This window comes from Haliotis rufescens, unplaced genomic scaffold (assembly GCF_023055435.1).
Source record: "Haliotis rufescens isolate VD_foot unplaced genomic scaffold, xgHalRufe1.0.p SCAF_2, whole genome shotgun sequence".
Lineage (NCBI taxonomy): Eukaryota > Metazoa > Mollusca > Gastropoda > Lepetellida > Haliotidae > Haliotis > Haliotis rufescens.
In genome coordinates this window covers 40,006,537-40,294,894 of record NW_025963890.1, presented here as the reverse complement: position 1 = coordinate 40,294,894, position 288,358 = coordinate 40,006,537, and the positions used below count along the sequence as shown (strand labels likewise).

The 288,358-nt window shown below is 41.1% G+C and overlaps 10 protein-coding genes and 1 long non-coding RNA gene across 27 annotated transcripts in view; 2 read left to right on the top strand and 9 right to left on the bottom strand.

Annotated features, from left to right (window-relative positions):
* Positions 1–4,406, top strand: part of LOC124114501 (low-density lipoprotein receptor-like) — a 10,095-nt gene extending 5,689 nt beyond the window's left edge. For all 3 annotated transcript variants that reach the window (XM_046475105.1, XM_046475104.1, XM_046475106.1), the window contains exon 6: positions 3,906–4,406. In XM_046475105.1, the coding sequence (XP_046331061.1) occupies positions 3,906–3,979 (74 nt within the window). In that variant the 3' untranslated portion in view covers positions 3,980–4,406. The remainder of the gene's footprint in view (positions 1–3,905) is intronic.
* Positions 4,407–12,070: 7,664 nt separating this feature from the next.
* Positions 12,071–33,973, top strand: LOC124114476. 7 transcript variants are annotated; one of them, XM_046475053.2, is made up of 3 exons: positions 12,071–12,242; positions 31,017–31,749; positions 32,581–33,973. In XM_046475053.2, exons 2-3 carry the CDS (start codon positions 31,017–31,019, stop codon positions 33,123–33,125), a joined length of 1,278 nt encoding a protein of 425 aa, XP_046331009.1. In that variant the 5' UTR covers positions 12,071–12,242; the 3' UTR covers positions 33,126–33,973. The 7 variants fall into 7 exon arrangements, with proteins under 7 accessions (XP_046331009.1, XP_046331007.1, XP_046331011.1 ...); XM_046475051.2 differs by having other exon boundaries at positions 12,229–12,357; XM_046475055.2 differs by lacking the exon at positions 12,071–12,242 and adding an exon at positions 14,904–15,018.
* A 2,936-nt stretch (positions 33,974–36,909) lies between these two features.
* On the bottom strand, positions 36,910–55,055 carry LOC124114475 (tyrosine-protein kinase SRK3-like). Its single transcript, XM_046475050.2, has 14 exons — positions 54,542–55,055; positions 52,807–52,903; positions 51,845–51,949; positions 51,205–51,296; positions 50,159–50,314; positions 49,011–49,077; positions 48,286–48,309; positions 47,054–47,145; positions 46,113–46,271; positions 45,513–45,659; positions 44,251–44,510; positions 43,039–43,192; positions 42,321–42,452; positions 36,910–41,555 (listed from the first exon to the last, which is right to left on the bottom strand). Exons 1-14 carry the CDS (start codon positions 54,570–54,572, stop codon positions 41,341–41,343), a joined length of 1,731 nt encoding a protein of 576 aa, XP_046331006.2. The 5' UTR covers positions 54,573–55,055; the 3' UTR covers positions 36,910–41,340.
* An 8,185-nt stretch (positions 55,056–63,240) lies between these two features.
* Positions 63,241–71,818, bottom strand: LOC124114474 (tyrosine-protein kinase STK-like). Its single transcript, XM_048399954.1, has 5 exons — positions 71,763–71,818; positions 71,125–71,381; positions 68,764–68,911; positions 67,726–67,860; positions 63,241–63,735 (listed from the first exon to the last, which is right to left on the bottom strand). The coding sequence occupies exons 2-5, from the start codon at positions 71,341–71,343 to the stop codon at positions 63,560–63,562; spliced, it is 678 nt and encodes a 225-aa protein (XP_048255911.1). The 5' UTR covers positions 71,344–71,381; positions 71,763–71,818; the 3' UTR covers positions 63,241–63,559.
* LOC125382069 lies at positions 64,621–65,955 on the bottom strand. Its single transcript, XR_007222258.1, has 3 exons — positions 65,838–65,955; positions 65,253–65,505; positions 64,621–64,907 (listed from the first exon to the last, which is right to left on the bottom strand). It is a non-coding gene; the product is annotated as an uncharacterized LOC125382069 (long non-coding RNA).
* LOC125371645 (tyrosine-protein kinase HCK-like) lies at positions 71,766–78,680 on the bottom strand. Its single transcript, XM_048399953.1, has 7 exons — positions 78,459–78,680; positions 77,787–77,883; positions 76,909–77,013; positions 75,710–75,804; positions 74,438–74,590; positions 71,953–72,139; positions 71,766–71,842 (listed from the first exon to the last, which is right to left on the bottom strand). The coding sequence occupies exons 1-6, from the start codon at positions 78,562–78,564 to the stop codon at positions 71,979–71,981; spliced, it is 717 nt and encodes a 238-aa protein (XP_048255910.1). The 5' UTR covers positions 78,565–78,680; the 3' UTR covers positions 71,766–71,842; positions 71,953–71,978.
* Positions 78,681–86,172: 7,492 nt separating this feature from the next.
* LOC124114473 (tyrosine-protein kinase STK-like) lies at positions 86,173–129,956 on the bottom strand. 5 transcript variants are annotated; one of them, XM_046475047.2, is made up of 13 exons: positions 129,820–129,956; positions 120,910–121,376; positions 103,408–103,849; positions 102,616–103,302; positions 97,454–97,550; positions 96,767–96,871; positions 93,842–93,933; positions 93,098–93,256; positions 91,508–91,654; positions 90,844–91,103; positions 90,430–90,580; positions 89,253–89,384; positions 86,173–87,916 (listed from the first exon to the last, which is right to left on the bottom strand). In XM_046475047.2, the coding sequence occupies exons 3-13, from the start codon at positions 103,817–103,819 to the stop codon at positions 87,702–87,704; spliced, it is 2,457 nt and encodes an 818-aa protein (XP_046331003.2). In that variant the 5' UTR covers positions 103,820–103,849; positions 120,910–121,376; positions 129,820–129,956; the 3' UTR covers positions 86,173–87,701. The 5 variants fall into 5 exon arrangements, with proteins under 5 accessions (XP_046331003.2, XP_046330998.2, XP_046331001.2 ...); XM_046475042.2 differs by having other exon boundaries at positions 102,616–103,849; positions 129,820–129,955; XM_046475045.2 differs by having other exon boundaries at positions 102,616–103,849; positions 120,915–121,376; positions 129,820–129,955.
* Positions 129,957–134,062: 4,106 nt separating this feature from the next.
* LOC124114472 (proto-oncogene tyrosine-protein kinase Src-like) lies at positions 134,063–152,042 on the bottom strand. Its single transcript, XM_046475041.2, has 11 exons — positions 151,777–152,042; positions 150,960–151,075; positions 149,379–149,472; positions 148,038–148,142; positions 147,463–147,554; positions 145,767–145,922; positions 144,062–144,208; positions 141,059–141,318; positions 135,379–135,535; positions 134,800–134,931; positions 134,063–134,453 (listed from the first exon to the last, which is right to left on the bottom strand). The coding sequence occupies exons 2-11, from the start codon at positions 151,039–151,041 to the stop codon at positions 134,236–134,238; spliced, it is 1,443 nt and encodes a 480-aa protein (XP_046330997.2). The 5' UTR covers positions 151,042–151,075; positions 151,777–152,042; the 3' UTR covers positions 134,063–134,235.
* Positions 152,043–158,839: 6,797 nt separating this feature from the next.
* LOC124114471 (proto-oncogene tyrosine-protein kinase Src-like) lies at positions 158,840–171,351 on the bottom strand. Of its 4 annotated transcripts, none has more exons than XM_048399949.1 (11): positions 171,247–171,351; positions 169,882–170,089; positions 168,830–168,923; positions 167,600–167,704; positions 165,642–165,733; positions 163,536–163,685; positions 162,525–162,671; positions 161,589–161,848; positions 160,681–160,834; positions 160,218–160,349; positions 158,840–159,245 (listed from the first exon to the last, which is right to left on the bottom strand). In XM_048399949.1, exons 2-11 carry the CDS (start codon positions 170,063–170,065, stop codon positions 159,025–159,027), a joined length of 1,539 nt encoding a protein of 512 aa, XP_048255906.1. In that variant the 5' UTR covers positions 170,066–170,089; positions 171,247–171,351; the 3' UTR covers positions 158,840–159,024. The 4 variants fall into 4 exon arrangements, with proteins under 4 accessions (XP_048255906.1, XP_048255907.1, XP_048255909.1 ...); XM_048399950.1 differs by having other exon boundaries at positions 171,250–171,333; XM_048399952.1 differs by lacking the exons at positions 167,600–167,704; positions 168,830–168,923; positions 169,882–170,089; positions 171,247–171,351 and adding an exon at positions 166,893–167,010.
* A 4,573-nt stretch (positions 171,352–175,924) lies between these two features.
* On the bottom strand, positions 175,925–211,550 carry LOC124114469 (tyrosine-protein kinase SRK2-like). Of its 2 annotated transcripts, none has more exons than XM_046475038.2 (11): positions 211,411–211,550; positions 194,306–194,496; positions 193,757–193,853; positions 190,718–190,825; positions 189,885–189,976; positions 188,105–188,248; positions 187,345–187,491; positions 185,436–185,695; positions 180,946–181,102; positions 179,608–179,739; positions 175,925–178,905 (listed from the first exon to the last, which is right to left on the bottom strand). In XM_046475038.2, exons 2-11 carry the CDS (start codon positions 194,469–194,471, stop codon positions 178,688–178,690), a joined length of 1,521 nt encoding a protein of 506 aa, XP_046330994.2. In that variant the 5' UTR covers positions 194,472–194,496; positions 211,411–211,550; the 3' UTR covers positions 175,925–178,687. The 2 variants fall into 2 exon arrangements, with proteins under 2 accessions (XP_046330994.2, XP_046330995.2); XM_046475039.2 differs by lacking the exon at positions 211,411–211,550 and adding an exon at positions 202,190–202,386.
* Positions 211,551–219,546: 7,996 nt separating this feature from the next.
* Positions 219,547–278,752, bottom strand: LOC124114468 (tyrosine-protein kinase SRK2-like). The gene is made up of 11 exons (XM_046475037.2): positions 278,640–278,752; positions 239,500–239,684; positions 239,038–239,134; positions 238,203–238,307; positions 237,143–237,234; positions 232,642–232,797; positions 231,936–232,082; positions 229,304–229,563; positions 226,751–226,907; positions 224,739–224,870; positions 219,547–222,279 (listed from the first exon to the last, which is right to left on the bottom strand). The coding sequence occupies exons 2-11, from the start codon at positions 239,657–239,659 to the stop codon at positions 222,062–222,064; spliced, it is 1,524 nt and encodes a 507-aa protein (XP_046330993.2). The 5' UTR covers positions 239,660–239,684; positions 278,640–278,752; the 3' UTR covers positions 219,547–222,061.
* Positions 278,753–288,358: the final 9,606 nt, after the last annotated feature.

Here is a 288,358-nt window from a genome sequence, read left to right as displayed (position 1 = left end):
ATAATGTCAACATGATCACCTAGTATTATAAAGTCTTGACAGACAGACTTACATCAGTAAATTTGATATTGTGTGCCTTGTTGAGACATTTGTTGTAAATATTCCAGGAAAACATTGGCTACATGGATATGATACTTTTTACTGTCCTGCAGTTAAGTTATCCAACTATGGACGTTTATCAGGTGGTATTTGTCTGTGTGTACGTCAATCACTGAGTAGTTTCTGTAATGTTATACAAGCAGATAGAGACAACATAATTGGTCTCTCGTTATCTAAAGATTTATTTAGAATTGACAAAAATGTGAATTTGTTATGTACCTATATCCCTCCAATGGGGTCTCCTTATTATAATCATGTAAACACCAATAGTAACATTGTAAAAGTAGAAGAATTCTTAATAGATAATGATGAAATGTTTTCAAATTCATACAATTTAATCTGTGGAGATATGAACGCGAGAACAGGTGAGAGAAATAACCCTGATATTAGCAATAATGATGATAGCTTCAATCATATCGCCCCTTTCCCTGAGGAGGAGGATGACCCTGTTGAGGATCGTACTTCACAGGATACAGTTGTAAATAGATTTGGTCAAATTTTGTTGGATTTATGCTATGTTTTTAAACTTTACATCGTAAATGGACGTGTATATGGTGATACTAATGGGGAATGTACTTATTGTAGCCAACATGGATCTAGTGTGAACGATTATTTTATAAGTTCACCAGATTTTTTTCAGTTTATCAATATGTTCACTGTCGGTGATCGATCTGATTCTGATCACTTTCCATTAGAATTGATGTGTAGATTTCCAAATATGGGTAAGAGGTGCAACAATGATTCATGTATGGATCCACAAGCATCAGAGAAAATTGTATGGAATGATCATTACTCCAGTTTGTTTCTTGATAACCTGAGATATAATTTTACTGAAAACAAAGAAATGGTCCTTAAAGAAATGGATAATGCTATTGAAAACGCAATTAGCCACTTTGTCGACATTGTATTAGACTCTGCTAGCTGCATGAAAAAGACAATACGACATAATCCACAATTTGCCAATCACAAACCACTAAGTCTAGAATGTAGACAAGCGAAACGAGAAACCCGTAGGGCACTTAGGAGATTTAGAACACAAAGAACAGTCGCTAACAGAATTGTGTACTGTAGACAAAGAAATCATTATAAATTTTGTTGCAGGAAATTTAAATCCATTTCACGTAAGAAATCAGTTGAAAGATTGCATAGAAGCATAAATAGTCAATCTAGCTTTTGGAAACAGATAAGATCATTACAAAACAAACCCAGACAGAAGAATCATATAACGAAAGCAGAATGGCTGTGCCATTTTAGAGAGGTTTTTGCAAATGACAATGTTTTTTCTCCTCACTTAGATGATGAAAATGAACTCAGTTCTAATCAGTTTACAGATATTGATGCATTCATACTAAATTCTACGATAACTGAACATGAAATTACATCATCAATAAATAAGTTAAAAAAAGGAAAATCCGCCGGGTCCGATCAAGTGCTGATAGAAATGCTTAAATGTTCCCAATTAGATATTATGCTATTTCTTCATAAATGTTTCAACAAACTCTTTGATAATCAAATATTTCCAAACAGTTGGTCTTGTTCAGAAATAGTCCCTCTACATAAAAAAGGCGATCCGAGAAACCCTGACAACTACAGGGGGATCTCATTAATGAGTGTTCTGGGGAAAAATTTTACCTCTGTTTTGAATAACAGGCTTACTAACTGGGCGAATATGAGAGATAAGATACCGGAAGTTCAAGCTGGTTTTAGAAAAAATTATTCAACCATAGATCATATTTTTACATTATATGCTGCAATTCAAAATTGTCTAACACGTCGTAAACACAAGGTTTACGTTGCTTTTATTGATTTTAAAAAGGCATTTGATACAGTTGATCGTTATAAATTATGGTGTTGTTTAAGAAGAGCTGGACTACAAGGGAAGAGTTTAATATACTACAATCAATGTATTCAAATATCAAGTCATGTGTACGTAGTGATTATGGTGTTACTGATTTTATCGATTGCCCATCTGGTTTACGTCAGGGATGTATACTGAGTCCTCTGTTATTTTCGTTTTTCATAAGCGAATTATATTATGAAATCTCAAGTAACGGCAAGCATGGTATACAGATGTATCCTGACATCCTTGAACTTCTTATGCTCCTTTTTGCCGATGATGTTATTTTACTATCTGACACTGTTATTGGTCTACAGAATCAGTTGAATGTATTAGATAAATATACTAAGGAATGGAGTTTATCTGTAAATTTAGATAAGAGAGAAATTATAGTATTCAGAAAAGGGGGTTCTTTAAATTTTAGGGAAAGATGGTACTTAAATGGACAACAAATTAATGTAGTTAATGGTTATAAGTATCTCGGCATAATGTTTAATTCAACACTAAATATGAACAAATGTGTATCTGACTTATCACTGCGAGGGAAACGAGCTTTACTTAATATAATGTCTGTTTCACATAAACTTGGAGTTATTACTCCAAAAGTATTTTTCAAATTATTTGATACTCAAATACAGCCAATTTTATTGTATGGATCTGAAGTGTGGGGTTACCGAAGATATGAATGTTTAGAAAGAATTCACCTACTGGCATGTAAAAAGTTTCTTCGCGTTGGAATAGCAACACCAAATTATATGATATATGGAGAATGTGGAAGATACCCACTTTACATTAATTCACAAATAAAGTGTTTAAAATATTGGTTTATCATCCGTATGCCAGAACATCGGCTTCCGAAAAAAGCTTATAACATGCTCTTTCATTTAGATAGTATCGGTAAGGTTACATGGGTATCGCATATTAGGACACTATTATTCTCACATGGATATGGGTATATATGGCTTAACCAATCTGTTGGTGATCAACATTTATTTCTAAATGATTTTCGTAAAATAGGAATAAATATGTTCTATCAAGGGTGGCAAAGCAACTTGGAAAATAGTTCACGTTATGATTTGTACAGAACATTTAAGACTCTATTAGAGCCAGAAAAATATCTATCAGTTTTAACAAATAGTCACCTAAGAAATGGATATATTAAATACAGACTTGGCTTGTCAAAACTTATGATTAACTATGGACGGAATATATCACTTGAAAGAATACAAAGAATTTGTCCATTCTGTAACTCTGCAATAGAAGACGAAATACGTTTTACCTTTGAATGTCCTTATTATGCAGAATTACGTACTAAATATATACCAGAATGTTTCTTATCTAAGACGAGTAGAATAGCTTTTGTTTCTATTTTGTCATCGAATGATGCCGATGTAATGTTTAAACTGTCTTTATTTGTAAAACATGGGATGGAACTACGAAATAACATGTTGAGTGGAAATTCATAATTTTAATTACCTCACCCTAGAAAGCCCTCATGATTATCACCGATTGTTAAATGAATGTTATATTTATATAATTTTTGTTGTATCTCCCAATCTGTAAATTCTCACCCACTGTATTTATCTGAACTTGTATATGGGCCGATGGCCTTTGATACAATAAACATCTTTGACTTGACTTGACTTGACAGACTCGTCGTTGTTGGCCAATTAGTCAAATATTCAAACGATTCATTATGTTTCTTGCGACTCAAAGATATTTCTCAGGTGGTTTGATCGAGGCTCATGAGATCAATCACTGGATTGTATGGCCCAGACTCTATAATTTACAGACCGCCGTCATATAGCTGACAGATTGTTGAGTGTGGATGTTAAGCAAATAAACAAAACAAAAAACACTCATCTAAAACGTTATTAGGTAAGGGGGTGTGATAACAAAAATGCCAGCATATAAGTATAACAATAATTACAAGACAACGGTAATAATTGTGTTTTCCTTCTCTTTACAGCTGCTGTGTACAGTTTGAAGAAAATTCTTCAAGGTTTCAAAACACTTTTTAATAATGTCTCTTTGTCAAACTGAATGTGATGGCAAGGGAATATTGGCCACCCTACATTGTCAAGACCTCTAATCAAAGCAGTAGATTACCAAGTACCAAGCAGGCTTCGATACCATCTTCACTGGCTCCCCATCCCGTAGAACCATCCTCCAAACCAATGGCCGCATAGAAATCGTTTGTCGTAAGAAGCGGCGAACAACAATTTTTTTATAAACAGAGATCAAGAATAGAATACCTCGTCTGCCTATGAAGATCTATTTAAGCATTTGACTATTTCAATTAGGATCCTACCAGCTTGTCACAACTGTATAATCCCTTTAATACGCATCCTTCCTTTATATCTGGCTTCACATCCCGTGTGCTTCGTTACATGTGTGCTATTTGTTATTTTTACTGTACATTTGGCTTCATCCAATAGATACGCCTGTCTATAAACTATGATGATGAAGATTTGCCCCTTTTTTTGGTTAAAAATGAAATTTAAATCAAACTTCACTCTTTGTGTTTTACCTATAATCAGTGACATGTAGAAAAGAGAATACTGCACAGGGAGAAGAGAACACAAAGCTAAGCACCGCAGTAGAATGGCAGACTGTATGCCACTATTTTTATACCAGTAGTTCTACTGTCACTGGGCGGGGTAGTCTAGTGGTTAAAGCGTTCGCTCGTCACGCCGAAGACCCGGGTTATATTCCCGACATGGGTACAATGTGTGAAGCCCATTTCTGGTGTCCCCAGCCGTGATATTGCTGCAATATTGCTAAAAGCGGCGTAAAACCATCCTCACTCACTCACTGTCACTGGGCGCCTTTTATAGACGTTAGAGGGCGCCTATTACACTGGTAATAAACACACTACTTTGACTCCCTGATTTTGTGTTAAAACTGGTAGAAAGGGCCAGCAATAAGATAATAGAGTTAGATGATCTACGCTATGTCTTACTAAATATGTGTTTAAAGCGTGAAGATTTCACTCACCCACAGGGTCCGTAAAGGCCCCTTTACACAGGGCTGCGACCTTTGTGTCACGTTTGAGCGATCAAAAACTGGCCAGGACGCTCAGTGGTCGCCTAAACCCAGAAAATCATGTTTCTATGCACACGCTGGACCTTCATTGACAGAGACAAAGAAGACATCATTTTTCATCAAGACCATGTGCAGCAACACGTGATGCTCAACTTGAATTCTGTGCCGCTCCTCCAAGGCTAAGGAGAACACTCAAGACTTCTTTAGAAACGCACCCAAGACTGCTGCCCTGATACGACGTGGAAAAATAAAACGACAAACAGATCCGACACCCAAAACAGATATGTAATTAATACTCTTGCAGATCATCTCAAAGAAGTATTTTGGGTAAATATGAACCACATTCCAATGATGAGTTCATAGTGGACATTGACAAAGAATTTGAGAAAATACATCAAACAATCCAAGCAGAATGTAACAAAGCTGAACTTTATCAACTTCACAAGACAAGAGATTATTCGATTGTGCCACTCTCTTAAAAACAATAAATCAACAGGTGAATACAAAATTACCCATGAACACTTCGTGTATGGGGGAAAATATTTATCAAGATGTCTTTCTATACTTTTCACTCGCATGTTAGAATCAATATATATCCAAAGAGTTTGGATGAATTGGGTTAGTGTGCCCATATTTAAAGGCGGAGATAAATGTAAAATGTCTCCAAACTCATAGAGACGTGACACTTCATACAGTTATATTCAAACTGTTTGAAATTATGCTCTCAAAATGGCAGATCACAGATTCTGACACCTTGCCATGAAACCAGCAGTACGGCTTCCATAAAGGAGTGTCATCAATCCACACATCCTTACTGGTACCATAACTCAGAGCGTTCTGATGCAGTTCATGTAGCCTTTCTTTTCAGCTCGAAGGCTTTCGACACATATCTAGCTACCAGTCTTGTCTTCTCTTTAAACTCTACTATATGGGAGTGACACATCCTCTTCAGACAATAATTGACCATATTAACACGAATATGAGTTGTGTTCTAGCAAACAACGAGACACCATACTGGTGTCAGCTTCACAGAAGTGTTAGACAAGGGAGCATGTTATCTGCAAAACTATACCTACTGCATATAGATGAATTCTGGCGAAACTTACAACAAAGAACAAAGGATCTGTTGTTCTGGACATCAGCATTACAGCTCCCACCCAAGCTGACGACACCACTTCACACTCCAGTTCCATCACATCTTCAAAAAATGGTGTCCATTTGTGAAACGTAAAGAGGGAAATGGAGATTTACATTTTTTTCCTTCAAAGAGCCGTCGATTAACTTTTGGCCTAGCAAGTGCTGCTAGCATCAATATAAAACAGAATGGTCAAGCAATTCCTACTACTAGAGAAACTAGACATGTTGGAATGTTACTTGACACGCCTGACATTCGACGCCTGCACAATGATGATGTCGACTACGATGTCGCTGTTACGAACAGGGGTCCACGAAAGAAGACTGAACCCTCTGGTGAGTTACAACATCATAAAGGGTGTCTGTGTCCCACGAGCAGAGAAATGGATGTGAATTGTGAGCTGTAATAAAATTGCACTAGGCCTCCTTTGTACGACAGGGACTGACTTTTGCGACGCCGTAATTGGATGGACACCTTTGGCATAAGAGATAAGAGAAAACTTCTGTTTCTCGGGAACCTATGCAAGTCCCTCCGAGAACAATCCTCAGAACTGAGCTCTCCCTTTCGAATTACAATTGCTCTACCACTTCACTCGCTTATGTTCCTGACAGTATGCGTATTATATCCAAATATAATCTTGAACAATTCCTGAACACCTTTAGCCCCCATTGGACATTCCCCAGCTGTCATACCTGGACGAAAGATGTGAAAGATGTCATAAGGGCGAATAAACTTGAAGCCTGGAGAAGACACATAAACTCTGATCCAGATCTAAAACACTTTGTACAAATTCATCCGGTTATCGCCCCCCACAAATCAAGGGAAATCGCCAAAAGAAATCCAGACCTGAAACAAGCTGCAACCTTCGTGATCCAGATGGGTGCAGCCCGGAGACCTGGGAAAGTCTAGGATGCGTGAGACATGTCAAACTTTGTGCTTCAGGACCTGCTCGTTCATGTTGTGTGTATCTGTCCACAGGCAGAGCAACTCGGTGGGGTAGCACAGTGGACACTTGTCCAGTGGAAGTCAGTGTGGCTCTCCATAACAAGCAGGATATAGACATAATTTGCTGTCTGCTATCATGTAGGTCCCAGCAAATCCAGAAAATGTTGGTATCTCGCAAAAGCTGCAGTAAAAGGTCTCTTCCAAATGAAGAATTATATTGACCGTGTGAAGAAATATTATATTCTCAGACATTAAAGCAGACTTAATATAATAATGCATATTTTTGTAAACGTGTTAGTACTTTGTGAAAATGTTTGTTTATTCCTATGGAGGAATAAAGAATATGTATTCTCACCGCCAAAAGAAACGCTAATACCCTATATGTTGGCTAATATATGAAGACTTACTCGTATTCATTAGATATTAGATTGGTTCGATGAACAAACGAACATACTGGTATGTTGTGTGAACCAATGCTCATGAACGCATCACATCTGACGTCACAGATCCATGACTCGAGAGGCACCACTCGTCTCGTGCAGGATTAGCGTTGTTAGTTTGCAAATCACTTGCAGCATTCCGTGATAAGAATAAGAATAAAGACCTCCACTCTGTGGTAACACCTGACTGATTTTTAGTTTTGTCATTAATTGGTAAACATGAACACAGTGTTTTTATTAAATTAAGATGTAATGTTTTACCTTTACGACAGAACGAGGGTTGATGGCAATCTATTGAATCATGTTTACGTATGTTTCCTGTTTGCAATATGTCTGTTGAAGATGAATAGCACTCCATATTGATCTGTAAACATTATACTGAACTGCGTAAAGTGTATTTGCCAGAATTGTATTGGAAATTTACAACTATATATAAATTCAAAAGTTTATTGTGTACACCTCTGTATGAGTTATTAAAATGTCTGCAATATTATGTATATTATGCATACAAAAAAAGAAAGAAATGAAGTCGTAAAATCCATGTAATGCGCTTCACATTGTATTATTGGCATTGCATTTCTTGTATATGGGCCAAAGGCCTACACACAAATAAATTAATTTTGACTTTGACTTTGACACGATATGCACCATTTATCTCGTGCAGGATTAGCGTGTAAAGTTTGCAAATCACGTGCAACATTTCGTGATAAGAATAAAATTAAGACACTCCACTCTGTAGTAACACTTGACTGCTTTTTAGTTTTGTCATTAATTGGTACACATGGGAAACATCTCGTCTTAACGTACATACTTCTCTATATGTGTCTTTGGCTCGCGATCCCTTTGACGGTATATATGTCACGCTTCATGCACACTTGGAATATTAACCCTATATGTGGCTTTATGACAGATGATACCGGCTTAGTTAGTTTTTGGTTTGGTTTGGTTTGTTGTTTAACGCCGCACTCAGCAATATTCCAGCTATATGACGGCGGTCTGTAAATAATCGAGTCTGGACCAGACAATCCAGTGATTAACATCATGAACATCGATCCACGCAATTGGGATCGATGAAATGCATCAACCAAGTCAGCGCGAGCCTGACCACCCGATCCCTTTAGTCGCCTTTTACGACAAGCGTAGTCGCCTATTACGGCAATCATGGATTGCCGACGACTTATATATTCTACCTCAGTACTTATAATGACTAAACACATATGCACATTTAGAATATTAATTGCAGTCACTTAAAATGTAATTTGATTATGTATGAAGCCCCGTGCAGAATTATAATATCTTTAAAAGAGTAAATCACCATCTCAAATTTGGAATAAGACACACAATATGTTATGGAGTAATGTATAATACCCATATCACCTACAATTATATCATTTTTAATTGGTATGAGTCGTTATGCATTAAATTACAGGCAAAATGATAAAACGTTGTAAGATGATTAATTCATTCTTAGTTATTCTATAGTCCGTTAGAAATATTGCCTTAAAACACAAACAATAACATGAGAACTTTTCCTTTACTTCATGACAATATATGAAGTTAAAGTGACGAGTTAGTATGGCAAATAAACAACTTTCATGTCATTAAAGACAACTTGTCCCTTTTGGATTTTTATCTATGTTGCATTTCATCGGTACGATATTGCAACAAACGGACTATAACTCTAACCACAGAGCGTTGTCATCATCACATAATAAGTTGGGCGTGACGTAACAAGTAGTCCACATGAAGCATTTTGTTCTGAGCTGTCTCTTTAACCGGTACCCGGGACGCCATCAGAACAGAACAGAACAGAGTTTATTCTCAAAAACACACAATGGTTGTATAGAGAACATTCATTACGAAGTATAATACAGTTGTACAACGAATGTAGCACAATACAAGCAATTTGGAGTTAAATTATAATATGCATTATATATACATACATTATACAATATATACATACATATTTGCATACAATATGTACATCATATTTGCATACATACCTGCGTAAATAATTATATATTAAGGTACTATCTTGATATGTAGTGGCATGCGGCAGTGCGAGTCCATTCTTTATATATTTACATAACTTTGTAAGAAGAGGTTTGAAATCACAATTCATTAAGTAGTTGTATTTATGCACAGTCGGATACTTACAAAAGTAGTCTGGTAATAGGGTTGTTCTAAGGTTGAGTAATTCATTACAGCTTAATAAAAAATGAAATTCGTCGCCAACAGCGGCATTACATAGAGTACAATATCTGTTTATACGTGGTATTCCGTGCCATCTTCCTATTCTATCGGCAACTTGTGATTTGTTGTTCTAAAACGCGTTAGCCAAATGCGTAGATTTTGTGGGAGAATTAAAAGATATGGTTCTAAAGTGGGTTCGCTTTTGAATAGTTTATAATTATCTGCCTTAGAGGAATTTTGAATATAAGCTACCCAAGATTGTTTATACTGATCTGTTAATACTATTTTCACTTGTTGTTTGACCCACTGGGCATCTGGTACAGCTTGTGGTATCCACAAGTAATGCAGTCCAGTTTCTTGCAGGATTTGTTTTATCATATTCAATAGAGGAAATTGTACCTTTTCAGAGGTAGATGACAGGGATAACATTATTGAGTACATGATTTGTGGTAGCGTCTTTTTGGAAAGTAGGATCTTACACCATAACGAAATTATTCTTACTTTGATGTTAATTATTATAGGGTATCTGCCGAGCTAACCATATACCATGTAATCAGCGGTTGACTGCTTAATATTTAATATATATTTACAGTATTTCAGATGAACCTTCTCCAATATATTAAGCTTTTCAAACCCCCAGATTTCGCATCCATATAATAGTATAGGGAGAATTAATTGATCAAACAATTTCGGTTGACAGTCTAATGGGACATCTAGTTGCCTTATAAATTTGAAAACAGAGAACATTGCCCTACTGGCCTGATCACTTAGTGACTTAAGTGCTTTTAAAAATCTCCCATTCCCTGAAAATAGAATCCCTCGGTAGACATATTCTTTCACTATTTCTATCTCTGATCCTTGTAATGTAAATTTAAAGTGTTTCCTGACATATCCCTTTGAAAATATTATTATGTTTGTTTTATTTAGGTTAACGTTGAGTTTCCATGTGTTACAATAATCTCCAAATACGTCCAGGGCAGAACTGTATCGTCCGCATACAAAAGTGAAAATTTTTTCAAGGAAACACCAATCTCGTTTTCTGCATAGTCATTTACAAAATCCAGGCCCTTTATATTATTTTCAAACAAATATGATTCTAGATCATTTATGTATAGTGCAAATAAGAAAGGTGACAAGTTTTCTCCTTGACGGACGCCTATGTAACATTGAAAAAATGGGGTAATATCATTATTATACTTAACGCATGACTTGATATTTTGGTACATGTTATATATCAATCTGAAACACCTTCCAGTAACATTACTTTCAATCATTTTAAACCAAAGTCCATTTCTCCAAACAGTATCGAAGGCTTTACTGAAATCAATACATGCACAAAATATCCTTTTGCCGGATGCTTGGTAGATATCAGTTAGCGATTTTAGTACATATAGATATGATCTAATGTGCAGTGGTTCTTTCTGAAGCCTGCTTGCGATTCACCAATTAAACCAATGGTGTCTGAAAAAGCTTGTAGCCTATTGTTTATTACAGAGGTGAATAGCTTACCCAAGCAGCTTACTAGTGAGATGCCCTTGTAATTCTCAGGCTCGCTCGGGTTCCCTTTGTTTTTATAGATTGGCTTGTTACAGCCGAGAAGCCAAGAATCTTGGATAACTCCATGATCAAATATAACATTAAAGAGTCTAACATAAACTGGCATTAAAATGTGAATTGTACTTTTAATATATTCATTTATAATTCCATCAAGTCCGCAGGCTCTATTTGATTTAAGATTATTGACAGCTGACAGTATTTCATGTTCAGTTATAGCATCATCTAGTGAATCATTATCATGCATATCGCAAAGGTTAAAATCATTACAATCATCAGTCGGATGATCATTCATACTTTTAAAGTGTTCGAACAATTTGTCAATATTAATATCGTTTTCACTCGATTTAGGATTAAATGATTTCAAAATTTTCCAGAACGTTTTGGGGTCTTTGTTATTTGTATCTTACAGTTTTGTTTGTATGCTTGTTGTGATTTTCTAAGTAATTTACTGTATGATTTAGCGGCTTTCAGAAAATGCTGTTTGTTGAATTCAGTCTTGTTTATGCCATAAAGTTTTTTACGTTTATGGTATTGCTTACGAGCAGTTCTACAATTACTATCGAACCAAGGTTTGGATACTATATTTCGCTGTTTTCTGCTTGGATCAGATGCAAAGCCGAACGTATTGCCCGCTGATAATATGATTTCATCACGTAATAACTGTGTCACATGTTTAATACCTTCTTTCAGGTTGGCATGTGTTATCTCGTTGTCTCGTGCTATCACACTTTGAATTTTGCACACGTCGCTATCCGGTAAACAAGGAGACGATAACAACACATTCAAGCAAACACTGATGACAATCCGACCTATCGCGACATACCAAAGCGCGGATCTTCAGACGCCATTAGACTGGATAACCCGTCACCCGCTGATACCCGGTAGATACAAGGATTATTGATCTTCTTTCTTGATATCAAAGTGAAACGAATCTCCGTGTGGTATCAGATCAGGGCCAGTTCAAGGAAAACAAAGGAACTATCAGTCTAAGGTAAATACCCAGACAGTGTGTGTAGATGGCAATGGCTGTGCGTCAAACACATGGCTCTGGGACGGCAACAGGGACTGTGTTGGTGGCAACGACGAGGGCCCACAATGCAGTAACCGTACGTACACTACGTTTACGATCCCTGAAGATCCGGGACAGAAAAGGTCTCCAGCAACCCATGCTTGCCGTAAACGTTGACTATGCTTGTCGTAACAGGCGACTAACGGGATCGGGTGGTCAGGCTCGCTTGGTTGATGCATGTCATCGTATCCCAGTTACGTAGATCGATGGTCATAATGTCAATAACTGGATTGTCAGGCCCAGACTCGATTATTTACAGTGCACACAAGTTGGTTGATTGGTTGGTTGGTTGTTTTGTGTCGCACTCAGCGATATTCCAGCTATATGACGGCGGTCTGTAAATCATCGAGTCTGGACCAGACAATCCAGTGATTGATATCATGGGCATCGATCCACGCAATTGGGATCGATGGCATCGATCAAACCAAGTCAGCGAGCCTGACCACCCGATCCCGTTAGTCGCCTCTTAGGACAAGCATAGTCGCCTTTTACGGCAAGCAGGGGTTGCTGAAGACCTGTTCTACCTCGTCTCAGGGGAGGAGGGAGGTCGACTGCATTGGCTTTGGTACATACATATATACCTAGTGTTATGGGTTGCTGAAGACCTATTTTACCTCGGATGTTCATGGGTCACTGCACACAAGTATATTGTTTCCAAGCTACATCGTTGATGTGCATTAAATATATATGAAATATTCATCATTGTGTTTCCAAGAGACACAAACAGATCTTGCCCCAGAGGTTGTGAAGGCAAAATATTATGTCTGATCACAAGGGGGAGAAAAAAATAATATTATCTTCATCACCCAGAGAGACAACTGCCAAAACATTATGTATCTGATTAAGATTTGGGGACGTGAACAAGCAAATATCATTGTTTGTGTATTCGGTTCATGTCAGTGGTATCATAAATGCATCTACATGTATGTATTTCACTGTTTAAATGGCGTAGGCGTACTGTCACTATATGACATACTATGTCAAGGCGATACTTCTGATGGTAGAAGGGGCGGTCGGGTAGCCTAGTGGTTAAAGCGTTCGCTCGTCACGCCGAAGACCTGGGTTCGATTCCCGACATGGGTACAATGTGTGAAGCCCATTTCTGGTGACCCCCGCCGTGATATTGCTGCAATATTGCTAAAAGCGGCGTAAAACCATACTCACTCACTCACTCTGATGGTAGAAGGATGTGTTTACAAAACTGATTTTGAAAAGATTTACATATAACGGCAGTTAACTGCAATTGCTATTAGCCCATCGCCTTGTTTATATATAACCTACACGTGTAGTTCCAGCTCGACTGTTTGCAGTTGATTGACATTATTATAATCGATCAGTTTGCATTCGTATTTTATTCTCAGCTCCATATACAAACGAAGCTGCTGATGAGGTGCTAGAAAGTTAACAGTCACATCATCATCTCATCCTACCGGGTACCCATTCAGTGCTGGGTGATCATAGGCATATTTCAAACAAAGTCACTTGTCAAAGAAGACACCACATGCTACACCATATTCAGAATTAGCATATCGTTTTTAGTTTCCCCCAAATTATCAAAAGCGCCGCCGTGTCACTGGAAAGTCTGTTCTATCTATTGATTGTCTGGGGGCACGGGTGGCCCAGTCGTCTAAGGCGCCGCGATTCGCTGTGCAGAGTTGCGTCCATTGGGCACGCCAGAAACCTATGATTGTGGGTTCGAATCCCGGTTCGCCCCGATTATGTTTCCAGGTTTGTCAGCACCAGCCCGTGCTCGGGGGTTTCACCCAAGTGCTAAACGTCTGAGACCTGCATCACTTCGGGCTTTCCTCCCACATTTATCTGACACGCCGTGATATGACTGGAATACTGTTAAAAGCGGCGTTAAACCCAACTCACTCACTCACTCACTTACTTGATTGTCTGGTCGGGGTTTGATTGTTTACAGGCCTTCGTCGCATGGCAGGTGTACTGTTGTGTGGCGTCAGGCAACAAGATAACACATATGTTTTATTGCCAATTGAGCGAGTAGTGGGTGCTACTGGAAGGGGGGGGGGGGACGACTGGCATGCTTACACCTGTGTCATTTATTTTCAGGGATCAATTCATATTATTTTTACCGATGCTTATCATCTAGCGTTGACGTTGTACATTTACATGCGTATAAGTGTTGGGCAGGGTCGAAGCCCTAGAAACTCAAGTTCAATAAACCAACTTCTCTCACAGATCGACCATGCTCGCCTACAGGGCCCGAGGCGAGTTCAACTAACTGTATTCCAAACATGAATGTGCATTTATTAACGTCCAACATAACAATAATTTTATAAAATAGGAAAACATTATAATTTTTATTATTTAATCTGACAGATTTGCCTGTAATAACATTCATAGTGATCTGCATCTCCGTGTCTAAATACGTTCATTGTTCACAATGTAGTAATCCATTTCTTTCATCAGGGCGGACTACAATCTCATTAAAATCAGATCTTAGCTCTCGCTACCGCTAAACAAAGATCTGAGGACACCCAAGATTATTGCACTTATATAACGACGCATGCACGTATGTGTGTGGCTGCTTTTACTAGTCCGCCCTAATTTCGATTTTATAGTTCCAGCCCACTGAGATACCATACCGCAGTTTAGATACCCCACTCAGACACAGTATACTGACTCCGGGTCGACCAGTGCTTGTTAAGCCCCTTAAAGACAAGCGCCAGACAGGGTAAGCAGTAATTTATATCTTTAACTGCCAGTATGCGGTCTCTTTCAATTCAGCGGTGGTGGAATGTCTTCGTGGAAACATGCAAAGTTAAAGACCGATCGGAATAATAGGAAATGCCACACACACACCCCTCCCCTCACACCTCTACACAACATACCCTTCGCCACCATACACACCTACTTTACACGACTCTAACACACCTTATCCTACTCTACCATACGCATTCTACCCTACAAACCTACCTTACCTTTCTCTACACACCCTACCCTACTCTACAACACACAACCTACCCTACTCTACAATACACACCCTAACATACACATCTACCTTACCCTACTCTACCCTACTCTACCATACACAACACTCTCTCTCTCTCGCTCTCTCTTGCTCTCTCTCTCGCTCTCTCTCTCTCTCTCTCTCTCGCTCTCGCTCTCCCCCTCTCTCTCTCTCTCTCTCTCTCTCTCTCTCTCTCTCTCTCTCTCTCTCTCTAATCCCCTACCCCCACCCCAAGTGTATTCTGGTGATTTCACTGGATTGCCAGATCGAGACTCGATTATGTTCAGACAGCCGTCATATAGCTGGAATATTGCTGAGTGCTAGGTTAAACAACAAATAAACAAAATGATGATAATGCCAACTAGATAAGATAAAAGAACACGCTGGGTGCCGAGTTAAAAAGTCACATTAAAGAAATTTCCAAATATGTACAATGTTTTCTTCCGTATGATATCACTACCGGTGACCTACTTTTTCAAAATGGGGTGTTCACTGACGTTCAAGTACGCGTCATTTTAAGAGGATAGTTTTCTGTGATTGATGGATCGTACATAAATGTGTCATGTAAGTAATCGGAAACAATCAGAAATCTGCCTACTTTTATTTGTTTTATGTTTTCTAGTGCGTGATGTAATTTGAATTTTATTCGACTTCGAAGTGAGGGTTGAAGAAGAGGGACATATATGACAACTTATCAATGTAATTCGTGTTTTTTTGTGTTGACTATTGAGTAATTATTGTTTAACTCTACATTGGCAATTGGTAATTGGTAGTCGTAAATGTTGCTAAAGATAACATGCATCAAGCAAAAGTCAGTGTGTCTGACTACCCAATCTTGTTAGCCTCATCTTATGACAACCATGGCATGTTGAAGACTAATTCTAACCCGGATCTTCACAGGCTCTAGGCTTTCAATGTGTTTGAATTTTCTCATGCAAAATCTAAATGTCAGAAGGTTTGCCTTAGCCTTTAATGTGACAATGTGAAGCTCACTGCTTTTAGTCTTGAAAAGAATATATCCTCTAATGGTGCAAAATGTTTTTCTCTTGTGTAAAGCTTCAAAAAGGGACATATGCAGACATGGAGGGATTTCAAATATTAAAGCTATTACCTCACTAAAAAAACCCCAAAAAAAACAAACCCTTATCAATGACTTACAATCAGGAAAGTGGTCCGTCACAATCTGACTTCAGGTCATCACCATGGAGTAGTCTGGAGTTTGATCTCACACAACACACTCAGGCGCAGTGGTGGCTCAACATAACACCACTGCCACAGGCTAATTTGCATATCACGTGACCGGTCTTTTCTCTTGTTTGTAAACAAACGCGCTTTTTCAGAAATCAGTATAGAACGGACTAATGCAAGTATTTGGGGGCTTTACATATTGTTTTGCATAATTATATAGATATGCTACTACAACTGCGACAGTGAGTTGCTTTACAATATATACTCTTCAAAAAAAGAAACTTGACATAGATGTAAAACCACATTTTGCCAAATATCTTAAATAATTAAATTAAATGAGAACCAAATAAGTCAAACAGAAACATGATGTGTCTATAAGTCGCGTAAACACATGCAAAGCACATAAACGTAGCGTTTGGGGATCAATTTTACAGCTTCATCCAAACGCAACCGCCTGTAAAAAACGTGCAGCACATGATCCTGCATTTAGGCATGCAGGCCCCCCTGCTGTATGGGTATAAAAATCCATTTCAACGGCTGTTCATACAGTCCTTATAACGGCAGTAGAGGCGGTGACAGAATGCTAAGACTGAATGCAGCTCAACGGAACAACGCCATTCGGAGATTACAAGCTGGAGCAACTCAGCAAGAAGTGGCCAGGCACTTTGGCGTATTCAGACAGACAATCTCCGCACTGTGGACCCGATACAACAACACCAACAGAGTTGACGACAGACCAAGGTCAGGAAGACCAAGGGTAACAACCCAAGCACAAGATCGATACATCCGGCTGCGACACCTCCGAGACCGCACTACCACAGCCACGTCTACAACCACACAGATCCTGGGGCACGCAGAATATCAGATCAAACGGTACGCAACAGACTGAGGGAGGCTGGACTTTTTGTACGAAGACCTGTTCGACGTCATGTATTGACCCCACGTCATCTGGCGGACCGTCTGCTTTGGTGCCAGCAGAGGGTTAGATGGGCACGTGGAAAGTGGAGAAATGTACCGTTTACTGACGAGTCCCGTTTCCTCCTCATACGTGCTGATGGGCGCGCACGTGTCTACAGACGTCGGGGTGAACGTTACGCCCCCAACTGTGTGCAGCAGGTTGTCCCATTTGGCGGCAGGAGTGTCATGGTATGGGCCTGAATTCATCACGGTGGTAGGACGCCTCTCGTGCATGTGGCAGGTGCATTGACAGGTGTGCGTTACAGAGACTTGATCCTACAGCCTTACGTTCTTCCTCACGTCAACGTTCATGGCGGACAGTTCCAGCAGGACAACGCTCGACCGCATATTGCACGTGTTTGTCAGGACTTCTTACAGCACAACCACATCCAGACATTACCTTGGCCAGCCCGATCACCAGATTTGTGCATCTGTGGGACGAGTTGGATCGACGCGTTCGCAGAAGGAATCCACTGCCCCAAACACTTCCGGCGCTTCTTGATGCACTTCAGCATGAATGGCAGCACATCCAACAGCTTGTTATTGACAACTTGAATGCATCTATGGGTCGTCGGTGTCAAGCGGTGATTGATGCACGTGGTGGGCACAACCGATACTGACATTTTCTGTACCCCTGTGACATTAACTGTATCGGGTACGGGTGTCTGTCTAGGTGACACGATTAATGTTTTGAACATTGCGTACATTGATCTTCAAACAGTGTTTCAATTATGGTTTCTGTGTCCTATTTTGAAACAATCGCATTATATTACATTTTGAAAGTCAGTGTCAAGTTTCTTTTTTTGAAGAGTATATATTTATACATCAAAGTGACCGTATCACTAGCTTTCCGTTGGGCTTCGAAGACAGCACGTGGAGCCGTACAACCAATGTAAACAACGGATAAGTACGCAAAAACAAGTAGATTTTCACGTATCAGGATACTTTCTTAATGAACCGTAACCATTCTTTGACATTTGTTTATGAAAATGTGTAGACTTGTCAAACATGAAACGGATGAAAATCATATCCAATATCTTGAATGGACTGTGAAAGATGTGACGAATCGTCACATGGCGCTGGCCTGTGGCAGAGGTACTATGCTGGCTGGCTGCCGGCCGCATGGAACTCTGGGTAGGTGAGTGCTCACACATATGTTTGATACCAGGTGTGTAAGAAACACCATTCCTTGTTTTAGCCCCTCGTAAAGTCTGTGTCCGAGTTCCCACATTTGTTATGAAATCTGCTTTATGGCCCGACATCACAGTCACTGGCTCATGTTTACTATTTGTTCGTTTGTTTGTTTATTTGTTTGTTGTTTAACGCCGCACTCAGCAATATTCCAGCTATATGACGGCGGTCTCTAAATAATCGAGTCGGGACCAGACAATCCAGTGGTTAACATCATGAGCATCTATCCACGCAATTGGGATCGATGACATGCAACAACCAAGTCAGCGAGCCTGACCCCCTGATCCCGTTAGTTGCCTCTTACGACAAGCATTGTCGCCTCTTACGGCAAGCATGGGTTGCTGAAGACCTATTCCACGCCGGATGTTCACGGGTCTCGTGTTTCCTGCATTGATGGCTTGTTGCTCTCTCGAGATGGCTTGTAGAACTCCATGCTTGACAACTTTGCCGTTGTTGCCACAGTGATGTGTTTCTATGTCACACCGCGGGTGATTATCTTTGTTCAGTCATGACCCATAAAGGACTGATATGATGAAAAGTTCATGTCTCCATTCAAGCCACCAAGCGTATTCAGGTCATTTCGTGTCTACAACCATTGTACCTGGTCTCACGAATATGGCTGTCCAAATAATAGAATTAGGGCTGGGACCACTTCACTATAGGGGTTGCCTCGTTCACTGTAAGTGGGAGAGACTAGTGACACAAAAAAATGCCCGACAAACGGGGTGCAATATTTACAACCGCGCCGACACAGGATACTCGTGAAGAATCAAGTCAAACTTTCGAATCCACTTATATCCCATGCCATCGACGCGTCTGTAAAGGATGCGGCGTTTCAACGCTTGCCATTTACCTGTCAGTGTAATGTTGGTTTGGTCACATCCCTCAATAACACAACGTGATGTACCCTGTGAAGTTCAGTGAGTTGTTATCAGAACATCACGACACCGTGGACTAAAGGTAATCTGCATTGTGGTATGTTAAATGTGCAAGTTTATGCATATATCGTGTAAGTTCTATTATGCTGGAAGTGACGTATATTTTTTTACTGATGTTCCGTGGACGGTGTTGGTGTTGCTCAGATGGATGACATTTATTGAATTACTGCGGTGAAAAATACTGAAGCAGCTGCAAAGATTCGATACTTAAAGGTAGACAGTGAGTACTCTATCCAGACGCTGCTTAATCACAGAGCGAGGATTGCATTAATGTTGTCATTTTAACCGTCATGGATTGTTCGCTGGATGTTAGACCTAACTAGCATTTTTAACACTAGTGTCGTGTACAGAATGGTAACTCCTTTGTGACGTATTCATGACATATGTCTCAGGACCGCCTCCGTGGTCTAGTGGTAGAGCGTCCGCCCGGAGAGCGGAAGGTCCGGGGTTCGATCCCCGGCCCCGTAATACCAAAAGACGTTAAGAGATGGTACTTCTTGTTACCCTGTCTGGCGCTCGGCATTAAGGGGCTAAAACAAGGACTGGTCGGCTCGGAGTCAGTATACTGTGTCTGAGTGGGGTATTCATGTTAAACTGCAGCATGGTATCTCAGTGAGCTAGCACTATAAATCGGCATCAGTCCGGACTAGTACAAACAGCCACACAAACACACACACACGTACATGTACGTCGCTATATAAGTGCAATAATCTTGGACGCGATGTTAAACCCCATTTCACCTCAGTTGATACTTAATGAATGGTTTATTAAAAACCATAGATCGATATTTTACTCACGATTTCATTTGAATCGTTTATTTGGATTTTTGACGATTTCAAGCTTTTTATCTACAATGTATATGTCCCTTACAATCCTATAACAGTCAGTGTATTAGGTTTACCATGCATCATATATGTAAGAGCGTGCCTCGCGATATTTTGTTATTGATTAAAGGCATACATTAATAGTTGCACCCCGACTTAACTATGTTTATTATGTGAATGTGTAAATGGATTTAACGACACTTAAACCAGGGCCCACTGGCACAAAGCCATGTTAACGCTAAGATCATCCTAAGCCTATGTTAAAGTATGGGAGTTACGATCATCTGAGCGCTAAGATCGCTTTGTGCAAGTGGACCCAGTGATTCAGTGATATTAATGCCAGTCAGTTGATTGTGGGACCTTTTGAAGATATGGGTTAGAATTGGTCTTCAGCTCCGGAGACGACTAACGGGATCGGGTGGTCACGACAGGCTGGATGACTTGGTTGATGCCTGTCCCTATATCCCAATTGCGCAAATCGATGATGCGCATGATGTCGATCACTGGATTGTCTGGTCCAGACTCGATTATTTACATACTGCCATCATATAGCTGGAATATTGTTGTGTGCAGCGTTAAAACAAAAAACAAACAAAGGTTTATGTGGAAGGAAATCAGGTATTTTTACCACGTCGGAGAAACCAACGACTATATATATGGCGTGCATAGAAAAATCAAGGTTCATAATCATTGAGAATAAAGAATTCAAACCAACTTCGGTGGATCTTGTATCGCCGATAGCGCATTTCGTAACTGAATGATTGGGCCACTATAGTGTCTCCTGTTGGTAGAAAATAAAGGCACTTAAAATACGTGGCATTAATGTCTGGTTTGAATCACTATATACATGTCATTTGAACACTCACTGGTACACAAATTGATGTTGCTTTAAATACTTGGTAAATATCAAATGGCGTGCTTGTTTAAACATTACTTTGCTGTAATAGAATTACATAAAGCGAGACCCGTGAAGATCCGGGGTAGAATAGGTCTTCAGCAACCCATGCTTGCCGTAAAAGGCGACTAGACTTGTCGTAAGAGGCGACTAACGGGATCGGGTGGCCAGGCTCGCTGACTTGGTTGATGCATGTCATCGATCCCAATTGCCTGGATCGACGCTCGTGATATCAATCTCTGGATTGTCTGGTCCAGACTCGATTATTTACAGACCGCCGTCATACAGCTGGAATATTGCCGAGCGCGGCGTGAACAACAAACCAACCAACCAACCAATTGACGCATTGGCTATCGACAAATCTCTCGCACAAGTCAGCTCGAATGCTGGCGTGATCAGCTGTGCTAGTGCGATATGGTAAGGCTTATTTACAACTAATATATCTATAATAAAAGACCATTCATGGACTACGTTAGACTACCTGGTGAGCCTCCGTATATAGACTTAGTAGCACGGCACATATCAACTTACACATTCATATCATATCATCGCTACATCGTTAGGCTAGCGACAACGCCAGGAGAAACCCAATTTCCCTTGAAATCGTCCTGATTAACAAATGTCCGGGTTAATAAATTACCCCTTTTTTTGTAGCTAAACGTTCCCAATAGTAACGGATCGGAATAAGGGAATTATATGCTTTCATTATAATCATCATTGCAGTATTGACATCTATATATGTAGAGGAGTATATATTAAACAAATCAACACAGCCTGACAACATACATTCAAGGAGAAAACAACTATACTTGGAAATCATAAAATATGCATATACTGCAGTTGGTTTGAATGATTTCGTTCATCAATTCCTAACTCATCGCCTTTGTGGGAGTATATATTCAGCCGACCTCGGGATGCATTTGAATTCGGTCAACAATGACGGTAATATTGCTCGGTAACGAAAGACCATGACAATACCCTAGCTGGGAAAATCTATACCACGTCACATGCCGTTCAGTTGATGGTGGCGGCGGGCAGACGACTGGCGCAGTCTGTAACAAATAAGGTAGGCTTGTGTTAAGGAATGTTGTTAGAGACGGGACATGTTTTGTGTGTAGCATTAAACACGCTTCCGAGGTTTTGGTTGAAAATATTAACACGAGGGAGAGGGGCGAGAATGTTGTCCTAGGGTCGCGGTTCTACATATATGTATATACCAAGTGGCAGGTTAGAGCGGCTCACTACCATTCAAGGCTTACAGCATGAGCGACGACGAAAGGATCTTTATCACCCAGTCAGTTTTCAAGAATATTGATTGCGATGACAACCAAATCCGATTAGGAGTGTTTTATCCAACTTATGACCTTGTAAATACAAGTTATACAAGAAAACAAATAAGAAAACTTCAGGATACCTTTTAGTGAAACAATGAGTGTGTCGCGGTAGAACTCTTGACCCCAGCAATGATAACTCACCGGATGCCTATTGTTTAATTCCTATTCTTTGAATGACATGGTTATATACTTGTTATAAGTGCTGCTCAATAAACAGTGTTTTGTGTTTATATTCTAATTGGTATTTCCGCTATCCAAAGTGTGCAGTGAGGCGGTCTCATTCTTGATGGTAATTTTGGACACAAATGCGAAGTTTCATTAAACGAACAAAGACCACTCGCATTTTTCGCATTTAATTTACGCTCGCGTTAATTTCAAGATTAACAGTACTGATGTGTGTATTGTGAGGTTCAACACGTGTATTAAGAATACCATTTCTCGGAAGATATAACACCAAGTTACACACTGATTTTACTACTGTTTTCGAGGAGAAAATCTTAAAATGGATTAAACTGCGAAAGTTTAATGTTTTAGTGTGTTAATACATGTTCATTGATCTTATCTGGGGGCACGGGTGGCCCAGTCGTCTAAGGCGCCGCGATTTGCCGGGCAGAGTTGCGTCCCTTGGGCACGCCAGAAACATATGATTGTGGGTTTGATTCCCAATTCGCCCCGATTATGTTTCTAGGTTTGCAAGAACAATACCCATGCTCGTGGGTTTCACCGAAGTGGTAAACGTCTGAGACCTGCATCTCTTCGGACATTCCTCCCAAATTTAAACTGACATGCCGCAATGTAACTGGAATATCACTCACTCACTTCATTTTCATCATCGCCTTGATAACAGATATGATAGACTAACATATAGTCTCTGAAATGAACATATCGTACAGAAAAAACAGTTGCTCAGTTATCTTAATAAAAATATAATAAAAAGGGAGCAGTGATTCTCTTCATTTTCTGATACTGCAGTAATCTAGACTTGCCAAACATTATAGACTTGCATGGGCTGTAGTTGATATATTTGTATCAGGGTCTGTAAGACAGACTACAGATATGACTGAAACGTTTTTGTGGACGGTACCACTAGGTATACATGCATGTACCAAAGCCAATGCAATCGACCTCCCACCTCCCCTGAGACGGGGTAGACTAGGTCTTCAGCAACCCATGCTTGCCGTAAAAGGCGTCTATGCCCGTCGTACGAGGTGACTAAAGGGATCGGGTGGTCAGGCTAACTGACTTGGTTGATGCATGTCATCGATCCCTATAGCGCGGATCGATATATATGATGTCAATATCCGGATTGTCTGGTCCAGACTCGATTATTTACAAACAGCCGTCACATAGCTGGAATATTGCTGAGCGCGGCGTTAAACAAAAAACAAACAAAGCCAATGCATTCGACCTCCCTCCTCCCCTGGGAAATTCACTCAAGCATCTTCATCCGTGAATTTGCGGCAACTCATAGGTGAGGTGTAATGGGGTTTAACGTCGCGTCCTAGGTTATTGCACTTATATAGCGACGTGTCTGTCTGTCTGCTTCTACCAGTCCGGACTAATGCCGATTATTGTTGTTGCATTGAGTGTTTAAGAGGTCGCCTTCTGCCTTTGGGACTCCTGTGTGTGAGTAGGGTACACATATCTATTGTGAGTTTGGTATTCACAAACTTTCTGTTTTTGTATTGATATGATTTCTTTTTTCTTATATTGATATAATTTCATTTTTATCCTTGGCTGCTCTGTTTATATACGTTCGAGTAGCTGTCCATCACTCAGAAATAGAGTTAGTTTGGCCTTCGCTATTGCATCTCTTGGCTTTAGGAGATCTATGACAGATAGCGGATCTAACCGCAATTCTTGTTTTAACCTAGCCCGGGCTGGGGCATGGTCTTGACATTCTAGTAACACGTGAGCAATGGTTTCAGCCTGATTGCAAGATGAACAAACATTGTCATTGTGCTTTTTGTGACCGAGTCTGAGGTGTGAGATGGCAATTTCAATTTTCCTTTCATTTGAGTATGAGTTTGGCTTTTGTTGGACCTTGGGTTTAATTTTGTATAGCCTTCTGCCGATCTTACTTGCGTCCCATTGGGCTTGCCATCTTTCTGCTATGGAGGCTTTGATTTCGCTTTTTATCTCTAGTTTACTAAAGGGAATAGGCTGTATATCCGCTTTGTCTAGAGCTAGCTTCGCCAGTTTGGTCCGATAGTTTTGTATATCCAAACCGAGGGGTAGCGTCTTCTCTGACTTATAAACCATCAAAAGGGTTTAATTTAAACAAAAAATCAAATTTACATTTGGCGCGTTATAACGAGACAATTGTAAAGCCTGTTCGTGTATACGACTGTAGGCGAAGGCAGTCGCTGCAAGAGAATATACCACGTGGCAGGTTAGAGCGGGTCTCTACCATTTAAGGCCTTCAGCATGATCGACGACGAAAGGATTTTTATCCCCCAGTCAACGGACGTGCATGCTCGCACTCGCGCGTGTGTTTGTGTGTGTGTGCTTCAACCAGTCCGGACTAATGCCGATTTTATAGTGCTAGCACACTGAGATACCATGCCGCAGTTTTAACATGAATACCCCATTCCTTGTTTAAAAAACCTTAATGCCGAGCGCTTGGCAGGGACAGAACTAGTACCATCATTTGATATGACGCGGCCGGGGATTGAACCCCGGACCTTCCGGTCTCCGGGCTGACGCTCTACCACTACACCACAGAGGCAGTCCATTTTACGTCGGAACAAAATCCACGACCTTATCATTAAATAAGAATCTTTTTAATCACCTTTTATGTTGATATGAGGACAGTTTCTATATGAAAGTAAAGGGATGATTATTCATACGAGTAACTTCCTTTAGATAACTTAGGGAATGGGGTTTAACGCCGCTTTGAACAGTATTCAAGTTATATCGCGGCGTGTCAGCTTAATGTGGGAGGAAAGCCCGAAGTGATGCAGGTTTCAGACGTTTACCACTTCGGTGAAACCCACGAGCACGGGTATGGTGTTGACAAACCTAGAAACATAATTGGGGCGAACCGGGATTCGAACCCACAATCATATGTTTCTGGCGTGCCCAAGGGACGCAATTCTGCACAGCGAATCGCGGCGCCTTAGACGACTGGGCCACCCGTGCCCCCAGATAAGATCAATGAACATGTATTAACACTGCTTCCTTGTTCTTTATTCCTTCTGCTTGAGTGTATTTTATTAAATCTGCATCACCGTCTGCAGTATTTACTGCATTAACGGTATTTCCACGCTCGTTGGCGCTGTCGAGATTGCTGTATAACTCAAAGCTTCACAGGTTTATCTCATCCATTATTCATGAAGTCACGGTCGGTTTATGTCTTTGCGGAAAATGGGACCTGGGATAGACATTGAGGAAGTTTAATGCCGAATACAACAGATCAAGAAAAGTTGAAATCTCAACGCCTGGTACACAAACATCCCTAGCCTATTTTACTCTGTGTGGTTTTATCCACAGAACGTTAAAGGGCAAGTTCACACGGAAATGAACCTATTTTTCTTGTACTTTTTCCACATTAAAAGTGTTAACCTAGAAGTGTCATAGACAAAAATATAAAAATATCACAATTAATCAACATAATTTTCGCATTAAAGCTATTTATATTTTTCACATTTACCAAGTGTTCTATTTCCATAACAAAAACACCATGGCTTATGCCCCTTGCAATATGACGTCATTGGTGCCAATTGATAAACATTATGACGTCATCATGCTTTGTTAGAGCCGCTTCACGTGGTGTAGGTACAGGTGTGTAATTCTTGCGTCTCAGATGCCAGCTAGCATAGTGTTATGCTGAGTCACCACTGCGCCGGAGTGTGTCGTAGGCCATGTTGTTTTACCGCAAACTGGTACTTGATATCTTTTGCGTTGAGAATAGACAGGGACCCAGTTGAATTGGCACCAATTACGTCATAATCTAAGGGGGATAACTCAGGCCTGTTTAGCTCGCAAAACGAAGGCCTGATAACGGCATATCATTTTCACTATTGTGAGCTTCCTACTTTCACTGTGAAAAAATGAGTGTATATTTTCAAACACAGATACTAACTAATTCTAAAATTGCGTTTTGTTTAGAAAACGAAAGAAAGTAACTTTTGCGTGTACACTTCCCCTTTAAAGCAATCTATGAAAATCTATACCACGTCACATGCCATTCAGTTGATGGTGGCGGCGTGAAGACAGACTGTTACAAATAAGGTAGGCTTGTGTTTAGGATTGTTGTTAAACATGTTTTAAGTGTAGGAGTAAACATGCCTCCGAGGTTTTGCTTGAAATGTAAACACGAAGGAGGGGGCTTTCCCGACTCCCAAGTGTTTACATCTTCAGCCCAAACCGAGGGGTAGTGTCTTCCCTGACTTGTAAACCTTTAAAAGAGTTTAATTTCAACAAAAAATCCAATTTACATTTAGCGCGTTATAACGAGACAATTGTAAAGCATGTTCGTGTATACGACTGTTGGCGAAGGCAGTCGTGAATGAGAATATACCACGTGTCAGGTTAGAGCGGGCCACGACCATTGAAGGCCCACGGCATGAGCGACGACGAAAGGATCTTTATCCTGTTTGCAAAACTGGCCTCAGACCATAATTCATTTCCTTCTTTGCTATGTACAGTGATATGACAGCCCACCATGATTATTATCAGTCGTAGGCTGTTTTCCTGTTGCATGCTGACCAACCTGCCACTTGTCACTTGTCACGCAAGTCCCGAGTCGAAACACACAGAGGGGCCTTCAACTTGGGGTCAAGACAGAATTCCTTAACCAAAAATGGGCAACAGACTACAATGTCTAATCTTCATTTAAGCTGTCACAAGTCAAAAAAATGTCACAGACTGAACAGTCCATTTAAACAGGGCACTATATTCTCCTATTTTCCTTCAGGTTCATGGTAAAAATAGGCGGGGGGGGGGGGGGGGGGGGGGGGGGGGGGGACTGTGGTCTCAGGCCAACACCCTCGCTTGACCTCGGAAAGACATTGAGGAAGTTTAATGCTGAATACAACAGAACAAGGAAAGGTAAATTCTCTACGCCTAGTACACAAACGTCCCTATTTTACTCTGTGCGGTTTTATCAACAGACCATTCAAGCCATCAGTATGCAAAGAATGCCCACATCATGGCTGACAGCGGAATGTTTGAAAGCGTTGCAAACCTTTCTTTGGTATTAATGGGAGATTTCTTATACATACACAAAACATTGGAATCAGAGGCATAGGAAAGTGGAGGAGATTTACCATGTGCTACCATGGATTAAGCAGTGCACAGCAAAGGAACACGAACGAAATGCTTCAAGAAGATATTTCACTTCGGGTTCGGGAAATGTGGCTTGAGCATGTTAACTGAGGAGATTTACCATGTGCTACCATGGATTAAGCAGTGCACAGCAAAGGAACACGAACGAAATGCTTCAAGAAGATATTTCACTTCGGGTTCGGGAAATGTGGCTTGAGCATGTTAACTGAGGAGATTTACCATGTGCTACCATGGATTTAGCAGTGAACAGCAAAGGAACACGAACGAAATGCTTCAAGAAGATATTTCACTTCGGGTTCGGGAAATGTGGCTTGAGCATGTTAACTGAGGAGATTTACCATGTGCTACCATGGATTTAGCAGTGAACAGCAAAGGAACACGAACGAAATGCTTCAAGAAGATATTTCACTTCGGGTTCGGGAAATGTGGCTTGAGCAGAACGTCATGTCATACTGCACGTTCGACAGTCCTCACCCTTATCACATTTAGGCGGCATTCAGAACTTTCCTGCAGGTGCCAGAACCATTCGCTATAATCACACTGTCTGTGTACACCGAAAATGCCACTTCTCATCCTCGATTATCCATTGTATTATTTATTTATTATATATATTACGGTACATACCATTGACCATTCGCTTCTACAGCTTTTTTGTGTGAGGTCACTATTTTCATCCATCACCATCATCAGTTACTTCCCGTAAAATATATACACATACATGTGTACAGTAAACTACGGTTACAACGAACTCAAGAGGACCACTAAGTTTAGTTCGTTATAACCGTAGTTTATCAGCATATATATAAAAAATGTACGGCAAATCACCGGGATCAAAACAGATTTCGTATTTATAATTTGATTGAAAGCCAATTTTCCCTTTGAGCCATTCGAATGGAACATATGACAGAATGGGAATAGAATAGATAATACACTACACGACATAATAGAGGATGGACATGCATTAGGCCATTGTTGCATGACGTTACGCATCGTCTAGTGAGTTAGTCAGTTGTTGGCGACACTTCCCTATTAGTAGTCAGGGTCACATTTACCCCTGTTGTATTCTTTTCTGAATAATAGTTTTGGGGTCCAAATGTACCACCAAATCCCTATCTCAAAGATGAACCATAATCCTTAATACTATCAAGGAAGGGCTTTCTTTATATTCACAGAATGTATTGAGGATAAGTGGAATTCAAAACCACGTCAAGGATTTGCTTGAATGTTTGCAGAGAACCAAAACAACCAAGTTCAATTCTGTCAACACATTTCATTTTTCAATTGTGTACACCGCTATTCCATTCAGCAAACTTGAAGGAAAACTTCATTCCAAGATCCGGGGGACATTTTTTACTAAACGTTTTGACCATGGATTCATATTTATCTTCAATGGTTCGGGGCAAATTGCTAAAAATGAAAACAAATACTGTATTCGACGTAATAAGCTCCCCGCTGTAATATGCGCCCATTGCGATATTTGCTAATATATTGGCTAGTGAACAATCCCAATTAGCACCCCTTCCGATTGATCAATGTACACTTATTTATTCGTGTATAATACGCACTCGTGTGTTTTATGCACCCTTAATTATGGGCAATTAAGTTTTGGAAAATATATCTGTCGTGTATAATACGCAGACTTTTCTTTTGTATCATTTCAGGCTGTCAGCATAAACCACGAAATTTACGATCTTTCAACTCTGTTTTCTTTCTCACCAAAATTATATTTTAATAAGAGCCCCCTATTTCTAATTTTGAGAGCGCCCTGAGCGCTTATTGCGTCGAATACGGTACCATCTGATGTTTCCCGAGGAAGTGAGGAAATCCAACATTTTACACTTTTTACATTTTTGACTTCCTCGTTGATAACATTCATGTAAACTTTGGGAGTGAGATAGTTGTAGCAAGAAGTAGCCATTTCCAATCATGGCACCAGTTGGCTCCCCTTCTTGCTGATCCGCTCTTCATGCATATGAATCAGAATTTCTGTTCGGATTGACAAAGTCAAAACAAGGTAATTTTGCCATGACGTTACACTTTTAGCTTCATGTATATCGATGATCTGATATCGTGCAGCAACAATCAAATAGCCTATTCTCTTCCACCGATGTACCGACCTTGGCTAGTAGTAAAGCACCCAGTGAGACCGCCCCTTCCGTTTCACATTCACTATGCATAAAGATTCAGGGTGACAACACACTCTCCACAAGACTATGTGACGGGAGGGATGACTTCACTACGAATATTTCAAAGAACTTAAGTCCTCAGTAAAGCTTTAAAAACGTTGTTTTTTTAGACATGTCGAGGACAAATATGGCGTACCAGAGACAAAAAAGTCAGGCAATTCCCTATTTTGACTTGTATCGTATGTCCCCATGTTTTTCAGGGAAACAATTGACTTGCCTTTGACAAAGGTGGGGCAGGATACGCTCACCTTTTCACGAACACGGGATATCATTACTGTTTGATAGTTATTCATAAACACTTGATCATGATATAGTCGGATCGTACAATCGATTATCCTTCTGTTAGAGATTTCTTATAAATATGAAAAGGGTTTTGTCGTTTTTATCAGCATTCGTTGTTATTTGTTTTTATAATGTTGCTTCAGAACTATCCAAGTGTAAAAGACAAATTCTATCCTTTTAGAGGGCATTCAACATGGCTTCTGCAAACGAATTTCCCCTGATACGTTGCCTCATATTGGAAATCACCGTACAGAACGGACATGAAGCCTACTTCTCCCGAGTTGATAACACCATATATAAAAATACTTACCCGTTTTCATAAAATCCTCAAAGACGAAATGAAGAAAGCATATATAGTTTTTGTTTGTTTATTTGTTGTTTAACGCCTACATGTATATACCAGTACATGAACTTATTACGGCGGTCTGTCAATAATACAGTCTGGACCAGACAATCCAGTAATTGACATCACGAGCATCTATCTATGCAATTGGGATACGATGACAAAATCAGTCAATGCTCCTACGACAAGCATGGGGTGCTAATGACGCGAGGCGGTTTTGTTTGGGAAATAACTAAACATACATGTTATGATTATATGATGTTTAGTTAACGTACATAAATTGCCTATTTTGTAGATGACACGCAAGAAAAAGATCGTGAAACCAAATGCTCATTCAGCGGAGAACGGACTGACGCCATTCAAAGATCAGACACGACATGTAGTAAAAAATAAGAGCATACACCGTGTGTTCAAAACATTACTTCTCCTCTGCATTATCTTCATCTGCCTACTTGGTACAAGCATGTTCCCCCTAACAGTAAAATATTACTTGCCATCTCCACTCACCGGAAGTTGCCCGAGTGTCATGTCGGAGATGACAAAGGGGGCATGGATTACCCGCCCTTTGGCTCAAAACGAGTCTAAACAAATCCACGACTTTCTAATCGTAGCTCGATCTCACTATGGGGTCTCCGCTAGCATGGAACGACCGGACAAGCGATGTGGGGATGTTGGGTTTGACGGACTTAAAAGTCACCCTGCGCTCAAGTTTCGAGCATTGTGTGATCCGCTCGGAAAGATCCCATGCTGTTACAACAATCAGTGTGTTGCTCGAAGTGAAGAAGATTGCTCCTGTCCAACATGTTTTGATATGAGGCAGCAGATTCATACTGAATATGCAACATGGAAGCCTCGAGACGACCGGTGTCCGGTCAAAACCCTCGCAGCCTCGTCATCCTGCGAACTCCTGTCTGGATCTGAGTTATATTTCATGGGTGACTCCTATTTGCGACAGATGTATACAATGATTGTGATGCATTTGACAAACAACTATGAGGACTCGACTATCCGACCGAATGAATCATCACGTAAGTACACGTATACCTTTAATAGTGTGTGTCTGAATTTGCATATTATCTAGTAAATAGCCTACTTTCAGATTACTAGAAAAGTCACGAGACCCGTGAAGATTCCGTGGTAGAATAGGTCTTCAGCAACCCATGCTTGCCGTAAAAGGCGAGTACGCTTGCCGTAAAAGGCGACTAACGGGATCGGGTGGTCAGGCTCGCTGACTTGGTTGATACATGTCATCGATCCCAATTGCGTGGATCGATGCTCATGCTGTCAATCACTGGATTGTGTGGTCCAGACTCGATTATTTACAGACCGCCGTCATATAGCTGGAATATTGCTGAGTGCGGCGTTAAACAACAAACAAACAAAAAACAAAAAAAACTCACGAAGATATTGACATAAAATCTTTTCAGCACGTACATACATTTATTCATACATTCATTCATACATACACGCACGCGCGCATTCACGCATGCACGCACGCACATACATACCCGTGAAGATCCGGGTTATAACAAGTCTTCAGCAACCCATTCTTGCCGTAAAAGGCGACTATGCTTGTCGTAAGAGGCGACTAACGGGATCGGGTAGTTCGGCTCGCTGACTTGCTTGATGCATGTCTTCGTATCCCAATTGCGTGGCTCGATGCTCATGATATCAATCACTGATTTGTCTGTCCAGACTCGATTATTTACAGACCGCCGTCATATAGCTGGAATATGGCGGAATGCGGCGTAAAACAACACACAAACAGAACAAACATAAATACATGCTCTCTTTTGTAGCCCACCTTGATCTACCTATAGCTCTGTTTGAACTGACCATAATTCACTTGACCATTTCAGGAAAACGGAAGATGTACAAAGGGCTGTTCCAGTTTCTTAACTACGGCCTGACGACGAACAAACGAGTGTGTGAAGGTCGCACTCTCTTAAAACACATAGAAGTGAATTTACCAAGTCACGCAGGGACTGTATTGCCTTTAATTAACAGCCTGCGTTCTAGGAACAGGTCTATCATTTTATTAGGTCAAGGTATTCATGGTGGGTATAATAAAGAAGACGCATGGGAACATCTTCTGAAACCAATTGCAAAGATCTATAATCAAACCAAGCAGGAATGGCCGAAGTTTGTGTGGGTGAGTCCACATGCTCATGGGTTACTGAAGATTCCAAGAACCTATGACCAAAGTGACGAGAAACTGCGGCTGTATAACGAATACATCAATAATAGACTGAGAGAGTTAAATGTTGAAGTGTTTGACACATTTCCTTTTACGAACGGTGTGATGGCGTATGACGGCGCGCACTATGGAATCGGGGTGAACATGCTGAAGATACAGATTGTGTATAACTATATTGAAGAACTTCTCAAGAAGGGAGCGTGGTAAATGGTGGCGCGCACTATGGAATCGGAGTGAACATGCTGGAGATACAGATTGTGTATAACTCTACAGAGGAACTTCACATGACAGAAGGAGGGGGTATGACTTGCATATCTAGGGCGAGCTTAAAGGTAGGGGTGATGGAGGGGGTATGACTGGCATATCTAGGGCGAGCTTAAAGGTAGGGGTGGTGGAGGTGGTATGACTGGCATATCTTGGGTTATCTTAAAGGATTAGCTGTTTTATGGACATGACGTCAGAGTTGGTACGGTTAGGCTAGTAATCAGCTGTTATTAGAGGTGGAATGCTTGCAGTAATTCCCATTCATTGTGACGATGTGGTATAGCCGACCACAGCTGCAACAAAGAATATTTTGGTGCTGGTCATTTACGTCAAGCTTCCAAGATGGGCTTGGCAGGTAATCATGGATGATGAGTGATCCTCACATGAAAGATATACACACTCTTCGGGTTCGATTCCCGATATGGGTACAATGTGTGAAGCCCATTTCTGGTGCCCGCCGCCGTGATATTGCTGGAATAGTGCTATAAGCGGCGTAAAACCATACTCACTTACTCACTCACTCACTCACTCTTGTCCCATGATGTAAACAGTCTAACAAGCTACTGGAAAATTCTTCACGGTGCCCTCGACAGTCTAGCGGCACCAGAACATTACAGAATATTCTGCATGAGTCCACGGTATACCAGAAGTTTACATATCACACTACCATCTAAATATAATAACTTCCTGACGACTGCTTACATTAAATAGTACTGACGACAAATACAATGCAATGAGCGTCTACCGAATCTTAACAGAAACGGGGGCACGGGTAGCCCAGTCGTCTAAGGCGCCGCGATTCGCTGTTCAGATTTGGGTCCCTTGGGCACGCCTATGAAACCTATGATTGTGGGTTCGAATCCCGGTTCGCCCAGATCATGTTTCTAGGTTTGTCAGCACCATACCAGTGCTCGTGGGTTTCACCGAAGTGGTAAACGTCTGAGACCAGCATCACTTCGGGCTTTCCTCCCACATTAAGCTGACACGCCGCGATATAACTGGAATACTGATAAAAGCGGCGTTAAACTCAACTCACTCACTCACTCACTTAACAAAAACAATGTAACACTGTTACAATCATTGTTGAACATTGTGTATTTTAATATATTTTTATTTATATATATATTTGCTAATTGTTAATTAATGTTAATATATTGATCCTGTTATTGTTGACAAAGATATCCTGTTCTTTCTTCAGTTGATGGATTTCAAACTGTGACACTATGTCCGGTTAATCGAAACCCCAAGGTCCGCCACAGGGGGATAACAGGCACATCGAGGGGTGAGCTTAAAGGTAGGGGTGGGTGAAGGGGTATGACTGGCACAACTAAGGGTGAGTTCAAAGAAAGGGGTGCAGGGTTTGCTCATCCCTCTCTTTCAGACAGCAAACGTAAGACGTTCTGTCAGATACTTGCCATATCCAGCGTCTCACCGAGGCCGTGGGGTGGTGGGATTCCCACGGTCAGAATCAGGACCCATATCTCAATCATTTCGCAAATGACTTCATATCTTCATATCCAAACGTTGAGGACGGGTGCTGATTTCTTTTACAAAAGATTTCATTATCTGTGTCAAAGCTGTGATAGAAGTATCCTTTATTGAGTTGAATGGAAATTGTAATATTTATCAGTTTAATCAGACTGTCATTCACTGTCTTTTTCATTGACCTTATCACTGACTTTCTCAATAGAACCAAACTGAATGTATTTTAAATTTTATGTATTCTTGAAATAATGTACAACGATGAACTACTTTATGTAACTATAGATGTGTGCCTGACCGTGCGGTACTTTCGATGACGATAACTGGCTCAGTTTGTCAATGGGAAAATACGTCTTTAGTTTTGATACTCTCTCTCTCTCTCTCTCTCTCTCTCTCTCTCTCTCTCTCTCTCTCTCTCTCTCTCTCTCTTCGCAATATGACAGATCTATTGATATATTATATTGGTTAACAAAGTTCACTTTAAAAGAAACCGATTAATTTTTTTAGCGCATTAGCCCATAGCTCAGTTAAACATTTCAGTCAGTAGTACTGTCAACTTTTATTTTGGGAATGTTTCAGAACAAATATAATTATCACGAAATAATTGTCGATAACCTTTTATCAGTCTAATTGGTTTACGGTCTAAAACTTTTTTTTCAAAGGTCAAAACTATCGAATATAGTAATATAAATTTATTGTTATTATATATAGCGTATACTGGTAGACTTATCACTGGTTGAACTATAGTCCTATACCAGTAGGGATATATGGAACAGCAGATGATAAGCGCTGAGTCAGTGAGTGAGTTGGGTTTAACGCCGCTTTTAACAGTATTCCAGTTATATCGCGGCGTGTAGAATAATGTGGGAGGAAATCCCGAAGTGATGCAGGTCTCAGACGTTTACCACTTCAGTGAAACCCACGAGCACGGGTGTGGTGGTCAGGGTGTGGTGCTGACAAACCTAGAAACATAATCGGGGCGAACCGGGACTCGAACCCACAATCATAGGTTTCTGGCGCGCCCAAGGGACGCAACTCTGCCCAGCGAATCGCGGCGCCTTAGACGACTGGGCCACCCGTGCCTCGGATGAACGCTGAACGGATGAGGGGTTACGATCAGCGCCGTATATACACGATCCTGTCAGCACATTACTCTCTAGACGTGACGGTTAAATAAATAATTTCAAGAAAAAAAAAATCCATAAAAAATAAATAAGAAGTAGTCCTCTGTTCCTCAATGCTATTCTGGAAGGAACAAAACGTATGTTTCCAGGAAATCAGCTCCAAACGTGTCACCCACCCACACCCAACCTAACTCCAGCGTCGCACTGGTAAAGTTCCGCACGTGAATCAGGATCCTATTGTTGTGTGTTCGAATCTAACATTTGCCCATATCGGTTTCTAATGGGTTTGACCAAGGTGGGAGACGTCTAAGACCAACATCACATTGGCTATATATGCACGTGATAGGTGAGGTTCAAACAACCAATATAAACACGGGATAGAAAGAGCCCCACATAACCAATATATGCCCGTGATAGAAAGATCTTCGCATTACAAATATATGCACGTGATAGGTGAGCCCACTTGACCAATAAAAAGAGATCCAAATAACCAATACGTGCACGTGATAGAAAGAGATCCACATAACCAATACATGCACGTGATAGAAAGAGCCCCACATAACCAATATATGCCCGTGATAGAAAGATCTTCGCATTACAAATATATGCACGTGATAGGTGAGCCCACTTGACCAATAAAAAGAGATCCAAATAACCAATACGTGCACGTGATAGAAAGAGATCCACATAACCAATACATGCACGTGATAGAAAGAGATCCACATAACCAATATATGCACGTGATAGAAAGAGATCCACAAGACCAATACATGCACGTTGTGTTGTTTGCTTGTGTGTTGGTTAACATTCAGCAATATTCTAGCTTTATGACGGCGATCTATAAATAATCGAAAATGGACCAGACATTCCAGTGATTGATATCACGAGCATCGATATACGCATTTGGGATACGATGACATGGTTTGGTTTAAACATATTTTATCCCTTTCAATCTGAATAAAATATATTTGAACCAAACCATCGACAGAGTCAGCGATCCTGACCACCCGATACCGTTAGACGCTTCTTACGACAAGCATGGGTTGCTGAAGACCAATTCTAGCCCGAATCTTCACGGGCAGACAAGTACATGATAGGCTAGGTTGCATTAAAGAAATACCAACATGTAATATTTGATTAGGTGCTTTAATGTTTAAATGTGTTTCATGAAAGCAATACAGCAACAGTTCGTCGATCTCACATACGTGCACACAATCGTATAAACAGAAAACTATTACCCTGCTGTCTACGTGATATCATACACCCGGTCAGCTTGTAGAAATACACAGCTTAATGGCATTTCTTATGAACCCTTTGCCTACAACAGGCGCACCTGTATAGACTGTGATGATGTCTATTTATGCAAATATCGTATAAATATATTTGCCGAAATGTAAGTTATATAACATTTAAATACAGGGGTCATCTGATGAAAATAAAACATTTCCATTGTAAGATCATCGATGACCAAAGTTACTCAAAACAAACATTGTCCTGCAACAAGCGTCATGACATCGTCAGTCACTCGACACACCTGTCATATTCTGCAAAAGTGTTGACGGTACCACAATTACCCAACACTCTTTCCCTCATACAATAGTGATGACAATATCAATAACACAACACACACTGTCCCTCATACAGTAGTGATGATAATATCAATTACTCAACACACACTTACCCTCATACAATACTGATGATAATATCGATAACTCAACACACTTTCCCTCATACAGTCGTGATGATAATGTCAATAACACAACACACACTTACCCTCATACAGTCCTGATGATAATATCAATAACTCAACACACACTTTCCCTCATACAGTAGTGATGATGATATCAATAACTCAACACACACTTTCCCTCATACAGTCGTGAAGATAATATCAATAACTCAACACACACTTTCCCTCATACAGTCGTGATGATAATGTCAATAACACAACACACACTGTCCCTCATACAGTCGTGATGATAATATCAATAACTCAAGACACACTTTCCCTCATACAGTAGTGATGATAATATCAATAACTCAACACACTTTCCCTTATACAGTCGTGATGATAATGTCAATAACACAACACACACTTGCCCTCATACAGTCGTGATGATAATATCAATAACTCAACACACACTTTCTCTCATACAGTAGTGATGATAATGTCAATAACTCAACACACACTTTCCCTCATACAGTCGTGATGATAATGTCAATAACTCAACACACACTTACCCTTATACAGTACTGATGATAATATCAATAACACAACACACACTTTCCCTCATACAGTCGTGATGATAATATCAATAACACAACACACACTTACCCTCATACAGTCGTAATGATAATATCAATAACTCAACACACACTTACCCTCATACAGTCGTGATGATAATATCAATAACTCAACACACACTTTCCCTCATACAGTAATGATGATAATATCAATAACTCAACACACACTTTCCCTCATACAGTCGTGATGATAATATCAATAACTCAACACACACTTTCTCTCATACAGTAGTGATGATAATATCAATAACTCAACACACACTTTCTCTCATACAGTAGTGATGATAATCTCAATAACTCAACACACACTGTCCCTCATACAGTACTGATGATAATGTCAATAACACAACACACACTGTCCCTCATACAGTCGTGATGATAATATCAATAACTCAACACACACTTTCTCTCATGCAGTAGTGATGATAATATCAATAACTCAACACACACTTTCTCTCATACAGTAGTGATGATAATCTCAATAACTCAACACACACTGTCCCTCATACAGTACTGATGATAATGTCAATAACACAACACACACTGTCCCTCATACAGTAGTGATGATAATATCAATAACTCAACACACACTTTCCCTCATACAGTCGTGATGATAATGTCAATAACTCAACACACACTTTCTCTCATACAGTAGTGATGATAATATCAATAACTCAACACACACTTTCTCTCATACAGTAGTGATGATAATCTCAATAACTCAACACACACTGTCCCTCATACAGTACTGATGATAATGTCAATAACACAACACACACTGTCCCTCATACAGTCGTGATGATAATATCAATAACTCAACACACACTTTCTCTCATGCAGTAGTGATGATAATATCAATAACTCAACACACACTTTCTCTCATACAGTAGTGATGATAATCTCAATAACTCAACACACACTGTCCCTCATACAGTACTGATGATAATGTCAATAACACAACACACACTGTCCCTCATACAGTCGTGATGATAATATCAATAACTCAACACACACTTTCCCTCATACAGTCGTGATGATAATGTCAATAAATCAACACACACTTCCCCTCATACAGTCGTGATGATAATATCAATAACTCAACACACACTTTTCTCATACAGTAGTGCTGATAATATCAATAACTCAACACACACTTTCTCTCATACAGTAATGATGATAATGTCAATAACTCAACACACACTTTCCCTCATACAGTAGTGATGATAATATCAATAACACAACACACACTTTCCCTCATACAGTCGTGATGATAATGTCAATAACTCAACACACACTTACCCTCATACAGTAGTGATGATAATATCAATAACTCAACACACACTTTCTCTCATACAGTAGTGATGATAATGTCAATAACTCAACACACACTTTCCCTCATACAATAGTGATGATAATATCAATAACACAACACACAGTTACCCTCATACAGTAGTGATGATAATGTCAATAACACAACACACCCTAACCCTCATACAGTCGTGATGATAATGTCAATAACTCAACACACACTTTCCCTCATACAGTAGTGATGATAATGTCGATAACTCAACACACACTTTCCCTCATACAGTCGTGATGATAATGTCAATAACTCAACACACACTTTCCCTCATACAGTCGTGATGATAATGTCAGTAACTCAACACACACTTTCCCTCATGCAGTCGTGATGATAATGTCAATAACTCAACACACACTTTCCCTCATACAGTCGTGATGATAATATCAATAACACAACACACTTTCCCTCATACAGTCGTGATGATAATGTCAATAACACAACACACACTTACCCTCAAACAGTACTGATGATAATATCAATAACTCAACACACACTTTCCCTCATACAGGCGTGATGATAATATCAATAACACAACACACACTTTCCCTCATACAGTCGTGATGATAATATCAAAAACACAACACACACTTTCCCTCATACAGTCGTGATGATAATGTCAATAACTCAACACACACTTACCCTCATACAGTAGTGATGATAATATCAATAACTCAACACACACTTTCTCTCATACAGTAGTGATGATAATGTCAATAACTCAACACACACTTTCCCTCATACAATAGTGATGATAATATCAATAACACAACACACAGTTACCCTCATACAGTAGTGATGATAATGTCAATAACACAACACACCCTAACCCTCATACAGTCGTGATGATAATGTCAATAACTCAACACACACTTTCCCTCATACAGTAGTGATGATAATGTCGATAACTCAACACACACTTTCCCTCATACAGTCGTGATGATAATGTCAATAACACAACACACAGTTACCCTCATACAGTAGTGATGATAATGTCAATAACACAACACACCCTAACCCTCATACAGTCGTGATGATAATGTCAATAACTCAACACACACTTTCCCTCATACAGTAGTGATGATAATGTCGATAACTCAACACACACTTTCCCTCATACAGTCGTGATGATAATGTCAATAACTCAACACACACTTTCCCTCATACAGTCGTGATGATAATGTCAGTAACTCAACACACACTTTCCCTCATGCAGTCGTGATGATAATGTCAATAACTCAACACACACTTTCCCTCATACAGTCGTGATGATAATATCAATAACACAACACACTTTCCCTCATACAGTCGTGATGATAATGTCAATAACACAACACACACTTACCCTCAAACAGTACTGATGATAATATCAATAACTCAACACACACTTTCCCTCATACAGGCGTGATGATAATATCAATAACACAACACACACTTTCCCTCATACAGTCGTGATGATAATATCAAAAACACAACACACACTTTCTCTCATACAGTAGTGATGACAATGTCAATAACTTAACACACACTTTCCCCTTCTGCAAAAGTGTTGACACTACCACAATAACATACGTTTCCACGATAGAGTGATGATCACTGTGTCAGTAACACAACAGAAATGTCCCCTGTTGATGACGACGTTCCACACAAGCAATTTGCTACATCAAAGACCGCAATATCAGTTTTACACTTGGTTACATACACACCTTCAATGTCATGTCAATGAAATTTAGCAACTCAATCGATTTCAGTAACTCCGTTGTCCCGCGCTGCCACTGCCCAGTGTCTTCTTGGAGACAATGTAATCCAAATAGCATGTTACACCTTCAAACAGCTCCATCACAGCTCCATCTTTGAAGTGATTACCTTTTCTATATAATTCAGTACGTCATATATCATCATACTGCGTTTCTGTCTGAACTTGGAAGTCCTCAAATAAGCTGTGTAGATGGGAAAAGGAGGGCCTGCTTGCAGGGTCGTTCTTCCAGCATTGTTGCATGATATCATAGAGAGGGTCTATCTGTTCGGGAAGCCAGTGTGCCTGTGGTTTGGGTAAGCGATACCCTTGAACTGTTTGTTCCACGACTTCTCGTGGCCTCATACCTGTAGCAGAGAACCAAGTCAGTGACAACTTCTTACAAGTACATGTACGTCCTTACACTTGGGGTTGGTAGGTGTATGAACATAGCATGTACATTCAAATATAACAGTGAAATTAAAAATAGGCTGTCGTGACTAATATACCTCAGTCCCGTTATGAGGAGACATCTATTAAGGGCCCGGTCTAGTTGCAGGGTTTGAAGTTAGAGCCTTGCCTCTGAGTTTTGGCCCTTTACAGCTAATGATGTCGGGCCATTTCAATTACTTTGAGCGCTAAAACGTTCACTGAACTAATATAAGCTAACCATTCTCGTCACTTCAGAAAGAAATGAGGATCAGGCCTTTGAAAAGATTCGGCCTTTAATATGGTCTAAAAGTACACAGGAGAAAATATGGTTTGGGCACTTAATAAATGGAAATGCGGTACCGGTGATAAGACTTGTATATCTTAGAGACTATAATGGATAGATCCGGCTTTGTCTGGCTTGTAAAGTTTACACTTCTAGCCGATACGCACTAGTATGGTCCACAACTGCAAGGAACTGCAAGGATAATGCATTCGACTCCCGGATTCGTCAAGGTAATTATACATGGTCTCTCAGTAACTTTCCTTTACACACTCGCCTGCATTAGTGAGCACTAAGGGTAAGGGTTAAATCGTAAGCCAATTAGTAACTCACTGACTGACTCAATCACGCAGTCACTCAGTCACTCACTCTCCGAACCACTGACTCTATCAGTCTTACCGTAACGCCAGAATGACATTACCTGCATAAGGATCCTTGCCTGATGTTGCAATCTCGAACATCAACACACCAAAGGACCACACGTCAGACTTGATACTGAATTTTCTGTATTCCAGTCCCTCAGGGGCCGTCCACTTGATAGGTACACGGCTACCTACATGACCACAAATATAAAATCTGTTTAGGATCAGTGGAAAATACATGGTGAATTATTGTTTGAACTGAAATTTCTGCGTTTCTAATTCTTGATCTATTGTAGCACATTACACTCTTTGACCGCCTCCGTGGTCTTGTGGTAGAGCGTCCGCCCGGAGAGCGGAAGGTCCGGAGTTCGATCCTCGGCCGGGTCATACAAAAAGACGTTAAAAGATGGTACTTGTTGTTACCCTGTCTGGCGCTCGGCATTGAGGGGCTAAAACAAGGACTGGTCGGCTCGGAGTCAGTATACAGTGTCTGAGTGGGGTATTCATGTTAAACTGCGGCATGGTATCTCAATGGGCTAGCACTATAAATCGGCATCAGTCCGGACTAGTACAAGCAGCCACACACACACACATACACGTGCATGCACGTCGCTATATAAGTGCAATAATCTTGGACGCGACGTTAAACCCCATTTCACCTCACCATCACACCCTTTAAGGGCACCAGTGCACAGCGACATTTATCTGCTGGGAATATGTTTCATGTCATCTATCAACATCTGAAACATGAAACATAAAATGTTGCCAATGCGTTACCTTTTGAAAGATAATCGGCGCCATCATCAACGATCCTGGCCAGTCCGAAGTCTGCGACCTTGACATCATAATGTTCCCCCACCAGTATATTGGCAGCACGAAGGTCTCGGTGGATGAAGTTGTGGGATTCAAGGAACGCCATTCCCTCAGCAATCTGCATGACAAACGACTGATTGTTTATTCAACCGTATTGAAAACAACATCCAAAGTCGTGTTTGCATGTCCGTTTCATCACAGTATATTTGCAATTGTGACAACTTTCCATCAGTAACTATTCGGTACAGAGGTCGCACTTACGTAAAACAAACATCATTTTCAAACACAATAGTGAAGTATTAATGTGCCCATTTCCGTAAGAAATTCAAGTACCACTTTTGCATCAAATGGCATAGGGTTTACTCTTCTATTTGCAGCTCACCTGTCTGCATTATGCCCATTTCCGTAAGAAATTCAAGTACAACTTTTGCATCAAATGGCATAGGATTTACTCTTCTATTTGCAGCTCACCTGTCTGCATTATGCCCATTTCCGTAAGAAATTCAAGTACCACTTTTGCATCAAATGGCATAGGGTTTACTCTTCTATTTGCAGCTCACCTGTCTGCATTATGCCCATTTCCGTAAGAAATTCAAGTACAACTTTTGATCAAATGGTATAGGGTTTACTCTTCTATTTGCAGCTCACCTGTCTTCATTATGCCCATTTCCGTAAGAAATTCAAGTACAACTTTTGATCAAATGGTATAGGGTTTACTCTTCTATTTGCAGCTCACCTGTCTGCATTATGCCCATTTCCGTAAGAAATTCAAGTACCACTTTTGATCAAATGGTATAGGGTTTACTCTTCTATTTGCAGCTCACCTATCTGCATTATGCCCATTTCCGTAAGAAATTCAAGTACCACTTTTAATCAAATGGTATAGGGTTTACTCTTCTATTTGCAGCTCACCTGTCTGCATTATGCCCATTTCCGTAAGAAATTCAAGTACCACTTTTGATCAAATGTTATAGGGTTTACTCTTCTATTTGCAGCTCACCTGTCTGCATTATGCCCATTTCCGTAAGAAATTCAAGTACAACTTTTGATCAAATGGTATAGGGTTTACTCTTCTATTTGCAGCTCACCTGTCTGCATTATGCCCATTTCCGTAAGAAATTCAAGTACCACTTTTGATCAAATGGTATAGGGTTTACTCTTCTATTTGCAGCTCACCTGTCTGCACATGTTTATCATCATAGAATGCTCCAGCTTAGGACGGTCCGTTTTCCGGAGGAAGTCCAGTAGGGATCCATTGGTCATGTACTCAGTGATGAGCAGAACAGGTTCAGCGTCTGTACACACCGCCAGGAGTTGGACCAGGCGGACGTGACGTAATTGGTTCATTATTCTCGCCTCGCTGATGAAATCTTCCACAGTCATCCTGCCTGGCTTCAACTTCTTAACGGCAATGTCACGCTTTCCGTTCAGCTTTCCTGGAATAACATACATCATGTCAATCACCGTAACCTTTAACAGCTACAATATGATCACCATATCGACATTGGTCTTCGAAGTGTGACAATCATAATTGCAGTTTTTATCACTCTGATCTTCCGATGTGTCAATGTTTGATCGGTTTATCACGATTAGTTATCACTGTCATGATATCCGCATCGTCATATTTTGACATTATCGCATCGTCATCATTTTTATAATGTTCGTCATCGATACCATTATACGCCCGGGGCGTTCGGGTAGCCTAGTGGTTAAAGCGTTCGCTCGTCACGCCGAAGACCCGGGTTCGATTCCCGACATGGGGACAATGTGTGAAGCCCATTTCTGATTTCCCCCGCCGTGATATTGCTTGGATATTGCTAAAAGCGGCGTGAAACCATACTCACTCACTCACTCACTCACTCACTCACTCACTCACTCACTCACTTATTATACGTCCACCCTATCATGATCATCGTTTTCGCATTGTCCTCGTCATTATTCATACTGGCGTTTTGGTTGTTTGTTCGTTGTTGAACGCCACACAATATTCTAGTTGGCCTTAATTTTTTTACACTGGACCACACAATCCAGTGGTGGATATTATGAGCACCGATCAACGCTGTCGGGGTACGATGACCCGAAATATACCAAGTCACCTAGTCTGACCAACCGATCCATTAAATCGCCTCTTACGACCAGCACATTTACGACATTTAGTGACATAAATATGAATATTCATAATCGTTATCACTGAAAGAATTTCAATGAAGGCATCCCTTTTTCTGCTGGTGGCCCACTTCGTGGTATTGCTTGAATATTGCTTTAACACTACTCACTCATTAAAACAGGGTCAAACTTGTTGGACATAAGGAAGTATATACTTGAAAAATGGATTTGACCAAAAAAATAAACGTTTATACGATGTGTCATCAGTTCCTTTCTGATACGGAGAAATATCAACAACAACCCTTTACTATCGTCATTATCTGTGCACATACCTTTCCAGACTTCGCCAAAGTAGCCGGAGCCAAGCTTGACTGTCATGCCAATGTGACCTCTGTTAACCTCCATGCTACGAAGGTGTAGGACTGGTGCCATCCTGGGACATGGCTCCGTCAGGCGACACTCCAAACCGTCCTCCCTCGCTGGCAAGGAATAAGTACATGTTGATGTAGAACTCACACCAGACATATAGAAATTATAACGTAAAACAGCGAGCATACAGTTAACACCAATATTGGAAATTGTTTAAGCTCATAAATGAAACTAAATATTTTAACTAAATATGTAAAACAATCAATCACCATTTCAATTCAAAAATTAATAGAGTGAGTGAGTGAGTTGGGTTTAACAAACCTAGAAACATATTCGGGGCGAACCGGGATTCGAACCCACAATCATAGGTTTCTGGCGTGCCCAAGGGACGCAACTCTGCACAGCGAATCGCGGCGCCTTAGACGATTGCGCCACCCGTGCCCCCCGTGCCCCCATAAAAATGATATGTTTACCAATGTATCAATGTATGTATTAGCATTTATGTGGGATTTTGTATTGCCTGCTCTTAAATATAGTAAGCGTAAGCATGCATATGCATCTACCTCGGTGATGCGCTACAAGTGCGTTGATGCTGGAAAACATCCTCCGGACTCCAATGTACACCTGTCCGTTCTCCGCTGTCTGTATTTTGTAGTGTCTAACGAAAGGGGATTCGGCATTTCCGTGTTGCAGCCTCACAGACAAGGCATATGAGTTTGACCCTGGAACAATATATTAAGCAGGTTAATTGCAATAACAGAAATACTATAATTTCCATGTTAGATTAATTATATAATGACCAATTTGTTAAACAATAAGTTCAAGATGCAAGAAAAGAATTGTCCGACGCAACAATAAATCACCATCAGTAGGTATTTGATGCACCGTAGGTTCAAATCTACAACATGTCTATGGAAAATATGGGCTTAATCGCAGCTGATTTTTACAAGCAACTGTTCCTTGACTGAAGAATGATATTGGAGAGGAACCTCATGTCATAAAATGTCACTAACAACTTAAAAGCATATAACTAAAACATAATCAGATGATCATTTTTGATTAAAGTTGCACTCGTCTTCAGTCTAGTAATCGATTGTCTTCGTTGTAGTTTTAAAGTTTTAGAGGTGATTAAAATTTAAAGGTATTTCGTAGGACGACCTTATATATGGTCTGTTGAATACCAAGTAACACTGACCAATATGGTACCCATCCTCAAAATTACTATCGATTTTTTATATCTATCGACTGATATATAGAGACTCTCATCCAAATGTCTTTTGATATTGAATAAATCAACTCGAGTCGATAAAAAACTTACACTCCGAAACTTGTACGTTTATCGACGAGTGTTGATATATTTGATATCAAGAGATACGAGGGTCAGATTCTATTTATCATCCACAATCATTTCTCCAAGTTTTGTTCAGTTCGTAAACAGTCATACCTTTCACAATTCCTCGGCTGTAATATATTGGAAATCCTTGGTTCCATGGGTGTGACTAACCTGTTGTTGGTCTGATGAGAAAGTAACCAAGTTCCGCTTCTCTTTTCAACAACAGTGCTTCTGCATCATGGCGTCCAATGTCAAACCACCAACTGAAGGAAAACCGACACTGTTTAACACTGTGATTGTACTCCCCTTCTTGCGGATCTGTTTCTTTATGCATAAACATCGGAATTTCTGTTCGGATTAGCAAAGTCTAAACACGGTCATTTGGCCCAGAAGTTTAACTAAGCTTCAGGTATATCGATGATCTGATATCGTTTAATAACAATCAAATAGCAAATACCATTCCATTGATTTATCCACCTGAACTAGAAATAAAGTAGGCCTCATCTGTTTCATATTTAGGTCTATGCATAAAGATTCAGAGTGGCAAAACACTCTCCACAAGACTGTATGACAAGAGGGACAACTTCCCCTTCATGTCGAGCAATATTCGGGGCGGTCGGGTAGCCTAGTGGTTAAGGCGTTCGCTCGTCACGCTGAGGACCCGGGTTCGATTCCCGACATGGGTACAATGTGTGAAGCCCATTTCTGGTGTCCCCCGCCGTGATATTGCTGGAATATTGCTAAAAGCGGCGTAAAACCAAACTCACTCACTCACTCGAGCAATATTCCAGCAGCTCCAGCCTTTGGTGTTTATAATTCACAAGTTTTGAGATACAATCGAGCATGCTCTTTCTACCAAGATTTAAAAGCGTCATACGACTCTTGCTCTGAAGTTGTTTGATCAAGGTTACAACATTCAAGGCCTCAGTAAAGCTTTCAAAAGTTCTTATGGCAGACATGTGGAGGACATTTCCAAATTTGGCGCATCAGTGACAAAAATTATGACCGATGCAGTTCCCTATTTTGACTTGTACCATATGTTACTGTGTTTTTTTAGGTGAACATTTGCCTTGCCTTTGCATGTGTTTGTGACGGGTGCCACCGGTGGGGCAGGATACGCTCACCTTTTCGCGAACATCTAGTATCATCACTATTTGATAGCGATTCATCAACACATGCTCATGACATAGTCGGTGTCGTACAATCGACTCAATACCTTATAGCTTGGCTGAGTCTAAAGGTACTGAAATATGAATCAACCCAATGATTATAATGAGATGAAATTTGGATATGTATGACAAACTCGTATAAGGAACTAATGTTCTACCATGCGAAGACTATTCTCACAATGTTGTAACTATGTATAAATCAATTAAGAATTATTAAAAAAATCAATACTTTACCTTTCGCCTTTAACGGATCGACCCCTGTGGGGAAAACAGTTCATGATATAAGTGTTTTATAAACTAAGATGACTTTATGCGAAGATATAAGTATTCGTAATTTGTCGCTTCGTGTTACACAAACACAGCATGACAGTCGCTGAGGCCAGACTCTGCTGTGGGTTACTTTGTTATGTAAATAATTCATGTGTGTGTCGAAACAAATAATTGAAAGTCGTTTCGTGGCATTTGATTACGTATTCACAAACAAAAAGAATAGGCGGCACCCACTAGCCAACTCATGTTTTCTGATTGGTCAGTAACAAAGTGGGTGGGGCCTGTGTTGCATTATTACCATGAACTAGGTCACTTTTTTTCGTATTATTGTCCACAAGGTTTTTTGTGTCATTGATTAAAGAATCAGTCTGTGAAGTTGTTTTTGACGTATTTGTTCATAAGATAGAACTTCCAACGTAACATGAATTTGACATTTCTGTGGTTTTTATTTTCAAACATTACAAAACGTACTAAAGACAGCATTTCATTACAAAATAGCAATACTGATTTGATATTTTTTCCCAAATATTAGAAAGTTCAGGCCGGTTGGTCCGTAAACCAACTAAACTTAGGCCAAATACGTTGATGTGAAATTGAAATTACACCTGCTTATTGGTTTGTAAACGAACATTGTTCCACAAACGAACAGACCCCTAGTCGTTGTCGTATTAATGTTAACGTTTTCTTACCCCTGTTGGAGTTGTACTGTCCTCGGACACGGCTTAGTTAGACGACACACCAAACCGTCATCATTGTCTGTGAACACAATCAGATAAGTAATTACAACATACCAATATCATAACATGGAGGGACAATTTGTAAAGTCTGAGACAAACGTTTATGTCTCAATAACACGTGACAAATGTATGTGTCTGTAAAGTCTGTACCAAACGTATATGTCTCAATAACACGTGACAAATGCGTGTGTCTGTAAAGTCTGTACCAAACGTATATGTCTCAATAACACGTGACAAATGCCAAGGTTCACAACTTGTATCCTTGTGTACAACACGTGCCAAACGTATGTCAGCACACCAAGTGACAACTTGCATGTTCGTACAACACGTGCTCAACGTATGTGTCACCACACCAAGTGACACATTTTTATCTTTATACAACACGTGCCAAACGTGTCTGTCAGCACACCAAGTGACAACTCGCATGTTCGTACAACACGTACTCAACGTATGTGTCAGCACACCAAGTGACAAACTTGTATCTTTTTACAACGCGTGCCAAACGAGTGTGTGCCAAACGTGTGCCAAACGTGTGTCAGCACACCAAGTGACAAACTTGTATCTTTTTACAACGCGTGCCAAACGTGTCTGTCTCCACACCAAGTGACAAACTTGTATCTTTGTACAAGCCGTGCCAAACGTGTGTGTCACCACACCAAGTGACAACTTGCATGTTCGTAGAACACGTGCTCAACGTATGTGTCACCACACCAAGTGACAAACTTGTATCATTGTACAACACGTACCAAAATTGTGTGTCAGCACACCAACTGACAAACTTGTAAATATATTTCAAATGAAGTAAAATATAATCCCATACTCTACAATACTATCAAGTGAAGTGTTCGTATAATTCCTTCCATCCGCCATATTCTTAACGCAGCATACACACATGAATATTTATTCAATCGCTAAATTCATCTGTCTTACTACAAGCCGTACGTTACAGTTAATTACAGAGTGTTGTTTTTCAGACATAGAAAACGATAGTTACCAAAACACCACTAAATAATGAGAAGTAACTTAAGATTAACGAGTGACCTATCGAAACAAATAGAAATTGAAAAGAATGAGAATGTATGGCCTTGTGATGGTATTACCTTGATAATATGCGATAAGTACGTTGACTGTAAGAAACATCTTTCTCAGCCCGATGTAAACCTGCCCCTCCTCTGACTTGCGCAGCTTGTAGTGTTTGACACAGGGCATCCCATCCCCTTCGTGCCACCTCACACTTAATGTGTAGGAACTTGTTTCTAAAACATGAAATATTTGACGGGTTTACACAAAAACACAAAAACACTTCTTCTTTTTTTTTCTTTTTTTAAAACACTTCTATGTGTATCTTGCTATAATATGCAATACGACTGGTATACGGTGAACAAAAAGGTAACGATATATAGTGATGGAAACGAGAGGGACCACATTTGCATATAGCAAGTTTCTGATGAAACAATATATGTAATCAAGAATTAATACATAGGCTTAATGTGGGCCCACTAGCCCACTGTCATAGTGATCACAACAGAAGGGTTCATATGTATCAATCGCGAAGGTTCATTGGGTTAGCGTACTGGTAACTATAGTGGACAATGTTGGGGAACGGATGGCTCAGTAGTCTCACCTGTACAGAACCGAGGGCCGTTCGAATCCCAGATTCACAAGTCCCAGACCCGTAATCTGACTTAACCAATGAAGTAAATAATAATTAGCAAATAAGTGACAAACGTCTTCGACGTGAAGTTCTGCCTACGATCCAAGTAATGCCGGTTAATGGACAACATGCTAACGAGTGAGTATGGTTTTACGCCACTTTTAGCAATGTTCCAGCAATATCACGCCTGGGGACACCAGAAATGGGCTTCACACATCGTACCCATGTCGGGAATCGAACCCGGGTCTTCGGCGTAACGAGCGAACACTTTAACCACTAAGCTACCCGATCGCCCCAACATGCTTACGGGGCTCGGATATAAAGTACTATGAAACACTTTTTAATATTCGAAACGGAGTCTACATTCAATCAGTTTCTAGAAAGTATTACCAACGTATTGTTCGATCCTTTATCTTGTGAAAAAAGAAAGGAGCAATACAATTGTAAATCTACGTAAATTATTAACCCTTCATGCGTCACGAGTGCTCCTACCTGAGGTTGGCCTGACGAGAAACGTCCCATCAGTCAAGCCCTCCTTCATCAGTTTCTTCTCTCCTCCCTCCCGTGTGCAGGCAAACCACCATCTGCAACACAACGCTGCATTCAAGGATGTGTACTCCGCCTTACACAATGTGGGGAAACCCTGTTAACTCGAACTGCCTTATATCGATATTGTATAACTCGTCTAAACTAGGTAACGTCCAGTTTGTCTCGAACGACGTTTGACTCCATACATGTATATGTTTGATGATCGAGTAAACAGCACTTCGAGTGTAGAAAAACACACGGATACATTAGATGTCCTTTTTTTAATCTATGTATATCAAATTTACCAGGACATCCATACATTATATAGCTGAACACGTTGGATAATGCAATCTGATTTTTGAGTATTGTCCTACTTAAAAGAAAATATATTAACATCTATCTATCTATCTATCTATCTATCTATCTATATATGAGCTGTAGTTATTTAAACGTCAACTGGTGCGAAGCTAAAATAAAATAACTGTCCTTTTAAATTAAGACAGACAGACAGACAGACAGAAGGTACAAAGCTAAAATTAAAAAAAATGTCTATTTGAATTAAGGATCCAACGTAAATATGTTAAAATATTGTTTAAAAACTTACACCTGAGATTCTGGAGAGTTGTTTTCAAGTTTAACATAGTTGATTGGGATGTACCCGGTTTCACCACTGTTGAGGTTCACACACACCACCCAGTCAGATGCCACTCTGTGTGTGCACGGAAGAAAGATGGGATTATAATCACCCTACACTTGTCTCGTCTTGATTGATTTTCTGGTTTGTTTACAGGCCGTCGTCACATGACAGGAGAATTGCGTGGTGTGTCATGAGGCAACATACAAACATATATTATATTATGCAAATTGTGAGAGTGGCGGTTGGAACCGGTAGGCTTACCCTTTTCGCGAACCCTGATTTTCAGTGATCCAGTCATATAATTTAACCTTTATTTAGCCTTGAATCTGTATCGGCGGATAATCGAGACTGGTTATTCGCCAACGTTGTCGTTTTGTATTTATATGGTTTATAGGCGGTTACACATGAACAAAATATGCAATTTTAATTAAGCACTACGATGAGCGTGATGGTTTATTGCAAAACGTGGACAAACGAATATAACGGGGTGGTACATGTACTTGTAAGAGTGTCATGCCTACAGTTTCAATATTGTATTGAAAACGTTTATGTCGTGTTATTTGCTGGTTTTATGACGGCAATAGTATACAGAACACAACTTCTTAAGTCACGCTTACTTTGTTACCATCCTTGTGACTCATTTGAGACTTAAAGAGACCTGTGAAGATCCGGGTTAGAATAGGTCTTCGCCGTAAAAGACGACAATGCTTGTCGTAAGAGGCGACTCACGGGATCGGGTGGTCAGGCTCGCTGACTTGGTTGATGCATGTCATCGTATCCTAATTGCGTGGATCGATGCCCATGATGTCAATCATGGGTTTTCTGGTCCAGACTCGATTATTTCCAGACCGCCGTCATAAAGCTGGAATATTGCTGAGAGCGGTGTTAAACAACAAACAATATGTTACGACACTTAAATATGAACTTACTCGGCGTCTACTCTTCTGAGTCGGTGCCCTTTCTTGAATGACAAGTCATCATCGTAACTCCCATCAAAGTCATACATTGCCAGGTAGATAACTGGTGCTAGAATCATTAACACAAAGATGAACAAGCGAAAGATTTGTTTGAGTGAGTGAGTGAGGGAGTTGGGTTTAACGCCGCTTTTAACAGTAGTTCAGTTATATCACGGCGTGTCAGCTTAATGTGGGAGGAAAGCCCGAAGTGACGCAGGTCTCAGACGTTTACCACTTCAGTGAAACCCATGAGCACGGGTATGGTGCTGACAAACCTAGAAACATAATCGGGGCGAACCGAAATCATAGGTTTCTGGCTTGCCCAAGGGACGCAACTCTGCACAGCGAATCGCGGCGCCTTGGACGACTTGGCCCCCCGTGCCCATCTTTGTTTGATAAATACAGCAGCATGCCATGGGTTGTAGAAAGGTACATGAACTGACATGTTTCAGCCATGGTGTTGAGTCCCATTGTACCATTTTTATTTGTCATTCGCCATCTACACATTATAGAACACTATATCACGTAACATTCAATACATTAATTTGATTTATCAAACATAGAGCATCTACATGTAAATTGCTTAATAAAATCCGTGAAAAGATTGAGGGGATTTCCCTAGGTCTCCACTGGGCTATGCATAACAGGCCCTTGTTGGAGCATGTCATGTGACTATGGAGCATGTCATGTGACTATGAATCAGACTCAAGGTCGTCACGATGTGATCTACGTATTTATATAAGCCTATATATATATATGTATCAACAGTAGTATTCATAATTGATCAATCGGAGAAAACACACCGCAGACAACAACACCTTACCCACTACTTACATACAAAAACCAGGTGTGAATAACATAACTCTTGCTCTGCCTAAATCCAATCACAGGTGTATATAACAAGGAATTTACAAAATATGACTGAAGACTGACTATTATGCCAGGCAACTAGAAACATGTATTTTTGTTTGTTTGTTTGTTTGTTTGTTGATTAACGCCGCACTCGGCAGTATTCCAACTATATGACGGCGGTCTGTAAATAATCGAGTCTGGACCAGTCAATCCAGTGATTGACATCATGAGCATCGATCCACGCAATTGGGATCAGAAACATGTATTGATACATTTACACTGTGTACTGTATTATCGTCATATTCAATGTGACGGGTTACGGACGTGTTATCTTTTCACCTCACACAATGGCAATCACCTGGGTTTATAATAATAATGTCTTTATATTCACACATCTATGGATTTCAATTGTATTCGGGGGGCACGGGGGGCCCAGTCGTCCAAGGCGCCGCGATTCGCTGTGCAGAGTTGCGTCCCTGGGCACGCCAGAAACCTATGATTGTGGGTTCAAATCCCGATTCGCCCCGATTATGTTTCCAGGTTTGTCAGCACCATACCCTTGCTCGTGGGTTTCACCGAAGTGGTAAACGTCTGAGACCTTCATCACTTCGGGCTTTTCTCCCACATTAAGCTGACACGCCGTGATATAACTGGAATACTGTTAAAAGCGGCGTTAAACCCAACTCACTCACTCACTCAATTGTATTCACGTCGTATTCACCGCATTAGAATGCGATGTAACTGAACTTAAGCAATAATCAACTATCTTCTCACCTAAATTAGTTTGAACAGTTCGTTCATTGCAATTAATGTTAACCGCTACGATAGTTGTATTTCTGAAAATGTATATTCTTACCACTTGCTTTTTGTGCCTTGGAACCTTCCATCGTCAGAGTTTACTTGGTCAAATATGGTTCAATACCGCGGTCACTGATGATACAACACTTGACACGGACAAATAACCGATTAAGCTCCCGTTTGTCCAGTGACGCCAGTTCTTATTCTTACGCTATGTGATGCCCGTTGAAGTGTGTCGGGACGCCAGAACTCCTCTACATCGTAGACATCAACTTCGTCGCTGTGTCGTCGTCCTTACCAGCACACCGAGTTTAAACAGGATCTCACACCCCTCACTGTGCCCCAGTGGTTCCGAGGTCAAATGTTTATGGCTTTGTCCCACTTTATATGACGGGAATGTCTTGCTCAATGCTTTGCAGTAATGAGGAATGAACCAGCGGAGTGCATGACTAGTACTGTACAGGTTGAACTATTGGAATACATACATTTTCAAAAGCCATTGTGTAACTCGCCTGCAGTCCAATTGACGCATATGACAGCTTGGCGTAACTGATTTTTTGTTGAAGGCTGTGACGGAACAATAAACATGTTTGGCTCGGGGAGTCGCTAGGGTTTTCCAGCGCAAGGATATAAATAGAGGAGTAACTTGGTCTAATATTAGGTCCTTGTGGGGGTATATATTCACGTGACGTATAAATGGCGAAGATTCACATCCACGTCCTTCACGGTGTGATCTACGTTTTCATTATGTTTGTTTGTTTGTTGTTTAACGCCGCACTAAGCAATATTCCAGCTATATGACGGTGGTCTGTAAATAATCGAGTCTGGACCAGATATTTCATGATTGACATCATCAGCATCGATCCACGCAATTGGGATACGATGACATGCATCAATCAAGTCACCAAGCCTGACCTCCCGATCCCGTTAGTCGCCTCTTACGGTAAGCGTGGGTTGCTGAAGACCTATTCTCACCCGGATCTTCACGGGTAGAACTTTGATATCTAATAACTTTGAACAAATCGTTATGATGGCTACCTCCTGTGAAAAACCCTGGAGGAAAATATGTTTGAACCTGATGCTCATTGTCCGTATGTACTCATGAACGGTAAAGGAATTGAGATGAATTGCCATCGCCCAAACAACGAAGACGTGGCGAGGATACGTCCACTGCGTAATGGAACAATTATTAGAAACTTGGTTGGCTGGTTGGTTGGTTTGTTGTTTAACGCTGCACTCAGCAATATTACAGCTAAATAACGGCGGTCTGTAAATAATCGAGTCTGGACCATACAATCCAGTGATTAATATCATGAGCATCGATCCACGCAATTGGGATCGATGACATGTATCAACCAAGTCAGCGAGCCTGACCACCCGATCCCGTTAGTCGCCTTTTACGACAAGCATAGTCACCTTTTACGGCAAGCATGGGTTGCTGAAAAACTATTCTAACCCGGAATCTTCACTGTTCATTTCGGATGTAGAATCAACGAGACGAACCCCAAAGGGCGAGTTGATTGTACTTTAGAAATCAACAGATTCGTCTCATTCCTCTGACTTCAACGGGACGATGAGGTATAGTCTATCGGTATAAAAGCGTACTCATGGCACACCAAAGACCCATGTTCGATTCCCAACATGGAACAATGTGTGAAACCCATGTCTTGTGTTCGCCGCCGTGATATTGCTGGAATGTTGCTAAAAGCGGCGTAAAACAATACACACAAACTTAAACCATGACTTAAACCATGTTATGGTTCATGTTTATATTTCTTTGTAATTTTGCTAAATGACCTGTGATTGCATCAATTTTACTTGTTTAAATGGCACGTTCATGGACAGTGAATTTCTGGCTCAGTATATATCAACTACAAGAACAATAGCGTGACGATGTCATAAAAGGTTTAATGGATGAAATATTCTGACGTCATCATTATACTGTGTGTCCAGGTGTATAATGGTTACGTGGGAAGGATTCAGGAGGAAATAGACCACTGAGGCTCTGGGCGTGTACTCAGAGTACCTCGTCTGTGGAAACTCTACACACGTTCAACAAATGTGGAAATATGTTTATCTAGGTTAACATATTCGATATGCATTAACTTGTACATGGCTCTAGATCACGATAGACGCGCATAAAAGAATTTAACAAATAGATAATGAATCCGTGTCTAGGATCCAGCACCACGGAGTTCATACAGAGGATCAGGGCCTCGCATTTACCGTATTTCCTCTATTAGACGCCCGGGCTTCTATTTATTTCGGACAAGCCTTTGACCCGGCGTCAATTAGAGGCCCGGCGTCTATTGGAGGCCCGGCGTCTATTAGAGGCCCGGCGTCTATTAATACTCCCATTTCACTATGACCACGAATGTCCCGAATCGTCACGAAATGGAATTTTTCTGTGTTCGTAGGTATCGCGTCTATTAGAGGCCCGGGTTCTATTTTTTGCACTGAACAATTGACCCGGCTTCTATTAGAGGCCGGCGTCTATTAGAGTCCCGGCGTCTATTAGATCCCGGCGTCAAATAGAGGAAATATGGTACTCGTGCATGCACAATTGACACATTGTACTTTACCGTGTATTTCTGCCGCCGGGGATTCAGGCCTCCCAGTGGATGAGAATTAAAAAAATAGAAATGTGTATGCTATGTGTCTATTTTGCCAAATAAATATCGACGAGCAGAAATATACGGAACCCTTTTAGGGCCATTTGTTTTAGTTTTTTTCTTTAAGATACTAAGTTGAAATTTCAGGATGTTCTGTTGAAATTTCAAGAACATTATCTTGATATTTCAACTTAATTTGTATCTTGAAATTTCAACTTAGTATCTTGAAATTTCAACACAGCATCTTCAATTTTCAACTTAGTATCTTGAAATTTCAAGAAAAAAATTACCCTAAAAGGCTTCCGTAGGTACATTAGTAACACAGCTGGACTGTTTTCTGAACATATTGTCGACTCGAAAACAGCAGGGGAAGTGTTAGGATGAACCAGTAGTGTAGGTTAAAGTTTACACGCTGTTTTAGAGTAAATTATGCGATGTTTCAGGTGAACCATTCAGCGCAGTTAAAGGATAATCTATATGCAGTTTTAGGTCAAAATGGATGTTAAGTTCCAGGAGGAAAAGTATGCGTATTTTTTTAGGTTAAACTGTGAATAGTTTCAGTTAATGCTGTACATGCAGTTTCGGGTCAAACTGCAGGGCAGTTTCGGGTCAAACTGTAGGGCAGTGTCGGGTCTAACTGTATGGCAGTTTCGGGTATAACTGTAGGGCAGTGTCGGGTCTAACTGTATGGCAGTTTCGGGTCTAACTGTAAGGCAGTGTCGGGTCTAACTGTATGGCAGTTTCGGGTCTAACTGTAGGGCAGTGTCGGGTCTAACTGTATGGCAGTTTCGGGTCAAACTGTATTGCAGTTTCGGGTCAAACTGTAGGGCAGTGTCGGGTCAAACTGTAGGGCAGTGTCGGGTCTAACTGTAGGGCAGTGTCGGGTCTAACTGTATGGCAGTTTCGGGTCTAACTGTATGGCAGTTTCGGCTCAAACTGTATGGCAGTTTCGGGTCTAACTGTAGGGCAGTGTCGGGTCTAACTGTATGGCAGTTTCGGGTCAAACTGTATTGCAGTTTCGGGTCAAACTGTAGGGCAGTGTCGGGTCAAACTGTAGGGCAGTGTCGGGTCTAACTGTATGGCAGTGTCGGGTCTAACTGTATGGCAGTTTCGGGTCTAACTGTATGGCAGTTTCGGCTCAAACTGTATGGCAGTTTCGGGTCTAACTGTATGGCAGTTTCGGGTATAACTGTAGGGCAGTGTCGGGTCTAACTGTATGGCAGTTTCGGGTCTAACTGTAAGGCAGTGTCGGGTCTAACTGTATGGCAGTTTCGGGTCTAACTGTAGGGCAGTGTCGGGTCTAACTGTATGGCAGTTTCGGGTCAAACTGTATTGCAGTTTCGGGTCAAACTGTAGGGCAGTGTCGGGTCAAACTGTAGGGCAGTGTCGGGTCTAACTGTAGGGCAGTGTCGGGTCTAACTGTATGGCAGTTTCGGGTCTAACTGTATGGCAGTTTCGGCTCAAACTGTATGGCAGTTTCGGGTCTAACTGTAGGGCAGTGTCGGGTCTAACTGTATGGCAGTTTCGGGTCAAACTGTATTGCAGTTTCGGGTCAAACTGTAGGGCAGTGTCGGGTCAAACTGTAGGGCAGTGTCGGGTCTAACTGTATGGCAGTGTCGGGTCTAACTGTATGGCAGTTTCGGGTCTAACTGTATGGCAGTTTCGGCTCAAACTGTATGGCAGTTTCGGGTCTAACTGTATGGCAGTTTCGGGTCTAACTGTATGGCAGCTTCGGGTCAAAAGTAGTGAAAAATTAATTTCGGGTCAAACTGCATACGCTATCCTAGTATACGCTCCATGTTAAACTGAATGCACAACTTAAAGTGAAATGGCAGCTTCAGATCGAAATGTTTGCGAAGTTTCTGGTCAACAGCGATAGCGGTTTCAGTGTGAATTGCATGCACAGTCTCAGTCAAATCTTTAGTGCAGTTTCGGGTCTAACTGTATGGCAGTTTCGGGTCTAACTGTATGGCAGTTTCAGATCAAACTGTATGCGCACATGGAAAGGGTTTGTCGTTTTTATTATCATATGTCATCACAATGATTATGAATTATCAATGTCTGTATAATCACGTGCCGATCCTGAATTAAGCGGAATATATACGTAACCTTGATCGCTGTTATTAATAATACCAACAGAAATAGATTCCACCTTTATCCCAACTAACTCTAAGGAAGCAAATCTGCAGTTTTCCTGGTAAGTAGCGGACCCTTGCTTTCTACCCGTATTATCAATGATCTTCCCATCACATTTTATCTTTAATAAATCATCAGAAAGTATTTTCCCGATGTGTTTACGTAAACGGCAATAGCTGCATATAATTTTGCACTATATTATTAATGGGACGGTTCACTTGGGCTATAATTCTTATATTTCTAAAGTGACAGTGAATAGCAACATAACTTAAATTTCGATTATTTTAAAAATAACAGTATATGATGAAGACATTATTTCTCTCTGGTGTTTTGAAATTATATGATGTAGAGTATTTACAAAAAGAAAACAATCGGATAATAATCTCTATTTTTAAAAACCTTGATTCACTATCTTTGACAGATATATTGATACTTACACATTGCATCTGAAGGCCAAGGGAGACGCTTGGAAGCTGTCAGTTTGGGCAAGAGTTTCTTCAAACAACGAAAAAATAACAGCCATGATATTCCACCAAACCATTTACGTAAGCTGTAACATGTTGTGAGTGAGTTTGGTGTTACGCCGCTTTTAGCACTATTCCAGCAATTTCACGGGGGGACGGCTTCACATATTGTACCCATGTAGGGAATCGAACCCGGGTCTTCGGCATGACGAGCAAACGCTTTAACCACTAGTCTACCCCATCGCCCCTCCAGTGTGAATATGCCATTGTGTATTATATTAAATACAAGGCAACTTGGGAGGGGGGACCTGACCCGGAAGTCAACATACAACAAACTGGGTATGCTTCACGGCATTTACTTACCTCAACCTGCGTCAGTATGGTATGGTATTAGATAAGTGTATTACAATACTCTCACAAAACCGACAGGCCCATAGTGTTCCTTTATGCAGCTTTCAGTTCATACATTTCTTTCACTTTTTCCTTGGCTTTATACACAGCGTCTCTCGCCCTGAATATTAACACGCAGTTAACCTAGCCACGCATAGTGGGACGTTACAGGGGATTTTTAAAACTGTTTACCTTTAAAAAATACGCAGTTATCCTTGCCACGCATAGTGGGACGTTACAGAGGATTTTTAAAACTGTTAACCTTAAAAAATACGCAGTTACCCTGACCAAGCATAGCGGGACGTAACAGGGGATTTTTAAAATTGTTTACCCTTAAAAAATACGCAGTTACCCTGGCCACGCATAGTGGGACGTTACAGAGGATTTTTAAAACTGTTTACCTTAAAAAATACGCAGTTACCCTGACCACGCATAATGGGACGTAACAGGGGATTTTTAAAACTGTTTACCTTTTATAAATAGTAACTCTGCATATATACTGTCAACACTTTTGACAGGATTCCAACGGTATTTCCCTTACAGCGTGTCCTTCAGGGCAATGCTGTCTGTATGACTGACCATACAGTAGACAGAAGTCGAGAGTGGTTTAGTAATTCCAGATCCTTTGTTTGTGATATTATACATGTATATGCTAACTCTGACCTTGACTCCAGCAACCGTGAATATTGTTAGATGAAGGAGTATAACCATATACTCCGAAACGTTGTAAAGAAGTTGACAGAAGTCCGCCCGGGGAGCGGAAGGTCCGGGGTTTGATCCCCGGCCGCGTCATACCAAAAGACGTTAAAAGATGGTACTTGTTGTTACCCTGTCTGGCGCTCGGCATTGAGGGGCTAAAACAAGGACTGGTCGGCTCGGAGTCAGTATACTGTGTCTGAGTGGGGTATTCATGTTAAACTGCGGCATGGTATCTCAGTGAGCTAGCACTATAATTCGGCATCAGTCCGGACTAGTACAAGCAGCCACACAAACACACACACGTACATGCACGTCGCTATATAAGTGCGATAATCTTGGACGCGACGTTAAACCCCATTTCACCTCACCTCACCTCTTCCTTATGTGCATCAATTCTAAATGTCTTTCAAAGATCTATAATTAAATAGTTTTTATATCAAGGAACTGACATAATGGTTAGTTCACAATCTTTATGGTTGACCCTCTGAGACATGTCGGGTGGTGATCCTTGACCTCCTGAACGATGCTTTTTCTGTGACAAAACAGTTTTAATTTTTCATAAATATGTTACGCCTTTCGCTTCAAAGGGATATTTCCTTTCGAAAGTTTTATTAATGAGATGAGCATGCGTAAATCCATTCACGAGTAAATTCCATCTGTTGATGAAGACAGTGCACCACGGAGTAAATTCCATGATGCACGAAGCGCTTCATAGTAGATTTGTTCCGGTGATACACCATCTTCATCAGCTGATGAAGGTCAACAAATACGAGTTCAATGCTTATATTGACAGTTACTGAAATGACACTACTAGAATAACTTCAATAAAAATAACCAGTGTTTAATCGTATTTCTTCAGAAGGAAAAGGAACAATATACATAATGTGGACGATTATGTTGTGTATGACGTCATATGTCCCTTACATTCGTTCGTGAGTGATCTCCCTTATAATGACAAGTAAGCAAAATTGCCACTGCGGCAAAATCTATCCAATCAAGCTGAAATAGATGTAACGTCCTGTAAAGTTTGAGTTAGACAGAAAGCCAGATGTCCTTGATGCTGAAAAACGATGCAAGTAAACTTATCTGTAATAACTACGAATAGAAGCTTCGTTTGGGTGCCCCGACATACACATTATCTGATCTCAACTAGAAGAAGCTTTTGAACAGAGGTTTGTATGTATATCGTTGACAACAACATGAATACGATCATCAACCATTAACGATGTGACACTAGTGTTCCTAAAACGTTTTGACGGTTATGAAATTGCCTGCTTCACACACCGGTTGAATTACACCGGTTCCCCTTTCTCTTTTTTGTTTTGTTTGTTTGTTTGTTGTTTAACACCACACTCGGCAATATTCCACCTATGTGACGGTGGTTCGATATAATCGAGTCTGGACCATACAATCCAGTGATTGACATCATGAGCATCGATCCACGCAATTGGGATACGATGACATGCATCAAACTAAGTCAGCGAGTCTGACCACACAATCCCGTTAGTCGCCTCTTACGACAGTCATAGTCGCTTCTAACGGCAAGCATGGGTTGCTGAAGACCTATTCTACCCCGAATCTTCACGGGTTGGATCTTCTATCAGCCATTGCTTCTGTTTTGGAGATCTCTAAAGGTATTTCTGTGTTTCATGTGTTGAGGAAGCATTTTTCCTCATCGTTTTTGTCTTTTTTAACTCTAATGACGACCTTGTAACAAAATAAATGATAATCGCAATTTACCAAACAGCTTGGCACAGTTTGATAGGAGAAATACACATTGAAATACACAGCTATTTTCTCTAAGGTTTTCCATATTTTTAAGTTACCCCCATGTGCTGTTTGAATGGATTATATGCTTAAGCGATCCATCTCAAGTCTTATTTGACATTCTAAATAATGATATCAGTTCGCTATGCAGAGTCCCGTGGGCACGCCAGAAACATATGATCGTGGGTTAGATTCCTGGTTCAGCCCGATTTTGTTTCTAGGTTTGTCGTGGGTTTCACCAAAGTGGTAAACGTCTGAGATATGAATCATTTCGGGCTTTCCTCCCACATTAAACTTACGCGGCGTGATATAACTGGAATACTGTTCAAAACGGCGCTAAACCCAACTCACTCACTCACTCGTCCGCCCTAGGAAGGAAGGGACAATGTATGTATATTGAAAATTTGATATGATATACTCCTACACTCAGAAGCAGTCAAGCAGTTATGCAGAAGCAATTATGTTACACTTACATTGTTATACTTCTATTAAGTTGGTTGGTTGGTTTGTTGTTTAACGCCGCACTCAGCAATATTCCAGCTATAGGACGGCGGTCTGTAAATAATCGAGTCTGGACCAGACAACCCAGTGATTAATATCATGAACATAGAGCCACGCAATTGGGATTGATGACATGCATCAACGAAGTCAGCGAGCCTGACCACCTGATCCCGTTAGTCGCCTTTTACGACAAGCATAGTCGCCTTTTACGGCAAGCATGGGTTGCTGACGACCTATTCTAACCAGGAATCTTCACGGGTCATTAAGAAACTCGCTGACTTGGTTGATGCAAGTCATCGTAGATCGATGATAACTGGACTGTCAGAACCAGACTCGATTTTTTACAGGCCGACGTCATATAGCTGGGATAATTCTGGGTGCAGGGTTAAACGAACAAACACATAAAATATTCTGTTGATATTTTACCGCCAAGAAAATCAAGGATGTGACTTCAGTTTCTTCATCCCTTTCAATTGGACAAAAACAAACTAAATCTTTCTTTACAAGTCAACCAGTTGCTCTTGTACATGGACGAAATGAAGGCCTGTCCGACGGATCGTGTTTCCAGCATTGTTGTATGATGTCATAGTAGCGGTCGAGCTGTTCAGGAGGCCAGTGGGTTGCGGGTTTAGGAAGGCGATACCCCTCTTCAATCTCACGAAATACCTTGTGTAGATTCACAACTGAAGAAGAAGATAATAGTAACTATTTACCACTTCGGCCCAAGATCATGGGTATGATGCTGACAAATCAAAGATTATAAACGGTGCGAATTTGGGATTCGAACCCATGATCGCAGGATCCTGGCTGTCTAAGGGACATGATTCTAAACAGTGAATTGTAGTGAATTAGACGACTGGGTCACCCGTCCAGCCACATGACTATCAACAAGTTATGACTGAGTTAGAACTATGATTTAATAGGACTTTGAAAGTCATTAAGAAGAGTTCGCTCGTCACGCCGAAGACCCGGGTTCGATTCCCGACATGGGTACAATGTGTGAAGCCCATTTCTGGTGTCCCCCGCCGTGATATTGCTGGAATATTGCTAAAAACGGCGTAAAACCATACTCACTAACTATTATGAGGAACACAATGTTTCGGAGTATACGCTTACTCCTTCATCAGGTGAATGAATGCCTAGCTGCCCTTTGCTATGTCCATTCTTTCACCTATCAGTGCTAATTACCCCCGGCCTCCCGTTTGCATCACCCATTACTTATCTATGATAACTGAAGTACTAGCCTCCATACCATCAGCACTTATTACTGTAAAGTGTTGACTTCCATTGTCTATTTAGGAGATAAATATTTCGTTTTGTAAGATTTGCGTGATGTTATGCTGAATGGATGTACGGAAAATTCATTTGAACACGACGCCGTAAGGCAAAGTGTTCAAATGAAAAATTTCCGTACATCCATTTAGCATAACATCACGCAAATCTTACAAAACGAAATATTTATCGACATTGTAACATGAACGTTAATTAAAATCGATATTTAGGAGGAACTCATTTACTGAGCGCATGACACAACAAGACTGTCGTTAGTAATACGTCTCCTCGTGCTCACCTTCGAAAAAGATGCATGATATGGGGTGCCGCGAAACCGATCAATGGTTTCGAGGTACTCCAATAATGAGGATCCATTTTACGAAAGGGGTGGTCACATGTTCAAGCCCATTTCTCAGAAAATAAACAAACAACAGGAAATATCACAAATTCAATTCTTTATCACAGTTCCCCATCTTACTTGTAATTTGTAGTTATGCGTATCTATGAAATACAAATAATCAAAATTAGAAAAGATGTACATACTGTTTGGCCCCTGTACAAGATAGTGTCAACTCGCCTGAAACTGAGGTGGTGACAAGAGACGTCAAACATGTGCGAAATTTCAGACATGCAGCTTAGCTGGGATTGAAAAAGTTGTTTACTGTTACAGTGGAATAACATATGTGAGAGTGACCGTGGAAATTAGCAGAATAATTAACCTGGAAATTATTCACGGGAGCAGTGGACAGTGGCAGGATATTTGTATCTTTGACAGGTACCAAATTACGTTCGTTAGCGAGCTGCTGCTGTCCCTGAAAAATGTTCGAATAATGTCGTTTTGGAGACGAGCTCGAGTCAATGGAATACGACCTCAACGATTCATCGGTTTTGTGGCCGTTAATTCTGCAATTCTCGCGATTTTCAATACCTGCGTTTGACAGCAAAGTGACGGCAGTTTGCAGTGTGAAATTCCCGGTCTTGGATAATGTTTATGCTGCGCTCAAATGGCGGTCCCCTGATGTGCCTGTGTATGGCAGCACGCAACCCAACAAAACTCGATTTTGAGTAAAGGTCTCTCTCAGCATTTCTGACTTCGGCATAAAAGAACCTCAGTCTCTCATTCAGTTGAAAAGCAGGAAGCTCTTCGAACGTGCGTTCAAAACCTCGGAAACCAAGCCATTCTGGAAGTGAAAAGATTGCCTTGTTCAGGGTACAAATGTGACGGTAAGTGGGAGTAATTCGTTATTATTACGGTGTCGTGTTTAAATGAAATTTCCGTATATCCATTTAGTATAACATATCTCAAATCTTACAAAACGAAATATTTAATTTATGTTAAGATTTTGGTCAATCTCGTTATATTATTGCCAATTTTTGCGATGACACATTGGTCACGCTTTACATTGCTATTATGGCAATGGTGTAAGGGAGGTAACTCTCGCTGATGTTGATCGAATCTGCGTAGGAAATTTTGGTATGTGTTTATGTATTCTTTTATGTTTCAATGGCTTACGTCGAAATATTTTTACTCCCAGTAGATTTGGAGAGGTTCCCATCCACGATGTCCTGTACTGCTTTTTCATCAAGGGACGCGAAGCGGTGACTGGACGCTTGAATTTTGGGCTCTACGGAAACGCTGGCTGTATTTCCTAGTTCAGGGGCCATCTCAGAACGGTTTCCAGCTTCAACAGCTGTTGTGGGTTATAATAAGAACAAAATTAGGTGTGTGTATGAAAGTCATAACTATTATAGAGTTGCAATAAATGTTTTTTACTCTGTTAAAAAATGATTTTGTTTTGTTTTTCCTTTGGCCAAGCCCAAGAAAATTACATTAATTATGATTATGATTTTGTAATTAATGGAAAAAGGTAAATTTCATTTACCTTCAAATTCTTGAATTATCTCAGAAAATGTCACGTCGCCCCATTCACTCAATATTTCATCGAAATCTCCGATGTGGAAGTCGGGGTAAATTTCCATCTGTTCCTCCATGTTGATGATTTCAAAAATAGTTCCATTAATTAATGTATACATACACGGTGATGAGACCCCAAAAATTCAGCGATGTTATGCTCATTCGACAACACTTTTTAACCAATCATATCAGGGAACATACCTACTTTTATGTTACAATGCTAATCACATATCAGAGCGAATCATCTATTGGCTTCCCTTATTAGTTTCTACCCTTTGTTATTTTCCACCTTTTGTCATCTTATCAATTTTGTTGTCCTTACATGTACATGTATACGCTCTCTGCCTCATGGCATTCATTCACCTGTTGAAGGTGTAAGCATATACTCCGAAACGTTGTGTTCCTCACAATAAAGAAGTTGACATCCATAAATTCTCTTCTTTATATGATTTAATACTTCACAATACATGGCAAAAGGCATGCATATAGAGAAATATTCCAGCAGCTCTTGCTTTTGGTGTTTACATTTCTAACTTTTGAAGAACAATCGAGCATGCTCTTTCTACGAAGATTTCAAAGAGCGTCATGCAACTCTTGCTCAAAGGTTCTGTGATCTGTGTTTGAACATTCAAGGCTTCAGAAAAGATTTCCAAAAGTGTGGAGGACATTTCCATATTTGACACAGTGACAAAAGTGACTCGACTCGTGCTTTTTCAGATGAACAATTGACTTGCCTTTGTATGTGTTTGTGATGGGTGCCACCTGTAGGAGCAGGATACGCCCACCTTTTCACGAACACCTGTTATCATCACTACTAGGTAGTGAACACATGCTCATGATATGGTCGGAATCATACTATTGACTCTTTTCAGCAGATGTTTTAACGGTTTTTGTCGCTTTTAATTCTATGCATGCTGCGCATTTGATAGTTTGATGGGATGTTGTTATATGTGATAACCAGAGACTTGAAATGGCCATCTAGTCATTGCATCTGCATCGTGTCAATTATCAATCATCAATCACTGGATTGTCTGGTCAAGACTCGATTATTTACAGACCGCCGTCATATAGCTGGAATATTTCATAGTACGGGGTTAAACAACAAACAAACAAAACAATCATCAATATAATACCCATTTCATGGACAGTCAAAGTAAACTGTTCACGTCACTGTGAGTATTGCATTGCATTCAGCGTCTAAAGATAACAGGGGCGGTCGGGTAGCCTTGTGGTTAAAGCGTTCGCTCGTCACGCCGAAGACCCGGGTTCGATTCCCGACATGGGTACAATGTGTGAAGCCCATTTTTCGTGTCCCCCGGAATATTATTAAAAGCGGCGTAAAACCATACTCACTCACTCACTCTAAAGATAACAACAGGTCTATCATAAAGTTGTTTTTGTGTTTTCTGAGAACACGAGTATTATGTTACAACGCATAATAGATCGTCTTCCCGAAAACGCAAAGCTGCTTCTATCCATGACTTACTTGGACTGTAAGGTATGATCCCTGAAGAGGCAATCTCGTACATAAGGACACCAAATGACCACACGTCGGACTTGATACCTCGCTTATTGTATAATGCAGCCTCGGGTGCCATCCATTTGGTTGGATACCGATTTTCTACATAATATTCATATCAAAGACATTCAAATTATTCATATTAATTTGCATGATCATTTATAAAAAATACTAAATTCTAATCTCAAAAACCAAGAGATAACCATCGACTGAAGACCTTTTAATGAGCGTTTTGTGATCTTCAAGTAATTTTGTTACTTATTTGTATTGACTATAATGGCTGTCATGCTTCATGTTTGGAGGCGGTCGGTAGCCTTGAGGTAAAAGCGTTTGCTTGTCACGCCGAAGACCTGGGTTCGATTCCCGACATGGGTACGTTGTCTGACGCCCATTTCTAGTGTCCCCCGCCGTGATATTGCTGGAATATTACTAGGAGCGGCGTAAAACCATACTCACTCACTCAATACCAGTGAGTTATTTCTAACCTCAACAAGTAACAAAATCATATTGATTGAAACCCATGATATATAGAGAATCTCACCCTCGTGTCTTTTGATATCAAATATATCAACACTCATTGATAAAAGTGGCAAAAATCCTCGGCAAGCCTCGGAATTTTTCCACTTTTATCAACTCGTGTTGATATATTTGATATCAAAAGACACTCGGGTGAGATTCTCTATTTATCATCCAACATCATTCTTCCAACTTTTTCAATATGTAGACAGTAATTAGCAGTGACTTCAGTGTAAAAAGTACTGCTAACAGCTTCAGTAGCAGAGCCATTAGTGATGTCATTTGATTGTGACGTCATGGTAACCAGTGACGTCACAATGGTCTTCAAAGCATTGTGATGTAATTTCATTGAAGTGATATCTACAGTGTAGATATCGCTTGATCTAATCCAAGCGATATCTCCTGTGGGGGCCACTTTTGGATGATAAAAGCGGCTTTACTATGATAACGTTAGGTTTGTGCCTTTATGGATGTTCATGCCAGCAATACCTCCATCCACACACTCCTGTGTGTCCTCCTTTCCTTGCCATGCATATGCGATCTTTACAGTGTGGTGTTCTCCAATTAAGATGTTGGCTGACCGCAGGTCGCCATGGATGTAGGATTTGGATTCCAGGAACGCCATTCCTTCTGCAATCTATATACAATAGAAACAACCTTACTATTGGGTACAGACAAGGTTCGGAGATACCTCTGTTACTGTTTCGCTAAGACGTCGAGTGGGTGAATAAGTTTAGTGTCAGATTAATATGGGATGACGGTTCGAAGTGATGCAGGTTTAAGACGCAGGTGTAAGACGTTTACCCCTTTGCTGAAACCTAAGATGATGGTATGGTGTTGACATATCAAGGATTATAATCAGGGTGAGGTGAGGTTTAACGTCGCGTCCAAGATTATTGCACTTATATAGCGACGTGCATGTACGTGTGTGTGTGTGTGTGTGGCTGCTTGTACTAGTCCGGACTGATGCCGATTTATAGTGCTAGCTCACTGAGATGCCATGCCGCAGTTTAACATGAATATCCCACTCAGACACAGTATACTGACTCCGGGCCGACCAGTCCTTGTTTTAGCCCCGTAATTCCGAGCGCCAGACAGGGTCACAACAAGTACCATCTTTTAACGTCTTTTGGTATGACGCGGCCGGTGATCAAACCCCGGACCTTCCGCTCTCCGGGCGGAAGCTCTACCACTAGACCACGGAGGCGGTCCTAATACTCAGGGTGAATGTGGGACTGGAACGCACTGTTATAGGATCCTGGCACGTCTAAGGGTCGCGACTCTTACCCTGCTGCCAAAGGATTTACATCATTCAAATGCAGGAGTCTCGGGCACGTGTTGGAAGACGACCTCACATCGCCCTGATTTCAATGAAGCGATTTCCCGTTTTCCGTTTCCATGAGACCGGCTGACTTGGTTGATGCATGTCATCGTATCCCAATTTCGGGGATCGATGCTCATGATATCATATCATGATATCACTGGATTGCCTGGTCCAAACTCGATCATTTACAGACCGCCGTCACATAGGTGGAATATTGCCGAGTGTGGTGTTAAACAACAAACAAACAAACAAAACAAAAAAGAGAAAGGGGAACCGTGTAATTCAACCGGTGTGTGAAGCAGGCAATTTCATAACCGTCAAAGCATAAATCATAAATGCATGTCATCAATCCCGATTGCCAGGATCGATGCTCATGATGTCAATCACTGGATTGTCTGATCAAGACTCGATTATTTACAGACCACCGTCATAAAGCTAGAATATTGCTGAGTACGGCGTTAAACAACAAACAGACAAAATATATGTAATGTACTAACGGGATCGGGTGGTCAGGCTCGTTGACTTGGATCATGCATGTCATCGATCCCGATTGACAGGATCGATGCTCATGATGTCAATCACCGGATTGTCTGATCAAGACTCGATTATTTACAGACCACCGTCATATAGCTGGAATATTGCTGAGTGCGGCGTTAAACAACAAACAGACAAAATATATGTAATGTACTAACGGGATCGGGTGGTCAGGCTTGCTGACTTGGATCATGCATGGCATCGATCCCGATTGCCAGGATCGATGCTCATGATGTCAATCACTGGATTGTCTGATCCAGACTCGATAATTTACAGACCGCCGTCATATAGCTGGAATATTGCTGAGTACGGCGTTAAACAACAAACAGACAAAATATATGTAATGTACTAACGGGATCGGGTGGTCAGGCTCGTTGACTTGGATCATGCATGTCATCGATCCCGATTGCCAGGATCGATGCTCATGATGTCAATCACTGGATTGTCTGATCCAGACTCGATAATTTACAGACCACCGTCATATAGCTGGAATATTGCTGAGTGCGGCGTTAAAGAACAAACAAACAAAACTTCCTGGAGTAATCAAGAGGTTGGCAATGCCATCGGCATATGGGTACCCCTGACGGTAAAACAGGACTGAAGAGGAACAACATATTTCTAATGCATAACTTTTGAATGAAACTATCGTGTGATCAACTGTCATCATTTTGAAACAAACTTGCACATGTGCTACCACTCTTATTACTCTTATTTTAGGGGCGGTCGGGTAGCCTGGTGGTTAAAGCGTTCGCTCGTCACGCCGAGGACCCGGGTTCGATTCCCGACATGGGTACAATGTGTGAAGCCCATTTCTGGTGTCCCCCGCCGTGATATTGCTGGAATATTGCTAAAAACGGCGTAAAACCATACTTACTCACTCACTATTAATATTTTAAAGATTTTGCTCACGAGTCGCCATCAAATCCCCCAGGAAACAATATCCTTTTACAATAGAAAACTTTTATGAAAGCCTTTGAAAAAGATCACCTCACCTGCCCACACATGTTTTTCGCCATGTTAAACTCCAGGTTAGGACGGTCCTTTGCCCTGAGGAAGTCGTGCAGAGATCCGTTAGACATGTACTCCATGATGAGAAGCATTGGTTCAAAGTCTACACACACAGCCAGGAGCTGCACCAAGCGGACGTGACGGAGTGCTTTCATTGTCGATACCATATTATACTCATTTTCAATATTGTCCCTTCGTGTCATCTTTTTCGCCGCAATGTCTAGTTTTCCATACAGCGTTCCTGTAGATTCATGTTAATTCAATTAACATTGTTACAGTGCTTGTGTGAGGGGGCACGGTTTGCCCAGTCGTGTAAGGCGCCGCGATTCGCTGTGCAGAGTTGCGTCCCCTGGACACGCCAGAAACCTATGATTGTGGGTTCGAATCCCGGTTCATGTTTCTAGGTTTGTCAGCACCATACCCGTGTTCGTGGGTTTCACCGAAGTGGTAAACGTCTGAGACCTGCATCACTTCGGGCTTTTCCTCCCACATTAAGCTGACACGCCGTTATATAACTGGAATAATGTTAAAGCGTCGTTAAACCCAACTCACTCACTCACTCACTCACTCACTCACTCACTCACTCACTCACTCACTCACAGTGCATATGTTTATACCTAACCAGCATTGTTGGAAGACACCCATATCGTCCTTATCGCGACGGGAGTTAACACCAGAATTAATTCCTTTACTTGATCATATCTACAATAAAGTCAGTCCATCATTGATAGTTAGCATTTCGGTTATTGTAGTATTTATCATCAGACATGTTTAAGTACACGTTAAGAAGCTGACGTCATCAATTACCCCACCTCGCCACACGTCCTCTGCCAGTGTTTCACTCAGACTGATGCTCTCTCTGGATCTTCATAGTACTGTTGTGTGAGACGATCTCTACTTCCGTCGGAGACATTCGGTTTCCCTCGGAAGTGTTCGGGCAGCCGAGGCCGAGGTGCACGTGGCCGAGCGCTGCCGGAAAAGGGATCGTCTGCAACGAAGCTTCGAGAAAGGTAAAATCCCTAGTTCTGAGCTAACAGTCGCGGACCGCATTTTAGAATAACACTACGCAGATCGTGCCGGACGATCACACTATTAATTGGCGAAACCATCAGGGCAGTTAATCACCATATTGTTCGCGAAAGTAAAATCACTACAGTACGAAGGTGTATAATGGGCGGCCACCTTCGACACGGGACGGTCAAACGACACTTCAAGCAATCTTGATGCTCTGTAAACAACGCAGGAAGATAGCTAATTACTAATCACGTTCACGAGTAAGTAGTCCTCAAAACAAAATATTAGCAAGTCATCTATTAAAGCCCTGACAACACAGATTAGTACTGGAAAAAGTTAATCCACTTTCGAGGTGCTCTCTCTTTTAATATATTTATACATCCAGTTTGATGGCGATGGAATCATTCATTTTAAGGGGGCACGGTTGGCCCAGTCGTCTAAGGCGCCGTGATTCGCTGTGCAGAGTTGCGTCCCTTGGGCACGCCAGAAAACTATGATTGTGGGTTCGAATCCCGGTTCGCCCCGATTATGTTTCTAGGTTTGTCAGCACCATACCCGTGCTCGTGGGTTTCACTGAAGTGGTAAACGTCTGAGACCTGCATCACTTCGGGCTTTCCCCCCACATTAAGCTGACACGCCGCGATATAACTGGAATACTGTTAAAAGCGGCGTTAAACTCACTCACTCACTCATTTTAATATATGCTGCAAAAGTCTCTTGTATTTTGTAACATGCATGACAACATACATCAGAGTTGGAATACATTACACCCTATTAGGAGACTATCTGTGGCAAACTCGTAACAATAAGATCAACATCAGCATGATGGTACAGTCTTACCTACACAACACAGTCGTCTTTAAGTGTTTGTCTATATTATGTACCGTATTCGACGTAATAAGCACCCCTCTCTAATAAGCGCCCACGGCGACATTTGCTAATATATTGGCTAGTGAACAAGCCCAATTAGCACCCCTTCCGATTGATCAATGTACACAAGATTTATTTATTCGCGTATAATACGCACTCGTGTGTTATATGCACCCTTAATAATGGGCAATTAAATTCTGGAAAAATATATCTGTCGTACATAAACACTTCAGGCTGTCAGCATAAACCACGAAATGTATCTTTCAACTCTGTTATTTTCACCAAAATAATATTCTAATAAGAGCCACCTATTTCTAATTTCGAGAGCGCCCTGGGCGCTTACTACGTCGAATACGGTATATGTACATTTGTTGCCAATGTATTCTTTCGGAACAGAGCAGCCCTAGTTTTACTTAAATCTCTGTTTCTCTCGTATGAGAAAATGTCAGGATATCGTATCTCGTTTCATGAATTATTGTCAGGATATCGTATCTCGTTTCATGAATTATCAGGATATCGTATCTCGTGTCAGGAATTATCAGAATATCGTATCTCGTTTCAGGAATTGTCAGGGTATCGTATCTCCTTTCATGAATTATCAGAATATCGTATCTCGTTTCATTGATTGTCAGGGTATCGTATCTCGTTTCAGGTATTGTCAGGGTATCGTATCTCCTTTCATGAATTATCAGAATATCGTATCTCGTTTCATTGATTGTCAGGGTATCGTATCTCGTTTCAGGTATTGTCAGGGTATCGTATCTCCTTTCATGAATTATCAGGATATCGTATCTCGTTTCATGAATTGTCAGGGTATCGTATCTCGTTTCAGGAATAGTCAGGGTATCGTATCTCCTTTCAGGAATTATCAGAATATCGTATCTCGTTTCAGGAATTGTCAGGGTATCGTATCTCGTTTCAGGAATTATCAGGATATCGTATCTCGTTTCAGGAATTATCAGAATATCGTATCTCGTTTCAGGAATTGTCAGAATATTGTATCTCGTTTCAGGAATTATCAGAATATCGTATCTCGTTTCAGGAATTGTCAGGGTATCTTATCTCGTTCTATGAATTGTCAGGATATCGTATCTCGTTTAAGGACTTGTCAGGATATCGTATCTCGTTTACGGACTTGTCAGGATATCGTATCTCGTTTCAGGAATTGTCAGGATATCGTATCACGTATCAGGAACTGTCATGATCGTTGTCGTGAAATCATAATTATGTTTATTGTCTAAACTAAAATGACATACTGTAAGCAATGAAACCAGCAGGCTAAATCAAGTAAAAACTGAAATTGTTTAGTGAAAATGAAAATTATTAGTTCCGAACGTCCGACGGGACGCAGTGTTCATGAAGCGTTCTCGACTTCTAAGCGCTATTCAACAAGATATTTCTACTTTGACGTACCTCTATAATGTGCCACCAGAGAGATGAGGTCAGGGAAGATCTTCCTCGGTGATATACATCTCTCCCCACCATCTGTTAGCCGTATCTTGTAATGAAATACACACTGTGTTTCCCCAGCATCTTGCAGATATTTGATGGACAATACGCTGTTTTCTGAAAACCAGGATGCCGTGACCTGTACATTTAATGTAATCGTGTATAGGTATCGTCATGCTTTCGCCTTACAACCACTTTTCGTGGATAGTGATTCACAAACACAAGCTATAGTCGGAATCGTACAGTCAACTCTGCTTTTGGCAGAGATTTCTTATGAATGTGGAAAAGGTTTTGTCGCCTATAACTTTTTGATAACTTTGTGAGGCAGGGTACATGTGTTAAAACATGGTCAACTATGTTGGCACTACTGTTCAAAAGACACTCCCTTCACTCGCGACCAGGTCGCGATCAATTCGCGGAAAAAGATATTCGGACAAGTAAAACCATTGCCCATGGCAAGTCCAACGATCGCGTCAGGGTGTGAACATTACGCGTCCTAATCGCTGGATCATTTATTTTGGACACAAGTGTACAAAAAACAGTTAAACTTGTGCTATTAACTTTAAAATATCATGAATTAGATTGATAAATCGTTCATTCCGTCAGAAGTATCAACATACTGTTAGCCGAAAACCGGAACAACATATTGCGAAGCACATTTGAACACATGCAGGTCACAACTGCAGCTTGCCAGTGTAGCGACCATAAAATTTCCGAGTCCCGTGATGGGATTCGAACCACGGACCTTCTGAGCAGAGGTCGGGCGCCTTATCCACATGACTAAAGAGTTTAAGCCCGTCAGCAAGCTGACATCTGTTGGATGACTCCACGCCCTGCTACACCAGGATTGCGTAAAAGCCCATGCCATTCCAGCTCCTTCCACCAGCTTAATTATCATACTGTTGGATATTGTCACATTGGATATTCATTTGTTATTAATAACAACATCTGACATATATGCTCTGTACACATCCAGCTCACATTATTTTCATTTTTTTGTTGTGGCTGTTTTGACTATGTGTTTGCGGCCATTTTGAATTATCTGTTTTGAGTTTTGAGGTCGTTGTGACATGAGGCCGTTTTGAATCTCTTGAATTAGGGCACTTTGACCTCTTGTGGTTTAATCTGATCTGAGAATGTCGTCATCAACAATTTTCATACTTGATGAATTATACGCTGGAGAGAGACTCCCGGACCCTGAAAACATACATTAGAACGTTTTTAGCAGATACTCACGACATAGCGACCCCCTGACCAGGAAACTTCCAATGGCCACCTCGTATCTCATCAGTAATGCCTCTGCCTGGCTCCTGCTACAGTCAAACCACCAGCTGGAACATATTGTAACGCTGGCATTTGAAACAGCGTCAGAACGTTCACGACCTACCATAAGACTTCGTGTTGTCAGGGGCGGTGGGGTAGCATATAGGTTAAAGCGTTCGCTCGTCACGTTGAAGGCCCGGATTCGATTCCCCACATAAGTACAATGTGTGAACCCCATTTCTGGTGTCCCCCGCCGTGATATAGCTGGGATATTGCTAAAAGCGGCGTAAAAACATACTCCTTCACTCACTCACTCGTTTTATCAAAAAGGCAGCTTCAAAGGGGAGCAGGTCCTTGACGTTAACCAGTTTCTTGAACCCCCATCTTCCCGAGGCAAGGGAGTTAACTGACTTTAAAAGTCCAGTTTCCACCCTTGCCGGACAAGGCTGGAATTCCTGGGCTCGATCGTAGTGCCACCAGTGGCTATTACGAGTTATGTCCCTTCTATGCCTCTCCTATGGACCAATTAGATTCCACCTCTCGTATCACTTGCATTTGTTTCAAACAAAACGGTGGCGCCCAGTCAAGGCGATCTGATCGATAATCAAGATCTATATTGTGATAAAACGAGTCTTACATCGCGAAGTGCATCAAATCACGTGAGCACCTTGATTAAAAACAGGAAAAGATTAAGAAAATATCTCTTGACAACGAGCTAGCGGTGCACATGCTTTGCAAATCCTGCAGTCGACCGAAATCTGCATGACACTTTACGAACCGGATTTCGATTTCGGTGCGCGATTTTGATTGGACTATGCATAGACTCGTTAGTCCAGCCAAAATGTAACTCCATAATACCAGCCTAGTTCGGCAAGGGTGGAAACTGGACTTTTATAGTCAGTTAACTCACTTGCCTCGGGAAGATGTGAACCCCTCGCACATGGGAATAGTGCTGTGGGAATTGATGTTCAAGGCACATGGAACCATCACCACAGTCAGTGGATCTGTGTGTATTTTTATTGTAGTCTCAACTCCCTTCTGAGACCAAACAACCAAACTTATATAGTGTTAAGTGGCGAAAGGAAAATTCAGATTTTTTAAAATTCTGATGTCCTGACCACTAGTCCCATTCCCAGTCTGATTATAACAATAACTGGTTGGTGGCTACTTACTCAGGACCATTGGGAGATGTGTCAGCAAGTTGGACATACTCGATAGGAACGAATCCTTTATTTCCATTTCTCATGTTGATGCAAACCACCCACGCGGATGTGTCACTGAGAACAAATAATAGAATCCTGGTCTTGGTTCTTGGTGAAATAGGTCAACACCATGTGTGTTGTCATTCCATAATGTTACATACAATCCTATTATGCCAATAATCATACCAGCGGGAACAAAATAAATGTACATTTGTATCTTTTCATTATACTGGAATTTCAAAGACGCACATAACTTACTCACATTGTTTTGCCTATTTATGGAGCTACAACGAAATACAATGACGTCATCAAACTTTAAAACGTCAACGCAAGAGAATGACTAGCCTCGTTTATCCGACAAAACGGATTCCACTGGGCGTAAAAGGCAAAATAGCGATGTAAATAATATGAATGGATGACTGAACAATTTGTTTGTTTGTTGTTTTACGCCGCACTCAGCAATATTCAAGCTATATGACAGCGGTCTGTAAATAATCGAGTCTGAACCAGACAATCCAACGATTGACATCATGAGCATTCATCCAAGCAATTTGGGATAGGATGACATGCATCTGACCACACGATCCCGTTAGTCGCCTCTTACGACAAGCATAGTCGCCTTTTACGGCAAGAATGGGTTGAAGACCTATTCTACCCGGATATTTACGGGTCTGATGACGGAAAGTCAGGGAGTGAAGTCATCTGCTGCCATGACAACAGATCCGCCTGGTGGTGCCATCAGTGGCTTCCATTACAACTTTTGCAAAACCTACGAATCATTGTCATGGCGTATCTGGTATTCGAACCACGGACACTTGAGGTTACACTGTGTGGTAATGTATACTGACCCAGGGTTCTCTTTCTTGAGAAGATCTCCTTGACTGAATGAGAGGTCGTCTTCTTCAATCGCTTTAAAGTCGTACATCGCCCGGAGGATTACATGCTCTACGATAAACGAATGAAATTTCAAATTGGTTCCATCTATTCAAAACATCATTTAGATTACATGTACTTCTCAAAGCGAAATGGAAAACTGAAACTCATCTTTGATCTCAGTGCCATTGATACATACATTCAGGACGGTTGTCCATTCCTTCACATATTACTCTTGGACTTTAACGATGGAACGGTACAATCACTACAGCCAACAGTATTATAACGGTGGCCTTGACCTTGACGTTTTGACGGTGTTACCTACAAGGACAATAGTCTCACTCGCACTGTCACAACGCATTATTGGGTTAACACACCCCGTCACCAAATAGTGAGTGAGTGAGTATGGTTTTACGCCGCTTTTAGCAATATTCCAGCAATATCACGGCGGGGGACACCAGAAATGGGCTTCACACATTGTACCCATGTCGGGAATCGAACCCGGGTCATCGGCGTGACGAGCGAACGCTTTAACCACTAGGCTACCCGACCGCCCCTTGTCACTAAATAACGCTGTATTCAATAAGTGGTCTCGGTGTCCAACAATATTTTATGAATGAGATATTGTCAAATGAAATCATACTTACTTATTTCTCTATGTTTAGGAAGGGGCGTGAAAGGAGTTAGTTCGGGTTGAGATGTTGACTCTCCCCAACAACACAAAAGTTGAGAAAAACAGCCCCGAGATTCCATTAATCTCCAGTGTGTGCTGTCAATGCTCCAAGTTGTCAAGTGTACAGTGCATCTATCACCAATGGACGGGTAGACCCGGAAGTCAACACACACGACAAAGTGGGAACGCTTCAGTGAACTGACTGACCTCGATCTACGTCAGTGTATCAATGCCCTCGTTTATTTCAATACATTGCGACATGTTTAACAGACACACCCATGCTTTGCACGATTCTGACGGAATGATATTTAATGTCCTTAAAAAAGCGCCAAAGCTATTTCCATAATTATAACAAAAACCCGTTGTGCGATTCCGGCATTAGCTTGTGTTTATGAATCACTATCAACTGATTGTGATACAAGATATTCGATATATAACATCCCGGTTAGAAATAGATCTTCAGCAACCGATGCTTGCTGTAAGAGACGACTAACGGGATCGGGTGGTCAGGCTCGCTGACTTGGTTGATGCATGCCATCGATCCCAATTGCGTGGATCGATAGTCATGATATTAATCACTAGATTGTCTGGTCCAGACTCGATTATTTACAGACCGCCGTCATATAGCTGGAATATTGCTGAGTGCGGCGTTAGACAACAAACAAAGAAGATGTCCCCGGAAAACATATCTTCAACCAAGGCTTTTTTTTATAATACACGACTATATGAAGACAAATATGTTTGTTTTAAGTATGATGTTATCGTATTTGCTCTCATCCAGTCCCTTGTTCACAATACCCATGGAAACAATATGAACTTATTCTGGATTTCATAGTGGGATGTTGTAGGGGAATTTCTAAAACATTTGCGAGTTATAAATAGCAATCGAACTTCGCATATACTTAAAGTGTTTGGCTGGTTTCCAGCGGTGTAGAGTTGTTCCCCTTACAACGTGCCCTTAGTGAAACGTTGACAGAGGCAGGCCACTGTGTGTGGGGTCATAAGAGATTCCACTGTTTTCGAAATAACACTCAGACTTCAGTTATAGTTTACACGACGCACACATTCACTAACACGCACGCACGCACATATTACATACGCACACACAAACACATAAAAGTTGGAACCAAAATTACTGGCCTATAAAAGGATTAGCTTACTCCAAGTATTTTTAATTGTTATCTGTAATCTGCCTCAGGGTCGAATTTCATAAACTTTGTGTATTACATATCACACTTCTAAACATATACCAGCTCTCATGGGGACCAGCTACTTAATTAAGTGTGTGACCCGTGAAGATCCGGGGTTGAATAGATCTTCAGCAACCCATGCTTGCCGTAAAAAGCTACTATGCTTGTCCTAAGAGGCAACTAAGGGGATCGGGTGGTCAGGCTCGCTGACTTGGTTGAAGCATGTCATCGTATCCCAATTGCGTTCATTGATGCTCATGATGTCAATCACTTGATTTCTGGTGCAGACTCGATTATTTACAGACCGCGTTAATCGATTTACAATACAAAAAACATTAAGTGTGTCTGAAGAAGCAATTAATGGATGCGTCTCTGTGATTTAGTGGATAGGGCATCATCCTAACCAATAACCAATATCACAGGCAGATCTAGAGTCAGGGTCCAGGGGTCCCGGAACCCCCCTTCTAAAAACCAAATGTAGTGTGTTGACACAATGCCCCCACCCCCTCGAGGATTTTGATACTTTGGACCCCTTCCTTTTAAAACTGCTGGAACCGCTCTTAAATATGGATGGATGCTCATAACATCAGACTTGATCAACAGGCCGCCTCATACAGTTGAAATATTGAATGTAATCAAAACAGCAACCATGCACCTACCAGCATATAGGGCGGCAGGCCAGTAGCTCGTGGTTAAAGTGTATGCAAGCTAGTTCCATAGCCAGCTCAGTGTAAGAAAGCTGCATCACTTCTTCCAGCAAAGGTTTCCATTAGCCTAGTACTTAATGAGAATTAATAGCTCAGAGAGTAAAGTAGAAAGTAGATAGAAGCATAACATTTCACTATCACATACAAAACATTGCTTTTTATTTCAAATGGCATAAACATGGGTATGGCACCAAGGGGCCTTTGTACCAAATTGCACAAAAGCACATTGTAAAAATCTAAAATGATAAAAATGTTCTCCAAAAAATGCTCAAAATGTTCAGGCATTGAGACAATGGTTATATACACTGATACAAAATAAACACACACATGACAAGAACGGGTTAGTCTTAAGTCAGTACACATCCATATGGAGTCCAGTCAAAAGAAACATAAAATGAAGATTCTGGTACATATGGCAATGTTTACATATGTAAAATCTATACTACTCAATCTCATTAAAATCAGATCTTAGTTCGCGCTATCGCTAAACAAAGATCTGAGGACATCCCATTACGGGTCACGTCAGAACGACCTTTCACCCGCCCAATCAAAGCGTGGCTTACCAGATCATGAAAGTGACAGTCGGAATGTGTTTTCTAATCATACAACCTCGAAAACGTCAACACGGGGTATTCCGAACGACAGTTACGGCCCATACGACTGATTCCGTCAAAATTATGGTCTATCTCTCCCTTCCGTAGGATAAACATTTAAACGGTGGAGGCGTTGCACAATACGTGGGAAGCACTGCCATACAATCTCAGCCATATATTAGACATTTCGGAATGTTCGTTTGTTCAGTTTTCAAAATTGTAATCGAGAACTGTGTCAACTTATTTTTCAAGCGTTGTCTGAAATGGAAGTCGCCAGGTTGAAACGAGTGCCGTAAAGCTCAAGAAAGCTGCTTTCTAATTGGCTGATGTCGACTTTATGTTAGTCATTTCAGTGGTCGGTCAAAGTTCGCGAAAGCTCGTTCTGACGTGACCCGTAAGGGGATGTCCTCAGATCTTTGTTTAGCGGCAGCGAGATCCTAGATCTGATTTTAATGAGATCGTATACTACTCAAAAGAAGTTAAGGACACCCATTTCTTTCATATTACCATATCTAATCTGTCATGCCATGCTATAGTGATATGAAATGATCAGATGGTCCTTAACTTCTTTTGAGTAGTATTATCAATGTTATAGTATCCATGGTATCTACTCCAATATGAAGATGATATCCACACTTCTCAAACATCAGATAACCTACATTACCTAACAGTTGTCATGTCTGAAATAACAGACTGTTTCAACAAAGACATATATTTACTTCATAAAATATTTCATAAATAAACATGCAAATGTTTAAATTATAGCACATATATACATATTTTACAATAGAAACAAAATGTTCAATGTTATGTTATTTTGTATTTTTTGGATGTAAACTCGGAAGGAAAATAAACTATATCTCTCAGTTGATTTTATCATGGTTGATTTTCAATTGAAAATATCTTAAGTTAGCAATATTATATCCAAAAAAGGAAAAGTACTGGCCTTTAGTCAGCACCCTAAAAATATCTCTACATGATTTTATTTTTTAAATATAATTTGATTTAAAACTTTTAAAAATCAAAAAAAAATCACATAACATGCAACTGCTGATGGCTATCAAAGACATCTTATCTTTGAAAATCAGTATTTTATTTTCGGCACAAATTTACAAATTTCGAACATGATAGGGGTCACTTGGTTGCAAAACATTTATTTCAACCCCTAGTCTTCATTGAGCCAATTTATTTTAACTCAAAGTTATCCCACCACATATTACTTTTTAGATCAAGTGATGGTTAAATAGACAAAATCAAGTTTAACAACAGTTCTTTCAATTTTCAATAACACAAAAAACATCTCTATATAGTTTTTTCCCCCTCAGTTTAACTTAAAAGACAATGATCATACTGTCTAAAATGTTACAATTGACAGTAGTGACATCTTTAAAACATGCTATTTACCGGTACATAAAATTACATTTTCTGTCAAATGGCTTAAAATTATAGTGTTCAGAAGCAAGTTTGGTCAATACAGTTTACAACAAAAACATTACTCAGAAAAGATTTAAGTTAATCATGAAATATATATGACAGAACTTTTTCCAATATTGCCTGAAGAGTGAATATAAAGAACAGACGACATATCAAAGACACTCCGCAAAGGGCGATCCTCAGCGGGGCCTGCTCTTTGCGGAGTGTCTTTGATATGTCGCCCTTACTAATAACTTGGAATGTGGACTGATGACTTGAAAATGGTATGGTGAGGTGAAATGGGGTTTTAACGTCGCATTCAAGAATAATGCTAGGTGAATGTATCTGGGTCTGGCTGCTTGCGCTTGTCCAGCCCTTGTTATAGTGCTAGCCCAATGAGATGCCATGCCAGTTCAACATGAATACCCCACCCAGACACAGTATACTGACTCCGAGCCGACCAGCCCTTGTTGTAGTGCTAGCCCAATGAGATGCCATGCCAGTTCAACATAAATACCCCACTCAGACTCAGTATACTGACTCAGAGCCGACCAGTCCTTGTTTCATCTGCTTAATGCCGAGTGCCAGGCAGGGTAACAACAAGTAACATCCTATAACGTCTTTTGGTATGACACAGCCAGGGATTTCTTCAACTATCCTGGGAAACACTCTATCCACTACACTTCAGAGGTGGGTCCAAACTGTCAAGGAATGTAGGAGAACAATACCTAGACCACTCACTAAATTTGATTAATATTCCTTAACGCAATCCTTAAGCCGAAGTGCAAAAAACTGTATAACATTGCTGTTGGTTTTTAAGTCTAGTAACACATAGTTTGGGATTTTTGGGATTCAAATGTCTTCAGCCAGAGGGAACCTTACAAAAGTGTTACACAGAAGGTTGATGTTCATATGACCACAGACTCACAGAGTGAGTGAGTGAGTGAGTGAGTGAGTGAGTGAGTGAGTGAGTGAGTGAGTGAGTGAGTGAGTGAGTGAGTGAGTGAGTGAGTGAGTGAGTGAGTGAGTGAGGTTTAATCCCGTTTTGAACAGTATTCCAGTTGTATCACAACGTGTCAGCTTACTGTGGAAGGAAAGCCCAAAGTGATGCATGTCTTAGACGTTTACCACTTTTTTGAAACCCACGAGCATGGTATGGTGCTGACAACCCTAGAAACGAAACTGGGTCAAACCAGGATTCAAACCCGCAGTCATATGCACAGCGACTTTTAGCGACTTATACAACTGGGCCACCTGTGTCCCCCTGTGTCATGTCATGCAGTACATTACGTCATGTCTCAGTACAAATCAACAGAAGTATTCATAAGCAGGAATGATACTATTTTCTGTTGTTATGTACTAGAGGTCTCAAAACAATGTTATTCTAGCTGACTCACTAGTCTACACCTGATACAAGTTAAGCAGATATGTATTAGTTGGTCTTTAGTCACGACCCTTCATGATGGAATATGTCTGTAAATACGGCAAGTGACAGGTTTTGTTATCATACCTCCATGTCAGAATGGCGAGATCTGATATCGATACCAATTGATTGGTCCACGTGATCTTGATAAAAAACTATGTAACCCGCCTTGGAGGGAAATAAATTTCTCTGCGGAATAAATCCCTAAAACCCCGCCACGAGCAAATCAGGCTGCACGTGGATTTCTGTGTGGCAGAATAAATCCCTTTTAAACCGCTTCAAAGCAAAAATCCACACGCTTTTTCCAAGTGAAGTGACATACCGCAAGCTAACCTCAGCTCAATCGAACAGTTGTTTTTCTGTCAATTTTAAATTTGTTTGAATTCTTTTTCAATGTCACATTAAAACATGTCGGTAAGGTAAATTCGTTGGTGAATTATCTCTCGGGGTACATGGTTTTTTTTGTATCCCTCGTTGGGTCTTGTACCACTTGTCACCAGCTCGTGGTATAAAACCTGAAGTGGGACGCATAAAACCCCATGTACCCCGAGTGATCCTGCTACAATAATGTGCAGTATCGCGCATCCTACCACGACATGACTGTTGAGATGCAGAGTGTATTGAAACACTGTGTATGGTCACAGCAACCCGTGATTGTTGCCTGGTGTGGTTGCTACGTTCCATCACGCAGTCACACATTCCTGAAAGACTCTAGGGACTCGTGAGCCGTACATTGCAAATATATACAACAAACTTAGGTGTATAAATATTGTAACCATTAAACACTGTCATATATACATATATACATGTAATCATGAAACCCCACATACATACCTGTATGTGTGGTTTTTTTTTGTGTGTACGTGTGTGTGTGATCATAAAACACTCATACGTACATACGAATATGTGTATGTGTATGTGTGTGTGATCATAAAACACTTATAAATACATATGAATATGTGTGTGTGTGTGTGTGTGTGTGTTTGTGTCTGTGCATTTAACCACAAAACACATACCAATATATATATGTGTGTGTGTGTTTATAATCATAAAACAATGTCATTAATAACATGAAATACCAATGTGTCTGTGTGTGTGTGAATCATACACTCATACATACCAAAATGATTGTGTCTGTCTGCATTTAATCATACATACATACTCACACACACACACACACACACACACACACACACACACACACACACACACACACACACACCTACCTATGTGTGTGTTTGCATTTAATCATACTCATACACACATACATAGCAGTGTGTGTGTGTGTGTGAGAGAGAGAGAGAGAGAGAGAGAGAGAGAGAGAGAGAGAGAGAGAGAGATATCATAAAACACTGTCATTTATAAATGAGCTTGTGTGTGTGTGTACCATAACAATAATATGATGTACTCTATATACATTCTTATTGAAACCATTGTGCTACATATACAACATCACCACAGAACACTGTAATACAAACACATATACATTATCATCTTTAACAATGCTGAGACTGGTAATGGTCCAGTCTCACAAGATACCAGAGGTTATTGAGCAACACAGAAATACTCTGAGACATCAGAACTGAGCTCATGTAGGCATTGTTGGCACTCATGGTATATTCTGATAAAGACTGCGCCATGGTCATTGAACAAAGTAATCTCAGTTATATGATTGTCATATGTTAAAGTATAGGAGAAGCCACACTACTCGTATACCTAAGATAGCACTAAGATCATGTTAGGAAACAGCGCCTGGGTCATTAATGTGCTGTGAACAGAATATAACATATGTTTTGGAGCTTTGCCTGAAAACATATTGTGTATTCAAAAAATCTAACCCTACCATTTTTCGTCAGATCAATGAAGATCTATATCTCTATTGGTCTCTGTTGTCTATCAGATCATAGAATATATATAGCTATTGGTCTCTGTTGTCTATCAGATCATAGAATATATATAGCTATTGGTCTCTGTTGTCTATCAGATCATAGAATATATATAGCTATTGGTCTCTGTTGTCTATCAGATCATAAAATAATTATTTCTATTGGTCGCTGTTGACTATCGGATCATAGAATTGTTATCTCTATTGGTCTCTGTTGTTTATCGGATCAAGGATTAATTGTCCCTATTTTTTCCATTATCTATTGGATCATAAAATAATTATCGCTATTATTCTCCAGTGGCTATTGGATCATAGATTAATTATTTCTATTGGTCTCTGCTGTCTATTGGATCATAGATTAATTATCTCTATTATTCTCCACTGTCTATCAGATCATAAAATAATTATCTCTACTGGTCAACATTGTCTGACAGATCACAGAATACATGTATATATGTGTCAATTGTCTCTTCATTATCTGCCAAATCAGAGCTTTTTTTGTTGATGTTCTGATTGTTGTCCAACTGCTGAGTAAATACATATATATATATGTACAATCAATGTAATAATGTTCACACATGTTACAATATTCACGAGTGAGTTTCCTTCTTCCTTGTCTTTATTGAGCAGTCCACAAGAGTCAGGGGTATGACTCGTCAAGGTCAATCGGTACACAATGACACAACACATCCACACTGCCATTCAGCAGCCACATGAAGAATATTTCAGTCACCGAGATGTCTTCTGAGAAGTGAGACGTAAGAGTTTATACATAATACGTGTCGTTGTGGTTGATAAGGACATGATGAATGTGTAATATTATGATGATATCCAGTGACTCACTGACTATTGACTGATTATACACTGAATGAGATTGATGCAGTTGGCCTACATTATGGATATCACAAGCTTATGTGATATCACAAAGTCACTATTGATATCCTTATAATTATGGGGATAGCTTCACACATTGATATCACAATTTGATACCATGGTCATTGTGGGTATCATTATCATGGGTATCACACTGTTGATATTATTAGTCAAAACAGATATCCAAGGTCACATGGATATTATTGGAGTGGACGTCAGCCATAACACACCACTTTGGGATCTGTGAATCTCAAATTATTAGCAATCAATTTGATGATGGAAATCTCAACCAACCTGAGTCAGTGTCCGAGTTACTACACAGGTAAATTACTGACGACACCATGAGATACAACACTGGATGGTCACCATAGAGGCAAGAAACTGTGGAGGTAGTACCAAGAAGAACCAAGAAGTCACAATATATATTTCCAAATTTGATCACTTGAAGAAAATCACTGTTGATATTCCATATGAAGATCAGAAGTAGCTTGCTGAAAAGTAAGTTATTTTCAAAAGTGTTTGGAGATCCTTTCCATTTGTCGAGTGCGCCATCTCCATCTCCATCTCCATCACCGTCTCCATCACCATCTCCAATCGCCGTCTCCATCTCTGTCTCCATCACCGTCCCCATCACAGTCTCCATCACCGCCTCCATCGCCGTCCCTATCACCGTCTCCATCATCGTTTCCATCAACGCCTCCATCACCGTCTCCATCTCAATCTCCATCACACCATTCAAGATTCTGCATCATGGTGACTCAGTCAAGCAGGTGTTTAACTGCTGGTCCTATGGTCCAAGGCCAACAGAAATACCAGTCACATCTTATTTCATGTCCTGAGTGCCATTGTACAAAGCAATCTTAGCGCAAATGTGATCGTAACTCCCATACCTTAACATAGACTTATGACAGTCACAGCGCTAAGGTTGTTTTCAACAACGGCACCCTGTTGAGTTACCGGATGTAGTCAATACTTCCAAACATGTGTCTCACATAGTTTACTGAAACTATACTCTGATCTTGCATTCCTTAGATTGTAAGGAGGGCCAGATCTCTTCAAGATCCTGATCAGTCCTGTCACATATTTATCTCACCGCATCTTTTCTAACCCTGCAGCTGTGTCCACCCGAATCCTCACACATCTCCATAGTCTCTCTCCATCTGGACCTTGAAGTCTTCAAACAATGTGTGTATATGGAAGAAGGAGGGTCTTGTCACTGGGTCGTACTTCCAACACTGTTGCATGATCAAATAGTACGGGTCGATCTGCTCAGGAAGCCAGTGTTCCTGTGGCTTCGGAAGGCGGTATCCTCTCTGAATCTCATCCACAGCTTCTGACGGTCTCATACCTGATCAACAGAGTTATTGGAGTGTAGGTCACAGCTGAGTATAGATCAATACAGTTCCTGCATATCTCTACAGGTGGGTTAGTGAATCAGTGAGTCGTAAAATCATCAGTAAATTGATTTTGAAGATGCAAAGGTAGATTTGAACTTGGTTGGTTTCTATGGTGTTTGTATTTACAATTTAAAAAAATGATTTTTCTTCAAAATCAACATTTTTGTGATAGTTTTTTGATAAAATTGTGTGGCTTTTTAAAATGGAAATCTTAATAGGTCACCCAAGCCTTTGTCACTGCATATTAAGTAATTTATTTTCCTTTGACCCCCCTCTTACTACCAAAAAAATAAAAAAACACGGATATTTCTTTTTCATGAGATATACTTGATTCATCATAGAAGAAAATTATAAAGAACTTGAAACTTCCATAAAGATTAAAATGTTACTACTTCTTGAGAACTTTTTTTTTAAATTATTATAAAGATTCTTCTGACCAAAGCCAATATCTTTATTCATGAAATAAAGTTAAAAGTGTTTAAGTTCATTTTTATTGCCCAAAAGCTCCATCATTGATGAATATAATCAATCTTTTAATTCTTCATAAAGTTATCTGAACAGCTTGCCATGTCCGTGTTAATCCTGTCTCAATGAGTTTTAAGCTTGCCATGTCTTTATTCAGCCTGTCTCAATGAGTTTTAAGCTTGCCATGTCTTTATTCAGCCGGTCTCAATGAGTTTTAAGCTTGCCATGTCTTTATTCAGCTGGTCTCAATGTGTTTTAAGCTTGCCATGTCTTTATTCAGCCTGTCTCAATGTGTTTTAAGCTTGCCATGTCTTTATTCAGCCGGTCTCAATGAGTTTTAAGCTTGCCATGTCTTTATTCAGCTGGTCTCAATGTGTTTTAAGCTTGCCATGTCTTTATTAAGCCGGTCTCAATAACACACAAGTGCGTATTATACACAAATAAATAAGTCTTGTGTATATTGATCAATCGGAAGGGGTGCTAATTGGGATTGTTCACTAGCCAATATATTAGCAAATATCACCGTGGGTGCTTATTAGAGCGGGGCGCTTATTACGTCGAATACAGAATTTAATTTATTACACCTTTCTTAGTTAAGGGTCAGTGGCTCTGTAAACAAATATGGTCTAAACATATGACCTAATTAGTTGCTTTTATAGCCAGTATGCAAACCTCTGTCACTTTACTGACTATACTATATCTATACACCACACAATAATATAAGCAGGTATTTCTGTTGAACTTTACATTGACTTGATTCATCCTAAAAATGAAATATTCAGGACTTCCCTTGTAAGTGACCCAACACAGTGAATTCCCTACCTGCATACGGTTCCTTTCCTGATGTTGCAATCTCATACATGAGGATACCAAAGGACCACACGTCCGACTTGATGCTGAACTTGCTGTACAACACTCCCTCAGGGGCAGTCCACTTGATCGGGAACCGCGTACCTACATGCAGAAATACAACATACAGACTCATACAAATAGCACATACAGATTCATACAAATCTAGGAAAGGTCATGTCCTGGCCAGCAAATCAAGACAGTAAAATCAGAGAAGTTGGGGACAGGGGCTCAGTTGCACAGGGGCACAGGGGCTCAAAGGCACAGGGGCACAGGGGCATTGGCACAGGGGCACAAAGGCACAGGAGCACAGGGGCTCAAAGGCACAGGGGCACAAAGGCACAGGAGCACAGGGGCATGGGCACAGGGGCACAAAGGTACAGGAGCACAGGGGCTCAGAAGCACAGGGGCATGGGCACAGGGGCTCAGGGGCACTAAGGCACAGGAGCACAGGGGCTCAGAAGCACAGGGGCATGGGCACAGGGGCACAGGGGCTCAAAGGCACAGGGGCAGGGGCACAGGAGCACAGGGGCATGGGCACAGGGGCACAGGGGCACAAAGGCACAGGAGCACAGGGGCTCAGAAGCACAGGGGCATGGGCACAGGGGCATGGCGACAGGGGCTCAGAAGCACAGGGGCATGGGCACAGGGGCACAAAGGCACAGGAGCACAGGGGCATGGGCACAGGGGCACAAAGGTACAGGAGCACAGGGGCTCAGAAGCACAGGGGCATGAGCACAGGGGCTCAGGGGCACTAAGGCACAGGAGCACAGGGGCTCAGAAGCACAGGGGCATGGGCACAGGGGCACAGGGGCATGGGCACAGGAGCATGGGCACAGGAGCACAGGGGCTCAGAAGCACAGGGGCATGAGCACAGGGGCTCAGGGGCACTAAGGCACAGGAGCTCAGAGGCTCAGGGGCATGGGCACAGGAGCACAAGGGCATGGGCACAGGGGCACAAAGGCACAGGAGCACAGGGGCTCAGGGCTTCAGGGGCATGGGCACAGGCGTTGTGTGGAAGCTAAGTTCCACTGAAAAATAGCGGTTAGCAAGGAGGGGCACCTTAATTGCCAACCTTCCAACCGTGTCAGTTGCAACTAATCATGGTTGAAGACAAATGTGTTACACATTGAAAGGACTGAACACCTACCTCCAGCTACATACTGTCCATCATCAACAACCCTGGCCAGTCCGAAGTCAGCGACCTTCACATCGTAATGTTCCCCGACCAGGATGTTGCCAGCACGGAGGTCACGATGGATGAAGTTGCGAGATTCAAGATACGCCATTCCTTCTGCTATCTGTGTGCGGGAAGTCGACATAGTTAAATAGCAAACGAAAAAGACCCTGACATATGTTCTAGGTCGACATACCAAGAGAAAGGATGTAATATCGTTAAAAAATCGAAACGTTGTCAGGATTTAAATAAAAATATTTTCAATAAAAAAATGTTATTATTATTTTTACTTTTTTCAGTCGTTTCATCTGTATCAACAAGAAAATAAGTTTTCAGATTTGTATATTAAATGTTAATGAAATTGTCATGACAACAACAGTTACCTACCTGCCGAGTCATATTAAGCATCATGGTATGTTCGAGCTTCGTACGCCTGTCTCGCCGAAGGAAGTCCAGTAGGGATCCATTGGCCATGTACTCCGTGATGAGCAGCACAGGTTCACAGTTCGTACACACAGCCAGAAGCTGCACCAGGCGGACGTGACGTAACTTGTTCATTGTCCTCGCCTCACGGATGAATTCTTTCACAGTCATTCTCCCAGGTTTCAGCATCTTAATGGCAATATCAAGTTTCCCTCGGAGCTTTCCTGAAATAATAACAATCAACATTAATCACCATCATCATCACCATCATCATCAATCATCAAGCACCATCATCATAATCAATCATCATCATCATCACTCATCATCATCAATCATCATCATCATCATCAATCACCATCATTATCATCATCATCAATAATCTTCATCATCATCCTGACCGTCACCATCAACACTATGAGCATCTCACATTGCAGAGTATCAATAAAATACAATCAACCAAGTCACTGAGCACAACCAACTGGGAAATCTCTGAGTGAGGCCTGCAAAAATACGGTCTTCCCACCTAAGCTGACATGCTGGAATACTGAGCAAACCAGCATTTGACCCTACTCACTCACTCACTCACTCACTCCCTTTACGACAGTAAAGAGCCTCATGACAGTAATACCTTTCCACACTTCCCCGAAGTATCCTGCCCCCAGCTTCTCTGTCTTGCGGATGTTCTCCCGGCTCACCTCCATACTGCGGAGATGGGTGACGGGGGCCGTGCGGGGACAGGGCTCACTGAGTCGACACACCAGGCCGTCTTCCTTCTCTGCCAACACAGAGGTACAAGCCCATGTCACACTCCAATTGCCATGCATTGCATATTTCATTCAGCCCAGGTTTAGGCTCTGGTTCAATGAGTGTTTGTCATTTTCTAGTACAATTCTACTGATATATTGTCCAACCAATACACATAATACAACAGTGCCGCTCAAGTTGCACATATTTACACAGACACCAGAGATTTTGGGACAGTGAAGATTTCCGATTGCATGAATTGTTCTTTTAATACACAGATGAGTTATGCCTGGGATGTATGTGGCTGAACTGTAAGAGAGACTAGGTACTTCTATAATGGGACAAAGAGAAACAGTTGCTAGAAACAATAGGGGCCATCTTCAAGTCTCTCATTGTTCTCATGGGTAGATCTTGTCTAAAGAATCCATGTGATAATATCAGTAGGAGCCTAGATATAAAGTAATGTGGAACAAAAAGTAACGATGTAAGCTGCCAAAATCTACCCCCCTTCAGATTATACCCTGGGGTAGATTCTGGAAGGACCCAGAAACTATCCACGTATACTTTGAAAGGGGGGTATACTTTCAGACTTTACACCGGTATTCAGAAGGTTTGACTTCACATTCTGTTATTTTTTTAGTTTAATGACTCAGGCAAGTTCTCAAGTCTGTTGTACAACATAATTGTGGTATCAGGGATTTTTTAACAAGTCAGTGTTTGTGATAGGAGTCTATGTTCATTCCCTTTCTGAAAAAAACCCAATCATGTTGGCATGTTTTGTCGTATTGACCATTGAGTAAGTTTAGAATCCATGATGGCTGCCAAGATGGCCACAAGATTATGTTTATGTCAATCTCATTCAAATCAGATTTAAATTCTCGTTGCCGCTAAACAAAGATCTGAGGACATCCCATTACAGGTCACGTCAGAACAACCTTGAGCGAATTTTGACTGACCAATGGAAGGACTGACAAGAAGTCGACTTTAGCCAATCAGAAGGCAGATTTCTCATGCTTTACGGCACTAATTTCAAATTGGTGACTTAGCTTCGAAACATATTTTGACAAATTCTCGATTAAAAATTTGAAACCTGAACAAAAGAACATTCTGGAATGGCTAATAGATGGTCTAGATTGTATGGATTTAGTCGTTAAACCCGTAACTATCGTTTGGAATAACCCGTGTTAAAGTTTTCAAGATTGCATGATTAGAAATCACATTCCGACTGTCACTTTCATGATCTGGTGAGCGACGCTCTGATTGGTCGGATGAAAGGTCGTTCTGACGCGACCCGTAATGGCATGTCCTCAGATAATTGTTTAGCGGTAGCGAGAACTAAGATCTGATTTTAATGAGATTGATGTTTATGTTTTCTGTACTGTAACTCAGCTCACAGCTCCAACTCCTAAAAAGCTTCTGTTCCACTTGAACATTCTTAGCATCAAAGATCAAAGACGAAGTAGATGACACTCACTCTGATAATGTTCCACAAGCGAGATGACATCAGGGAACAGTTTCCTAACTCCAATGTACACTTGTCCATCAGCGGACTTGCGTATCTTGTAATGGCGGATGGATGGTGTTCTACCATCTGGTTCCAGACACCTCACAGACAGTGCATAGGAATTTTTGTCTGAAAATATATGATACTTATGTTCAAATGAAATTGCTGTTAAAAGACATCATGGTACTATGAATTCATCAACATCCATCCTTGCTGTGTGGTAGAAAAATCATCAACGAGATGTCAAGCATGAATTCACTAACTCACTCAATCATATGAACGACATGGTAGCCAAGTGGTTGTGGAGCCTTCACTCACCACCTTGAAGGCTGAGACAGGTTCAATTCTCCACGTGGGCTGATGCATGAAGCCAATTTCTGATGTGCCCCGCCATGATTGATCATAGGCAACCGATCAAGGGATACAGATCTGCATAGCTAATTGCAGCTTCTTAGAAGACTGGGCCATGACTGCAGCAATATTCCTATAATGTGTGACCAATTCCAGGGTGGTGGGGTAGCCTAGTGGGTAAAGTGTTAGCTCATCACGCCGAAGACCAAGTTCGATTCCCAACATGGGTGCAATGTGTGAAGCCAATTTTCTGATTTCCCCTGCTGTGATATTGCTGGAATAACGTTAAGAGCAGTATAATCACACTCACTCACCCACTCAACCACTACCCTTTGGGTTGGGAAGGTAGTATATTTGTCTCACCTGCGGAAGCCCTGATGAGAAAGCTGCCTGTCATCACACCCTCCCTCTTCAGCCACGCCTCCCCGTCATGCCGACTACAGTCGAACCACCAGCTGAAAAACATCATCAATACTTGAAACATGGCAGACAGGACAGCATCTAGGTGGGTACAGTCACACTATGATGAACAGTGAAGCCTCATTAGTAAGGACTCCCTGCATTCAGAATTATCTTGCTGGAAACATATATACAGCCTACACAAAGGAACATCACCCCTTGATTTGATAATCCAGACATTTGTGAATCTGGACATTTTGCACAGCGAACACAACATCCTGATTAACAAGGTCCATCTCCACTAAGATTTGGATTAGGCAGGGTAAGCACTACAACAAGGGGGCTGGATACACAACACAAAACAAGGACACTTGACATTGGGAGCCATATTCCAATATTAAAGAAGACCTGTAATGTATTCATAATGATTTCAAACTTAAACATCGAAACTTAACATTAACCATTTCGAGTTATGTCCCTTCTACCTTCTATGTCCCTCCTAATGACCAATCAGATTCCATCTCTTATATCACTTGCATTTGCTTCAAACAAAATGGCGTCACACAGTCGAGATGATCTGATCGATAATCAAAATCTATATCGTGATAAAACGGGTATTACTTCATGAAGTGCATCAAATCACGTGGGCACCTTGATTAAAAACATGAAAAGTTTGGAAAATATCTGTTGATGCCGAGTTGGCAGTACACATGCTTTGCAAATCCTGCAATCCACTGAAATCTGCAAGACAGTTTACGAACTGGATGTCAATTTCGTTACTTAATATTGATAGGATTGCATAGACTCCTTAGTCCAGCCAAAATATAACTCCATAATACCAGCCTAATTGGGCAAGGTGTGGAAACTGGACTTTTACAGTCAGTTAACTCCCTTGACTCAGGAAGATGACCCTGGTTAACCCTAGCAGAGATTTATGGATGTCATCTATGTAATGACTCCACACCTGATACATTTGCAAGGAGTTTGTTAAAAGCAATAAGGTGACAAACAGTCAGACGGAAAATAAAAATATATCTAAGCCGACAATTAACGGTGGGGATAAACGTATCAATAAACGTATTTGTTTGCAGAGAATACACACAAAGGGCCTGGCTGCATATAGGGCTAAAAACGTTCATCAGAATAGATCACAATATGGAGAGATCTACACTTATACCACTATAGGGTACGTTATGTCCACTGTTTTGGCAGGTTGTTATTTTTCATAACGACCTGCTCATGCAACACATCAAGGTCGGACAATTTGATTCGTAAGAACGGGAAGCAAGCCTCAGCTCGCGGTTTTGCATCATCGTGCAAGGGCAGCGTCTTCATGGTCCACGTGGCCCACTCAGCGCCTCAAGCATCTGAAGTCCACAACGACCTTGAAGAGGGCGCGAATCTATACACAATACACAGGATGCACTGCAAAGACTACCAAAAACCCTGATTGAATAACTTCATTGGAGCAGCTTACTATTCTTAGTTGCTGATACAGCACTTTGGGGAATGGCTGATGACATTAAATAGTGTCATTAGTCATTTATGAGTGCAAATTCAAATTTGATAAACCACTTTTGAATAACTGCATGTGATATGAAAAAATACCAATTCAGAAGTCGTGATCTAACAGTCTGAAACAGGAAACATTTCCTTAAAGGGTATCACATTGTGTGGTCTGAATACATTAATGTTGTATGCATGTCACTGTCAGTCTAACTGTTAGATTCACAATATCCTGCCTTCCTTCATGCAGCAGGAAGAACACCTCGCAGCTGGGGGTACAAATCATGTGTTTTACTAGATGGTATATCACATTGTAGTAGAGAGTACTTCTGTATATATTGATCGTGTTTTATTAATTAGCTGTTTTACTTTAATATGTTGTCAATAATGTTATGTTGTATATTTCTGTTGATCAGGTATACAAAAGGAGACATAGAGAATCTCACCAGAGTGTCTCTTGATATCAAATATATCAACACGAGTTGATAAAAGTGGGAAAACTCCGAGGCAGAGCCATAAGTGATGTCATTTGATTGTGACGTCATGGTAACCAGTGACGTCACAATGGTCTGCAAAGCATTGTGATGCAATTTTATTGCAGCGATATCTACAGTGTAGATATCGCTTGATCTCATCCAAGCGATATCTCCTGTGGGAGCCAGTTTTGGATGATGCAATAACTTAATTACCAGACACAAATTGCTAAATGAAAATTTTTCACCCCTATTTTTCGAAATCAAGCTGCATCCACGCTTGGTATGCATCTACAGTGGGCAAATGATGAGTGTCCAAACTCTTGGAAGCTTGAGGAACTTAATATTATGCCATGACATCAGCACGTGTTTGCAAGAAGGCTGTTTGAATATAATGACTAAAAGTTTTTTGCACAAATTTAATGTCTCATATAATATTGATTTAAGCATTATGGTGAAAATTAAGGATTGAAACCGTTAATCATTGATCCCTTAATTTAACCATTCAATCAATTGACTAGGCTACAACAACCATCACTTCCACTATTACCAAGAGGTTTAATATATTTTGGCATTTTGGCCTGTTAGAATGGAGACTCCAATTTCAAATTAACATCCTCAAGTATGGATTTGATTAAATTCAATAGAAATTTAAGTTTGTTAAACCTCTACATTGAAAACAGGTTATGTTTATCTTGAAGTAAAAAAATAGTAGTCTGTGCCAAAGCCATTTGAGACCATTAGACCGACTTGGCTAAAAGCATCATTTTCAGGAGAATGTATATCAATTTATATAGTGCCAAATTCCAGCTTGGGTCTGCTCAAAGGCACTAGACCAAACAGAATTTTACTAGACTGGGGCATCGGACTGTTGGCTAAATTCGCTGACTGCAGTGGTGGATGCACTTACTCCTGAGCCTGTGGGGAGTTATCATCCACCTTCACATAGTTGACAGGGATGTAGCCTCTCTTCCCATTGGTCAAGCTGCTGCATATCACCCAATCAGCTGTGTCGCTGTAAACAGAAATTATGCACATGTATTTCTCAAATTATGTCAAAATTTATTATAGTTCTCAGTGAATGTCAGTACATATGACCTTCATTTATACTACTATGTCCACACACTTCAAATCACAGTGATAGTGGTCAACTCAATCTCATCAAAATCAGATCTTAGTTCTAGCTATCGCTAAACAAAGATCTGAGGACATCCCATTACGGGTCACGTCAGAACGACCTTTCGCAAACTTTAACCGATCACTGAAACGACTAAGAAAAGAATGATGTGGAATGATAATTAAAATCTCACCCGAGTGTCTTTTGATATCAAATATATCAACACTCGTTGATAAAAGTGGCAAAAATCCTTGGCAAGCGTCGGAATTTTTCCACTTTTATCAACTCATGTTGATATATTTGATATCAAAAGACACTCGGGTGAGATTCTCTATATTATGCTACGACATCAGCACATGTATACAAGAGGGCTGTTTGAATATAATGACTACAGTGTTTCTGCACAAATTTAATGTCTCATTATTTGACTACAAACTACACTGACTGTGTTAAAGGAATGGAATGTTTGTTTGTACCAACCTGGCGTTAACCTTCCGGAGTCGGTCCCCTTTCACAAAGGACAAGTCATCATCGTTAATTGCCTCGAAGTCGTACATTGCCAGGAAGATAACAGGCTCTGTAATGAACAAATATGGCATACATGTCAGCTCATGGTGACCACAGGCTCATTCAAATCAGATCAGAGGCCACCTCCATAGAAACCTGAGCTAACTTTCCCCACCCAATCTTATGTGAAGGATACATGGGGTCTTGAGGTTCCGATGTCAGCTTTCTGAAAGGATTTGGCTTCATGTTTTTATCACCCTGTTTTGGAAATTGTGATTTGTACAAAAGGAAACCCCCATAGAAAACAATTAATCCTTCGGTGGTACTCTCCTTTGAGTGTAGGCACCATGGCGCTCAGTTTGCTTGCTAAAAAGATTGATAATTGGAATTATTGTTGATGTGAAGAAATATTAACGCTATCGATATGAAAATTGGGTTATCAATATCTTACATTAACTATTGTGATGAAATAAAGTTTTAATTTACCGAATCAGACTTGTTATTGTCCAGTCAAAAATTTAAAGCAACTGATTTTGTTATATCTTAAATGTCCACAAAGTAATTCATGCATAAATGTGTCACCACTCACGAGTGATGTGAAATACGTTGTTTTGTCTCTTAGCTTTTAGCATATTTGCTCAAAGTTACTTCTCCGATATTTATTGATACTTGATCGATATTTAGTTATGATTATCAATCTCTCAGACCTATATCGATAGCCAGCCCTATCACTCAGAAACAACAAAATGATTATTCTGCCTTCTTTATCCTCATTTGGAACAATTCAGTTCATGTTCAAGATACAGACATCAGATATGGTGATCTGAATGCTTCGCTCACTCATATCCAGCTGCTTGGCTGTTAAGACAGTTCACCTGATGCAACCACCTCACCTATACAGGTCTCCTCCATCGTTCTGCAGAGAGGTGTCGTATTGGAGTAAGAGATCTGATTTTATTGACATTGGATAACATAACATAAACACTGAATCCGTAAAATCAGGTCCGTAGACGCTCAATACACCTCCCCATCCCTCCTCATCTGTCTGCTCTTCAGAAACACCAAATGTAATATGTTTGTAAGGCAATGAGCTACGGTACTAGCAAACACCTCAAATAATAAAACAATACTAACAAGAGTTTGCCACTAACGTGGCTATATCCCCCGCCCCTGTTGCAGAATTTATGACATAATTAAATCTAAACAAACCCTAACCTTTTTTAATCGAGGTGGAACTTGTCATGGAAATTGTAAACAAAAGAAGAGTTTGGAACCTAAGTCCATCTTGTTGCCATGGAAACGTAAAAAATAAAAATTTCTAAAATTTCTAAATAGCAAAAGGCACCACTTCAGCATGTACCTGACAGACCTGCAAAGTTTGATGAAAAAATATTGAACGGTTTCTGAGTTATGCTTTGGAAACAAAATGTGATTGACGGACGGACGGACGGAGGGACAGACGGAGCCCATTTCTATATCTCCCGCCAACTTGGTTGGGCGGGGGATAATAAAGGAATACAAAAAAACATTTATCAGTGATGCAAATGCTACTGCAGAATAGGTAAAATATAGTAGAACATGCACAGCAAACATTTGCACTAAATGGCACAGTATCAAAGGGGTATTTTATATATAAAAGATACTTCAACGTGCTTGTGAATAAAATCAGGTCAAGAGTTGGTAAGGAACACCAGTAAACCAGCATCCAGTGTTCTCAGCCTGTCACCTGCAGCTGGGCAGTGCAAGTCATTTATTAGCATTCCCACCAAATTGTGGAATTTCCATGACTCGTATGTATGTGTATGACAGTTTAACCATGGTTGTCAAATTATAAATCATGTATATTTAACAATTCATCTAACACTTCTAACAATGTGTACTGACAGGAGTACACTGTGTGAAGGGCGTACTGTCATGGAGGCTGCAAAGGAGACATCAAAATTCAGTAAATCCAGCTAAACCCAGTATCGGAAGTTCAAAGATCATAGCAGGGTCAAACTTCAAAATATGCAAAAACATGTATTACCGTATTCGACATAATAAGCCCCCAGGGAGTGCTCAAAATTAGAAATAGGGGGCTCTTATTGGAATATTATTTTGGTGAAAAAAACAAAACAGTCCAGTGATTGACATCATGAGCATCAATCCACGTAATTGGGATACGATGATATGCATCAACCAAGTCAGCATTTCTATAAAAGTGGTATTAAAAGCTTGAAGGACAAATGGAATAAGTGTATTGAGGTGAATCGAGATTATATTGAAAAAATAAAAGTGCAAAAATATTCTGCGACTTGGTCTTATATTGAAGTTGCAAAACTTATTGAACGCCCCTCGTACCAAATTGTGAGTGGTATTGGCGTAACAAACCACATGGCCATGGTATGTTGTAGTATAAGGTTGATTACATTGATTCTGATTAAAGTCGCTGTGAGATTACTATAGTTTGTCTTCAGCAACCCATGCTTGCTGTAAAAAGCGACTTTGCTTGTCGTAAAAGGTGACTAACGGGATCGGGTGGTCAGGCTCACTGACTTGGTTGATGCATGTCATCGTATCCCAATTGTGTGGATCAATGCTCATGATGTCAATCACTGGATTGTTTGGTCCAGACTTGATTACTTACAGACCGCTGTCATATAGCTGGGATATTGCTGAGTGCGGCATTAAACAACAAACAAACAAACAAACAAAACAAACTATGGTTTGAAAGTAGCTCCTCAACACATTCAATAAACAAATATTTGAATGGTGTTTATGGAATCTCAGGATGGCCTGTTGTTCTGGTTTCATTTTGGCTTTCATTTTATGTATTTAGCACAGGTTCTTGAGAAATGTCTTTCTAGCACTTTACCCGAGGATGTTGGACCCAAACAAGACACACTGAGGCAGACATTAAAGTCACGTAGCCGAGACAATAAAAATTAGAACTTGCACATACTTCTATTAAGCTTATTTGAATGATATTTTCTCTGTATGTCAGAATTTCTTCGGACTTTTTGGCATAACACAAATGGTGAGAAATCATCATCACACGTAACTGTTCTAAGCAAATTACGTGTAGAAAACCGCCCATGAACTGCTTTCATCACAGTTTGTTGTGCACTTTTAATTTCAGTTTGGTTAACAGAAAATATGTGTGCAGTTAACATGTGATTTTTTCTCAGAATGAGGTTATTCTTTACTCAATGAAAAGCGTATAGCTTGCCAACCTGTGTTATTGAACGGCTTGAAGGGTCGTGTGCCCCATCCCTAAACCTAATTCGGCTTGCCGTAATGACACGCGTTCAAAGAAAATATTTCTCAATGTTTCTTGTTGCAAAGGTATAAAAGATTTGGTTCCATGTGTATATAAGTTCTGGCGGAATTTTTACTACCAACATTTAATTGTTCCTTTGGAGGTGCATATTGGGTCAAGCTTTGGTTCCAATCACACAGATTGTTCTGGTCATACAGGAACTTTCACACACATATGTTCTACCTTGTGAAACTGTCAGGTGTCTTAAGGAGGGATCTGGTGATGGACCTATTCTTATCCACAATCCTCACGGTACGCCCAACATAGGTTGCTGGAGACCTATTCTAATACGGAATCCCCACGGTACGTCCAACATAGGTTGCTGGGGACCTATTCTAAACTAGAATCCCCTATGCTACGTCCAACATAGGTTGCTGGGGACCTATTCTAATACGGAATCCCCACGGTACGTCCAACATAGGTTGCTGGTGACCTAATCTAATACAGAATCCCCACGATACAACCAACATAGGTTGCTGGAGACCTATTCTAATACGGAATCCCCACGGTACGTCCAACATAGGTTGCTGGGGACCTATTCTAATACGGAATCCCCACGGTACGTCCAACATAGGTTGCTGGTGACCTATTCTAATACAGAATCCCCACGGTACAACCAACATAGGTTGCTGGGGACCTATTCTAATACGGAATCCCCACGGTACGTCCAACATAGGTTGCTGGGGACCTATTCTAATACAGAATCCCCACGGTACAACCAACATAGGTTGCTGGGGACCTATTCTAATACGGAATCCCCACGGTACGTCCAACATAGGTTGCTGGGGACCTATTCTAATACGGAATCCCCACGGTACGTCCAACATAGGTTGCTGGGGACCTATTCTAATACGGAATCCCCACGGTACAACCAACATAGGTTGCTGGGGACCTATTCTAATACGGAATCCCCACGGTACGTCCAACATAGGTTGCTGGGGACCTATTCTAATACGGAATCCCCACGGTACGTCCAACATAGGTTGCTGGGGACCTATTCTAATACGGAATCCTCACGGTACGTCCAACATAGGTTGCTGGGGACCTATTCTAATACGGAATCCTCACGGTACGTCCAACATAGGTTGCTGGGGACCTATTCTAATACGGAATCCTCACGGTACGTCCAACATAGGTTGCTGGGGACCTATTCTAATATGGAATCCCCACGGTTCATCAAACACAGGTTGCTAAGGACCTATTCTAATACGGAATCCCCATGATACAACCAACATTGGACCTTATCTAAGGCTTAAAAAAGTAAAAGAATTGGTTCTCAGGCAATGGTTTTTTTTAAATATAGAGCGGGCGGGTGGTATTTTTTGGGGGGGGGGTTGTCCAAACTAGTATGTAACCAATAAACAGTTGTTTAATCAAAAAACAATTGTGTACAATCGACCTGGGAAAGGGCCTCCCTACATCAATGTATTCCTTGATAGTACAATACTGGAATACAGTATTAGACCACCATTGGACTTGAAGTATTTGAGGATACGTGCGGCAAACTTTATGATGATGCAGGCTGTGCCTGAGAACCAAGACTATTTTTTTTTTAGCCCAAACTAGAATCCCCTATGCTACGACCAACATCGGTTGCTGGTGACCTATTCTAAACTAGAATCCCCTATGCTACAACCAGCATAGGTTCTTGGGGACCTATTCTAAACTAGAATCCCCTATGCTACGACCAACATAGGTTGCTGGGGACCTATTCTTTCCCAGAATCCCCACGTTACAACCAGACTTGGGACCTGTTCTAACCTGGAATCCCCATTGGTGAAAAAGACCTGTGGTTAAGATTTAGTTCGTATCTAATCCTAATCAGCTGTATACTCACTGGTTTCATTTGGAAGAGTTGGGTTGTCCAGTTCAGGCATTATCAACTGCAGATCTTCAAAGGACTTTGTCAGTTTCAGCTGCTGTCCTGGAAGACGTTTAGTAGCACGCCGAGCAAGTTTCGGAGATGAGAAATTTCTGGACATACTACTAGCACCACTATGTCCACTTACATTGATCCGAGTAATTTTGGGTGAAGATTTTGGAGAATGTAGCTTTGGAGGTAGTTTAGGCGATTCTCTGTTTTTTAACTGTGGTAATGATTTTAACAGAGGATTATGCCCAAACTCATCTTGTGATAGTCTCCTATCAAAACCAGGTATACTTATGGGAGAAGTCTCATTCATGCCCTTGTTATAGGAATCGATAGCTTGTGGAGACAACTGCGGTGGATCTAAAGTGTGATCCACAGACCTGGAACGTCTTGCTATCAAATGATTTGCATGTGGATTATCATGTTCTGTGAGTGGAGTTTGGAATTTCGGAGAAGCTTTTGAGGGCGATGATGTTGCCACAACACCTTGAGATGATGCACCAGAGCTACTCTGGGACACATATCCTGAACTCATTTGGGAAGAGGCCTCCACACTGTCTGTCATCTTACGACCAGACAACTGTTCTACTGTCCGAGGGAAATACTCTGTTGTCTTAGAACTTGGGTCTGTTACTCCAGGAAACTGTTCTTGTCCTCTAGGAAACTGTTCTGGTCCTCTTGGAAACTGTTCTGGTCCTCTAGGAAACTGTTCTGATCCTCTAGGAAGCTGTTCTAGTCCTCTTGGAAACTGTTCTGGTCCTCTAGGAAACTGTTCTGATCCTCTAGGAGGCTGTTCTGGTCCTCTTGGAAACTGTCCTGGTCCTCTAGGAAACTGTTCTGGTCCTCTTGGAAACTGTTCTGGTCCTCTAGGAAACTGTTCTGGTCCTCTAGGAAACTGTTCTGGTCCTCTAGGAATTTGTTCTGGTCCTCTAGGAAACTGTTCTGATAGCCGCCGGGCCTGATTTGCTCTGGGAAACTGTTCCATTCTTCCAGGGAATTGTTCTGGTCCTCTAGGAAACTGTTCCTCTCCTCTGGTTTCATACTGCTTTAGAACCTCTTGATCACGTTTCCCCACAGGTCTGATAAAGTGACCTCTTCGTGAGCTAGATGACACCGTGCTGGCAGTGTCATCATCTATAGTATACTCTTGCTTGCCGGACTTGTTGCCCATGGTGGCGGTATTACTCTATGTCCCCACAATCTGAAACATGCCAAAAGTAAAGCACTGTAATACTGATACATGCCTTTCTGATATGATACTATACAGGCCTAAAAGTTGCCACTGCCACCTAAATTTCAATGTGTCTACTGTCTAAAATTCAGAGGTAGCCAAATGACAAATATTGAAAAATATCTTGTGGCTACTAAAATCTATTGCTACACTTATGTAGACACAAAAATATACATGTCTGCTACTAATTGTACTCCCAAATAATTCCTCCTATAGTCAACAATGAACTGAAATACATAAATATTAATGTAATTAGTATTTTATTTTAGTTGATAGTTTATTGGATAAGTGAGGATATACCTAGATAATCTAATAACATAAACTGCATCATTGTTGAGTCACAAATAACAAAAGTAAAGTACAGTTTCCACTAATATACAATTCCAAGACTAGTGCTATGACATGTACACATAATAGTTATTTGATAAAAGATCATTTCAAATGCTTTGGCTACCTACACTATTGGCTTGACCTTTTAATTTTATCACTGGCTACCTGGAAAAAAATACTTGTAGCCATATGGCTACTTGGTAAAAATTAAAACTTTGAGGCCTGTTATATTAAAGCACAAAGCACTGTAATACATTAATACATTGATACATGACCTCCCGATGTGATACATTAATACATTGATACATTGATACATGACCTCCCGATGTGATACATTAATACATTGATACATTGATACATGACCTCCCGATGTGATACATTAATACATTGATACATTGATACATGACCTCCCGATGTGATACATTAATACATTGATACATTGATACACGACCTACCCATGTGATACGACATAAAACACTGTAACACGTTTGTACGTCTATGTACTCAGTGCAGTCTGAACATTGAACCCTGATCTCATTTGTTAAACAAAAGAACAGCAAACACTCTTACCAATCCCCCGAAACATATATACCATAACTGGTACTGTTATCACAAAAACACTGTTGCTAGGTGACCCGATCCATCATGACAATACCAGTTAGACTTGTTGACACCTGACTTTTTCTGTGGAAATAATTGACAACTTATAGCCATCCCAGTTTAAACTATTAACCACCAGAGTTATTTATACAATACTGCAAGATTCTCAGAACTGGCTCTATTTCTGGAGAACAGTAATGACTTCACTCGCTGATATGAATAATATGAACTGAAACCTGTACGGATATTTCTTCAAATAATAAAATTTATGGAGATTTTACATTCTATCAAAAGAAACATTTCTGATTTCGATATTAAACCAATGACATGTAACGTACAAAATAAGTGTTTAAATAATAAAGTTCCAGTTTCCTGTGGCATCACAAACACAGGGAAACAATTATGGGATGTTTTGCTTCTATTTACATTTCTGGTTTTGCAAAATCTTTTAATAGCGATGGGAACAACATCTTTCTCTCATGTTTATTACACAATTCCTGTTTTTTTCCAAAATCAAACCGACAATGTTAGGGTTTTATTTTTTTACTAATAAGCAAACAGAAAACTTGTGAATGACGTAATGTTAACAAATAAGCATAATTAACCAATAACAATATATTACAGTTGATTTCCTTAAAGTTGTATGTTTCATATTTCACAATTTAATAAAGATAATCCACCATTTGTAAAATGGACTACACACGAAAAAACAAATGAGACAGGAATACAAATTTAATAGATTTTGAAAATAAAAAACATATGCCACAAATTATGTTTCCCCTTCAACCATTCCTATTCCACAGCTGTAGAAATCCACAACCCCCACCAACCATCTCCACTCTACAGCTGTAGAAATCCACAACCCCCACTAACCATCTCCACTCTACAGCTGTAGAAATCCACAACCCCCACTAACCATCTCCACTCTACAGCTGTAGAAATCCACAACCCCCACTAACCATCTCCACTCTACAGCTGTAGAAATCCACAACCCCCACTAACCATCTCCACCCAACAGCTGTATAAATCCACAACCCACACCAACCATCTCCACTCTACAGCTGTAGAAATCCACAACCTCCACTAACCATCTCCACTCTACAGCTGTAGAAATCCACAACCCCCACTAACCATCTCCACTCTACAGCTGTAGAAATCCACAACCCCCACTAACCATCTCCACTCTACAGCTGTAGAAATCCACAACCCCCACTAACCATCTCCACCCAACAGCTGTATAAATCCACAACCCACACCAACCATCTCCACTCTACAGCTGTATAAATCCACAACCCACACCAACCATCTCCACTCTACAGCTGTATAAATCCACAACCCCCACTAACCATCTCCACTCTACAGCTGTATAAATCCACAACCCCCACCAACCATCTCCACCCAACAGCTTTTTAAATCCACCACCCACATCAACCATCCCTAACCTACAGCTGTATAAAACCACCACCCACATCAACTACTCCCACTCTACAGCTGTATAAAACCACAACCCCTATCAACCGACCCCACCCAACAGCTGTATAAATCCACCACCCCTATCAACTATCCTCACCCAACAGCTGCGTCCTGTGCACATCCACTGCCATCACCCATCTCCACCAACACTTGGACAGTCTTGTACCAGTAGGACCAGCCATGCACTCTATCATATGGTTCCCACTTCCTGGTCACAAGGGGCACAAGCAAACATCACTCTATGTCAGTCACCTAGTCTACATACTCTCATTATCACATGTCCAAAAACTGGAAATATTATGTCAAGTTTGGGTAAGATATTTCTATATTTATTGTTTTAAAGATTTTTGGTGAAAATTTCATTTTTTAGTTATTTATTTTTTCATAAAATGTTCATATGTTACTTGCATGTTGCTCAAATTTAGTTGGGTCAAGTATGCATTTGCTGAAAGTGACAGACAGATTTTAGGCTAAAATTAATACCGGGATAATAGTCAGGCAACTGACCTGCATCATCATAAAGTCTGCCACACATTTTGTTTTTATTTCCATTTTCAAAAAAATATAAAAATCCTAATACTTAAACACAATGCACCCAAAAAACTGAAAATGGAATCAAAAATAAAACGTGCAATGAACTTTATGATGATGTGGCAGTGCCTGAGAACCAACACTATTAATTTTTTTTAGCCTTACAGATTTATTTTTTCAACTTTACATTTTGTAGGGTCGGAAGATTTAGCAGTTAACAAATCGAAATAGAAATTTCTGTATTTAACATCAGACATCACAGTTCAATCATATGGAGAGTGTCCTACATACAAACTATAGGGATATTTAGCCTTCAGCTGGTAGTGTACATAACCAGTTCATGATATTAACTTAAGAGTCCCAGAGTAACATGTCAGCTGAATGTGTCCATGAACACACAATCACTGAAAGCCTACATACTTTCCCTGTAGCACTCACTTACCCTTAAGTCGTCTTGCAAACAAACTATACCCTTGACCTATTCCTGCTGCTTGAACAGAGTGTGGTTCCACCCTCCATTGTCACTCAGATTGCTCTACTTGCTGGCTACGGCTCAGTGATCACACATGTCAACCACAGCTTAACTATGAATACCGTTTATGTCCGCGTATAAGCCGAATTTTGAGGACCAGAAAAAAGATTCTGTAGAAAGGGGTTGGCTTATCCACGGGATACACTTTGGGATTCAGGTAACTGGTAGTGTAGATCACGTACTTTGAGTACCCCTCTGACAAGTGTAAATTGGCAGGGCTCCCTGTTGTCAGAGTTTCATTTTTGTGGAAGCCTTGGTGGCTGAGTGGGTTAGATCGCTGACTTTGTGTGCTGGCGATTAAGTGCCTCACACTGGCAGTGTGGGTTCGAATACAGGATGGAACTCAACCCAAATAGTACGAGAATTTGTACTTTACTAAGAAATTGTTACCCCAAATATAACATTTGTTACAGTTTATAGAGGCGTGAAACTCTCTTGCTTCGTGAATCCCGGACGGGACTCAACCCAAAAAAGTACGAGAATCTGTACCTTTCTAAGAAAGCGTTATCCCAAATATAACATTTATAACATAGCTTAACTTTCTGTCACAGACTTTGGCCAGTCAGTCTATCACATGTTTACCTGCTTGGTAATTAAATCTCTCTATGTCAGAGCACAGGCAAATACTTTCGAGCAATGGGTAGTCACTATTTGGTCAGGGGGAGTACATCTATATGCTGATAAAGTACTGTAAAGTATACATTTTGACACTTTACAAAGTATGTAGTCTGGACTACCAGTTGTCGAACTTTCATCTTGTGGAAGCCTTGGTGGCTGAGTGGGTTAGATCGCTAACTTTGCATGCTGGTGTTTAGGTGCCTCACTCTGGCAGTGTGGGTTCGAATCCAGGACGGGATTCAACCCCCAAAAATACAAGAATGTGTACTATACTAAGAAAGTGTTATCCCAAATATAACATTTGTTACAGTTTATAGAGGCGTGAAACTCTCATGCTTCGTAGAACTTGTACATTTCAGCATACCAGGCCTTAAACAACAAACACGTGACTGCAAGACTGCATTTAATATGAAATCACGCAGTCTCGATTGTGAATGATGAGTCTTCAGGGAGCCTACAGAAGTTGCAGGATTTCTGCTTAATATACTGCAGAGTGCAGACTTAAAAAATCAGGCCAGATCAAATTACTTTACAGATCCATTTGTCATTTTTACCTGTCACTTATAAGCCAAAGTACAGTAATAACAATGCACTAATAAGTTCAATTTTAAATTTTAGAAATAGATTCTTTTTGCCCCTGGAAGGTAAAAATCTGTCAAAAATCATTCAAAAGGTGAGCCTTATTTTGACATTCAGATGGAGTTAGAATACATCAACAGGGCAGGTTCCACAAAGTGATCCAAGCACAACTACCTGGTATTGTAATCCTGTATGAAAGAATGGGAGTTACCTCATCTTAGTGCTAAGATCACTTTGGATCAGTCCCATGGGCCAGGACACGATTTGTTTCAGTGGCCTTGGATCTACCTGTATAGCACCTGTACGTGGTAGAAGCCGTCCAGCCATCAGTTTTAGATAGTGTAGGCCGGTGTTGTCCAAACAAAGACATATCTACACTGTCTGGAGACATGCAGGCTTTGTTCACTGCTAGTTGCACAGCGGGTTACCGACCACGATCTGTCTCTCAAAATACATCGGATATCATGGTGACTCATGTTTTGGGGTAATTGGTTTCTTCTGACAATTGCAGGATGCACACTTTTTAATTACATGAAAGGAAATTGAGAGACATTTTATGAAAAATTGAAAAACCTTTGTGTGATGAATCTATTTCAGTTTTAGAAAAAAGAACATTTTATTTCTTTCACAATGAGTTAATCCATTGTGAGGATGTAGTGAATTACAATGTACATTATATGGACCCTTGAAAACAGAGGATAAGGACATATTGCCAGCAGTCCAAGCTTGTCATGAAGAGGGTCTGTGGTCTAGTGGATAGAGCATCTGCTTGGAAAGTGGAAAGTGTTTTGATTCCCGGCCGCGTCAGACTAAAAGACGTTAAAAGATGGTACTTGTTGTTACCTGCCTGGCACTTGGCATTTAAGGGATAAAACAAGGACTGGTTGTTTCCGAGTCAGTACTAAATGCACAGTTGCTATTTAAGCCCAGTGATCATGAATTAACATTAAACCCCATTTCATCTCACACAACTCACCTCACCTCACCTCCGCACCTCAACTCACACACCTCACCTCACACACCTCAACTCACACACCTCACCTCACACCACCTCACCTCACACACCTCAACTCAAACACCTCACCTCACACACCTCACCTCACACACCTCACCTCACACACCTCACCTCACACACCTCAACTCACACCACCTCACCTCACACACCTCAACTCACACACCTCAACTCACACACCTCACCTCACACCACCTCACCTCACACCACCTCATCTCACACACCACAACTCACACACCTCACCTCACACCACCTCACCTCACACACCTCACCTCACACCACCTCACCTCACACACCTCAACTCACACACCTCACCTCACACCACCTCACCTCACACACATCATCTCACACCACCTCACCTCACACACCTGGCACCACCTAAACTAACACACCTCACCTCACACAAGTCACTTCACCTCACACCACCTCACCTCACCTCCGCACCTCAACTCACACACCTCAACTCACACCACCTCACACAAGTCACCTCACCTCACCTCACACACATCACCTCACCTCACACACCTCACCTCACACCACCTCACACAAGTCACCTCACCTCACCTCACATCACATCACACCACCTCACCTCACCTCACACCACCTCACCTCACACACATCACCTCACACAACTCACCTCACACAAGTCACCTCACCTCACACTACCTCACCTCACACACCACCTCACCTCACACAAGTCACCTCACACCACCTCACCTCACCTCACCTCACACCACCTCACCTCACCTCACACCACCTCACCTCACCTCACACCACCCAACCTCACATCAACTCACATCACCTCACTTCCCCTCACCTCACACCACTTCACCTCACACACCTCACCTCACCTCACCTCACTTCACACACCTCACCACACCACACCACCTCACCTCACATCACTTCACCACCTCACCTCATCTCACCTCACACCACACCACCTCACACCACCTCACACCACACCACCTCACCTCACACCACACCACCTCACACCACACCACACCACACCACACCACCTCACACCACACCACACCACCTCACACCACACCACACCACCTCACACCACACCACCTCACACCACACCACCTCACACCCCACCACCTCACACCACACCACATCACCTCACACCACATCACCTCACACCACACCACACCACACCACCTCACACCACACCACCTCACACCCCACCACCTCACACCACACCACATCACCTCACACCACATCACCTCACACCACATCACCTCACTTCACACACCTCACCACACCACACCACAACACCTCACATCACTTCACCACCTCACCTCACACCACACCACCTCACACCACATCACCTCACCTCATCTCACCTCACTTCACTTCACCACCTCACCTCACCTCACCTCACCTCACACACCTCACACCACACCTCACCTCATAAAAGAGGACTTAAATAAATAAGGATGTCATGTATACAATGTGTGACCTGTATCTTCCTACAATGACAGTTTGGATAGGTGCTCATGCCTTCAACCCTCAGTCAGCCCGTCCCCGACTCACTCAATCATTTAATTACATACAGCTCAAGTATTACAGACCGTGACTACACACAAGTTCTTCACATATAAGTCACACTGTTTGCAATCCATTTGGGCTTGGAAACAGCAGCCAACTGTAGTGATGGAGACTGAATGTGTCAACTCCGTAACAAACACACGAAAATTAAATAAGGGTACCGTCAAACTTCGGGATGACAGAAACAAAGGTGGGTGGTTGGGCTTCTCCCCATGAGACACAGCAGTAAATTTAACACATGTAAACAGAGCCACGGTTTTAACCTTTGTAATGAGATTTCATAGACAAAAAGGGTTAGATTCAAAACAATGGAAAGGTCGCTGTGACATCCGAACTGACTGGAGCTTTGAATGTGAAGACGCCCAATCTCTTTCAATTCATTACCTAGAAACTCACGATGACGCAACCATTTTTCAATGAATGCTTGTGTTGAGATGTGTTTTTGTAGCGTTATTTATTGAAGCTATTGTACATCACTGTATGATGCTCCACATTCAACGCAATACACCCTACTCATTGGTAACAGAATATCATTACAATATTAACAATATCATCCCAGTCAGAGTATTGTTGTCATTTTCCACTGGGTTACCTGTGACTAGGCCATAGGAAACTACTGTAAATCTTGATATTAATGCGAGCGTGAATTAAATGCAAAAAATGCGAGTGGTCTTTGCTCGCATGATTAAACATCGCATTTATATCAACAATAAGACATTTTGGATAGCAGAAATACCAACTTAGACATACGCTGAAAACAAACAACTATGTATTCCACATCACTGTTTACTGAGCAGCACTTGTTACAAGTATATAAACAATGTCATTCAAACACTAATTACATCCTGTGAATTGTTACTGCTGGGGTCAAGCATTCTACTCACTCATGTCATCACTGATCACACCTGCAAGTCCAGACAGACGTCACCCAACACGGTGTCTTTGCTCTTTGCGACTGCATCAAAGGCGGACACGAGCCAGCGCGCATGTATTTTTTTAGCTGAAGTACTCTACTCAGCGCTAATGAGTGATGCTATTTGGTGTGTGATTGGATTAATGTAAGGATGGATTAAGGTAAGGATTCTCCTGTAAACCTGACAGCGGACATTTTGTTTAGATATAAATCCACTGATGCTTGAGAGGAGGGGGTGTCGCATTCATATTGAGTCGCATTTTTTGCTAGGGGCCAGCGGTCGCATTCTTTTGGAGATGCATTAATTTCAAGTTTTACAGTATATTTTCTGTACTGACCAAGTATTTTTTCTACACTCATCATAACCCACTCTCAACCTCACCTCTCACAACCTCACCTCTCTCAAAACTACCTCTTTGTTTGTTTTAAACATACTTGATTATAAAAAGGACGAAGGGATTGGGCACAAGTGCTACACTTATTGCCACCTTTTCCCTATACACAGTTAAACATAATATTACGTAATGGAAATGAACAATTTCCACAATGTGAATCTTCAATTGTAAATTGTTCATTTCCAATTGAAGATTCACAATGTGGAAATCACAATATATACTCACTGCCAAAAGGAACATGAACCATAGAAACATATAGAACATACATTAAGAGTGAGTGAGTGAGTGAGTTCGGTTTTACCCTGCTTTTAGCAATATTTCAGCAATATCACGGCGGGGTACACCAGAGATGGGCTTCACACATTGTACCCATGTTGGGAATCGAACCCGTGTCTTTGGCGTGACGAGCTAACGCTTTAACCACTAGGCTATCCGACCGCCCCACATACATTAAGAAGAGGTGTTTCCAGTGTGTACCAATTACTGACAAAACTAACAATCAGTCAAGTGTTACCACAGAGTGTCTTAATTGTTATCACGATATGCTGCACGTGATTTCCAAATTTTACATGCTAATCATGTAGGAGGCAAATGGTGCATCTCCAGTCATAGATCTGTGACGTCACATGTGATGCGTTCATGAGCGTCGGTGCATCAAACCAATCTAATGTCTCTTGAATATGAGTAATTCTTCATATGTATGGTATTTGCGTTTCTCTCCCAACCTCACCTTTCTTAACCCCACCTCTCTCAACCCCACCTCTCTCAACCCCAGCCCTCTCAGAACCCATCACCTCTCTCAACCCCAGCCCTCTCAGAACCCATCACCTCTCTCAACCCCTCTCAGAACCCATCACCTCTCTCAACCCCACCTCTCTCAACCCCACTCAGAACCCATCACCTCTCTCAACCCCAGCCTTCTCAAACCCACCTCTCCAAATCCCACCTCTCTCAACCACACCTATCACAACCCCACCTCTCTCAACCACACCTATCACAATCCCACCTCTCTCAACCCAACCTCTCAGAACCATTCACCTCTCTAAACCCCACCTCACTCAACCACACCTCTCACAACCCCATCCCTAAGAACCCATCATCTCTCTCAACCCCTCTCAGAGCCTATCACCTCTCTCAACCCCACCTCACTCAACCACACCCCCTACAGCCCCACCCCAAAGAACCCATCATCTCTCTCAACCCTAGCACTCTCAACCCCACCTCTCTCCACCATACCTCTCTCAACCTCACCTATCACTACCCCACCCTCTCAACCCCAACACTCTCAACCCCACCTCTCTCAACCCCAGCCCTCTCAACCCCAACCCTACCTCTCTCAACCCAAGCCCTCTCAACCCCACCTCTCTCAACCCCAGCCCTCTCAACCCCAACCCTACCTCTCTCAACCCAAGCCCTCTCAACCCCAACCCTACCTCTCTCAACCCAAGCCCTCTCAACCCAACCTCTCAGAACCATTCACCTCTCTCAACCCCACCTCACTCAACCACACCTCTCACAACCCCATCCCTAAGAACCCATCATCTCTCTCAACCCCTCTCAGAGCCTATCACCTCTCTCAACCCCACCTCTCTCAACCACACCCCTTACAGCCCCACCCCAAAGAACCCATCATCTCTCTCAACCCCAACCATCTCAACCCTTCCTCTCTCAACCACACCCTCTCAACACCACCTCTTTCAACCACACCCTCTCAACCCCAACACTCTCAACCCCACCTCTCTCAACCCCAGCCCTCTCAACCCCAACCCTACCTCTCTCAACCCAAGCCCTCTCAACCCCAACCCTACCTCTCTCAACCAAAGCCCTCTCAACCCCACCTCTCTCAACCCCAGCCCCCTCAATCCCCCCTCTCAGATCCTCCTATGTCCATAGCAACATCTTCCTGATTCCCTTCACTGACCCTTATCAAATTGCAAATCCCAACTACCGGGGTATTTCATATAGGATTAATGACTGGTGCTGGAGGGAGACCTGACTGTGTTGGTAGTATCTTTATTTTGCAAAAGGATACTGCATTTAGTGAGATAAGGAAATAGAAACAGTACAAACTGGAAACTGAAACCAAAGTTCATTCATATCGAATGACAGTGAGAGCATCATGCAGCAAGTCAGCATACTCTACACTGTTTTACATGTATGGAGGAAATCTGTTTAACATGTATGGAGCAACACTGTTTTACATGTATGGAGGAACTGTGTTTTACATACATGGAGGAACATTGTTTTACATGTATGGAGGAACACTGTTTTACTTGTATGGAGTAACTGTGTTTTACATGCATGGAGGAACATTGTTTTACATGTATTGAGGAACACTGTTTTACTTGTATGGAGGAACACTGTTGTACATGTATGGAGGAACATTGTTTTACATGTATGGAGGAACACTGTTTTACATGTATGGAGGAACACTGTTTTACATGTATGGAGGAACTGTTTTACATGTATGGAGGAACATTGTTTTACATGCATGGAGGAACACTGTTTTACATGCATGGAGGAACTGTGTTTTACATGTATGGAGGAACATTATTTTACATGCATGGAGGAACACTGTTTTACATGTATGGAACACTGTTTTACATGTATGGATGAACTGTGTTTTACATGCATGGAGGAACATTGTTTTACATGTATGGAGGAACACTGTTTTACATGTATGGAGGAACATTGTTTAACATGCATGGAGGAACACTGTTTTACATGTATGGAGGAACTGTGATTTACATGTATGGAGGAACACTGTTTTACATGCATGGAGGAACACTGTTTAACATGCATGGAGGAACATTGTTTTACATGTATTGAGGAACACTGTTTTACATGTATGGAGGAACACTGTTTTACATGCATGGAGGAACACTGTTTAACATGCATGGAGGAACATTGTTTTACATGTATTGAGGAACACTGTTTTACTTGTATGGAGGAACACTGTTTTACATGTATGGAGGAACACTGTTTAACATGCATGGAGGAACATTGTTTTACACGTATGGTGGAACACTGTTTTACATGTATGGAGGAACACTGTTTTACATGTATGGAGGAACACTGTTTTACATGTATAGAAACTGTGTTTTACATGTATGGGGAACATTGTTTTACATGTATGGAGAAACACTGTTTTACATGCATGTAGGAACACTGTTTTACATGTATGGAGGAACTCTGTTTTACATGTATGGAGGAACTCATTTTTAAAAGTATATCCTGTTTTTGCTAAAATGTCCTGTGTTTAAATATAGACCTTATTACTTGGTTTAATAAACATTTAATGATTGATTGATAAGTGAACCTTAATATGAATTAAAATAATCATGTATTCAGTGCATTCATTCTCAGTATACTTCATTTAAATCACAAGGAGTAAAGAAGCTGGAATATTGCTGAGTGCAGCGTCAAACAACAAACACATATACACATATGCACATGTTGCTTTGTTCCACAGAACAAACACAAACTTTTTTTTTATTTTCATCATGTTACACTCAATTTTATTATTCCTACAAATTCATTTAAAAGAACTGGTGCGATTATAAAATAATCAATTGCATTTTATTTAATCGATTACTTGGTTGAAACTGAAACCATTCACCCATGAATGAAATTCATTATTAAGAACAGCACCAATGGTCAACGTGCTGTAGTCGCTTTGTATGTCTGTTTATTGGTTCTATTACAACCTTATTTCTATCCTCAGTATCATCAGCTTTAGCAAAAACTGCCTCCATGGTCTAGAGGTAGAGCATCCGCCCGGAGAACGAAAAGTCCCATGTTTGATGCCCGGCCGCGTCATACCAAAAGATTTTAAAAGATGGCACTTGTTGTTATCCTGTCTGGCGCTCGGCAATAAGGGGCTAAAACAAGGACTGGTTGGCTCGGAGTCAGTATACTGTGTCTGAGTGGGGTATTCATGTTAACCTGCGGCATGGTATCCAAGTGGGCTAGCACTATAAAACCGGCATTAGTCCGGACTAGTACAAGCAGCCACATAAACACACACACGTACATGCACGTCGCTATATAAATGCAATAATCTTGAACATGCCGTTAAACCCCACCTCGCCTCACCTTTAGCAAAAACCTATATGTTGGCAATGATGTGAGCTCATAAAACATTAATCCATCAATAACACAGACTCAATCAATATTGATATAAAGGAATCGATCAATATGTTCTCTTTAACATACCAAGTTGATCATTAGGGAGGTTGTGGATACCAGGACAGGATAACACCAGATTGCTCAAATAGTTGCACCTCGTCACGAATGGTAGATCATGTGAATGTTTAGCTCCAGTTGGTGTGTAAACACAATCTACTAGAATATTCATGTGGCAAGAATCCCATTTCAGGGATAGTTACTCTCAGAAAAACAGAACTTTTTTCTTTTGGCTGTTTTCAGGATTAAGACATGGCTACTGCTGTACCAAGATGACATACCGTATTCGACATAATATGCGCCCAGGACGCTCTCAAAATTAGAAATAGGGGGCTCTTATTAGAATATTATTTTGGTGGAGTTAAAGGATAAATTTCGTGGTTTATGCTGACAGCCTGAAATGTTATATACGACAGATATATTTTTCCAGAATTTAATTGCCCATAATTTAGGGTGCACAAAACACTAGAATGTGTATTATACGCGAATACATAAGTCTTGTGTACATTGATCAATCAGAAGGGGTGCTAATTGGGATTGTTCACTAGCCAATATATTAGCAAATATCGCCGTGGGCACTTGTTACTTATTAGAGCGGGGCACTTATTACGTCGAATACGGTACTTCTACAGAAAACCTGAACGTGTCACCTCAAACACATTGACAATGAGTTCATGTAATTACTGACATATACTCTTTAAACAATAAACCTGCACGTGTCACCTCAAACACATTGACAATGAGTTCATGTAATTACTGACATATACTCTTTAAACAATAGACCTGAACATGTCACCTCAAACACATTGACAATGAGAACATGTAATTACTGACATATACTCTTTAAACAATAAACCTGCACGTGTCACCTCAAACACATTGACAATGAGAACATGTTATTACTGACATATACTCTTTAAACAATAGACCTGAACGTGTCACCTCAAATACATTGACAATGATTTCATGTAATTACTGACATATACTCTTTAAACAATAAACCTGCACGTGTCACCTCAAACACATTGACAATGAGGACATGTAATTACTGACATATACTCTTTAAACAATAAACCTGAACGTGTCACCTCAAGCACATTGACAATGAGAACATGTAATTACTGACATATACTCTTTAAACAATAAACCTGCACGTGTCATCTCAAACACATTGACAATGAGAACATGTTATTACTGACATATACTCTTTAAACAATAGACCTGAACATGTCACCTCAAACACATTGACAATGAGTTCATGTAATTACTGACATATACTCTTTAAACAATAAACCTGAACGTGTCACCTCAAACACATTGACAATGAGAACATGTAATTACTGACATATACTCTTTAAACAATAGACCTGCACGTGTCACCTCAAACACATTGACAATGAGTTCATGTAATTACTGACATATACTCTTTAAACAATAAACCTGAACGTGTCACCTCAAATACATTTACAATGAGGACATGTAATTACTGACATATACTCTTTAAACAATAAACCTGAACGTGTCATCTCAAACACATTGACAATGAGGACATGTAATTAATGACATGCACTCTTTAAACAATAAACCTGCACGTGTCACCTCAAACACATTGACAATGAGGACATGTAATTACTGACATATACTCTTTAAACAATAAACCTGAACATGTCACCTCAAACACATTTACAATGAGGACATGTAATTACTGACATGCACTCTTTAAACAATAAACCTGAACATGTCACCTCAAACACATTTACAATGAGGACATGTAATTACTGACATGCACTCTTTAAAAATAATAAATCTGAACATGGATATTTATCACTAACAGGGATAAGGCTTTTAATTGACATCAGCTTTCTCAAGCTTCAGTTTAAATATTGCCTTTGGTACATTATATTACCGATTAAACAGTCCTGATACACACTACCTGTACATGATACCTACATATGATACACAATACCTGTACGTGATAGCTATATATGTTACACAATACTTGGCAGATCCAAGATTTTGATAAAGAGGGGATGCACACCAGTGGCAGATCCGGGATTTTGATAAAAAGGGGATGCACACCAGTGGCCGATCCGGGATTTTGATAAAAAGGGGATGCACACCAATGGCAGATCCAGGATTTTGATAAAAAGGGGATGCACACCAGTGGCAGATCTGGGATTTTGATAAAAAGGGGATGCACACCAGTGGCAGATCCAGGATTTTGATAAAAAGGGGATGCACACCAGTGGCAGATCCAGGATTTTGATAAAAAAGGGATCCACACCAGTGGCAGATCCAGGATTTTGATAAAAAGGGGATGCACACCAGTGGGAGATCCGGAATTTTGATAAAAAGGGGATGCACACCAGTGGCAGATCCGGGATTTTGATAAAAAGGGGATGCACACCAGTGGCCGAGCCAGGATATTGATAAAAAGGGGATGCACACCAGTGGCAGATCCAAGATTTTGATAAAGGGGGATGCACACCAGTGGCTGATCCAGGATTTTGATAAAAAGGGGATGCACACCAGTGGCAGATCCGGGATTTTGATAAAGGGGGATGAATACAAGTGGCAGATCCAAGATTTTGATAAAAAGGGGATGCACACCAGTGGCAGATCCGGGATTTTGATAAAAGGGGATGAATACCTGACAGAGCCTTGATTTTGATTATGCCGAGCACCAGGCTGGGTAACAACAAGTACCATTTTTTAACGTCTTTTGGTATAACACAGCCGGGGATCGAGCCCCAGACGTTCTGCTCTCTGGGCGGACGATCTACCACTAGACCAGGGGGGCAGTCCATCAGTGAGTGAGGGTATAGAATTGTGAGAGTAGAACAAGTTTTTCTCTTTCACAAAGTGTGATTGAAGGTCAACAAAACATGTAGCAGAAACAAATGACTGAGATCCTGCTCCGTGAACGTGATGTGCCGTAAGTACCTGGGAATCATGACATAACCAACACTGTACACAACATAGTATTGGATAGGGCTAGGATGAGTCCGAATGAACTACCCGGTTACCCACCCACCTATTACCCAACCCTACCTGGGTACCCGCTGCAGGTCTCAAGAGTTGGATACAAAATGTCTGATTGAGAATAGTTTGACCATAGCCCTGCCAAAATGTGTTTAGATACACATATAAAACGATCTGGTCATGCATACACCGATGTTGACTTAAGTTTTATCTTTATTCAAACATATAAAGGAATGGGTGCATAGTCAGGAAGAAATGCGAACATTAGTGACTTGTAGTGTAACCATAGAATTCTTGATCATTTTAGTCATTAAACATATCACATGGCTAACCAAGGGTCTGGGTAGTCCTGTTGGTACTGGTCCTACTCAGGACCCACCCGACCGATGTACCCGAGTTACCCGTCCCAGCCCTAGTATTGGACTCTGTCACAGGAATTTATATGATATTGTTAATAGCTGGAAATTACAATGAACTTCATATTTTCATTTTACACAAACATCTTACTTTTGTTCAAACATAATATTATCTGTTCGATGTTTCAAATCAATACTAGTGAACTGACAGAAATTAACCATATACTTATACCGTCATCCACTTACTGACTGAGCCAATTAGTTGATTAGTTACATCTTGAATCACAATGCAGTAGACAGCTGAACTCCACATACATCGCACAATTGTCACAATATGTTTTGGTATATACCCCACTCATTATTGATCTCATCCTGTGCTCAGCATCAATAAAATGCTGCCTCCCACCGATTCTAAGATGAATCCCAAAGGCAGTAGATAGCTGAACTCCCCATACATCACACAATTGTCACAAGACATTTTAGTATATACCCGGCCACATCAGAATATTGATCTCACCCTGTGCTCAGCATCAATGAAACCCTTCCTCACACTGAATATATTCTAAGATGAATCCCAAGGCAGTAGGCAGTTGAACTCCCCACACACAACACATCTGTCACACAACGTTTTAGTATATACCCGGGCTCATCAGGTTATTGATCTCACCCCGTTCTCAGTATCAATGAAATACTCACACCATGGACCCTAAATATCGTATTAAGTGTCCATGCTCACACTGAATATATTCTAAGATGAATCCCAAGGCAGTAGGCAGTTGAACTCCCCACACACAACACATCTGTCACACAACGTTTTAGTATATACCCGGCCTCATCAGGTTATTGATCTCACCCCATTCTCAGTATCAATGAAATACTCACACCATGGACCCTAAATATCGTATTAAGTGTCCATGCTCACACTGAATATATTCTAAAACGAATCCCAAAGGCTGAAGATAGTTTAACTCACCTTACATAAGATGGTCAGTTAGTCCAGCAAGCAGTTATCCCTTCCTGTGATGATGAACATGTCTCTTTGTGTGATCATCAACTTGCTGGAAAGAAGCTGCATTACTTAATGCATGGCAACTTACACGTATACTTCACACTCAGCTAACACACTCCGCCACTGTAAGGAGTTCCCGCTAGTCACCATGTCTGTTGCATACCTGCAATGCTTCATTGGGTCGACAAAGATTGCTACAATAGAGCAATGTGGATTCAAGCATGGCTTTCAAGCAGCTGATAGATGACACAGAGCACAACTCCTACAGATGCATTCTTTAGTTGAAAGGGATTCCCCGATATGTATTTGCTGCCTGCTACCTGCTTGGCAAGTACAGTTGCACCCTGGTAGGTAGGCTGTGAGTATTTGTCAGGGAGCAGGCCTCCTGGCTTGGGGAGAGTGTTGTGACGAAACAGTTCCCGTGGACAGGTCTGTCAATAGAGTTGTTTTTGGAATTACTCAAATCGGAAATGCAGTTTTCTGACTAATGTATGTCCTGGTAATTTGACACATTTTTTTCATATCATCTATTATGGTAATTGTTACATATATTATCGGTATGAGTAATAATTATTAGAAAATATTTGAGTTTGTAAGAGGTGAGTGAGTGAGTGAGAAATAGGGAGGAATGATACCTACCAAGGGTGAGTGAGTGAGTGAGTGAGTGAGTGAGTGAGTGAGTGAGCGATTGGGGATGGAAAAGAAAGGGACGATGCCTACCAAGAGTGAGTGAGTGAGCGAGTGAGTGAGTGAGTGAGTGAGTGAGTGAGTGAGTGAGTGAGTGAGTGAGTGAGTGGGGATGGAGAAGATAGGGACAATGCCTACCAAGAGTGAGTGAGTGAGTGAGTGGGGATGGAGAAGATAGAGACGATGCCTACCAAGAGTGAGTGAGTGAGTGAGTGGGGATGGAGAAGATAGGGACGATGACTACCAAGAGTGAGTGAGTGAGTGAGCGAGTGGGGATGGAGAAGATAGGGACGATGCCTACCAAGAGTGAGTGAGTGAGTGAGTGGGGATGGAGAAGATAGGGACGATGCCTACCAAGAGTGAGTGAGTGAGTGAGTGGGGATGGAGAAGATAGGGACGATGCCTACCAAGAGTGAGTGAGTGAGTGAGTGAGTGGGGATGGAGAAGATAGGGACGATGCCTACCAAGAGTAAGTGAGTGAGTGAGTGAGTGAGTGGGGATGGAGAAGATAGGGACGATGCCTACCAAGAGTGAGTGAGTGAGTGAGTGGGGATGGAGAAGATAGGGACGATGCCTACCAAGAGTGAGTGAGTGAGTGAGTGAGTGGGGATGGAGAAGATAGGGACGATGCCTACCAAGAGTGAGTGAGTGAGTGAGTGGGGATGGAGAAGATAGGGACGATGCCTACCAAGAGTGAGTGAGTGAGTGAGCGAGTGGGGATGGAGAAGATAGGGACGATGCCTACCGTGAGTGAGTGAGTGAGTGAGTGAGTGAGTGAGTGGGGATGGAAAAGAAAGGGACGATGCCTACCAAGAGTGAGTGAGTGAGTGAGTGAGCGAGTGAGTGGGGATGGAGAAGATAGGGATGATGCCTACCAAGAGTGAGTGAGTGAGTGAGTGGGGTTTGAGAAGAAAGGGACGACGCCTACCAAGCATACAAACCAACAAATATATAATAGTTACATAGCTATAAAGTAACAAACCTATATATATATTATCAATCCAAACTAATTTTATAAAGGGAGAGGGACCCTAAGAGGAAAAAAATCCAGCATTTTCAGGAAGAAGTTATTGTTTTTAAAAAAATATAAGTCTGAACCCTTCCCTATCCTCAAATCCCCACCCCTATAATATGAAATGGTCAGCCCTGACAACATCTCTTTGAAGCTGATCTGAGGTCACCAATATCTTCTTGACACAACTTTCAGAGGATAGTCATAGTGTCAGTTTAACACCCTCCTCGTCCTGATCCACAGACCGCCTTAGCTTGCCTTCACAAGTAGAGTGTGACATGTTGTGTGGAGACGTTACACTGACGAGGCTGAGTGACCAGGTATACATCTCTATGTTCAGTCAAGGAGCACCCATGACTCACAGGATAATCTTCCAGTCACGTTATGACCCAAAACTTTGACAGGCTGGGTATCATACTGCTTAATGTTATAATAAACTAAACTTAGAAATTTATACATTGTTCAGTTATGTCAGATAATCTTCTGTTTTATGCAAATAAGATATGTTTCACTAAACACTGACTTCAGTGTACTGTGACTTCAGTGTATTGTGACTTCAGTGTATTGTGACTTCAGTGTATTGTGACTTCAGTGTACTGTGACTTCAGTGTATTGTGACTTCAGTGTATTGTGACTTCAGTGTACTGTGACTTCAGTGTATTGTGACTTCAGTTTACTGTGACTTCAGTGTACTGTGACTTCAGTGTATTGTGACTTCAGTGTACCGTGACTTCAGTGTATTGTGACTTCAGTGTATTGTGACTTCAGTGTACTGTGACTTCAGTGTATTGTGACTTCAGTGTATTGTGACTTCAGTGTACTGTGACTTCAGTGTATTGTGACTTCAGTGTATTGTGACTTCAGTGTATTGTGACTTCAGTGTACTGTGACTTCAGTGTATTGTGACTTCAGTGTATTGTGACTTCAGTGTACTTTGACTTCAGTGTATTGTGACTTCAGTGTAATGTGACTTCAGTGTATTGTGACTTCAGTGTACTGTAACTTCAGTGTATTGTGACTTCAGTGTATTGTGACTTAAGTGTATTGTGACTTCAGTGTATTATGACTTCAGTCTACTGTGACTTCAGTGTACTGTGACTTCAGTCTACTGTGACTTCAGTGTACTGTGACTTCAGTGTATTATGACTTCAGTGTACTGTGACTTCAGTGTATTATGACTTCAGTCTACTGTGACTTCAGTGTACTGTGACTTCAGTGTATTGTGACTTCAGTGTATTGTGACTTCAGTGTACTGTGACTTCAGTGTATTGTGACTTCAGTGTATTGTGACTTCAGTGTACTGTGACTTCAGTGTACTGTGACTTCAGTGTACTGTGACTTCAGTGTATTGTGACTTCAGTGTACTGTGACTTCAGTGTATTGTGACTTCAGTGTATTGTGACTTCAGTGTACTGTGACTTCAGTGTATTGTGACTTCAGTGTATTGTGACTTCAGTGTATTGTGACTTCAGTGTACTGTGACTTCAGTGTACTGTGACTTCAGTGTATTGTGACTTCAGTGTATTGTGACTTCAGTGTATTGTGACTTCAGTGTACTGTGACTTCAGTGTACTGTGACTTCAGTGTATTGTGACGTCAGTGTATTGTGACTTCAGTGTATTGTGACTTCAGTGTATTGTGACTTCAGTGTACTGTGACTTCAGTGTACTGTGACTTCAGTGTACTGTGACTTCAGTGTATTGTGACTTCAGTGTATTGTGACTTCAGTGTACTGTGACTTCAGTGTATTGTGACTTCAGTGTATTGTGACTTCAGTGTACTGTGACTTCAGTGTATTGTGACTTCAGTGTATTGTGACTTCAGTGTACTGTGACTTCAGTGTATTGTGACTTCAGTGTATTGTGACTTCAGTGTACTGTGACTTCAGTGTATTGTGACTTCAGTGTATTGTGACTTCAGTGTATTGTGACTTCAGTGTACTGTGACTTCAGTGTACTGTGACTTCAGTGTATTGTGACTTCAGTGTACTGTGACTTCAGTGTATTGTGACTTCAGTGTATTGTGACTTCAGTGTATTGTGACTTCAGTGTATTGTGACTTCAGTGTATTGTGACTTCAGTTTACTGTGACTTCAGTGTATTGTGACTTCAGTGTATTGTGACTTCAGTGTACTGTGACTTCAGTGTATTGTGACTTCAGTGTATTGTGACTTCAGTGTATTGTGACTTCAGTGTACTGTGACTTCAGTGTATTGTGACTTCAGTGTATTGTGACTTAAGTGTATTGTGACTTCAGTGTACTGTGACTTCAGTGTACTGTGACTTCAGTGTATTGTGACTTCAGTGTACTGTGACTTCAGTGTATTGTGACTTCAGTGTATTGTGACTTCCTCCCACATTGAGCTGACACGCCCTAATATAACTGGAATACTGTTAAAAGCAGCGTTAAACCCAACTCACTCACTCACTGTGGCCTGTCTGTTTGACCCTCATGACCTCTGGCCCATTTGAAACCTCTCAGTGCGTGTGAGGTTCTCCATTCAATTTAGCACCATCAAATCAACAGAAACAGAGAAGTACATTGAACACACAGTTCATCTCCTCATTTATAGTCTTCTGAATCATCCTAACCTCCTTTAAATACATTCAGGAAGGGTATTTATGATAACAGGATTTAATGAAGATAGGAATATATACTCAACCCCAAAAGAAACGCAAAAGAAACATGCTATAAGAATGAAGGTTACCAACAGAAACATATCAAACTTGGCAGTGTTATAGGAAAATATTTAATTCACGTACGACTGAATGTCATGAACTTCTTGTTGGATTCAAGGTCACCTTGACGTTTAAAGTCTTTTTGAATCACATTCAGTAACAGGTATGACAGCTGATTGGTCTGTTGTGAATCCCATACGTCATTCCAGCAGATGTTGCACGTAGGAATCAACGTAGGGAAGTAAATTTTACATAAAATGAGGTAGTGGGGCAAGTAAAATATAAAATAGTCCTAAGACCAATCACACTCCTATTATTCAGAAATGTATCTATATAGACTTCCTACTACTGCTTGCGACCGACTTTCAACACTGACAGTACACGAGGACAGCCACTACAGAAATCTGAACAGGAAGCACGAGCAGAAACTAGTGATGACATATCACTGACCTGTACTGACGGGACTGACAACTATGATTAAACCATTTATAATATCTGTCCCATCTGTCACGAAGTGTCCGGCATGTTGGTCATGAGTTATATCAGGGCTATGGATTAATACAGGAAACTGATACACTTCAGTTCAAATTTCTTGAATATAACTTTTCAAAGGATTGAAGAAGAAGCTGAAAAACATTTTAACACAAATCTGTCGTGTATGCAGTGGGTGGGTGAGTGAGTGAGTGAGTGAGTGAGTGAGTGAGTGAGTGAGAGAAGCAAGAGACAATGGCTACTGTGAGTGAGTGAGTGAGTGAGTGAGTGAGAGAAGCAAGGGACAATGGCTACCAAGAGTGAGTGAGTGAGTGATCGGGTGAGTGAGTGAGTGAGTGAGTGAGAAGCAAGGGACAATGGCTACCAAGAGTGAGTGAGTGAGTGAGTGAGTGACGCCTTTTGCCACCATGACCAAAGCAGTAAAGCAGTGCGAACTGAACTGTGTGCTATATTTGATCGCATTGTTTTTAAGTTTTAGGATTTTCATATTTGTTGAAACTGAAACATGCGGCTGAGACTTTATGAGGATGCGGGCGGTGCTTAAGGACCAAGACTATTATATTTTTAGCCTATGATTCATTTGATGAAGCCAAGCCCAAAGGACATTGTCAAATTACACATAACACTGGGAATATTGATGTTGTATGGTAAATAATATGTTTTGAATTCAAAGATTGATGTTGTGTAGAAAGCTTTCTTAGTACGGTAAGTGTCACAAATTTGAAAATTTCGAGGTGCACCAGGTGCATATAGAGATTAATAATAGGTTGCATTTTTCAATATGCAGTTGCACTGTTGCATGTTTTATATGGTTAAATCATTCCCTGAGACTGACATTTGATGTCAAGCAATGTGCCATGGACCCTTGTCATGTATTAAATATTTGTAAGGCATGCAAGGTTCCCCTCTGGCTTGTTTGTTTGTTTGTTTGTTTGTTTGTTTGTTTGTTGAACCCCGGAGTCAGCAATATTCCAGCTATATGACGGCGATCTGTAAATAATCGAGTCTGGACCAGACAATCCAGTGATTGACATCATGAGCATCGATCCACGCATTTGGGATCGATGACATGAATCAACCAAGTCAGCGAGCCTGACCACCCGACCCCATTATAGTCGCCTCTTACGACAAGCATAGTCGCCTCTCACGGCAAGCATGTATTGCTGAAGACCAATTCTACCCCGGATCTTCACGGGTCCCTACAATCAAATATACCTGAACATATCCCTCTCTCCTCACTCCCTCACTCACTCAACACCATACTCTGGGTGACACATTGTGATAGTATTACATCAGTCAGAAAAATCCACCCTAAATAATTCTCTCCAAAAGGCCTTGAATCATGTAAAAAGATTTTTTTTATTTACCTGCTCAACTCAGAACAAAAAGTGAAAATATATTTTAATACATGTAATATTTTGATTTATTAGATAACTTCTTCATGGCATTGAAAAATCTTTTTTTATTTGTACCTCAAAACTTTACAGAGCTACAGATAAGCAGCATATTTGTGTAAAATAACCCCCAAAAATATTCAAAACCCAATTACTTTCAATTAACTTGCGTACAAAAATGCATGCATTAAATGAAATACTCAAATGTATAAAAACAGCAATGAAACTTTTCAGCATGCATAGAAAGCAGCTGTTTTCCGAAACACAATTACAAGCTAATTTACTTTCCAAGTAAAGCCTATATATTCAAAACAGTTATTTACATCTAAAACATTATTTCATTTTTCAAAATCTTAAAATGTTCACTACTTTTGGGGAAAAATCCAATATAGTGGTTACCCAATGGAAAATGTAATACCCCAATTAAAAAAGAAACCCTAGAGTAAAAACTCAATTGCTCAAAAATGTATCTGAAGCTCTGACTTAAGTCATCAGACTGATGTAGGAATGTATGTAGGAAACAGTGTGCCACATCTAACAATCCTAACCAAGCAGCTCACCAGTATGAAAGAACGAAGCATGCTTGCAAACTCACATGTTCCTCTATGGACATTGTACAAATGTGTGTCGGGTCACTTCAAATATTGACATGACCTCAATTGTATGTATGTACTTTGTACTAAACCTGTCTCTCCACCCAAACTGGGATATATTAATAGCAAAAAGGCAGTTAGACAGGATTACATCCATCTTCTCTTATACAAGGCTTGTAAAGACCTTTTGTTCAAAATAAATTGCCACCAAAGCTTGCTACGTCAGTTTTAAGAAAAGAAGTCACATTATGCACACAATTTAGCAAGAATCTGAACAGAACTTTGGCTTTTGAAGTGCAAGTAGATTAGTATATTACACAATATAATACATGTTTATATGTAAATACATGTTTTTACAAATGTTGCATAAGACATGGATTTGGCAGTGAAAGAGAATTTGCTAAATGGGTCAGCAGTTGGAAAAGTTTTCTTGACCCTTTGGGATAAGCAGTAAGGTGAGGTGAAGTGAAGTGGGGTTTAACGTTGCGTCCAAGATTATTCAGCTTAAATAGCGATGTGCATGTACGTGTGTGTGTGTACTAGTCCAGACTAATGCTGATTTTATAGTGCTTGCCCACTGAAATACCCATGCTGTACATGAATACCCCACTCAGACACAGTATACTGACTCCGAGCTGACGAGTCCTTGTTTTAGCCCCTTAATGCCGAGCGCAAGACAGGGAAACAACAAATACCATCTTTTAACGTCTTTTGGTATGGGCGCCCTGGGATTGAACCCTGGACCTTCTGCTCTCAGGGGCGGACGCTCTACCACTAGACCACAGAGGCGGTCAGTTACAGATAGGAGTGCATGGCAACTTCTCGACATGGTAGCACTCTGAGCAGACTTTTGTGTTTTCTGTAACTTTCCTGTGAAGGTGCTTCCGCTCTCCGGGGAGACGCTCTACCACTAGACCACGGAGGCAGTCCATAAACACTGAGGCTGACCAGGTGGAGTTAACCCTAGGCTTACATTAAAAAAATAAAAACTATTGACCCATGTATCCTACTTCAGCCTCTTAGGATACATGGGTTAATAATCATTTTATTACTTGCCCCTTAAGGATGCACAAAACCAAATGTTTTCCCAAATTTTATAGTAACATTGCATACCGTATTCGACATAATAAGCGCCCCGCTCTAATAAGCGCCCACAACGATATTTGCTGATATATTGGCTAGTGAACAAGCCCAATTTGCATCCCTTCCGATTGATCAATGTACAAAGGACTTATTTATTCGCGTATAATACGCACTCATGTGTTATATACACCCTTAATTATAGGCAATTAAATTCTGGAAAAATATATATGTCGCATATAAACACTTCAGGCTGTCAACATAAACCACAAAATTTATCTTTCATCTATGGTTTTTTTTCACCAAAATAATATTCTAATAAGAGCCCCCTATTTCTAATTTTGAGAGCACCCGGGGCGCTTATTACGTCGAATATGGTATTTGTTTTAAAAAAGTAGGCATTCAACAGCCATTGCATGTATATGCATGCATATAGTCTGGCCTTAAAGCTGCAATAAAAACACAAATTTGGGCTAGCTGAACCAGTTCCTTTTCCGAGTACAGGAAGCTAAACACACCACCTAGTTCTGCACCAAATGTCAGTTGCTTGAAAATATCTGTGGTCACATTCAGCAAAAGTCACCATTTTGGAAAATACATAACTAAATATGGCAAAAATATGGCCGGTTTAATTACTGGAAAGATCTACATTAAAAAAAAACAACATAAAAAATCTTACACAAAACCATTTTATCACAGCAGCCAGATTTCTGAGTCTCCTCTATGAAAACTGCTGTCCAAACGACTGATTCTGATTTATTGTAGACGAACCTTAACAAATCTAACCAAGGGGAGATAACCCTGTGCTTACATTAAACCAGAAACAAATCTGACCAAGGGGAGTTAAACCTGTGCTTACATTGACACGGCTCATCAGGGGAGTTAACCCAAAGCTTACAAAGCAGAGCGCGAAGTCATGCAATAGTTAGCGTGCTTACCTTGTCAGGTTATCCTGGACACATGGGGACAACTCGTCCGAAGGTGCGTGGTTCAAATGCCATCATGGGATTCGAAAATGTCATGGCCGCTAAACTTACATTAACACAACTGACCAAGGGGAGTTGACCTATGTTTGTGTGTGTGTGTGTGTGTGTGTGTCTGTGTGTGTGTCTGTGTGTGTGTTTGGTGTGTGCGTGCGTGTATGTGTGTGCGTGGGGGGAAGATCTACCTGTCGTACAGCTGCCTAAATGCACAAGACCATGACCTTACATGACCTTTGTGATGCAGCTAAGGGGAGATAACCGCGTTCTTCCATTCAAATGATCTTCCGCCCCAAATCCTACCTCCTTCATACTAAACAGTTGACCAAGGGGAGAGGGATATCCTTACTCTCATTTCCACGTACACTTCATCCTGTCAAGGGAGATAACCCCGCTTACATTAAAAGAGAATAACTGGACCAAACTGGACCAAAGATGTGTATAAAAAAAATATCACAAACCAAAACTATAGACATTTATATTGCACAACAACAATTTTACAATCCAAGTAAGTTCGCCTGCGTATACACTTTAACATTAATCAGTTTGTCATGTCATAAAAATATTTGTCAACAGGCTATGACTACGAGACTGGGGTCGGTCGGGCAGTCTAGTGGTTAAAGCGTTCGCTCGCCACACCAAAGACCCGGGTTCGATTCCCGACATGGGAATGTGTGAAGCCCATTTCTGGTGTCTCCCGCCGTGATATTGCTGGAATATTGCTAAAAGCGGCGTTAAACCATACCCGCTCACTACGAGACTGATGCTCTCCCGTAAGACAACAATACTGAAGACACTTCACACATACCTGCCAATTGAAAGCGCAAGATTGAAGAAGTCGTGGTTCTTGCTCTTCTATAAGCCATTAGTCATCGCTGAATAATTCCATGCACAGTGTGTGACAGACTGTAGAAGTTACGTCACTAGCAAATCCTAAACAGCAACACACTCTTTTTTTCCCGTTCTTGCGCTAACAACCCGCAGATAGAATTTCTGATTAAGTGTTCCTTCGTCTGGGGACATACTTAACGATAGACTAAATAAAACGCTTTCACCTTTACTATATCTTTTCTTCTTCTTCAGTAAACAATATCCTACTAGATCGCTTTGATGTTTGGGGAACAAAAGACCGTTGTGTGTCAAGTTTCCCCCAAGCCATTCTGTCACCTGACAGCCAGTTCAGGGTTGTTGTGTAGCCTTGAGATTGATAGTTTAAATGCCGTACTTGCAAACGAATGTTATTCACAGCCATTTCTGGTTCATCGGACTATTGTCGTGGAGTCTCTACACCAACAGCAGGACCCCATTGTAGTCATAGTTAATTCTCTTCAGTATCGTCAAACAATATGTGGGGCGGTCGGGTAGCCTAGTGGTTAAAGCGTTCGCTCGTCATGCCGAAGACCCGGGTTCGATTCCCAACATGGGTACAATGTGTGAAGCCCATTTCTGGTGTCCCCCGCCGTGATATTGTTGGAATAGTGCTAAAAGCGGCGAAAAACCATACTCACTCACTCAAACAATATGTTACGTTGTTGTGGAACTTGGTTGGAGGCCTTCAAGTGGAAGGGCATCGGACACGTATCACGGAGTAACTAGTGGCCAAGCAAAGGTTTGTGCCAGCTGGATCCGAAGTTCGTCCCGACTGAGGGCTATTGTGTGTCAGATACATACCCATAAATGTCTAAGACCTGCCTCACAATATTGTATACATTTGGCGTCATTTCCACCTCACTCGTCACTACATACCTGAGTATTTATGACTTTTGGGGTAAATGTATTTTTCATGTTTTTTTAAGTTATTAAATTCAGTTGTTCATGAAAAGTCTAAAGGCAAAGTACTCCCTAACTCGTTCACTTGATTGGCCGTCGTCAATACTTCAGTAAACAATTGTTAAGCCTTTGAAGTCATGACGATATCGGCGGTTTCTAAAAATCTTTGTCGGTGTGTCAGTGGGGTATAGCAAGCGGCCTCATACCATCACTGTGAGATGTGATGATGCACAGAAAACTTCATGTACCAATTAGTCAGTACTGCAAGGATGAGTTAGTACTGGATCGGTCAGTAAGTACTAATCCTGTATTCACATTCAAGAGCCGGATATTGTCAGTAAGATAGACCCGTGAAGATCCGGGTTAGAATAGGTCTTCAGCAACCCTAAACAGGTGACTATGCTTGTCGTACGAGGCGCCTAAGGGTGGTCAGGCTCGCTGATTTGGTTGATGCATGTCATCGTATCCCAATTACATGGATCGATGCTCATGATGCCAATCACTGGATTGTCTGGTCCAGACTCGATTACAGACCGCCGTCATATAGCTGGAATTTTGCTGAGTGCGGCGTTAAACAAGAAGCAAACAAACAAACAATAAGGTATGCTGATAGACTGGCAAAATGGGGTTCTGGAACATAAACAGGAATTATAGAATGTTTAATATATGATTGGTTTATTACTCCGTCGGCATTTGGTTTTTATTTTCTGTACTTGACTGATGACAAAGCTAGTGTTGACTGTGGTAGGTATTGTCAGGGTGTTAATGAGTGAGTGAGTTGGGTTTAACGCCGCTTTTCGCAGTATTCCAGTTATATCGCGGCGTGTCAGCTTAATGTGGGAGGAAAGCCCGAAGTGATGCAGGTCTCAGACGTTTACCACTTCGGTGAAACCCACGAGGGGTATGGTGCTGACAAACCTAGAAACATAATCGGGGCGAACCGGGATTCGAACCCACAATCATAGGTTTCTGGCGTGCCCCAGGGACGCAACTCTGCACAGCGAATTGCGGCGCCTTAGACGACTGGGCCACCCGTGCCCCCGGGTGTTAATGAGATTCACTCAACTACTGTCGTCTTTGCCTCTGGTAAAAAATATTGAACAAAAACGTTTTGGATCATGAATAGTTTTGGGGCATACATTTATGAATTTGTGTGCTCAGTCCTCACTACAAAAACATATCCCAAAATATATTCATCACACTTACGTAAAATAATGCCCGTTGAGATAAAGTATGACGTAAGGGGAACGAATTTCAGTGTTATATAGTAAGACCCCAAAAAGACACCTGGGATGATAGTCATGTATTTCTTGTGAACATAACACAACACAACACAAGGTAACGATGTAAGTGGACATTTATTCACAAAATAACTGCAACTTTTTATATACATTTACATGCAATACAGTAAAATGTTGACTTTATCTCGTAATATACAACAGTCCTCGAGCAAATCATGCTGGTCGTTAAAGGCGATTATGCTTTGTCGCAAGAGGCGACTAACGGGATCGGGTGGTGAGGTTCGCTGACTTGGTTGATACATGTCATCGATCCCAATTGCGTGGATCTATGCTCATGATGTTAATCACTGGATTGTCTGGTCCAGACTCGATTATGTTACAGACCGTCGTCATATAGCTGGAATATGGCTGAGTGCGGCGTTAAACAACAAACAAACAAACAAACAAACAAACATTAAAAGCGGAGGAAAATCCAACTCATTTATCCATTGTTTTCCTAATGTTCGGGATCGGGTGGTGAGGTTCCCTGACTTGGTTGATGCAGGTCATCGTATCCAAGTTGCGATTATTTATAATTATTTACAGCCCGCCTTCATAGAGCTGGAATATTGCTGAGTGCGGCGTTAAACTCACAAACAAACAAGCAGCAGTCCTCGCGTTTGGGGTCCTTCAAACAAAGGCAAATGACTCCAAACACATCAGTTCGCCTTCAATGATCTCATCTATAGATTTGGCCTGAGGTTGTAATTACTGACTTAGCTGTAATCAAGACATTAATTTTCTCTGTTTAGTTAAGATAATCATTAACTTCCAGACCGATATGCGTCCTTAAACTTGGGTTAGCAGACAAATTGGTTCAATCGAAGAAATAAGGTATTCGGCTTAAAAGCTGTCTCCAGAAAATTAGGCCTTGAGCGAAGGAATAACTATCGGTGCCAACATTATGCATTACATGATAGATAGACAATATTAGACATACACACAGCACCAACAAATACACATCGAGGGGAATGTATGTTTTCAATCTACAGATAGACCTGTGAAGATCCGGGGTACAATAGGTCTTCAGCAACCAACGATTGCCGTAAAAGGCCACTAGGCTTGTTGTAAGAGACGAATAGCGGGTTCGGATGGTCAGGCTCGCTGACTTGGTTGATGCATGTCATCGTATCCCAATTACGTGGATCGATGCTCATGGTGTAAATCACTGGATTGTCTGGTCCAGACTCGATTATTTACAGACCGCCGTCATATAGCTGGAATGTTGCTGAGTGCGGCGTAAAACAACAAACAAACAAACAAACAATCTACAGATAAAACTGAAGCTCCAATAAAATCTGTATGTTCGTTCTTGTATTCAACTTCAAAATTCATCCGTGCTTTTATAGCCAGACTCCGTCGACACGAAATAGTCTGAGAATAAACTGTGTAGGTACGCAAAGGTTGGCCGACTTTCTGGTTGCCTCTTCCAGCAATGCATCATGACGTCATAGTAGGAATCTGGGAAACTCATCGCTCCGGAGGGTTTGGGCATCCGATAACCCGCTCCAATTTGTCGTATAACTTCAGGATTTGACATACCTACAAGCATATAATATACAATATACATGTTAATCACATAGAAAGAGTTGGGTAGATCGGCCAAGACTGGACTAAGGTACACGTGGCTTTCCTTAAAAAATGACGACTTCGTTGCATCACTAGGGGGCGGTCGGGTAGCCTAGTGGTTAAAGCGTTCGCTCGTCACGCCGAAAACCCGGGTTCGATTCCCGACATGGGTACAATGTGTGATGCCAATTTCTGGTGTCACCCGCCGCGATATTGCATGAGTATTGCTAAAAGCGGCGTTAAACCATACTCACTCACTATTGTGTGGAGTAAAATACATTTAGTCAAAGTCAAATATAGGACGCCTGATAAAACTAACCTGGGTACGGGACACGCCCGAAAGTGACGAGTTCATACAGGAGGACTCCAAATGACCACACGTCCGACTTGACAGAGAATTTCCTGTAATTAGCTGCTTCTGGTGCAGTCCACTTAATGGGAAATCTTGATCCTAGAGCAAAATAAATTGTTAAATAGCTGCACGCGGTATTTGTAAAAGCATCGGTCTTAACGTTTCTGCTTTGAATGATTTCTGTGTTTCAGGGCTTTCGGGGAATTAAAACATGATGTATGTATGCATCCATTAAATGTTACTGTTTGTTTGTATGTTATTTTACGCCGCACTCAGCAATATTTCAGCTAAATGACGGCCGTCTGGACCAGGCAATCCAGTGATTGATATCATTAGCATCGCTCAAAGCAATTGGGATGCGATAACATGCATCAACCAAATAAGCGAGCCTGACCACCCGATCCCGTTAGTCGCCTCTTACGACAAGCATTGGTTGCTGAAGACCTATTCTAACCCGGATCTTCACGGGTCAGTTCTAACATGTGCCAAGATGCTCATGTACCTAACAGTACATGCCCCTTGGTTTCTGCCAATGGATCACCTTACTTGCATCAGCCGTATAGTCCACTCCATCTTCAAGAATTCTTGCCAGACCGAAGTCCGCTACCTTGACGTTATGCTGATCTCCGACCAGAATGTTTGCTGTCCTTAAATCTCGGTGAACAAAGTTTTTGCTTTCCAAATACTCCATGCCCTCCGCAATCTGTGGGAATGTAGACGGTGAGGGCGTTATAAGGTAATGTACTCGACCTCCGCAATCTGTGGGAATGTAGACGGTGAGGGCGTTATAAGGTAATGTACTCGACCTCCGCAATCTGTGGGAATGTAGACGGTGTGGGCGTTATAACGTAATGTACTCGACCTCCGCAATCTGTGGGAATGTAGACGGTGAGGGCGTTTAAGGTAATGTACACGACCTCCGCAATCTGTGGGAATGTAGACGGTGTGGGCGTTTAAGGTAATCTACTCGACCTCCGCAATCTGTGGGAATGTAGACGGTGTGGGCGTTTAAGGTAATGTACTCGACCTCCGCAATCTGTGGGAATGTAGACGGTGTGGGCGTTTAAGGTAATGTACTCGACCTCCGCAATCTGTGGGAATGTAGACGGTGTGGGCGTTTAAGGTAATCTACTCGACCTCCGCAATCTGTGGGAATGTGGACGGTGTGGGCGTTTAAGGTAATCTACTCGACCTCCGCAATCTGTGGGAATGTGGACGGTGTGGGCGTTTAAGGTAATGTACTCGACCTCCGCAATCTGTGGGAATGTAGACGGTGTGGGCGTTTAAGGTAATCTACTCGACCTCCGCAATCTGTGGGAATGTAGACGGTGTGGGCGTTTAAGGTAATCTACTCGACCTCCGCAATCTGTGGGAATGTGGACGGTGTGGGCGTTTAAGGTAATCTACTCGACCTCCGCAATCTGTGGGAATGTAGACGGTGTGGGCGTTTAAGGTAATCTACTCGACCTCCGCAATCTGTGGGAATGTAGGCGGTGTGGGCGTTATAAGGTAATCTACTCGACCTCCGCAATCTGTGGGAATGTAGACGGTGTGGGCGTTTAAGGTAATGTACTCGACCTCCGCAATCTGTGGGAATGTAGACGGTGTGGGCGTTATAAGGTAATCTACTCGACCTCCGCAATCTGTGGGAATGCAGACGGTGTGGGCGTTATAAGGTAATCTACTCGACCTCCGCAATATGTGGGAATGTAGGCGGTGTGGGCGTTATAAGGTAATCTACTCGACCTCCGCAATCTGTGGGAATGTAGACGGTGTGGGCGTTATAAGGTAATCTACTCGACCTCCGCAATATGTGGGAATGTAGGCGGTGTGGGCGTTATAAGGTAATCTACTCGACCTCCGCAATCTGTGGGAATGTTGACGGTGTGGGCGTTATAAGGTAATCTACTCGACCTCCGCAATCTTTGGGAATGTAGACGGCGTGGGCGTTTAAGGTAATCTACTCGACCTCCGCAATCTGTGGGAATGCAGACGGTGTGGGCGTTATAAGGTAATCTACTCGACCTCTGCAATCAGTGGGAATGTAGACGGTGTGGGCGTTATAAGGTAATCTACTCGACCTCCGCAATCTGTGGGAATGCAGACGGTGTGGGCGTTATAAGGTAATCTACTCGACCTCCGCAATCTGTGGGGATGTAGATGGTGTGGGCGTTATAAGGTAATCTACTCGACCTCCGCTATCTTTGGGAATGTAGACGGCGTGGGCGTTATAAGGTAATCTACTCGACCTCTGCAATCTGTGGGGATGTAGACAGTGTGGGCGTTATAAGGTAATCTACTCGACCTCCGCAATCTGTGGGAATGTAGACGGTGTGGGCGTTATAAGGTAATCTACTCGACCTCCGCAATCTGTGGGAATGCAGACGGTGTGGGCGTTATAAGGAAATGTACTCGACCTCCGCAATCTGTGGGAATGTAGACGGTGTGGGCGTTATAAGGTAATCTACTCGACCTCCGCAATCTGTGGGAATGTAGACGGTGTGGGCGTTTAAGGTAATCTACTCGACCTCCGCAATCTGTGGGAATGTAGACGGCGTGGGCGTTATAAGGTAATCTACTCGACCTCCGCAATCTGTGGGAATGTAGACGATGTGGGCGTTATAAGGTAATCTACTCGACCTCCGCAATCTGTGGGAATGTAGACGGCGTGGGCGTTATAAGGTAATCTACTCGACCTCCGCAATCTGTGGGAATGTAGACGATGTGGGCGTTATAAGGTAATGTACTCGACTCTATTGTTGTATTTACTCATATAACTTAAATATAATATAATAATATTCTTCTTAGTATTCTCCTGTATGAAACAAACTTTACTTTAAAATCATACTCTTTATTTACCGTGGGACAAAATCAAGTATTCCTTGTTTTTGTTCAATGATGAACGCAATTGTTGTTTCTAAATATTGTATTCATAAGACTGTTACATAGACTGTAAATATAAGAAATGTGTTAAAATAAAATGAAATTTTAACATGAATAATAAACGTATTTTTATATTAAGATACATAGTGAATAGAGATATACATAATCTTAACTTACGGATCGGTTGGACCAACCATAGCCTTAACTGACTATCATCTTAATCTTCACTTAATCTTGCTGGGGGCAACGGGACCTGCAAACTTAAGTAAACCTGGAAAGGGAACATTTAAAGCGAGCTCTGTGTGTAAGCTCGGTTCCGAGCCTCTAATTCAATTCCAATTGAACTCCTTAAATGACGAACAAGTGATACAAAAAAAAAACAACTATTAAGTTGTTGCGACATGGGCAGGACTTGAAGAAACCTGAAGACAAATGCATCAGTCAACTGACTTAATGACTCCAAAATGCATTTGATCAAATCATGATGAAAGCAAATCTTTCCATTCTTAAGTCAATCTTTGTTAGACAGGTCTCCAGAACTCCGTGATACGAGGGCTGGCTGAAAAGTTCTAAGCCTAACTGTGAAAGACCCATACCAAGTCGATGGTTTTCATTTATTTTTCCACATAGTACCCTTCCAGGTTTACACACATTTGCCAGCGATGCTGTAAGGCCTGCCCGGATGCCGGTCAAGAAGAAATTTTCTTCAGCCATCCTAAAAAGTCATTCACAGCGGAAATGACGTCATCATTACTAGGAAAACGGCGACCGGCTAGTTCCTTTTTCATTTTGGGAAACCGGTGGAAGTCTGACGGGGCCAAATCGGGTGAATAAGGGGGATGGTCAATGAGTTCGAAGCCACAATCATGGATCGCTGACATGGCAAGCACCGATTTGGGAACAGGAGCATTGTCTTGGTGGAACAGGACTCCTTTAGTGAGCATTCCCTGTAGCTTTTATAGCTTCACGCAACTGTCTCAGAAGGTCAGTCAGTATAATTTCTTCCATTGATAGTCTGGCCATTTTCAAGATAGCCAATCAGCAGAATACCCTTGGAATCCCAAAAGACTGAAGCCATCACCTTTCCAGCAGAAGGAACCGACTTGGCTTTTTGGGGGGCTCGTGATTCCGGATGCTTTCATTGTTTAGACTGAATTTTGGTTTCTGGTTGAAAGTGATGAATCCAAGTCTCATCCATGGTTACAAACCTGGCCAAAATATCATCGGGATCTGCTTCAAAACGGCATAAATTGTCACGGGACGTCAGGAATCTGACACGTTTCTGATCCGCTGTCAAGAGCTTTGGCACCCATCTTGCAGAAACTTTTGTCATTCCCAACTTGTTGGTGATAATGTGCTCAACCCTCTCATGAGAGATGCCCACAACACTGGCAATATGTCGAGTGGTCAATCGTCGATCAGCCATCACCGTGTCATGCACCCAGGTAATGTTTTCCGGAATGGTTGCTGTTGAAGGCCTTCCTGGACGCGGGTCGTCGTCAAGGCTCTCTCTGTCACGCTTGAATTCCGCAGCCCACTTCTTTACAGTGGAAAAGGAAGGGGCATCATCCCCTAAAGTGGAGACCATGTCAGCATGTATCTGTGTTGGAGTTAGCCCTTTCAGTTGCAGGTACTTGATGACTACCCTATAGCCAGTTTTGTCCATTTCTGGTGATTTCAATGGGCAGGTTCACAAGATGTTCTGGTACAAAGACAATAATAAGACTACAGTTGCAGTTCTTATGTCTATGATTCATTAAATGATTGTACCTGTTGGTGGCAAAAGTTTGTTTCAATCCGATTGAGATATCCCACTTAGGCTTAGAACTTTTCAGCCAGCCCTCATACCAGGAGTGTTGCCTGGTCACACTTTCAGTAATAGTCCACATTGGTTCCACATGCGACAAGTATTTAGCAAAGTGTACTCCATAGTCCACACATGGGGCCATGTATTACAGTCGTTGTATTAAGTACTGGTGTCGACTACTTAGATTACATGAAACAAGATATCCGTATGCCTGTTACCATATGTTAAAAGCATTTGATGAAAATGGTCAAACTAACTGGGTTTTTTATATAAGACAATTATTGTTTCAAACTGGTCTTCATGTGTGTGGTTGTCTCAGGATTGCGGCGATATGAAATGCTTCGTGGTTATATTCAAACAACGATGTTAAGATATAGAATTCCAAAACTGGCATTAGAAAATCACAAATTCTTCTTTCCTTGATGTTTATTCATCTAAATAAATCACCACTCGAACCAGAAAAATATCTATCTACTTTAGCATGTGGAAGAGATCTTCTTAGAGCTTTATGTAAATTCCGTTGTTTAAGCCATAATCTAAATGTACAGAAAACTCATTTTAATACAACCACAGAGCCATCGTTTAGTTTATGTATGAAATGTAACCGCTATGAAATAGAAATTGAATACCATTTTCTGTTAATTTGTCCTTTTTATAAAAGTAGTAGAGACAATTTAATTCCAAAATGTTACCATGTGCAACCATCTGTCCCAAAATTTATCAATTTTCTATCTACCAGAAATGATTGTGTTATTAAAAACCTGTCCATATATTTAAAAAGACATTTACCTATGTAAATACATATGTCAAAAAAGATGAACGTGTGTTGTAAGAAACTTTGTGCGAGTGCATAGTATATATTATTCCTGTAAATGAACTCTGGGCCATGTGGCCTTCATTCATGAATAAACTTCTTCTACATGGGGTCACACGAGGATGCTATATGACTCCGAGGTTTTACATTTTCAACCAAAACTGAAGAAACTATCGGGATACCATACGGTGAACCAATATAGTAGTCGCGGTATATAATTAATTCGATGATGGCCGAAAGAAAGACCACGTGGAGCATGCAGCCAACTGAAGTCATGACATATAAGATTGAACACCCTTTCATCTCCTGTCCCGGTGGCGCAGTGAGAAAACAGTGAGTTACAATACTGAACATGATATGTGAGGTTCGATTCAAGTCATTTCGTGTGAAGGAAATTGTGACCCTTAACAAGTCAAAAAGCGACATTAGACGCATATTAAAATGCTGTTAAAATAAGTCAACTGTAACAACAAGGTCCTTCAATTCAAATGTAGAAATTTTCAAGCAGGTCTTACAATTCAAATGCAAAACATCTCAGCAGGTTTCGCTTGAAATTGGTACCTATCTAAAGATTACTATGAGTCAGCGAGGTACCTCCAACACTACAGGCAAAAGTGGCAGTAGGTTTGTAGAAACACGCAGACACAAGTTTTCACACGGAGATAATTGAGATAATGATCACATCAACATCTGAAAAATTAGCCCAACAACAGCCGACTCACCTGACTTGCCATATTGATTAAATCGGGGAATTTAATGCTGCTTCCCTTATCCTTCCTGATGTAGTCCAGCAGGGAGCCGTTAACCATCAGCTCCGTGATGATGAGGATGGGCTCCTCACTGCTGCACACGGCCCTCAGCTGAACCAGCTTCTTGTGACGCAGCTGGTGCATGATCTTAGCCTCCTCCAGGAACGCCTCCGGGGACATCGTGCCCGGCTTCAGCGACTTCACGGCAACGTCTAGAATATTCCACAGTTTGCCTGAAATTGGTAAAATCCTGTTAAGCAGTCATAATTTCACTCAGATTATGCCAACTTATTTGCAATTTGGGTCGTAGAGTGAGTGAGTGAGTTTCTTTACGCCGCTTTTAGCAAAATTCCAGCAATATCACGGCGGGGGGCACCAGAAATGGGCTTCACACATTGTACCCATGTCGGGAATCGAACCCGGGTCTTCGGCGTGACGAGCTAACGCTTTAACCACTAGGCTACCCGACCGCCCAAATGGGTCGTAGAAGTGTGCTATTAACACTGTTATGTCGCACAAAGTTAAATCATTGCCCATCAACTTCACAGTACCCATTCACTCCAAGAGAGAGCCTATTCCAAACTGGGACAGTGAACATTTCTACTGAACCGAATTCTTCAAACTCTCGCCATGTCGTACTTTATCACCTGCACATGATTCTAATATAGTGCTCAGCAAAAAGTGTAAAAGAAGTATATATGTGTTAATGTTTATTTTCTTCGCATGCTTTCAAAAAGAGTTTTTTAGTTGTTTATGTATTTTTCAATCTTATATTGACATTCACAACAATCATTTCTGCACATTCTGCGTCATGTATCAACTGAAGATCGTATAATATAAGAGTGAGTGAGTTGGGTTCGAGTCGCTATGAACCGTTTTTCAGTTACATCATAGGGAGTGAGTTGGGTTTAGCGCCGCTTTTAACAGTATTCCAGTTATATCATGGCGTGTCAGCTTAATGTGGCAGGAAAGCCCGAAGTTACATCATAGCTTAACGTGGGAGGAAATGACGAAGGTGTTTTAACGGACAATGTCCTGACAAACCCAGAGAAAAGATATCTTCCCGAGGCAAGGGAGGTAACTAACTATAAAAGTCTAGTTGCCATTGACCAATCAGATTCCATCTCATATCACTTACATTTACTTCATACAAGTCAGGACGATCTGATCGGTAATCAAGATCTATATTGTGACAAAACGGGTCTTACATCACGAAGTGCACCAAATCTCGTGAGCACCTTGATTAAAAACTTGAAAATATTTGGAAAATATCTTTTGACGCCGAGTTGGCGGTACACATGCTTTGCAAATCCTGCATCGACCGTAATATGGATGGCAGTATACAAACCGGATGTCGATTTCGTTACGCGATTTTGTTTGGACTATGCATAGACTCGTTAGTCCAGCCAAAATATACCTCCATAATGCAAGCCCAGTTTGCGAAGGGTAGAAACTGGACTTTTACAGTCAGTTAACTCCCTTGCCTCGAGAAGATTGGCCAAAGGCGAGGCTGAGGTTCCAAACAAGAAGGTGTGCGCGCGTGTGTGATGTATCAGTTTTGTTTGCCGTGTGAAGTAATATTCCAGCTAAACGACATCGGACCTCAAATAATGGAGTCTGGACTAGACAATCCAGTGATTTATTTTATGAGAAACGATCCATGCCCTCGGGGCACGGTGACACACAACCAACCAAGTCACCGAGCCTGACCACCGGTCAAGGGAAAATACAGGGAAAATGAAGCTGCACGGTGATCTATCAGAGAGCATCTTTGAAGGGAAAATAGTTTATACCCGTGAAGATTCCGGGGTAGAATAGGTCTTCAGCAACCCATGCCTGCCGTAAAAAGCGACTATGCTTGTCGTAAAAGGCGACTAACGGGATCGGGTGGTCAGGCTCGCTGACTTGGTTGATGCATGTCATCGATCCCGATGACATTAATCCCTGGATTGTCGGTTCCAGACTCGATTATTTACAGACCGCCGTCATATAGCTGTAATATTGCTGAATGCGGCGTTAAACAACAAACAAAACAAAACAAAACCAAAAACATCCAACAGGGGTTTTGAATTTTGACCAGTTTTCACCACCTACCCCGAGCCTGACAAATATTTTCATTTACATTACAAATTAATTAATGTTAAAATATACGTGGGTTAATGTACTTGGATTATAAGATTGTTGTTGTACGTAATGTCAAACCCGAAGTCCCAACGGGGCCCCAAACAAAGTACAGTAAACTACGTTTATAACGAACACGCATGTTACGAACTGTTGTTGTTTTTGTCCCGGGCATTTGCCGTGCATATGTTGTATATGTGCTTATAAGAACAACGGTTATAACGGACTAAAATTAGTGGTCCCTTTGGGCTCGTTACAACCGTAGTTTAAGGGAGCCATCTCTCTAGATTGAACTGATGAGTGCGGTATATGCATTTAATAAGAATCAATAAGTATCAATCTACCGTGAAAGTATTATTGAGTAGATATGGAACACTGGTTCACCAATTAACTTCCTTGGCCATAAAAAGAACAAATGAATATATACGTAAAGCCATCACATACACACTCCTTATTGAGTTTATTACATTAACACTCCCTTCTTATATCGCTTTGCATTACGACTCCTGTTTTACAATATACTATATGACTGACAACTGTCTGGTCCGTTGGTTGGTTTGTTGTTTAACGCCGCTCTCAGCAATATTCCAATATGACGGCGGTCTGTAAATAATCGAGTCTGGGCCAGACAATCCAGTGAATGACATCATGAGCATCGATCCCAATTGCGTGACTACCCTATCCCGTTAGTCGCATTTTACGACAAGCATAGTCGCCGTTTGCGGCAAGCATGGGTTGCTGAAGCCCTATTCTACCCCGGGTCTTCACGGGTCGTCTGGTCTGAATCCCGAAATTACAGTGCCGTGACGCATCGGCATGAACATAAACATTATTAATGTGCGATTTATTTCTTACCTTTCCACACCTCACCGAAACATCCTTGCCCAAGCTTTTGTTGTGTCTGTACTGCGCTCCGATCCACCTGTAGTTCCCGGAAGTGAACTGGTGGTGGAAGCTTCGGACACGCCCCTGCCAGCTTCCTGCTTATCCCATCTGGATGTTCTGGCGAATATACAGTAAACAAGACTCATAGGACTGATTGCATGCAGAGTTGCGTCCCTTGGGCACGCCAGAAACCTTTGACAGTAGAGCCGTATCATATGCTACGGGGCACGGGTGGCCCAGTCGTCTAAGGCGCCGCAATTCGCTGTGCAGAGTTGCGTCCCCTTGGCACGCCAGGAACCTATGACAGGTACAACCGTATCACGTGCTACGGGGGCACGGGTGGCCCAGTCGTCATTCGCTGTGCAGAGTTGCGTCCCTTGGGTACGCCAGAAACCTATGATTGTGGGTTCAAATCCCGGATCGCCCTCATTATGTTTCTAGGTTTGTCAGCACCATACCCGTGCTCGTGGGTTTCACAGAAGTAAACGTCTGAGACCTGCACCACTTCGGGCTTTCCTCCCACATTAAGCTGATACGCCGTGATATAACTTGAATAATGTCAAAAGCGGCGTTAAACCCAACACACTAACTCACTTACATAGGAGTGATTGTCAATATATAATATCGACGCGAGAGGAAAACCAATCTCGATTGTCTGCCCAGATTCCCTTAGGCGTAAAAGGCAAAATAGTGATGACACCAGGTGTTCGCGAAAAGGGTATCTCCTGTTGTACCGTTGGAATATAAAAATGTCTGTTTGTTGCCTAACGCCACAGCAGTGCTCCTGCCATACAACGGCGCCCTGTAAACAATCGAGTCTGGATCAGACAATCCAGTGATTGTGGACCAGACCGTACAGTGGTAATCCAGTGACTCAACACCCCATCATGAGCTAAGCATTAATTTTTATGACGTGTTACAATACTTATTGATTTTTTCAACAAAAGTAGGAAAGAAATAACATCAAGTTACAAGTTACAAAAAAAGTTCAGAACACAGGCGCACGAATTATTTCTCTTAAAACCAAATCAGACAATATCTTTCCTGTTTTAAAATCCTTACATTGGCTTCCGGTTAAACAGCGGTTTGACTTCAAACTCCTCAGCATAACCTTCAAGTGCCTTCACAATGAAGCTCCCGGATATCTCATAACTCGTCACAAGATACATCCCTGCAAGATCAGGCCCGTGACGATCCGGGGTAGAAAAGGTCTTCAGCATCCCATGCTTGCCGTAAAAGGCAACTAACAGGATCGGGTGGTCAGGCTAGCTGACTTGGTTGATGCATGTCATCGTATCCCATTTGCAAATATTGATGCTCATGATGTCAATCACTGGATTGTCTGGTCCAGACTCGACTATTTACAGACCATCGTTATATAGCTGGAATATTGCTGAGTGCGGCGTTAAACAACAAACCAACAAACATCTCGACGATCTCGGCTACAGCGACAAATCATAGAACGACCTCGGCTACAGTGACACATAACAGTATGGAATGTAATGTAAATAATATTCAATATTTATATATTTCTTTAGGACTTAGAAAAGTATATCTTTTATATGTTACTTATAACGATGCGCCTGGCAAGTTGCACCGGGACTGTTTCATTAAACCTAATATTAAACTGGATATGACAAAATGGACTTGACCAGGAAGACAGCGGATTACATACGTTTATGGTGGTTTACAAGATCTATCATGCTTGAGAATGGTGTCTTCGGGTTGAGAAAGAATCCTCCACTGTCTAATTTCTTGATTCGGTAATGCTTGACACATGGCTTCTTGTGTTGGTCTGCGTCTCGTATAGACAACACGTGGGTCGATTTGTCTGGAACATTAGGAAAACAAGGGGTGAATGAGTTGGATTTTCCTCCGCTTTTAATGTTTGTTTGTTTGTTGTTTAACGCCGCACTCAGCCATATTCCAGCTATATGACGACGGTCTGTAAAATAATCGAGTCTGGACCAGACAATCCAGTGTTTAACATCATGAGCATAGATCCACGCAATTGGGATCGATTACATGTATCAAACAAGTCAGCGAGCCTGACCACCCGATCCCGTTTGTCGCCTCTATCGACAAGCATAGTCGCCTTTTACGGCAAGTATGGGCTGCTGAAGACCTATTCTACCCCGGAATCTTGACGGGTCCCTCCGCTTTTAAACAGTATCTCAGTTATATCACGGTGTTTTTTAGAGGAAGGTCCAAAGTGATGGAGGATCTAGATGTTTAGAAGCATCACTTTGGTTAAACCCATGAACACGAGATTGCTGCTGAAAACCCAGTTCTGGTCAAATCTGATCATCAAATTCTGGGACCTGTGGAGATCAGGGGTAGAATATGTCTTCAGCAACCCATTCTTGCCGTAAAAGGCGACTATGCTTGTCGTAAGAGGATACTAACGGGATCGGGTGGTCAGGCTCGCTGACTTGGTTGATGCATGTCATCGTATCCCAATTACGTTGATCGATGCTCCATGATGTCAATCACTGGATTGTCTGGTCCAGACACGATTATTTACAGACCGCCGTCATATAGCTGGAATATTGCTGAGTGCAGCGTTAAACAACAAACAAACAAAAAAACATTAGATTCTGGCCCGACTAAGGGTGTATTCTCTTCACGGCGAATTCCGATGCCTCAGACTCCGGGGTAGGTATGAACGACGTAACCTATTCCCCAGTGGTAAGATCGATTTGATTCACACAGCATTGAAGTACGTACGAGTTTCATAGCACATATTTTGTAAAAGACATGTTCGATTTCTTTTTTGTAAGTTATTTACTGAGAGAGAGGACAGGGTCAAGTGTATGTCCATCTGCTTAACCCCTTAACATAGGCCTAATTTATGCATGTTTTGGAAAATATATCATTTTTAATATTAAAGAGGAAGAGAATAGCAATTAAAACAATACAAATTAAAAACTCCGACCAGTTGCATTATATATATACATGTAGTGTTCAGAAGGTGTTCGCGCCTCTAAAGATAATATCAATACTGGTTGTATAATCTATGTTCTTTAAATTTGACAACATGGGAAGTAATCGATTTAATCGATCATGCTTTTCGGTGCAATTCTAATACATTCAACATGGGCAAAGTGCACGTTTTGCTGTTTAAGGGTGCTGTGGTATAATGTAGTGGTGAAAGCGTCCGATCGTCACGCCCAAGTCCCGGTTTGGATTCCATGCATAATATTGGTACAATGTCTGAAGTCCATTTCTGGGGTCATCGACTTAATGTCGTTGCAATATTGCTTAACGTGGCGTAAAACCTCCCTCGCTCCTCCACTCACTCACTCACTTACTCACTCACACACCCACCCACCCACCCAGTCACTCACTCACTCACTGACCCAATCACTCACCTGTGGACTCTCGGATAAGGAATGTTCCGGGTTTGTTGCCAGCATGAAGAAGCATGTCATTCGAATCGTTACGATTAAAATCAAACCACCAACTGAAAAATCAAATATTGAATCTTTTATCAAAATTAGCCCTGAACAGTTCATAAGATATCGGCTATGTTAGATGTTTGAGCTCCATCATTCCATGGCGATGTCTCACCACAACTGTCAGCACCAATCCATGATACATTGGCCTCTATGCGCGTACTATACGTAATTACTCGTACAAACAAATATACGAACGTACGAACACATACGCCCCGTGAAGATCCGGGATAGAATTGGTCTTCAGCAACCCATGCTTGCCGTAAAAGGCGACTGTGCTTGACGACTAACGAGATCGGGTGGTCAGGCTCGCTGACTTGGTTGATTCATGTCATCGTATCCCAATTGTGTGGATCGATGTTCATGGTGTCAATCACTGGATTGTCTGGTCCAGCCTCGATTATTTACAGACCGCCGTCATGTAGCTGGAATATTGCTGAGTGCGGCGTTAAACAACAAACCAACCAACCAATCCTTCCGTGCGGACTTACTCTTGTGCTTGCGGCGAATCATCGTCCTTGCACACATAGTTCAAGGGGATGTACCCCTTCTTTCCCGTGACGATGTTGGTGGCCATCCACCAGTCGCTGTCCTGACTGAAACAACAATGTATGAAAATGCAAGTGCCACACAGATGTTATTACACGAGGAGGTGATGCTGAATTTGCTGAATTTACGACAGTGTTACAGAAGGTCTGTATCATACGAGGGTGAAATTCTTAAATTCATATAAGTAGAAATCACGAATGTAGCCACGTCATAATCCATCACAAATATGATCTACACTGAAGAAGCAGCATTGTCTGCAGTAGTACTAGAATTGGCAACCAATACGTTGTCGTAAAAGGTTGGTTGGTTGGTTGTTTAACGCCGCACTCAGCAATATTCCAGCTATATGATGGCGGTCTGTAAATAATCGAGTTTGGACAATCCAGTGATCGATATCGTGAGCAATTGAGATACAATGACATGCATCAACCAAGTCAGCGAGTCTGACCACCCGATCCCGTTAGTCGCCTTTTACGACAAGCATAGTCGCCTTTTACGGCATGCATGGGTTGCTGAAGACCTATTCTACTCCGGATCTTCACGGGTCATATGGATGATAAAGATAGTTACGAAATGGTCAAATATTCATATTCATATACTGAGTATTGTCCACCACGTCGGTGCAATATGTCCGTTACATACAAGTATGCTCTTTGGAATTCACCATTCCATTTGGAAATCATCAGATGCTGAGCAACACCTGTAGACACCTGAGCACCACCTGTAGACACCTGTGTAAACCATATACAGGTACCTGTACATTCCGAAATAGGACGCTAGTGTAAGTGTTTCACACGTGAGACACGCATTGTTATGAGACAAAATAAGCTCGACTGGGATTAACAATTTCATTTGATATCATAAAGTCGTTGCACTCATATCACCGCGTCCATGGTCTAGTGGTAGAGCGTCCGCCCGGAGAGCGGAAGGTCCGGGGTTCGATCCCCGACCGCGTCATACCAAAAGACGTTAAAAGATGGTACTTGTTGTCACATTGCCTGACGCTCGCCATTAAGGGGCTAAAACAAGGACTGGTCGGCTCGGTATACTGTGTCTGAGTGGGATATTGATGTTAAACTGCGGCATGGTATCTTAGTGGGCTAGCACTATAAATCGGCATCAGTCAGGACTAGTACAGCGGCCACACAAACGCACACACACGTGCATGGACGTCGCTATATAAGTGCAATGATCTTGGACGCGACGTTAAACCCCATTTCACCTCACCCAACCCGTTGTACTCATATACAATCAGATGTTCTAACTTAACACTGTATTTTGACCTTGTTTCATCCACCCGAAAGCGGTCTCCCAGTTTGAAGGGCAAATCGTCTTCATGTGTTCCTTTATAGTCGTACATAGCCCGATATATGGTCTCTGGAAACAGTAAGAAAAGTAAAATAGTAAAAGAAATTATTTTGAGTTTGTAATTGAAAAATGAGTAAGTGAGTATGTTTTTACGCCGCTTTTAGCAATATTCAAGCAATATCACGGTGGTGGACACCAGGCTTCACACATCGTACCCATGTCGGGAATCGAACCCGGTTTTCGGCGTGACGAGCGAACGCTTTGACCACTAGGCTACCCGACCGCCCCATTTGAAAATTGAGAGAACTTGTTTATCTATTGTAAAAAGTAATGTGTGTCTGGTCATTTTGTGTAAAAATAAATGGGTTCAATGAAAAATGGGATTAAAAATGAATTTGCAACTAAAATACTCCTACCTTGTTTGAAAATTAAATTTGTGCCGAAATAAGCCAAATTTCTTGATTTTCAAAGATAAGCTGTCTGAGTTACCAATCAGCAGATGTGTATTCTGCGAAATTGTTTGCAGTTTTTAAAAGTTTTCAATCAAATGATTTGTTTTAAAATAAAACCATGTAAGAGTATTCTTTGCCTGACGACTAAGCACCATTACAGTTCATTATTTTATATTATATCGCTAACTTTTAATTATTAATTGAAAATCAAACATATGATAACAACCACTGATAGGTCCCGGTTCGCCCCGATTATGTTTCTAGGTTTGTCAGCACCATACCCGTGCTCGTGGGTTTCGCCGAAGTGGTAAACGTCTGAGACCTGCATCACTTCGGGCTTTCCTCCCACATTAAGCTGACACGCCGCGATATGACTGGAATACTGTTAAAAGCGGCGTTAAACCCAACTCACTCCCTCACTCCACAGATAGGTGTTGTTTCTATTGCTCCTCGGTCTATATGAAACAACATGGTCTTTCTTTGATTACAATCTCAACACACACACACACACACACACACACACACACACACGCATTAATCTGACACGGCGTAATACAACTGGAATATTGATAAACCCAACTCACTCATTTAATCACACACGCTACACATCTATCATTGAACATGTGGAGATATATGCATGTCGCGCCCATATTTCGAGCTTGGACTGGAAATGAGTGAGTGTTGTTTTACACCGCAGTCACCACATACAAAGGCAGACTGTAAATAAACAAAGCGCGGTCAGGAAAACCAGTGGTTGACAGCACGAGCAACAATCCGAGCCGTCGGGGCACAATGACAATAATCAGTAGATACACTCAGCGGAACACGATCCTGCGCATGCGCCCCTTTCAACAAACCGATCATAGCTCTACGACCTTTTAAGTCTATGTTAAAGTATGGGAGTTACGATCATCTTTGAGCTACGCTCGCTTTGTGAAACGGGTTCCAGCTGATTCTTGTCGGCTCATACTAAAATAATAGGATACCTTTGATCTATTCTATCCAGGAATCATCATGGAGACTCTTGTCTTAATAGTTCTAAGTCTTAATAGTTAAACACGTTTTAGTAAAATTAAGAAACTGAGACATTTTAAAACTACTCACTCTCTTGTTTCGGATAAACAGTGATATCATCCATACTGATATTGTTGTGTTTTCCATCTTTTCGGCACTGACAGTTCCCCATAGTGCCTAAAGATCTGGTTCACAAAATGCAAAACCTGGAGAAAAAATTATGTGTTTAATATCACTGACAGACACGATAAACACTAACGCAACAAAATATTAACAAATCATGGGCACTATTATGTGATTAGAAAGGGCGGGTACCATCCAACCATGACCAACGCAAAAAAATGGCACAAAGTAAAATAAAATCGATCAATGAATTGGAGCACTTTGCTCAGATTTTTTTCTCCAATATGGCAAATAGCATTGTATCTATGTGAGCCAACGTTTATTGTGTATCATTGCCTGCATCTATACATGTTTGTTTGTTTGTTTGATGTTTAACGCCGTAGCAATTTTCCAGCCATATGACGGCGGTCTGTAAATAATCGAGTCTGGACCAGACAATCCAGTGATTGACATCATGAGCATCGATCCACGAAATTGGGATCGCTGACATGTATCAACCAAGTCAGCGAGGCTGACCACCCGATCCCGTTCGTCGCCTCTTACGACAAGCATAGGCGCCTTTTACGGCAAGTATGGGTTGCTGAAGACCTAATCTACCCCGCGTTTTCACGGGTCGGGAGGGGGGTAGGGGGGCGTATTGTAGCCACCCTCCTCTCGAGTTCACATAACCTATTTAAAGCTTCCAAATACGCGAGAGGCTAACCCTGTGTTGAAATTATCCGAAAAAAGTTGTCACCCGAGTCGATGTCATATAAACAAGCTATCTACCTACTCCATTACTCACCCAAATATGTCCGTGTTGGGAGACCAGTTTCGTTTCATTGAAAGCTTTTGTCCATGGAGGATGTGTGCGTCATCTATTGCAACGTGCCTACCTATTACCTGACAGGTAACTGCGGCTAAAACACAAGTGGGAACTCCATAGAAAACAACGTCCACGTCACTGACTTCATGCAAGTTGGGCGTCAGTAGGTCTTTATTAAGTGAAGTTCGACAGACGCAGTTTGTTGTATGGCGCGAGTGACTGAATAGTCCGGGCGGTAAGAAGGACGTAGTGTGGTCTTTGTAATAGCTATCGCCAAATGGCGCTTGTATAGAATGGAGAATGTCTTGCATGCTCAGTTCTGGTTATGCCTTAAGTTGTATCTATTGAAAGAGGAAAACATTATTATGTTAATATACGGGTGCGGCACTTCGGTGCATATACCCTCTGCATAATGGTAACTATTGTTCTCTGCAAAAGTCACTTTAGCCCTGAAAAAAATACCCCACAGATACTTTTTTATCGAACACGTCTACGTTCTACGCAACTCCACTGTAAATAACGATATCAGTTAAAGCTTATTCATGTTTGTTTGTTTTGTTCGTTTGTTGTTTAACGCCGCACTATGACGACGGTCTGTAAAATAATCGAGTCTGGACCAGATTATCCAGTGATTGACATCATGAGCATCGATCCACGCAATTGGGATCGATGACATGCATCAACCAAGTCAGTGAGCCGGACCACCCGATCCCGTTAGTCGCCTTTTACGACAAGCATAGTTTCCTTTTACGGTAAGTATGGTTGCTGAAGACCTATTCTACCCCGGATTTTCACGCTTATTAATGTAAAAAAAATATGACGATGTGTGGCTCGTGTGTTGTTGTTTCCTCGAACCCCGGGATTGGCAAACTCTACAACTATACTGACGGGAAAAAGAAACTATACCAAAGTATTTCTTATTAAAAAAATATCACATCAGCACTGAACTTGAGTTTTCATTGTCAAACAAAATCGCATGAACGCAGCTTCATCATTACTGAGCTTAAAAAATCCTGCTTCTTCCCGAATATGGACTTGATCGAACTTTTTTCATTCAAAATAGGATGCACGTGCATCACGACAAAATGGCTCGGATCAGTATAAAATCCGCCAATCTGTATGTTTTACACCACAACCGTACCGACCACAACAGCTGACATGCCGAGACTGACCGCACAAGAGCGAGAGAGAGCAACTGGGATGTTGCAGTTGGGAGCACGCCATGCCCATGTTGCTCGCATCTTCAACTGCACAAGAACAACGATAACGAGGCTGCAGACACGACTCACACAAACAGGTCGTACAGATGACAGGCCAAGAAGTGGAAGACCCAGGGTCACAACCGCCAATGAAGATCGGTACCTCCGCATCTTACATCTACGCAATCGTTTCGTCACTGTGACGTCATCGGCAGCCACAGCCTTACATCATGTGGTCAGCAGAAGGACAGTTGCCAGGCATCTTCGACAACACGGAATTCGGGCCTACCGGCCCTTCCGCGGGATGACCTTGAGCCGTCGTGACGGACGTAACCGCCTCCATTGGGCAAGAATGGTACAGCGGTGGCAAAACAGGAACTGGCAACGAATTCTATTCTCTGATGAGAGCAGGTTTCAGTTGTATCGAGCTGATGGCCGTGTGCGTGTGTATCGTCGGAGAGGAGAGAGAACAGCCCAATGTTGTGTTCAGGACACCGTGCCATTCGGTGGTGGAAGCGTCATGGTCTGGGGTGGGATTTGCAGGGACCGTACAACAGACCTGGTTGTCTTTGACCGTAATTTAAATGCTCAAGTCTACATCGACCATGTATTGCGTCCTGTGGTGCTTCCCTTCCTCCAGAGGAATCCTAGAGTAAGCTTCCAACAGGACAACGCTCGCCCCCACACCGCCAGGATCACCAGAGACTTCCTAACTGCAAATAATGTAAACCTTTTGCAATGGCCAGTAAGATCGCCTGACTTAACACCCATTGAGCACTTGTGGGACTATCTGGACAGACAAATAAGGGAAAGAAATCCCCCTCCGTCAAGTCGTCAAACGTTGATTCAGGCACTGTTGGAAGAATGGCGAGCCATCCCCAATGACGTCATCAGGGATCTTGTAAACTCCGTGCGGCGACGTGTCCAAGCCTGTATTCAGAGCAATGGAGGCCATACAAGATACTGACAGTAATGTATTTGTGCAAAAAATTCGTTTTCTGTTTTCGTTCAGATGATTTGTTTATTTTGCAAATTGACATTTACCCCCTGTGTCATTCCTTACCTGATATTGAAGTTCCTGTTAGTGCCACCTTTGTGGAATTTGAATCAGAAGATTGTCAGATAAATTTCCTTTCCAACTCACAACACTATATTTTTGTGATATATTTGATAATGTTGTTAACACCAAATCAATGTTGGTATAGCTTCTTTTGCCCGTCAGTTTATGACTATGACCACGAGTGCCACGGCTGATCTACATCTATTCGTCCTAATGAGGTTGCACTGTACATCTTGCAACTGTTACAACTGATCTACATGAGTCCACATTAATAAGGTTGCATTATATATCTTACTACTGTCTGATTTGATCTACGTCTGTTCGCACTAATTAGGTTACACTATATGTCATACAGCTTCCACAATTGAGCTGTATCTGTCCGAACTAACGAGGTTGTCTTCAAATGTTGCCACTAATCTACGTACTCGCCTGTGCCGCAATAACGAGGTTGTCTTCCAACTGTTACAACTGACCTATGTACGCATCTGTCCGCACTAATGAGGTTGTCTTCCAACTGTTACAACTGACCTACGTACGCATCTTTCTGCACTAATGGGGTTGTCTTCAAATGTTGCCATTAATCTACGTACTCGCCTGTGCCGCAATAACGAGGTTGTCTTCCAACTGTTACAATTGACCTACGTACGCGTCTGTCCGCAATAATGAGGTTGTCTTCAAATGTTGCCACTAATCTACGTACGCATCTGTCCGCACTAATGAGGTTGTCTTCCAACTGTTACAACTGACCTACGTACGCATCTGTCCGCACTAATGAGGTTGTCTTCCAACTGTTACAACTGAACTACGTACGCTATTGTCCGCACTAATGAGGTTGTCTTCCAACTGTTGCCACTAACCTACGTACGCGTCTGTCCGCACTAATGAGGTTGTCTTCCAACTGTAACAACTGACCTACGTAAGCGTCTGTCCGCACTAATGAGGTTGTCTTCCAACCGTTACAACTGACCTACGTACGCGTTTGTCCGCACTAATGAGGTTGTCTTCAAATTGTTACAACTGATCTACGTTTGTCCGCATTAACGAGGTTATCTTCAAATGTTACGACTGATCTACGTACGCGTTTGTCCGAATTAACGAGGTTATCTTCAAATGTTACAACTAATCTACGTACGCGTCTGTCCGCACCAACGAGGTTGTTCTTCAAATGTTACTACTGACCTACGTACGCGTTTGATCTACACCAATCCGTGAGATTACAATATTTTTACACGTGAAGATCCGGGTTAGAATTGATCAACAACCCACGCTCGTCGTAAGATACGATTAACAGGATCAGGTGGTCAGGCTCGCTGACTTGATTGATGCATGTCATTATATCCAAATTGCGTAGATGGATGCTTATGATGTCAATCACTGGATTGTCTGGTCCAGACTCGATTATTTACAGACCACCGTCATTTAGCTGGAATATTTCTGAGTGCGGTGTTAAACAACAAACAAACAAAACATGTTAAGAGTGCGTGTGAGAGGTATCACCACCAAACAACACCACAGCAGTATTTGTGAGTGAGGCGTGAAACAAACAAACAAACAACACAATTTTGATTTATTTCTCTCCCGACCTCAATGACCCTTGATGAAAACCAATTCAGTATATTGCAAACATCATTTAATAACAATAAACAAAACAATAACAACAAATGTTTTGTAAGCGCTTATCTAGAGAAAATTCAAAGAAAATTGTATGAATGATCAATGGGTGATATATGACCCGTGAAGATCCGGGGTAGAAGAGGTCTTCAGCAACCCATGCTTGCCGTTAAAGGCGCCTATGGTTGTCGTAAGAGGCGACAAACGGGATCGGGTGGTCAGGCTCGCTAACTTGGTTGAAGAATGTCATCGATCCATTTTCGTGGATCGATGCTCATGATGTCGATCACTGGATTGTCTGGTCCAGACTCGATTATTTAAAGACCGCCGTCATATAGCTGGAATATTGCTGAGTGCGGCGTAAAACAACAAACCAACCAGCCAATGGGCGATATTGTTGACATTAGTACAACGGGAAAGTGTACGGTAAGATATATATCACGGGTGGCGTATATAACTACATACAATAATTCATACTTGTACTTGGTACAATTCGATGTCTATAATTACATACAATAATTCATACTTGTACTTGGTACAATTCGATGTTAAACTACATACAATAATTCATACTTGTACTTGGTACAATTCGATGTTTAACTACATACAATAATTCATACGCGTACTTGGTACAATTTGATGTATAACTACAAACAAACATTCATACTTGTACTTGGTACAATTCGATGTTAAATCTAACTCAAAGCAAAGAGTCCAGATTGTGCACTAAAACAGGTAATGAAATAGTTGACAGACTAAACCATGGACCACTGTCTTCGATACATCGAGGGTTAATTACGTGGTACGCAGTGGATCGGATATTCCTACGAATTGATTTGTCAGTGCGACACTAAAGGATAATAAGCATGACATCCCATTGAGTTCTAAAATGTTGAAACCCTCACAGACCCTCCAAATTAATAAGAATCTACATCGACACGTCGCTAAAAACAATAGGCCGAAGTTGTTATCAATACAGGTTCTACTACACCAAATCAGCCTTCAGTGCAGATCGAGAGATATCTGCAGGCTGTGAATGGAGGATATTCTGTACGATTTTTATGTCTTTCAAATGTACATCCATCCAGTTATTAAAACTGACCATGTTTTTCTATATTTAGTACTGTCTTTTTCAACATGATGACTTATGCTGAATATGGCCACAGCTATTTTCAAGTAGGTGACATTTGGTGCGAAACTGGGGGTGGTGTGTTTAGCTTCCTGTACTCGGAAAAGGAGCTGGCTAAGCTAGTCATTTTTTTATTTTTTTTATTACTGCTCTAAGGCCAAACTGTGCACACACGTACAGGTAATAGCTGTTGAATGCTTAGTTATTTTAAAAAAAAATATAACGTTACTATAGAAGTCTATGGGAAAACATTTGGTTGTGTGTAACCTAAATTTGTTCGAAAGTATGACATTTTTTATGGATAGCCACTTCTGTTATTCTTTATACTACGTTTCAGAGCCACTTCTTGCATCTTCACCTGAAAGCTTGGTAAATGCATTCACCTGATGAAGGAGCAAGAGTGAGTGAGTGATTTGGGTTTAACGCCGCTTTTAATAGCATTACAGTTATATCGCGGCGTGTCAGCTTAATGTGGGAGGAAAGCCCAAAGTTATGCAGGTCTCAGACATTTACCACTTCGGTGAAACCCACGAGCACGGGTATGGTGCTGATAAACCTAGAAACATAATCGGGGCAAACCGGGATCGAAGGAGCAAGAAGTAGCTCTGAAACGTCGTACAAAGAATAAAAGAAGTTGCAATCCATAAAAAGTGTCATTTATTCATGTTCTCCCAACTTCTAAATGCCTATCACGTTTTCTAATTTACCTCATAGATGGGTATGAATCACTGCTATGAATCGCACCAGAATATATCCAACCACGTTTCCCAGTGTCTCACTCAACAATCCCACCATTGTTATGGTGTTCAAATCTTCCATCATCCCAACTCGTTTAGGCAATTTCTCAGCACCAGACTCTGAAGCTGATTGGCCCAGAAGACCTGGAATACACAGCAACCTTTTCCGGTTGTTGCGTCTATACCCACATTGCATCAATGCTACGGTGGCCCATAAGGTTGATGTTTAACTTACTTTTATCTTAACCTTTTGCAAATTAACACAATCTGCCATACAAATATGTGATAAATCATGTATAAAAACATCCGAAAACATAGAAAATGTACTTTTAAGTAGCTTTTGAGTCGTTGAAATGTGAAGTGAAAATGTCAAAAACCAAAACGAAAAGGTCAAAAAATGAAATGAAAATGTCAAAAACACAAAACGAAAATGTCAAAAACTAAAATGAATACACAGAAAACTATTTCCACCGCGGTGATAATATTACCACCGCGGTGATAATATTACCACCGCGGTGATAATATTTACACCGAGGTGAAAACTATTTCCACCGCGGTGATAATATTTACACCGCGGTGGAAATAGTTTTCTGTATTTTCATTTTAGTTTTTGACATTTTCGTTTTGTGTTTTTGACATTTTCGTTTTAGTTTTTGACATTTTCGTTTCGTTTTTCAGCGATTCAATATCTTCTTTACATATGATTTATCACATATTTGTAAGACAAATCGTGTTAATTTGCAAAAGGTTACGATAACAGTAAGTGAAATATCAAAATATTGAAAAACAGACTCCGTGTCCCTTATGGGCCACCGTACAATGTATGTAGCACCTCTGGTGATTTCTTTGAGGAACAAAGGTTAATCCTGGAATTCACATCATTAATTTTCACCCCGAGGGATACACATCTGAATGCAGCGTTCGAATGTCCATCTCTGCATCCTATCCACCAAGCTCCTCACAGCGATATCCCGTTCGCGGAGCTCTCAATTACCATCGCTGCCACCAGTCAAAACTCCCCACAGTGATAGATGACCAAAACCATGCTTGGAGTTGAACTCGCAGCCGATTGACAGTTGTTTGCAAACAAGTGACGACTGTCGTGACGCCGAATACACTTACCCCTGCTAAATTACTTTCATTGTTTGTCAATTTGAATTTCTATTTCATTAAAACTATCATGTATTTGATAATGTAAGAATGTAAGGGAGAAGTTGGTTGACTGTCCATTAGTCTGCAATCTCGAACCAATCTGATTATACAAACAACAAAGTAAATTCATCTGGAAAACATGGTCAGTTGTAAACCTTTTCAAAATGAATTTTCAAAATGGCATTCCCAAACACATAAACAAAATTAGTGAACGTTACTACATTTGGGGTTAGAGGGTAAATTTCAAGATTCTTGTAATGGCCGCGCCCACACTGATGTTACCGAGAGTGTAACGAAGGTGCCACGCGCTGGCATGGAGCTTGAGACTTCAGTTGATGATCACATAGCATCTGTAGCACTGTATGCCGACTCTGTTGAGACGAGGTAATCAGCAAATAGCTCGTGGAGGAATGCGAACGTTGGACGATCGTCAGGGTACTTGTTCCAGCACTTGAGCATGACGTCATAAAAGGAATCTGGGTAGACGATTGGGCCAGTCGGCCTGGGCATCCGGTAGTTACCATTGTCAATCATATCTAGCACTTCGGTTCCTCGCCAACCTGGGAAATATATATATATATGACGTTATTGTGAACTGTATAGCAATAAGGATACGCGTCAATATAATCAATTTAATTTAGGTAAAATTCTGATGATTTCAGTATATAAACTAAAGTGAGTGAGTGAGTGCGTTGGGTTTAACGCCGCTTTTAACAGTATTAGTTATATCGCGGCGTGTCAGCTTAATGTGGGAGGAAAGCCCGAAGTGATGCAGGTCTCGGACGTTTACCACTTCGGGGGGACCCACGAGCATGGGTATGGTGCTGACAAACCTAGAAACATAATCGGGAATCGGAAATTCGAACCACAGGAGTCCGTATCTAAAAATAGACGCCCTCATGCATATTCATGACCATCTCCACACGCGAGCCCGAAGGGCGAGCTCGCGTGTGGAGATGGTCATGAATATGCATGAGGGCGTCTATTTTTAGATACGGACTCCTGTGTTCGAACCCACAATCATAGGGTTAACTAACGTGTTTTCAGGGTAAGTTAAATCTTCAGTGGGGCATCCTATTATACTGCATACTACGTCTTCGACTTGAATGAGTGACGTCGGTTTAAACGTCGCGTTCAAGCGAGCGTGTATGCGTGTGTGCGTACGTACGTGTGTGTGTCTGTCTGTTTGTACTATTTTAATGCCTTATAGTGCTAGCCCACTGAGATACCATGCCGCAGTTTCACATGGATACCCTACGCAGACACAGTATACAGACTCCGAGCCGACCAGTCCTTGTTTTAGCCCCTTAATGCCGAGCGCCAGACAGGGTAAGAACAAGTACCATCTTTTGACGTGTTTTGGTATAGGAAGGAGGGTCCGAAATCACACATATTTTTAGAAGTTTAATGTTTAGTGGAATCTAGGAGTACAGGGGCCACAAGGCACAGCTGTGCCTCGACGACTTGACACCCCGTGCCACCCCACCCCGTGCCACCCCACCCCACCCCTTTATGAAAAAGGGGATACTGACCTGGGTATGGTACCTTTCCAAACGTGATCATTTCGTACAGGACGACACCAAACGACCACACATCCGACTTGACTGAGAACATCCTCAAATTGACAGCCTCAGGAGCCGTCCACTTGACAGGGAACTTTGTATCTAAACGTGGGAAATAACATTAGTTTTATCTTTCAGTAGTGAACGTATGCAAGGTTTGGTAGTTTCAACCATAGCAAACCTAGTTAACTCCGCCAAGACTAATTAATTAAACCTATGATCAATGGTGGTTTTCATGAAATTTATTTATTTATTTATTTTTTTTTTCATTTATTTATTTATTTATTTATTTATTTATTTATTTATTTATTTATTTATTTATTTATTTATTTATTTATTTATTTATTTATTTATTTATTTATTTATTTATTTATTTATTTATTTATTTATTTATTTATTTATTTATTTATTTATTTATTTAATGTATACGTACATTCTGTGGCCTTGTAGACTTCATCATCTAGAATTCTTGACAGGCCGAAGTCGGCTACCTTGACGTCATAGAATTCTCCTACGAGTACGTTTGCCGCTCTCAGATCTCGATGGATGAAATTCTGACTCTCTAAATACGCCATACCTTCAGCAATCTGTATAGATATGGAAAACATACCGCGTGTTAAACAGTTTTGAATTTTGTTCTTTAATTTATAGATACTATCATAACAGAAATTATATCTACACCAGCTTCATGTCGCACTGTTAATCCAATTTCGGTGTGTAGATCTGACCGTAACCCTTGACTCGCACTGACAAAACAAGGCCCCGTTCAACAAAGCTATCTTAGCTACTGTAAGGCAATGGCACACAAATGGTGACCACAATCGTAGAACTAGGATCGTTTTAATGAACGAGGTCAAGGTCAGCATGGTAAATTATATAAATATACGTCAGACTTTCTCCGCACCTGAGGGGGGCACGGGTGGCCCAGTCGTCTAAGGCGCCGCGATTCGGTGTGGGGATTCGAACCCGTTTCTTTGGTGTGACGAGCGAATGCTTGAACCACTAGTCTACTCCATCGCCCCGTATATGACAGTTACAACCGTGTCATTTGCAACGGGGGCACGGGTGGCCAAGTCGTCTAAGGCGCCGCAATTCGCTGTGCAGAGTTGCGTTCCTTGGGCACGCCAGAAACCTATGATTGTGGGTTCGAATTCCGGTTCGCCCCGAGTATGTTTCTAGGTTTGTCAGCACAATACCCGTGCTCGTGGGCTTCACCGAAGTGGTAAACGTCTGAAACCTGCATCACTTCGGGCTTTCCTCCCACGTAATCTGACATGCCGTGATATAACTGGAATATTGTTAAAAGCGGCGTTAAACCCAACTCACTCACTCACTACGCACCTGAGATGCCATGCTTATGATGTTGAGGAATCGAATCTTCTGCCCTTGATCCTTCCTGATGTAGTCCAGCAGGGAGCCGTTAACCATCAGCTCCGTGATGATGAGGATGGGCTCCTCACTGCTGCACACGGCCCTCAGCTGAACCAGCCTCTTGTGACGCAGCTGGTGCATGATCATAGCCTCCTCCAGGAACGCCTCCGGGGACATCGTGCCCGGCTTCAGCGACTTCACGGCAACGTCGATCCCGTTATGTAATTTTCCTGAACACAGCAGACAGATAATTGCAATGATTACTGTACATTTTGTTAAGTATTCATCATCACCAAACGATTAAAGGGAGACTCCCGGCCTCCAGAGTACCACAACCTTGACCTTTACTCACTCGTTAGAGCGATTCATGAATGTATGTCCAAACTACGGCTTTTTTGAGTACCCTGAAGCATGGATTATTTTATTAATTCAACCACTTCGGAAATGGTCATGTAAACCAACAAGGTATTAAAGCACCTATGCAGAATAACAATAGAAGATACAAGTACATCAGTAACGTGTAAGACCCGTGAATATCCGGGGTAGAATAGGTATTCAGCAACCCATGCTTGCCGTAAAAGGCGACTATGCTTGTCATAAGAGGCGACTAACGGGATCGGGCGGTCAGGCTCGCTGACTTGCAATTGGTTGATGCTTGTCATCGGTCCCAATTGCGTGGATCGACGCTTATGATGTCAATCACTGGATTGTGTGGTCCAAACTCGTTTATTTTTAGACTGCCGTCATTTAGCTGGAATATTGCTGAGGGTGGGTTAATTAACAAACAAAGGACAAAGAAAGAATTAATATTGCATAGGATGTGTTCAAGAAAGCAAAGCAGGAAGATAGTGCGACTTCGTTCTGATGATTCTAATCATTGAAAGATTATGCAGGAAATCCACCCACCTTTCCACACCTCTCCGAAGAATCCCGAACCAAGCAGTACAGACGTCGTGAGGGCATCTCGCGCTACTTCCAAATCCAGGAAGGCGACGTCGGGTGCGGACTTGGGACACGCCTTCTTCAGCACCAGACACACACCGTCTGCTTGCTCTGGGGAGTAGGGATGAACATTACAAAGTATCCAAATGGTAAACAGTTGGTTGGTTTGTTTGTTGTTTAACGCCGCAAATGGTAAACAGATGATAACGAGTGAGTGAGTGGGTAGGTTTTACGCCGCTTTTAGCAATATTCCAGCAATATCACTGCGAGGGACACCAGAAATGGGCTTCACACATTGCACCCATGTCGGGAATCGAACCCGGGTCTTCGGTGTGAGGAGCGAACGCTTTAACCACTAGGCTACCCGACCGCCCGATGATAATGAGACCATATAGAAGTTCACGTGTGCCCTTAATGTAAAGCTTATGTGTTAGTCGTTATTAAATACCGGCATCTTCATATTCATATTGAAGCATGTATGACATTTAAGTGAGTGAGTGAGTGAGTATGGTTTTACGCCGCTTTTAGCAATATTCCAGCAATATCACGGCGGGGGACACCAGAAATGGGCTTCACACATTGTACCCATGTCGGGAATCGAACCCGGGTCTTCGGCGTGACGAGCGAACGCTTTAACCACTAGGCTACCCGACCGCCCTATGACATTTAAGAATGAATATATAAATTGACAATGCAAGAGAATTAACAGACTAGGTATTCTGCCGAAACAGATTCCACTTGTCGTAAAGGGCAAATAGCTGTGGAAATTATATGAACGGACCACAGGAAATCAGTGATGACAGCAGGTGTTCGCGAAAATGGTAGGCGTGTCCTGCCCTACCGGTAGTACCGCCATGCTTACAATTTGTATAAAAAAGAACGTCTTGCCTGACGTCAGCCTGTAAACAAACCAGACAATCAAGTGATCGATGAACCAGAAAATTACCACGTTTCAGGACAAGGGATTGGACTTACTCTTGTGATGGTTGATGAGATCTACCATGTTAGGAAATGTTCTCTTTGTGTTTATGTAGCAGCCGCCATTGTCTAGTTTTCGGATGCGGTAGTGTTTGACACTTGGCTCCTTGCCTTGGTCTCTCACAGATAGCACAAAGGACGTTTTGTCTGAAACAAAGATGAATGTCGATAATTAGTGGCTACTCTTGGAGCATGATGAGAGATTGCGGAGAAAAGTGACTGAGTTTCTCTACATCGACAACATTCGCATCACAAAGTGAGAAGGCGACTTTGCTTGTCTATAGAGGCGACTAACGGGATCGGATGGTCAGGCTCGCTGACGTGATTGATGCACGTCATTGTATCCCAATTGCGTGGATCGATGCTCATGATGTAAATAACAAACCAAACCGAACCAAAACCACAAAGGGAGAGCTACTACTACCTGTGTGATATTATTGTTCAATATTACTCTATTTACATGTGGGTGTCACGTGCTAAATGTGAGGAATACATGTCTCAAAGTGACGGCGAACCCTTGAACCTGATGCCACTCGAGTAACAGATAATATGTTCATACATTATCTGATGCCCCGCGAGTAACAGATAATGTGTTCATACATTATCTGATGCCCCGCGAGTAACAGATAATATGTTCATACATTATCTGATGCCCCGCGAGTAACAGATAATATGTTCATACATTATCTGATGCCCCGCGAGTAACACATAATATGTTCATACTTAACCTTATGACTCACGAGTAAGAGATAATATGTTCAGACTCTACTCGATGCTTCACGAGTAACAGATAATGTATTCATACTTAACCTGATGCTTCACGAGTAACAGATAATATGTTCATACTTAACCTGATGCTTCACGAGTAACAGATAATATGTTCAGGCTCTACTCGATGCCCCGCGAGTAACAGATAATGTGTTCATACTTAACCTTATGACTCACGAATAACTGATAATATGTTCATACTTTGCCCGATGCTTTACGAGTAACAGATAATGTATTTGTACTTAACCTGATGCTTCACGAGTAACATATATGTTCAGACGCTACTCGATGCCCCGCGAGTAACAGATAATGTATTTGTACTTAACCTGATGCTTCAAGGGTAATAGATAATATGTTCATACTTTGCCCGATGCTTCACAGGTAACAGATAATATGTTCATTCTTTACCTGATGCTTCACGAGTAACAGATATGTGTTCATACTTTACCTGATGCTTCACGGGTAACAGATAATATGTTCATACTTCGCCCGATGCTTCATGAGTAACAGATAATGTGTTCATACTTTACCTGATGCTTCACGAGTAACATATATGTTCAGACGCTACTCGATGCCCCGCGAGTAACAGATAATGTATTTGTACTTAACCTGATGCTTCACGAGTAACATATATGTTCAGACGCTACTCGATGCCCCGCGAGTAACAGATAATGTATTTGTACTTAACCTGATGCTTCAAGGGTAATAGATAATATGTTCATACTTTGCCCGATGCTTCACAGGTAACAGATAATATGTTCATTCTTTACCTGATGCTTCACGAGTAACAGATATGTGTTCATACTTTACCTGATGCTTCACGGGTAACAGATAATATGTTCATACTTCGCCCGATGCTTCATGAGTAACAGATAATGTGTTCATACTTTACCTGATGCTTCACGAGTAACATATATGTTCAGACGCTACTCGATGCCCCGCGAGTAACAGATAATGTATTTGTACTTAACCTGATGCTTCACGAGTAACATATATGTTCAGACGCTACTCGATGCCCCACGATTAACAGATAATGTATTTGTACTTAACCTGATGGTTCACGGGTAATAGATAATATGTTTTATACTTTGCCCGATGCTTCACAGGTAACAGATAATATGTTCATTCTTTACCTGATGCTTCACGAGTAACAGATAATGTGTTCATACTTTACCAGATGCTTCACAGGTAACAGATAATATGTTCATACTTCGCCCGATGCTTCATGAGTAACAGATAATGTGTTCATACTTTACCTGATGCTTCACGAGTAACATATATGTTCAGACGCTACTCGATGCCCCGCGAGTATCAGATAATGTATTTGTACTTTACCTGATGCTTCACGGACCAGGAACGTGCCGGGTTCGATGCCAGGAGAAAACAGCAAGTTATTGGAATCGTTTCGATCAAAATCAAACCACCATCTGCAAACAAGAACCAGAACATGAGCACGTTGGGAATGTCTTAATGTCTTAATGTCTTCACAAACAGACATCAATGATTGGGCGGACATTTGATAAGACCATATGAGGGCGACATCGCTTGGTGTTCCTGACATCTTTCTAGGGACATATGCCCCATCATTAGACATTTGAATATTCTGTCGACTCATAAAGAAGTTCCAAAGGTTAAACAAATTCAAGTTTAAATCTAAACGTCATTTTCATATGTTTGTATCCGTTTATATCAAATATGTGTTATTGCTGCAGATATGTATACTAATCTCTTGTTTTAATGATATGACCATGGACTAGACAGGGATCCGACATCCCGCTGAATGCTTCTTGTCTATTGATGATACAACCATGGGCAAGACAAGGATCCGACATCCAGCTGAATGCTTCTTGTCTATTGATGATACAACCATGGGCAAGACAAGGATCCGTCTTGTCTATTGATGATACAACCATGGGCAAGACAAGGATCCGTCTTGTCTATTGATGATACAACCATGGACAAGACAAGGATCCTTCTTGTCTATTGATGGTACAACCATGGACAAGACAAGGATCCTTCTTGTCTATTGATGATACAACCATGGACAAGACAAGGATCCTTCTTGTCTATTGATGATACAACCATGGACAAAACAAAGTTCCGGCATCCAGATGAATCCCTCTTGTCTACTGATGATACGAGTGAGTTTGGTTTAACGCCGCTTTGAACTGTTTAGAGTATTCCAGTTATATCACGGCGTGTCAGCTCAATGTGGGAGGAAAACCCGAAGTGATGCAGGTCTTAGACGTCTACCACTTCGTTGAAACCCACGAGCACGGGTATGGTGCTGACAAACCTACAAACATAATCGGGGTGAACTGGGACTCGAGCCCACAATCATAGGCTTCTTGCGTGTCCAATGGACAGCGAATTTGACGACTGGGCCACCGGTGCCCCCACTGATTATACGGCCATTGACAACCTGTATGTTTCGCGTCAACTACTTCCCTGTCCTAGGCCCCACGTTGATACCACATATACTTACTCCTTTGTCTCCCTGGACTGATCATCCTTGCACACATAGTTACTGGGAATGTAGCCCGTCTTCCCTGTCCTAGGCCCCACGTTGATACCACATATACTTACTCCTTTGTCTCCCTGGACTGATCATCCTTGCACACATAGTTGCTGGGAATGTAGCCCGTCTTCCCTGTCCTAGGCCCCACGTTGATACCACATATACTTACTCCTTTGTCTCCCTGGACTGATCATCCTTGCACACATAGTTGCTGGGAATGTAGCCCGTCTTCCCTGTCCTAGGCCCCACGTTGATACCACATATACTTACTCCTTTGTCTCCCTGGACTGATCATCCTTGCACACATAGTTGCTGGGAATGTAGCCCGTCTTCCCTGTCCTAGGCCCCACGTTGATACCACATATACTTACTCCTTTGTCTCCCTGGACTGATCATCCTTGCACACATAGTTGCTGGGAATGTAGCCCGTCTTCCCTGTCCTAGGCCCCACGTTGATACCACATATACTTACTCCTTTGTCTCCCTGGACTGATCATCCTTGCACACATAGTTGCTGGGAATGTAGCCCGTCTTCCCTGTCCTAGGCCCCACGTTGATACCACATATACTTACTCCTTTGTCTCCCTGGACTGATCATCCTTGCACACATAGTTGCTGGGAATGTAGCCCGTCTTCCCTGTCCTAGGCCCCACGTTGATACCACATATACTTACTCCTTTGTCTCCCTGGACTGATCATCCTTGCACACATAGTTGCTGGGAATGTAGCCCGTCTTCCCTGTCCTAGGCCCCACGTTGATACCACATATACTTACTCCTTTGTCTCCCTGGACTGATCATCCTTGCACACATAGTTGCTGGGAATGTAGCCCGTCTTCCCTGTCTCTATGTTAGTTGCCAGCCACCAGTCGTCGTGCTGGCTGAAATTCGTAAACACAAAATGGGGAATATGAAATGCACTTTAGCATAGGTTACAGACAGTTGTGTAGAATATAGTACTATCATATATCTAACCAATAGGTGATCGCTGTGTATGGTGTCTGGTGCAAATATTTTTGATAAATATGGATGCGTGGTCTTGGCAATGCATTCTAGAAGCGTGGGGGCTTTTTATTATATGGTTAGACATTGATCGGAAGGCATATATATTAAATCAGAAATAAATGACAGACACTACGTCGATTGTTGTTACGTGGCTTATTGCTTGAATCACGAGGGAAAACACCTACAGTTTCCAGAGCACAAGATGCTATTTTTAGCGAACACTCACTGTGTGTTAATGTGGGTTTTTTGTTATTGTTTTGTTTGTTGTTTAACGCTGCACTCACCAATATTCCAGCTGTATGACGGCGGTCTATAAATAATCGAGTCTGAACCAGACAGTCCGGTGATTGACATCATCCGCAACGATCAGCTACGCTACAAACTGGGATACGATGTTTGTTTTTTTGTTTGTTTCTTGTCTAACGCCGCACTAAGAAATATTCCAGCTATATAACGGCGGTCTGTAAATAATCGAGTCTGGACCAGACAATCCAGTGATTGGCATCGATCCACGCAGTAAGGATACACTGACATGCATCAACCAAGCAAGCGAGTCTGACCACCCGATCCCGTTAGTCGCCTCTTACCACAAGCATAGTCGCCTTTTACGGCAAACATGGGTTGCTGAAGACCTATTCTACCCCGGATGTTCACGGGTCTGCAAAGTGAGTGAGTGAGTGAGTTTGGTTTTACGCCGCTTTTAGCAATATTCCAGCAATATCACGGCGGGGGACACCAGAAATGGGCTTCACATATTGTACCCATGTCGGGAATCGAAGCCGGGTTTTCGGCGTGACGAGCGAACGCTTTAACCACTAGGCTACCCGACCGCCCCGGGTCTGCAAAGAAGTAACATAGTATAGTTCTCACAAACAGCTGCGAAGACATATGACATACGTTATATGACATGTCACAATATGCACGAATAATCGCGTTTATTCTTATTGTTTGAGGTAACAAAACATTCGCTATGACAAGGATGACAAGAAGCAGTCCCAAACCTCGATTCATCAACGTGAAAAAAATCTCCTTTCTTGAAGGACAAATCGTCTTCGTTTGTGCCAACAAAACTAAACTGCGCCAAATATTGGAACCCTGCAAACAAAACAAACATATAATTCATTGTGCCTAGTAAATCTTGACATATATTGAAAATATTTCAAATTGTCTAAGTTAATTTTAAAGTGGTTTGACGCTAGCCCTAGCAATATGTTTATTCATCATTTAAAATATAGCAGGAACTTTCCTTATTACATGTATATTCACGATATGAAGAACATAAGATCAATCAATGTTGATGTTATTCTTATTTATCCAATGTGTACTACTCAAAAGAAGTTAGGGAACAGCCGATTCTTTCATATTACGGGACCGCCTCCGTGGTCTAGTGGTAGAGCGTCCGCCCGGAGAGCGGAAGGTCCGGGTTCGATCCCCGACGGCGTCATACCAAAAGACGTTAAAAGATGATACTTGTTGTTACCCTGTCTGGTGCTCGGCATAAAGGGGCTAAAACAAGGACTGGTCGGCTCGTAGTCAGTACACTGTGTCTGAGTGGGGTATTCATGTTAAACTGCGGCATGGTATCTCAGTGAGCTAGCACTATAAATCGGCATCAGTCAAGATTAGTACAAGCAGCCATTTAAACCCCATTTTACCTCACCTCATACTACGATAGCATGGCAGATTAATTATAGTAGTTGGAGTGAGTGAGTGAGTTGGGTTTAACGCCGCTTTTAACAGTATTCCAGTTATATCACTGCGTGTCAGCTTAATGTGGGAGGAAAGCCCGAAGTGATCATGCAGGTCTCAGACGTTTACCCACGAGCACGGATATGGTGCTGACAAACCTAGAAACATAATCGGGGCGAACCGGGATTTGAACCCACAACCATAGGTTTCTGGCGTGCCCAAGGGACGTAACTCTGCACAGCGAATCGCGGCGCCTTAGACGACTTGGCCAACCGTGCCCCCCTATAGTAGTTGGAAGACTCGAGTGTTCCTTGCCTTCTTTTGAGTAGTATAATAAATTATAAATATATGTCAAGCTGCTTACTCTGTGGCAGGCCTGGAAGGGGTCGATCAGAGGTAAACCTTGTTTGTTTGGCGCCGACATCCACAGTGCCATCAGGTGCATCCTTAGTACCAGGATTCGGGTCCTCAGTGCCACCAGCCGCAGTCTTCTCGGTACCTGGGGGGTTCATTCCACGGTTGGTTTTCTTTGATGATTTATTTCCCATTGCTTTTTCGGGTACCGGTTGTTCCTGTAACGAGTTATTATGTTTTACCCAGACAAGCCACGATGCTGCTTCATAAATAACTTATTTAATTTGAAATATGCTTTTCGGGACAGCGTATGTCTTGTGATTCATGTGTGATATTACATATATGTGAGTCATGCGTGATATTACATATATGTGAGTCATGCGTGATATTACATATATGTGAGTCATTTGTGATATTACATATATGTGAGTCATTTGTGATATTACATATATATGAGTCATGTGTGATATTACATATATGAGTCATGAATGATATTACATATATGTGAGTCATTTGTGATATTACATATATATGAGTCCTGTGTGATATTACATATATGTGAGTCATTTGTGATATTACATATATATGAGTCATGTGTGATATTACATATATGTGAGTCATGAGTGATATTACATATATGTGAGTCATTTGTGATATTACAGATATGTGAGTCATTTATGATATTACATATATGTGAGTCATTTGTTATATTACATATATATGAGTCATTTGTGATATTACATATATGTGAGTTATTTGTGATATTACATATATGTGAGTCATTTGTGATATCACATATATGTGAGTCATGTGTGATATTACATATATGTGAGTCGTTTGTGATATTACATATGTGTTTTTTTTCGAAATTAGTATTCAATGAAACTCTCCCACATACACAACAAACAGACACAGGCGTTTATCACAAAAAGTAAAGCGAGACGAGATCCTATAATTGTACGAACTTGATTGTGTTAAGCCTTACACGGAACTCTTTTAAAAACATCTAAAGACTTGTTTTTTTCTGTTAACATCATACTACGCGGATTCATACAGTTTGCACATCGGTTTTTCGATTCATACCTCAATGAACCGAAAAAAATACAGTCAATCCTTAAATAAATACCTTTCAACAAAGGACAGTAAAACGGTAAATCTCACAGTTTAGGATAAAGCCAACTTCAGATATCAGGTTGTTAGCATTTCAAATTATTATTTCTATGCATCTCTTAAGGCTTATTTGTTCGAATACTAATTCTCTTCTTAGAAAACGCTACTTAGGTTCCAAGGTTCTAAAATCTCATGTCATGTGGTTGCAACGTACTTCTTATATAATACGATTATTAATTATCAGACACCATCATTAAATACTTACTGGTCGTATCGTATATCTGTATAGCTGTATCTCAGCGCGGCCTAAAACCCAAGGACGGGATTGTATAGTAAGCTTCAAGTGTGTGTGTGTGTTTGTGTGTTGGAGGGTGACAGGGCAAGGTGACGTGACGCATATAGGAAAACCAGGTACTATATATAGCCCACACATTATTCTTTGTTACTGCAGTCACGTCACAGCTGTCAGTCAACGTTCGGTGAATATAAAACTCATTTGAAAAGACCTGTAGGTCAACGCTGACTCCAGGGGCACATCCGGGTGGGGATGTAGGAGATATTACGCCGTTGGACACGGGTTTTACAATGGGCATGCAGTGTGTTTTGTATTGCAATTCAACTATCAAATTGAGAGTAACTGACAAAGATTTTATAGTCTTCTCTGTAAGGAGTGTGGCATACAAACGTATGTTGAAATACACCGTTTAGGTAGCTACTCGGGATAAACACACATTCATATATATTATATGCATATAAAAATGAATTCAAAACTATTAATATATGTATTTTGCATGATGTTGTTATTGGGTTTATGTTTGTGTTTTTTCTTATTTTATTGCTGTGACAGAACTACGAATGACGATTTAATTTGATACACATTTAGGTTGAAGTTGACGGTGAACGCATGTTTATGTTTGTTTGTTTTGTTTGTGTTGTTTCACTCAGCAATATTCCAGCTATATGACAGAGGTCTGTCAATAATCGAGTCAGGACTAGACAGTCCAGTGATTGACATCATGAACATCGAAAGCAATTGGGATACGATGACATGCATTTACCAAGTCAGCGAGCCAGACTACCCAATCCCGTTAGTCGCCTTTTACGGCAAGTATAGTCGCCTTTTTCGGCAAGTATTGTCGCCTTTTACGACAGGCATAGTCGCCTTTTACGGCAAGTATAGCCGCCTTTTACGACAAGCATGGTCGCCTTTTACGGCAAGTATAGTCGCCTTTTACAGTAAGTATAGTCGCCTTTTACGGCAAGTATAGTCGCCTTTTACAGCAAGTATAGTCGCCTTTTACGACAAACATGGGTTACTGATGCCCATAGGCCAAATAGGGCTCGACATTTTATAAAAGCTATAAATTAATTGATTGAAGTTAAAATGAGTTGGGACCGCCTCCGTGGTCTAGTGGTAGAGCGTCCGCCCGGAGAGCGGAAGGTCCGGGGTTCGATCCCCGGCCGCGTCATACCAAAAGACGTTAAAAGCACTATAAATCGGCATCAGTCCGGACTAGTACAAGCAGCCACACAAACATACACGGGCATGCACGTCGCTATATAAGTGCAATAATCTTGGACGCGACGTTAAACCCAATTTCACCTCACCTCAACTCACCTCAAATGAGTTGTATTATGTGACATGATACTTGTGGACGCGCCTTTATCTTGTAGCAAAACACAAAACTTAAGTTATGAGCAAATGAAGATATTCTTGTCCATGGGTAAGATATCTTTATAACGCTAAAATTAGTTGAATTAAGATAAAATGAGTTGAATTATGTTTCACTTGTAGATACACCGTTATTCATTTCCAAAACAAAACAAAATGGCTTTGAGCAAATGAAGATGTTCTCGCCCATGTCTCAAACAACCATTGAGCAAGAGTCATATAACGCTCTTTGAAAGCTTCGTAGAAAGAGCATACTCGATTTTACTTCAGAAGTTGTAAAATGTACACCACAGGCTAGAGCTGGTGGCTACCATGAAACCTCACATGTATAAAGCGATGCTGACACGCCCTATCTATGTAAAGAATAACTTTTACCTTTGATCAAGTGTTAACAACAATGAGCACATATTTAGAAGATAAATACTATGTGTGTGTCTATTTCCGGGATTTTATCGAGTATTTGCATCTTGGAAATTCATCTCGAGACCAGAAAGCGTTATTTAGAAAAAAACATGCGCTCTTTAACACCTCGTACTTTCTCGGTTGTGATGCGTCAACATCGAACGTTCTGTTGCTGCTATGGTGATTGTGATTTTGGTAATTAACGTACACCGGTAATGAGACGCAAATACCATCGCGATAATTCAGCTACATCCTTGAATTCCTCATACATTTTAGAATCAAATGCCAAATGGTCTTTGTCACCAATACAAATTGTCTAGATGTAATGAAGCAAAATAAATGAGGTGTGAAAACGGACACTGAAAAAACTGCACTTGTTGGAAATGTAAACAAAGCTATTCGTCTATTCGTTGAGTACATTGGCTCGAGATCTGCATTTTCAGAATATACACGGGAAGAGAATCGTAGGAAGAATTAGGGAATTAAACATATATACATTGCAATAATTTGATATTTTCAACAGAACTTGTCGAAGTTCCCGTCCTGTGTGACGCCATGACTGACGCAAAATCACGCACAACGACAACTGTAATTATCAGAATTTATGACTATTTTCGTTGGTTTCAATGAAAAATACAACAACAAAAAACAGTACACAGATTGTCAGAATGTTTCTGATTACTTACATGTCACTTTTATGTATATACGAACCCTGAATCAACGAAAGTCCCCTCGTAAAATCCCGCGCACTTGACAGTCAACACGCCATTTTGTAAAACTCGGTCACCGGTAGTGATGTCAAACTTCAACATATTTGTTGTACATATTTGGTAATTTCTCTGAGGTGAAGGTCCTTGAACATGAAAGTACACACGATCATTGTTAACTGCTTTTTACTGTTTCATGATGTAGATCTTGCATATCTTTTGTACATTTTTTTCACACAATTAATTTCACTTTTGATATTAATTTTAATTAAAAATTTAAAATCCCAATAATTCCCATGAATAGAGAAAATCAAAAAATTTGTTATGAATGTTAATTTTGTATTTCAATTAGCGTCCATTGTTAATTAGTAAGCAAAAAATGCTGAGTAATTATGTATTCCTACACAGTGGTTCGGTCGCTTGCTTCAGGGAATGCAAATCATATTTTCACCCTTTGACATTTGGTCATGTGACCCAAATTAGCCAATCACAACACAGAACACACTTTCTATAGGTTTACAATATGAATTAAATGATGGTTTCCTACCAGAAATCAGAGACTGTCTGAACGTATTTGGAGTACTTAATGCCAAAAGTGTTTTATTTCAAAAGCAATGCATAAGAAAGTGAAATTAAACCAAAATGTTATTTAGCACAACCAACTAGGCGTATCCGATCCCGACTTGATCCGTCAGAAAATGAATCGTGTCCATCGACATCTTCATCCCAAGACTCCCACTGTACTCAACCATCAAGTGATGAGAAAATTATTCAGGCAAGAGATTTCATCTATACCAACGACAAACTTACCACACAAATGATCAACAACAAAGTTTCATTTTCATACATTTATTTACAAAGCTTGAATAACAAATATATTTTCATCAATATTTTAAAACATGACGTCAATATATTATTTCTTCAACATATTTACAGACTAAATTCAGGCTAGATGCATCGAAGCTTATTGGCCTAAAACGTTTAAACCTGAACAAAAACGTCGAACTTGAACGTGACATAAACAAAGTATCAGTCGCTAGATCACCCTCAATATATCAATGCATGTGGTTTTGAGAGCATGGAATAAAGGTATTGTCTGTCATATTGAAATGATAATTTTTTCTAAATCTGAAAGCTTCAGCTAGATAGTTTGATGATTATCTCCGAAAACAAATGGTGGATTATTTACTCTTGGCTTTGTCTACCACATAGCATTGATAACAGTATGAATACTCAGTCTGGTTCCACTGTTTTTGTTCCAACTGATGGTTGGATTCGGGTGCATAACCTGACTGTTAGAAAGTTGAATGGAAGCCGAATTATGGAGAGACTTTAAAGGAAACCATCGATCAATAAACAAAGGCTGGAAGACCTAAAGTAACACGTGGCCAAAAACGTCACAATGGAATTCCGTTTCTGCACACGACTCCAGTTTTATAAGTACCATCATGTTTAGAAAAACCCAGTGACGAAGAAACTATTTCGATAATGGCAGCCTCGTACTGCATGGGATAACGCGACAAAACCCTTTCCATACCCTGTAGAAATTTCGTTGATTGTACGATTCCGAATATATCATGAGCATGTGTTTATGAACTACTATCAAATAGTTATAATAACAGGTGTTCGCGAAAAACTGAGCGTATCCTGCCCCACCGGTGGCACACGTCACAAATACATGCAAAGGCAAGTCAATTGTTCGCCTGAAAAAAACACGGACACCTACAGAATCGGACATCATTTTTGTCACTGATGCGTCAGATTTGAATATAAAACTGATGGTTGTTCTGATAATATATGCTTAAATTCACGCAATGTGTTTGTTTAATTATAGATTCTTGTAATTGTATATTACTAATTCAACCTTATTATATTATGTTTTAGGGAATTATCATCCAAAACCATATTGTGGTGGGATCTCCATTCATAAGAAAGCTCTGCTAAAAGCCGAGTCGGGTGTATGTTTCCTACTATTCCATAATCTAATTGAAAGGAACTATTTGACTCCTGTAACCCTACAAATCATTAACGTCCTTCTACCAAGCTGACTTACTGTGAATTAACTATACAATTAACCTTTTAGGAATACGTTAGGAGGCGTAGCTTTTTTGGTAGATTTCAACGACTGAGGCATCCAAGACATATATACCCGATTTGTTTTCATTTGACTACAGTTACTATGTCATGGCCATGACAGACTAACTATAGCCATGTGAAAAAACCGGGTGTTCTTTAACTGCTTTTGAGTAGTATATTTTCGATTCCGAACCTAAAAAATAGTAGTTCATATTGCAAACTACGTTCAGCACCATTGAGGTACGATGGTAGGTAATCAACCAACTCACCACGCCTGACCAACCGACTCACATTAGTCGACTCTTGGGCAAGGAAAAGATTCCCAGGATCCATTCTAATCCGGGCCCCTGTTCATGGGGTAAAAAGAGTTGTCGACACATAATGACGTCAACAGTTAATCTGCACTTATTTACCACACACATGATCAACAACAAAGTTTCATTTTCATACATTTATTTACAAAGCTTGAATAACAAATATATTTTCATCAATATTTTAAAACATAATGTCAATATATTATTTCTTCAACATATTTACAGACTAAATTCAGGCTAGATGCATCGAAGCTTATTGGCCTAAAACGTTTAAACCTGAACAAAAACGTCGAACTTGAACGTGACATAAACAAAGTATCGGTCGCTAGATGTATCAATGCAAGTGGTTTTGAGAGCATGGAATAAAGGTATTGTCTGTCATATTGAAATGATTTTATTTTTTTTAAATCTGAAAGCTTCAGCTAGATAGTTTGATGATTATCTCCGACAACTAATAGTGGATTATTTACTCTTGGCTTTGTCTACCACATAGCATTGATAACAGTATGAATACTCAGTCTGGTTCCACTGTTTTTGTTCCAACTGATGGTCGGATTCGGGTGCATAATCGGACTGTTAGAAAGTTGAATGGAAGCCGAAATATGGAGAGACTTTAAAGGAACCCATCAATCAATAAACAAAGGCTGGAAGACCTAAAGTAACACGTGACCAAAAACGTCACAATTGAATTCCGTTTCTGCACACGACTCCAGTTTTATAAGTACCATCATGTTTAGAAAAACCCAGTGACGAAGAACCTATTTCGATAATGGCAGCCTCGTTCTGGGATAACGCGACAAAACCCTTTCCATACCCAGTAGAAATCTCGTCGATTGTACGATTCCGAATATATCATGAGCATGTGTTTATGAACTACTATCAAATAGTAATGATAACAGGTGTTCGCGAAAAACTTAGCGTATCCTGCCCCACCGGTGGCACACGTCACAAATACATGCAAAGGCAAGTCAATTGTTCGCCTGAAAAAACAAGGACACATACAGCATCGGACATCATTTTTGTCACTGATGCGGAATACATTAGGAGGCGTGGTTTTTTTGGTAGATTTCAACGACTGAGGCATCCAAGACATATATACCCGATTTGTTTTCATTTGACTACAGTTACCATGTCATGGCCATGACAGACTAACTATAGCCATGTGAAAAAAACCGGGTGTTCTTTAACTGCTTTTGAGTAGTATATTTTCGATTCCGAACCTAAAAAATAGTAGTTCATATGCAAACTACGTTCAGCACCATTGAGATACGATGGTAGGTAATCAACCAACTCACCACGCCTGACCAACCGACTCACATTAGTCGACTCTTGGGCAAGGAAAAGATTCCCAGGATCCAATCTAATCCGGGCCCCTATTCATAGGGTAAGAAGAGTTGTCGACACATAATGTCGTCAATAGTTAATCTGCACTACCGCAGGGGAGGTAACTACAGACGGAACGACTTATCTCCCTTCTTTCACTGATCATATTTTGTAACCCGAACAGCAACGGTGTCCACACATAGTTCCTACAACATGACTTTGTTGATTATTCGGTTTTGTGCAAGGGTAACAACCTCTAATGAACCCATTTCCAATACGGATCCTTCCAAACGCTAGCCTCGAAGACGCCATCTTCCCGAGGCAAGGGAGTTTTGCGACTATAAAAGTCCAGTTTCCACCCTTGACGAACTTGGCAGGAAATATGAAATTATATTTTGGTTGCACTAACGAGTCTATGCATAGTCCAATCAAAATCGACACCCGCTTCGTAATCTCTCGTGCAGAGTTACGTCGATTGCAGGTTTAGCAACTTGGTGTCGAAAGATACTTTCCTAATCTTTTCATAATCAAGGCGCTCAAGTAATCTGATGTTCTTCGTAAGGTAAGGCCAGTTTAGTAACAATATAGATCTTGATTATCGATCAAATCGTCCTTACTGGGGGCCACCATCCTGTTTGAAGCAAATGCAGGCAATATTATAGCTGGAATCAGATTGGTCAATAGGAAGGACATAAAAGGGACATATTTCGAAATAGACACTGGTGGAAATTGGACTTCAGTCAGTTAACTCCCTTGCCTCGGGAAGATGAGATGACGTACGGGACAGATGAGTGGAGTGGGTAGTTTCCCTTCGGATTGCTTGTCCGACATGATTTGACAAGATAGAACTGTTTCTCTTAACCAGTGTTACACCGTTACAGCTATTATTCTGACCTTTATCGTATGGTATTATTACAATATGTCTGATATATAAGAATGATTTGATAAATTACCCAAGTGATACAAACATAAAAAAACACCTAAATACAGACGGTGTAATACTTTAAAACAAACTAACACAAAATAATCTAACAATGGATGTGCTTTTGCTGCTTGTCATGGCTGATTTCAAAGCATGTTGTCTCCCTGAACCTTCTGATTGGTTAATAACATATGCGCGCACCAATCAAATCTCTCCATAGCCATATTGCATATGGATTATCGTTCCTTCTGGCATAGTCTATTGTTTTTTGTAGGGGTGACAGGGCGTCATCACATGGCTGCTGTCTCGTTGTAGCTGTTTTCAGTTGACACGATGAAGTCGTCAAACACATCATGCAGATACGCGAACGTTGGACGATCCTCGGGTTTCCTGTTCCAGCACGTGAGCATGACGTCATAGTACGAATCATCGTAGCTGATTGGCCCCGAGGGTTTGGGCATCCGGTAGCCTTTATCAACCTTGTGAAGGACCTCCGAACCGCCCATACCTACGGAATGTGAATGTATCAAATCATCGAAGGCAAATCATTTCAGGCTGTAGCCTATGATACGGTTGTAACTGTCATATACGGGGCGATGGGATAGTTAAGGGAACACTCACCAGAGTAGGTAACACCCACCAGGGTAGGGAACACTCATCAGAGTAGGGAACACTCACCAGGGTAGGGAACACTCATCAGAGTAGGGACCTCTCACCAGGGCAGGGAACACTCACCAGGGTAGAGACCTCTCACCAGGGTAGGGAACATTCACCAGAGTAGGGACCTCTCACCTGAGTAGGGACCAATCACTGGGGTAGGGAACACTCACCAGGGTAGGGAACACTCACCAGGGCAGGGAACACTCACCAGGGTAGGGAACACTCACCAGGGTAGGGAACACTCACCAGGGTAGGGACCACTCATCAGGGTAGGGAACACTCACCAGGGCAGGGAACACTCATCAGGGTAGGCAACGCTCACCGGGGTAGACAACACTCACCAGGGTAGGGAACACTCACCGGGGTAGGGAACACGCACCAGGGTAGGGAACACTCACCAGGGTAGGGAACACTCACCAGGGCAGGGAACACTCATCAGGGTAGGGAACACTCACCAGGGCAGGGAACACTCATCAGGGTAGGGAACACTCACCAGGGTAGGCAACACTCACCAGGGTAGGCAACACTCACCAGGGTAGGCAACACTCACCAGGGTAGGGAACTCTCCCGAAGGTGACCAGCTCGTACAGGAGGACACCAAATGACCACACGTCCGACTTGACAGAGAACTTTCTGTCCAGAGCAGCTTCTGGTGCTGTCCACTTGATGGGGAATTTTGTATCTGGAAAGTACATTATATATCACATTCCAAATGAAAACATAACATAAACTGACAACCTCTATTTGGCCTAGTCTATTGTTTTTGTAGGGGTGACAAGGCGTCATCAAATGGCTGCTATCCCGTTGTACATATTTTCAGTTGACACCATGCAGTCGTCAAAAACATCACGTAGATACGAGAACGTTGGACGATAGTCGGGTTCTCTGTGCGAGCACGTAAGCATAGTACGACTGATTGTAGTTGATTGGCCCCGACGGTTCGCAATTGTTTTACATTTTTTGTTCTCCTCTTGATAAACAAGTCTCATCATGTGTCATGTCGTCTTAAGGGAGAAACGATGGGTGACGAAGGGCAGCCGCATAATGTGGATGGATGGACAGATCCTTATAACTTTATGTACACTGTTTCAGTCAGTCGTTGAGGAATAAGTGGCATGTCTCAAAAACAAATAAAGTTCATAATGGAAATTTCTCACATTAAACAGTGTCATTTAGGGGATCAAGCCATATTTCACGTTCCGGAGAGGTTATTTGTGTATGTTTGTTGTGTAACGCCGCAATATTCGAGCTATAGGACAGCAGTCTCCAAATAATCAAGTCTGAACAAGACAATCCAGTGATTGGCATCATGAGCATCGATCCACGTAATTGGGATACGATGACATGCATCAACCAATTTGCATGAATAATCACGTTTGTTCTTATTGTTTGAGGATCTTCATGGGTCTGTCGGCGAGGTAAAGTGTTTTGAGGATGACTTCAATTTTCTAATAGTCAACTTTCCCTTCATATTAGGGGCGGTCGGGTAGCCTAGTGGTTAAAGCGTTCGCTCGTCACGCCGAAGACCCGAGTTCGATTCCCGACATGGGTACAATTGTTGAAGCCCATTTCTGGTGTCCCCCGCCGTGATATTGCTGGAATATTGCTAAAAGCGGCGTAAAACCAAACTCACTCACTCACCCCTTCATATTAAGCAATATTCCTGCAGCTGCAGTCTACATTTCACATTTGAGGTACAATGGAGTTTTATGGTAGGCATGTGAAGGTCTTTTCCTGTGACAAATATGATGTTCGATTCAATTCCCTATTCTGACTTGTATCCGTGGTTTTTTTTCGGGTGAATAATTGAATTTGCAACTGCCTTGTTTGAATGGTCTGTAATGAAATAATTCCATCAGTGCAAGTGGTATTTACGTTGTTTACTTACTCTCTGTGGCCTCATAAATATCCTCATCTTGGAGAATTCTCGCCAGACCGAAGTCAGCAACCTTGACCTCATTGTTCTCCCCAACGAGGATGTTAGCAGCACGGAGATCTCTGTGGACAAAGTTCTCCTTCTCCAAGAAAGCCATTCCGTCTGCAATCTGGCCACATAAAATGAAAAGCCCGTCAGAAGAAAAACAGAGAATGCTTGTCTCAGTATCTCCTAATCCACCATAAGGAAGAACTGATGTAAACTTTGCCTCAAGTGAGACCATGAAAATTTGAAGATACAGTAAACTACGGTTATAACGAACTCAAAGGGACCACTAATTCGTTATAACCGTACATGTAGTTCGTTATAAGCATATATACAGCATATGTACAACAAATGGCCGGGACTAAAAATAAGTTCGTTATATCGGTCAGTTCGTTATAAGCGTGTTCGTTATAGTTCACTGTAGTGAAGTATGAACTTTTAGATAAGTGAACATGGTGAACATCGGTACACAAGACAATTCCACAAAGTTCGCAAAAGTTTCGAGAAGAATGTCGTCATAGAAGAGAACTATTTCATGAAAATGTGACTGTGACATTCTAGCAGATTGTTCTAAAAGTAATAATACAAAGACTTTCTGGTCCCATGTCGGGCACTTTAGTCGCCAGTCAACTGTGATGGTGCCTTCAATCGATCCTTCAGATTAGATTGTCTGTGTTACGACTGTATTGGTGAGGTGAAATGGGGTTTAACGTCGCGTCCAAGATTATTGCACTTATATAGCGACGTGCATGCACGTGTATGTGTGTGTGTGGCTGCTTGTACTAGTCCGGACTGATGCCGATTTATAGTGCTAGCTCACTGAGATACCATGCCGCAGTTTAACATGAATACCCCACTCAGACACAGTATACCGACTCCGAGCCGACCAGTCCTCGTTTTAGCCCCTTAATGCCGAGCGCCAGACAGGGTAACAACGAGTACAATCTTTTAACGTCTTTTTGTATGACGCGGCCCGGGATCGAACCCTGGACCTTCCGCTCTCCGGGCGGACGCTCTACCACAAGACCACGGAGGCGGTCTACGACTGTATTGAATATTCAGGACACAATTGAGAATGACTTTCTTAGCTTTGGGAGTTAGGAGTTTAATTGCTGCTCACGAACCACTAGTGGTGATGTCTGTTATAATGATGACTTTAATAACGTTTTAAACAGGGACATAAGTTTGATAGAGGCTGAATCCTCGTTCAGTGAACTTAAATTTAAGAAAAGTCCTGGTGTTGGTGGCGCACTGCTAGAGATGTTGAGATATAATTGGTATGTCCTTTCCTCCTATCTATGTAAATTATTTAATTATATTTTGAAATACATGTAAGGTAGTTTTCCCGGGCAATGGCCCAGAAGTCTTTGAAAGGCATTTAGAAGTGATACACATAAGGAAGTGATCCATGATTTCACCTGATGAAGGAGTAAGTGTATACTCCGTAACGCTGTGTTCCTCATAATAAAGAAGTTGCCATCCATAAACTCCCCTCCTTAATGGTCCAGAAGTATACTATTTCCATTACAATATTAACCTTCATGGTGTAAACAATTATAGTGGAATATCCCCCATGGTGTGGTAAAGTACTTACTTGTATTTTAAATAATCGTTTGAATCATTTTGTTGAGTGGTTTGATATGTACCCTGAATGTCAGGGAGGTTTTCGACAAAGATATTCAACCATTGTTGACATTTTTACATTGCGAAGTATTATGTCTAAATCTAAAGGTCGTTATATTTTATAGTTGTTGATTTCCATAAAGCCATTTGAGATCTTCTTTGATATGTCATGTTATCAAGTAATATCCATGGTTATATGTTATATCTTGAGGAAAATGTATTGATAAACCAAAGCAAGTGTTAAATTATCAAGATCTACTATTTCAGAACCCGACTCTCTCAGGGGGGTACGTCAAGGATGCATTTTAAGTCCGTTTCTCTTTTCATTATTTGTTCATCAGTTGCACAGTCACATCGAGCAATGTGGCGACAAAGGTGTATTTATTGGTCTAGAGTTTATGGAAATATATTTGTTATTATATGCAGACGATCTTTGTTTGAATGCTTATTCTGTCATCAGTTTGCAGAGAAAGATTAACACTCTTGCTCAATTTTGACAAAAAGGGGTTTAACTATCAATTTAATAAAACGGAAGCGTTGGTGTTCGGAAAGGGTGGTACGTTAAGGAAACATGAATCTTGGTATTTTGGAGATAGAAGGTTAAACATTTCAACATAATATAATTATTTGCAGTTCAATTTCTCGTTTAAAAGGCCAATAAGGCACTGTCTTCACTTGACTTCTGAATATATCTCCTTTAGTTCTATTTAGAATGTTTGATGTTCACATAGAGCCTATTGCTCTGTATGCATCTAAATGCTTCAGAAATGGGCAGTTGTGGAACAGTTTTATGTGATGTTTTGCAAGAATGTAATGGGTATAAGTAATAAATGTACAAATGTAAAATATTGGTTTAACCTCCTGGAACTGTAGGAGGATAGATACCAAAAACAATGCTATTTTATGTTGTGTCATTAAGATCAAGTTGGGGGGGGGGGTGGTGACTTGGGTTTATTATGTTAAAAATATTCTGTTCAGTTTTGGAATTGGATTTGTCTGGGAATCCCAGGGAGTTGGTAAATAAAGCAGCTCAACGAATTGTACTGATGGATAAATGATTGTTAAGTGCCGTCTATCTTCCCTGACGTCCAAAGCTGTTCTTCCCTCGATATGTATCACAATATTAGCATTGCTTTTGTATTGAACCTTATCTGTTAAATATGTAATCTAAAGAGTCACGGCGCAGATTCACCGCATTACGACTTGGTGATTTACCTTTACATGAAAATACTGGAATACGGGAAGAGGTTCCCAGACAATGTCGGATTTGTGTAATATGTAGTGAAAACATTGTTAAAAATGAATTTCATTTTCTATATGAATGTCAGGCATATCATGACTTATTCTATACAACTTTACTGTGTACATTGATAAAAAATACATTATTGAAACTTGCATCGTAATAATTTATCAACGCAAACGAACTCTTCTAGCTATTTTAGAGATGCATAAGCATCATACCTATGACAACACATTTCTAGCATGTTTGATCACTCCATGTTATAATAAATGTTTATTTTACTTTGTACGTGGGCCCTAGGCTTTATACGAAATAAATTGATTGATGGCATTAAAGCCTGGCATCTCGTTGATAAAAATATAAAAAGTAAACAACATATCGTTGTCTCAATGAGGTAATAAATTATATCAAGTAAAGAAGTATTATCTTGTGGACCCTGCATCATTTTGACAGACAAAAGTCAAGGATTTATAGGGTTACTTATTCTTTGGCCATATTAGTATGGGATTCTGCAAAAATTTCAAAACCTTTTGAACCCTTCTCTTGCAAGCTTAATTGAACCGTTTCAGATTCACAGCAGTAGACAAGAGATGTTTCATGTTACAAAGTGTCGTAGATTTGTACTGTGAAGGAGAGTTACAACAGACAAGTTTGGTAGATGTGTTTGACCATTCGATAGAATGGATCAGTTGGAGTACTAGTGGCGTGATATAATTCATATCAAGCAAATATTCGGCTGAGAATTGATCGAACCAGCTGGTGATATATTTATTAATAGCAAAATCTTAATTTCTGGAGGAAATATAAATATTGGAAACAACGGACATTAAAAGTATGCTTGGTTGTGTAACTGAATTGAAACACTTTGTAAACACATAATCAGCTTTAACTCGAAATATGTAAATATGTGTTTTCTACTGAAGTCCATTACCAAACACATCAAATGAGATTCGAACCCGTACGTTATTGTTATGTTTGATTATCACAATCATAAATTACCAGAACAACTTAAATGATATCTGTGGCCTTATTGCCAAATATTATCAAAATTCGAATATTCAAAGTGTTTCCGCATATACGAATCATCAGGTTAGTTAGCTTGGCTTTCTAATATGATGCCAGTTTTATTACTATAAGAATCCACGTTGATGGTACCCTTGGTTACCTGACATGATGCCAGCCCAATATCAATACAATCGACACGTCCAAGGTACGCGTGGTTATCCAACATGATGCCAGGTGGTTACGGGGTAGAATAGGTCTTCAGCAACCCATGCTTGCCGAAAAAGGCGACTATGCTTGTCGTTAGAGGCGACTAACGGGATTGGGTGGTCAGACTCACTGATTTGGTTGATGCATGTCATCGATCCCAATTGCGTGGATCGATACTCATGACATTAATGACTGTATTGTATGGTCCAAACTCAATTATTTACAGACCGCCGTCATATAACTCGAATATTGCCGAGTGCGGCGTTAAACAACAAACCAAACCAAACCAAACCAAACCAAACCAAAAGCCAGGCCCACAATAGGAATCAGCAGACATTATAAGCAGCACACTGGTTGCCTCATACGATGCCCTCCTACCCACCTGGGAGGCCATGTCGATGACGGTGGGGAAACGGACCAGCCTGCCCTCGTCCTTCCTGATGTAGTCCAGCAGGGCGCCATTGGCCATCAGCTCCGTCATGATGAGGATGGGTTCCTCCTCGGTGCAGACAGCTATCAGCTGGACCAGCTTGGTGTGGCGCAGCTTGTGCATGATCTTCGCCTCGGCCATGAAGGCTTCCGGGGACATGGTGCCAGGTTTGAGGGTCTTCACGGCAACGTCGATCACATTCCGCAGTACCCCTAGAATAAGTCGGGTACATGAACATTCATTTTCAATTGACTAATGTAGTTGGTAAAGCGCTAGTTCCAGGTGCTAACCCGGTGCGATTTCCCACAAAGGTACAAAGTGTAAAACACATTGTTGGTGACTCTCGCAGAGATATTGGTAAAATCCAACTCAATCATTACTGTATGTTCGGAAGTAATTGCAGGGGCGCATGTTTCATGCGCTTGACAAGTCAGAAATACACATCACGGATGTAAACTTCCTGTGGGCAGATATGTATTCTGAGTTTATACTTGACACAAAGGCATTTTTTCAATACCATCTGTTTTGTACCTTTCAGTGAATCAAAGACGTCGTATATTATTTTAATTGAGAATGTATACATGCAGGGAAATCGAAAAAAACAGTGTTTTGTTAATGCCTGTCTATGTCGGCTAATAATAAAGTTGGAATCGTACAATGGACTCTGATTTTAGCAGTGTTTATTTATGATTATGGAACCGTTTTGTCGCTTTTGTTTACTGCCAAATATATTGACCCCTAGCCAGTCAGTTTAAGTGAGTGAGTGAGCTGGGTTTAACGCCGCTTTCAAAAGTATTCCAGTTATATCACGGCGTGTCAGTTTTATGTGGGAGGAAAGCCCGAAGTGAAGCAGGTCTTAGATGTTTACCATTTCGGTGAAACCCACGAGCACGAGTATGGTGCTGACAAACCTAGAAACATAATCGGGGCGAACCAGGATTCGAACCCACAATCATAGGTTTCTGGCGTGCCCAAGGGACGCAACTCTGCACAGCGAATCGCGGCGCCTTAGACGACTGGACCACCCGTGCCCCCTAGTAAGTTTTAGCATCTGTTGGGGACGGTGGGGGGGGGGGGGGGGGGGGGGGGGGGGGGGGGTAGCCTAGGGTAGACTGAAACAAGTCACTAAGCTGGACAACCAATCCATTTTATCCGACTTTTACGACACGTATATGTTACTGGGGACCAATTCTATCCTACAATACCCACGGCGAAGCTATCGTTAACATAAGCAAGACAAATATACAGTTCACTAAGAGACTACTATTTACATTTCAGGTCTGTTCGTCAAATATACTTGAAATCCTGCAAAAGGATCTCTTCTACGAAAAAACGTGTTGTTTGTTTGTTGTCGTTTAACGCCGCACTCAGCAATATGGAGCTATATGACGGCGGTCGGTTAATAATCGAGTCTGGACCAGACAATCCAGTGATTGACATCATGAGCATCGATCCACGCAACTAGGATACGATGACATGCATCATCCGAGTCAGTGAGCCTGACCACCCGATCCCGTTAGTCGCGTCTTACGACAAACATAGTCGCCTTTTACAGAGAGCATGAGTTGCTGAAGATCTATTCTGTCCCGGATCTTCGAGTGTAATGTATTGTAATAATACTGATAACAATAAATATTTCAAAAATAAAATTCATAATAAGGAAAAAATCTTTGCCAAACCAAAGAATATAAACCGAGTATATTTCAAGATAAATCTCATTGAACAGATATGGAATTGAACGTTCGGGCATAAACACTGATAGATTTTTAATATGTTATTCACAAAATGGTCGAATTTAAGCTTCCACGGGGGTTTGAAATGTTGACCAAGATAGGATTGTCATCCACAGATTTGTACCTACCCTTCCATACTTCGCCAAAACACCCAGCGCCAAGTTTGGCAGCCATCTTGACCGCATTTCGGGCCACTTCTAGGTCCCGGAAGTGTACAATCGGTCGGGTCCTAGGACACGCTTTTGTTAGCACTGCGCACAGCCCATCTGCATTCTCTGGCAATAATGCATTGACACATTCCAAAAATATGTTCTCTCAAAATGAAAAACAAGGCCAGAAAACCCTTTTTTCTCATAACGAACATGTCCGTCTGGAGACATAGGAATAAAAACGTTTTTTTTTCTAAATGAATATTGAAATCTGGAAATGAAATCACCAGTTCAATGAATAACCAACACTTCCATAAGCTGGAGTGAGTGAGTGAGTGAGTTGGGTTTAACTCCGCTTTCAACAGTGTTATAGTTATATCGCGGCGTGTCAGCTTAATGTGGGAGGAAAGCCCGAAGTGATGCGATCTCAGCCGTTTACCATTTCGGTGAAACCTACGAGCACGGGTATGGTGCTGACAAACCTAGAAACATAATCGGGGCGAATCGGGATTCGAACTCACAATCATAGGATTCTGGCGTGCCCAAGAGACGCAACTCTGCACGGCGAATTGCGGCGCCTTAGACGATTGGGCCACCCCTGCCCCCTCCATAGGCTGGAGCTCAATCCAGTAACATCAGATCGTTTACTCCAATAATTGTGTCAACACAGACCTGACACTGCCAAACCAATGCCAATCTTTGAATCATTCAGATATGACAAAACCATAGTTTTACTTACTTTTATAGTGGTCTATAAGTTCAATTACATCAGGAAATGTTCTCTTTGTGTTGATGTAAACGCCTCCGTTATCCAACTTCCGCATACGGTAGTGTTTGACGCTCGGGACGTTGTCTCGCACCGACAACACATGGGAGGACTTGTCTGCAACAAACAGAAGACTGGGTATGTAAGAGCAGGATCGTGTATGGAACCGTATTAGTGCCACATTCTAAAAATAAATGTCTTCTACGTAGATGAAAGTTTTTAGAATATGGCACTAATACACTTCCGTACTGATGGTAACCGTGGGATTCCCAGCTTAAAACAGATCCCCGGTATCATGATTGTCGTAAGTGGCGAATACATGAATCGAATAATATGTAAGAGCAGGAAACATATCTCCATAGTAACGCTGCACCATGTATGGAAGCGTATTAGGGCCACATTCTAAAAATAAATATCTTCTACGTAGATGATAGTTTTTAGAATATGGCACTTATACACTTCTATACTGATGGTAACCGTGGGGGTCACCGCTTAAAACAGAACCACGGTATCATGATTGTCGTAAGTGGCGACTACATGAATCGAATGGTCAGCTGCGGTGACTTGTTTCTGATTGTGTGCCATTATACCAAAACGGAGTGCTCGTAATATCAATCACTGGTTTTTTAAGTCCAGGCTCGATTTTTTGCTAGCCGCCGTCATGTATGTTTCTGAGTGCAGCCTTAGGCAAGCAACACACTGTGAAGACAAGAGTTATACACTGTTGGGGGGGGGGGGGGGGAGAAGGTGACGAAGTGAGTTCCAATTCGCCGATTAAAATAGGGTACGGCCTATTTTGGGAATCAAACATAAGGAGAGATTAATCAATCCTTTAACCACTGAGGTCCCTGACATCTTCATCATCCTTATTTGATATTCCACCTTGGTGAGTGAGTGAGTGAGTGAGTATGGTTTTACGCCCAATTTAGCAATATTCCAGCAATATCACGTCGGGGGCTTCACACATTGTACCCATGTCCAATCGAACCCGGCGTGACGAGCGAACGCTTTAACCGAAAACAGCAGAATCACCATTCTAGTGACCTTGACAGAGACTTTGACCTTCATTATTAGTTGCAAGTATTTCAAGAACATCAAAAAGGTTATCTAGCACATAAAGCAAACATGATAACCCCGGACAGAGTTCTATGGAACAACTAAAAATGTTACTCAATGAATGTAGGTCACCGTGACCTTCCACTGTATCATCACATTGTCATCACTTGTTTTAAAAAACTATTATGCTAATACAAAATATACATGCATAAGACTTTTAAAAAAGCATCATAGCGAAACAACATTGATCTTGAAACTTACTTGATCTTACAGGTACGAAATACCATTGACCTACAGTAAATATTTCTCAAGTTCGGAGGTCAACACTCCTTTCAGGCTATGGCCTTCATGATGACTTTGACACTTGACATTTCAATATGTCAAAACACATTCACAGTGCTCTTGAGGGGATACACATAATATCCCGTGCTTCAAAATGAAAGTACGGCACCGGTCAAATTCAGGCAAACCCTTAAAACGTTCCTTCCCCATTTACATTGGTATGCTTAATTACGCAATACTTTCACTGTCCAAACCAAGGACAGACCTTTCACTGCTTTGTAAGGACATAGGATTTTAGAAGGTGAATTAACAAGCTGAAATGTATCAGTAAGGCAGGATCCCTTATTTTTCAATGCTGGTGCGTCATGCCAAGTTCAAGATAACGCGTTGGGGAGGGACAAGTGACTCTCCTCACCTGTAGACTCTCTGACCAGGAAAGTGCCAAGTTTGTTGCCAGGAAGCAGCAGCATCTTGTCGGCCTCTTTACGGTCACAATTATACCACCAGCTGTGGAAACAGAGAGCGCCCTATATGTGAACATATGGTCACAACCCATGTAATACATACCATTTGAATATCTGTTTACCAATACGTTCTTGCATGTTCCCAAACGTTAGATGAATGTAACAGCCTCTATACAAAAGTCACATTTAACCCAGTACCATAACCCAGCAAGCATTATTAATATAAAAGGACAAAACATTTCCATTTTCATAAGAAATCTGTGCTGAAAAGAGATCCACTGTACGATTCCGACAGTGTCATCAGCATGTGTTTATGAATCAAATCGTGATGATGCCAGGCGTATGAAAGACAATCCCGAAGTTCTACATCTTCCGGAAGCAAGCGAGTTAACTGACTATAAAAGTCCAATATCCAACCTTGCCGAACTAGGCTGGTATTATGGAGTTACAATTTGGCTGGATTAACGAGTCTGTGCATTGTCCAATCAAAATCACGTGAAATCGATGAAACAACGAAAGGGCGTAATTCTAGGATATATATCACAGCAATAAGGGGTGTGTCATGAACAAGTGACAGTTCTATATTTACAAATAAATAAATTATATATTAATTTGGACGTTATATAGGAACTGGTCATTTATTGTAGGGAGGGGGTCATGTTATGTGTATGGGGAGCGGGCATAAAAACATGTCACCACAAAAAGGGCTGTATAATGAGATATGGACCCCCTCGCCACCTAGAATAAATAACCAGTCCCTAAATGAATGATGGGTACAACTTACTCTTGTGCTTGTGGGGACTCGTCGTCCTTACACACGTAGTTTCTGGGGATGTACCCCTTCCGTCGGGTCAGTGCGTTGGTTGCTACCCACCAGTCACTGTTCTCTTGGCTGAAGTACAGAGATCACCACACAGTTAACTACACGTATCTATGTACATATCCAATCTCTACTTCAACAGACCGCCTCCGTGGTCTAGTGGTAGAGCGTCCGCCCGGAGAGCGGAAGGTACGGGGTTCGATCCCCGGGCGCGTCATACAAAAAGACTTTAAAAGATGGTACTTGTTGTTACCCTGTCTGGCGCTCGGCATTAAGGGGCTATACCAGGCTATACCTGAGTGGGGTATTCATGTTAAACTGCGGCATGGTATCTCAGTGGGCTAGCACTATAAATCGGCATCAATCCGGACTAGTACAAGCAGCCCCCCCCCCCCCCCCCCACACACACACACACACACGTGCATGCACGTCGCTATATAAGTGCAATAATCTTGGACGCGACGTTAAACCCAATTTCACCTCACCTCAACTACTTCAACATATTTTTTTATATGTGGTCTTCGACAAACATTACTTGTCGAAAGAAGCGACTAACGGGATCAGGTGTCAAGCTCGCTGACTCAACATACCATCGTATCCAGTTCCTTAGACTGATGCTCATGCTGTCAATCACTGGATTGACCATTTTTAACAGATCGCCGTAATATAGCTGGAATATTGCTAAGGGCGTCGTTTAAAAACAAATAAATAACCACTTTAAGTGCACGCATCGGGTTGAGTGAGTTGGTAACGAGTGAGTGAGTGATTTGGGGTTTAGGCGCTTTTAACTTTATATCAGTTATTTCATGATATTTATGCCTGTCTTAGACGATCACCACTTTGGTGAAATTCGCGATCAAGGGAATTGTGCTGACAAACCAAGAACAATTATCAGGGAACAGCAGGGTCGAACACAACATCAGCGGATCGTGGAGCTGGCTAAGGGGAGTAAATTACCGTGCTTCACATCACTAGCCAACCATTGGTACAGATTTGGTGGAGATCTTGATGTGGTTTAACATGTATTCTGTAGTCAGATGTATCTCATATTTACATCAATGGAACACAGTGGTACAGATTTGGTTGAGATCTTGATGTGGTTTTACATGTATTCTGTAGTCAGCTGTATCTCACGTTTATATCACCAGCACACAGTGATACAGATTTGGTGGAGATCTTGATGTGGTTCCACATGTACTGTGTTGTCAACTGTATCTCATATTAACATCAATGGTACACAGTGATACAGATCTGGTGGAGATCTTGATGTGGTTCTACATGTATTCTGTAGTCAGCTGTATCTCATATTTACATCAATGGTACACAGTGATACAGATCTGGTGGAGATCTTGATGTGGTTTCACATGTACTGTGTTGTCAGCTGTATCTCATGCTGAAATGTTCAACTGAACCTAAACATCATTCACATTTCCTTTAAACATTCTTGGGAATCAGGAAAAAGTCCAATCATGTTTGTCTGGAATAATTGTCCCTTGTTTATGTATGATATCTGGCAATAAACCAGGAACCCCTGAACAGACATATTGAAGAATGACCTTTAATACTTCAGCATTTGGTAAGTCATCATGACACAATGCCTTCCTTCGTCAACTTCAAGACGGCCCCCTTTCTAAATCAGCATGACAACATACCTTCCCTCGTCAACTTCAAGACGGCCCCCCTTTCTTAATCATCATGACATCATACCTTCCCTCGTCTACTTCAAGACGGTATCCCTTTCTAAATCTTCATGACAACATACCTTCCCTCGTCAACCTCAAGACGGCCCCCTTTCTAAATCACCCTGACAACATACCCTCCCTCGTCAACTTCAAGACGGCCCCCTTTCTAAATCAGCATGACAACATACCTTCACTCGTCAACTTCAAGACGGCCCCCTTTCTAAATCATCATGACAACATACCTTCCCTCGTCAACTTCAAGACGGCCCCCTTTCTAAATCATCATGACAACATACCCTCCCTCGTCAACTTCAAGACGGCCCCCTTTCTAAATCAGCATGACAACATACCTTCCCTCGTCAACTTCAAGACGGCCCCCTTTCTAAATCACCATGGCAACATACCTTCCCTCGTCAACTTCAAGACGGACCCCTTTCTAAATCACTATGACAACATACCCTCCCTCGTCAACTTCAAGACGGCCCCCTTTCTAAATCACCATGACAACATACCTTCCCTCGTCAACTTCAAGACGGCCCCCTTTCTAAATCACCATGACAACATACCTTCCCTCGTCAACTTCAAGATGGTCCCCTTTCTAAATCAGCATGACAACATACCTTCCCTCGTCAACTTCAAGACGGCCCCCTTTCTAAGTCAGCATGACAACATAACCTCCCTCGTCAACTTCAAGACGGCCCCCTTTCTCAATCATCATGACAACATACCCTCCCTCGTCAACTCCAAGACGATCCCCTTTCTAAATCATCATGACAACATACCTTCCCTCGTCAACTTCAAGACGGCCCCCTTTCTAAATCACTATGACAACATACCCTCCCTCGTAAACTTCAAGACGGCCCCCTTTCTAAATCAGCATGACAACATACCCTCCCTCGTCTACTTCAAGACGGCCCCCTTTCTAGATCAGCATGACAACATACCTTCCCTCGTCAACTTCAAGACGGCCCCCTTTCTAAATCACCATGACAACATACCTTCCCTCGTCAACTTCAAGACGATCCCCTTTCTAAATCAGCATGACAACATACCCTCCCTCGTCTACTTCAAGACGGCCCCCTTTCTAAATCATCATGACAACATACCTTCCCTCGTCTACTTCAAGACGGCCCCCTTTCTAAATCACCATGACAACATACCCTCCCTCGTCAACTTCAAGAAGGCCCCTTTCTAAATCATCATGACAACATACCCTCCCTCGTCAACTTCAAGACGATCCCCTTTCTAAATCAGCATGACAACATACCTTCCCTCGTCAACTTCAAGACGATCCCCTTTCTAAATCATCATGACAACATACCTTCCCTCGTCAACTTCAAGACGATCCCCCTTTTTGAAGGATAGGTCATCATCATTTACAGCCTCAAAATCATACATGGCCAGGAACTTGATGACCTCTGCAAAACATATGGGATGCACCAAAGTTAAATTTAAAGTCAACACTTTTAAAAGCATTGAACCATTTTTATTTTTTTTGGAGAAACATACATTGCATAAAAAGATAAAATTCCACTTTTCTGAAAGGTTGGAGCTGCTGGAAAATTCCTCGACAAAATGGGAAATAATCCTTCTTGTCACACAGTCTTGTGGATATGTTTTGGACACCCTGAATCGTTATGCATAGATCTAAATATGAAATAGATGAGGCGGTTTCACTGATCGCTTGTATTACTAGTCCATGTGGATAAACACGCTCCTATTCTAATAATATTCTAATGCTATTCAAAAATATTTTCAAAGCTGACATTTTTTACAAATACTAAGCAGGTTCAGCATGTGTAATAATTTTACGAAAAGAGTCAATGGTTTCCATGAAGAAAACACCACTGAATGTATATATACGTCTTACGTTGAACTGGCGGCAGCGGTGGCAGGCTCCGCTTCTTGGTGGACAGACTGGCATCGTTGTAACTTGTAGAGGGCTGTGTGGTCGGGTCAAACGTACCGGCATTCAGCTGGCTGATGGAGGGAGGGAGCTTGGGGATATCCTCATTCCTCGATACACATTTACCCATCTCGGTGAAGGGAGGCTAGCGGCACCTGAAGCAGTCGAATGTCAGCATTGTTCTCTGATGGACAAAACGAGACACGTAGCACTACGTACCTGGGTCCCGATCCACAGAGCACTACGATATTCGTAAGCCGATGTTAAAACACATCTGTGACGTCATTCTATTGTTTGAACGCTCCATTATTTTTCAGGAATGGAAGTTGTTTGTCAACTATAAATTATCTTAAACCAGTATTTGAATTTATTTGGAATTTCACTTGGAAATGACGGAACTATTTTTACATTTATTGACAAGTGAATAATTTCATTTTTTTCCGAAAATAAGTGTCGCCAGTGGGGTTCGAACCCGGATCGTTTGATGTTAGATCGTCTAATTGTCAAACTCAGCTACGGCGGCACATGAATGTATGGTGTGAAATTAACTATTGAATATTTTCATAACTTTGCATAATGTTTAAAACCTCAAAATAATATGTATATAATTTGTGTTAGAGCAGGTTACCTACAACACTGTTCATATTTACAGCAATTAGATAAACCTTTCACGAGAAAAAACAAATCAGATAATATATACTGAACCGCAAAAGAAACGTCACCCCAAGAAACATTGCACGAAAAGTTGTCATTTAAATATCTGGGTAATTTTTGTGAAAGTTTCTCAAATTTAACATTACCTTTTCCGGAAAAATGAAATTTGATGAGAAAAAAACAAAGCAGATGACAATAAAACGCATCACGGCAACGGCCATGGTAACCCGATGCACGTGAGTTCCGTGCAAATTGAAATGCACATGCGTTCTCCCCTTTCTTGCCCTATAAAAATCCACCCAGATCGGATAACATTCATTCGTTATTGAATTGCTACCACATGCCAAAATTGACAAGAAATCAGCGACACCAAGCCCTTGAACGATTGCAAGCTGAACAAACCGCCCGGCAAGTAGCCAATGCATTTCAAATCGACGTAAGGACCATATACAGGCTCCAGCAACGGTAGTAGAACACAAACACTACTGATGACCGACCACGTAGTGGAAGACCAAGGGTCACCACCTGACGTCAAGATCGTCAGATAGTGCAACAGTATCTTCAAGATCGCTTTGTTTCTGCTGCGGAAACTGCTCGACAGACCATGGGGACACACCAGCGACACATTAGTGCGGACACCGTGCGTCGACAATTGACGAGCAGACACCTCCATTGTCACAGGCCACACCGAGGACCCATTCTGACACCACATAATCGCCGGGATCGTCTTCAGTAGGCAACACAGCACCAGCATTGGCGCCACCTGCAGCGGAGAAGAGTCCTCTTCTCAGACGAGAGCCGTTACTATATCTCAACAGCAGATGGCAGAGAGAGAGTCTGACGCCGCCGCGGGGAACGTTATGCGGATGCTTGTGTTGTTGAGAGAGACTCATGGGGTGGTCCGAGCATCATGGTGTGGTGTGGAATTGAGCTTGCCCTGTGGTCTTCCAGAACATCGGTCTAGGGAGAGGCAATGGTGTCACAGCAGCTCGGTACATTGATCAAGTCTTGAGACTACACGCCATACCTCATTTGGCACGTCGCCGCAACCACGATTTTCAGCATGATTTCGCCTTGTCCACACTGCCAGAGAAACAAGAGACTTCCTCCAGCAGAAAAGCATCAGAACCATGCAGTGGCCTGTCCTCAGTCCTGAATTTAAATCCCATTGAGCACCTGTGGGACGAGATTCAAAGACGGCTGAATAACGTCCGACCAAGGTCGACAACTGCAGCTGAACTGCGTCAGGCGTTCCTCAGAGTGTGGGCTCAAGCGCCAGTGGCCTTCATCAACCGCCTCATCCATTCAGTTGCAGTCATCAAGGCACATGGCGGACACAGGAGATACTAATATGGGATGCCATTTTCTCAGAGACTGGTGTTGTGTTTCACGTTAAAGAACATTTGACACTTTAATTTCAACCTTGATGATCGGTTTTGCCAAGTTTCATCTTTTTAATATGTCTCAAAGTATGTTTACAGTGTTTGGACAAATAAGGTTTCTCATATCTATCCATGGTGACGTTTCTTTTGCGGTTCAGTATATATATATATCCTTGTTCGGGGCTCTATATTTCCTATTATTCCCGTCAGCATGTATTAACAATGTGCAGGCAATTGATAAATACTAGTTTAGGACCCAACGAAATTATGAAGAGCCGTGTACCATGCATTGAAAAATCGCGACGGAGCTTGGCGCACGCGCAACAGCGGCAGAGAAGCTGGAATGGAGAGTTACTCGGACATTCCCCTCTACATTAGCTATATAGTAACCCGGGGGGGGGGGGGGGGGGGGGGGGGCACGGGTGGCCCAGTCATCTAATGTGCCGCGATTTGCTGTGCAGAGTTGCGTCGCCAGAAACCTATGATTGTGGGTTCGAATCCCGGTTCGCCCGGATTATGGTTCTAGGTTTGGTTCGCCCGGATTATGGTTCTAGGTTTGTCAGCACCATACCCGTGCTCGTGGGTTTCACCGAAGTGGTAAACGTCTCAGACCTGCATCACTTCAGGCTTTCCTCCCACATTGAGCTGACACGCCGTGACATAACTGGAATACTGTTCAAAGCGGCTTTAAACCCAACGCACTCACTATATAGTTACGATAGGTCGAACGTTACGAAAACTTTGTGGATCGGTACCCTGGACGTTCTTAAAGCGGCGCCGGCAAAAAATGAAAGCGACAAAAAATATATAATCATATTAATAAATCTATGTTATACCATTTCGACCATTATAAGCATATGTGTATGAATCATTATCAGTTATTTTGATTTCTCTGTTTGTTGCTATGTTTCTAGGTTTGTCAGCACGTGCTCGTGGGTTTCACCGAAGTGGTAAACGTCTCAGACCTGCATCACTTCGGGCTTTCCTCCCACATTAAGCTGATACGCCGCGATATAACTGGAATACTGTTAAAAGCGGCGTTAAACCAAACTCACTCACTCACCCTCAGTTTGTTGCCTAACGCCGCACTCAATCCAGTGATTGACATCATGAGCATCGATCCACGCAATTGGGATACGATGACATGCATTAACCAAGTCAGCGAGCCTGACCACCGGATCCTATTTACGACAAGCATGGGTTGTTGAAGACCATTTCTAACCCGGAATTAATCAGTGATGATACGAGGTGCTTCCGAAAAGTTGGGCAAAACCTGCCCCACCTGTGGCACATTTCACAAACACATGAAAAGGCAAGTCAAATGTTCACCTGGAGAAAACACGGGAAAATACGGTACAAGTAAAAAATATGGAAGTGATCGGACATCATTCTGGTCAAAGTTTAACAACATGTCCTCCACATGTATAGTACCATAAAAGGCTTGGAAAGAAATCCTTGTATGTTGCAACGCTGATCAAGCACCTTTTGAACAAGAGTCGTATTACGCTGATAAATTCTTCAAAGAAAGAGCATGTATCACATGCAGTATACAGTATTTCAAGAGATATATACAGTATACCACATGCGGTAATATACAATGTACCGCGGGCAGTGTGCGCTGGGCAGTAGCGCACATTTCCTCCCCCTCTCCCTCAAGCAAACCCCTCGTGGGGGAGTGACCAGGTCACAGGTCAGGCGTGCACTGGACAGCTGTTTCACTGGGGGCTAGTGAGGGATGCGGGAGGCCGGCCATACATACTCTTGAAATTGTGGGACTGCAACTTCATGCTGTTGGCTTATAAGGCCAAGAGTAAGATCACCAAGACGACCACTGCACGTGAGGCATGTGGGTTGTGGACGAGATACTACATAGCATAGCTGTATTACCTTATAAAGAATAGTAATGAAAGTTAGAAAGAGATATATCCATCAAGACCTGCGCGAGCTGGCAATTGAGATCTGGGAGCTGAACACGAAACAGCTAGTGAAGCTCCCATGCACAATAAAACGTTGTGGACCCGCAGACGGAGTTGTGTTGTATATTGAAGAAGTATCCCCTAGAACAACATACATTTTCTACGGCGGATACATGCTTGATTTTCCCTTGAAAGTTGTGAAATGTTGACATCAAAGGCTGGAGCTACTGGACATAAAGGGAAACTTGACTGTTCGAAAGCCACCCCTCGTAGCATGCAGTACCCTCTTGTCACTCTGGTCCTTATGCATAGCTTCAAATATCAGTGAGTGACTATGGTTTTACGCCGCTTTTAGCAATTTTCCAGCAATATCACGGCGGGGGACACCAGAAATGGGCTTCACACATTGTACCCATGTCGGGAATCGAACCCGGGTCTTCGGCGTGACGAGCGAACGCTTTAACCACTAGGCTACCCGACCGCCCCGCTTCAAATATCAAAAAGATAAGGTAGTTTGGCTGGTCTCTTTCAGTTCTGGATCAGGTTGCTAAATCAGTGGAAGGGATTTGGCTATTTGACATTATTGAATGATATGTGATCATCCATATACCTGAAGCTTTAGTTAAACATCTTGGCAAAATTCTATTTTTTTTAATGTTTTGATTGTGATAATCCGAGCAGAAAATCCTATTGATGTGCATAAAGAAACATATCAGCAAGGGGGGAGGGGGATCGGGTGGGGGTGAAGAGGGGGGCGGGGGGAGGGATTACAATTTGTGACCGAGGGGGTGCCTACTTGACTTGATGTTCTATTTCTAAATTTCATAAAGATGTTATTTATAATGAAGTCCAGCATTTCACCAATTGTCTTCAACCTTTAAAGATGAAGGTACGCCATATGGTCATCGCGTTTAGTGGCTGATGTAGCATGGGTCAGGAATGATGTATTTTCTTTAGTTTGTCGTGTGGAATGGTGGTGAAAAAACTTGAAAAGATTGACTATAATTCTTAATACAATCAAGGAAAGTTTCCTTTATATTCAAATAACGTATTTGAGAATCAAAGGTGGAATTAATATCATATGGAGTCAGGTGGGGCAGGATACGCTGAGTGTTTCGCTAACACCTAGTACCATGACTATTTGATAGTGATTCATAAACAGTTGCTTATGACATAGTCGGACTCTGTTTTGGAGCGAAGATTTCTGATGATTGAAAACAATCTCTCCTGTGTACTTGTGCCCTTTGCCTTCAACATGCCAATTCATATTCATGGTAAGAAGGCAATATTGCTTCCTTTTGAAACATTTAAGAACCATAAAAGAACTGCTTAAACGAGATATGTTATTGTTTTTGTATTAAATTGAAATGCAGAGAATTCTCAAACATTAGGTTAGCACTCGGAAATTTGTGTGTAAATTTTGAGAACATTTTGAGCAAGGAAAACAGGCTTTGCAGTGCAAGAAAACAATGTAACTTCTGTGATCTCTTATTATTACAAATACAACAAACAGCTGTTATCAACCACAAAATGTTAATGCTATGTAAAGTCATAACACTGAAGTAAACAATTCTTAATGTCTTTGCATAATGAAAAATAAAAGAAAATAGATTTTACAATATAATTTGATAACAGAGAAATATGTATGACACAAAACCATTCAAAACACAAAAGTTGTCTAGGAATTGTAAATTCTGTTTTTCATGCTTATTTCTGAAATTTGGAGCAAATTGGAAAAAAATGGCGGCCATATTGAAAATGGCGGCCAAAATGACATTTAGCTGGACATGTGGGATGTCCATCATGTGATTTCATGTAGTTTGGACATCAGGCTATCTGAAAAACACAATGGAAATTTGTCCCTCCATTTGGTAGCCAAACATAAAAATCAGGGGTCTGGCTCATGGACTTTTAAGAGTGTGTTCACATAAGCCAATAAATGTCCATGCAATTGCGGCGCCGAAGATAATTTAGCAGTCCTTGCCCCTGCATAAAAAGGATCAAAGTTTAACATCTCAAATTGAAATAGATGGCCTTACTTGCCCAAGTAAACATGCAGCCATTATAAAGCTATGTTCATAATCATACCACATACAATATCTAACATCTCAAGTTGAAATAGATGGCCTTACTTGCCCAAGTAAACATGGAGCCATTATATAGCTATGTTCATAATCATACCACATACAATATCTAACATCTCAAGTTGGAATAGATGGCCTTACTTGCCCAAGTAAACATGCAGCGATTATACAGCTATGTTCATAATCATACCACATACAATATCTAAAATCTCAAGTTGGAATAGATGGCCTTACTTGCCCAAGTAAACATGCAGCGATTATATAGCTATGTTCATAATCATACCACATACAATATCTAAAATCTCAAGTTGGAGTGATGGCCTTACTTGCCCAGGTAAACATGCAGCCATTATATAGCTATGTTCATAATCATACCACATACAATATCTAAAATCTCAAGTTGGAATAGATGGCCTTACTTGCCCAGGTAAACATGCAACCATTATATAGCTATGTTCATAATCATACCACAGACTAGCGATTATATAGCTATGTTCATTTTCAAACTACATGCACAATTTAACATCTCAAGTTGGAATAGAGGCCTTACTAGCTCAAGTCTACATGCAGTGATTATATTGCCATGTTCATGATTAAACTACATACAAAATGCAATTTATAAATGAGTTGAACACTTACAAAACAAACCACATTTCTAATTGAGAAACAGCCAAGCAGGATGGCGTTTTAATGCATATTTTGGTCAAAACAAAAGACAAGGTTTTCCTTTCAAACTGATACATATCTACAACAGGGAATGAAAATATACCAGACGTGTCGAGAACGGAAGTACAAATATTTAAAGTATAAAATAGTAAACTTTAAAAATATGTGGGGGTCCACATTCAACGCGATAAAACGACAGAACACCTTAATTTTTTTAATGAAATTTTCAGATATATGTTGCTGAAAGATCACAGTATGATGATTACGGTCATCAATAATTCATATATTTTCAGAAATTACTATTAACTACATCAAAGTGATCGCAAAGTTAGGACACAGTTGCAACGAATCTGGTTAGCGACAATACGCACGTTTTACTGATGAAACCTGTTCCTGTTCCACAAAGCAATGGCAAGTGTTCTGTATGTTCTAAAGTTCTTAGCATGAAATTACCAAACTATGGATGCTTTACAGTGCTAGATACTCTGGTGTGGAATTCTACTAAATCATGATAGAAAATGGCTCAAGTCTTCAGATATTATGCGTAAGTAACATTGCTGCGAGAAACGTGAGTTTAGATGTGGTTAAGATCGCCTTAGGCCTTGGCGAACATCTATCTCAAATAATGAACATTAAGAGATTGTGAATTTATAATTTACACCTTCCTATGCAATACGCAGGGCCTGAATTCGCAGGGTCTGAATACGCAGGGCTGAATACGCAGGGTCTGAATACGCAGGGCCTGAATATGCAGGGTCTGAATACGCATGGCCTGAATACGCAGGGGTTGAATACGCAGGGTCTTAATAAGCAGGGCCTGAATATGCAGGGGCTGAATACGCAGGGGCTGAATACGCAGGGGCTGAATTCGCAGGGCCTGAATACCCACGGTCTGAATACGCACGGTCTGAATACGCAGGGCCTGAATGCGCAGAGAAACCAAGGTTGGTGAGCAATTTAGTATAACTGATATCCATTTCCTGGTTACGAGTATTTACACATCAGGAATAAGATTATCTCAGCACAGAAACAAGACACTGTTCGGCTCAGAAGGCGCCTATAATGATAATACACGCGGATTATGATCACTACAGTGTCATGTCGAGCTGCTGTGTACGAACACAAGTGTCTGATCGAAAGACATACCTGTAGTCTCAATCAGCATGTGTGATCCGTCCCGAGCCAAGCTGCGTATATCCAACTATTCATGTCAGAGGAAAAAATGGACACCTTGTGCATTTAAAACAGGAGCAATATACATCCGCGTTGTCAATATCACTGTCATTGAGTTGCTAGCTCGGTAACATGTGACTTAACGTGTTGACAATATCACTGTCATTGAGTTGCTAGCTCGGTAACATGTGACTTAACGTGTTGACTATATCTTTGTCATTGAGTTGCTAGCTCGGTCACATGTGACATAACGTTTTGACTATATCTTTGTTATTGAGTTGCTAGCTCGGTCACATGTGACATAACGTTTTGACTATATCACTGTCATTGAGTTGCTAGCTCGGTCACATGTGACTTAACGTGTTGACTATATCACTGTCATTGAGTTGCTAGCTCGGTCACATGTGACTTAACGTGTTGACAATATCACTGTTATTTTCTTGCTAGCTCGGTCACGTGCCAAAAACGTGCTGACAAAATCACTGTTATTGAGTTGCTAGCTCGGTCACATATGATATAATGTGTCGACTATATCACAGTCATTGAGTTGCTAGCTCGGTCACATGTGAAACAACGTGTTGACTATATCATTGTTATTGAGTTGCTACCTTGGTCACATGTGACATAACTTGTTGACTATATCACTGTTATTGAGTTGATAGCTCGGTCACATATTTCATCATGTGTTGACTATATCACTGTTATTGAGATGATAGCTCGGTCACATGTGACATAATGTGTTGACTATATCATTGTTATTTTGTTGCTACCTCGGTCACATGTGACATAACTTGTTGACTATATTACTGTTATTGAGTTGCTAGCTCGGTCACGTCTGACATAACGTGCTGACAAAATCACTGTTATTGAGTTGCAAGCTTGGTCACATATTTCATAACGTGTTGACTATATCATTGTTATTGAGTTGCTAGCTCTGTCACATGTGACATAATGTGTTGACTATATCACTGTCATTGAGTTGCTAGCTGGGTCACATGTGACATAATGTGTTGACTATATCAATTTTAATTGAGTTGCTAGCTCGGTCACATGTGTCATAACGTGTTGACTATATCAATTTTAATTGAGTTGCTAGCTCGGTCACATGTGTCATAACGTGTTGACTATATCAATTTTAATTGAGTTGCTAGCTCGGTCACATGTGACATAATGTGTTGACTATATCAATTTTAATTGAGTTGCTAGCTCGGTCACATGTGTCATAACGTGTTGACTATATCAATTTTAATTGAGTTGCTAGCTCGGTCACATGTGACATAATGTGTTGACTATATCAATTTTAATTGAGTTGCTAGCTCGGTCACATGTGTCATAACGTGTTGACTATATCAATTTTAATTGAGTTGCTAGCTCGGTCACATGTGTCATAACGTGTTGACTATATCAATTTTAATTGAGTTGCTAGCTCGGTCACATGTGACATAATGTGTTGACTATATCACTGTCATTGAGTTGCTAGCTCGGTCACATATTTCATCATGTGTTGACTATATCACTGTCATTGAGTTGCTAGCTCGGTCACATGTGACATAACATGTTGACTATATCAATTTTAATTGAGTTGCTAGCTCGGTCACATGTGACATAATGTGTTGACTATATCACTGTCATTGAGTTACTAGCTCGGTCACATGTGTCATAACGTGTTGACTATATCAATTTTAATTGAGTTGCTAGCTCGGTCACATGTGACATAATGTGTTGACTATATCAATTTTAATTGAGTTGCTAGCTCGGTCACATGTGTCATAACGTGTTGACTATATCAATTTTAATTGAGTTGCTAGCTCGGTCACATGTGACATAATGTGTTGACTATATCAATTTTAATTGAGTTGCTAGCTCGGTCACATGTGTCATAACGTGTTGACTATATCAATTTTAATTGAGTTGCTAGCTCGGTCACATGTGACATAATGTGTTGACTATATCAATTTTAATTGAGTTGCTAGCTCGGTCACATATGTCATAACGTGTTGACTATATCAATTTTAATTGAGTTGCTAGCTCGGTCACATGTGTCATAACGTGTTGACTATATCAATTTTAATTGAGTTGCTAGCTCGGTCACATGTGACATAATGTGTTGACTATATCACTGTCATTGAGTTGCTAGCTCGGTCACATATTTCATCATGTGTTGACTATATCAATTTTAATTGAGTTGCTAGCTCGGTCACATGTGACATAACGTGTTGACTATATCAATTTTAATTGAGTTGCTAGCTCGGTCACATGTGACATAATGTGTTGACTATATCACTGTCATTGAGTTACTAGCTCGGTCACATGTGTCATAACGTGTTGACTATATCTTTGTCATTGAGTTGCTAGCTCGGTCACATGTGACATAATGTGTTGACTATATCTTTGTCATTGAGTTGCTAGCTCGGTCACATGTGACTTAACGTGTTGACTGTATCACTGTCATTGAGTTGCTAGCTCGGTCACATGTGTCATAACGTGTTGACTATATCTTTGTCATTGAGTTGCTAGCTCGGTCACATGTGACATAACGTGTTGACTATATCTTTGTCATTGAGTTGCTAGTGCGGTCACGTGTGACATAGGATCACTGTTACTTTGTTGCCAGCTCGATCACATGTGACATAATGTGTTGACTATGTCGCTATTGTATTACTTACGAATGTCAGGATCACCACACAGAAGGCGTAGGTGTGACTCTCTTCATGAAGCCAGTTTTTATTGTCGGACGCTGTGTCGTTTCCGTCATTTTCTGAGTACGGCGTAAACCCTTGATGATAAAATCGTACACAAAGTATATCTACTTCCTTGTCTTAATGGCATTGATCCTGTGTGGCACATGCAGACTAAACACGTGATGGCCAACATATCTAATTGTATATGCGTCAAAGCGGCAAACTGCCACACTGCCTGCACACACGCTGACTCGGAGTCCAGGAAACTAGTGAATCTCATGAATAATCCACGGTGACGTTATCTGCATGAAAGGCCTTGGCTGGGAATACTAACATTGACGGTAGTACAGTAACACTGACATAGTTGACAACTGTTGCCTGTTTCTATGCACTGTAGAGTTGTGCTCTGACATAGCCGTGGGTTGTGTTACATGTGCTGTTTTACAGGAACGTAGATCAGGGAAGTCAATTTCCTGACGAATCGTTTGTTTGTTTGTTTGTTTTTTGTTTTTTTGTTGTTGTTTTTTTTGTTGTTGTTTTTTTGTTGTTTAACGGCACACTCAGCAATATTCCAGCTATATGACGGCGGTCTGTAAATAATCGAGTCTGGACCAGGCAATCCAGTGATTGACATCATGAGTATCGATCCACGCAATTGGGATGGATGACATGCATCAACCAAGTCAGCGAGCCTGACCACCCGATCCTGACAGAAACAGGCAACAGTTGTCAACTTTGTCAGATAGAGAACAATCGCTAAAATAACTATAACGGATATTATTTTTCAGGCTAAAAGCTAGGGTTTGATATAACAGAGTCGTATGGTTTTACGGCGCCTTTAGCAATATTCCTGCAATATCACGGCGGGGGACACCAGAAATGGACTTCACACATTGTACCCTTGTCGGGAATCGAACCAGGGTCTTCGGCGTGACGAGGGAAAGCTTTAACCACTAGGCCACCCCACCGCCCCCTTAATTCAAAAGGATATAAAGTAGCAACATATTACTGGTTATGCCTTTGCACAAGAAGAAAGACACAACGACCATTCTTTAAGGCAGAAGTTTAGATATGCTAATATCTCTAAAAAGGAGCAGTCAGAACAATGTCGAGAAACAGTCGTTACTAGATAGAGAAGAGAAACAGAGTCATTACATAGGGTAAAGAAACATTACCATATAGGATTGAGAAACAGAATCATTACTATATAGGGTAGAGTAACAGAATCATTACTATATAGGGTAGATATAGGGTAGAGAAAAAGAGTCATTACTATATAGGGTAGATATAGGATAGAGAAACAGAATCTTTACTATATAGGGTAGAGTAACAGAATCATTACTATATAGGGTAGATATAGGGTAGAGAAAAAGAGTCATTACTATATAGGGTAGATATAGGATAGAGAAACAGAATCTTTACTATATAGGGTAGAGTAACAGAATCTTTACTATATAGGGTAGAGTAACAGAATCATTACTATATAGGGTAGATATAGGGTAGAGAAAAAGAGTCATTACTATATAGGGTAGATATAGGATAGAGAAACAGAATCTTTACTATATAGGGTAGAGTAACAGAATCTTTACTATATAGGGTAGAGTAACAGAATCATTACTATATAGGGTAGATATAGGGTAGAGAAAAAGAGTCATTACTATATAGGGTAGATATAGGATAGAGAAACAGAATCTTTACTATATAGGGTAGAGTAACAGAATCATTACTATATAGGGTAGATATAGGGTAGAGAAAAAGAGTCATTACTATATAGGGTAGATATAGGATAGAGAAAGAGAATCTTTACTATATAGGGTAGAGTAACAGAATCTTTACTATATAGGGTAGAGTAACAGAATCATTACTATATAGGGTAGATATAGGGTAGAGAAAAAGAGTCATTACTATATAGGGTAGATATAGGATAGAGAAACAGAATCTTTACTATATAGGGTAGAGTAACAGAATCATTACTATATAGGGTAGATATAGGGTAGAGAAAAAGAGTCATTACTATATAGGGTAGATATAGGATAGAGAAAGAGAATCTTTACTATATAGGGTAGAGTAACAGAATCTTTACTATATAGGGTAGAGTAACAGAATCATTACTATATAGGGTAGATATAGGGTAGAGAAAAAGAGTCATTACTATATAGGGTAGATATAGGATAGAGAAACAGAATCTTTACTATATAGGGTAGAGTAACAGAATCATTACTATATAGGGTAGATATAGGGTAGAGAAAAAGAGTCATTACTATATAGGGTAGATATAGGATAGAGAAACAGAATCTTTACTATATAGGGTAGAGTAACAGAATCTTTACTATATAGGGTAGAGTAACAGAATCATTACTATATAGGGTAGATATAGGGTAGAGAAAAAGAGTCATTACTATATAGGGTAGATATAGGATAGAGAAACAGAATCTTTACTATATAGGGTAGAGTAACAGAATCATTACTATATAGGGTAGATATAGGGTAGAGAAAAAGAGTCATTACTATATAGGGTAGATATAGGATAGAGAAACAGAATCTTTACTATATAGGGTAGAGTAACAGAATCTTTACTATATAGGGTAGAGTAACAGAATCATTACTATATAGGGTAGATATAGGGTAGAGAAAAAGAGTCATTACTATATAGGGTAGATATAGGATAGAGAAACAGAATCTTTACTATATAGGGTAGAGTAACAGAATCTTTACTATATAGGGTAGAGTAACAGAATCATTACTATATAGGGTAGATATAGGGTAGAGAAAAAGAGTCATTACTATATAGGGTAGATATAGGATAGAGAAAGAGAATCTTTACTATATAGGGTAGAGTAACAGAATCTTTACTATATAGGGTAGAGTAACAGAATCATTACTATATAGGGTAGATATAGGGTAGAGAAAAAGAGTCATTACTATATAGGGTAGATATAGGATAGAGAAACAGAATCTTTACTATATAGGGTAGAGTAACAGAATCATTACTATATAGGGTAGATATAGGGTAGAGAAAAAGAGTCATTACTATATAGGGTAGATATAGGATAGAGAAAGAGAATCTTTACTATATAGGGTAGAGTAACAGAATCTTTACTATATAGGGTAGAGTAACAGAATCATTACTATATAGGGTAGATATAGGGTAGAGAAAAAGAGTCATTACTATATAGGGTAGATATAGGATAGAGAAACAGAATCTTTACTATATAGGGTAGAGTAACAGAATCATTACTATATAGGGTAGATATAGGGTAGAGAAAAAGAGTCATTACTATATAGGGTAGATATAGGATAGAGAAAGAGAATCTTTACTATATAGGGTAGAGTAACAGAATCTTTACTATATAGGGTAGAGTAACAGAATCATTACTATATAGGGTAGATATAGGGTAGAGAAAAAGAGTCATTACTATATAGGGTAGATATAGGATAGAGAAACAGAATCTTTACTATATAGGGTAGAGTAACAGAATCTTTACTATATAGGGTAGATATAGGGTAGAGAAAAAGAGTCATTACTATATAGGGTAGATATAGGATAGAGAAAGAGAATCTTTACTATATAGGGTAGAGTAACAGAATCTTTACTATATAGGGTAGAGTAACAGAATCATTACTATATAGGGTAGATATAGGGTAGAGAAAAAGAGTCATTACTATATAGGGTAGATATAGGATAGAGAAACAGAATCTTTACTATATAGGGTAGAGTAACAGAATCATTACTATATAGGGTAGATATAGGGTAGAGAAAAAGAGTCATTACTATATAGGGTAGATATAGGATAGAGAAAGAGAATCTTTACTATATAGGGTAGAGAAACAGAATCATTACTATATAGGGTAGAGAGTGAGTGAGTGAGTTGGGTTTAACGCCGCTTTTAACAGTATTCCAGTTATATCATGGCGTGTCAGCTTAATGTGGGAGGAAAGCCCGAAGTGATGCAGATCTCAGACGTTTACCACTTCGGTGAAACCCATGAGCACGGGTATGGTGCTGACAAACCTAGAAACATAATCGGGGCGAACCGGGATTCGAGCCCACAATCATAGGTTTCTGGCGTGGCCAAGGGGCGCAACACTGCACAGCGAATAGCGGCGCCTTAGACGACTGGGCCACATGTGCCCCCTATAGGGTAGAGAAACAGAGTCTTTAGTAAATAGAGTAGAAAAACAGAGTCATTAGCATATAGGATAGATTAACATAATCATTACTATATAGGGTAGAGAAACAGTCGTCATTACTATAAAGGGTTGAGAAACAGAGTTATTACATAGGGTAGAGAAACAGAATCATTAATACATAGAGTAGAGAAACAGAATCATTACTACATAGGGTAGAGAAACAGAATCATTACTACATAGGGTAGAGAAACAGAGTCATTACTACATAGGGTCGAGAAACAGAATCATTACTATATAGGGTAGAGAAACAGAATCATTACTACATAGGGTAGAGAAACAGAATCATTACTACATAGGGTTGAGAAACAGAGTTATTACATAGGGTAGAGAAACAGAATCATTACTACATAGGGTAGAGAAACAGAGTCATTACTACATAGGGTAGAGAAACAAAATCATTACTACATAGGGTAGAGAAACAGAGTCATTACTACATAGGGTAGAGAAACAGAGTCATTACTACATAGGGTAGAGAAACAGAATCATTACTATATAGGGTAGAGAAACAGTCATTACTACATAGGGTAGAGAAACAGAGTCATTACTACATAGGGTAGAGAAACAGAATCATTACTATATAGGGTAGAGAAACAGTCATTACTACATAGGGTAGAGAAACAGAATCATTACTATATAGGGTAGAGAAACAGTCATTACTATATAGGGTAGAGAAACAGAATCATTACTATATAGGGTAGAGAAACAGAATCATTACTACATAGGGTAGAGAAACAGAATCATTACTATATAGGGTAGAGAAACAGTCATTACTACATAGGGTAGAGAAACAGAATCATTACTATATAGGGTAGAGAAACAGAGTCATTACTATATAGGGTAGAGAAACAGAATCATTACTACATAGAGTAGAGAAACAGAGTCATTACTACATAGAGTAGAGAAACAGAATCATTAGTAAATAGAGTAGAGAAACAGTCATTACTACATAGAGTAGAGAAACAGAATCATTAGTAAATAGAGTAGAGAAACAGTCATTACTTCATAGAGTAGAGAAACAGAATCATTAGTAAATAGAGTAGAGAAACAGTCATTACTACATAAAGTAGAGAAACAGAGTCATTACTATATAGGGTAGAGAAACAGAATCATTAGTAAATAGAGTAGAGAAACAGTCATTACTATATAGGGTAGAGAAACAGTCATTACTACATAAAGTAGAGAAACAGAGTCATTACTACATAGGGTAGAGAAACAGAATCATTACTACATAGGGTAGAGAAACAGAATCATTACTATATAGGGTAGAGAAACAGTCATTACTACATAGGGTAGAGAAACAGAATCATTACTATATAGGGTAGAGAAACAGAATCATTACTACATAAAGTAGAGAAACAGAGTCATTAGTATATAGGATAGAGTAACAGAATCATTACTATATATGGTAGATATAGGCTAGAGAAATAGAGTCATTACTGTTTTGGGAAGAGAAACTGTATAAAGATATTATTCATAAAAATAAATAATGGAAACATACAATAAAAAAACCATAATACATAGAAAGTTTCTGTACATATTACATTTATAAAAACAAACGTATTTGAACAAATTGTTGTTATACCACGTGATATTATCCATACAAAAATAATTTTTAGATGCATTCCTGCGTATTGTTGTAGCGTTCTATATTTACACCTTTATATTTTGTGGCAAGTAGATCGTTATACTGGACGACCTTTATCGCCAATTCCTACTACTGATAACGCCTAATCTCCTAATCCTTTCATTACACAATATCCAATATCAAACATGGCTACAGTAAACTGTGGTTTTTCTCCGAATGGCAAAGTGAAGGGACCCCTCAACACACTTTTTGTTTGTTTGTTTGTTTGTTTGTTTGTTGTTTAACGCCGCACTCAGCAATATTCCAGATATATGACGGCGGTCTGTAAATAATCGAGTCTGGACCAGACAATCCAGTGATCGACATCATGAGCATCGATCCACGCAATTGGGATCGATGACATGCATCAACCAAGTCAGCGAGCCTGACCACCCGATCCCGTTAGTCGCCTCTTACGACAAGCACAGTTGCCTTTTCCGGCAAGCATGGGTTGCTGAAGACCTATTCTACCCCGGATCTTCACGGGTTCTCAACACACTGCAGGGGATTAACAGTTACTGTGGTAATACAAGCACAGGGGTCAAGCCAAAGGTGGCGGCAACTTCGGGAGACCCAGAGGGGGTCAAACACAACAATAACAGGGGATGTCATAACTCACAAAATCTAAAGTCACGTAGCTCATGACACAATGTGTCTGCTGTCCACATGACATAAATCAAATGTCACTGATCACCTACCCTAAGTCAAGAAGCTGTCGAAGGGGCATTGATGACTTTATCCATCAACACAAACTCCCGAGACACCGCCTACACCGCTACATCCTAGGCAAACTGAGGGAGAAATACTTCCCTGTTAGGGAACACACGCCAAGTCTATCCTGTACTGATAACGAGCGTGGCCTATTTCTGAACTTTTAAGTCTAAAATCATATTCATGAAATCACATGTTCTATTGGATATGATCTCTACGGGCATGTCAGATAGCGTTATTATTTCTTTTATCGTGATAGGAAGGTTAATATCCTCCTTCTAACGTAACAATGGCCGACAAAGAGATTGACGTCATTTCACAAGAATATTTTTCCTGGTTCAATTGAAGGCATTGTTTAGTTTTATACCAAATGGGCATGGGCGTTCTGTGTGATGTGTTATATATGGAATAGCGTATGGGACATTTTCGTGTTCTCGTATTCTCGCACTTTGGGCATATATACCTTGTTTCCGAGCTCTAGATCGTGACGACACGTGAACGTCGGAACGCGAGAATGTCCCTTACAGTATTCTATAGTTAGACAAACGTATTGATGGAGCTGAAGGTCCCCATTGTAACGCTGATGCGGTAAATGTGTTTCATTGTATTGTAAAGCGGAAGGTCGTCACTTCAATTCTATTCTTAAAGTTAAGTTGTATTGTACAGCTGAAAGTGATAAAATTAAAATATATCGTGAGTGAGTGAGTGAGACTGAGTGGGTGAGTGAGTGAGTGAGTGAGACTGAGTGGGTGAGTGAGTGAGTGAGTGAGACTGAGTGGGTGAGTGAGTGAGTGAGTGAGACTGAGTGGGTGAGTGAGTGAGTGAGTGAGTGAGTGAGTGCGTGCGTGCGTGAATGAATGGGTGAGTGAGTGAGTGAGTGAGTGAGCGAGCGAGCGAGTGAGTGAGTGTGTGAGTGAGTGAGTGAGTGACTGAGTGCGTGCGTGCGTGCGTGAATGAGTGAGAGTGAGAGTGAGTGAGTGAGTGAGTGAGTGAGTGAGTGAGTGAGTGAATGAGTGAGTGAGTGAGTGAGTGAGTGAGTGACTGAGTGAGTGACTGAGTGTGAGTGAGTGAGTGAGTGAGTGAGTGAGTGAGTGCGTGCGTGCGTGCGTGAATGAGTGAGAGTGAGAGTGAGAGTGGGTGAGTGAGTGAGTGAGTGAGTGAGTGAGTGAGTGAGTGAGTGAGTGCGTGCGTGCGTGCGTGCGTGCGTGCGTGAGTGAGTGAGTGAGTGAGTGACTGACTTTATGGACTTTCGCAAGAATCGAAATAATAAATGTTTGAACGAGCACTGAAGCGTATCGACAGGTTGGATATATTTATGTACCTTCCACCTCCGGCTGCATGTGCTACGCCAATGCCGAAACCGTTATGGATAGTTCATTCATTGCGCGTTCATTGTACAAAGTACTGCTTTTGTCAGAAGAGGAATACAGCATTTCCATTTTTCCTTTGTTGAAGACAAGGTCCGTGGGTGAGGGGGCCTTACGATTTTGTGTTATTTCTGATAAAGCATCTGATATAATCATGTACATACAGGTCAACATAAAGTTCCCACAATAATCTTAATGTATGGGATTAAATAAAAATATAGACAACTCACGAGTATAAATGGCACTTTCAAGGCACATTGTTCAATTTCTCAGAGCTGAAAAGGTGATGAGTGTAGGCTGCGAGAGTTGAGAATGGACTGGTTGGTCGGTTGGTTGGTTGTTTAACGGCGCACTCAGCAATATTCTAGCTATATGAAGGCGGCCTGTAAATAATCGAGTCTGGACCAGACAATCCAGTGATTAATATCATAGGCATCGATCCACGCAATAAAGATCGATGACATGCATCAACCAAGTCAGCGAGCCTGACCACCCGATCCCGATAGTCGCCTTGAGAATGGGATGGGAATGGATTGGGGGTTGTTGAATAGATGTTCTGGGTCATATATATATATATATACTAGGTAAAAGAAGTTAAGGACCACCCAATTCTTTCATATTACTGTGGGTTATCTGTGATGCCTTGACAGATTAAATATAGTAATATGAAAGAAGTGGGTTGTCCTTAACTTCTTTTGAGTAGTATAAATCATACAATTTGAGAAACAAAGTTCGTTCTCAGCCTGTTGAATAAAACTTGACCCGAAACAAGGAATTCTTTATGCCACAAGGTAAGAAAATCTCTTCTAATATTGCTTTCAACAAACGTAAATTTACAAGATGGGTCACGTTGCTAATAGACCAATTATCAGGCTGCATCTAAGACTTGATCCAACCGTCAGCAGTTCTGGGGAGCAAGAGGATGCCACTCCAGCCATTCAGGACACCCTAAAACCACCCATCCTAATCCTCTATTAATGTACATGATTTAAACTGCTAGAACCCAACAACCATTTACTTCTCACACCAGCATCAGATCTACTGGGGCAGGGAGTGACGGATACAGTCTTGTTGCAAACCGTCAACCCGTTAACATCCGGGTTAGAATAGGTCTTCAGCAACCCATGCTTGTCGGAAGAGGCGACTAACGGGATCGGGTGGTCAGGCTCGCTGACTTGGTTGATTCATGTCATTGTATCCCACTTTCATAGATCGATGCTCATGATATCGATATTTGGTCCAGACTCGATTGTTTTTACAGAACGCCGTCATATAGCAGCTGAGTGCGGCGTAAAACAACAAACACAATGGAAAAACGTCACACTTTGTGTGAGTGAGTGGTGATCGAGTCTGGGAGAGGTATTCCAGCGGTTGATGCAATGAGAAACGATTCAATTCTACCAGCAATTATTCAAATCATTTTAGTCGGCTCTTGTGAGTGGGTTACATTGACTTTATGCCAGCAACATTCCAACAGGGACCTCCAGGAATAGGCTTCATACATTGTAGAACAAAACCCGTTGGGATAAGCCAGTTCTCCGTGGCGATTCCGTGGAAGAAAAGGTCCCCAGCAACCTATGCTGATCGTAAGAGGTGAGGTGAAATGGGGTTTAACGTCGCGTCCAAGATTATTGCACTTAACATGTTAGGGCTTGTTGTGTAACCCAGTGGTTAAAGCGTTAGCTTGTCACACCGAAGTCCGGGTTCGATTCCCCACATGGGTAAGTGCGAGTCCCATTTCTGATCACCCTCTAAGATAATGTAACACCACACTGGTCGACTCTTATCGTTATAAGATGGATATGTATTTACCCGCTGATGCGATCTTGATTTCCTGGTTTGCTCGCTGAAAGTACAACTCGTTCTTTAAGTAAATGCATTAAACACGTGTTGCATCAATGCCTAAAAACTACATTTGTATATAGCCACGTGCATGCACGTGTATGTGTGGCTGCTTGTACTAATCCGAACTTAGCCGATTTATAGTGCTAGCTCACTGAGATACCATGGCGCAGTTTAACATGAGAACTCAGACACGGTATACTGACTCCGAACCGACCATTCTTTGCTTTAGCCCCTTAATGCCGAGTGCCAGACAGGGTAACAACTTCCATCTTTTAACGTCTTTTGGTATGACGCGGCCGGGGATCGAACCCAGGATCTTCCGCTCTCCGTGCGGACGCTCTACCACTAGACCACGGAGGCGGTCCTGATCATAAGAGGCTCGGTGACTTGGTTAATTGCGTGTTATCGTACCCGACGGCGTGGATCGTTGTTCACAATATCGTTCCCTAGATTGCCTGGTCCAGACTCAATTATTTACATGCTGCCGTCATATACCCTAGCTGGAATATTGCCGACCACGGTGTTAAACAACACACAACCATAACATAAGTTAACACCTTAACTGCGAGGCTACCCTGCTTTTCTGACATGCACAGAGGGAAGCTGATGAAGCTGGCCGAAGAATGTAGCTGATTTGGCTTTCGATGTTTCCATATTTAGGACTGAGTGAGTTGGGTTTTACACAGCTTTTAACAGTATTCCAGTTATATCATGGCAGTTATATAAATGTGGGAGGAAAGCCCGAAGTGATGCAGGTCTCAGACGATTAACACTTCGGTGAAACCCACGAGCAAGGGTATGGTGCTGACAAGCCAAGAAACATAATTGGGGCGAACAGGGATTCGAACCCACAATCACAAGTGTCTGGAGTGCCCAAGGGACGCAACTCTGCACAGCGAATCACGGGCGGGGAACTGAGGCTGTTTCCCCACTGGATTAATCCCCTAATCGACCCAACCACACCCGCACACACTTACCGACCTCTCATGTCTGTCTGACATCGACTAGCAATATAGACAAACAACTGGTTGAATCTTTCTCAAGTTTATTTACAAAGCATGAATGACAGTTTAAAAGATCATATGCTAGTAATGGAAGTATAACCCCGCAGCGAAACACAGTATAAACAACCTAAAATATCCATTACAAGGCTCCTGCTTCACACAAAGTATACTGTCCACAAAATACTTACTAAAACCTTGCATAAAATAGTCTAAAACAGAATTTCAAGGAATATTTAGTCCATATAAGTACTAAAACACATATATTTGAATGGCGAAATATACACATCTAATCAGATAAGGAAATGTCTCTGATTGTCAAGAGTTTTGAAAATTATATTCGCACATTTTTATGTTGAATCACGCAGTACGATCACAATGAACTCTTTCTCAATCACAATATGACCTGAAGGTATTTAGAGCCAGTCGAAATGTGGGCATGCCAGACCCCATGTTGTTTTTCTTGTTATACGATTTCAATTTTGTCAAAAGTATGCAAAGTCAAATACAAACTTTATATTTTTTTTCTATTCTGTGAATGAAGAGCCTTTAAAGATAAATGGGAACAGTCAACCAGTGGCCTATTGGCTAATAACCTGGTAATACAAGGGGTGTTAGAGTACTACTGGCACTGGAAGTGTAAAACAAGACTTACACTTGATCCATCTTAACCCTTAAGATACCCATGGCATCCAATGTATGCTGGCCAAAACACTTCCTAATTGTTTGATAACAGTTTAAGAATCTACATCGAAATGCACTATATGCCATAAGTTGTTATCCATAAAGTTGTACGTTTTCTGACAATACGCTTCCTGACTAATGGCGGAAAGTTATGATCCTGTTGTCACAGCACATAATTGAAATAAAATGGACACTGATCAAGCAAGTAAAAATAAACTCGGAACAAGTGTACTATGTTGGTATATGCAATTAATGTTATACCATAAGGCTGTTTGACTAAACAAATAGATCCCTTGAAATAACAGAATCTTTGAATCATAAAGATACATGTATATATTATTAAAACCATCAAAACATTCAGACTATTAAAGAAGTTGACAAATACTGATTAAGTAAGGGTTATAGACAAAAGCAAGGACGGGCATGTTGACAGAACAAACAGAAGCACACAGGGACACCCTCTATGTCATTGTCCAGTATCCTTTTCAATCAAAACTTTCAACTTTTGTGAATATAATTATAATGAATAAATAATATGAAAGAGTTAATTAAGAAAAGGTATTGCCATTCTACGGTTTAACTAGCTGTTTCACACTGATCAAACAAATCATTTTTCTTACCTTATTGATTTCAACATACATAATAATAATAACATAATAAGTCGAAGGGAAATATCATATTTCTTTGTCTGTGCAACTGTGATTTCATCACATGCAATTCAAGTTATAATCCTCAACTAAGGGGCTGTGTCAAAAGCTCGCACATAATTTTGGAACTTTCTTGTTCTGTACAACCCTGGACAATGACCTACCCATTCAAGTCAAATTTGTAAAATTGTACACGTTTTGGAATTTTAAAAAAAAAAAAAATTCCTCTGTCTACCACATCACACAGACATGGTCTGGTAAGGTTTGCACCACTAAGTTATGTTCAAAAATTATCACAGCAGAGGACACCAAACATATAGAGACAGCGATATACGGTATCAATATTCGAGCCAGTCAAGTGCGTGAGTGAGTGTGTTGGGTTTAACGCCGCTTTTAACAGTATTCAAGTTATATCACGGCTTGTCTGCTTAATGTGGGAGGAAAGCCCGAAGAGATGCACGTCTCAGACCCACGAGCACGGGGATGACAAACCTAGAAACATAATCGGGGCGAACCAGGATACAAACCCACAATCATAGGTTCCTGGCGTGCCCAAGGGACGCAACTCTGAACAGCAAATCGCCTGTCATGTGTACGTGTACAGTCTGTCCACCCATACATAGAAGCCTGTCACTGAGAGTTCTCTAATTCCAAACTTTGTCTTCAAAAGAAAGAACACATGAACTTTAGACACAACCCCCAAGAAGAAGAAAGGCACTCTGTGGATATCATACTGAGTCATTAATTGATGTGTTGTTATTGCACATAGCACATAGTTGAGATACTGACAAGAACAGACATACAACAGGTTAATGCATTGTTTTCTGTAAAACACAAACTGAAACAAACCCAATCTCATTAAAATCAGACCTCAGTTCTCACTACCGCTCAACAAAGATCTGAGGACATCCCATTACAGGTCACGTCAGAACGACCTTGTGCGAACTTTGACCGACCAATGGAATGACCAATCAGAAGGCAGCTCTCTCGTGCTTTACGGCACTAATTTCAAATTGGCGATTACGCTTCGAAACATATTTTGACAAATTCTCGATTACAAATTTGAAACCTGAACAAAAGAACATTTTGGAATGGCTAATAGATGGTCCAGATTGTATGGATTCAGTCGTTAAACCCGTAACTATCGTTCGGAATACCCTGTAGAAAGTTTTCGAGGTTGCATGATTAGAAATCACATTCCGACCGTCACTTTCAAAATCTTGTAAACGACGCTTTGATTGATCGGATGAAAGGTCGTTCTGACGTGACCCCTAATGGAATGTCTTCAGATCTTTGTTTAGCGGTAGTGAGAACTAAGATCTGATTTTAATGATATTGAAACAAACCAGTCATATGCTCAAGGCACTTACAGAAATCACAAAACCTCAACCTCTCAAGCATGATTTTCTATCTTTAGTAAATCATATATTTGGCAAGACTAATAATATATGTATGTTGAAAAAACAAAACATATTTATATTATGTCTAAATGGGATATAAAAACACACAAAGGAACACACTATACTCTGTTCTTTATAAAACCCTTGCCATAGGTATACCAGTCTTGTGACCTGCACTTGATAATTTTGGACAAAATATCATGACCAATAAGCAAAACCACAGAAAAACGATATATTTCAGATAAAAACAGGCTGTGCTATGCGAAAGTTTAGTTTGAATAATAATGAAGCCCTCCTAGATGTAGTATGGAATGTGGGTGTACAATCTCATTAAAATCAGATCTTAGTTCTCGCTCCCGCTAAACAAAAATCTGAGGACATCCCATTATGGGTCACGTCAGACCGACCTTGCGCGAACTCTGACCGACCAATGGAATGACCAATAAGAAGGCAGCTTAATGGGATGCCTTCAGATCTTTGTTTAGCGAGAACTAAGGTCTGATTTTAATGAGATTGGTGGGGTGTAGAGATCTACAAAGTGTCACTAACCATTGGAAAGGTGAAGTCTGATGCAGGCTAAAATACACAAACACGTGATGCTAGTGATCATACCGTCACATTTCCCAGGGACGAAATGAACCCAAGGAAAGATTTTGCTCAAAAAACGACAAATATTAGATAAATATACCAGTAGGTACAATTAGCAATCATATTGTTGGAAGAATGGCATCAAATTATTGCTGTAACTGTGTTCAAGTTTGGTGCATGATGGCAGGAACAAACAGTAGTGTGAATGAGTTGGGTTTAACGCCGCTTTTAACAGTTTTACAGTTATATCGCGGCGTGTCAGCTTAATGTGGGAGGAAAGCCCGAAGTGATGCAGGTCTCAGACGTTTACCACTTCGGTGAAACTCACAAGCACGGGTATGGTGCCGACAAACCTAGAAACATAATCGGGGCGAACCGGGATTCAAACCCACAATCATAGGTTTCTGGCGTGCCCAAGGGACGCAATTCTGCACGGCGAATCGCGGCGCCTTAGACGACTGGGCCACCCTGCCCCCTGAACAGTAAATTACACAGAAGTCGGTCAATGGATACATCACTCTCCCATGTGTTCTACAGTCATAAGTCTCTCTGAGCAAATTTGTGAAAAAGAGGTGCTTGACGTTTGTTTTATGCTGCTGTTTTCAAACTACATCATAACAGTTTGTAAATAATGGGCAGGACCTGAGTCACATTACTGCGCTAGAGGATGCCACTGTTGGATTGTTGTCTCAGTTTAAATAAGCTGTGTGTCTTCAGTCTGTGAAGTTAATATCATTGACATATTTACCTATAAGATTGACTTCAATATGTGTTGGCATTTATGGAGTCACAAACGTAAACATGGGTGTGGACACTTTGAAAAAAATCGGCTTTGCAGATTTACACAGTATCCAGATCATTTTTTTGTTAATACCTCCATAAACGCAAAAAGGACAATTCTTAAATAAATTGCAACCAATTAATCAATTTGGCTCTTACATCAAAGTGATAAAACTCCTGCAGCACATAGATGAAGGAAAGAAAATCAGTATCATCTGAACTATTGTTAATTAGTAGCTCATGTTGCTTTATGACGAAATCTAGACCCGACATCACTTTCACCTTGGAATGAAAGAAGAAAGAAATCACACAGAAATGCTTCCCGAAACCACAAGTGATGAAGAGTGTGATTATTAAAGGAATAACATAGAAATCAGAAAAATGAGAAACAAACGAAAATCTCTTCAAATCACTCAGGAATGAACATACATTTTGGGATATCTCGGAATGATTTTTTCCCCTGTAGTGTCCTAAGGTTTTATATACTTTTTTATTTGCTTTATGAGACCAACTGACAAAAAACCTGGAAATAGGAAAACAGTAAAATGACTTTTAACCATTTTTATTTTGGCTGAGAGGTGAAATGATAAAACTTCAAGATTTTATCACTGCTGTTTGTAAGAAAAGGTGAATATGAACAAAAATCTTTATTCTAACAAAAAACACAATCAATCTTTCAGTAAATTCAATATCTTGCCATGTTGTTGTTTTACACAGATTAGTGGCAGTGTTAATCTGGAAGTTGAAAATTATTCATATATTTTCGACCCTCAACATTGAAATTTAGGCTAAATATTTTGTAAACTAACTAATACAAAAAAGGCCTTACAAAAACATATGCAACTTGATGGTAACCATGGTAATGGGAAATCCCTGACAAGTGAGCTGAGAATGGGTTTGGTTAGTCTTATGCTGCCTTTAGCAACGGTGTACAAATATGGCAGAGGACACCAAGAAAACCTGAAAGAATCAAACCTGAACCTTTAGTGTGTTTAGTTAACACTCTAGCCACTGTGCTATTAACCCATCACATGACTAAGCTGATGAAGTGAATATTACATCAGCAGCATTGACAACCCTCCACACAGCCAGTCAACTCCAACCCTGTTGTATTTTTTCAACCTAAATTACAAGTTGTCAGGATGACAGTATACAATTATCAACAACACTTCTATGTTCACATGTAATAATTTCCTTTCATTGTCTTTATTGTAAGCAATTGTATCTCGATCCGACAAAACCTATCAATATAAGGAAATGAACTTGAATCTCCAAACTCATCCCTCCAACAACTCCCTCTGATGTGGAAGTACAATTTGGAAGATAAAAATGACGAAACTTTCTGCTAAAAATGAATTATCCCCATGAAAATGAAAACTGACAGAACACAAATATGAGAGACAAACAATATACAAGACTCTGAACATCACCAAAGCATCCTCCACTGGTTACTCCCACGCTGTCAGAGAGGCCAGACAATTGGGGCTCCGGTTCAGAAGACATTGAGCATAGTGAGGTACAAAAGACACATTATGTCAATAAGACAATCTCATGAAGTTCGGAATTAAATGACAACACTGATGGAATTATTATTAATAATCAAGAAAGGCACTTGTTCTACTCTTTCTAAACACAAACAATCATTTGCACCAAGATCGCTGCATTGAATGGGCAACAGTACATTCACTTCAAAGGGAGATAACTACAACGATGTAGTGACTTACCTCCCTTCTTCAACCACTTGGTGATTTCTGTTGTACCAATCACTACTTTTCATGGCTGAATTGTTCTTTCCTCATCAGTGCTTCATCTATTCCTCTGAATTTTATCATCTGTTGACAGTTCACATTTTGAACATACCAAAATATATATCTACCATTAAGGTGACATCAAAGTAAAAATTCAAAAATAGTACCTCGGTAACTTGAAAGGGAGGATCCGAGCCGGATGTCATACTTTGTATGATATCATATAAAACTGATCTATATATGTCCATAAAATTGATTTTAAATATATACAAGTGATAAAAAATATTTCATAAAATTTAAACACTGTACAATTTGAATAATAAACAAAAAAAACTCAAAAACGATGAATTTGATATGGGAAAAAATCGAACATGGCAGATGTGGTTAACGTTGTCTGCCATGGGTGATTGCATCGTATGTGGCCGCACTGCAGCAACTGATTAAGTGAATTCCATTGGTTACAAATATATCTGCATGCACCAATCAAATCGTAGATGGCATTCATCAACATTCATGTATTATGCCGGAAGATTCCTGCTGGCCAAGTCTATGTTTCCATGGTGACAGGGTGTCTGTCATCACATGTCATCAGCATCTCGGTAGTCGGGTTCCGTGGCTACGAAGTAGTCATCAAATAAATCATGCAGGTATGAGAACGTTGGCCGATCCTCGGGTTTTCTGTTCCAGCACTTAAGCATGATATCGTAGTAGGAATCGGTGTAGCTGATTGGTCCAGTGGGTTTGGGCATCCGGTAGCCTTTATCCACCTTGTGCAGCACCTCGGAGCCTCCCATACCTACAACAGACACAAGTGTAACGCAAGCATTCTTTAGGATTATCCTACATCAGCATTTGACATGTACAAACAATCTCATTAAAATCTGATCTTAATGCTCCCTACCACTACTGGCTAGCGACCAGCGAGCACCAATTATTGCCAACTCCCTGTTATAGCGCGCACGTGATCATATCTCATTTTACTTTTGCTCGTTTTCATTAGAAGAGAGAAATGTTAATCTGAAAATGATGAACAAAACGGACTCTTGTGTGGCAATATCATTAAAAAAACACCATAATCCCCTTGCTCAAGTACAACTTTTGGAAATCTGATCTTAATGCTCCCTACCACTACTGGCTAGCGACCAGCGAGCACCAATTATTGCCAACTCCCTGTTATAGCGCGCACGTGATCATATCTCATTTTACTTTTGCTCGTTTTCATTAGAAGAGAGAAATGTTAATCTGAAAATGATGAACAAAACGGACTCTTGTGTGGCAATATCATTAAAAAAACACCATAATCCCCTTGCTCAAGTACAACTTTTGGAAATCTGATCTTAATGCTCCCTACCACTACTGGCTAGCGACCAGCGAGCACCAATTATTGCCAACTCCCTGTTATAGCGCGCACGTGATCATATCTCATTTTACTTTTGCTCGTTTTCATTAGAAGAGAGAAATGTTAATCCGAAAATGATGAACAAAACGGACTCTTGTGTGGCAATATCATTAAAAAAACACCATAATCCCCTTGCTCAAGTACAACTTTTGGAAGACATGTAGACAGTGTGATGTGACTAATTCACGCAAAACAATAAATCAATCAACAAGTTGATGCACTTCTAGTTCTGTCATTTCTTCCCCAAAATGAGCATTTCTGATTAAATGCAATGTTTTTATACTTACCTGACGCTACACCTATAGCACTGTGTAGCATCAGGTAAGGTAAAACATGAGCATTTCTGATTAAATGCAATGTTTTTATACTTACCTGACACTACACAGTGCTATAGGTGTAGCCTCAGGTAAGGTAAAACATATAATTCTGAAACCAATTTGAGCTATAGTTCCAAAAATACCTCGCCTGTATATATCGCGATATCAATGATACATAGTGTTAAGGTTAAGCATGTGTAGATAGAATTTGGGGAACATTGGTTTTTGTCAGTTTGCAGATGACAAATTGATAATAGCATTTCTTATTCATTTTGATGCATAAAAAAATTGAGTGCGATACCCGAGATGCTAAAAAATGTTACTTGTATAACTGAACCGGTGCGTGTGATCACGTTGCACATGCTGTTAAGATGATGGCGATAACTGGAACAGTAAGGCGAAGGGAAAGTTCTATCCCTATCTTATCGTCTTCACAGAAACCAACTGAATGTTATTCCACGGACAGAAATAAGCACATTTGCTCATAGTTTCACAAAACTTAGAGTTATTGGTACAGTCAACTTTGAACACGGATTAGGTCAGAAATAACATGAAAAAAATGGCGATAACTGGTGGATGACCAGTACACAAAGATTCGAGGAAGTCCCATTAAAGATCATGTCAGAATGACCATTCCCAAACACTCACCGGGGTAGGGACCACTCACCAGGGTAGGGAACACTCACCAGCGTAGGGACCTCTCACCAGGGCAGGGACCACTCACCAGGGCAGGGACCACTCACCAGGGTAGGGAACACTCACCAGGGTAGGGAACACTCACCAGGGTAGGGACCACTCACCAGGGTAGGGAACACTCACCAGGGCAGGGAACACTCACCAGGGTAGGGAACACTCACCAGCGTAGGGACCTCTCACCAGGGCAGGGACCACTCACCAGGGTAGGGAACACTCACCAGGGCAGAGAACACTCACCAGGGTAGGGACCACTCACCAGGGTAGGGAACACTCACCAGGGCAGGGAACAATCACCAGGGCAGGGAACACTCACTGGGTAGGGACCATTCACCAGGGTAGGGACCACTCACCATGGTAGGAAACACTCACCAGGGCAGGGAACACTCACCAGGGTAGACAACACTCACCAGGTTAGGGAACACTCACCGGGGTAGACAACACTAACCGGGTTAGACAACACTCACAAGGGCAGGGAACACTCACCAGGGTAGGGAACACTCACCAGGGTAGGGACCACTCACCAGGGTAGGGACCACTCACCAGGGTAGGGAACACTCACCAGGGCAGGGAACAATCACCAAGGCAGGGAACACTCACTGGGTAGGGACCATTCACCAGGGTAGGGACCACTCACCAGGGTAGGGAACACTCACCAGGGCAGGGAACACTCACCGGGGTAGACAACACTAACCGGGGTAGACAACACTCACAAGGGCAGGGAACACTCACCAGGGTAGGGAACACTCACCAGGGTAGGGAACACTCACCAGGGTAGGCAACACTCACCGGGGTAGACAACACTCACCAGGGTTGGGACCACTCACCAGGATAGGCAACACTCACCAGGGTAGGGAACTCTCCCGAAGGTGACCAGCTCGTACAGGAGGACACCAAATGACCACACGTCTGACTTGACGGAAAATTTCCTTTCAAGAGCAGCTTCTGGTGCTGTCCACTTGATGGGGAATTTTGTATCTGGAAAATACATCATCAAATTACACATCTTCAATGGCTGGAAAATATTGCAACGCTCTGTATGTCATTTTTACTCTTGAGGAAACGCATGAGGAAAGAGTCAAAACAGTTTCTCTTAAAGTCACAACAACTTGAGGTTACATACTCAATGAAACATTTTGAGAAAATTTCTAAATATGCATAACATATTTGCTTGACATGAGGAACAACAGATGCTGGTATCTAATAACAGTTCTTAAGTATCCTTTGTTTAAATAGCCAACAGGGACCAGAGACAGTACAAGGTATCTCAAATTGGAACTTGAGGGCCCATATAAATCTGTCATTCTACTTATGACATTCATAAAAGAAAGTGGGAGTTGTGTTTCACGAACCAGGGAACTAATGTATACACATATTTATCACATCAACTTCGGCTGAAGGCCATGCAGACAGGATTAACCTCTCTGAAGGCCATGCAGACAGGATTAACCTCGGCTGAAGGCCATGCAGACAGGATTAACCTCGGCTGAAGGCCATGCAGACAGGATTAACCTTTCTGAAGGCCATGCAGACAGTATTACCCTCGGCTGAAGGCCATGCAGACAGGATTAACCTCTCTGAAGGCCATGCAGATAGGATTAACCTCGGCTGAAGGCCATGCAGACAGGATTAACCTCGGCTGAAGGCCATGCAGACAGGATTAACCTTGGCTGAAGGCCATGCAGACAGGATTAACCTCTCTGAAGGCCATGTAGACAGGATTAACCTCGGCTGAAGGCCATGCAGACAGGATTAACTTCTCTGAAGGCCATGCAGACAGGATTAACCTCGGCTGAAGGCCATGCAGACAGGATTAACCTTGGCTGAAGGCCATGCAGACAGGATTAACCTCTCTGAAGGCCATGTAGACAGGATTAACCTCGGCTGAAGGCCATGCAGACAGGATTAACTTCTCTGAAGGCCATGCAGAAGGGATTAACCTCGGCTGAAGGCCATGCAGACAGGATTAACCTCTCTGAAGGTCATGCAGACAGGATTAACCTCTCTGAACGTCATGCAGACAGGATTAACCTCGGCTGAAGGCCATGCAGCCAGGATTAACCTCTCTGAAGGCCATACAGACAGGATTAACCTCTCTGAAGGTCATGCAGACAGGATTAAACTCGACTGAAGGCCATGCAGACAGGATTAAACTCGGCTAGAGGCCATGCAGACAGGATTAACCTCACTGAAGGCCATACAGACAGGATTAACCTCTTTGAAGGCCATGCAGACAGGATTAACCTCTCTGAAGGTCATGCAGACAGGATTAACCTCTCTGAAGGTCATGCAGACAGGATTAACTTTTGCTGAAGGTCCTGCAAACAGGATTAACCTCAGCTGAAGGCCATAATAACAGATGCTAATCTTGGAGGTACAGCAATAACAAGCTCAGTTTTGTAAATGATATTGTAGATCAGTGTTGGTTCACATACTAGTACTGATCAATTTTTACTTTATTACATAAAATATCAAATATCCATTTGATTATGTATTGGTGTTTCCTGAAAACAGCATAAACAGTTGACACACAATGGTAATTGATACCATGTTTCTTAATTCACTACTGCATCAAAAACAACACAGTATACCTGAACGTATGCACTGAGAAAAGTATGTACTGGCTATTATATAAGCCTGTATATTCCATACCATTAACATTCACCTGGTGCCAAGTCATAAGCCTTCTGACATAACCCTTAGGATAATAAACTAAGAATGTGTAAGGTAGCCGAGTAGTTATGTATGGCTGGTGTGAAAATTCCAAATAAAGTTGACCCAAACACTGCGTCAATAGCATCCTTACAGCTGCAATATGAAATGGTATGTATGTGTCCTCCACCAATGCGAGTACTTACTCTCTGTAGCCTCATAAATATCCTCATCTTGGAGAATTCTCGCCAGACCAAAGTCGGCAACCTTGACATCATGGTGTTCACCGACAAGGATGTTGGCAGCACGGAGATCTCGGTGCACGAAGTTCTCAGCCTCCAAGAATGCCATGCCCTCAGCAATCTGATCAAACAAACCAAAGGCACAACCATGGTTACGATCTAACTAGCACTACAGATAAATCTTGATCATTATTAGGTGAGTGACACATTTGGTATGACACAGCAGTGAACAGTATTTCAGTTATATCATGGCGTGTCAGCTTGATGTCAATCTCATTAAATTCACATCTTAGTTCTCGCTACCGCTAAACAAAGATCTGAGGACATCCTATTACAATCACGTCAGACCAATTTGAACAAATTTAAACCACCAATAGAATGACCAATCAGAAGGCAGCTTTCTCTTGCTTTACGGCACTAATTTCAAATTGGCGACTACACCTAGAAACATAATTTGACAAATTCTCGATTACAAATTTGAAACCTGAACAGAAGAACATTCTGGAATGGTTAATAGATGGTCTAGATTGTATGGATTCAGTGGTTAAACCCGTAACTATTGTTTGAAGTTAAAGTTTTCGAGGTTGTATGATTAGAAATCACATCCGACTGTCACTTTCATAATCTGGTAAGCGATGCTGATTGGTCGGATGAAAGGTCGTTCTGACGTGACCCCTAATGGGATGTCCTAAGATCTTTGTTTAGCAGTAGTGAAATTGAGGTCTGATCTTAATCAGATTGGCTTGATGTGGAAGGAAAGACCGAAGCGAAGCATGTCGTAGAGGTTTCTAGAAGGATTCCAAGGTGTTCATAGGTTTCTGACATGACTCAGAGAAGCAACACTTGCACTGGGAATGTGACACACACTGTCTGACAGTATTATTAAAACATTGTTAAACAGACAGTTGGTGATCTGTTGTCACACAATGGCTTCACAAATCTTTGCACGACCTTGTCACATTTCAGCGAGATAGTGAGTGAGTTGGGTTTAACGCCGCTTTTAACAGTATTCCAGTTATATCACGGCTTGTCAGCTTCATGTGGGAGGAAAGCCTCAAGTGATGCAGGTCTCAGATGTTTACCACTTCGGTGAAACCCACGAGCACGGGCATGGTGCTGACAAACCTAGAAACATAATCGGGGCGAACCGGGATTCAAACCCACAATCATAAGTTTCTGGCGTGCCCAAGGGACGCAACTGGGCCACCCGTGCCCCCTTCAGCAAGATAGAGGGGTACAGTATCTGCTACTGTAATGCACGCTATGCAGTGCTTTGCAGTATGACCGGTGCAGGGATGGTATACTGACATCCCTCTTGCGATCTGGTTCTTGTTTGTTTGTTTGTATGTTGTTTAAGGCCACACTCAGCAATATTCCAGCTAAATGACGGCGGTTTGTAAATAATCAAGTCTGGACCAGAGGTTGTCATCATGAGCATTGATCCATTCACTTGGGATACGATGACATGCATCAACCAAGTCAGTGGGCCCGTCCACCCGATCACGTTAGTTGCCTCTGATGGCAAGCATGGGTTGGTAAAGACCTATTTTAACCCAGATCTTCACAGGTCCATGTGACCTGATGACGACCTACTGGACTGAACACATTATTGTGAGTAAGAGTTGTAATCCACTGCAGGGGAGCAATGCATGACAAGGCACATAGTGGAGAGCCTTTTGCACAACAAAAGACAGTAGAATCCTTTCTCATAAACCTATTCATTGGGATCGCTATTAAGTAAGAGACTTCTTTCTATAGGCATTAAAACCTATTGTGAGGTTTTACTTTCCAGTCGGGTTAAATCTCATAAATAGGGACGTTGTAATATCCCTGGGATTTTATATAATCTCCTGGGTATTTTATTAATATAACTTCCGTTCAGATTGTAACATGTAGTGAAATGTAAATTCAAATGACAAATGTTTTCTTTATATTCCCGAGGATCGAACTCGTAACCTTCATATCTGTAGCCCAGTGAATGTACCACGAGGCTACAGAGGTGTTGATAAGCCGCACTGCTTTTTAGAATGTCCTTTTCAAGATCCGTACGCCAGCAACAGATATTTTACTAAGGTTCTTGAAAGTATGTTCGAAACATAAAAATGGTGATAAATGTTGTTTTAAGTTTCTTTTTTCGGTTTATAAGCATGGAAAAACACTTTCCCTTGGTTTCGGTAGACAGAGCATGCCCTGGGTGTCGTGAAAAACCGCGGGGGCTTCGCCCCCTTGGTTTTTCCCTCTCCCCAGGCCATGCTCTGTCTACCAAAACCTTGTGAGCGTGTTTTCTCCAATACTTAATGGTTGCCTGAATCCGAGAACCAATTACTCAAAAACAGATCGGCACTGCAAGGGTAGACACCACTGGTCATATTCAACTCGTCTGCCACCTATTTCATACGTGGTCATGTAAAATAACTAGATTTGGGAATAGACAACTAGATTGTCACAAGTCTCAGATTAACAGAACAGTGGTCGTGTCTGTCGCTGGTTAGCGTCATACGATGCCATTCTACCCACCTGGGAGCCCATGTCGATCACGGTGGGGAAGCGGATCAGTCTGCCCTCGTCCTTCCTGATGTAGTCCAGCAGGGCGCCATTAACCATCAGCTCCGTCATGATGAGGATGGGTTCCTCCTCGGAGCAGACAGCTATCAGCTGGACCAGCTTGCTGTGACGCAGCTTGTGCATGATCTTCGCCTCGGCCAGGAAGGCTTCTGGGGACATGGTGCCAGGTTTGAGGGTCTTCACGGCAACGTCTATCACATTCCGGAGCTTACCTGAAACAAATATGTTTATCATAATCCATGTCAGAACGATGAGATCTGATTAGTCCACATGATCTTGATAAAATACTGTGTAACCTGCCTTGGAGGGATATAAATATCTTATACCCCGCCACAAGCAATACAGTCTGCATGTGGATTTCTCAGAGGCAGAATAACTACCTATACCCCGCTTCAACGGGGAAAAAAAAACATGCTTTTTTTTCGACTCAATGGAAGTCACATGATCTCAGCTCAATCGAACAGCTGTTTTCTATCAGTTTTGAATTTGTGTTAATTCTTTTACAATGTCACCTTAAAACATGTCGGAAAGATAAATTCGCCTCTTGCTTGTGGTATAAAACCTAACGTGGGGCGCGTAAAACCCCATGTACCCCTCGTGACCCTGCTACAATGTGATCCTGTTATGGTCCTGTGTGTGACTTTCTTTAATAACAATTGTTCAATTATTTTGGGAATCAAACCCAGGTCTCATGCAAGATGAGCAAACACATTACCCACTGAGCTACTACACCATGTCCACACAATGAGTGAATTCCATAGCATGACATTTTCTAGAGCTTTTCCTCAGATTTCCTGTTATATTTCATGCCCATTTCAATTCGCCTGACCCAATGTTTTTCTCCCGAATAAACAATAACTGAGCGTGGTATGGTGCTGGCAGACCAAGGAATATATCAGGGGAAGAAACAGGATTTGTACCCAAGGCTGTAGGTCCTGGCATGGCTGAGAAAATCAACTCTGAACTTCAAATTGCAGTCTTCGACATGTTATAGTCCGTCAACCATCAATTTGTCAGCCGTTTTTTCACAATTATTTTTGGTTAGGTCAATGATTATTATTCAATAATAACCAACTTTTGTTGCATGATTCTGTGTTTGGTGCCAAATAATGGTTGACAAGATGTTAATTCTAGACCATGCTATTGTGCCACTGGTGCTTTCAATTTTCAAGTGTCTGAATTAATTCCAATCTAATAAATTATCCTGATACCAAACCAATATGAGTAAGTTTTAATTGTAACCTAACTCCAAATCATAAGCATTAATTATACACAATGCAATTCACATGAAATGCTGTCAAGTAACTGTATCAAAACATCGAAATTGAGCTAGGTGATTGGTCCATATTGCCAGTAGAAGGCAATCATAACAAGGCATGGCCAAGCTGCCTTCAGTCAAACAGGGGGGCACAGGTGGGCCAGTCGTCTAAGGTGCCGCGATTCGCTGTGCAGTGTTGCTTCCCTTGGGCACGCCAGTAACCTATGATTGTGGGTTCGAATCCCGGTTCGCCCGATTATGTTTCTAGGTTTGTCAGCACCATACCCGTGCTCGTGGGTTTCACCGAAGTGGTAAACGTCTGAGACCTGTATCACTTCGGGCTTTCCTCCCACATTAAGCTTACACACCGTGATAAAACTGGAAAACTGTTTAAAGCGGTGTTAAACCCAACTCACTCACTCAGTCAAACAGATTGCCAGGATTTTTTCATTCTTTTCAAAGAAACGAAAGACAAATGATGCTCATGGTGGAACTGATAATCCTTTCTGTCATTTGATTTATTAACTGTAATTTAATTTATTAACTGTAAATAAGTAAACAACTGTAAATAAGCAAACATGTAAATCTATGGGAGAGGGCGTTCTAAGTAGTGATAACTTGTGCCCAATCCTTTTCATGAGAATAAAATATGTTTAAACTAAACTAATAGATAGATAGATTGCAAACTAGCTTGTCAAGTGAGGACCCTGAAATTAAGTATGACATCTCTTCTAGGCCTGGGACGAGTCCAAATTTACTACCCGGGTACTCACTTTAGGTCTCAAGAGTTGGGTACAAAATAACTGATTGGGAATTGTTTTACCGCAGCCCTGGCAATAAATATTTAGATACATGTATCAATCGATCAGATCATGCTTACACTGAAGTTGTCTGAAGCATTATCTTTACTCAAACATCAAAGTCAAAAGGAATGTATGCATGCATCGTCAGAAAGAAATGCGAACATTAGCGACATGTTGTGTAACCATTGAGCTATAGTGGGTTTTTGTCATTAAACAATGTATCACGTAACTAACCACGGGTGCGGGTAGTCCTGTTACCCTTCCCAGCCCTAATTTCTTCTTCTTGATTCAAATAAGTACAGTTCTTTGTGCTTGTGATTGGTGTTTGAATGTATCATGTATATTATCATCAGATTTCTGAATGGCAGCCATTTTGAAGGTTAAGTCGGCCATGGCCCCACTTTTTGTCAAGTCTAGGATGAACTCGGGGCAGGTACTAAGAAGTGTTGACACAGTGACATAATATGAGCATTTTGGGGGTCAAGCGAAAATACAAACTAAATTCTAACCCTGTTGTACCTACCCTTCCATACTTCTCCGAAACACCCGGCTCCAAGCTTGGCCGCCATCTTTAATGAATCTCGGGCTACTTCCAGCTCCCGGAAGTGTACAATCGGTCGAATCCTTGGACATGCTTCTGTTAGCACTGTGCACAGCCCATCTGTGCTTTCTGGAAGCAATTTATTAACAAACTACCAATGTACTGAGCACACAGGAACAAAGTTAACTTTAACAAAAGAATTGTCTCAAATGGCTAAAGGTAGACTTGCTTAGAACTGTTGGTTGCTTGGTTTGTTGTTTAACGCCGCACTCAGCAATATTCCAGCTATATAACGGCGGTCTGTAAATAATTGAGTCTGGACCAGACAGTCCAGCGATTAATATCATGAGCATCGATCCACGCAATTGGGATCGATGACATGCATCAACCAAGTCAGCTAGCCTCACCCGTTCGTCGCCTATTACGACAAGCATAGTCACCTTTTACGGCAAGCATGGGTTGCTGAAGACCTTTTCTACCCCGGAATCTTCACGGGTATTGCTTAGAACTGACAGTTGTTATTTCATGACATGCATACAAGCATATCCATATGGGTCCATAGGCTACAATATAATGTGTTGTGCCAAGGGGTCGGCCAGTGCATGGTGTTACTGGTATACCACACAGTGGAAGCACGAACATCAGGTTGTGGAATGGTGGCCAGGTCTAAATGTCTGTAGCTACTTACTTCTGTAGTGATCTATCAGATCGATCATGTTGGTGAAGGTCCTCTTCGGACTGATGTAGAAGCCGCCATTGTCCAGCTTACGTATTCGGTAATGTTTGACACAGGGTTCGTGGGCCTTGTCATGGTCTCGCACAGACAGCACGTGGGAGGATTTGTCTGGAACAGAGGGAGAGTATTCATTGAACAGACAGGGACTATAGACCGCACAAAACTGGTGGAGAGCTAGAAATAGAAGGGGCTACTTCCCTTCAGCAGTGTGGTAGCCATGTCATGAAGGTAGACAAAGAAATGGCCATGCTCCAAATCTCTTTTTACATGTTAAATTCCAAATTTCAAGATATGTCAAATATCAGGCTAATGTATCAAAGTGATGTCTAACCTAATCCACACTGTGTGGATTCCGGGTTAGAATAGGTCCCCAGTAACCTATGCTGGTCTTAAGAGGCGAATCAATGGATCAGGCAGTCAGACTCTGTGACTTGGTTCAGTGTCCGAAATAACTGCCGGCCTGTCAACCCGTGGCTGGTAACTTTTCTACCCGACTGTCTGACAAATCATTCTAGACTACCTACATATTCAATTTTATTATACATCCTCGTAGATTCTCAATCAATTGTTTGCATTATTTCAACTGATTCCAAAGGCTATTTTGTCTCTTAATTTTCGCCCTTTTTCAATATGTTAAAAGTCTGAATGCAGCCAGGTAACTTTGAAGATGGGCTCATATGTATGGTGCTGACAAAAGGATCCTGATCAGGGTGAATCTGAAATTTGAACCTTCTATCCGTAGATCCTGGCATGACAAAGGGACACAACTCTGCACCACAAACTACAACCTGTGCCCTCTGCTTATGATGATGCTCTGGGACACTCCTCCAGAAGATGGTTGTGTTCAATGTTTCATGCCCCAGGGCACAATGACACATTTTCAGACAGATCGGAGGTCAGAGGCAGGACACAAGGACATTGCACAATATTTCTTGATATCAGTCCACAACTTTAGGCACTCGTCTGAAGCCTGTGTCTAGTCAAGTTTTGTTAAGGTCCAGTAAACTCAGTTCATAAATACTATAGTCCAAATAACTTGATTGAAGTTCAGGCTATTTGTCTTTTCACAGATTATGATATTACCGGTTGTAGTTTTTTCCCAATCAATGATGGGAAAACAATTAACTAAAAAAGTAGAAATCATAAAAGAAATTTCTTTCTCATGTTTCTAAAACACTGAAGGCATTTGATAAGAAATAATTTCTTTAGGAAGAAAGGCTTTCAATTATTCAGAAAAGCCAATTTTATTGTTATGAAATACAACCTTTTGTAATTTTTTCTTCATAAGGAAATGAGAAGTGCAACCGAACCTTGTATCACTGATACCAGGCTTCTTGACACTCATGCATGACTGTCTTCATGAAATATTATTTTGCTGAACAATACATGCACAATACATGCACAATACATGCACAATACATGTCTAAACAAAGACAAAACCTAGGGCTCTGATGATGATTCATGATTCATCAAAATATTCCTGCATTAACATCACATGCCATCAATGTCAGCGAAGCCTCATGTTCGTGTTCAAGGAAACAAACATCATTCAGCTGAATAATAATCACTACTGCACAGAGTTTTGTTATGTCTGATTAATGTCTGTTGTGTCCAATTAATGTCTGTTGTGTCTGATTAATGTCTGTTATGTCCAATTAATGTCTGTTAAGTCTGATTAATGTCTGTTTTGTCCAATGAATGTCTGTTGTGTCCGATTGATGTCTGTTGTGTCCGATTAATGTCTGTTATGTCCAATTAATGTCTGTTATGTCTGATTAATGTCTGTTATGTCCAATTGATGTCTGTTGTGTCCGATTGATGTCTGTTATGTCCACTTAATGTCTGTTATGTCTGATTAATGTCTGTTGTGTCTGATTAATGTCTGTTGTGTCCGATTAATGTCTGTTATGTCCGATTAATGTCTGTTGTGTCCGATTCATGTCTGTTATGTCCGATTAATGTCTGTTGTGTCCGATTCATGTCTGTTGTGTCCGATTAATGTCTGTTGTGTCCAATTAATTTCTGTTGTGTCTGATTATTGTCTGTTGTGTCCGATTAATGTCTGTTGTGTCTGATTAATGTCTGTTGTGTCCACTTAATGTCTGTTAAGTCCAAATTAATGTCTGTTGTGTCTGATTAATGTCTGTTGTGTCCGATTAATGTCTGTTAAGTCCAAATTAATGTCTGTTATGTCCGATTAATGTCTGTTGTGTCCGATTAATGTCTGTAAAGTCCAAATTAATGTCTGTTGTGTCCCATTAATGTCTGTTAAGTCTGATTAATGTCTGTTATGTCAGATTAATGTCTGTTATGTCAGATTAATGTCTGTTGCGTCCGATTAATGTCTGTTGTGTCAGATTCATGTCTGTTGTGTCCGATTACTTTCTGTTGTGTCTGATTAATGTCTGTTGTGTCCGATTAATGTCTGTTGTGTCCGATTCATGTCTGTTATGTCCGATTAATGTCTGTTGTGTCCGATTCATGTCTGTTGTGTCTGATTAATGTCTGTTGTGTCCAATTAATTTCTGTTGTGTCTGATTAATGTCTGTTGTGTCCGATTAATGTCTGTTAAGTCCAAATTAATGTCTGTTGTGTCTGATTAATGTCTGTTGTGTCCGATTGATGTCTGTTAAGTCCAAATTAATGTCTGTTATGTCCGATTAATGTCTGTTGTGTCCGATTAATGTCTGTTATGTCAGATTAATGTCTGTTGTTTCCGATTCATGTCTGTTGTGTCCGATTAATGTCTGTTGTGTCAGATTCATGTCTGTTGTGTCCGATTAATTTCTGTTGTGTCTGATTAATTTCTGTTGTGTCCGATGAATGTCTGTTGTGTCTGATTAATGTCTGTTGTGTCCGATTAATGTCTGTTAAGTCCAAATAAATGTCTGTTATGTCCGATTAATGTCTGTTGTGTCCGATTAATGTCTGTTATGTCCGATTAATGTCTGTTGTGTCCGATTAATGTCTGTTGTGTCCAATTAATGTCTGTTATGTCAGATTAATGTCTGTTATGTCCGATTAATGTCTGTTGTGTCCAATAATGTCTGTTGTGTCTGATTAATGTCTGTTGTGTCAGATTAATCTCTGTTATGTCCGATTAATGTCTGTTGTATCAGATTAATGTCTGTTAAGTCCGTTATGTCCGATTCATGTTTGTTGTGTCAGATTTATGACTGTTATGTCAGATTAATGTCTGTTATGTCAGATTAATGTCTGTTATGTCAGATTAATGTCTGTTATGTCAGATTAATGTCTGTTGTGTCCGATTAATGTCTGTTGTGTCTGATTAATGTCTGTTGTATCAGATTAATGTCTGTTAAGTCCGTTATGTCCGATTCATGTTTGTTGTGTCAGATTAATGTCTGTTATGTCCGATTAATGCCTGTTGTGTCAGATTAATGTCTGTTATGTCCAATTAATGTCTGTTATGTCTGATTAATGTCTGTTATGTCCAATTAATGTCTGTTGTGTCCGACTGATGTCTGTTATGTCCACTTAATGTCTGTTATGTCTGATTAATGTCTGTTGTGTCTGATTAATGTCTGTTGTGTCCGAATTAATGTCTGTTGTATCAGATTGATGTCTGTTATGTCTCCCAAAGGAGCACAGGATTGTAATTAGAGCAAGCAACAGATCCTGACATGGCAAAGGGATGCTACTCTGTACTTCACCTTAATGAGTGAGTGAGTGAATATGATTTTACGCCGCTTTCAGCAATATTCCAGCAATATCACGGCAGGGGACACCAGCAATAGGCTTCACACATTGTGCCCATGTGGGGAATCAAACCTTGGTCTTCAGCCTGCCCAGAGGACCCTTTAACCAGCAGGCTACCCCACTGCCCCTACTTCACTTTAAGCACCTGAAGGTCACAAGAGTGAGTGAGTATGGCTTCACACTGCTTAGCAATATTTCAGCAATATTTCAGCAATATCATGCCAGGGGACACCAGCAATTGGCTTCACACATTGTGCCCATACGGGGAATCAAACCCGGGTCTTCAGCGTGACGAACGAACACTTTAACCACTAGGCTACCCAGCCGCCTTAAACAACAAATAAACAAACAAACGAAAGATATGTACTGGTCATGGTGGTAGGTCAAGAGGTTGTTACACTTGCAACATGAACTGAACTTGACTAGGTGTCTGTCTTACCGTCCCATCAACACAAATGTCTGCATAGATGAAACAATGACAACAGGAGCAATGCTGATACACATTTCTAAAAAACTAAGCCGACAATCTGAATCAACCAATACATCCCTTTTCTTTATTTAATGCTTTGTAAAATTCCATGACTCCAAAGCTCTGACAATAGAACCATGGTTCAACACCAGTAAAGAATCGGCTTGCCCAGCTTGTAAAGACTACTGGACACGGGCATCAGGCAATGGTATTTGAACCACTGTAAAGGTCCCTCATGGTTAACTAGTTCAATGTGAACCTCACCTGTGGACTCTCTGACCAGGAATGTGCCAACCTTGTTACCAGGGAGAAGCAGCATCTTGTCGGAGTCTTTGCGGTCAAAATTAAACCACCAACTGTAAAAGCAGGGAGAGAATTATTGAAATATGCCATTCAACAGGTGTAAGAGAACACCCAATTCTTTCATATTTCTACTGTTTATCTTGCATTGCTGGATGTTATTGTATCACAGTCTTCCAGCATTTTTAAAAGGGAGGGGTCCAATATTTCAAAATACTCTCAGTCAATTTTACTGCCTACAAAAGTACTCAGAAAGTACTCAGAAAGTGTTATCCCAGATATAAAATTTGTTACATTTCACCACTCTCTGAAAGGCATTGTGTGTTCATAGCTTTCGGCCATGGCAGCCGTGCCAATTTACACTTGTCAGAGGGGTACACAAAGTACATTATCTAGACTACCAGTTGTCAGACTTTCATTTTTGTGGAAGCCTCGGTGGCTGAGTGGGTTAGATCGCTGATTCGGTTTTCTGGCGATTAGGTGCCTTACTCTGGCAGTGTGGGTTCGAATCCTGCACAGGACTCAACCCCAAAAAGTATGAGAATCTGTACTTTACTCAGTAAGTGTTATCCCAAATAAAACATTTGTTACAATTGACCACTTCCTAAAAGGCATTGTGTGTTCATACAACAAGCTACATTTGGTTTTCAAAAGAGGGTGGTCCAGACCCCCTGGCTCCTCCCCCCTCTGGATCCGCCTATGGTTAAGATGGAATAACCTGTCTAACTATAAATATTGTCAGTCGTTAGTAGCACGACAATCCATACAGAATTGCCTGAGAACCAAGACTATTAATATTTTTAGCCTTAACTATAAATAGCTGATATACAAATCATTTTCGTCCAAGTTTTTAGATTTAAGTATGAAGAGTACGGTACTTATTTTTCAAGAATTGTTAATCATTTTTAAGGCCTTTTCAAGGAAAAATCTTTATTCAAAGACGTTTCAAGACAGACCTCAAAGCTAAAGGCCTCAGTATGTTGCCACACTGCAGTGAGTGGAGGAATGAATGTGGTCGACTTACTCTTGTGCTTGTGGGGAGTCATCGTCCTTGCACACGTAGTTGCTGGGGATGTAGCCCTGGTGCCCCGTCTTCACATTGGTCGCTATCCACCAGTCACTGTTCTGACTGGAACACAAATACCTCGGGGTTCAAATTTGCTGATAACACACACATGATACGCATACATATACCTCCTTTCGATCTATCTCCACATCGACTATTGAGTGTGAGTGAGGGAGGGAATGAGAAGTGAGGGAGTGAAGGATTTTTATTCTTTTCTCATTGGTAAATGTAAACTTGGCCTTGGCCAAAGCAAAACAGATCATATCAAATTACTCTCAAGAATATTTTTGAAAGAATTCTTTTCAGCTTTCAATGGAATGTATTGTTTCATTCACGCTTGGCTGGACTTCCAGTAGAACACGGATATGACGAACTGTTTAAAAAGCCCTGATTTATCTCCTATATATTATTATATAAAATTTACGTACATAACGAACTCTCTACAGGGAAACTAACAGATATAGCCAACTGATATGTGATCCCCGACAAGCCCAAATACCACTAACTAGTGAGTAGGACCCGGATACCCACAGGACTACCCGGTCTTAAATTAAGACAAGCTTCAGGCAACTTCAGTGTATGCATGACCAGATCATTTTATACGTGTATCTGAGTACTTTTTGCAAAGGCTCCGGGAAAACATTTCCCAAGCAGCCATTTTGAATCCAAAAGGGTCAGGTAATAGGGGTTTGGGGACCTGGGTAGCAAATTAGGACTAGTCCCAGCCCTAAATAGGTAACATAGAAAGGTAGAGAACTTGGGCAAGTCTAGGGTACATATCCTGATCACCCACCTGGCTTCATCAATCTCCAGACGATCTCCCTTCCTGAAGGACAGGTCATCTTCATTAATACCCTCGAAATCATACATAGCCAGGAATTTGATGACCTCTGTGGACAGGATAAAACAAAGAACAGCTTGGTTACACATACATTCTGTAAACAAGTTTCATAGTTCCCAAGCAAAACATTTTTCATAAATACTTTCCAAGTGGCTTTTATGGTTTCTGAGGATTAAGATTCTTGGAAAAAATTATTGGTTCTATAACTTTACAGTGAGAATTCCTTTGTCTTATACAAAAGTGGCTCCAAGCCAATTTCTGAAACATAATGTAACTTGGTGTGTACGGTTTTAATAAGGGTCTGGTTGTCAATTTTCAAAGCGCCTGATGCACTTATTTTGGCTAATTCAGTATGGTATTGTAATCAAGTTAATTTTCACATTAATAATATTGTTAGCATCATTTATTTCTCACGTTTTGATGGCGGCAGTGGCGGCAGGTCCCGCTTGAAGCCCACGCTGACATCATTAGGGCTGGTTGGCGGACTGTTGTGGTCAACAGGACCGCCATTCAGTTGGTTGATGGAGGGCGGCAACTTGCCCAGGTCCTCCTTTCTGGATAAACAGTTTCCCATTTCTCCTACAGGAGGCTAGCTTCACCTGGAACAGAGTGACGTGTGTGAGTCAAGGCTGTGTTGTGTGAATCAAGATTGAGCAGTTTGAGTCAAGGGTATATTTTGAAACAAGGTTGTGTTGTGTGAGTCAAGGTTGTGTTGTGTGAGTCAAGATTGAGCAGTTTGAGTCAAGGGTATATTTTGAAACAAGGTTGTGTTGTGTGAGTCAAGGTTGTGTTGTGTGAGTCAAGGTTGTGTTGTGCGAGTCAAGGTTGTGTTGTGCGAGTCAAGGTCGTAATGTGTTAGTCAAGGTTGTGTTGTGTGACTCAATCTTGAATTTAGTCAATGTTGTGTTGTGTGAGTCAAGGTTGAATTGTGCAAGTGAAGGTATTGTTGTGAGTCAAAATTGAGCAGTTTGAGTCAAGGGTATATTTTGAAACAAGGTTGTGTTGTGTGTGTCAAGGTTGTGTTGTGTGAGTCAAGATTGAGCTTTGTGAGTCAAAATTGAGTTGTGTGAATCAAGATCATATTTTGAAACAAGGTTGTGTTGTGTGTGTCAAGCTTGTGTTGTGTGATCACTAACATTATTCAAACATATCATACACTGTTGGTATGCACTGTATTTCTGTGTGTGTATGTTCATTAACATATGTGAATATTTGCCAAAAGATCTTATTTTCATTGAGACACCCAATATGAAAAAAAAGTTGGATTTAATTTAACACTGACTTTAAAGTTCAGCCCAATGTTCTCTCTGCATATTCAAAATTACAGTGTACTGCCCAAGGAGCCAGTGACAACATGGAATGAAATAACGGTAATCCTGAAAATGTTAGTTTGATGTTTTGGACATTGCACCTTTAAAGTCGGTCAGTTGACATCATCGAGTCACTACTGTGAAGGATTTAGGTATGTCAACACCCAGTTAAGGAAGCTACTAAGCTAAAGTATCAACTTAATATTTGTGGTGAGATTGAAATACCAAACCATTTCCTTGCTGCGTACAAAATTAATGAGACAATGATTTGGGTCCATTCTGTATGCTTGACTTTCAGCTATAAGAAACTGATCGCCATGATTACAAGATACAGTTGGCCATGTGGTCTAAGGCACTTGAAATCAAGGTACAGACTTACTTCCCTTACATGTGCCAGGATCTGCTACTTGTGGGTTCGAAACCTAGAATTGCTACATTATGAATACTATCCAAGGTTTGTTAGTACAATAACCATGCTCATTGCTTCATTCATAACAAGTCACATTGAACAATTGATATGTTAGTATTGAAATTTCATCTTCATGATCATCCTAACAGCACTTGCAGTATAGTGTGAAGCCCAATTCTGGTGTCCCCCATCATGATTTTGCTGGAATATTGCTAAAAGCTGCATAAAACAATACTCAGTCACTCACTCATTACAGTATCACATAAACTGACTGAGAGAGAGAGTGGATGATCGAGTGAGTGAGAATAAATACATTTTTCAGGGACTTATCTAGGATTAACTAAGTGCCCTTGGCAGGCAAAATGGGAAAACTTCTTATACATTCAAAACTGGAAAACAAATAAAGGTCTTTTTTTCCTATATTGAAAGGTAATTTAACATTTAATTTTAACATTGAATCCAATGCAATAATGTTCAACTATTAGCATTGTAGCCTCTTCCCCTATATTGGTCCTTTTGTCAGTGAAATACAAGTCACCTTAAGAAGCCATAACAGTAGTCATAAATATAATAATATGATATCCCATGACTAGGGAAATGTCTAATTCCAACTTGAGAATTATGACTGACATTTGCTGCAGACCTGGGGCCAAATATTGACCTCTAATCAGCATGATCAGGTCCAGATAAATCACTGGGTTTTTTCAGAAACCAATACTGGTTCCTCAAAACTTTGGCTAGACAACTATGAATCATCAATTTAAAACAATTTAACATAATTATATTGCAATATTCCATCAATGCATGTTCCTTCATTCTGTTTAGGCAATTAGCTTAGAAACTAGCACTTGAATTTTGTATTTTCACTTTTCAGTTGACATTGTACCTGCATTCTTTGAGTGTACCACCATACATGTCATACATATCCTCAGTAACCTGGTAACCTAACAATGATTGTCCAATTTGTACAAAACAGCCTAGGGTTTTTATCCATTTCAAGGAAACCAACCTACTGTTTATTATATCATGTATATCAAAATTTACATGACATAAATATTTTAACAACGAAAGAATCCATCCCCAACCTCGAATCCATTAATTAACCATGCACAGTGTCATCTCTTTCAAAATAACACTGGCAGAATGGTTACAATGAGCTATCAGCCATGACGATAAAAGCCTGGACTGTTTATTACCTCACCATTGTCTGGTTGGGTAGTTTGGCAGCGATTTCTGATTCACTTTAATATTTCCTTTTATCTATACAAACGCAGATACTGAGAAATTACCACTAGTAATAGCATCTATTTGATTTTTAATGTATGGGATTTTCCTACTCACTACCGAATAAATGTGTTGATTATCATGCCATGCCGTAAAGGATGTTCAGTATTGTGTTGCCATGGGTACACTGTTGGATCATATTTCAATACTGTATTCGACGTAATAGGCGCCAAGGGAGCTCTCAAAATTAGAAATAGGGGCTCTTATAAGGATATAATTTGGGTGAAAAAAAAACAGAGTTGAACGATCGTAAATTTCTAGGTTTATGTACCTGAAATGATACAAAAGAAAAGTCTGCGCGTATATTTCACGACAGAAATATTTTTCCAGACTTTAATTGCCCATAATAAAGGGTGTTTATAAGACATGAGTGTGTATTATACACGAATAAAAAGTCTTGTGTACATTGATCAATCGGAAGAGGTGCTAATTGGGATTGTTCACTAGCCAATATATTAGCAAATATCACTGTGGGCGCTTATTACATCAAATACGGTACTTGCTTGATACCATGTGATACTGCAGTAATAATGGTCTCATTATCTCTTCATAATAGAAAATGGTCAAAATGTTACAATTTCAAGTGAATTCAACCTTGAAACATTGCAATAAAAGAAATTAGTGAGAATTGATAAATTAGTAAGGGTTTATCAGCAATAAAACTAGGAGTAAACTGTCTGTAAAAACATCTAATGCATCTCATATTGAGAGAATTAAAAAATCAATGGCACAAATGTATGAACTGACAGAAATACCTGTAGGGTTAGCACTCAAGGTGGTATAAATTGTCTTGTCAACACTGGTAACAAAACAGGCAGACTGTGTGTATTTGCTCACAGCCAAAGAAGACAACAAACATTTGACAACAGCGTAGGTGATGGTGCTGTGGTGGATGCTGATGATGACGGGGGCGATACGGAGGCGAGACGGCCCAGGACATGAGACAACATCATGTGACTACACACACTAACACCAGGGCGACACATTTTTACACGACACAGGTGTCCGTACACACTAAACTCTGGTGTGAACGGTGTCGTTGAACGGAGGAGCCGGTTTGAAGAGCCAAGGTCCAGTTATACATGCAGTTCCTGCTCGTCATGGCTTCATAACATCTAACGAAATAAACAGTTTAGCTCCGCGGCAACAGATTTCGAAATAATAGTTGATAATGGGATATAATCTTTGTTAAACATATATAATGTATCAAAATATTCAGTATCTTAAAACAGGAAAAAGTAGTATCAAGTCTTTGGATGTCAACTTCTAAATAATGAAGAACACAATGTTTCGGATTATACTTACTCCATCATGTGATGAAGGAGTAAAGTATATACTCCAAAACCATGAAAATGTTGTATTCCACATAATAAAGAAGTTGACATCCGTAAATGCTCTTCCTCAGGTAAACGTTGTTGTCTATTTGACACTCAAAGGTAAACTGTCAGTCTTTATATTGTGATTTTTCAGAAACACTTCACTAAAATCTTTATTTCATGGAGCTTAATTGGACCCTTGCATGCCTTTGGCTTCTGAAAACATTTTATTTATTTTTTCAAATTAAAGTTTAAAAAATTAAAAATTAAAATTCTGACTAGAAATTTTGAACTTTTAAGCAAATTCTGTTGAAATGATTATTTACATTCCTCATTACAGTTGTACGCCAGATTGAATGGGAAATTGTTGATTTGAGTTACAAATGTGCTATTTGATATCAAAAGATGTTTGTGGAGGTCCACTATCCATTATTTACTGTGAAACTTCCTTCACAAGAGACGACCGCTTCCATGGTCTAGTGGTAGGGCATCCGCACAGAGAGCGGAAGGTCAGGGGTTTGATCCCCGGACGCGTCATACCAAAAGACGTTAAAAGATGGTACTTGTTGTTATCCTGTCTGGCGCTCGGCATTAAGGGGCTAAAACAAGGACTGGTCGGCTCGGAGTCAGTATACTGTGTCTGAGTTGGGTATTTATGTTAAACTGCGGCATGGTATCTCAGTGAGCTAGCACTATAAATAGGGATCAGTCCGGACTGAGTACAATCAGCCACACACACACACACACACACACACACACACACACACACACACACACACACACACACACACACACACACACACACACACACACACACACACACACACACACACACACACACACACATGCATTTCGCTATATAAGTGCAATAATCTTGGACGCGACGTTAAACCCAATTTCACCTCACCTCACCACCTTCACAAGAGGACAAGAATCGCAAACATGGCTGACAATTGTCTTTCAAACCTTATGCTAGTTTAAAAACAGATTCTGTTCTAGCTATAAAAAGTATTCAGGATGGATCATTAACACCTTCATATAAGCCTGAAAACAATGCATGGGACATCCTGAAATAAAAACAGGAAATATTTTCAAGAGCTACAACTGTCATCACTTCAAATTGAGTGACAGCAGGGCCCTGGAAAAAGCTGACAGGAGGATCATCCAGTCTGACAGCAACAAGGGTCGTGTCAAATTATCTCTAACACACAATTCGGGGCAAATGTTATAATCATGATACATTCAGTGTGGTCTGGATCCCCAACTGCCTCATCTGGCTAGGTATGACATATAAGCTGTAGTTATATGAAAAAATCGAGCATTCTTTAACTTCTTTTGAGGAGTATATATCTCCATTCTTATATATGAGATGGGTAAACTAACAGTTTCAAATACAATTCCTCCGATCGTTGCATCAAAACTCTATGAAGTTATATTATTGTCTATTTTGTGACTTAATCACCAGCAGATTGGCACGTGATTGCTGATCCCTGCTTATACTCTTAAGACCCGTGAAGATTCCGGGGTAGAATAGGTCTTCAGCGACCCATGCTTGCCATAAAAGGTGACTATGCTTGTCGTAAAAGGCGACTAAGGGGATCAGGTGGTCAGGCTCGCTGACTTGGTTGATGCATGTCATTGATCCCAATTGCGTGGATCGATGCTCATGATATTAATCACTGGATTGTCTGGTCCAGACCCGATTATTTACAGAAACAAACAAACCAAACCAAACCAAAACCTGCTTATACTCAGTAATCTTAATTTCTGCATATAACATGTATAAAACAATGCATAGCAGAACTGGAAAAACAATTTTAATGGGGAATCATCATATCTACTGATATTTTATCTCAAATTTCACATTTTTATTGACCAATTGAAGTTTATCATCTGTAGTTTTTTTACAGCGCATATGATGTTGACCGATAGCGCTCGATCACCCCTTCAGGTCGCATATACACTAATCAACAACAAAAACACACGTCAGTCTGGCTGCACCTCTTTTATATCGATTGTTTATGCTATCCGGTCCACATCATATGGGTCTGAGGTTTTAATATCTAGCAAGTTCTTTCCCGAAAATATCCAGTTGGCAAATTAAAACTGACCAGTTTGCACTTTTCCAAATCAGACATTTTGCAGTCACCACCCAACAAAATATATATATATGTGATGCCTGTATTCAATCAGTAAATAAACATATTCATGTAAGCAAGCGAAAAAGGCTACCCTGGCTAAGTACACTTATCATGTTATGCATATTTGCACAAAGCAACTCATGGTTAAATTGGGTTATGGTGATTTACTGTGTGTATGTGACGCAAACACGCTGCTTATCTGAAGCTCTGTATAAATCATTCCTGGCCCCAATCATTTGTAACCTGGGCTTTGTCCAGTAGACAGGGTAGTGGTTCAACCCTGCCATTGCTCTCTTGGTCCCAAGCTTTACAAATCTATTCACTTTCCAATTAAAATATATCCTTAAAAACTAATCCCACCCTTTAATTTTGCTTAATTTACATGAATAAAAATACAGTAAACTACGGTTACAACGAACTCAAAGGGATGACTAATTTTAGTTCGCAATAACCGTAGTTCGTTATAAGCATATATACAGCATATATACAACAAATGTCTGGGACTAATAAAGAAGTTTGTTAAATCGGTCAGTTCGTTATAAGCGTGTTCGCTATAAATGTAGTTTACTGTATGTCCCAAACCAGAAATGTCCACCACCCCCAAATTGAAGCATTAGCAATGAGGAATATTTAGTTTAATTTGGGTCTTAACTTAGTGATGTAGCTAAATATATTAGTAATCACTGTTAGCCATCTTTCTGAACTTATTTTATCACCCCAAACGCTCAAACTTTGCACACTTCCCCATCACAAGCTAATAATAAATTGGTTGTAGATCTGCCCCAAACTCACATTTACAGTTTCATTCATAATGGGAATCTATCATACACCTGAGCAGACCATATTAAGCATCCATGTACACCGTCATCATTTCACATCGTCATCCTTGTACAAATATCATCCGTATCATCCTTGAACACAATCATCCCTGAACACAATCATCCTTTTCATACCGTCATCCTTAAACAAAATCATCGTTGTACACTATTATCCTTGTACACGCTCACTCTTGTACACCATCTTCCCTGAACACAATCATTCTTGTACACCATCTTCCCTGAACACAATCATCCTTGTACACCATCTTCCCTGTACACAATCATCCTTGTACACCATCTTCCCTGAACACAATCATCCTTGTACACCATCTTCCCTGAACACAATCATCCTTTTCATACCGTCATCCTTGGTACAAAATCGTCCTTGTACACTATTATCCTTGTACACCCTCACTCTTGTACATCATCTTCCCTGAACACAATCATCCTTGTACACCATCTTCCCTGAACACAATCATCCTTGTACACCATCTTCCCTGAACACAATCATCCTTGAACACCATCTTCCCTGAACACAATCATCCTTGTACACCATCTTCCCTGAACACAATCATCCTTGTACACCATCTTCCCTGAACACAATCATCCTTGAACACCATCTTCCCTGAACACAATCATCCTTGTACACCATCTTCCCTGAACACAATCATCCTTGTACACCATCTTCCCTGAACACCATATTCCTTGTACACCATATTCCCTGAAAACAATCATCCTTGTACACCATATTCCCTGAACACAATCATCCTTGTACACCATCTTCCCTGAACACAATCATCCTTGTACACCATCTTCCCTGAACACAATCATCCTTGTACACCATCTTCCCTGAACACAATCATCCTTGTACACCATCTTCCCTGAACACAATCATCCTTGTACACCATCTTCCATGAACACAATCATTCTTGTACACCATCTTCCCTGAACACAATCATCCTTGTACACCATCTTCCCTGAACACAATCATCCTTGTACACCATCTTCCCTGAACACAATCATTCTTGTACACCATCTTCCCTGAACACAATCATCCTTGTACACCATCTTCCCTGAACACAATCATCCTTGTACACCATCTTCCCTGAACACAATCATCCTTGTACATCATCTTCCCTGAACACAATCATCCTTGTACACCATCTTCCCTGAACACAATCATTCTTGTATACCATCTTCCCTGAACACAATCATCCTTGTACACCATCTTCCCTGAACACAATCATCCTTGTACACCATCTTCCCTGAACACAATCATCCTTGTACACCATCTTCCCTGAACACAATCATCCTTGTACACCATATTCCCTGAACACAATCATCCTTGTACACCATCTTTCCTGAACACAATCATCCTTGTACACTATCTTCCCTGAACACAATCATCCTTGTACACCATCTTCCCTGAACACAATCATCCTTGTACACCATCTTCCCTGAACACAATCATCCTTGTACACCATCTTCCCTGAACACAATCATCCTTGAACACCATCTACCCTGAACACAATCATCCTTGTACACCATCTTCCCTGAACACAATCATCCTTGAACAGCATCTTCCCTGAACACAATCATCCTTGAACAGCATCTTCCCTGAACACAATCATCCTTGTACACCATCTTCCCTGAACACCATATTCCTTGTACACCATCTTCCCTGAACACAATCATCCTTGTACACCATCTTCCCTGAACACAATCATCCTTGTACACCATCTTCCCTGAACACAATCATCCTTGTACACCATATTCCCTGAACACAATCATCCTTGTACACCATCTTTCCTGAACACAATCATCCTTGAACACCATATTCCTTGTACACCATGATCAATTCCGACACTGTTGCCACGACTGCTCCATACAAGGCCATAACTGGTTCAGTCAGTAGAGGTGCACCGACTGATCAAACTTTCAATACATCAAAGGTCTTTATGGACTGACAGTAATAAATCGATGACAACATCAAATACCAAAACATAAATACCGCCAAACACCACCATTAGTAAATAGCAAGGTTGAAATGCAGTATGAACAGACACATAATATTAGTCTCACCGACAATATAATGACACGCATCAGCCGAAATTGATAGATATTGATTCATAAATTGGTTAATCATCTGGACATTAAGTCTTCAAACTAGTACTGATCGATAGTTTGGATTCATGAAGCCTCACAATCATTCAGTACTGGTGCTGTCTTAAAATAACATTTAGATTTGAAAAACACAAAAAAACTTGTTGATAGCAATTGAAGTGGCAGAAACTAACAGTTCTCGTCAACTGGTCCTTACAATGATAACATATAGCGAAACCCTTACAATGGGCAAATTTCTACTCAGTAGTCCTGATACCTTAACTATCACTCAATTTGGCAAGGACGATAAGTGTCAATTTCTCATGCTAAGCAATTTTAATTATTATGTCGTCCCAGTCGTGACACTTTTGAAAAGTGAGATTCCCATTCAACCCCAAGACTCACAGCCGCACATGTTGGTAACAATTCCCAAATTGGACAAGAGTTTGTGTCAGTGAGTTGGGCTTTACGCCGCTTTTAACAGTATTCCAGTTATATCATGTTATATCACAGTGTGTTAGCTTATTGTGGGAGGAAAGCCCGAAGTGATGCAGGTCTCAGACATTTACCACTTCGGTGAAACCCACGAGCACGGGTGTGGTGCTGACAAACCCAGAAACATGATTGGGGCAAACCGGGATTCGAACCCACAATCATAAGTTTCTGGCGTGCCCAAGGGACGCAACACTGCACAGTGAATTGCGGCGCCTCAGACGACTGAGCCACCCGTGCCCCCAAATTGGACAAGAGAGGATGTAATGTGTACGTGTAACCATGGTAACAGGAAGCTGACTGCCTGGCAATGGACCACTGATTTCTGCATGTAGCACAAAAACTTCTCTACAAGTGTTACTTATGAAAATAAAACAAAATTAAGCACAGTTATTGACCATTATTGAATGACATGAAAAAATATCATAAGAATAGTAATAATCGGTCCAATTTGGAGAATTATGCGTGAAATTTGAGCAATATATTCTGTTTTTGACAGCGAATTTCTCCTATGTGCATATTTTTCAGAAACTTACAGTTAGTATTTTCCGTATTTTTCAAATGTTACATGTTACCGTTGAAACTGGAGTTACGGCCATGTAGAGTTTGAGGTAACTTATGTTGTGATGACAACAGGACAAAGGACATGCTTAGTTGACACTACTGCACTGAATGCAATGCTACCATGTCAAAATACATGGGAATTTAGGAAAATAAAAACTATTCACAAGCTGCATAAACAAAATTACATTTTTCCCCAACTCACCTACCAAGGGCAGTTAGTTAGGTGATAGATAAATCCCTGGTGTTTGTTGTGTCGTGTATACAAACATCGTGATCCTTGTTTATACACACAATGAAGACTTCAAAACAAACGACATCAAACAACTTAAAATAAACAATAGCTCCGGGTACATTCTCTCACGAAGTAAAAACCCATTAATGCTGCTTGTATATTTCCTTCAGGCAACTGAAAGAATATTTGTGTCAAAGTCTATTTAGCTGGAGTCAGTGAGTGAGAGTAGTTTGGTTTGGTTTTTTGTTGTTGGTTTTTTTAACGCTTCTCTCAGCGATATTCCAGCTATATGATGGGTCTGTAAATAATCAAGTCTAGACCAGACAATCCAGTGATAGACATCATAATTATCGATCCACGCAATTGGGATGCGATGACAGTCATCAACCAAGTCAGCAGGCCTGACCTCCGGACCTCGGTTAGTCGAATCTTACGACAAGCATAGTCACCTTTTAGAGCGAGCGAGCGAGTGAGTGAGTGGGTGAGTGAGTGAGCGAGCGAGCGACATAGTGCTTCACACTGTGTTTAGCAATATTCTTAAAGGGCTTCATACATTGTACCCATGTGGGGAACTGATTGCTGTCAAGCGAACCCTTTAACCAGAAAGCTACCCCACTTGCCCTTATGTCTCAGTACAAACCAAAAGTAAATTTATAGAATTGATTGATCAAATCAACAAGCATTGAACACACCAGGTGCGACCACACTATCACATCAACAATTACAGGAAAAACCACCTCTGACTTGCTGAAGAAATATGCAGTTTAAATCTAATGATGTCAGTCTTTATTCCCGCTTGATCGGGCGACTAACGGGATCGGGTGGTCAGGCACGCTGACTTGGTTGATGCCAATCATCGTATCCCAATTGTGTAGAACAATGCTCATGATATCAATCGCTGGATTGTCTGGTCCAGGCTTGATGATTTACACACTGCCGTCATACAGCTGGAATATTGCTGAGTGCAACATTAAACAACAAACAAACTTGTCACCATTAATACACAGCTGATGGTTATGTAACCAAGTCACTAAGCCTCATCACACCCAGTCCATCAGTCACCACTTGCTGAAGACCGATTCTAACCAGGACCTTCACAACATAGGCTGCTGAGGATCCATTCTTACCCAAGATCCCCGAAGGACTGGTCCATTTACAAAGAGAACAAATTTCTACTGTGCTCCCATGACACTACAGACGACCCAGGCTGTTTAGTGGTTGGTAGAACAGTGACCAAAGCATACCCTACAGTATCGGGCCACAAAGTTCGGTCAAATCAACGAGCAATAAAAACACCGGCCAAGTTAAGGGTGAGAAGACACTGACCCTGTCATTAATCATATCAAACATGTCAAACATGTCAAGGCAGGATGGACGTAAAAAATACATAAAATGAAACTGAATTTTTTCATAGTTAGGCCAGGCGTTATATATTTTTCGGAACACGGACCCGCCGAGTCTAATTTTTGAGAAAATGTAAACAAAAAAATCAGATTTCCATATTTTTTTTCCCCCGCCGTTAGCCTTTTAATAAAAAACATATGAATTTACCGTTGTAAACTAGAAAAGAGATACATAATCGATCTTTGTTGATCTCGAAGCCGAACACGAATAGCCTCCCTTGATAATTGTCCATGTTGTAAGTTGTAGAATTTTTATTGTTACAAGGGGCTTTATCATCACAAATGGCGGTCTTTTGAGCACAGAATATGTTCATAAAGTATGCCAGATGCAAAAAAAATGCATCTGGCTTTTTCATGAATTTTTTTTCCCCTCCTCCAACTCTGGACTTTGGGCTGAAAAATCCGTAATCCTAAAAATAAAAAAAGCTTGGCCTTAGGCATTTAATCTTTTATGTTTTGGTTTAGAGATCTGTGAAACATAGCAACTTTAAACAAGTATTTGTCACAGAGTGACGAAATATCCCCCGCCATATACACCATAGTACCAAATATGAAGACAATCCAGCAATTAGTTCTTGAGATATTGTGGCAACACCGTTTTCCAACTCCAAAAGCAGATTTGCCTGCTGTGACCTTGAAAATGGGGTCAAGGTCACCAAAACCGACTGGTGTCTGCGGTGTCTGTATATACACCATAGTTCCAAATATGAAGACAATCCAGTGTTTAGTTCTTGAGATATCGCGGCAACACCGTTTTCCAACTCTAAAAGCAGATTTGTCTGCTGTGACCTTGAAAATGGGATCAAGGTCACCAAAACCGACTGGTGTCTGCGGAGTCTGTATATACACCATAGTTCCAAATATGAAGACAATCCAGTGTTTAGTTCTTGAGATATCGCGGCAACACCGTTTTCCAACTCTAAAAGCAGATTTGTCTGCTGTGACCTTGAAAATGGGATCAAGGTCACCAAAACCGACTGGTGTCTGCGGAGTCTGTATATACACCATAGTTCCAAATATGCAGACAATCCAGTGTTTAGTTCTTGAGATATCGTGGCAACAAACAGGTGGGACGTACGGACGGACGTACGGACGGACGGACAGACGGACGTACGGACGGACGGACGGACGTACGGACGGTCGTGAATACTATATCCCCCGCTTCGCGCTTTCGCGCGGCGGGGGATAAAAAAAATCAAAATGACTTTTCAGATATTACTGACTCTAACATGTCTGGAAATAAGTTAACATGAAATATTAGTTTGTGTTGAAAGGAGGATTCATTTCGAAATATGAAACACATAGTGAAGTGTTAACCGCAAAGTTTGAGTGAGTGAGTGAGTTGGGTTTAACACCGATTTTAACATTATTCCAGTTATCTTAGGCATGTTAGCTTCATATGGGAGGAACGCCTGAAGTGATGCAGGAATTGCAGGACCTTAGACGACTAGGCCACCCGTGCACGTCACAAAATTTGAAGCAAAGTAGACATACATGTAGACATGTATAAGAGTTACTGCCCTTCCATATCCAAATCCACCTGTGCAGTCATTTAGCATGTTTCGGTGGGAAAATGGCAACATTCATCTGCCTCATGAGGGCAGTCAAGAGATTTGTTTTTGCAACCACCAACATTGTAGAACAAAATATATTTCCATAAACAACCCAAAAACAAAATAATCATCTCATTGAGCTTTAGTCGCGACAAAAACCTACCATGCTACCGTCCACAACACTGTGCTCATCAAGGGATGAAACCAACACTGAATTAAACAATGCAGGAAATTAAACTATTTCCACAAAATAGTACCGGACATAAAAACTCCGAGCAGGCCTCAAAGTGATGCCGATCTGTGATAAACATTTCCTCCTTTCGACCCTATGTTCCAAAAAGAGGCCGAAAAATTACTTTAAAATCCAAAGGCCTATACTCATGTCAAGTTGAACTATACCTGATGAAGAGGGAAGAAGTCCCGCTGAAATGTCACAAACAATTGTCATCCCAAACAATCGTCATGTCTTCGTGTCTTTATGTCAATACAGATATAAGGAAGAAACTGAAGTCAGAGACACAACCAGTCTGTCACATGAGAAGCGCCTTGTGCTTCCATCCTAACTTGGAGCACTGGGTACGGAATGTGGAGTGCAGACACTGTGGCCGAGATAAGGCCAATCTGGAATGGGTCATCTCTGGGACTGCACTGTTCTTCTGAAGCTAGGCTGAGACATTCATGAAGTGGGCAGACACTGCTGTTCATCAACTTGCAGGACTGACCTCAGCTAAACCTGATGTGCTTAGGGTTGAACCTAACAGTGTCCAAAATAACTGCCAGTCTGTCAGCCTGCCCTTAGTCTGTCATACAGACCCTGATACAAATATATCCAATATAGCCCATGCAAGTCTACAATGTTTGGCAAGTCCAGATTACTGCAGTATCTGAAATTTAAGAGAGTCTCTGGGCTCCTTTTTATTATATATCTATTAAGAAAATTTAACAACTGTTTTTTTCTGTAAGATATGTTCATGTAAGAGACGCGATGTTCGTCCAGCCTGCCCTTGCCTTGGTACTTATCTGTCGGGCTGCATGAAATTTTCCTCCACCTGCCCGCCAGATAATTTTAAGATTACATACTTATCAGTTTTATAACAACTCCTTGTAGATTCTCCAGTCATTGTTTGCATCCCTTCTACTGAATCAAGACAAGACTTATCTCTTAGTTTTTGCAATTTTTCAATATTTATAACGTCTTAATCATGTTAATGGGAGGGGGGGGGGGGGGGGGGGGGACTTTGATGATGGGGAGGCAACACTCATGGTTCACCTGAGTGCCCAACTGTCTTGTTGGGTTTTAAGATTATTTATTATGTATCTACAGAAGGTTCCTTTTAGCTAGGTTTTTTCGCACAGAGGCTGGTTTGTTTGTCTAATCATGTTGAGACAGGTCACAAATACAGTATAAGTCAACAATGTACAACATAATTGTACATAACCATGATAACAATGGTTGTCAGGGCACCCTCTGGTTTTCTGTGCAATCTAAAATATAAAGTCCCTGACATACTTATCGATCACTTCTCTCAATGTCATCACTACAGTTTCAACCAAATACTTTATTAACTTTATTCATGCAATACTGCTTCCACCACCGACTTAATCTTACAAATTAGTTCAGACTACTCTAAACTACTCGAATCAAACTGCTCGGAACTGTATAGGTGTGAAAAAAACAATCAAAACCTAAACATTAAAACATACATACTCAGTAAGTGTTGCCTTTTTCGCTTCCTTGTGAATTCCTGTTACTCGACAGACACAATTAAGTGGTACATCCAACATATCCTCTTCCTATCACAAAACCGTAACCATGGTGATACGATAAAGTTACTCTTCATTTAGTCTTCGGTACCCGAGAGAAGCTTGGCGCTCCTGGGGGATACATACACAAGCATCCATGTCCAATTACTAGAATCGGAAAAAAGCCTGAGCAATTTCAACTCCATCCATTGAACAAAAGGAGGAAGTTTCTCCTCATGCAATAATTAGGAAACACGATCCAGCTTATAAAACAATCTCTCAGATGTCTGATATGGAGCAAGCCCAGCAATATCAGGCACACTGCATCTGGCCAGCGTTAATGAACCCAGGTCTGAAGCAGGTCAATGAATAGGCTACACTGGGTGGGTGGGACAAACGAACATGCGCAGGAGTTTTTGACACGATGTTCCTTCAAGCCTGGCTGCCTGAATATTGATCAGTGACACTCACTCACCTGATGCAAACGGGATGTGTTGATTCAAGATGTGAAACAATAGAGTAATTGATCAGGAGAGCTGTGAAAATAGTTGACACAAATCATTCATTTACTGATATTAAACAGTGGTGCTATTACCAAGGTGTGAAACCAACACATTAGGGACAAAAATCAAAAGAAGGGAATTTAAAAAGTGTTTGAAGAATCTAACAAGGGTCATGTTTTTTATGTCAGTTTTATAGGGCAATCATGCAGCCTGATGAGAGGAAAGAGAGGGAAAGAGAGAGAGAGAGAGAGAGAGAGAGAGAGAGAGAGAGAGAGAGAGAGGACTAAAAAGAGAGAGAGGGAGGGGAGGGGGAGAGAGAGGGGAGGGCGAGAGAAAGGAGGAAGAAAGAGGAAGAGAAAGAAAGAAAAAGACAAGAGGGGAAGAGGGAGGGAGAGAGAAAGGAGGTAGAGAAAGAGAGGAAGACAAAGAGAAAAAAGACAGAAGAGAAGAGAGAGGGAGAAAGGACTAAAAAGAGCAAGAGAGGACTAAAAAGAGCAAGAGAGAGAGAGAGAGATCGAAAGTGAGAGAGAGAGAGAGAACGATCTTAACTCAATGTTAACTTACAAAGGTCTTAGCACTAAGATAACTTTCCGGAATCAGCCTCTGGGTAAAATATGAAGTTAAAGAGTCAAGGGCCCTGGGACACAGTTTCGTAAGGGGCAAGTAGCATTGATGTAGGATTGATAGAAATTGTGTTTAACTACAGAAATTGGAAGTAGATGTGGGGTGGAGGTTGTGGGTATGTGTGCCGAGGTGGGTGGGTGGGGTGACAATAACAGTCCTTGGTTATGGTATACAGTTTCCAACAAAAGCCAAGTCATGGCTGACTGTCTCCCTGGTTGTGCTAATTGTACCTAAGTATAATATCCATCGTAAATCACTACAGTCTGTGAGGATTCCGGGTCAGAATAAGTCTGAAGCACTCAAGCTTGTCATTACACTTGGCTGAGTCAATCTGGCTCATGGTGTCAATGTGCCCTGACTGAGTGGATCTGGCTCATGATGTCAATGTGCCCTGACTGAGTGGATCTGGCTCATGGTGTCAATGTGCCCTGACTGAGTGGATCTGACTCATGGTGTCAATGTGCCCTCACTGAGTCGATCTGGCTTATGGTGTCAATGTGCCCTGACAGTCGATCTGTCTCATGGTGTCAATGTGCCCTGACTGAGTGGATCTGGCTCATGGTGTCAATGTGCCCTGACTGAGTGGATCTGGCTTATGGTGTCAATGTGCCCTGACAGTCGATCTGACTCATGGTGTCAATGTGCCCTGACTGAGTGGATCTGACTCATGATGTCAATGTGCCCTGCCTGAGTAGATCTGGCTCATGGTGTCAATGTGCCCTGCCTGAGTGGATCTGGCTCTTGGTGTCAATGTGCCCTGACTGAGTGGATCTGGCTCATGGTGTCAATGTGCCCTGACAGTCGATCTGACTCATGGTGTCAATGTGCCCTCACTGAGTGGATCTGGCTTATGGTGTCAATGTGCCCTCACTGAGTTGATCTGACTCATGGTGTCAATGTGCCCTGACTGAGTGGATCTGGCTCATGGTGTCAATGTGCCCTGACAGTCGATCTGACTTATGGTGTCAATGTGCCCTGACTGAGTTGATCTGGCTTATGGTGTCAATGTGCCCTGACTGAGTGGATCTGGCTTATGGTGTCAATGTGCCCTGACTGAGTGGATCTGGCTCATGGTGTCAATGTGCCCTGACTGAGTGGATCTGGCTTATGGTGTCAATGTGCCCTGACTGAGTGGATCTGACTCATGATGTCAATGTGCCCTGACTGAGTGGATCTGGCTCATGGTGTCAATGTGCCCTGACAGTCGATCTGACTCATGGTGTCAATGTGCCCTGACTGAGTGGATCTGGCTTATGGTGTCAATGTGCCCTGACTGAGTGAATCTGACTCATGATGTCAATGTGCCCTGACTGAGTTGATCTGACTCATGGTGTCAATGTGCCCTGACAGTCGATCTGGCTTATGGTGTCAATGTGCCCTGACTGAGTGGATCTGGCTCATGGTGTCAATGTGCCCTGACTGAGTGGATCTGACTCATGATGTCAATGTGCCCTGACAGTTGATCTGACTTATGGTGTCAATGTGCCCTGACTGAGTGGATCTGACTCATGGTGTCAATGTGCCCTGACTGAGTGGATCTGGCTCATGGTGTCAATGTGCCCTGACTGAGTGGATCTGGCTCATGGTGTCAATGTGCCCTGACTGAGTGGATCTGACTCATGGTGTCAATGTGCCCTGACTGAGTGGATCTGACTCATGGTGTCAATGTGCCCTGACAGTCGATCTGGCTCATGGTGTCAATGTGCCCTGACAGTCGATCTGGCTTATGGTGTCAATGTGCCCTGACAGTCGATCTGGCTCTTGGTGTCAATGACCCCTGACAGTCGATCTGGCTCATGGTGTCAATGTGCCCTGACAGTCGATCTGGCTCATGGTGTCAATGTGCCCTGACTGAGTGGATCTGACTCATGGTGTCAATGTGCCCTGACTGAGTGGATCTGACTCATGGTGTCAATGTGCCCTGACAGTCGATCTGGCTCTTGGTGTCAATGTGCCCTGACAGTCGATCTGGCTCATGGTGTCAATGTGCCCTGACAGTCGATCTGGCTCTTGGTGTCAATGTGCCCTGACAGTCGATCTGGCTCTTGATGTCAATGTGCCCTGACAGTCGATCTGGCTCATGGTGTCAATGTGCCCTGACAGTCGATCTGGCTTATGGTGTCAATGTGCCCTGACTGAGTTGATCTGACTCATGGTGTCAATGTGCCCTGACTGAGTTGATCTGACTCATGGTGTCAATGTGCCCTGACTGAGTTGATCTGGCTCATGGTGTCAATGTGCCCTGACAGTCGATCTGGCTTATGGTGTCAATGTGCCCTGACTGAGTCGATCTGACTCATGGTGTCAATGTGCCCTGACTGAGTCGATCTGACTCATGGTGTCAATGTGCCCTCACTGAGTGGATCTGGCTCATGGTGTCAATGTGCCCTGACTGAGTTGATCTGACTCATGGTGTCAATGTGCCCTGACTGAGTGGATCTGGCTCATGGTGTCAATGTGCCCTGACTGAGTTGATCTGGCTCATGGTGTCAATGTGCCCTGACTGAGTTGATCTGGCTCATGGTGTCAATGTGCCCTGACAGTCGATCTGGCTCTTGGTGTCAATGTGCCCTGACTGAGTGGATCTGGCTTATGGTGTCAATGTGCCCTGACTGAGTGGATCTGGCTCATGGTGTCAATGTGCCCTGACAGTCGATCTGACTCATGGTGTCAATGTGCCCTGACATTCGATCTGGCTCATGGTGTCAATGTGCCCTCACTGAGTGGATCTGACTCATGGTGTCAATGTGCCCTGACTGAGTTGATCTGGCTCATGGTGTCAATGTGCCCTGACAGTCGATCTGGCTCATGGTGTCAATGTGCCCTCACTGAGTGGATCTGGCTCATGGTGTCAATGTGCCCTGACTGAGTCGATCTGGCTCATGGTGTCAATGTGCCCTGACAGTTGATCTGACTCATGGTGTCAATGTGCCCTCACTGAGTGGATCTGGCTCATGGTGTCAATGTGCCCTCACTGAGTGGATCTGGCTCATGGTGTCAATGTGCCCTGACCGAGTGGATCTGGCTTATGGTGTCAATGTGCCCTGACAGTCGATCTGGCTCTTGGTGTCAATGTGCCCTGACTGAGTGGATCTGACTCTTGGTGTCAATGTGCCCTCACTGAGTGGATCTGGCTCATGGTGTCAATGTGCCCTGACCGAGTGGATCTGGCTTATGGTGTCAATGTGCCCTGACAGTCGATCTGGCTCATGGTGTCAATGTGCCCTGACTGAGTGGATCTGACTCATGATGTCAATGTGCCCTCACTGAGTTGATCTGGCTTATGGTGTCAATGTGCCCTGACCGAGTCGATCTGGCTCATGGTGTCAATGTGCCCTGACTGAGTGGATCTGGCTCATGGTGTCAATGTGCCCTGACTGAGTTGATCTGGCTCTTGATGGACACTGACCACGTATATCACAATGTGTCCGGTTCTGAGGTGACCACACTGAACAGTGAATCATAGCAGCTAAGGGATGACACCAGTTGGCCCCTGGACTCTAGTATAGTCTGACATCACTGGGCAGGGTGCCAAAGCCTTAAATGAAACACCAATTCCACCATTGATGACAGCACTATTGCAACCAAGTTACCTTTGATAGGGTGGAAAATTAATACAAATAAAATATTCCAAGACTATTATAATTCAGGAAGAACCAGTGACATGGTTACCTTTAGGCAGATGGCAACTCTGTAGCAGTCTAGCAGAGCATGTTTTTCGTCAACATGGTCAAGATCAAATATAACTTAATATCCAACACTGTTTGGAGACCAAATGAGCAAATCATGAACACAACATAACTGAAGGCCCTGTAAACATGGTAAATGTGGTAAACACACAGAAATGTAAATGTAACACACTACTGAAACCTGATCTCAAATAAAAGTTTTTTCAATTAGTTTTACAACAGACTGACTCAGGCTCCAGTCTGATGCCTCTTTTCAGATTAATCTAGACTCTGTAATGGCCCAATCTCATTAAAATCATATCTTACTTCTCGCTACCGCTAAACAAAGATCTGAGACAATCCCATTACGGGTCACGTCAGAACGACCTTTCGCGAATTTTGACCGACCAACGAAATGACTGACAAGAAATCGACATTGGCCAATCAGAAGGCAGCTTTCTCAAGCTTTACGACACTAGTTTCCAACTGCCGACTACGCTTCGAAACATATTTTGATGTATTCTCGATTTAAAAATTTAAAACTGATAAGAAGAACATTCTGGAATGGCTCATAGATGGCCTAGATTGTATGGATATAATCATAAAACCCATAACTGTCGTTCGGAATACCCCATGTTAAATATATCATGGTTGCATGATTAGAAAACACATTCCGACTGTCACTTTCATGATCTGGTAAGCAACGCTCTGATTGGTTGGATGAAAGGGCGTTCTGACGTGACCCGTAATGGGATGTCCTCAGATCTTTGTTTAGCGATAGCGAAAACTAAAATCTGATTTTAATGAGATTGGTTATGGAAACATTGTGTCTTGACATAATCCGAAGAAAATCATTAACTGCTTGGTTGATATAAATCATAAAATGTTAGCAGAAACATAAATTGGTGTTTGAATGACTGGAATCAAACTTGCTTGGGCTGTCACATTGCCAGAGCCAAGCACCCCATTAACACTCAAAAGCCTCTGCACCTTGTCACTTCGTAGGAATAACTATTCATGTGAACAGGAATATATTCAGATTTTCCACCAATACATGTAAACAACACATGCAGTAATTCACTTCCGTGTTGATTGTGGCCATGGTGAGAGGGGCATGTACTTATCAGGAAGATGGTCCATGGTCCTTACAAAGCGATATCTACCAGGGCGACATTGGCTTTATCTCACTGTGTAGTTGGGTCATCATTAAACTATAAATACACATACACCTCATAATACTGCCAGGGTCGTCTGTTTGTCTGGATATGAATGATGGTAATCTCCACGTCAGGCCCATCATTAGCTGAATCTATCAGCTGTTTCATCATTTTACATACATACTCCTCTGTTCTGTCCCCAACAACAAAATCCCAAAAGATATTCATGAGCTCTAACTTTAATTGTTCAGAATATATTCATATGTTTAAAAAAAATATTTCAGGGCTTAATTTAAGGGACGTGTTTAACATGCACTAAGTTGCGCCAGAGAGAGAGAGAGAGAGAGGGGGGGGGGGGGGGGAGGAAGAGGGAGAGGTAGAGAGGGGAAAAGAGAAGGGGAAGAGAGGACAGAGAAGAGGAAGAGAGAGGTAGAGAGAGAGGGGGAGGAGGAAGAGAGGTAGAGAGGGAGAGAGAGAAGAGGGAGAGAGAAGAGGGAGAAAGGAGAGAGAGAGAGAGAGAGAGAGAGAAGTCAAAAGATATTGCATAGTTATCACATGTTGAAACACTTGATCATGATTTACCCATGAAAACCTTGAAATTTCACGTGTATCGCACTCATTGCACTAGAGAGTACTGTGTGTTTCATAGGCTAGGCCACTGGTGTGATAATTTACTGACATTTTACTGGTTTTACATGTGACACACTGAGAAACTATCTCTTCTCCTTCTTCTTTTAATATCATGTAAACTAAGTAGGTAGGGATAGCAAGGTATTTCCCCCTCCTATCAGTCAAAACATTCGCTCGTCACACTTGAGAACTTGAGATTATCTCTACATCTAAACAATGCACCCAGCAATTTCTGACGCACTCCGCTTTGACACAAATGATATTGCTTGAATTGTGGCTAGTCTCCATTGAACACATCCAACTAGTTCACAATTACGTTTAACTAGTGGATAATGTAACAAAACTAGACCAGAGGATGTGTGTAACGCCATTGACAACAGACGGAAGGATGTGCAGTACACCATGGTACACTATTCCAAACTGAAACGATGAATATGGCCTGTTGAGAGTCCAGTGTATATAATAAACAGAAAATCCACAAAGTTATTGAATAAATCAGTTTACAATCAACATCTATTTACAAATCTGAAAACCATTAAATTGAAATGAACTGTCTACAAGCATTAATACTTTTATGCTCAGCAACTCAAACCAGGAAACAAATGCATCACAATACTGACATTTTCTGTTTATCAATCATAATGAATAATGATTTCACCCTCTTGAAAAGCCTTACGAGGAAACACTTAAACTGTCATAAAAAAATAGCTAAGAACCTAGAGCATTTGGTGCACATGTAAGGAAACAGATTTTTATGAAACATGATCTGGTATTGTGTCACATGTAAATATAATATTCAAATTCACATAATCTGAAATATCTATGTCACAAAACAATTATTTACATTTATAATCATGATAATGAATAATGATTTCATCTTTATCATGTTCATGAAAACCTTTTCACAAAAATACTAAAACACAATCAAAATAAATCTCAAAATCTGAAACATTTGCTTGCATGCAAGTAAGCAGTTGTCTCTGGAATATCAGGTGGTATTATATACTGAGCAGACAAAGTTGGGGATCGTGATTGTTTCTGGGGATATTTGTTTGTAGTGAAGACTGAGCACTCAATTTCATAAAAATATCTTCCAAAATATTCATGATCCCAAACTACATTTGTTTAGTATATATTACAGGTCCAAACATGATCAGAAAACCCTTTTGATCTTAAATAGTTATTAATTGATCTAAAACCAATTATTTTTTTCAACTTCCAAATCTCTTCATCATTTTCATCCTTCTGGAGTTCCATTCAATCCACAGAAGAATATTCAGTTTGTTGCACCTTCCCAAGACAAGAAAGTTAACCGACTTTAAAAGTCCAGTTTCCACCCTTGCCGAACCAGGCTGGAATTTCTTGGCTCGATCATAGCGCCACCTGTGGCAATTACTAGTTATGTCCCTTCTGTGCCTCTCCTATTGGCCAATCAGATTCTACCTCTCGTAGACTAACATTTTGTCTCTGAAATCTTATATTACACAATATCCTTCTTGAATCTAAAAATATAAAAAAATTCCCTATGCTGACTTCATGGAATAGAGCTAGCTTGAGCTGGCTGGACTTGCTTTTGTATGCATTTCTAGACTTCTTTTTTTTCCATAAAATAAATATATTCTACGGTCATGGTGCAGGACTATACCTCTCGTATCACTTGCAGTTTCAAACAAAATGGCAGTGCCCAGTCAGGATGAGCTCTTCGATAATCAAGATCTATGTTGTGATAAAGCGAGTCTTACATCCCGAAGTGCATCAATCACTTGGGCAACTTGATTAAAAACATGTAAATATTTGGAAAATATCTGCTGACGCTGAGTTGTCAGTGCACATGCTTTGCAAATCCTGCAATTGACCAACATCTGCACGACAGTTTACGAACCGGATATCGATTTCGTTATTCGATTTTGATAGGACTACGGCTATACTCGTTAGTCCAGCCAAAATATAAGTCCATAATACCAGCCAAGTGAGGCAAGGGTGGAAACAGGACTTTTATCATCAGTTAACTCCCTTGCCTCTGGGTGATGGTTTACTGAGGCTGACTGTGTTAAATCCAACCCTGCAATGGTGGCAAACACTATAATGATTATTGTCCAAGCAAACAGTTAATACAGAGTATAACTATAAGCAGCTGATGTTATCAATGCCTTGGCATCCATATATCCGGTATTCTCTACACTGACACTTTGTATCCTTGTGTACAACAACATCAATAGCCTGAGAATATAACAGATAAACATCATCATGATCATAAACATAGTAATGTTGTTCATAAGACAGGACCACACAACAGCAGCCTGTGGATATAACATTTGTTCGTTTGTTTGTTGTTTAACGCCGCACTCAGCAATAACCCAGCTATATGACAGCGGCCTGGACCAGACAATCCAGTGATTGACATCATGAGCATCGATCTACGCAATTGGGATACGATGACATAAATCAACCAAGTTAGCAACCTGACCACCCGATTCTCTTAGTCGCCTCTTATGACAAGCATGGGTTGTTGAAGACCTCATTCTACCCCGGATCTTGATGGGATGGGGACAACAGAGAGTCAACATGGTAATGTTGTTCAGAAAAATGGACTATACAATAGCAACCTGTGGAAACGACAGATGTACAACATTGAGATGTTGGTCATAAAACAACACGAGCACACAACAGCCTGGGGATGTAAACGATAGACAACATAGTAATGTCTTTTATACAACACAACACGGAAACGACAGCCATACAACATTGTGATGTTGTTCATAAAACAACAGGACTACCATATTCAACGTAATAAGCGCCCCGCTCTAATAAGCGCCCACAGCGATATTTGCTAATATATTGGCTAGTGAACAATCCCAATTAGCACTCCTTCCGATTGATCAATGTACACCAGACTTATTTATTCGCGTATAATACGCACTCGTGTGTTATATGCATTCTTAATTATGGGCAATCAATTTCTGGAAAAATGTATCGTCGCAAATAAACATTTCAATGTGTCAGCCTAAACCATGAAATTTATCTTTCAACTCTCTTTTTTCCACCAAAATAATATTCTAATAAGAGCCCCCTATTTCTAATTTTAAGAGCGTCCTGGGCGCTTATTATGTCGAATAGGGTATACAACAGCTGATATAAAAGATATATATAATATTAAGGTTGTTCGTAAAACAAACAACTGCACTGCCGACTAACACAAATCAGTTACTGATGACCTAGCCAACACGAGAGGAAACTCTTGTCAACAACAGAATGTTACCCATTTAAACTGCAGGCAGAGAGACAGACACCTGCAGCGTGTACAGTCATGCTGGCACAGCCAGGGTCAGCAGATCTACTTCCCTGTTGGAGCTATATGTGTGTGCCAGGTCTTTTGCATGCTGATAAGCTGGGTACAGTGAAGTCCCAACCAGTCCTCAGATTATTTCAGACCAGCAGTGGATATATTATTAAATTTGGGGGGAAATCAAAAGTAGTCATCCCATAATTTCAACTGTCCCAGAAGAAAATGACCAGTGGCCATTATTATGTAACTTACAGTGTAACCATGGTTACATTTTGTTTTGTTTTTTAATTTGTTTGTTGTTTCACGCCGAACTCAGCAATAACCCAGATATGTGACGGCGGTCTGTAATTAATCAAGTCTGAACAAAAAATTCCAGTGATTGACATCATGAGCATCGATCTACACGATTGGGGTACAATGACATGCATCAGCCAAATCGGCGAGCCTGACCACCCAATCCCGTTATTCGCCTCTTACAACAAGCATAGTCGCCTTTTACAGCAAGCATGGGTTGCTGAAGACCTATTCTACCCCGGATCTTCACAGGTCTCCAATTTGTAGCAAAATCAGACATCAAATAGAGCTGGTTTTAAAGCAATCAAATGCTACTTGTCTATGAGGACTACCATCACTGGAAGTTTATTTGTCCTCAGCACAATTTAGTAGTCTCGGGCTAGCAGACTAGAGTGAATTTCAAAGGCTGTGGAGAAACACTTTTATTTATAACCATGAGTGGTCCATTTCTGAGTGAATTAGAATGGTTTTACGCCGCTTTTAGCAATATTCCAGCAATATCATGACGGGGGACACCAGAAATGGGCTTCACACATTGTACCCATGTCGGGAATCGAACCCAGGTCTTCGGCGTGACGAGCGAACGCTTTAACCACTAGGCTACCCGACCGCCGCGTCCATTTCTGAACACTTTAACATGGTCAAACATGATGTAGTCGTACATATAAGATCATTTCTAGAGCAACTACTAATTCTGTGTGTGACATCATATGGTGGTATTTTCATCCTGATCTGAAGTTCAACATCCTGTTGTTGTGAAGTGACAGTATTCCACAAAGAGCATGACATTATTATACGTAATATCTTCCGTGTCTCCTTGAAACCAGTGTACAATCTATCATAGCACAATCAACACTTCATGTTTTTTAATACACGACGTTCATCCATCACCTATGAATAAATACAGCCAATATGAGGCGTAGTCGCTATTTTTATAACCAACAAATGAAACCAGGGAACGGTTTCACAAAATGGAGACCAGCAAGATGGAAAAGCAAGGGCTCTGACCAATAAGCGGTCAGGTTACAATGTACAAATGGCCATATTTCTCATGCATCATGTTTCCTGCTCTTTCGGAAATCTTTCTTCACATTGTTTCTATATCAGTGAGCCGATTTTAGCAATATTCCAGCAATATCACGGCAGGGGACACCAGAAATGGGCTTCACACATTGTACCCATGTCGGGAATTGAACCCGGGTCTTCGGCGTGACAAGCGAACGCTTTAACCACTAGGCTACCCGACCGCCCCGGCATCTCTATCAGGCAACAGTAAGGGTCGCACAAAATGCATGCAATTTGGAGTAGGGCCCATTTGGATACCAGGGGTCAAATGCTAATCCACCCACTATTTATATAACCAATACTTGCTACATGTGAAGCTGCTATAGGATATTACACAATTACTTCGTGAGGGACATTATATTTTATTAAATGCCACAGATGTCACATATAAATAGTATTATTGTTCAAGGTAAGTACATATGAAAATAGAACTGGGAAGATCCGGGTTAGAAAAGGTCCCCAGCAACCCATGCTTGCCGTAAAAGGCGACTATGCTTATCGTAAGAGGCGACTAACAGGATCGGGTGGTCAGGGTCGCTGACTTGGTTGATGCATGTCATCTTATCCCAATTGCAAAGATTGATGTTCATGATGTCAATCACTGGATTGTCTGGTCCAGACTCGATTATTTAAAGACCGCAGTCATACAGCTGGAATATTGCTGAGTTCGGCGTTAAACAACAAACAAACAAACATATAAAAATAAACAAGGCCTTAAGGACTGATTTAAAGGCTCTGTTTATCTGGATGGTTTTCTGCTTGAATTTACAAATATTAGCTAACTGAAACATTCCTGCAGCCTTCATTTATGTAATCTAAGCAAGATTGAATTAATCATGTTTATCATGGTGTCTCTTGTAACAAGTTGTTATGACAACACTGATATTGCAATGGTGATTAACATTGGTACACGACTGACAAAACCTCTGCTTAATTTTGAACAGTGAGCAAGGCTGAGCATGATGTACACATGATGTTTCAGAGGAAGAGAAATAAGACTAACTGAAGCAGTAGCTTCCGATGGGGCATCCAATGTCTACTACAAGGATGAAATTGCAGTAACTCACCAGGGAGAGTTTAACCATGACAAGCTTCTTACTTGATTGTTTCAAACTGTCACTAGTATGTACTTGTGAGTAGGGCTGGGACGATACACCACCTGTGCGATCCGATACGTATCACGATACGTATAATGATACCTGGCTCACGATCCGGTACGTATCACGATACGTATAATGATACCTGGCTCACGATCCGGTACGTATCGCGATACTTGCAGGAGCACTTATCTCTGGTGCGTAAGCCATCTTTCTTATAGACAGGATTGACAAATAACTGGCACACTAATCATTAACAGTTGGCAGTGTCAGGTATGGCGCAATGGATGAAAGTATTTACTTTTCACTACTCATTTTCACTAGTAATCAGTGTTTGGTGTAACATTTATTCAAGAAAACATTTAAGGTAAGAAACAATACTTTTTACTTACTTTTTACTTACTGTGATCGATACTTGCATCAAGAAGTTAAAAATTGCGATCTACGGATACATTGGTGTATTGTCCTTCCACTGCTTGTGAGTGAGTAGGATTTTACTCTACTTTTAGCAATATTCCAGCCACTGATTGCTCCGTGTGGACCTGAAATGGGCTTTATACACTTCTGCACCCATGTGGGAATCAAACCCAGGTCTTCACTACCCACTACACTACCTCAAACCTAGATATGTGACACACGGCCACATAATGACAAACGCTTGAATGCTTTAACCACTAGGCTCCCCGACTGCCCCACCAATACTTTGAAAGGTGACCCTGATAATCGTATTGTACAGTAGATATCCAGAAAGCAACATAGCACCAACCAGATAACACTCTGGACATGGGATGTTTGTCAGAGATGTACAGAAGACGCTAAAAGGAGAGGCCATGCATATTTACTTACCCACAAAACAAAAATAGTCATCGAGTGAAGAATTATTATTTTGGGGGTAAAACCTGATGATAAAGACATATTATCAACAAATATTTTCTGGAACAAATTATTCTTTTTTCAATTATTGACAGGCTGATGTCATATAGCTGGAATATTGCTACATCATTTCTACTCGTCCTCAGGACACCGTAACTATTGGGCAGTTTGGCAAGGACTACAGGACCAATTTCTAACACCGCTTTTTAGAAAAAACAAGAAACAATCATCCAAAATAAGCTGTTTGACTTGTTTTGTTTTTTTAAATTCAGCATGAAAATCCAGCGGTCCTAATAATTGTTGAATGATTGATATTTAGGGGGGTCCTAGATTCAAACACTAAAGGAAGGCAACTATGCTTGTCGTAAGAGGCGACTAACAGGATCAGGTGGGCAGGCCCGCTGACTTGGTTGATGCTATCATCGATCCCAATTGTGTGGATCGATGCTCATGATATAAATCACTGGACTGTCTGGTCCAGACTCGATTATTTACAGACTGCCGTCATATAGCCGGAATATTGCTGAGTGAGGCGTTAAACAACAAACAAAGAAAAAAGAAAAGAATCAAACACTACAGGAGCAAACCTCAACGCCCTAGGACCAGCTCTAATTTCAAACACTGACGTAAGAATCCTGTAACTTGAGGACCAGGTAACCACAGTGTGTGAATGTGTGCAATGATGATCAGCCTACCCCCTACCGAATATTTACAAGCTGCCGTGAAAAAGTTGACACTGACGACATCAACTCCTGCTGAAAAATGTTTGCGGTGATCACGATTCTTTTATCAGATTACTATAGCCATTAATTGTGACGCACGACTGCAAGGAAATAGCTCAGAATACAGCAGAAAGACATAAACAAACACACATAGACATGGACTCCTACAGCCAAGCTCACACCATTATTTAGACTCAGAAAAAGTCCAGACCTAAACACTCCTATTCAAGGATAGCATGCAGCGAAAAACTCCACAGCAAATAGGTTTTCCACAATTAGATTAGGATGCGTGGGTATCCCTTGTTTTAGATGAATTGAGCGACAAGACAAATGTTATTGGAATGTTGTCGGAAATGCAAAGCCTCCGACAACACCGGTTGAATAAACATCTCCCCTTCTGCACCACGACTGCCATACAAGGAGCTCTCTACCCTACAGAGGCAGTACCCAGTTGACTGTGTCCAAGTCACACTCCACTGCTCAGCGACATGGGAAGCTTGTCACGTATTGCGTATTGTTGGGGCTGGCTGATGTCGGCAGTCGACTGATGTGTGAGGCTGTGTCTGGTGGGGAACTGTGACGTCCTCTGATCTGTCACATACATGTACGGCCTGCTGGTGAACAGCTCACCTGCCTGCTCAGTGTGTGAGGAATTTGGGGGTGAATAGAAACAGAGTTTGTCAGAGATGAAACTTTGTACCAAGGCCAATGTTACCATGGTTACCTGGTTCACCAAAGTGCTGCCTTTCCCCGAGAAATCTACTCATGGGTTTCACAATTGAACAGAAAAATTTCATCAGGTGTAGGGAGTAATATTTCCTTGAAAACAATCTGCGACTTTAGCCACTAGACCAAAGCCCATATCTAGTAAAATTATGTTCAGTCTATTAATGAGTCAGGGAGTATGGTTTTACGCTTTTAGCAATATTCCAGCAATATCACGTCGAGGGTCACCAGAAATTGGCTACACACATTGTACCCATGTCGGGAATAGAACCCGGGTCTTCAGTGTGACGAGCGAACACTTTAACCACTCAGCTACCACACGGCCCCAGGTTCAGTCTAGTAAACTCAGCTAATAAAATATATAACACCAAAAAGTACTAAATTATGCTGTTTTGGGCACAGACTGTGTACACATGTTGAGTGAGTGAGTGAGTTCGGTTTAACGCCGCTTTTAACAGTATTCCAGTTATATCACGGCGTGTCAGCTTAATGTGGGAGGAAAGCCCAAAGAGATGAAGGTCTCAGACGTTTACCACTTCGGTGAAACCCACGAGCACGGGTATGGTGCTGACAAACCTAGAAACATAATCGGGGCGAACCGGGATTCAAACCCACAATCATAGGATTCTGGCGTGCCAAATGGACGCAGCTCTGCACAGCGAATCGCTGCGCCTTAGAAGACTGGGCCACCCATGCCCCCTGTACACATGTTGAAGGGTGACTTTACCATGCTTACTGATGGAACAGCATTGCAAGACTTACAAGAAGACAGAGTCCTCTATATCCTGCACCCATTACCTGATCTTGACGAGAATGACTTGTGCAAAGAAATGTGACATTGCAAATATTAACTGGTTTGCCCGCCTGCTCACGGAAGAGGTTGAATACAAGACCTACTATATGGCATCTTCAGAAAGTTTGTAGGAAATATGGTGCAGTTTCCTTGCATAATTTGTCTAACACGTCCAACACGTTCTAGATTCAGATGATCGGGAGTTTAAATGAGTGAGTGCGTTGGGCTTAATGCTGCTTTGAACAGTCCTCCACATGTACGGCATGACAGACGTACAGCATGATGTGGGAGGAAAGCCCAAAGTGATGCAGGTCTCAGACATTAGCCACTTTGGTAAAACCCATAGGGAATGGTAAAGAGCTGAAAAACCTAGAAACATAATCGGTGCAAGCCAGGATTCAAACCCACTATCATAGGTTTCGGATGCTGGCCTGTCAACCAAGTCACCAAGTCAGACCAGTGACCACCCAGTCTGACCAGTGACCACCCAGTCTGACCAGTGACCACCCAGTCTGACCGGTGACCACCCAGTCTGACCGGTGACCACCCAGTCTGACCGGTGACCAACCAGTCTGACCGGTGACCACCCAGTCTGACCGGTGACCACCCAGTCTGACCGGTGACCACCCAGTCTGACCGGTGACCAACCAGTCTGACCGGTGACCACCCAGTCTGACCGGTGACCACCCAGTCTGACCTGTGACCACCCAGTCTGACCGGTGACCACCCAGTCTGACCGGTGACCACCCAGTGTGACCGGTGACCACCCAGTCTGACCGGTCCACCCAGTCTGACCGGTGACAACCCAGTCTGACCGGTGACCACCCAGTCTGACTAGTGACCACCCAGTCAGACCAGTGACCAGCCAGTCTGACCAGTGACCACCCAGTCTGACCGGTGACCACCCAGTCTGACCGGTGACCACCCAGTCCACAAAGTCAGCTATTACAACAAACGTAAGTTGCCAGGGACCAATGCTAACCCTGAATCTCTAGGATGGATATTTTATACACTGAGTCACGGGATGATTCACAGACCTCAAAAAGAAATTCAGTCCCCGTCAACTTTAGGATGTGTTAAAGTTCAAAGTTCCAAATCTGTAAATATTTGGACATGAAATACTATAAATAGAGACTATTACTCTTGCATGTGTGTCATGCTGATGTTTCGAAACAAATGTCAGAATTTTTTTAAGAGCACATGAGTTCTAACAGTTTAGAAAGAGTTTCGTAAAATCAGTATGACGCACATATACGTCAGTGTAACAATTTCTTTATTACCTATCATTCCTTAATCCTACTGAGCTCCCCTTTAGAAAAATGCACTGACAAGCATCGCCATGTTAGAAAACCACAATTGTCGAATGACGTCAACAATTTTCAGCTATAACATCTTTTCTAGTGCATGCTAGTGTGACGTCATTCTGACCTTACGTCACAACAAGATTTGACACTTCAACAATACCGTCCACGTGACGTAAACAATACACTCCTGTGTGCGAAGTCTCATTTGGTCCAGGGCACATACTATTTTTTACGGAATTAGTTATTTCTAAACCTGTGGGTGATAAATCGAAGACACAACCAGTTCAATAAACATGACAAAGTGGAGCTGGAAGGAAAAATGTTCATCAAATTCATCGAGTCCTCTGTAGAATTTAAGGATTTCTCAAGGCCATAGCTAATTTTTGTAAGTCTAAAAATACTGACAAAACCGGCAGTTGGACAGATACAAATGAAACCAAAAACTTCCTGGCGGCACAATTAAGCAAATATGCAACAGAAACAGGTTACTTTTAGCTTGTTTAACCTTAACACGAAGAATTGTTGACTTCTGAGCCCTGCCTGCTGGATTAATTTTAACATAACGTGCTGCAAAGAGGGTGGGTTATTTCAAACATTTGAGGCTTCGTTAAACATTGGACGAATGAATCAAAATTGTGAACTTTTATTCCTGAGACGATATGAAGAAAACAAGACAATATTATAAAAAAATATCCAACATTTTCAACCATACAGAGGATAAGACCAAGTTTTATAGAACCCGACACAGCCTTACAAATTAATTTTAAGACTACTCCAGATGAATTGTGGAAAGCTTACTTCGATCATTGGTTCTCAGAGTTTGTAGCTTGTCCTGCTTGGACAAGACAAACATGTTTACTTTGTTCACATATTCTATCAGTTTTATTCAGTTCCAATTTGTAGCCACATTGAAACACTGAGAACGGATTCACCCATAAATACCCATAAATGCTGCTGTCAACGAGGACTACCATCATTGGAATTTTACTTGTCCCCAGCACAATTTAGTAGTCTCAGGCTAGCAGACCAGCATGAATTTTGAAAGCTGTTCAATCAATTAACATCATTCAGGATAAACTGATAGTACAGTCCTCTGCATTTTTAAGTTTTGATTGAAGGTCAAAAACTATGCCAGCAGTCTTGGTCAAAGTCATGGCAACACGCCTTCAAGGCCACACATCATTTATAAAAACCTGTCACCAGTCATTGCATACTGACTATGATATAACCAGGTAATGTCTTTCAGGAAATACTAACAGGGCAACATCAATGATCAGATATGGGATAACCAATAACATTATCAACTAATAAAACTTATCTTCCACTGTTGACACATTGTGTGCTTTATCCTCATCAATCAAACTGTAACCTTGACCTTTGCACATTAATCGGCTGCTTCATTCTGAAGGTGTGTCAGTGAACTCCCACCCAAATCCATTTACTATGTAATGTGGAGCAGTTTGTTTGCCTGGAGAGATCAATCATCATCCTCTGGAATTCCAACCTGTGTATCTCTTACTCTTGATCAGACACAGAGATTTATCCAGGATTTGAAACTTAGTACTGACACAGATCAGACACAGAGATTCATCAAGGATTTGAAACTTAGTACTGACACAGATCAGACACAGAGATTCATCCAGGATTTGAAACTTAGTACTGACACAGATCAGACACAGAGATTTATCCAGGATTTGAAACTTAGTACTGACACAGATCAGACACAGAGATTCATCAAGGATTTGAAACTTAGTACTGACACAGATCAGAGACAGAGATTCATCAAGGATTTGAAACTTAGTACTGACACAGATCAGAGACAGAGATGTATCCAGGATTTGAAATTTAGTACTGACACAGATCAGACACAGAGATTTATCCGGGATTTGAAACTTAGTACTGACACAGGTCATACACAGAGATTTATCCAGGATTTGAAACTTAGTACTGACACAGATCAGACACAGAGATTTATCCAGGATTTGAAACTTAGTACTGACACAGATCAGACACAGAGATTTATCCAGGATTTGAAACTTAGTACTGACACAGATCAGACACAGAGATTTATCCAGGATTTGAAACTTAGTACTGACACAGGTCATACACAGAGATTTATCCAGGATTTGAAACTTAGTACTGACACAGATCAGACACAGAGATTTATCCAGGATTTGAAACTTAGTACTGACACAGATCAGACACAGAGATTTATCAAGGATTTGAAACTTAGTACTGACACAGATCATACACAGAGATTTATCCAGGATTTGAAACTTAGTACTGACACAGATCAGACATAGAGATTTATCAAGGATTTGAAACTTAGTACTGACACAGATCATACACAGAGATCTATCTAGGATTGAAACTTAGTACTGACATGGATCATACACAGCGATTCATCAAGGATTGAAACTTAGTACTGACACAGATCATACACAGAGATTTATCTAGGATTGAAACTTAGTACTGACATGGATCATACACAGCGATTCATCAAGGATTGAAACTTAGTACTGACACAGATCATACACAGAGATTCATCAAGGATTGAAACTTAGTACTGACACAGGTCATACACAGAGATTTATCTAGGATTGAAACCTAGTACTGACACAGATCATACACAGAGATTTATCTAGGATTGAAACCTAGTACTGACACAGATCATACACAGAGATGTATCTAGGATTGAAACCTAGTACTGACACAGATCATACACAGAGATTTACCTAGGATTGAAACTTAGTACTGACACAGATCATACACAGAGATTTATCTAGGATTGAAACTTAGTACTGACACAGATCATACACAGAGATTTATCTAGGATTGAAACTTAGTACTGACACAGATCATACACAGAGATTTATCTAGGATTGAAACTTAGTACTGACACAGATCATACACAGAGATTTATCTAGGATTGAAACCTAGTACTGACACAGATCATACACAGAGATTTATCCAGGATTGAAACCTAGTACTGACACAGATCATACACAGAGATTTATCTAGGATTGAAACTTAGTACTGACACAGATCATACACAGAGATTTATCTAGGATTGAAACCTAGTACTGACACAGATCATACACAGAGATGTATCTAGGATTGAAACCTAGTACTGACACAGATCATACACAGAGATTTTTCTAGGATTGAAACTTAGTACTGACACAGATCATACACAGAGATTTTTCTAGGATTGAAACTTAGTACTGACATGGACCATACACAGAGATTTATCTAGGATTGAAACCTAGTACTGACATAGATCATACACAGAGATTTATCTAGGATTGAAACCTAGTACTGACACAGATCATACACAGAGATTTATCTAGGATTGAAACCTAGTACTGACATTATACCTGTGAAGATCTGGGTTAGAATTGGTCTTCAGCAACTCATGCTTGTCTTAACAGGTGACTATGCTTGTCGTAAGAGGCGACTAACGGGATCGGGTGGTCGGGCTCACTGACTTGGTTGATGCATGTCATCGTATCCCAATTGCGTAGATCGATGCTCTTGAGTCAATCACTGGATTGTCTGGTCCAGACTCAATTATTTACAGACCGCTATCATATAGCTGGAATAATATTTGCTGAGTGTGGGGTTAAACAACAAACAAATGTTACTGACATTAATCATACATAGGGGTTTATTTAGGATTTGACATCAGTCCTTTCTCAAGTGATTTCACTGATTTAACAAAAGTTTAACTAAAGTTGAAAGTCATTAACCAATGACTGCACCATCTTTCCTCAGACATAAACTGCATATCTCTGTCACCTCGACCTGTGAGAATATATTGATGGTATCTCATTTAATACCCACAGCAGTTATATCTCCTAATGGATGAACAACCGTAGGTTAAAACAGTTTTGATGGCTTCATCTGTAACCATGGTAACATGTAGACTTCTGGGATGGAGCCACTGCATAGATGTCCATCTCCCACGTCACTATCTGCCTCATCCCTGAGGTCTAGAGAAGCTACAGCAGTAACAGAGAGAAAGCCACACAAACACTATCACACACAGATATTCAGATCAAGTACTTTGGTGTAAAGTATGTTTGTTTGTTTGTTTGTTTGTTTGTTGTTAAGGGACACATTTAGCAATATTCCAGCTATATGATGCCGGTCTGTATATAATCTGGTCTGGACCAAACAATCTGATGATTGACATCGTGAGCATCGATCTACGCAACTGGTGTAAAGTATGAAAAGGATGGCCCAAGGACGGACAATAAACCACTAGAGATTCCATGAGAGAAGTCAGTATGCACGACAATAACCATGACATTATACCAAGTCACACATGACAGCTATCATCACAGTAGCCATGACAACAACCATGACAGCATGCATGACAGCAGCGTTAGAAATTGGCACTAGTCCTTTAGTCCTTGCCAAACTGCCCAATAGTAAAGGTATCAGAAGGACAAGTAAATATTTGCCTTTTTTTAAGGATTTTGCCATATGTTATCATTATAAGGACTAGTAGAGTAAAACTGTTAGTTTCTATCGCTGGACTGCACAGATGGATGGATGGGATAGATAGATCATTTTGGGTTTCAAAGTCATAATAAAGAAGCGAACAAGAATAGAGTTGTCTGTAAACTGTGACACAACCAACTGCCCTCGCGGGGTAACGCAACTATCATACGCGGGTGCACACGTCGTGACTTGAACAGAAATCAATGTCACTGAACAGAGATAACGTGGTTGAATATAATACCAAAGACATCAGTCATGCCAGTTCTTATCTCATAAGATCTTAGAAAAAGATTTCAATAAATATTTAGCTTTTCTAAAACATAATCTGTTTATTCGGAAAATTTTGTGCTGTCGAAAAAATTGTGAAAGATGCATTTGAATCTGCACAGCTGTACATTTCAGATCTATACCATTAATCAATATAGTGACAGCGGTAGAAATTGGCACTAGTGCTGTAGTCCTTGCCAAACTGCCCAATAGTTAAAGTATCATAATGACTAGTAGAAATTTGCCATTCGAAGGGTTTTCTATATCTTATCATTATAAGGACTAGTGGGCGAAAACCGTTAGTTTCTACCGCTGATTGATATTGCAATATTCCAGCTATATGACAGCAGCCTGTCAATAATTGAGTCTGGACTACACAATCCAGTGATTGATGTAATGATCATCATTTCACTGTTGGGGGTACATTGACATGCCATCAAACACGTCACTAAGTCTGACCGCCCGGTCCATCTCGTCACCTCTTACGAGCAGCTTCGGTTGCTCAAAACCAAGTCTAACCCGGATGTGCCAGGGATTCCCAATTCAGTCACCTCGTATGACTGGCAATTGGTCCCTAGGGGGTCCAAAGACTGATTGCTGTGAAATATTTCTGTAAACCTTTTTCAGAATTAAAACACACATGACATATTTTGGGTTTGTTTGTAAGGTACTGACCATGTGGACAAAGTTAACCTGCTATAAATATCTGTGTTCTTAGTCTTATCACTTGGTGTTTTTAAATATAAAACCACAGGGTCACTGGTCAAACAAGACATAAAACAAATCTTCAAAACATTTTACTTTAAGTAACAAGAATTGACGGTCAAGACCACTGAAATGTGACTAGTTCTTACTGAATGTTAATGGTCCTGGACTAGCAGACTAATAAAAATTTCTAATAGGGCTGGGACGAGTCCAAATTTACTACCCAGGTACCCACCCCCCTATTACCCGACCCTACCCGGGTACCCACTGTAGGTCTCAGGAGATGTCTCAAAATGTCCGATGGGGAACATTTTTAGCATAGCCCTGGCAAAACGTATTGAGATACATGTATTAAACAATCTGGTCATTCATACATTGAAGTCGAATTAAGTTAGATCTTTATTCAACAATATGAAAAATCAGAAGGAATGGGTGCATTGTCAGAAAGAAATGCGAACATTAGTGACTTGTAGTGTAACCATAGAGTTCTAGATAATTTTTATCATTAAACAATATATCACGTGACTAACCACAGGTCAGGGTAGTCCTGTACCCGGGTCCTACTCAGTACCCACCCGACCCGGGTACCTGAGTTACCCGTCCCAGCCCTAATTTCTAACCCTGTGTTGTAAGTCTTCATGATTGATCAATTTTGATCATTTGTTCACCAAAACCACTGACAATCTATGGTTACATGGATTGCTGTGACTCAATCCCTAGGCAATGATACAAAAGGAAAAAGAAAGAAGTAACCTTCTCTCTTTTTGTCATACATGTACAAGGAAATAATTGGCCTGATTACACATCAGACTTGCAATGAATTTGTTTTTATGAATTTGTTGCACGTTTATTTTGAGGTGATGGGGGAATATGGGGTGAACATTCTCCATAATGTTCAACAGTAAAATTTATTTCCACAATTTTTGTTGAAATGTATTCATTCTGCGCAGTATTTCATTATGAAAATGTGTGTTGGAATTCTTGGATGCTTATCACTAATTCACAATAATATATAAGATACAAAACCAAAATAACCATATCACTTGTTACCTATGTCAACACTTCAGATAGCCTAAATACAATGAACATGTTCTTATCAGCAGGATCAGGAATTATCAAACTGATTCATGAAAAAATGGAGATAGTGAGCAAATATGTGGGCCTGCAACCCAGCACGAAAAGAATGTTGCAAACGAATCTTGAAATGGTGCGCACAAATCGTACAATCTGATCCCATGTCTTACATGCCTTTGCTTGCCTTTCCAACTATAGATAGCTTTACTTTGTCCCCCAATTATTTTTACTGAACTCAACAAGCTGCCATAATAAAGAAAAAGATTTGGTAATTGAAATTTAACATTATCAATCATGTAGAAATATAGAAACAAGATAAACATACGCATTAAAATATCATAGGCCCTGGATATAAATCGTTATCTGGTCGTTGCATCAAATGCTTATCTTCATAATTACCACGAAGCTGTAACAGTGGCTAATTTATGAGGTTGTTTGTTTGTTTGTTTGTTTGTCTGACTATAACACCGGTACAGATAAACAGATATTCGAGCAACTTCAGCGACGACCGTCCCTGTTGCGTTAGATTCACCTGTCTGTTTTGCCTGACACGGGGAACGAACTCCGCCAGGCTGGAGAAGGGCTGGGCTCTCTGCTTCAATGGTCACACGGATTGTCACAGCAGAAATATTGTAGACATCGACATTTCTGAACAAATTTCCCAGCAATACAACAAACACACCTTGTAAAATAAACAAACATAAATAGTTGTCTTCACCTCAAAATAGTTCCCCATCTATCAAACCTGATCATTGGGCATGGCACTCCAGTCAGTCGAAATTCCCTCAAGTCCGATGTCCCATGCGGATAAAACACCATATGATTCGACATTAAGTGTTAAAATGTGAGACAAAATGTCACATTGTAATATCCGTGGTTAATATCACCTTACCTTGAACGAAACTCCACTTTGATAAAGTTTGAACGTACAGTGGTTGTCATAATTTGAACAAGGAAGTAAGAATGACGACCCTTCTCACAAACGTCACAAACATTCTCGCGAGAGGTCAGGTGCGCATTGATGATTTCGATTAGATGAACCGGTATAGACCACGGCATAACATTATGCATTGGTGTATGTTGGTGTCAGATATCAAACAAGTTAACACAAACCTGACGTTCATGTATTGGTGAGGTGTATATATATTGTTATGATGTCAAACATTTCCGTTAAGTGGAGTTTCGGAAGAGAAATTGTTCGAGTTGATCAAAATGTCAGCTTGTCGTTTGAGGAAGGGCGGGTTGTACCATACCGAATAGGCCCGCTATTTTACTTCCGGGAGGGGACATGTAAACTTTTTATATGGCGCGAAATCTCTGAGTATTCGTTCAATTATTACATAGAAGATGAGAATATATAATGATATGTTCTTACACAATATGAAAGTGATCCGTAATATGAGAAAATAAAGCTATGAATTTGAGTATCTTTCTTGTAAACTTATGAAGGGTTGAAATGTCTGTCTATATATATAGGGCTTTAATATTATTCTTTTCCGCGAATTAAGAATGTTTTGGTTTTTTATCTTTGAAATATAAAACTATAAACCTTCTGAAGAATATATTGCTGGTATCGAAACCATTTTTCCTTGTGAGAGTTAACTTGAATAAGAAATGAATAATCTTATTTGCCCTGTCAAAAAAAGTTAACTACGGTCTTGCAATCACTGGATTGTCTGGTCCAGACTCGATTATCTACAGACCGTCGGCATATAGTGGAACATTGCTGAGTGCGGCGTTAAACAACAAACAAACAAACAAATCCAGTAATATTATGCAATAATACGTACAGACCAACTGATTATTATACATACCAGCGGGGAAAAGTTCCTATGCATCGCTGACAAGCATGGGGGAAAAAAGCGCAAACAAAGAACGATTTTGCAACAGAACAATATATATGGGTGATTTTATAACTAGGTGCACAACAGGTGTCCGGAACACAGATTTTTATTAAATTGAAAAAGATCTTTCAAAAATAACATCCAAGTTAGATATATACTGAGTCAAATTAAAAACTTCACATTTTTTAAAAGTAATCCCACATATGATATACAACGGACAAATGTATAAGAGAAGGTAATTTTTAATCATTAATGTCCAAAGAAGGATTTTAATTAACGGTGGTAACCATAATTTGTTCCAAGCACCTACGGTATTCGGTAATAACATCAACAGTTTAAATCAAAAAAGTCCCAAGCACGAGAATCTAATGGCACACAAATTCGGTAGCGTTTATGGCCACCATGTGCGTTGACAACTGCCACACAGCGCCTCCGCAGGGACCTTGTGAGTCTTGTGAACACATGATTGGGAAGACGACGCCATTGTTGTTGCAAAATGGTGCCAAGATCTTGCAAATTCTGTGGTTGGTTCTGGAGAGTGCGCAGACTTCTGCCAAGAGCATTCCAGACGTGTTCAATGGGATTGAGGTCGGGAGACCTTGACGGCCAGTCCATGACGTTGACTCCCGCATTCTGAAGGACATTCCTTGTCAAAATTGCTGTGTGGGGTCTGGCATTGTCGTGTTGGAAGATCAAACCGGGTCCATGTGCTGCCATAAAAGGCAGAAGTTCTGGTGCCAGTACCTGGTCGCGGTAAGCAGCAGCGTTGAGGTTGCCACGGATGACAAGAAGCCTGGAACGTGCATTGCCACAGAAAGCACCCCACACCATGACACTTCCGCCTCGAAATCTGTCAACTTCCTGTACACAACACTGGGCGTAACGTTCATGACGGCGCCTCCACTGCCTCGCCCTACCATCAGCAAATCGAAGATTAAATCGGGATTCATCACTGAAGACGACTTGACTCCAATTCCTCTGAGTCCATCGTAAGTGTCGCTGTGCCCACAATTGACGTTGACGTCTGTGTAATTGAGTCAGAATCGGCCCGCAGTATGGCCGTCGTGCATGAAGGTGAGCAGTTCTCAGACGGTTTCGAACAGTTTGCGCACTCAGTCTACCCCTAAACAGTTCATTTCTGGTTGATGTAGCCGTCACAAATCGGTTACGGAGGTGACGTAAGACAATCTGACGATCCTCTGCATGTGACGTCTCACGTGGTCGACCTGGCCGAGGGCGATCAGCGGTGGTACCCGTTTGCTGTAGACGCGTCTGTAAATCATAAACAGTCCGTCGACTACAACCCATCGTCCTTGCGACTTCAGCTACGGACGTTCCCGTCTGCACATTTGAAAGGCGTGGCATGACAAATGGCCGTAAAGACTTTTGTTTTCTTGTGTTTTTCTTTTTTTTTGTTAATGACTGCTAACAAGTATGGCTGAAAACACGTGCGGTATTATGGCCACGTGACCAGTTGCACGTGAAAAACCACTTTTGCCACTATAGTGCTGTGCACATGATTTGGATCGATTCACCTGCACAAAAACGGGTGTTATCTAAAGACAATACGTGGCCATTACTGTTTAAATACACAATAAGGGCCCACAATTATAACTGGTCAAAATGTTAAAATTTTAGGATTGTGAAGTTATTAATTTGGTTCAGTATAGTAGTTCAGGGTAATTTAATTCAGATGACAGATTTTGTAACAAGCAATAAAATGTTTAAACAGTTGTCATTTGGCTCCTTTCCGACACAGCTATACTCACTACTGTCACGTGTCACGCCTGCCACGCATACAAAAACATTATTTCTACAATTGTTACATGAAAATGTCAAAGTAAACAAAACACTGCTGTTATAAACTGCTTTTTTCCGAATGTTTGCTAACTTTTTGCTTTTAAAATGTAAATTTAATAACTCAGATAGAATCGTTAGGGACTTTTTGTTCAAGTAAATGAATATGTGTGTATGTGTTTTTATTGAATTGTCATACACGCATTTTCATGGGGATTTTTAATTATATTTATTAATATTGTTGTGTGGCGGTAATGCTAATAAAGAAGACACCTGAATGTTTATTTTATCAGTGATCAACGAAAATACAAAGTTAGATTTGCTGTTTGTGCTTTTTAGAAAATAACACCTCACCATGTCAGTTCACTAGGCAGAAAAAATAATGAAAGGGTTTTAGAAATTGACACTTGATAAACCTGGTTTGTGCCTCTTGTTGTAAAATCACCCATCTATATATTATTCATCATGTCTATGTCCTCTGTAAACGTCATTTCATGCAAGTAGGGTGCAGTGTGGGGTCAATTGTCAGTTCACAAGTCAGTATCGGATATGACCATGCACAATTCCACTTGCAGTGACCCGTGAAGATCCGGAGTAGAATAGGTCATAGGTCACCCATGCTTGCAGAAACAGGCGACAATGCTTGTCGTAAGAGGCAACTAACGGGATCGGGAGGTCAGGCTGCTGTCTTGGTTTGATGCATGTCATCGTATCCCAATTGCGTGGATCGAGATGTAAATCACTGGATTGTCTGGTTCAGACTTGATTACTTACAGACCGCCATCATATAGCAGGAATGCTGCTGAGTGGGCGTTAAACAAACAAACAAACAATTATCAGTGACAATGTCTCCCAACACCCTATGTTTATGGACGGCCATTCGGTCAAAAAATACAAAGTTTAAAAAAAGGACAAAAATACGCAATAAAGGTCAAATATTACGAATAAAGAACTAAATGTTACTTCTAAAGGACAAAATACAATATTGATAGTCAAATGTTACGAAAAGACGTCATAAGAATAGAAAGAACAATGTGTACAAAAGGACGTTTTTAATAAAGAACGTCAGTGAGCACGAACGGACGTTGACAATAAAGAACGCCAGATGGCTGCAATTTGTAAAACATTCCGAGTTTAATCGGCTTGTTCCGCCGTGTATATGATAACTGCATGCCGAGGTGCACAATGTATTACGTCATTCCTCGTGCACTCACCGTCTGACGTCACACATATATATACATGTATTTATAATGTATAATGAATGGCCGTTACCGATGTGAGAACGTTGAACAATACACGCATCTGCGTGACGTTCCCTCCGACGTCGATAAACACGCTGACGCCCATCACTGCTGTCAAGATTAAACCTACAGACTCGTCTGTGAAGAGGACTAACCTCCAGGGTCCACTTGCACAAAGCGATCTTAACGCTAAGATGATCGTAACTCCCATACTTTAACATAGGCTTACAATAGTCGTAGCGCTAAGCTCGCTTTGTGCAAGTGGGCCCTGTCCTCGTACCTCAGACGTTGTTTTGACCATGCCAGGCGTGCTGTTCGATGACGTGGCGGCAAAATTTGACGTCCAGCTAAACGTCGTAGTCGATCGTTCGTAATCGATTCCTCACGTACGTAGTCCTTGCACTTATCGGACGTAAGCTGTCCTAGCTGCAGTCTGAAACCGATTTCGCAGGTGAACTGGACGCGTAGGATTATCTTGACGTGATCGTGGACGTCTTGAACGTGATCGGTCGCTGCAACGTGTTGCCGGTATGTTGGTCCCGATCCCAGGCTTGACTGTAAGGCGATGTACACCAAAACGCCTAACAAAAACGTTTTATACAATTGCGGTTCAAGCATTCCAATTGCACGCAACCGTTTAGATAGGCTTGGCATAACCTTAGGAGGTTTGAATGGACTCAGTGCCATGTGTACTGTTCTTACTCATGGAATTGTTAGCATTCAATGACAGCGATGCAGGTGCATTTACAGTTTCATCATGGTAATCATGATATAAAAGGGTTTTGTACACACATGGTTACCATGTTCTCTCTCTCTCTCTCTCTATCTCTCTCTCTCTCTCACTCTTTCTCTCTCGCTTTCATTGTCTCTCTCTTTCACCCTCCAACTTTCTCTCACTCTCTCTTTCACCCTCTCTCCCACTTTCTCTCACTCTCTCTCGCTTTCACCCTCTCTCTCATTTTCTCTCCCTCACTCTCTCTCTCTTTCTCTCTATCTCTCTCAATCTTTCTCTCTCTCTCTCTCTCTCTCTCTCTCTCTCTCTCTCTCTCTCTCTCTCTTAAATTTTTAAGGGTGAATGTCCAAATATTTGATATAAAAAGACATGAGGGTGACTTTCCGTTAATCAGCCATATCTCATATCCTACTTTTTCAGTTTGTAAACAGTCACAAGCAGTGTCTTTAGTGTGTAAAAAGTACTGCTAACCAGCCTCAGTAACTGGGGGATTGCCGGGACGGCACGTTTTAAGCCTTGGGCTTGATTACGGATTTTGCACATTTAAATTGAGTAACATTTAATCCAAATTTAAGCTCAAGGCTTAAAAACGAAAAAGGTCGAAAACAGGGTAGGAAGAATGAATGTCCCACGTGTAATGAAATATCGCAGTTATGCGTGTTTGCCATATGCGTTTAGAATGTCACACTGAATATCTAGAATATCACCTGCATTAAGGGTCCAACGTGCCTTGTAAAAGTGGAAACCTCTAACTGCGCTTAAGATGCAAAATTTGGTGAAAATTGGCTATACAGAAGCGTGCTACAACACAGGTTGAAGAATACCCGGAACGGGAGATCAATCAACTATTCAATTTAATTTAATCCCATAGACTTAAATGCGTTTTGTTTTTCCGTCTTTAGTCCCATGGGCAAAATAACGAGGGGCTTTATTATGTGCAGTCCCGGTAGTGATTTGATTGTGACGTCATGGTAACCTATATGAAATCACAATAGCGATATACATCCCGTGGAGGCCAGTTTTGGAGGATAAATCTGTGTTTATGGTATGACAAACAGAATGATGATTAAATTGAAAGGGTCGTTACATATTTGTGGACATCCGAGAAAACTGTGTTGTTTGGTAACTTCTGCCCTAGCGCCCAGGGTAACAACAAGTACTATCTTGTAAGGGCTTTTCGTATGACGCGACGAAGAAATCGAACCTCCGACCTTCCGCTCTGCGCGGGGAGACCCTGTCCACTACACCACGGAGGCGGTGCGTAGCTGATGATCCGATGTGTATGTATTAACTTGGAACCGGAATCGTTCATGTGGATGAACGTCACGCCGAAGACCCGGGTTCGATTCCCGACATGGGTACAATGTGTGAAGCCCATTTCTGGTGTCCCCCGCCGCGATATTGCTGGAATATTGCTAAAAACGGCGTAAAACCATACTCACTCACTCACTCATGTGGATGAATGAGCTGGAGTTGCTGATATCGGACTTTTCTACAGCGGAAGGAGCTGTGCGGCCATGGTAGAGACCCCAGAGACACTGGAACGCACTGGGACTATTGCTTGTGTTTTACCGTTATGCGTGTGTAGGTTACATATATACTCAACAACAAAAGTTCCTGTGACACTAATATTTTAGTGTATTTGTCAAACAAGTAAAGTTTGGTTTTCAATATTGTAGTACACGTGTGGAATCAAGTCACAAAAACGCAACGTTTTGTATCCGTTGCCAACCGAAATTGTTTCAGATTAGGTAAAAAACATAACTTTGCATTAAATCTTATTCAATGTCACAGGAACTTTTGTTGTTCAGTATAGTAATTGATGAGGAATTATATTTGAAGACGTCGTCCCTAAAATTAATTTACGCTGTGGGTCCACATTAAACATGTATAAAACTTTTTAAACAAATGTCTTGTTTCTTATACTTTTCAAAGCAACTTTATTTGTATCCGTCCAAATAATATTTCAGTAACCCTTTGTTTGTTTGTTTGTTTGTTGTTTAACGCCGCACAGCTATATGACGGCGGTCTATAAATAGACCAGACAATCCAGTGATTGACATCATGAGCACCGAGCAATTGGGATCGATGACATGCATCAACCAAGCCAGTGAGCCTGACCAAACGATCCCGTTAGTCGCCTCTTACGACAGGCATATTCGCCTCTTAGGGAAAGCATGGGTTTCTGAAGACCTATTCTAACCCGAATCTTCACGGGTTTCAATAACCAGACTGTGAGAATCACGAAAGCGTGCACCTCCTCATGGAACACACTGTAAAGTTGGTAGGTGATGTGAAATTAGCAGCTGAGAATACTAATCAGGGTTGGCAATTAATATTAGCGTCGGGCTGCGATGAAAAACAAGAATATTTGAATTCGCCTCGTCCACTGCTCAGCGGCAGCGTGTTGCCACGTATGTGCACATAATGGCGTTATTTCCAACATGACTCACACTAACACCGGAACATGCAGTTATATCAGACATGATCGTTCATCGTTTATGATTAAGGCAAAACGTATTTCCTGACATACGTGCTGATTGTCTGACACAGACAGTGGTGTTTGTTATGGAGCCAAAGTTCTCTGACTATATATGTCCAGTGCCTTCTATCAGTCAAGCCTATTCCTGTAGTCGTCATCACACTGACCGAGGTGTGTGTAGCCCCCTGGTTAAAATATTCACTCTACACAACCCAGGTTCGATCCCCAAAAATGGTACGATCTGTGAATCTCTTTCTTGGTGTCTCCTGCTGTGATATTGGTAACCCGTCGATGTCATATTCAGGCTGATATCGTCATCACCTGATTGTGTCATTTTGCATTCATTCGACTTGCGTCATCATCGTGCAGTCATCCTGTTAGTGTCATCTTCTTGCAATCACCCTGGTTACAAGCGTCTTTTTCTTGCAATCATCCTGCCGGTGTCTTCTTGCAGTCATCCTGTTAGCGTCAATTCTTGCAATCACCCTGCCGGTGTCTTCTTGCAATCATCCTGCTAGCGTCAATTCTTGCAGTAATCCTGTTAGTGGCATCTTCTTGCAGTAATCCTGATAGCGGCATCTTCTTGCAATCATCCTGCTAGCGTCAATTCTTGCAGTAATCCTGTTAGCGGCATCTTCTTGCAGTAATCCTGTTAGCGGCATCTTCTTGCAGTAATCCTGTTAGCGGCATCTTCTTGCAGTAATGGCCTGTTAGCGTCATATTCTTGCAGTCATCCTGTTAGCGGCATCTTCTTGCAGTCATCCTGTTAGCGGCATCTTATTGCAGTCATCCTGTTAGCGGCATCTTCTTGCAGTAATCCTGTTAGTGGCATCTTCTTGCAGTAATCCTGATAGCGGCATCTTCTTGCAGTCATCCTGTTAGCGGCATCTTCTTGCAGTAATCCTGTTAGTGGCATCTTCTTGCAGTAATCCTGATAGCGGCATCTTCTTGCAGTCATCCTGTTAGCGGCATCTTCTTGCAGTAATCCTGTTAGTGGCATCTTCTTGCAGTAATCCTGATAGCGGCATCTTCTTGCAGTCATCCTGTTAGTGGCATCTTCTTGCAGTAATCCTGTTAGCGGCATCTTCTTGCAGTAATCCTGTTAGCGGCATCTTCTTGCAGTAATCCTGTTAGCGGCATCTTCTTGCAGTCATCCTGTTAGCGGCATCTTCTTGCAGTCATCCTGTTAGCGGCATCTTCTTGCAGTCATCCTGTTAGCGGCATCTTCTTGCAGTAATCCTGTTAGCAGCATCTTCTTGCAGTCATCCTGTTAGCGGCATCTTCTTGCAGTAATCCTGTTAGCGGCATCTTCTTGCAGTCATCCTGTTAGCGTCATATTCTTGCAATCATCCTGTTAGCGGCATCTTCTTGCAGTCATCCTGTTAGCGTCATATTCTTGCAGTAATCCTGTTAGCGGCATCTTCTTGCAGTCATCCTGTTAGCGTCATATTCTTGCAGTAATCCTGTTAGCGGCATCTTCTTGCAGTAATCCTGTTAGCGGCATCTTCTTGCAGTCATCCTGTTAGCGGCATCTTCTTGCAGTAATCCTGTTAGCGGCATCTTCTTGCAGTCATCCTGTTAGCGTCATATTCTTGCAGTAATCCTGTTAGCGGCATCTTCTTGCAGTCATCCTGTTAGCGTCATATTCTTGCAGTAATCCTGTTAGCGGCATCTTCTTGCAATCACCTTGCCGCCGTCATCTTCTTGCAATCACCCTGCTTACATCACTTCTTGCAATCATCCTGCTAGCGTCAATTCTTGCAATCACCCTACTTACAGCACTTCTTGCAATCACTCTGCTTACATCACTTCTTGCAATCACCCTGCTAGCATCACTTCTTACAATCACCCTGCTAACAGCACTACTTGCAATCACTCTGCTTACATCACTTCTTGCAATCACCCTGCTAGCATCACTGCTTGCAATCACCCGGCTTACATCACTGCTTACAGTCACCCTGCCTGTGTCATCTTCTTGCAATCACCCTGCTTACAGCACTTCTTACAATCACCCTGCTTACAGCACTTCTTACAATCACCCTGCTTACAGCACTTCTTACAATCACCCTGCTTACAGCACTTCTTACAATCACCCTGCTTACAGCACTTCTTACAATCATCCTGCTTACAGCACTTCTTGCAATCACCCTGCTTACAGCACTTCTTACAATCACCCTGCTTACAGCACTTCTTACAATCATCCTGCTTACAGCACTTCTTACAATCATCCTGCTTACAGCACTTCTTGCAATCACCCTGCTTACAGCACTTCTTACAATCACCCTGCTTACAGCACTTCTTACAATCACCCTGCTTACAGCACTTCTTACAATCACCCTGCCTGTGTCATCTTCTTACAATCACCCTGCTTACAGCACTTCTTACAATCACCCTGCTTACAGCACTTCTTACAATCACCCTGCTTATATCACTTCTTACAATCACCCTGCTTACAGCACTTCTTGCAATCACCCTGCTTACAGCACTTCTTGCAATCACCCTGCTTACAGCACT

Coding starts and splice junctions, on each gene's coding strand:
- LOC124114474 (XM_048399954.1), bottom strand. CDS start 71,343: ATGACACGAAGGGACAATATTGAAAATGAGTATAATATGGTATCGACA. Junction 68,912..71,124: donor CGAAAAACATGTGTGGGCAG/GTGAGGTGATCT, acceptor TATTGTATATAG/ATTGCAGAAGGAATGGCGTT. Junction 63,736..67,725: donor GATCATACCTTACAGTCCAA/GTAAGTCATGGA, acceptor CTTCTTCTTCAG/TTGTGAATCTACACAAGGTA.
- LOC124114472 (XM_046475041.2), bottom strand. CDS start 151,041: ATGGGGAACTGTCAGTGCCGAAAAGATGGAAAACACAACAATATCAGT. Junction 141,319..144,061: donor TTTCGGTGAGGTGTGGAAAG/GTAAGAAATAAA, acceptor TACCAATTTCAG/GCAAACTGTGGAATATTCTA. Junction 134,932..135,378: donor GGACTATACGGCTGATGCAA/GTAAGGTGATCC, acceptor ATTTTGCTCTAG/GATCAAGATTTCCCATTAAG.
- LOC124114475 (XM_046475050.2), bottom strand. CDS start 54,572: ATGGAAGGTTCCAAGGCACAAAAAGCAAGTG. Junction 49,078..50,158: donor ACTTATCGCATATTATCAAG/GTAATACCATCA, acceptor TTGTGTTCACAG/ACAATGATGACGGTTTGGTG. Junction 48,310..49,010: donor ACAGTACAACTCCAACAGGG/GTAAGAAAACGT, acceptor TTTTCCCCACAG/GGGTCGATCCGTTAAAGGCG.
- LOC124114469 (XM_046475038.2), bottom strand. CDS start 194,471: ATGGGTAAATGTGTATCGAGGAATGAGGATATCCCCAAGCTCCCTCCC. Junction 179,740..180,945: donor TATTTATGAGGCCACAGAGA/GTAAGTAAACAA, acceptor TGTACTTTCCAG/ATACAAAATTCCCCATCAAG. Junction 178,906..179,607: donor CGGGAGAGTTCCCTACCCTG/GTGAGTGTTGCC, acceptor CACATTCCGTAG/GTATGGGCGGTTCGGAGGTC.
- LOC124114473 (XM_046475042.2), bottom strand. CDS start 103,819: ATGGGCAACAAGTCCGGCAAGCAAGAGTATACTATAGATGATGACACT. Junction 91,655..93,097: donor GCTTGTGGAACATTATCAGA/GTGAGTGTCATC, acceptor CTGTGTTGGCAG/AGAAGGAAGACGGCCTGGTG. Junction 89,385..90,429: donor TGGACAGTATGTAGCTGGAG/GTAGGTGTTCAG, acceptor TTCTGCATGTAG/GTACGCGGTTCCCGATCAAG.
- LOC124114471 (XM_048399949.1), bottom strand. CDS start 170,065: ATGGGAAATAAATCATCAAAGAAAACCAACCGTGGAATGAACCCCCCA. Junction 162,672..163,535: donor TCTCATCAACCATCACAAGA/GTAAGTCCAATC, acceptor CCTACTCCCCAG/AGCAAGCAGACGGTGTGTGT. Junction 161,849..162,524: donor CTTCGGAGAGGTGTGGAAAG/GTGGGTGGATTT, acceptor TGCTGTGTTCAG/GAAAATTACATAACGGGATC.
- LOC125371645 (XM_048399953.1), bottom strand. CDS start 78,564: ATGGAATCTCGGGGCTGTTTTTCTCAACTTTTGTGTTGTTGGGGAGAG. Junction 77,884..78,458: donor TCCTAAACATAGAGAAATAA/GTAAGTATGATT, acceptor CGTTTATCGTAG/AGCATGTAATCCTCCGGGCG. Junction 75,805..76,908: donor ACATCTCCCAATGGTCCTGA/GTAAGTAGCCAC, acceptor AATATGTTCCAG/CTGGTGGTTTGACTGTAGCA.
- LOC124114468 (XM_046475037.2), bottom strand. CDS start 239,659: ATGGGAAACTGTTTATCCAGAAAGGAGGACCTGGGCAAGTTGCCGCCC. Junction 239,135..239,499: donor GCCACTGCCGCCATCAAAAC/GTGAGAAATAAA, acceptor TCCTGTCCACAG/AGGTCATCAAATTCCTGGCT. Junction 232,798..237,142: donor CCTGGTCAGAGAGTCCACAG/GTGAGGTTCACA, acceptor CCTCTGTTCCAG/ACAAATCCTCCCACGTGCTG.
- LOC124114476 (XM_046475051.2), top strand. CDS start 12,268: ATGGCAATGGCTGTGCGTCAAACACATGGCTCTGGGACGGCAACAGGG. Junction 12,358..31,016: donor GGGCCCACAATGCAGTAACC/GTACGTACACTA, acceptor CCTATTTTGTAG/ATGACACGCAAGAAAAAGAT. Junction 31,750..32,580: donor CCGACCGAATGAATCATCAC/GTAAGTACACGT, acceptor TGACCATTTCAG/GAAAACGGAAGATGTACAAA.